We start from the raw sequence: 233,404 nt of genomic DNA on the forward strand, positions 1-233,404 counted from the left end.
GGGAGACGGAGATAAGACTAAATCCAACGCGACAGAGGAATGAAGAGATGTGGAGTGACAGGACGAGAGGTTGCAAAGCGGAGGCAAAGTCATGGGAGAAAGGCTGCAGAAAATGAAACGTTGTGCAACAGAATGTAGGCTTGGACTAATTGAAGAGGAGGCTCTCAGCAGTTGTCGTCGCACCAAGAACCACCACTCACTCCAACAGCAGGGCAATTTACATGCTCTGTCTTCAGTTTCGGAATGAAGAGGAATCACAAACTGAAGCAAAGCTGGGTACCTTTTGAAAAGCACACTGGCGCAATGTTACTTGCAAAGCTCAGCGCTTTAAGAGAAGGCTTAACAAAGCTGTCAAAAAATTAAGCCCCTGGGCGAGCGTGCTTGGAAACGCAAAGATACAAACACGTGAGCCTGGGGCTGTAGAAAATGCTGCCTGATGTTCACAGTGCCTCCTCTCGTCCTGCATGCTCCCTCACTCGCTTCTCTATTAGCCAACCCCATCAGTGATAAACGCCGCTCTACCCCGCCCTCCTCACCCTCCCAGGTGGAGGCAATGAGTCACTGGGTGCTGGAGTGAATACCAAGAAGTCTTCATGACAACTTCAGTTGTATGGATACACTGAGGTCAAGGGAGGAAAGTCAATGAGCACTACAAGAGCCATGTGATTACTCCCAGCCAATCGGAACAGCGGGTCATGTTAACAATGGAAAGGTCATTATGATGAAACAAAATCAAAGAAAAGTGTAATATACTGGATATCGTTACAATGTGGGTGCTTTAAGATAAGAGTTTAGTTAAACATAATAATAATAATAATTTTAAAGCACTGCAAAACTGTTCCAGCACAAAGGCACACAGATCCACCATTCTGCAAGGCCATGCAGCTGAACAGGACAGGTTACAAAAAAAAAAAGAGAGTTCATTTTGTTCTGTGACCACACTCTGCTCCAGCCTCCCTTAGAAAAACATTTAAAAATAATTACTTCATTGTGGCTCCTGGCCACCGCAGGGCAATGTACTGCAGTCACACACAAACGAACAAAGCTTTGACAACTACTGTAAATGACTATCCATCCATCCATTTTCTACACCGCTTATCCTGGTTAGGGTCGCGGGACGCTGGAGCCTATCCCAGCTGACTTCGGGCGAAAGGCGGACTACACCCTGAACTGGTCGCCAGTCAGTCACAGGGCACATATAAACACGGACAACCATTCGCACTCACATTCACACCGTCACTGAGTGGGAACTGAACCCACGCTGCCTGCACCAAAGTCAGGCGAGTGTACCACTACACCATCAGTGACTCTGTAAATGACTAATGAACTGTATTTTTATAGTGTTTGTCGATGTGTGTTTCTGCACCATTTGTGTTTAAATATCCGTTGCTTAAAGCGTTATACTGTAACACTGGCACATTCACACTATTTGTTAGCTTGGCATTTTGCATCGTTTGTTAGCATTAAGCTTAGCGGACTTTAAGCATGTTATGTGGTCATTTTAAATGCATGTGTAATTCTCTTTGTTATATGTTTAGTTTGACAGCAAACTTCAACTGAGCGTGGCATTCAACAGCTTGAAGCCTCTTTTTAGAAGAATTGTTCACTCTGCCAAACTGCTGTTTGATGTGAAGTGAGTTGAGTTCACTGGCACCATGTAGCGCTCGTCTCTCAAATTTCTGCTCGTAAGTTAAAGTAACAAAAAAAATCGGCCAAAAGACGGCTCATATTTGGAAAAACTCCAAAATCAAGTAACCACTGTATTATGTATCGCTACCAAAGTAAAGGTTCTTTTTTTATACCTGTACAGTACTGTAATAATAACATTAGTATTAATATTTCAGTGAGTACTATTTGGGATTATCTGACATGAGATCAAGTTGTCACCACCCAAGGAACCAAGTGTTAAAATGTAGTATCATAAGAATACAGTGAGTAAAAATACAGTGAAGTACAGTGCCAAAGTGCCATTTTTATATATGACATGGCTTTGCCCTGGGCAGAAAAACAACAAATAATGGAGGATAGTTTTACAAAAAAAATATCCAGAATTAGGCGAGCTTGTAAATGCCAATCCATGAATATGTGACATCAACTGCCAACACCATCAAGATTTCTCAATCGATATTATTTGCTATATTGTCATATTTGTTTTACTTGTCAATTGACTGGGTGATCATTTCTGCAGAATGTTAAAAACAATTGTTCCTGTTGTACAATAGATCCACTGAATATATTCCAATTTGAAGACTGAAACACGCAAAAGCAAATTGATCAAAAGTCACACGTGAAGGTCTCTCTCTGAGCTTGTGTGTCAGCACAAAACTTGCGGTAGGGTTTCCTCATTAGTTGTGTTGCTATCAATAATTCAGAGACGGTCCTTGTTGGCGTTCAATGGTCCTAGTGCTAATGTGCTGTCGGGTCAACGGGGGCCTGGGGTCCAGTGCCACTTTAATGGATGTCATGATGAGAAGGTGAAATAGAAGCATGGAGAGCCGATGACACCAATGGACAAGCGCAGTGAGAAGAACTGGGCTGGGGGGAGACGGAGGTGGGCTGGAGGCCTCCGGGCAGATGACAGATGGCGTCATTAGACAGTTATAGTACAGTATGTGAGCGCAGGGACAAGGTGAGGGAATTGGGTAATTAGGTCTGTTTGTTCGCAAGTGGTTTAGAATCAGTTCTTCTGGCAATGATGTGATGACCTCGTGGGAGACGCGTCAAGAAACCACAGAGAGAACATATTTGATGAATAAAATATTGCCAGGCGGCACGGTGCACCACTGGTTAGAGCATCTGTCTCACAGTTCTGAGGATCGGGTTTCAATGGGTGGGTTTTCTCCGGGCACTCCGGTTTCCTCCCACATCCCAAAAACATTCATGGTAGGTTAATTGACAACTCTAAATTGCCCGTAGGTGTGAATGTGAGTGCGAATGGTTGTTTGTTTGTATGTGACCTGCAATTGGCTGGCAACCAGTTCAGGGTGTACCCCGCCTCCTGCCCGATGATAGCTGGGATAGGCTCCAGCATGCCCGCGACCCTCGTGAGGAGAAGCGGCTCAGAAAATGGATGGATGGATCGAATAAATTGCCATTGTGCAACCTGTGCAGTCTTCAGGGATTGATGTCACAATATTGTCATGACAATGACAAATGACTTTTCAAAGGCCATCAGAAGAATGGAATTTAATCATTTTCACATGCTACTTTCTCTGACTCAATTACTGGAACGACAAACACCTGCAGTTACTCTAATTGGGAATAAAACGCCTTAATTGTTTTCTGGATAGCATTTTATCTTTTTTTTTTATATCACCATCACAGACGGTGCAGGTTGGAGTTGGAGTGGTAAGTTTACTGGAGGTGCCTGTGAGGCGACAGCCCTTTTTTTTTTTTTTTTTTTTTTTTAAACCATTTAGCATTCCTTTTGCGTCGTGCTAAACCTAAACCGTTTACCCTATTACAGCGTTTTAGCCTCATTATTTTTTTTAGAAATACATCAGTTGCAGACTGCAAACAAACAACTGTAACTTGCAATTGTTTGTTTACAATCAAATTTCAGGTGCTGCAGCCAACACATTTGACTTCATACAGGCTGTGATTCCAGCATTACAATTTCAGCATCCAGGCACCCTCATACTTAAGGGAGACTTCCTCTCTCTCATCCTCATCATCAAAAAACAACATCACACATGGAGACTGCACAACGAAAGAGAAGGGAGCTCTTGTATATGTAAATTAGAAAATCCCATGTATTATTATTTATTTTGTTGCATGTTTCATCTTCAATCTTTTGCATAGCACTTTGCTACAGCCACTGTTGTATTTTCTTTTGTTTGTTTGTTTGTTTGTTTTTGTTTTTGAGGTTGTGTGTATACGTGTACTAAGAAGGACAATGTAGTGTGACCTTCAAGGACAATTCCTCTTATTTTTGCTCAAAATTACCTCTTCGCCAATTAACTTTATTTGTAACACAGAGTCTTGAGCATAAGACTATTGATACGGAAAGTGATGTAAAGTAATTTTTGAACCTGGTAATGCTAATTTCAGAGTGTCTGTGTTAAGCATTGTACCAAAGTAAACAAGCATACATACAGTACATACTAAAGGGAAAATTGACTCAATTATAAGTTCCTTGGGTGCTGATTGATTATTAACTAAGCTTTGCTGCCCTCTATTGTTGGGCCAATGATAACATTTCAGTAATTTAAAAACAAGTACATACATACATCAAGTTCCAGAAAGTAAGAAGTTATCTAATGTGATGCTTATGTTTGAAACAAAGAACCAGTCATGTGATTTGATGTACTGTGCTGGTTGCCTTATAAACAGAATGCAAATAACCTGGGGACAACCTTGTCACAATGGGAACTGTTTTAATTGCAGTGTTGCGTATGAGTCAATGATGTAGTGCCATAAGCGCAGAGGTGTGTAGTAACGCGCTACATTTACTCCGTTACATTTACTCAAGTAACTTTTTCCATAAACTGTACTTGTCAGGGTACTTTAAATGCACCGTACTTTTTACTTTTACTTGAGGATTTATGTGAAGAATGATCGATACTTTTACTCCGTTACAATGATTAACATGTCGTTCGCTACTTTTATTTATTCATTCTTGCGTGTGCGCGTCAATTTTTAGACTCCATCTTCGACTTCTGCATGGGCCCCCGTTGCGCCAATCAAACAGGATCACTAATTTCATTTGACTCCAATTCACCAATCAGATGACACAAGGCAGTCACATGAGCACGACGTAGCCTTAGTGAGCCAATAAAAATGACGCATTTATCACCAATCAGACGACACAAGGCAGTCACATGACCGCGCACGTAGCCTTTGCGAGCCAATCAAAATGACTCCTTTTGGGGTTAAAAAAAAACAACCGCGCGACTGTTTATTTTATAGACTCTAAAAAACAACAACTTTATCATGCAGCTCTTAAATTTGTGACTGCCCAAACTTGGATATTTCAGCCCACTTATAACTTGAGAAAACACAGCAGCAAAGCAGATGTTTCTATTGTTGTTTTGGCAATGGATATGGCAACATTAGCACTATCCCTATGGTGTCGCACATCCACACACAAAAGGTCTGTTCAGCAAACACGATCTTCATGAAGTCATTTAAGCGAATAAAGCAAATAATGTGTATGTGTTGTTGGTTTTTGGGCAGTTAAAAATTTAAATGGTGGCAGGTGTGTGTCGACTCCCATATATTATTATTTTTTAATTTAATTTGATGTTCATGCTCTGCTTAAAAAAAAATGTTGTTTAAATCTGAAGTTACAAGTTACTTTTCACTTGAGTAGTTTTTTCATTGAGTACTTTCTTACTCTTACTCAAGTAAATATTTGGATGACTACCTTTTACTTTTACTTGAGTCATATTATTCGAAAGTACAACCCCAATTCCAATGAAGTTGGGACGTTGTGTTAAACATAAATAAAAACAGAATACAATGATTTGCAAATCATGTCCAACCTATATTTAATTGAATACACTACAAAGACAAGATAGTTAATGTTCAAACTGAAAAACTTTATTGTTTTTAGAAAATAATCATTAACTTAGAATTTTATGGCTGCAACACATTCCAAAAAAGCTTGGACGGGGTCATGTTTACCACTGTGTTACATGACCTTTTCTTTTAACAACATTCAATAAACATTTGGGAACTGAGGACACTAATTGTTGGAGCTGTGCAGGTGGAATTCTTTCCCATTCTTGCTTGATGTACAGCTTCAGCTGTTCAACAGTCCGGGGTCTCCGTTGTCACATTTTACGCTTCATATTGTGTCATAAGGTCTGGACCGCAGGCAGCCCAGTCTAGTACCTGCACTCTTTTACTACGAAGCTAAGCTGTTGTAACACGTGCAGAATGTGGTTTGGCATTGCCTTGCTGAAATAAGCATGGGCATCCATGAAAAAGACGTTGCTTGGATGGCAGCATATGTTTCTCCAAAACCTGTATGTACCTTTCAGCATTAATGGTGCCTTCACAGATGTGTAAGTTACCCATGCCATTGGCACTAACACAGCGCCATACCATCACAGATGCTGGCTTTTGAACTTTGCGTCCATAACAGTCCGGACGGTTCTTTTCCTCCAAAAACAATTTGAAAGGTGGACTCGTCGGACCACAGAACACTTTTCCACTTTTCATCAGTCCATCTTAGATGCGCTTGGGCCCAAAGAAGTTGTTGATGAATGGCTTTTGCTTTGCATTGAGTTTCACTTACGGATGTAGGGCCGAACTGTATTTACTGACATTGGTTTTCTGAAGTGTTCCTGAGCCCATGTGGAGATATGCTTTACACATTGATGTCTGTTTTTGATGAAGTGCCGCCTGAGGGATCGAAGGTCACGGGCATTCAATGTTGGTTTTCAGTCTTGCCGCTTATATGCAGTGATTTCTCCAGATCCTCTGAACCTTTAGATGATATTATTGACTGTAGATGATGACATCTTTAAATTCCTTCGAATTGTACATTGAGGAACATTGCCCTTAAACTGTTCGACTATTTTCTTACGCATTTGTTCAAAGAGGGGTGAACCATGCCCCATCTTTGTTTTCTTTTATACCCAATCATGGCACCCACCTGTTCCCAATTAACCTGTTCACCGGTGGGATGTTCCAAAAAGGTGTTTGATGAGCATTCCTCAACTTTCTCAGTCTTTTTTGCCACCTGTCCCAGCTTTTTTGGAAGGTGTTGCAGCCATAAAATTCTAAGTTAATGATTATTTGCTAAAAACAATAAATTTTGTCAGTTTGAACATTAAATATTTTGTCTTTGTAGTGTATTCAATTAATTATAGGTTGAACATGATTTGCAAATCATTGAATTCTGTTTTTATTTATGTTTAACACAACGTCCCAACTTCATTGGAATTGGGGTTGTCACAGTACTCTTACTTGAGTACAATATTTGGCTACTCTACCCATCTCTGCATAAGAAAATTTACATTTCTACATAATACAGATTAGAAAACCCAAGCGAGGGACCATAGAATTTTTCCATACATCATCCATCCTTCACATTCTTTCCTGAAGGGGAGACATCAGGTCAATCTCCACTTACTACAAACTACTGAAGTGCTGGTATGTACAAGTCAAATGCAGTGTCAAGAGGCAACTTGTGCTCCAGTCATATATCAAGAACTTTCGGCAGATACTGTACGCTAGTTTGTCTTTACTCTGCATGTGTGGTGTGATGTAAAGGTTTGATGTTGATACAAAGTGCACACTGAGGTCATACATCTCGGCTGCGGGGGTCTCTTGGCGCTGCAGTGGTGAATTTAGAGCCTGTCTACTACGGTCGAAGGTGAGAGGGGGCCAGGCGAGCAGCAGCAAGCAGCATAGTTGCACTTTCCCTCATCGCGTGCAAGTGTGTGTGTGTGTGAGACCCCTTCCGGTTTAAAGCCCTGCCTTCATACATGTTTGACTATACATCACTAGACAAAATAGATTGCAACTCAGTGTGTGTGTGCGGAACATAAAGTAGCCGTTTTTTGAAGTTTTTTTGTATTGTTTTGTTGTTGGTTTTTACTTTATGTGATGTTAGATAGACAGAATTAAGACACTTTGGTCAGATACATCTTCTGTAACTTTATATTGTAATCTATAAAGCCATAAAAACAGTAGTAATGACTTATTTGATTAAAAAAGTACAAACATGCAATGAGAATTTCACTCGTTGACTAATGTTTTTTTCCGGGTACTCTAAAGTTCCACCCATATTCAAAAAACATAGGGTATATTTTAGGTTCATTGAAGACTAAATTGTCCTTAGCTGCGAATGTGAGTCTGCATTCTTTTTGTCTGTATGTGCCCGCGAATGGCTCAAAGTCAGATTTCCAGCTCACATGCGACACTAATGAGGAGAAGCGCTATATACAATGCGTGGATTTTTTGGGGTATCGTTTTCTTGCTAAAGTCATGTTCGTGTCATACTGTATAATTTCAATCTTGTTGGGAGGGGAACAAATGAATATCGAACATGACTTATTATCCTGTCAAATAATGAGCTTGTCACGGTAAGCTTCATTAAGACTTTGCATTAAATATTACAGGTGAGTTGCCTTAGTGTGAACAAAAGGGGCCAGTCCAGGTTCACCTTGAATTGGGCCGAGTCTGCATTGCATGCACGTCTGACATTTGAGCGTATCAACTTCCAGCCATGACAGATAAACATCACTCTGCATTTAGACTATTGATCCCGTATGTGCAGGAATCACCCATAGGTGCACAGTTTGTTCCCAGTGGTAATGACGGCTTTGTCCAAATATAGTGTATACTGTATAATAAGTGATTATTATTTTTTTTTTTTTGTATTTCAAATAGAAAGTAGATGCTTTAAGCAGGAGCATAGCACCAAATTCATAAGCCTCCAGAGGGCACCCACCCACCTTCCCCCACCGCAACGCACCCTAAACCAATATCCACCACCACCACCCCCCCACCACAGCCAGTCTCAGATTTGTATTTCTTATTTCTATGATTTCGATTTTTCTATTACATTCCACATCTTGTTTCTAGGAATTTTATCTTTGACTGTTTTTGCTTGTTTAATTTCTAGCGCATTAGTCATGTTAACGCAGATTAATCACACTTTTTCCAACTTTACTTTAACCACAGACGGTTACCTAAAGGTGATAAGGTCAGTAAACAGGTCAGTGGTTACACCAGTGCGAAAATGGGGAAAGAGACTCCAAACTGGTGTACAAGTTTCAGTTCAAAAACTGATTAATGGGGAATGATTACTTGAGATTTGAGACACACTGAACACGCACAAAAGTCAGGTGAGTGAACAGTAACTTTCTTTTTGGATCTTGCTTCATGCAATGCATTAATTACAATGTGCGTCCCAAGACTTGTCCATATAGTGTAAGCATTTAACTTAAAGTTAATATTGTGGTTAGTATTATTTCTTCATCAAAACATGACTAAAGAGATTCTATATTAAATGCAGGGTTTAAAATATTGATGGGTGCATGTACCCTAGTGGGTGTGTGGTCTGCCCACAGAGAAGAAGAATGTTGAAGTTGACTGTCACACTCTAACACCTTTATGACATTTTTACGCCAACACACTGGAGAACAGGACATCTTTCTTTTGCAAGTCCATTCGGATCACACGCTTGCACCAAATTCTATTTCATTTTGTTCAAGTAATGTCAATGACTGGCATACCCATATGAGTAGACCTCACACACACTGACGTCATGGAGTTTACATAGTTTAATTCAAAAGCATCGCACACGCGCACACACACACACACACACACACACACTACTTTATGTCTACGCATGCATACAGTTATATCACATCAATTAATTTTTATGTTTCCACCACTTTATAAACATACAAACATACTTTGAATTCTCTAAATCAGTGATTCCTAACCAATTTGCTATGAGAGCTCATCAGGGGTGCCGTGGGAAATTACAGTTACACGTCATTTGTTTATTTGTTATTATTTAATTATTATTTATTAATTACAGATCTGTCTTTGTTGTTCTATCGATGCCAGCGACATCGTGACAGGCAGAACAATTAAATGCTGGCAGAAGGTACACTATGTTAATGACCACCTCATTCGTTCAACAGAATAATAAGTTCGAGTTCAACCAAACAGACTCGTATTGACTAAATTGTAAGTAAATTGAGACAAAATCATCATTATTTCAGTATTCCTACTTTTTCTTCGGCGGTCTGGTGTGAGATTTTTCAAAATGGGTGCCTTGGCTTAATAAAGGGTAGGAAACCAGGCCCCACAGGCTACACACCACAGTATTGTCCTTAGCTTAATCCCAACAGTATGACTCTGGAAACACACAATTTGTGTCCTGAAATACAATCCATCTTAACACGTTTAGCTTTTGCATAGAGAGTAGTCAAGATAATTGCACATGTAGGGAAGTGTACTTGAGAAAAGTGTTCCTTTCTTACCTGCACCCCACATTGATTGCCCCTCAGCTGCACTTCCTGAGTGAATCAAATCTCCCGCACTGGAGAGTCACCATAAGAAGCGCCTAACTCCTCTGTGGAACTCTTTCTTGCATGAACCAGTCAAAATACGCACCACAGAGATCTTGTTGTCATTCTTTTGAAAATATTTGGAGGCCGGCACAAGGGGAGTATATCCTTACCCCTATGATGGCAATGAGACCACAAACATATTGGAGCTCTCACCTCCCCTCCCTCATTTGCTTGCTCTCCCTCGTTTTTTTTTTTCTCAGCTCTCTGTGAAAAAAATCTACAGCAGGCCATTGCGAATGTTAGACGAAAAAGAAGGGCGCAGGGTGAGATGTCCGCCAGGGAGACCAGGAGGAGAGAAAGTGTCATATGTCAATGAAGTCAGGCATGAGGAGTGACACTGAAGTTGGACGTTTGGTTATGCAACATATTTTTTCAAGTTCTTCCACATCCTGCTGGTAACTCCCTCACAAGTGGGTGATATATTGATTAATTAGGAGGGATGTACAGTATGTGTAATACAATAAAGCTACACTGCAGGCCTAAAAAGAAAAGTAGAAAAGCAAATATCCAACAATGCTTAAACTGTAAATGTAAAATATGGGCTTATATTTTGAGGTATCGTGGCAGTGAACTCAACTATGTTCTACATTAATGATCACCTCATTCATTCAACAGAATCATAATTTTGGGTTCAACCAAACAGGCTCATATTGACTAAATTGTAAGTAAAGTGAGACAAGATCATCATTATTTCAGTATTCATGCTTTTTCTCTGGTGGTCTGCTGTGAGATTTTTTCCATATGGGTACCTTATCTTAATAAAGGGTGGGAAACCAGGCCCTTTAGGCTACACACCACAGCATTGTCTTTAGCTTAATCCCAACAATATGACTCTGGAAACACACAATTTGTGTCCTGAAATACAATCCATCTTAACACGTTTAGCTTTTGCATAGAGAGTAGTCAAGATAATTGCATATGTAGGGAAGTGTACTTGAGCAAAAAAAAAAAAAAAAAGAAAAAAAATCACCACACTAATTTGCTAGAGTTAATACATACCACACGAAGAAACGCGAAAATGGCTTTATGCTACCACACACTGAAGCAATGGGCCTTTGGACAAGAAAGAAATTATGCATGAAGACACTAAATTGCCCATAGGTGTGAATGTGAGTGTGAATAGTTGTTTGTCTGTATGTGTCCTGTGATTGATTGGCGACCAATCCAGGGTGTATACCTGAGCCAGCAGTAGAGTGAATGCATGGATGTAAAGTCATTGTTTTTCCCCCCATTATTATTATTATTATTTCCTTCATTTATATTCCAAAGTGTTACATAGATCATCCGAGTCCTGATTTAAAGTATATAATTAATCTACAACCCCAATTCCAATGAAGTTGGGATGTTGTGTTAAATATAAATAAAAACAGAATACAATGATTTGTAAATAATGTTCTACCTATATTTAATTGAATACACTACAAACACAAGCAACTTAATGTTCAAAGTGATAAACTTTATTGTTTTTAGCAAATAATCATTAACTGAGAATTTTATGGCTGCAACATGTATCAAAAAAGCTGGGACAGGTGGCAAAAAAGACTGAGAAAGTTGAGGAATGCTCATCAAACACCTGTTTGGAACATCCCACAGGCGACCAGGCTAACAGGTGGATGCCATAATTGGGTATAAAAGGAGCTTCCCTGAATTGCTTCATTCACAAGCAAAGATGGGGTGAGGTTCACCTCTTTGTGAACAGGTGCATGAGAAAATAGTCCAACAGTTTAAGGACAATGTTCATGTTCAATGGACATTGAATGCCCGTGACCTTCGATCCCTCAGGCGACACTGCATCAAAAACCGACATCAAAGTGGAAAGGATATCACCACATGGGCTCAGGAACACTTCAGAAAACCAATGTCAGTAAATACAGTTCGGCGCTCCATCCGTAGTGTGACTTGAAACTCTACTATGCTAAGCAAAAGCCATTTATCAACAACACCCAGAAACGCCGCCGGCTTCTCTGGGCCCGAGCTCATCTAAGATGGACTGATGCAAAGTGGAAAAGTGTTCTGTGGTCCGACGAGTCCAGCTTTCAAATTGTTTTTGGAAATTGTGGAAGTCGTGTCCTCCGGGCTATGTGTGCGGCGCAATATAAAGCGTAAAATACGACAACGGAGACCCCGGACTTTTTTTTTTTTATGTGATCCACGTAATTCCTGCCGCCAAGCCAGCCGCCTGTCCTCACCACTGCCTGCCACCTGTCCACACCGCCGCCTGCCAACCCACCTAGGACCACCGCCATTACCTTTAATCAATAAACTATTCATCCTTTCACATCTGCCTCCGACCGGTCACTTTATTTCCTCGTGTCCCCCTCCGGCCAAAAGACCAGGCTCACCGCAACATGAGAGCGTTGTGGTGAGCCAAACCACCATCCCCTCAAGCTCTCCTTCTCGCATGACCGTTCCCGCTTGCATTATAGTTTCAGCTCTTAACACCCCCATCACTGCCCTGATTAATTCCGGTGCCAATGACAATTTCATTCATGAAGCCATAATTCACCAGCTCCAAATTCCTCTCCAACTGCTTCCGTCTCCGAAGAAGGTCACAGCCCTGGATGGCCGTATCATTTCCGCTGTTACCCACCAAACTGTGCCATTCACCTTGCTTATTTCAGGAAATCACCGCGAAAATATTTCCCTTTTTGTTATCCCATCTCCTGATGGTCCTTGGAATTCCCTGGCTTAAAAGACATAACCCCACCAGAGACTGGACACACTTAGCCATCACCGGATGGAGCCCTCGCTGCCACTCACGCTGCCTGCTCTCAGCTATACCTCCTTCTGGTACACCACCACCCTCTTCCGTGCTCATTGACCTCTCCGGAGTCCCTGGAGAATATCATGATCTCTCTCCGGTATTTCGTAAAGACCTGGCCATTTCTCTAGGGGCTGTCCTCTCGCAGCGGGACCCTACGACCCAGAAACTGCACCCCTGTGCCTTTTTTCCCCGTCGTCTGTCCCCTGTCGAGAGGAACTACGATGTCGGCAACCGAGAGCTACTGGCCATTATATGGGTCTTGGAAGAGTGGAGGCACTGGTTGGAGGAGACTGAACAACCATTTATCATTTGGACCGACCACAAGAATCTCGCTTACCTGCGTTCCGCCAAACGCCTTAACCCCCGACAAGCTCGCTGGGCTCTCTTCTTGAGCAGGTTTAATTTCAATCTCTCCTTCTGTCCTGGATCCAAAAACGGCAAACCTGATGCCCTGTCTCGACTATACTCACTCCTCACCAGCCCTGACAAACCGGGACCCATTCTTACTTCCTCATGCTTCGTTGGTGCTGCCACTTGGCAAATCGAACTGGTGGTTAAGGAGGCCCAAAAAACTTAAGACTGGGCCTCCAAACCGCCTGTTCGTACCAGATTCTGCCCGCTCTGACATTTTTCAGTGGGCTCATACCTCCAAACTCACCTGTCATCTTGGCATCACCCGCACCATCCAGTTCATCCGGCAGCATTTCTGGTGGCCCAGCCTTGTTCAAGACACCCGGGAGTTCGTCCAAGCCTGCTCCATCTGTACCCGAAGGAAGTCTTCACACCTGCCCCCCAGCTGGGCTGCGGCGTCCATTGCCTATACCTAGCCGCCTTGATCCCATATTGCTCTGGACTTCGTTACCGGTCTACCTCCTTCTGAAGGTAACTCTGTCATTCTCACCATTGTCGATTGTTTTTCCAAATCTGTCCATTACATACCTCTCTCCAAGCTACCATCCACCTTCGAAACGACTGACCTCCTTGTCCAGCATGTCTTTAGACTCCACGGTATTCCCATCGATATTGTCTCTGACAGAGGTCCTCAGTTCTCATCCCTGGTGTGGAAGGAATTCTGTAAAGCAGTGGGCGCAGCAGCCAGCTTGTCATCAGGATATCATCCGCAGACTAACGGCCAGACGGAGCGGGCAAATCAATCCCTGGAATCAGCCCTCTGTTGTGTTGCCGCACGCAACCACTCCTCCTGGAGCTCATTCCTCCCGTGGATTGAGTACGCCCACAACTCCCTCACCAGTTCCACTACCAGTATGTCCCCATTCATGGCTTGCTATGGTTACAAACAGCCATTGTTCAAGGAGCAGGAGCGGGCAGTGGCAGTCCCCGCAGTCAAGGATCATCTCAGGTGGATCCAGGCTGTATGGAATGGCGTCCGTGTGGCATTGACCCGGTCCGCCGCACGCAACAAACAGCTTGCGGACCGTCATCGCTCACTGACGCCCGAATACAAGGTGGGCCAATCTGTCTGGCTTTCTTCTCACGACCTCCCACTTCAAACTGAATCCCGTAAACTCACTCCCCGTTTCATTGGTCCTTTCCCGATTACCAAAATCATCAACCCCACTTCCGTCCGGTTGAAGCTTCCACTGTCCTTCCACGTCTCGTTGCTTAAGCCTGTCTCCGCCTGCGCCCTGAGCCTTCCGGCCGAACCCCCTCCACCCCCCGGATTATTGACGACCATCCGGCGTTCACGGTGTCAAGCATCCTCGATGTGAGGCCTAGGGGGAGGGGGTTCCAGTACCTAGTCGACTGGGAAGGGTATGGGTCGGAGGAGCGGTCGTGGATTTCCCGGAAACTAATACTTGATCATACCCTTTTGGATGACTTCTACGCAGCTCACCTGGGGAAGCCTGACAGGACGCTTGGAGGCGTCCGTTCAGAGGGGGTTACTGTCATATACTGCCTGCAGTTACTTTCAATGGTACCACGGCCCATTTACCTCTGGCCACTCACGCCAGAGTAGCATCTGCTCCATTTGCACACTGAATGAGGAGTATTTGTAACATTTGCACAATCAACATTGACCCAGACTATCGTACTACTCACTTGAAGTCCCTTTGCACAATGGTCATTGCACCGGACTATTGCAATATTAGTCTTTCGAACTGCTCTAAGTGCTAGAGGACTCTGCATCTTTTTGCACAATTGTCAAAAAAAAAAATTATGTACCGGCATTACCAGATAACTAGCAACCCTTTATTGCTTAGTGACTGTTTTTTTCAATGTCTTTATGTCTTAAAAGTGTTCTCTGTCAATTGACTGTCTGTTGTCGTACGAGTGCGGCTCCAATTACCGGAGACAAATTCCTTGTGTCTTTTTTGGACATACTTGGCAAATAAAGATTCTGATTTTGGTAAGTCACCCTATTCCTCGTTCCCTTTTTGACTCCTGTGTCTCCTTGTTCCAGTGTGTTTTTCCCCCGTGTTCCTGATCCACGTAATTCTTGCCGCCAAGCCAGCCGCCTGTCCTCAACACTGCCTGCCACCTGTCCACACCGCCGCCTGCCAACCCACCTAGGACCACCGCCATTACCTTTCATCAATAAACTATTCATCCTTCTGCCTCCAACTGCTCTTGGATCCAGCCACTCTCTATTCGTGTCAGCATTTCCACTTTTAAATGATATTTCTTGCACTGTACGCTGTTTTACGCAGGTAGGACCTGAACCATTTAAGGACTGTTCCATTTAGTCCTACCCACATTTCCAACCGCACTGGGGGGGGTTGTGACCTTGTCAACCACAGCAAACAGAGTGCGAGTATTGTTGAAATTATTTCTGATGATTTCAGAAAGGTGTTGCTGTCTAGCTTTGACTAAGTATTGGTTAAAATTACAAAGACTTTGTCTGTAGAGGACGTAGTCAATTTGGAGTTTAGTTTTTCTCCACTTACATTCTGCTTTCCTACACTTTGATTTAGAGGTCTTTACCATCATTGTGCTCCTCCACGGTGTTCTAGGTCGCCTCAAGATTGTCTTAGAATCAGAATCACCTTTATTTGTTTTATTTTTCTTTATTTATCTTTATTTATTTGTCTTAGATTTAATAGGAGCGATAGCAATCATGACATTTGAGATTTTACAGGTGAAATTATCCAAAAGTTCATCAACTGTCTCAGTATTCACAGTTTGTGGCACAGCAATGGTCTCCATAAACTTAGTGGCGGTACTCTCATTTATGTACCTTTTCTTAATAGACATAGAGGTTGTCTGAACTTTTGGAAGAATGTGTAATTCAAAGAATACACAAAAATGGTCAGAAATAGCCATATCCTTAATGTAATTTGAATTTCAACATCCTTAGAGATGACCAGGTCTATGATGTCTAGTCTAGCAATAATGTGTCTAGTATTGCAAAGTTCTTTAGATTTTTTTTCCCATGTTATTGTCAACATGAATGTTAAAGTCTCTCAAGCTAAACAAGCGAAACATATAACAGATAAAATAGTTATCGCTGTGAATAGGGCCACCAAATATCTTGATATTAAAGGAATAACTTGGGAACAGGGAAAAAAGGAGTAAAATGGGAGAGAGTAAGAGACTCAATAATACCAAATGGACGATGAGGAGGAGGATGATCGCAAATGAGCAACATTTTAAATATTGTAGTTATGAATGAAAGAAATGTAACTAAAATATGGATCATTCAAAGCATGAAAATGGGTAATTTAACATCAATGACAAATTAATTTAGAAAACATGTAACCATGATTTATAAAACATGGGGTGGGGGCAAATTATGGAGGATGGAAATTACTAGGGGGAAATACCTTACAAAATAATAGGTACATATATATATATGAGAGAGAGAATCTTATGAATACAGAAGAGATTTAACATAAAGGGTAATTAAATAAATTAAATAAGGGTAAGGCATTTTTGTCTGCATGAATTTTAGAGGAAAAACGTGAATAGATGGTAGAATTTGGACAAGCAAAGCGCTTTGTGTAATTAATTTTTTTTTTTTGTTTGTTTAATGAAAGTATGAATTTAAGCCAACGCAGTCATCAAAACAGATTTGTGTGTTGGGTACATGACTATTACAGACTCCTGTACAGTAGGTGGCCGTATGTTGTATAAGATCCTCCAATAAATGAGAGAAGAAGAAGAAAAAGAAGAAAGAGAAGGAAAAGAAGGGAAAAAAAGAAAGACTGGACCCTGCCCACTCAATCAGTGTTAGTTGAAAAGTCTTGTGAAGGTTGGAGAAGTCATCTTGGCAGTTCACCTGTACGAGTCTATCCTCCATCTACACCCATTTACCAACTATACTGGTGAAGAAAATGTCCAGCATAGAAGTCATAACGGCAAGGTTTGACTTGTTTAACAAGATGTACAGTGGTGATTTACGTGAGCAAAGCTTTGCTAACTGGCCCTTTCGAGAAGACTGTAAATGCACACCTGAAAAGGTAAGTTGGCTGACCTTATTGACTTGGCACTTGAGGTGAATTTGTACCAGGAATTAAGGTGTTAATCTACTATAAAAATGTATTGTCTGGATTTATGAGCAGGGTTTATTTTATTGGCACTGCAGTGTTGTACTTGTTCGAATATTAATTGCTATACTCATGTGGCTAGAACAAGTGATTTACAGTCAAGCAGGTGCCAGATTTGGTTTCACTGTAAAAGGAGTCCAGTGTAGCGACCATGTGCCATTCCATATCCTCTCTTGATTGATGGACTGCTGAAGCCTCTCTGGATTATATACAAAGCACCCTGACATAGCACTCCTATCTTGTTTTAGTAATGTTACTTTTATGCGCAAATTGTATTGTAATGCTACTTTAGCTATGCATTTTGGGGTCCGCAGTTCACACTTCGTCAGTCAGAGCTGCAACATTATGCAGTGCGTGCAGGCCTATTAAAGTAGGCTTGGAATAACCATCCCACCCCTCGAGCGCACCAATTTAACCAAGGGTGACATCTAGTGGATGTTTTTATGCATTACGTATCTAACAGTGAGGTTGCGCATTGCCCCAGTTGACTAAAGTTGCTGTCTTTATTTAGGAAAATGTCTGTTAACCTGAATACGACTGAGGCTGTTTGGTGTGTGCAGATGGCCAGTGCTGGATTTGTGCACTGTCCCTCTGAGAATGAGCCTGATGTTGTTTCCTGTTTCTTCTGTCTCATTGAGCTGGAAGGCTGGGAGCCCGATGATGATCCCTGGTGTGTAAAACTTTAATTTCCTTGGCTTGTTCTGTACACTGACCAGCCACTTTTTTTGGGGGGGGTGAATTGTGGTGTGCATCTTACTGAAAGCTGATCTGAATACTATATGGTCGACTCTCGTTTGACTAATTGAAGGAATCCAAATTAGACGTAGCTCTCATTATGATGCACAGTTCTTCTCCAAACTACAACCACAATAATAAACATTGCAAAGTGAAGACCTGTGAGTGTCAAAATAATGCTATGTTTTTCATAAAGACAAATTTGGGTAAACATTGTGAAAGTGGTCATAATGTTGTTGCTGGTCAGTGTAGGTTTGTCCTTTTGATAGGTGGTTCTTTGAAATTATTGTGGTATGCTTTGCTACTAGGTATCGTCTGATATGAGATGACATGACATTTTTTTACTCTAAGGCATGAACACATAAACCGCTCACCTACTTGTGAATTCCTCCACCTGAAGAAAGATGTCACTGAACTGACGGTGGCAGAGTTTTTCCACATAGAGAGGGAGAGGTTGAAGATCTTTGTTGTGAGTGATTGTGTGCATTGAAGTATGACCCTGCTCATTGATTTATGCATAGTTTAACTTTATTTTCTTCCTTGTAGAGAAAAGTTTGTCATAAGAAGATGGCACATCTGCGGGACACAATAGATGAGACCCTTAAACGCTTTCGATCACAACTGGATTCTGTATGACCCATAGTCAAATTATGATTTTTGATAACTTCATGTCATGGATTTATAAAGTTTGTCTGTTTGAAATGTAAATAAAGACATTTTGTGTATGGTTGCAGTATTGATATTAATCGCAAGGTACTGTCATGCTTTTGTGCTTAGTTTACACGTCACAAACTATTGGAACTCCCTAACTCAAGAACGTCACAAAAGCGATCCGAAATGAAAGCACACATTGACCAAGATTACAATGTACTCAATATTCCCGCCTTTCAAACATTTACCGTATTCGTGAACGTGTAGTAGTCTCTAGCATCCCTTTTCAAACCTTGACCCTGGACAGATGGCCTGAAGCCCCTCCCTTTCAATACCAACTGTTGCCTCCGTAACATCTGTTACATATAGAGAGGGACCGTCACAACACTCTCCTAACCTTGGGAGGAGCTCTGACATTTAGAGGATTGGTGGGTGCTCATGTAAACACTGGCATATTCCTCATTGTCATTAGCCAGCACTCAATAAGGCATGTTAGATGGTTTTAGAGAATCCAAGTAGTTTTCTTGAGCCAGTGGGATTCATTTTGCGAGTGAAGCTCACTGTGAGAAGGTTGGTGACATGGGGATGAAAGTGGTTGCATCCCCTCTTCTTTGACCTTCACTCTTCTGGATTGTCTAATGTAACACACTGGCCACTCAGCCCAGATCCCCTGCTTGTTGCTGAGGAAATTTAAAAGGAAACTTTTAAATTTAGTACTGTAAACCATGACTCTTGAAGGTTTTGAATTTTCATTGTTCAGGCTTCACCCCGGTGAAACTGGAATAATGCTTCCTCTGTTCTTTTGTGGATGAAAAAAAATGATATCATTGACATTGTCAAGTAAAAAAAGCACAAGGCTGTCGTCTCGACATGTAGGCAGCTCACAATTGTGGAATTCACATGCATGGATCATGAGTGTTTACAATCGCAATGATAGTGGCACTAATCACCCTGTGACTATTCACGTGTGAGTTTTGGGCAACACAGATGTTGAGCGAAGATCTTATCTGGGCATGGGAATGTTGCAAATCTGTTCATTTGTTTGGATAATCACTGATCTCTGGACCCCGGCATATTCACAATTCAGCATTCATGATTCCCCCTGGAATTTTCTATCCTCTTTGCAGAAAAACATTCCTGTTTTTGATTTTCTGAAAGGTGGTGAAAGTTTTTAAATCTGTGGCAAAATAACATCTACATCAGTGTTTTCTAATGTTTACTGAGCCAAGGCACCCATTTGACATAAGGGAAACATCCTGGCACGGTACCAAACGTCACAAAGTGTGACTACTGAAATGATTTCATCTCAATTTACTCACACATTTACTCCCTCAGTGTGATATGTGGGACTGTTTAGATTAAACATAAAACTGATACACTTGCAGGAAGCCGTGACTTGCTGGCAGTGTGTGTGTATGCATATATATGTGTATGCATATATATATATATATATATATATATATTTCACTGTTATATTGCAGCCATTTGTTAAAATAATTTTTTTCCTCAATGTACACACAGCGCCCCATATTGACAGAAAAAAACTTAATTGTTGAAACTTTTTCTGATTTATTAAAGAAAAACTGAAATATCACACAGCCATAAGTATTCAGACCCTTTGCTGTGACACTCGTATATTTAACTCGGGTGCTGTCCATTTCTTCTGATCATCCTTAAGATGGTTCAACACCTTCATGGGAGTCCAGCTGTGTTTGATTACACTGATTGGACTTGATGAGGAAAGCCACACACTTGTCTATATAAGACCTTACAGCTCACGGTGCATATCAGAGCAAATGAGAATCATGAGGTCAAAGAAACTGCCTGAAGAGCTCAGAGACGGACTTGTGGCAAGGCACTGATCTGGCCAAGGTTACAAAAAAAATTCTTCTGCACTTAAGGTTCCTAAGAACACATTAGCCTCCATAATCCTGAAATGGAAGACGTTTAGGACAATCAGAACCCTTCCTAGAGCTGGCCGACAATCTGGTGAGAGAGGTAAAGAAGAACCCAAAGAGCACTGTGGCTGAGCTCCAGAGATGCAGTCGGGAGATGGGTGAAAGTTCTAGAAAGTCAACCGTCACTGCAGCACTCCACCAGTCAGGGCTTTATGGCAGAGTAGCTTGACGGAAGCATCTTCTCAGTGCAAGACACACAAAAGCCCGCATGTAGTTTGCTAAAAAAAAACAAACACCTGAAGGACTCCAAGATGGTGGAAAAATAAGATTCTCTGGTCTGATTATACCAAGATAGAAATTGTTGGCCTTAATTCTAAGTGGCATGTGTGGAGAAAACCAGACACTACTACCGAAGGAGTGGCTTCAGAACAACAACGTGACTGTTTTTGAATGGCCCAGCCAGAACCCTGACTTCAACCCAATTGTGCATCTCTGGAAAGACCTGAAAATGGATGCCCACCAACGTTCATCATCCAACCTGACAGAACTGGAGAGGATCCCCAAATTCAGGTGTGAAGAACTTGTTGCAACCTTCCCAAGAAGACTCATGGCTGCATTAGCTGAGAAGGGTGCTTCTACTTCTACTACTGAGCAAAGGGTCTGACGATTTATGACTGTGTGATATTTCAGTTTTTCTTTTTTGAAATGCTATACACACAAGAAATGTTTCAATATATAAATCTTTCATTATACTTGTATGCCTAGTAATTTTTTATATATTATTATTATTTTATTATAATTACAAGTGCTAAACAGGAATTTAGTTTTATTTTATGAAATGCATTCTATTTGAATAATAAAGACTATTCCTACAGCTACATAATCTTGGCCTACGAAGCAGTGCATTTCCCACCAGCAGTGTGCCCCACGAGCGTCAATACCACTGATATTACTCCTGCGATTGGCTGTGCAGTCAAATCTTCATTGTCCCTATATACCGGACTGCCTATTTACCGGTCTGCACCGTTACAGTAATTCATCAGAACTGATGAAGTGTACGTACAGCTACGTTCATGCTTTGCTGTTTACCATATTTTTAAGGGTACAGAAATGTTTGAAGATTTTGTAATAAAATCAAATTAAAGTACTTTAGGACACATGGGGCAGCAGTGAAATGTATGAGGAATGCTATAATGCTACACAAAACTTTTGCATGTGGAACAATAGCATCTGTGTCAATGCGAATGGACAAGCAATTTAAGGATACAGATCCATTTTTTTTTGCTTTGTGATTTTGTCATTTACTTTGGGAACATTTGGACGTTTTGAATAATGCCTGAATGACAAAACTCAGCCATCATGCATAATAGTTATCTCTGAGGATGTTTAATTTGGTGATGTTCACCCATTTGGTTTAAGTCTATTGAGTTATTTTTGTACAGAGCACTGTGCAATTTATACGTCTGTTCAGTGAATGATGCACGGCTAAAGAGTTTGCTTTCTGCGCAAAGTTGAAAGACGTCTTGTGGATGCACACTTTTTCTCTGTTCTTGCTCTCCCTCTCTTCATATGCAACAGAATGCATTGTACATTGCACCATTGTGAACTGACTTTTGTGTGTCCTGCACAATTAATTACTAGACGTAAATGTGATTTACTAATACTCACTGTGCACACAATAAACAGGCAGGCCTTTAGTTCTTCCTGTTATAATTGATATGCACTGACAAAGGGATTGCACTAATGGCTTGGAGTGCCGTTTTTCAAATTAATCAGCTTGTGCTAAACAAACTATAAACAGTAATAAGTGTAGCAGATGGAGAAACGGACAGATGTTGCGAGCTGAAAGTTTACAACCTGGGCCTTCCATCAGGCCCATCTGTTGCTGCTGAACCTGGTACCTCCCTCTACCCTCCTCCACCGCCTGGGTCTTCCTATTCTCTCTGCTTCTCTCATCAGCATCTATCACTGCAGCCTTCTTCTACTGAGCGCCCCATTTAACCTCCTGTCTGACCTTCTTTAACCTTTAGTAGACAATTAGCCGCTTATTATCACTTGGGCACAAGCTCAATTTACCTAACAACAGCCCTGTAATTTTATTTTTATATTTTATTTTCTTGATATGTAGACAGAAAATACACCTTTTACACAAGAATTAAAAAAAAAAAAAAAAAAACAAGTGGAAGCTTTGGAAGTGTTTTCAAAGAGGTTATTAAATAACCAAAACTATGACTAGAAAAGCAATTTTAGGCTCACTATTTGACAAGTTACTGCCACACTTTTGCGTTTGTGGCCCTGTGGTCACCATGAGCTACTAAATTAGATAAGTTAAAGCTTAGAAAATATTGTGAATATTCAGTATAGCAAAGAAACTTACTGCTCTTTTCCTTTCAGCAGTTTAACATAGTTTCAGATTCGTTACATTTGTAAAACCCTTCATAACGCTGATTTATGAGCAAAAGGCAACTTAGTATGATTACTTCTACTTCCACAATTACCATATTCAGCAGATTATATGGAGAATTACGATTGCCTTCTTTTTTTTTCAGTTCTCCTCCCCTCCTCCTTTTTAAAGTTATCCCACATCCCCTGGAGTTGCTCAGCCTCTCAGACACCCTGGCCCTCCTACCTTGGCTGTTTTTGTGCCCTCTTCCAAAAGAGACCTCCATCTGTCCCCACACTCGGCCCATTGTGAGGTGCCAAAGCCCGGCAACTTCCACAATGCAGTGGGCGGGCAAAGGGGGGGGGCCAGGGTAAACACGACAGCATCCAGATCCCATTAGAAGCTCTTTAACTTCCACACGCTAATACTGTGAGAGAACCCTGGGTGGAGAAGCCCCACCCCATATCCTCTTGCACACAATGTCACCTCTTGCATCCACCCATAGGTAATGAGTCTGCGAGGTGCTTAGGATTATCCACAAGATGGTAAATGTCTTTCTCTTTAAGATTTAAAAAGACACATTTACAAACGGTAGTCAGACCAGCTATCAAAGTATGTGCAATGACATTTGCTCCTCTTCATAATTCTTCTGTCTCCATCATCCCCTCCGTTTTTCCTCCACCACCTGCTCCCAAGGCTTCTCCATTTCAAGTTCTCCAACTCTAAACCTGGGCCCTCACATGCCTGTGAGTGTGCGAGTGCATGTGTGTGTGCGTGCGTGCATTCGGCCCAAGAAGAGGGAGGGGATCACTGTGAGGGATTACTGGCGCACAGATACTGATTAAAGCCTTCCAGCCTCCTATGGCCCCATTAATACAATCTTAATCACAATGCTTTATCCCTCAATCTAGCTCCTATGGATCAGAGCCTTTTCATTTCAGTGGCAGGCCACTGTTGTTTTGCTCGTGGATTAAGTACCTGTACTCAGAAACATAAATATAAGCAAGCTTTGTGCCGCACATCTAATATACTTGCGTTTCATATTATTGGTTATAGAATGTAGAGGCAATACAATTGTAGTTGTAAGATTCGTGAGCAGATATCTGACATGACCCCCTCCCTCCCTGGAGATCGAGCCACAGGTCGCACTCTGGTTTCACCACAGCTGAGGAGTGCATTGAAGAGCTTGTTTTCCCTTCCCATTAGGACACCCTTCAGCCTGTATTGTTGATAATTCATCTAATGAATATGATCTGGAACACTACCTGTAGAGTAATTTGAGGATTACTTTGGATTTATGGTGATCCATCCTCTGTAAGAGGTCAGCGTTTTATTGGGAACATTTCAAATCTCGTTTGTCTATCATCAAATTTGAATGAGTTCTGACTTTTTCCTTATGGATTCAATGTCATTCAAACAATGCTTGAAGTCATTTTTAAAGTGAAATTAAAGACAGTATGTCTTGTAAATTTGACAAACCACAGTGTTTTTACCAACGCTGCCAAATTTGGATTATTAAAAAAAATAGCAAAATACTGTATATAAAATGAGGCCTCGAAATTGTGAAAAGTTAAGCCGTTCTGTCTGCTCTCAAAAGCTGTAGCTGTGTCCGCTGAATGTGCTGAAACCACTGAACTGTCAACGGTCAATCGAAAACCATAGCTACAACCTGGAAAAATGGATGCTATTTCATCTAGCATCTTTCTTATGCTTCCACATAACTACGTGGCTGAGCCGCGAAAATAGATTCGCTCAAAGAGCGGTGACTGGAATATATCCCATCGGGTCGTCACGGGACTGTTCCGCGCCACGCCACAATGCTCTAAAGCGGCTATGCCAGCTTATTTTAAAAAAAATGTTCACCTCGCTCTTCCGCCTTCTCTCCATGGCATGCACACACTCACGGCAAACAATGAGGTGCTCTAAAGTGGTCACGCCAGGTGACTTTCTGAAAGGAAGGTGCATTTTTCGGGTGTTAACATGGCTAGATAGCTTCCCGCTATTGCGCTGGATAGCTGTTGATGCGAACAAAGGTGCTCGAGTTAGTATATAGCGGGGGATGGGTTATTCAACCGGACTCCAAAATGCGTCACTGGGGCCTGTTACAGCCACGCCCCAAAATGTCTGGAAAACTGAAATGGTTCTAAAGAGTTTTACGCTATATCGCCACAATTAAGTACTGCAGTGTTCTCAGTCTGTATAATGTCTGCGATTGGCTGGCGTCCAGTTCAGGGTGTACCCCGCCTCTCGCCCAAAGATAGCTGGGATAGGCTCCAGCACGCCTGCGACCCTAATGAGGATAAGCGGTAAAAGAAAATGGATGGATGGACATGTATAATGTATTTAGAAAGAAATCTCTGAATTCACTTTACAGGGTCTTTAAGGGGCCATATTGTGGAAAATTGACTTTTTAATTGCTTGAATACAAACAGTTGGGCTCTTGGGGTGCCTGCCCACCCATCACGTGTGAAATTAAACAACAAACTAAATCTTTTGTTAGCTGCCCATTTGCAGAAATGTGTCTGTGAGCGAGCTGTTCTAAATGTTGCCGAATTATAACCTCCCAATGTTCATAACGGCGCAGCACCGAGGTTATTTGCCCATTACTTGGCAGCTTGGCTGGGCAAAGATCAGCAATTTTTAGGCAGCAAGTCTATCATGTTAAGTGCAAAAGGTAAGCAGAGCTGTATTATGAGCAAATAAGAGGTTTAGCTAACAGACACGGTACATACTCAAAGTTGGGGGAAAATTGTCTCCTTGGATTAGTTCCGTTGGTTTAACTTATTACTGAAAGCTGACTGTTCTATTGAGCAACTTTTGTATATACAGTATCATACACAATTTGTCATCTACTGCCATGCAGTTTTCTTTTGATGTATGTTCGTATGTAATCGGCCATATAAGCAAATAGGATGACAATGCAGATGTGAACGCATCGTTTCTGAAATCCAATTTTCTTACGAACAAAGTATTCACATCCTGAAAGATGAAAGACCTCGCATCTGTCTTGTGATCTTGCATGCAAAGTTCATTGATGTGGATTATTCCCATTGACCCGCTTGTACTGTATATTCAGGATAAGGGACTAATCCACGCACCCTGCCCCCACCACTGACAAAATAGCACAAAGAGGGTGTGCGCCAGCTAACTCTGCCAGTACTTTCTCACAGGTCAAATGTCTGCCTGTGTGTAAAGCTATGTGTCACTCGTATACACCAAGTCTGACACACAGGAGCAGAGAGGACAAATTTGTGAATGAAGAGCAAGGACCCCAGTCACCTCTTTCGCCCTCGGCCTCCCTTTCCCCTTCTACTTTTTTCCCTCAGCACACTGATCCCCTTTTCTCTTTCGCATCCCGCTCACATGCTCTCACTCTCCTCTTTCTCCCTTGCCAAATTGGCCCAGCTGTCCATCAGCCCCCCCGCAGTTCCCCCAGCTGCCTGCCCTCCCCGAACGAGCGAACCCCACAACAATACGGGTCACAGGTCAAGAGAAAGAACAGGCTGCGCTCACAATAGACCAGTGGCGCCCTGTAAAACAATCATTCCCTTTTTCTCCTCCAGCCTTTCACCCCTGTTGCCTGAACTGGAAAAGACAAACCTTTAGAGAGGTATCTGAAGAGGGGGAAACATTCTTTTGCACAACAGCCTCCGAGGCACCTTCCCCTCCAACACTTGCCTGAAGGACTACAATGATAAACACAATCGTACACACTGAGCTCTTGCTCTCAGCGCAACGTCATTGCACTCTGCCACCCTGTTCTTTGTTCATCTCAAGAGCCATCAAGTCCCTCATCTTGCTCATTAAAGTCAAAACTGAGGCTTTTGACATTAGAGGAGTGATACAAATGGGCCAGGAACCCAGCCAGATTATATCCAGCCAATCTGAAAATGCAGAATCAGATGCATGTTAAAGCCTCTTATTTTGTCTGTTTCGGTGGCATTATTTAGAACTTTTTTTTTTTTTAATATTGTGTAACATTTGTACGGTGGATGAAAAATGACTTTTTGCCCTATAGTGTTTTGGCATGAGTTAGATGGGAAAGTGGGACATGTGGGTGAAAAGCCTGTGACACATTCACCTGTTCCCCCACTGATGTTTCCCATGGCCCACAACAGGGTCCCACTTGACTTAGTAGAGACCACAGAAGAAGACCGAAGCACATTGTGGACGCTCACACATCCTGCAACAAATTACTTGTTGAAGACTCTTTAAGTGGAGTCTCTAACAACAAATCTGTTGCAGGATGTGTGAGGAAAATGTGAGAAACATGAAGTTAATGCAGGAAAGCAAGGATTCATCTTTTTTTAATAGAAAGAAATGAAGTGTACTTGTTTTTAATTTGTCGCAAAATTGTAGATGATTGTGAATGCCATTAATTTGTTGCAAAATTATAGAATATTACATCCAAACAATGACATGTACAGTAATCCGGGGTCCTTGTGGAAGTAAATGGGATTTTATCAGTAGCGAACATAATGTCTAAACAAAACCTGTTATATAGTATTTTTATTATAGTACTTTTTATACTTTTTTTTTAGTAGAATACTGTATAAAAGAAAAATATACAAGGTGAAACAAAATATAACTATGGGAATAGCATAGAATATAAGAATATTTATTCAATTAAGTGCGAAACAGCAAAATATTTACAATGACACCCAAAAAATAGTGACAGTCAATGAACATGTATCTGAGACCTGAAATAAATAACTTAAATACAGTACAGCTGCCAGTGACTGACTGATAACAAACCAGGAACACAACGGTAAACAAAAACAAACAAAAAAAAAAAAAAACAGTGCTGAGAGAATACAGTATTTTTTAAACAAGACAGAATTCAAATAAATATTAAATACATTACAAATATAAATAAATGCATTGCTTTTTTATGCTGAGACGGTCAACGGCTGCAGGCCTCAGTGCACAGTTTCGAACAGATGGAAAGTTTCATTTTCTTCCAACCTTGCACTTTCATGCACGTGTTCAATTGCTTGTGACACTTGACTGGAGCCTGCAACAGTGGTGATCATCCAAGAATCAACAGCAAATCATAACAAAACAGAATAAATAAAATATCAAAGATTACAGGTATCAGGTAGATAAATTTGAGTTGACGAGTCTCTCTCTGAAAGGTCGCTGCCCTCTCAGATTATCAGAACACCGAAATGCAAACCACTGCAGTCTCTATACAGTCAATGAACGCCATGGATGTGCACGGCTTTCACAGCAGTCTGTTTGGCTCTTTTCACATGGTACCCATCTGAGAGGCCAGCAGATGAGAGGAAGTGAAGGAGTCAAAGGCCACATCCAGAGGCAACTCATAACGGGATGCCTGAAAGACTGGGTGGCCTTGGTGCCCCCCAGGAAGGCCAGCAGTTGTGGAAAGGGGGTAATGGTGGGATGAGAGGTAATGGGCATGATGGGCGGATTGGGTCGTGTAGGTCCTCTCGGATTCTTGGGGCGATCGCTCCTGCTTCAGGGCAAAGCTGCCGCTGATACTGAGGGGGGGTGTGAGGGGCCCGTCGTACGGCGGGGTACCGCTGCTGCACGCGTTAGGGGAGGGGTTGTCGAACGCCTGCCCCTTGAATCCCTTCATGTGGAGGAGGTGGGATGCCTCCAGGGAGCCATAAGGGGGACTGGGGAGCCCTGGGGATGGGTAGCTTAGGGGATGGCCGGCCTGACCCCCCACACTACCCAATCCAGGGCCTCCACACTTGTCCTCCAGCTTGTTGATTAGCAACGGCGTGGGTCCCAGCTGCAGGCAGCCGGCCACGAGGTTACTGGTGGGCTGGGACAGACCTTTACACAGCATCTCCATGAAGCCATGGCTCTCTGGAGACTGACCGTTCTCCAGCACCTCAGAGAGCGCCCAGATGTAGTTGCGGGCCAGCCGTAACGTTTCAATTTTTGAGAGCTTCTGTGTTTTGGAGTAGCAGGGCATCACTCTGCGCAAATTGTCCAGCGCGTCGTTCAGTCCGTGCATGCGCGATCGTTCCCTGGCGTTGGCCTTCATGCGACGGGCACGGAACCTCTCCTGGCGAGCTTTGGTCATCTTCTTCTTCTTGGGGCCCCTTCTTTTGGGAGCCATTTCTCCATTTGGACCAGTCACCTCCTCATCCTCCTCCTCCTCCTCTTCCTCTTCCATGTCCTCACTGCCCAGCTCTGAGCAGGAGTGTCTCCCTCCTTCAATCAGGCCACGGTGCCCCATCATCACAGGGCTTTCCTCGCCATCCTGAGAGCTGCCGTCTTCATCCAGCCAGGCGAGGGAACCCACCAGCTCACTCATATCGCCGCTTTTTCCAAGTGGCTTGGTCATCATTTTGATCTGAGGAACAACAGGACAGTGGACAGAGCCAATCAATAAATCCTCCACAACTTGAAATCACATTTTCAATATGTACTTGAGCTCCAAATTCAGCACTACAAACTAAACAGTTCACTCATCTCTATGGAACTGCTGTCGAAGAATCAGTCATATGTCTTATTCTACATTTCTTGTATTGTAATATATTGAGATTAACATAGAAAGATGTGCTTTAAAATAATGAGTCGATGGATGGTCTCCTGTTGTGTTGTGGTCAGCGCCGTCAATCTGGGACACGGCAGGATTTACCCAGCAAATAAAGCCCGAAGATTAAACAGACAACATGAAAATCAACAAACATGTAGACATGCCGCCAACTCTCTGCATATATTGCATGTCACATAAAATTGTATTTTTTTTGGTTTGTTTTATTTTATGTCTAAATTTCACCTATCAATCATATGTTTTTATTCAATGCAAATCCTACAGAAAAAGATTGCTGTAGTTTATTTCCGAGATAATAATTGTGCATCAATGGGTAAAAGTTGGACAGAAATGGAATGTGTGAAATTCATCCAAACTGTAGATGCAGTCTATACTGTAAAATTACATTTTATGTTTTATTGATGCCCTATTTTTGAAATTTTGTGCAGAAATTACTTGCACACACACACACACACACACAAAACATTTTCAGTCTAGCTGTCTATAATATCAAACTTGGATGTAAGGCTGCATAAAACGGAACTCACCTGTTTGGATTCTCGGTATTCAGCAAAAAGAAAGACTATGAAAAATTGAAAAAGTAAATCCAAAGTCCAAAATTTGTGCGATTCTCTCGTATGTGCCACTGTCCCAAACTCAGATAGCCGTGGGGGCGCATGGAGACTTCATCCCAAAATGACTCGAGTGGCTGAGATTTTTTTGCGTTAAGACCCCGTAAGCCCCTCCCTCGCACGCCACACCCTCAGCCCATTGAAACACGCGTGGCAGTCTCGTGGCCAGAAGTTTTACAACATTTGTGAGGGGGACGAGAGGGAACACGCCCCGGTGCGTGCGTAATCACCGTTTTATTTGGGGGCTCCACAAAGAGAGAGACAGGGAGAGAAACAATGCTGCTTTGGGGCGGAGAATTACGCACGGAACAACCAGAAGCGGCTCACATTAGAAATACCAAACGTGACAATTAGTTTTGAGAAATATATAAACTAATATTATAAGCACCATGGGCATGGTCAGTGGGGGAAAAAAATAAGTACAGGCAATTTAGGGAAATCAATACTTTAAATAGTGTTTTAATGGTTTTTAAACAATTATTTAAGTGCAATACTTGTGCAATACATTTTAATTGAATCATTATTTTAGTACTTTTTTTTCTTTCTTTTATATATTCAATTGCAGCGTGTTCAATGATATAACGTCTGCTCCACTAAGCTACTATAGTTCAATGTTGGTCATAATGGTGGCGCAAGCAGGGCAGTATTTTTAGGTGGTACTTGGTGTAGAAAGTTTAAGAGCCGCTGACTTGTGGATGAAACTAATAGTAAAATATATATATATATATATATATATATATATATATATATATAAAACATTAAAGCATTCACAAATTAGATTTTGTTTTTACCCAAGAGAGATTGTCATGCAATTATACATTCACATGCATTCTTACAAAACATGCTTTTAAATTCAAATCTTAATTTGAAGACATGTTAATCCCAATTTACAGTATGCACTCGAGATGAGGTACAAATCGTTTTAACGCCGTGGTACTTGCATGCGCGAACCATTTTAATCGATTGTTTATCTCGTCATTAGTCAGTTGGATTAGGAATTTTCCACTGAATTAGGCACACAGTGTATGGTTGCTTGTGGCCGAGCGAGGAGACGCTCCTCCATGCGCGCGTATTTAAGTGCTTGTGACAGCTTGGTGCGCGGAGAGCAGGTGTGTGCGTAACGTGCTCCGTCGTTTGATTGTTTTCGTCTTGGCGTCATATTCCGCTGCTTATTCGGGATTTTGATGGCAAGGTAATGAGCACCGCAGGTATAAAGAGATAAATAAGTCTGTGTGAGTGAAGACATTTTTTATTTTATTTATTTTTGTTATTTTTTTGCGGAGGTTGGATTTTTATAGCGCACAACAAAATATGAACCATAAAATGCACTTTTGGAATTTGCGTTTAAGACTTGAACAATAAAACCACTGGAAGGCTATATGCAATGACAGTGGAGCCCATGGTGTTTTTTTTAACAATCTCCATATTGAAGAGTTTTCACAGTTTGTGGTGGCATAATAAAGGCCCGGCGGCCTCGTGCGTGGCGAGCCTCAGCCCAGTGGGGGTCCACATTGTCCTCTCGGGGGTCTCGCGCCTCGCACGTGCCCCCACATTGATCCCTTTGTCCACGAGACTGGGAGGGGGGGGGTCCCAACTCTGCCAAGTACACGCTGCAGGGCCCCCGCATGCGAGAAGTTTGCATGCATGCACTTCTTGCGCGGTGGGCAACTTGCAGAGGATCACGTGACTCGTCCGCAACGTCGTGCGGGAGCGCTCAACGATTTCTTGAACAGACTATGACAGATGGCAGCATTTTGGAGGCGTCGGTGTGTGCTGGGCTGAGGCTGGGGGGGGGGGGTGGGGGCATCTGTTGCTTGGATGCTCACGCGTCACTCACTTGTCCGTGGATTATGTCTCGTGCTGAAACAGCATTTACATCCACTAACGGCCCTAATCACTCTGGCCAGTGCGCTGGCCAGAAAGGCATGTAGACAAAGAGGAGGACGCCTTTGTGTGCGCGCGCGCGCGCGCGTGTGTGAAGACTAGTCGACGAATGGACTTTCTTCCGCATCAATGTTTATTATATGGGTCATAATGGTCCACATTTTACAAACAAGTTGATTTTATTATATATTTATTTATTTTGCTCAAGAAAATGAAACTAGCAGTCATTTCCAATCATAAAAATCCATTTTTGGAGCAATTGGTAAATAGTTAATTGCCTTTGGAACGCCCCTTTTTCATCGCCAAAATTACCACGTCACCCTCATGTCTTGGTGTGACGTCAGTGGCAGAAGTGGAGACCAAATTCACTACATAGCCGTTGTGGGAAAAGGAATGTACTGTACGATAAAGCGGCAGGCAGTATTTAGTCATATTTTATATATTGTCGCTGTCATGTGGAATCCCCTCAGCTCCAAAATGACAACCTTTTAGGAAAAACAAACAAACATAAGAACAACTGGAGACAATGCATAGCCGGGGTGTTCAAAAACGAATGTCGATACGATACTATGAAGTTGCAGTAATAAGTCATATTTTTGTGTCGTAGCTCTCAAGTGGAATCCCTTCATCTCCAGGGCGCCATTCATTCCAGGACCACCACTGTATATACATCACATTAGCATCGACGACAAAAAAAAAAAAAACTCCAGTCGTTCAACCCGACCAGGAAAACTACCGTGTGCTATCACAACTGCAAAGGTAAAACATGAAACTTTGTTCATGGTGGCATGCAGAGCAATATTACTCTGGTGCAAATCTGGTTAAAAGTACATGGAAGAATAAATTTTTCCTGCAGTTTGAGGCACGATGGAACTGCTCACCCTGAAACAGAATGAACAGAACCACTGTGATTTTATAAGATAAGATACAGATTTATCATTTTTTTCCTCAATTGGGGTCACAATGGACCACCCCTCTGGCCCACAAGCCTAAATGGTACAATCACATGGTTCTCACAACATCTTCTGTAAAACGTAAACAGAAAGAAGCCCCGTAAAATATAGACTGACAAACGTATACAAATATTGCTTCCTTCTAACAACAACGTTACACATAGCTTAAATTGCATTTTCTTGTCCTGGTCATTTGCCAGCACTTAGTAACAGTTAGAGTTGGTTTTGACCCAGGGGACCCCGACCAGAGATCATCAGAGTCTGAAAAGTTTTAGTTTGAAAATCATGTGTATCCGCCTTTGCCTCTTTCAAAACACTCATCTCGGTCATGTGATACGGGTGGAAAAAGTCCACAAGCAAGCAAAAAAAAAAAAAAAAGTGTTTGGAGAGCGTCTTCAAAAAGGGAAACGGGAACAGGCCAAATAATGAGACAAAGGAAGAGCCTACAACTTCCAAGAAAAGGAAAGTTGTTTTTAAGGGACAATATAGGCAGTCCTACTTAAAGTCCGGGTTTAATGCTAGTTGACTCACACATACCAAATAGGCTTGATAATATAACGATAGGCTCGTAAATGATGCAATGAAGTCGTCAAAATTGCTTTGGTAAACAGAATCTAAGCAATAGCATTAAAGATCCAGAACCTTAGTTTGTTGAAAGAAAAATGATTATCCCAAGATGGGTTCAGCTCATGAGGATAAATAGGCGCAGGGCTCCCATTAATTACAACTATATTGAGCATAAAAGGAGGGATTTGTATATTTGAATTTAATCATTTGTTTTTATTTGGGCGGCACGGTGGACGACTGGTTAGAGCGTCAGCCTCACGGTTCTGAGGACCGGGGTTCAATCCCCGGCCCCGCCTGTGTGGAGTTTGCATGTTCTCCCCGTGCCTGCGAGGGTTTTCTCCGGGCACTCCGGTTTCCTCCCACATCCCAAAAACATGCATGAATTGAAGATTCGGAATTGCCCGTAGGTGTGACTGTGAGTGCGAATGGTTGTTTGTTTGTATGTGCCCTGCGATTGGCTGGCAACCAGTTCAGGGTGTACCCCGCCTCCTGCCCGATGATAGCTGGGATAGTCTCCGGCACGCCCGCGACCCTAGTGAGGAGAAGCGGCTCAGAAAATGGATGGATGGATGGATATTTTTATTTGTTTCTAAGATGGTCTGTCAAATAAATGTCTTCATACTGTACGTTAGGGGCTGCTGGTTTAAAGCATAACTGCGCCAGAGGCCCATTTAAAGAACTGGCATAGGCCAGCCCTGCCAATTCAGCAGGCAAAGGCCCCTAAATACTGATAGTATTCGAAAGTCAGACAGACACACGCATACAGACTGCTCGGTATGAAATATAAACCAAATATAAGAAACAAAGAAAAATGGCATCATCAGGTACAAAGAGATTGCATGTGACTAGAGGCCCTACTGTATGTTATGTGTCCGAGCACTCCCCAGGTACACGCACCCCTCTTCCCCTACATACAGTACCCTCCCACATGTCCCATGAGTGAACATGGCCTCCATCACACCTGCAGCCTACACAGGGAATTGGAACCCAAATGAATGTCAGTCTAACCGAAAGGGAATTGCATTCTGCTCCCATTTGCAGTAACACAGAAAGTCAACCTTCTGGAAGAGGTCATGTTGGGTGCAACATCAGATTTGAAACAACGTCAGTTAATATATTATTTTGGAGATATGAGTTTATTTCCTTCAGTTAACCACGCTCGTAACTTAAAACGCTCACATCACAAATCATCTTTTCCTATTAAAATTAACGGAAATGCCATTAATCCTGCCCCCCAAAAATTTTAATGTGGTTTTAAATAAGGAAAATAACCCTCTATAATAATGTAAATTCTAGAAAAAGAGTAATAACAAAATGAATTACAATATAAAGAAATGAACAGTTTGTGCATCATTATTTACTTATTGCAATTGTACGGCTCCTTATGGATTGTGTGCCTGGGCCACCTGGGGGCAGTATAATACAGACATATGGCAATACATGGTGATGGAGGAGACGGTCACAACTCCTCAGCAAGCTGCAATAGTATTAGTCGTCTTTTGCAGAGGATAAGGAATATGCCTGTGAGTGTTGTCATTTTGTTTCTTTACGTTTTGCTTCACCTTATGTCTGTAAACATCTGTTGCTTGAGGGGTTATGACACCCTAACTCTAATGCTATTTGTTAACCCATCTATGGCCTTTTGCATTATTTGTTAGCATTAAGCTAAGCGGAGCTTCCTAAGGCAAAAAGCTATGTGGCTGTTTTAAATTTACGACTTTGAATTGCCTTTTTTTATGTTTACTTTGACAGGAAAATTCAGCTGGAAATTCGGAAAGTCGGGTCACTTGTATCTCAAGGCAACAATCTGTTTTGTTTTCAGAAATTCTATACAAGCCACAAAAAAATACACTTTTATTTTATCACTCTACTCTTGACGCGTTCTTGTTTTTAAAGATACTAAAAACAGGGGGAGTCATGTACCAGCTACTTAAGTTCTGTTGTCGCTACTAATGAGGATAACCCCCTTCCTGACAAGAAAAAAAAAAAAAATCACTGCCACAAGTGAGTTGTCTCTCACTCCTGTCCCCAGGGGCTTGGAGTGAAATGGGAGGGATCGGTGCTCTGTGCTGACAGATGGGTCCTTGTTCCTGTCTTTTTCTTCATCTCCCTCTTTTGCTAAAACACAGTCACAGTCACACACACCAAGACTGCACGAATACAATGGGAATTAAAGCTTTCCATACACATGCACCCTGCACTGCTGCTGAAAGCTGAACCCCTTGTAGACATCATAAAAGATGGAGTGAGCGGGCTGGGCCGTGCTAAGGGGTGGGCTGCATGGCACAGAGTGAGCAAGCCTGAGTGCATTGTTATGCAGTTGAGAAAGAAAAATATTTTGCACCAAATTTGTAGGCGTTTAAAAAAAGATTGCACTCAATGACTGTAATTAGTGTACAATATATATACTTTTTTTGCATATTGTATATATGTTTAGAAGTCCACGGGCTCAGTTTTCTCGATTTGCTGTTCATCGAAGCTGAATACGGTCATGTAGAATTTCCCGAGGGAGAAACACTTTGCATGGATTACACCAATGTAACTTTAAACTCAACATATAGTCGCAAGGTGTCGCTTGAAAAGTTGTCAATTGTATAAAAACATATGCTGGCTGCAACTCTAGCACTTCAATAAGAGCCTTCTAAGTGTGTTTTGGTAAGATCCTGGATGATTCGGGGCAATATGAGCAGATTGTTCGCAGCTTATTCCGTCTTCCTTTGGGCTAATGGATTTGGAAAACATTCCAGTTGCGCAGATAGCAACAGAATGGGAATCTGGCTTGAGGGCAATTCTCACTAAGTGGAGAGAGAGCCATTAAACAAAGGTGCCTGTGGTTTCATATTCAGGATACTTTACAACCTCCGTCCCAGGACATCAACAGTGTTTTTGGGTGTGCTGTCGGAGGGGGCAGAAGAGGGGGAGGAGGAGCCATCTGCCACGCTACGGGTCCTGAGGGAGACGGGCATATCCCAGGGGTGTTTTGGAGAGAGAGGGGCTGAAAGGATTACACCCAACCACTAATCAACGGCGGTAATCTGCGGGGCCCCATACAAAATCCGATCCAAACAACAATTTGGGACAAAACATAATAGCTGGGTGAATGTGTGATGTACAATCAGACAAATATATAGGTATACATACTGCATATACAGGTAATTTTTTAACGGGGAGACTCACTCACTGTTGAGGTATGATTGGCAAAGAGCCATAGTGTGTCTGTGATCAGGTGCGACTATCCCACAAGTGGCCTCGTCTGATTCCCAGTGTGACCATTATGCAAATACAGCAACACGATGAGCCTGCAACATAAATTAGACTAACTGACAAAAGCACTTTACTAATAAATTCACATTGTCTTGTAGTATATTTAGTACGCCGATCTCTTAAAATGCATAAACATTCTGATGACGCAATTGAAACAGGGCTTTTCAACAGTGGATTTCATTCCGCACGACTGGCAAAACCTTTTTCACTGACTTTGTCACAGCAGGAGGGTACTAAGGTGCATATGCTTCGCTTTTGTCCTGACACAAAGCGGGATATCACTTTGCAACTTGTTTCATGCTCCCTTGGCAGGATGGTTTTGATGTCTGGGCCTCATGGATGGGGTCCGAGAGACTGTTTGCAGTGGCTTTATAGATCCACTGGCCTAACCGAGAAGCTGCTTAATAATGATGCCAGTCCTCCGGGGCATAGGGAACTGGAGCACCCTGGCCTGCAACTACTCTACCTCCTGCAGTATGCCCATTGGCTAGCCTGCCTTAAGCTCCCGATCCCATTGCCTCATTGTTTAGCGGGCCCCGCACTGCCAATATTAAGCCCGGCTAATGTGATCTAGAGGCAGCTGGAGCAGCCCCGATTATTACCATGACACAGCCAACTGAGGGGTGTAATATCATTAAAAATAAATCAGGTGGTTTGGAGATTTGCTTGAGCAGGGGGTCACAGTGAGGGGGGCTTTGAATGGCATTAGGTGGGAGAAATGCCATAATTTCATTAGCCACTGGGAATATCTCAGAGGATCTGTTGAAACATTTCCTTCAAGTTACAGTAATTTAATTCCTCTTTGCACTCAACACAGAATGAATAAAGAGGAATTTGAAATGGTACCTTTCCAAACGAACTAGCAAATAATTGTAAAAAAGAGAATGTGACCATCTAATGTTATGACTCATGTACAATAAATATGACAGGAGGATTAAAATTCAATTTGCCAATTAAATAAGAGTGGCAATCTATTTGAAAGCAGGCATACTCTAGCATTATTGATGCCGTTATTACCTTCTTGTGTTGGATTATTGTTGGAGATGATAGAAAAAACGTGAGGTTGCTCTGTTAATCTTCTTATAGTGTTTGACATTGAGCTGTCTGCTCGGCAGACTCGTCACAATCAGATGGCCAATGAATAGGGAACCATACAACAATACCAAGCTAATCCATACCCTAAAGTTAAGGGGATTCATATTTAGCGGTTGGCTGTGTGTAAACATTTTCTTTCATTGTTTTATTATTGCTATGAATTAAATTTTTGTTGACGTATTCGATCCATGATTGTGAGGTCACGAGTGTCGTTAACTCTCACAGCATGGCTCTTATGTCCCCCTTGTTTGGGGTTCAGTTGAAATAAAATAAATAAATAAGGTGATTTCAAGGCCCATTGAGTGTTCGATGGATTGTGCCCCAAAGAATTAGAGCGAGAGAGAGAGAGAGAGAGAGAGAGAGAGAGACAGACAGACAGACAGGCAGACAGACGGAGAGACAGTTTGTCCGGGTGGGAGGTTCTTCCTGCAACACAACAGTGACATCTAGTGGTTCGATTTCAAACTACAATGTTTTAGCTCAACGAATACAGTACAGGAGGGTTTTCCCAACCTTTATTTAGCTCAGGCACATTGTTTACATTAGGAAAAAAAAAAATCTAAAACACAGATCTCACAAAAGGTGGATACACAGGTAAATTATGAACCTTCTGGCATCAAATAAAAGAGCATGTAATTGTTCTGCCTGTTCGCTGGAATAGATAGTTGAACAAAGATGTCATAAATAAATAATTAAATTATAAATAAACAAATAAACAAATTAAGTAAAATTGGATAAGAGGAGTCTGCATATCGACAGGAAGTCGAGCGGCTGGAGCTCAAGACTGTAGAGATGATCGTGGACTTCAGGAGGCATCCTTCGCCACAGCTGCCCCTCACGCTGTCCAGCTGCCTTGTGTCAACCGTCGAGACCTTCAAGTTCCTGGGAATTACAGTCTCTCAGGACCTGAAGTGGGCGATCAACATCAGCCCCATCCTCAAAAAGGTCCAGCAGAGGATGTACTTCCTGCGGCTTCTGAGGAAGCAACAGGAGCTGTTGAGGCAGTTCTATACAGCGGTCATCGAATCAGTCCTGTGTTCTTCCATCACAGTCTGGTTTGGTGCTGCTACAAAAAAGGACAAATTCCGACTGCAACAGACAATCAAAACTGCTGAAAGGATTGTCGGTACCCCCCTACCCACCCTTGACGACTTGCACGCTGCCAGAACTAAGACAAGAGCGTGCAAAATCCTCTCGGACCCTCCGCACCCCGGTCACCAGCTCTTCCAGCTCCTTCCCTCAGGAAGGTGCTACCGATCAATGCAAACTAAAACTAGCAGACATTCCAACAGCTTCTTCCCTCTTGCAATCATTTTTTTGTCTTTTTGTCTTGAGTTTGTTGTCACATTTCTGTCGGGCCAATTATATATTACTCGTGCGCTCACTGTAGTAGTCTGGCCACGCGGCACTATTTGCATATCTGTTGTTGACCAATACTGGCCACTCATGCCAGAGTAGCATCTGCTCCATTTGCACACTGACTAAGGAGTATCTCCAACATTTGCACAATCAACATTGTCCCAGACTATCGTACTACTCGCTTGAAGTCTCAGCGCCCTTTGCACAATGGTCATTGCACCGGACTATTGCAATATTAGTCATTCGAACTGCTCTAAGTGCGAGAGGACTCTGCATCTTTTTGCACAATTGTCACAAAAAAAAAGTACCGGCATTACCAGATAACTAGCAACCCTTTATTGCTCAGTGACTGTTTTTCTCAACGTCTTTTTGTCTCAAAAGTGTCAAATTGACTGTCTGTTCTCGTACTAGAGCGGCTCCAATTACCGGAGACAAATTCCTTGTGTGTTTTTTGGACATACTTGGCAAATAAAGATGATTCTGATTCTGATAACAACCTTTTTAAAACATATCCACATGACTTGTGTGAGATATACAGTGAAAGGGGGGGGGGGGGGGGGGGGGGGGGAAGCAGACTAATTAAACTTATGCGGCCTTTGCATTTAGCAGAAGCTTAACCCTCCCGTCACTGACACACATGAGAATGCAAACACACACGCACAAACACTTTTTTCTTTCTTTCTTTCTTCTATGTTTCTCTTTTCTGTATATATATATATATATATATATATATATATATATATATATATATATGTTGAAATAAATCAATCAATATATTAATACAAACTGAATCACAGCAACAAAGTCATTTGAATTGAAACCACAAACCACATCTTTACAGACTTAGCAAGCAAAGTCAAACATAATAGTCATAATGCAAACTCACACGTGTAACACAGTATCGTTACACAGCTAAGCTTCTATTCCTAGCCTGCTCCTTATTCTAAACCTTTCATCTCAACTCTTCCTACGCTTTGCCTCACCCCCTCTCTCTCTTTCACGTTCCATGTATCCACCCCTGCAGTCCCTGAGCATCATGTGCATCAGCACCCGTTGTTTTCCCTCAACCCATTTCTCCATCGCACTGACATACTTGAAGTCAGCAGCTTCAATTTGACATTGAGGCAGTCCAGAACAGGATGGCTCCTAAAAGAGAACCCTCCATTAAGAACACACCTTCGCCAGTGGCCAAGCCCCAACTGGGTCCCCCTTTTCCCTGCCTGCCTGCAACTCCTACAGCACCAAAGGTAGCACCAGAGCAGAAACCTAGGATGCTGCGACCATCAGAATCACCATTTGACCCCAGTACTTTGGAGGTGAGTGACCTTAATCATGTGATGTTTCAGCATACAGTAGTAGATTCTACACCGAAACAATCAGTAGGAGTTTGTTGTTAGATGGTGAGGAAACTACATAAGGTGATCATTTGCAATGTAACATGTGACGGATAAAGATGGCAGCACCAACGTGAGTGATATCTAAGCTAAAATAAGAACTGGGGCACTAGGAGTGATGCCATCAGTGTCTTTAGAGGCTGTTTCTATCACAGCGCGTATGTGTTATCGCTTTTATCGGGCAGGCAATTCTGCTATTCATTTGTTATTATAACTTTTGCGACAAATAAGGGCATAGAATAATGTAAGATTGAACACAGATAATTACTGCCTTACAAATGTAAATCTTTTGATTTTTCCATTGGACAAATGAAATTATAGTACTGTATACATGTACAGTATGGGAAAACTCCCGGGTGGATGATTGAAGAGATCATTTTAGAATTCTGATGTTCACACTGGACTTTGCTATTATTTAATGGAACAAATAAGTGGTTCTCAAACTTTTTACACCAAGTACCACCTAATAAAATACTCTAATGAATATTGTAGTAAGCCCAATTTTTTCTCAAAAACAAGACATACATTTTTTTAAATGTATATTTAATATTACTGTTAGCCACTGTAACATTATGAGCAGTGTGAACATTAACAATGCGCTTAAACATAGTAAAATATGAAAGCTGTAATAATGATTAAATTAAAATGTATTGCACATAAAAGTTCAATAAAAATGTACTTAAAAGTTTAAAAAGTAACAGTTCCTAAAGATTATAAATGCAACTGAATTGTACTTAGTGATTCCAATAGTGTCCTACACACGTATCACACTTGAGAATCACTGGAATAAATGCTGCCAACTTCCTAATATACTTTCAATGTTATGTATTTTGTTTGCAGTGCATGATTTATATTTCCTCATAACTGCATGTTGTGAGACGATACAGTATGTGCATATTGTCTGCCGCATGCGAAGACATTAATTTCTGCTCATGGTGCTTCTGCTTGGGAAATATTAAGCAGTCACTATATACCCATCATTCTAGCATGAACATCATCCACTTTGCAAATTCCATCCATCCATTGATTGCTATCTTGGGAGTTTTATAAAGCGGATAAAAAACAGGAACAACCGTGACATGAAGAAACGTGAATCGGGGAGCATATCCAATGATAGAAATAGATTCAGAGAAGATATTTGCCATCCATGGCCTTATTTAAGAAAATTGTTTGATGCACCTGCAAGAACAATTTGTAGCAAATGTGTTGTGTCTTGTGCCACCTTAAAAAAGAACAATTTTCTGGCATTCAAAAATTCTCTATATGACAGAACACATACAAATTTCATTTGTCACTTGCTAATTTTGCATTTTTGCAACTCAGTTCACACTGTTAGCAAAGCTATGGGAACAGTTAGTTATGACTAAGTAGACTGTATAAGAGTCGACTTTTGTAGTTGGGTCAACAGGAAATGGAGGACATTTTTAGGCACAAAAAAAAGTGACTATTTATTTGATACTTTTCTGTTGTTTTTAGGCATGGTGGACGACTGGTTAACACATCTCCCTCACAGTTCTGAGGACCAGGGTTCAAATCGTGGCCTCGCCTGTGTGGCCTCCCCGTGCCAACGTGGGTTTCCTCCCACATCCCAAAAACATGCGTGGTAGGTTGATTGAAGACTCTAAATTGCCCGTAGGTGTGAATGTGAGTACGAATGGTTGTTTGTTTATATGTGCCCAGCGATTGGCTGGCGACCAGTTCAGGGTTTACCCCGCCTCTCACCCGAAGATAGCTGGGATAGGCACCAGCACGTGTGAGGATAAGCGGTACAGAAAATGGATGGATGTTGTTTTTAAGAAATATAGGTATAAACCATCATATAATTTGATTCGTCCAGTTCAACTATGAACACATCACTTTTGATGAGATACAATCCTTATTTATCATCTGCTGTGTTTAGCATAACCCTATTACAGATACTCAGACCTGAAAAACATATATTTCAAAATTATAGCCTTTAAAAATTAAATAAAGTACCAATTTAAATTTAGAATTATCTTAATTTCAGTTATAGGGTTGCAAATGGCAGCACGGTGATAACTGGTTAGCACATCTGCCTCACAGTTCTGAGGACGTGGGTTACGTGGGTAACTTTGGGTGAGAAGCGGTGTACACCCTGAACTGATCGCCAGCCAATCGCAGGGCACATACAGTATACACAAACAACCATTTACACTCACAATCACACCTACGGGCAGTTTCAGTCTTCAGTTAACCTACCATGCATGTTTTTGGGATGTGGGAGGACACCAGAGTACCTGGAGAAAGACCACACAGGCACAGGGAGAACATGCAAACACCACACAGGTGAGGCCGGATTTGAACCCAGGTCCTCATAACTCTGAGGCCGATATGGTAACCAGTCGTCCACTGTGCCGCCAGTCCCATGCCATTTTTTTTTTTACTGTTTAATGCCTAATATAAGTCAAAATGAGTCTGTGACATAGTTTAAGTTTGAAAACGATATGGTCTGTCGATTGAATGCAAAAGGTAATAAATGGCATGAGGTTTGAAAATCGATCCGATCAATGACGTCATTGATCGGATCGGCGAATTATGACATTAAAGCCGATCAGCCAATCAGCATAAAATGCTAATTATCGTAATTAATTATAATTATTATTATGTTCAAGTGAATGGGAGCGGATGATGAGCCTAACCTCAAAATTTCCCCTTTTCTTTTTCTTTACACCCATGTCCCTTTCAGTCCATGTTCCCTAATAGCGGCCAACAATCCAATGCTTGCTTAATTCTGCCTCACAATGATAGTAAGATCCAACAATCAAATGATCCAAAACGACATTGCTATGTGCTTAGCCACCACAAGCCACAAGATACCGTGATATCGCCAAGGATCAATCAAAGCAAAGCTGTTTTCCATATTTAAATTAGAATATCAGCGATCCAATCAGAGCAGTGCTATTCAACCCAACTTATCTTGCAAACTCGATAAGAGGACATCAAAGGTTATGAAAGAATATATTTTTTTAAATTGTTGGCATGGGACCGTAAACCTTTGTGGAAAACGTTACCGGGTCAGGGCGAGATGAAAAGGTGCTTAGGAAAGGACTAACTTAGGCGTAGCCTCACTGATTTTCATTGCACCAGCGCACTTCGGTCCAGCTCACCGACGTGCTTATGTTTACAATTCTCCAACGATTTTTGTGAGGTCTAATTTTTTATTGTTTTTTGTCAACGCCAAAGCGTGTGTTGTCATTACATAACATTTGAAAAAAAGCAAAATAAATATTTTTAACTGTGAAAGTTACTCACAGTTCTCTTTAATTCTCTAATGGCATGCAGAACAATTTGCCGGGATTCTTGGTCTTTTGGTTTGCCTGCCGTCCACACACAAGGAATGCGCTAACGAGTTTTACCCTCCTAGCTAATCGTGCCTTATCGGCACACAGCTCAAAAAGATGTGTTGTATCTGCGTAATTATGAAACCCAGGAACGCACGTAGGATTCCTAATGGGAGCATTCGTGAAATGTCATCGTAGCTTAATTCTGGCGCATGCACCTTAACATTGGTTGGTAGAAGTCGCATTGACTTCCATATGATATTGGCTAAGAAACCTCGTTTTCATGGCTTTTTATCGCAGTATGCAACTGGGCCAGCTGATGCCAAGCAAAGCTATGCAGCAAAGCTTGTGTACAACAACAGCACCCAGGATTTGCCTTAAATACGAAGTTACGAACAAATGTGTCCCAAATCCGTCCGCTGGACTGACCAGAGGGGATGTTATTGATCGAAAACTTTTAATTTTGGCCTACCCAAAATATTTAGTGAAAGTCTACAGTCTCTTGACGCATAGAAGTGTTAATCATTCAATTGTTGACTGGAAGATGTTTAGATAGTGACGTGTATTTGCATATTATAAGGATCATATCCATTTGTAATTTGTATGCAGTAGTAGGCCTGCTTAAGAGGTAAAATATCAATAAAGGTAACAGAGGCATCAAGTATTTACGAATAAGATGCAAGTTATTAGGTCATTTGAAACTTATCTTTTGTTTGTTTGTGCCCAATATCATTAAAATGAACAATATAACATCTAATATCGTAATGTTATATTGCAAAACAACTTGTTATAAAGTTAAGTGTCGTACCATTACTATATAAAGTGCCGAAAGCCAACATGGTCGTTCAGTATGGTTCCAATCGTGTCACATAATGGCTTCAACTTAAGCTTTCAAAGAGCTTCACGTGTCTTTTGGATGCCGTAAAAGCTCTAAGAATCATGCGTTAACAATCTATATGTACAGCCCATAACGCAACACGACACTACCATTTATTAATGAACGGAAATGAGCATGAATAACCCTATAAGTCGTTGTCGTCTATTGACTCCCATAGGCTTTCTGCCAACCGAGACAGCACGTAACCATTTGGTGACGACACGGCGAACGCTCCCATAAGGCGTCGTATTCATTTCTATGCTTGTCAATAAAGTTATATTCTATTACGTGTATTAAAAAAACTGACGTCACCAATTGACGTCACGACGTCGAGCTGAAGGTTTTTTGTTTTTTTAAATAATCCTCACCCCGCCCATCGAGCCGTCACTCCCGAGTCTGACTAGTAGTTAGTGTCACATTCTTTTCTCTGCTAACATCTCGGACACACCTCAGCCGTCTCAGACATGGTGAGTTTTCTTTCTACTCGACATCGATAACAAAGCCCCATTTTCGTTATTATTGATTCAGGTGTCTTTTAGCAATAGATGCAATGCTTTTGGGATAGTGTTTTCGATTCAAAATGTCGTTGTGCACTGCTAGCGGAAGTGCAACTTTTTGGAAGCTAGTGTTAACGTGTGCATTTGTATTAAAGTAGCAATCACAAATATACCACATAGGAAGCGTATATTTTAACTGTCCAATTAAGTAAAGAGGCCTAACTGAATCAATGGATGAATATGTATCAAAACAGTAGTTAATCAGAGCTAACATTGCTAGCGTCGTTCAAGAAAGCATTTTTATCTCGTTAAATGTCTCTTAACAGTCTGACTTCTCGGAAGATCAAATCCAAGGTGAGTACTCAGCATTTATATTTATTTTTTCACTCCACGCTTCTTTGTGCATGCGGTCATTGTGGCTTGGTTCAGATGGCACTTTGCCCCTTTCGTCACTCATCCACCCTGCTTTTTGTCCTCCTCCTGTCACAGTAGTAGCTCCTTTTAATTTCCTACTCTTATTTCCTTCACACTGTTTTATCCCTTTCCACTTGCAACTGCTTGTTTTTTTTTCACAGATTGAGTTTAACCAGGAACAGATTCATGGTAAGTCGGTGCAAGGGGGACCGCTTTAGGACAAACGTGTTGGCTAACTTGGGCTTGTGTAGGGTTTGGTTTGCATGTTAAAGTATGGAGGATTTGTTGTTGATGTGAATGAGATGCTTTGCGGTGTTTGCTACGTCCAAATCGTTCCGTATAACATTAGTAAATTTGCAAGCTATGTAATGTGGTTAGTTGTGCATCTGCAGTGCCTGTAATGCCAAACATAGTCATCGTGCTGAGTCTTTTAGCATTCCTGGTTTGTGTCAGGTTACCATAAACTTTAGCTCATCAATTCCAAGACAGTCATTCTCAAAAGCTTCCCCTTTTTTGGTGCTGCACACAGTGATGCACTGTATGTTTAATCACCATTGACATAATAGGCCTTGTTCCTTCTTGCAGTCTCCTCCTCCTTTCCTCCACTCCTACATTACCAAATATGGTGCTGGGGAAAAGTTGTCTCATGCCAGAAGGGAAGAGGCGCATTCCTTTGAACAGGGAAAAAAAACTCACAACACTGCCTGACTGACTTGGGCTTGGTTCTTGCTGGGCCTGACCTCCATGCATGTCTGATCACTTAGTATTTGACATCCTGCACTGTATTATTAATCCTTTTGCTAAATCTTTCATGTGCTTATTTTTCCAGATAAACTGGAATATAATAGCAAAATTTAGTTATGCAGATTGTCTGATTACTGGCTAAACCAACACTCAATACATTTGCACCTGTGCTTCATATTACTTAAACAACACTCTAAATTATTGATGACAAACAACTCTGCCAGAGGTCTTGCTGAGTCCACCCCAGTCAAGTAAAGCATGTCACCGAAGCAGTGTATTCTACTGATTAAATGAATCTTCTTTGCAACCATTGTATTCATGTCAAGTGAACAGATAAGAAGAGCAAATATACAATGTTGCCTCTAGAATTATCTAAGATCAGTCACAGGCCTGGACTAAAATGATGGTATCCTTGGAAAATATTCAAAATTATTTCACCATAGGGACATGTTAAACTAAGGTGTCTTCTAATTCGTATCAAACTTGTTCAATCTTTAATTTGTCAGTGTGGCTATTTAGAGAGTGACAGGTAGTCACAGCTTTATGCTGACATGGTGTGTACCACACAGAACATGAACCACAGAAAGCAAAGGCTTGAGTTGTCTCAGGAGACTAGAAAGAAAATTATAGGCAGGCATGTTAAAGGTCAAGTCTAGATGAGCATCTCCAAACAGCTGCCTGTTCCTGTGACTACAGTTGCACAGATTATTTATAGGTTTTGGTCTCACCTCTGGTATTGGATGACAAATTGAAGAGGCTGATTATGAGTGGTAACCAAAGAGCCTAGAACTACCTGCAAAGAAATTAAAGGTAAACTCCAGGGTCAAGGTACATGAGTGTCAGATCGCAGCATCCATCATTGTTTGAGCCAAAATGGACTTCATGGGAGCTAACCAAGGAGGGCACCACTGATGAAAGTAAATCGCAAGAAAAGACAGACTGGACTTTGCCACAATATATATTGACAAGTTACAAAGCTTCTGTGAGAATGTCCTTTGGACAGATGCGACAAAACGGGAACCTTTAAAAATGAAGCACACCTAGAAAAGAACACTGACCCTACTGCGAAACATGGAAGAGGCTCTGTGATCTTCTGGGGCTGCTTGCAACATCTGGCACAGGGAATTTTGAATCTGTGCAATAACCCATATCAGAAGACTATCAAGTGTCAGAAAGCTTGCTCTCAGTCGAAGATCATGGGTATTCCAAAAGGATAACGACTCAAAACACACAACTACAAACACCCAGGAAGAGAAAAACATTTAAATATTCTCAAGTGGCTTTCTGTGAGCCCTGATCTAAATCCTATTGAACATCTGTGGTACCATTGTGTGTTTTACCTTGTATTAACAGATGAATACCAGCAATTTTGTCCATGTAGACTTCCACAGTCTGTATAAAGGCCATGCATTACTATCCGCAAGCTATCGCTTAACTGAATACCTTCTCGTTTCTTGTTTGTCTTTGCACTTTGATACTGTTTTTTAAATTATTCAACTAGTTTTAATCCTTCAAGGGAAAATTAAGTTCAGAACCAGGTATGTGTGTGTTAATACATTGACTTTTTGTTAGTGCTGCAACATAACAGTTGCATCATCACACACTGACAAGACAAATGTGAAATGTGGCATTTCTTTGCCGCCACAAGTGGAAGTGTTTCTTTGCCTTGTGGAGCTGTTTTAACAGGTTGTCTCATACAAAAGAGCTGATTGAAGTATTGGAAAGTGTCTTTGTAGTTGAGAGAACCTTTAAGCATAACCTGAGCTTGATGTTGCGTTGTGTGGTTTTTGTTTTTTTTTCTTGTGCACTATCAGGTCATTTTAGATGCAAATATTAAATGCCGAAATACGTCTGCTTTATTGCTCTGTGTTTCGGCAGTCTCATTACAGTCTAGTTTTCATCTATCATTCTTTTGTCATCCTTTTTGGACCTACCATCTCTTCCAACCCGTGCATGTCCAGCTTTTTATTTGAATTGCTTCCATTCTTTAATGTGTTCCGTGTTTTATTTTAGAGTTCAAGGAGGCGTTCCTGCTGTTCGACAGAACAGGAGAGGGGATGATCTGTTACAACCAGTGTGGGGATGTCATGCGCTCCCTGGGACAGAACCCTGTCACTGCTGATGTCCTCAAGGTCCTGGGCAACCCCAAAGCTGAGGGTGAGGCTTGCAGTCTGTGGATTTTAATGTAAAGTGAGGGATTTCCACCTTGTAGTAGACTTTCTCAATATAATGCATTCTCGTTGTGTTGTCAGAGATGAACACCAAGATGCTGGACTTTGAGAGGTTCTTGCCCATGCTTCAGACCATTACTAAAAATAAAGATCAGGGCTCCATGGAAGACTTTGTGGAGGGACTTCGCGTCTTTGACAAGGAAGGCAATGGCACAGTAATGGGCGCAGAGCTGCGTCATGTCCTCACCACACTAGGTAAGGCGTGGGTTTGTTAGCCTTGCATAGATGCGTATGCTGCAGCTGTCGGAACAGAATTAGGCAGTTTATTGGATGGAATTACTATGCGTAACATAATTCATGTATTGTATACCTAACTACCTGTATGTACAGCGGTGCCTTGCGTTATGAGTTGGATTCATTCCGTAACCACGCTCGTAACTCAAAACGCACATCTCAAATTATCTTTCACCATTGAAATTATTGTAAATGCCATGAATCCATTCCAGCCTCCCAAAAACAGCACACATTTTTTTAATGTTTTTTATTAAGAAAAATGGCACTTTATAATGCTGTACTTTATAAAAACATATAGTAGTGACATAATAGAATGTAAAGAATTTGTTTTTTTGCCACATTTGTTTTGCTTCACTTTGATGGGCATTGTGCTGCTCCTTTCAATGTGCTCGCCTTGGCCAACTGGGGTCAGACATACAGTGGGTACGGAAAGTATTCAGACCCCCTTAAATTTTTCACTTTGTTATATTGCAGCCATTTGCTAAAATCATGCAAGTATTTCCCCCCCCTCAATGTACACACAGCACCCCATATTCACAGAAAAAAACAGAATTGTTGAAATTTTTGCAAATTTATTAAAAAAGAAAAACTGAAATATCACACAGTCATAAGTATTCAGACCCTCTGCTGCGACACTCATATACTCGGGTGCTGTCCATCATCCTTGAGATGGTTCTACACCTTCATTGGAGTCCAGTTGTTTGATTATACTGTTTGGACTTGATAAGGAAAGCCACACACCTGTCTATATAAGACCTTACAGCTCACAGTGCATGTCAGAGCAAATGAGAATCATGATGGCAAATAAACTGCTTGAAGAGCTCAGAGACAGAATTGTGGCAAGGCACAGATCTGGCCAAGGTCACAAAAAAAATTCTGCTGCACTTAAGGTTCCTAGGAGGACAGTGGCCTCCATAAGCAGACATTCCAACAGCTTCTTCCTTCTTTCTTAAACAGCTAAATTATTCCATTGCAAAATTCTGCCAATTTTTTGTCTTGAATTTGTTGTCACATTTCTGTCGGCCCAAATATACATTACCCGTGCACTCACTGTATTGTTGACCAATACTGGGTACTCATGCCAGAGTAGCATCTGCACCAATTGCACTCTGATTGAGGAGTATCTGCAACATTTGCACAATTGACATTGTCCCAGATTATCGCACTACTAGTCACTTTAAACTCCGTGCATTACTTGAAGTCTCTGCGCCCTTTGCACAATGGTCATTGCACTGGACTATTGCTATATTAGTCATTCAAACTGCTCCAATTGCTAGAGGACTCTGCATCTTTTTCCACAATTGTCAAAAAATAATAATAATTATCAGATTACTAGCAACCTTTTATTGGTCAGGGACTGTTTTTGTCTGTCAATTGACTGTCTGTTGTCGTACTAGAGCAGCTCCGACTACTAGAGAAAAAATTCCTTGGTTTTTTTTTTGGAAATACTTGGCAAAATAAAGATGATTCTGATTCTGATAATCCTTAAATGGAAGACGTTTGGGACGACCAGAACCCTTCCTAGAGCTGTCCCTCTGGCCAAACTGAGCAATCGGGGGCTAAGAGCCTTGGTGAGAGAAGTAAAGAAGAACCCAAAGATCACTGTGGCTGAGCTCCAGCGATGGAGATGGGAGAAAGTTCTAGAAAGTCAACCATCACTGCAGCCCTCCACCAGTCAGGGCTTTATGGCAGAGTGGTCCGACGGATGCCTCTCCTCAGTGCAAGACGCATGAAAACCTGCATGGAGTTTGCTAAAAAAAACAAAAAAAAAAAACACCTGAAGAACTCCCAAGATGGTGAGAAATAAGATTCTCTGGTCAGATGAGACCAAGATAGAACATTTTGGCCTTAATTCTAAGTGTGGAGAATATGTGTGGCAAAAACCAGGCATTGCTTGTCGCCTGTCCAATACAGTCCCAACAGTGAAGCATGGTGGTGGCAGCATCATGCTGTGGGGGTGTTTTTCAGCTGCAGGGACAGGACGACTGGTTCCCATCGAAAGAAAGACGAATGCGGCCAAGTACAGGGATATCCTGGATGAAAACCATCCATCCATCCATCCATCCATTCTCTACCGCTTATCCGGGTCGGGTCGCGGGGGCAGTAGCTTCAGCAGGGACGCCCAGACTTCCCTCTCCCCAGCCACTTCATCCAGCTCTTCCGGGGGGATCTCGAGGCGTTCCCAGGCCAGCCGAAGGATGTAGTCTCTCCAGCGTGTCCTGGGTCGTCCCCGGGGTCTCCTCCCGGTGGGACATGCCCGGAACACCTCACCAGGGAGGCGTCCGGGAGGCATCCGAATCAGATGCCCCAGCCACCTCATCTGGCTCCTCTCAATGCGGAGGAGCAGCGGCTCTACTCTGAGATCCTCCCGGATGACCGAGCTTCTCACCCTATCTCTAAGGGAGAGCCCGGACACCCTGCGGAGGAAACTCATTTCGGCCGCTTGTATCCGGGATCTTGTTCTTTCGGTCACGACCCACAGCTCATGACCATAGGTGAGGGTAGGAACGAAGATCGACCGGTAAATTGAGAGCTTCGCCTTTCGGCTTAGCTCTTTCTTTACCACAACGGACCGATACAAAGTCCGCATCACTGCAGACGCTGCACCGATCCGCCTGTCGATCTCCCGTTCCATTCTTCCCTCACTCGTGAACAAGACCCCAAGATACTTGAATTCCTCCACTTGGGGCAGGATCTCATCCCCGACCTGGAGATGGCATGCCACCCTTTCCCGACTGAGGACCATGGTCTCAGATTTGGAGGTGCTGATTCTCATCCCAGCCGCTTCACACTCTGCTGCGAACTGCTCCAATGAGAGTTGGAGGTCACGGCTTGATGAAGCCAACAGAACCACATCATCTGCAAAAAGCAGAGATGCAATACTGAGGCCACCAAACCGGACCCCCTCTACGCCTCGGCTGCGCCTAGAAATTCTGTCCATAAAAGTTATGAACAGAATCGGCGACAAAGGGCAGCCTTGGCGGAGTCCAACCCTCACCGGGAACGAGTCCGACTTACTGCCGGATATGCGGACCAAACTCTGACTCCGGTCGTACAGGGACCGAACAGCCTGTATCAGGGGGTTCGGTACCCCATACTCCCGAAGCACTCTCCACAGGACTCCCCGAGGGACACGGTCGAACGCCTTCTCCAAGTCCACAAAACACATGTAGACTGGTTGGGCGAACTCCCATGCACCCTCGAGGACCCTGCCGAGGGTGTAGAGCTGGTCCACTGTTCCACGGCCAGGATGAAAACCACACTGCTCCTCCTGAATCTGAGATTCGACTTCCCGACGGACCCTCCTCTCCAGCACCCCTGAATAGACCTTACCAGGGAGGCTGAGCAGTGTGATCCCCCTGTAGTTGGAACACACCCTCCGGTCCCCCTTCTTAAAAAGGGGGACCACCACCCCAGTCTGCCAATCCAGAGGCACTGTCCCTGATGTCCACGCGATGTTGCAGAGGCGTGTCAACCAGGACAGCCCCACAACATCCAGAGCCTTTAGGAACTCCGGGCGAATCTCATCCACCCCCGGGGCCCTGCCACCGAGGAGCTTTTTAACTACCTCGGTGACCTCAAACCCAGAGATAGGAGAGCCCGCCTCAGAGAACCCACACTCTGCTTCCCCATGGGAAGGCGTGTCGGTGGAATTGAGGAGGTCTTCGAAGTATTCTCCCCACCGACTCACAACGTCCCGAGTCGAGGTCAGCAGCGCCCCATCCCCACTATACACAGTGTTGGTGGTGCACTGCTTTCCTCTCCTGAGACGTCGGATGGTGGACCAGAATTTCCTCGAAGCCGTCCGGAAGTCTTTCTCCATGGCCTCACCGAACTCCTCCCATGCCCGGGTTTTTGCTTCAGCGACCACCAGAGCTGCATTCCGCTTGGCCAGCCGGTACCCATCAGCTGCCTCAGGAGTCCCACAGGCCAAAAAGGCCCGATAGGACTCCTTCTTCAGTTTGACGGCATCCCTCACCGTTGGTGTCCACCAACGGGTTCGGGGATTGCCGCCACGACAGGCACCGACCACCTTACGGCCACAGCTCCGGTCGGCCGCCTCAGCAATGGAGGCGCGGAACATGGTCCACTCGGACTCGATGTCCCCCGCCTCCCCCGGAACATGAGCAAAGTTCTGTCGGAGGTGGGAGTTGAAACTCCTTCTGACAGGGGATTCTGCCAGACATTCCCAGCAGACCCTCACAATACGTTTGGGCCTGCCACGTCGGACCGGCATCTTCCCCACCATCGGAGCCAACTCACCACCAGGTGGTGATCAGTTGACAGCTCCGCCCCTCTCTTCACCCGAGTGTCCAAGACATGCGGCCGCAAGTCCGATGACACGACCACAAAGTCGATCATCGAACTGCGACCTAGGGTGTCCTGGTGCCAAGTGGACGTGTGGACACCCTTATGCTTGAACATGGTGTTCGTTATGGACAATCTGTGACGAGCACAGAAGTCCAATAACAGAACACCGCTCGGGTTCTGATCGGGGGGGCCGTTCCTCCCAATCGCGCCCTTCCAGGTCTCACTGTCATTGCCCACGTGAGCATTGAAGTCCCCCAACAGAACAATGGAGTCCCCAGCGGGAGCGCTCTCCAGCACCCCCTCCAAGGACTCCAAAAAGGGTGGGTACTCTGAACTGCTGTTTGGTGCATAGGCACAAACAACAGTCAGGACCCGTCCCCCCACCCGAAGGCGGAGGGAGGCTACCCTCTCGTCCACCGGGGTGAACCCCAACGTACAGGCGCCGAGCCGGGGGGCAATAAGTATACCCACACCTGCTCGGCGCCTCTCCCCATGGGCAACTCCAGAGTGGAAGAGAGTCCAACCCCTCTCGAGAGGACTGGTACCAGAGCCCAAGGTGTGTGTGGAGGCGAGTCCGACTATATCGAGTCGGAACTTCTCGACCTCACACACCAGCTCGGGCTCCTTCCCTGCCAGAGCGGTGACATTCCACGTCCCTAGAGCCAGCTTCTGTAGCCGGGGATCGGATCGCCAAGGTCCCCGCCTTCGGCCACCGCCCAGCTCACACTGCACCTGACCCCTATGGCCCCTCCCACAGGTGGTGAGCCCATGGGAAGGGGGACCCACGTTACCCTTTCGGGCTGTGCCCGGCCGGGCCCCATGGGTGCAGGCCCGGCCACCAGGCGCTCGCCTTCGAGCCCCACCACCAGGCCTGGCTCCAGTGGGGGGCCCCGGTGGCCCGCGTCCGGGCAAGGGAAAACGAAGTCCATTGTTTGTCGTCATCATTAGGGGTCTTTGAGCTGTGCTTTGTCTGGTCCCTCACCTAGGACCTGTTTGTCATGGGTGACCCTGCCAGGGGCATAAAGCCCCAGACAACTTAGCTCCTAGGATCACTGGGACACACAAACCCCTCCACCACGACAAGGTGACGGCTCAAGGAGGGGTGGATGAAAACCTTCTCCAGAATACTCAGACTGGGCTGAAGGTTCATCTTCCAACAAGACAATGACCCTAACCACATAGTTAAAATAACGACGGCGTGGCTTCAGAACAACTCTGTGAGTGTTCTTGAATGGCCCAGCCGGAGCCCTGACTTAAACCCAATTGAGCATCTCTGGAGAGACCTGAAAATGGCTGTACACCAACGTTCACCATCCAACCTGAAAGAACTGGAGAGGATCTGCAAGGAGGAATGGCAGACGATCCCCAAATCCAGGTGTGAATCATTCCCAAAAAGACTCATGGCTCTATTAGCTCAAAAGGGTGCTTCGACTAAATACTGAGCAAAGGGTCTGCATACTTATGACTGTGTGATAGTTCAGTTTTTCTTTTTTAATAAATCTGCAAAAAATTCACCAGTTCTGTTTTTTCTGTCAATATGGGGTGCTTTGTTTACATTTAGGGGGGAAAAATGAACTTAAATGATTTTAGCAAATGGCTGTAATATAAGAAAGAATGAAAAATTTATACTTTCCATACCCACTGTAAACACCTGGCTGTTTGTTTGTTTTCCCCCAAAATGAGTCATTATGATTGGCTCGCAAAGGCTTTGTGTGCAATCACGTGACTGCCTTGTGCCGTCTGACTGGTAAATTGAAGTCAAATTACACTAGTTTTTCACATTGGATTGGCGCAACGGCACCCTCTGCGGGAGATGAAGTCAAAAAATAGATCGTGCACGCAATAATAGGTAAATAAATGTAGCGAGCGGCATGTTGCTCATTATAATGGATGAAAAGTATTGATTCTTAACATAAATACTGAAGTAAAATGTACGGTGCATTCAAAGTACTCTGACAAGCACAATTTATCCAAAATGTTACTCGAGTAAATGTAACTGAGCAAATGTAGTGTGTTACTACCCACCTCTGGTCGTAGCACAGCGACATGGATGCTATTCATTAGCTCCTCTGTGGCATTTCGCTTTGTCAGTATTAAGCTAAACCACATTGTGTAATTCTTTTAGTTTGGGAGTGACAATTAGCAGCTCAAAGCCTCCTTTTTGAAGAATTGTTCACCATTTTACAAACTGTTGCTTGTTGTAAAGTGAGTTGAGTTCATTGCCACCATACAGCACTTGTATCTCAATTTTTTTTTTCATTTCAAATCAAAGCAAAAATCGGCCGAACCACAGCTCATATCTCGCACAACTCTTAAGTCTGGTCACTCGTATCTCAAGGCATCACAGTATTTAAAAAGAAAAATAATTTTAAAAATGTCTGCATAAATTGACATCAATTTATGTCTTATGATTTATCACAAGTACATGAAAGGAAATTCCCCTGTAGCTTTAAGTTGTTAGTGAAATACTTTTCGATTGCCTTTCAGGTGAGAAAATGACAGAGGAAGAAGTGGAGACTCTCCTGGCAGGACACGAAGACGCAAACGGCTGCATCAATTATGAAGGTGAGATTGGGAAGTGAAAGCCATTTGAAGAAGAGAGTACAATAAATGTGTCACATGGTAGCAATCCTAGCCCATATTGCAGTATATACTCTAATGAAATCCTCTGCATTAAGTCTTGGGTTGACACATTGGATCTTTTGAAATTGCCTAGGTTGTTGACAACATTGTAAATGTTTTCGTTCAGGCGGGTGTGATGTGTAACATGTCCTGAAATACGTGGAGACTTTTGTAGGGCCTTGTATAATGTGGACCACTCAAAGTGTGTAACTGTTCTTCCTCCACAGCGTTTGTGCGCCACATCATGTCAGGCTGAGGGCCGGTACGGGCATTGGGTATACTATGAGGTGGCACGACCAGGCTTTCATTCTTCCTAGCTTTTTTAATAATAATAATCCACTCACAATAGGCCCCCTAACAATTAAGTGTGTTGATGGTGAAAGAACATGTAGGTTCCAAGCAGATTGAACCTGTTGGTGTCTGGGCAAAGCCTTGTGGTCCCTCTCTAAGTTAGTTCTGAGGTTTTGACCCGCCTATTGTTCTGTTACCTCCTGCAGCCGTCTGCCTTGGCCGTTGGCTGCAGCATGCCCGCCTGCATGTGTCCGGGCCCCCCTTCAGGTTCCTGAGGGGGTGTGGTGGACACACAGGGACGTGGCCTGTGTCATTTAGGGAAAGCCTGTTGCCCACTTTCAGCTCATCGCACCTGGTGGCTGTGGAGATCACACGGCAACTCCTTATTTGCATGTCAGCGGCGCGCTTAAACAGCTTTTCTTCTCTGTTGGTGTTTTATACTGTAGGTGTTGCTCTTTTCACAGAAACACTCAAGTAGACAGTTAGCTGTCCCCTATATGTGTCAGCTTTTGGAGTATGTATTTGGGAGAATGGACCAGTACCCCCTTTTCTACTAACCAGACAACTGCGAAGAGTTGCACTTGCGCTAATTGTTTTCTCTTCTGTGCTGATAAAAGCTGAATTTGTAGCTGGCCGCTCCCTTGATCTTTTCTCCCTTCTCTCTGCATCTCGGCTGGAGGAAAGCACTCAGCGCAGATGGCTTCTCTAACCAGTTCTTGTTGGATCGTAGACACGGCCAAATGCTTTGGCTGAATAGGAGATAGACGATTACTTCACCTTCTTCTGTCCTTCAGTATCCTCTTGAACCCTCCTTCCTTTTTGTTGTGGACTCAGTATGGGGAAGCACCTCCACATGCACTTCTGACATATTTTCTCTCATCTCTCCTCGCAGAGCTGGTCAGGATGGTCATGAACGGCTGAAGAGAAAACGAATCACTTTTTTTTTTTCTTTTTTTTTTTTTGGTTTAGTCTTTTACTGTGTCACATCTCTTTTTGCAGTTGGCTTACTACATCCCCGCAAGCTCTTTTCCATGGATTTGATTTGTCTAAAGATGATGCACAGTCTAATAGCATACTGTACATGACCATTGTGAATGCATTCATTTAAGTCTGAAAGCTTGCTTTGACACATTCCAAGATGCATCACCTGAGAATTTTCACCAGTGACTGTATATTGTAATACATGTTGCTAACAGTCTGTCATTTTTGGATGGGGATTTAATATTTATACATGCACTCATACACGGTAATGGTTTGATCTACTGTAATATTGGCAAAGACTTTGGCTCAAGAACACTGGCTTGGTTTGACATTGCAGTAAACCAGTATAATAAATCATATAAAAGCAATATCCAAAGCGGGAAAACTTTCCAAATGTTTCCAATGCTTTTAAAATTGCCCCTTTTTTGCATTTGAATAAAAGTCTCCTCAAATACTATTTTGTTTATGACTGCATTTGTTTCAACAAATTCAAATACAAAGCACGTCTGTAATTGTGGTCCTCTTGACACAAGAGGGCAGTGTTGCTATTGTGCATAAAGTACGTTATGGTGGTCACCTTTCAAGTTTTAGGCATATATTACGTTGGCAGCGAATAATGGCAAGAACTCTATTTTTTTATTTTTTATTTTTTTAAAGCGAAATGTGTGACTCACTACGATAGTGTTTTTCTTTTCTTTTTTTGTTTTTTTTTTTTTTTGTTAATGAGAAACATTTTTTTCAAATAGTATTAGTTGCTTGACCATGCTGCATAACTTGAGTCGGAACGTACGTCACTAATCAATAACGATTGACAAAATGAGGGTTGTCTTCAAGTGTGGTGGCATTATGAAAATGATATAGCAGTAAAAAAAAAGAGGGGGGGGGGGGGAACAGTTTGCTGCCTTAGTGACCTTTTCGTGCACAAGCAGCTGCAATTATTTCCTCGCATACAGCGAGCAGCTCTCGCACTGCGCGCGCGCGTGTGTGCGTGTGACGTGTTGTAGGTTGGCCGCTAATTACTTGGCGCGTGTGTTCGTGCGCGCCCGCGCCCGGTCGATGGAAGTCAGGGCTATTGATTATTTTAATCCTCGTATTTGTGAGCGTGTGTGATCCACACGGCGGTGCATCAGACAGGGGAATCACTAATGGGCCGCTGCCGGAGCGCCGCTGCCGCTCGGATGAACTTTGAACGCGGCTCTAGCAGCGACGGAGCGGTCCCGCCGGAGACGTCCAGATGATCTCTGTGCTCAGAGGCAAAACATCCTGATCGTATGCTTACAGGTCCAGAATGCCATTAGTCCTCTTGTATTATTCCCTTCATTAATAATCGAAGTGGCTGTCAGCACAAATCAGCCATTATCGATGATATGCACGGCACTCTCTACTTGTCTAAATGTGGTCCCTTCATTAAACTGTATTTATTCCCGCCGGGCAATTGTGTAGGCCTAAACCTTAGCTCCAAAAATTAAGATAAATTTAATAAAATGTCAATAGCAAGTTATTAAAATTAGTCATTCAATGGATTAACGCTGTCAACTATTCATAAAATGATACATGATGTATATAAACAAATTCCACGATGTTTACTCATGACTTTGGTGTCCACATCAGAATTACTTAATCCAGTCATCATGAAATGTAGCAGAATAACGAAACTGACATCTTGTTATATGTGGGCAAACATTTGCTCACAGTACAATAAATCTCTTCAAATGTGTTTCCTTCATTTCATACAATTTTTCTCTTTTTTTCTTTTTATTTTTTTTCTTCTTCCTTTGGATGTATGTGAGATTGGTGTGTCCCACAGGACCCACACACTCCTGCTAATTAGTGTGTGTTTGATAAGTGGTTAAATTATACTAAATCATTAACATTGTTTTATTGTCCACAAGATATTTGATAAAATGAGTCGTTTTGTTGCGGCACGGTGGACGACTGGTTAGAGCGTCAGCCTCACAGTTCTGAGGACCGGGGTTCAATCCCCGGACCCGCCTGTGTGGAGTTTGCATGTTCTCCCCGTGCCTGCGTGGGTTTTCTCCGGGCACTCCGGTTTCCTCCCACATCCCAAAAACATGCATTAATTGTACACTCTAAATTGCCCGTAGGTGTGACTGAGTGCGAATGGTTGTTTGTTTGTTTGTGCCCTGCGATTGGCTGGCAACCAGTTCAGGGTGTACCCCGCCTCCTGCCTGATGATAGCTGGGATAGGCTCCAGCACGCCCGCGACCCTAGTGAGGAGAAGCGGCTCAGAAAATGGATGGATGGATGGAGTCGTTTTGTTCATGTATATTCTATTTTCGTTGTCATATTGAACAGTTTGCATGTGTCCTTGATATTGCAGTCCACCCTGTCATTATGGGGTACCTGCACTGGAGCGGAGGAGGGGGGTGGGTTTTTTTTTTTTGCATATAACTTGTGAGCAGAGTAAGAACATTTATAAGCATTTATTAGTGAATGAGGCCCAATTCGACCAGCATTGTCTTTCTTTAATAAAGGCTGGAACCGTGGGTAGTTGTAGAGTAAATACTTAACACTTAATGTTTCATCATATTCTGGTTATAGTTGCTAAGTTATAGATGCTAAGCTTAACATGTCCACTCTGTCATAGTCACATCATTTGATACAAAAACAATTCAGAAATTCAACATATTTGTTAAACAGAACACAGCTTGCTAACTGAATCATGGTGCTAAGGTCGACCGTATGTGCTCATTAAATGTCAACATTAGCCAAAAATGTCCATCCTGTCAGCAAGCTTGCATATTTGCTCTTTATATGTACACTATCTGCCAGCAGTTTATTTATTTTTTGTGTAGGAGCTTGATCTATATGCATTTCTCACACCGTAACATCTACTTAATACAACAAAATTTTCAGGGGTTTAAACTTGTACCATCTGCCTTTTGGACTGATAATTTCATAAAGGTATTATTCAAAGGTATGGACTCAAGTCACATTGACTTGGATTTGAGACATGAATTTGATGACTTGACAATCAACTTGACAATATGTTAAAAGACTTGCAAGTCAAGTTGGACGTGAACAGCAATGACTGGTGACTTCACTTGGACTTGGGCCATTGACTTGAAAAGACTTGCTACTTTGATCAAAGCACTGCCAAACCAACACTGAAGCTATCTCTTTGCAAAACTATGTTTGCAATGTACTGTTAAAAGTACAAAAAGATGTTAAGTGATGCTTAAGTAATGCTGAAGGGCTTTGTGATTATTCATTAGATCAAAGTGTCTCATGCCATTATGGCTAATGTATAATTGTTTCTTCTTAACTGACATGGTAGAGGAATTGACCACGCAGTCATTCTTTCACACAACTACCTAAAGTAATGCTTTCATTAAATAAATAAATAAAACAGTAAACATAAATAATAATAAATGTGGCAGCTAAATAAGGTATACATTCCAAAAAACCCCTGTTAACATACACAGAAACAACAAGGAAATTTTACGGAATAACAAGGACGTTGTTGAAGTCACGTATGCATGTTTTCGTTAGCATTAGACGCTAGCTTTGTGAGCGAGCACGCAAATAGTTACCGTCTGCTCTGTGGGTTTCCTGTACATTACAGTCTGGTGTAGTGTTCTTAAGAGTCAGTCTTTCTTTTTTTTTTTATTCACTTTATTTACCAAGCGATCAGCACACATCTATTCAACAAACTAAATAATTTTTCGTGTCCTTTTCTTTGCCTCTTTTAAACGTAATATTTTTACATAGTTCTCCCTAGTGTTCCGACTGAGATACCACAGTTGGCTAAAATTGTACCTTTATAACAAGATGACAAACTTGGGTTCATCTTTTTTTTTTTTAATGAATGCCTTATGTTTTTGATACAAGAAAAAAAAACTTAACCTGAAATCTATTTATATTTGTGTTTGAAATTGCCTCACTAGAAAATTCAGTTTCCTGCGATATGCACAATTAATTGAAGAATAGGAAACCAATTAAGTAAAATGTCTCATTTTCTCGTGTATTCATACTTGCTCTTTAACCAAGCAAAAATATATGTTATCTTTTAATAAAATAATATATTTAAAATATATTTTATCCCTATACTTGATTATTCCAATCAAATTGTCAGAATACTCGATTACTAATTGCAGCACTACTGGATGCAAATTCTTATTTGTGACAGGTCTGTTTAATGTCACTTCAGAAATGAAGTGAGAACAAATAAGTTAAAGCATAGCATTTTCATAGAACAACTGAAAACTTATCAATCAGTTTTGAAGGGTTTATTATCCAAAATAATAAAGCAAGTTTATTATTTTGGATATTCTTTACAGATATTCTTCATTTACTGTATATTGGTGGTTTTTGCTTACCTTATTTTTATGGGTGGCTCAGTTTGATAAAGTTCAGCTCTACACCCTAAACGCAACAAAATAATAAACATTGTCAATCAAAAGTGAGCATTATTAGCTTTGTGAAGGCAAATTTATTTTGTATTTATTTTTTTTCTTTTTGTAAATACAGGGTCTCATCACATTGTGCAAGTGTACCTGTCCTAAGGTACAAATTCCATTGGTTCCTACTTTGTAATTTGAATTGGCTAGCTCAAACAAAGTAGACCCATTATCAATTAGTATTTAGGATATGATTGATTGGTGTGCAGGAAATACTGAATTTAGAATCATAATCAAATTGATATGAATGGTGAAAATCTCACTAATTCGTTCTGCTGGAGTTCGTGTTACTGGCGGGATTTGCAGCAACCGATCAGGGTTTGAACATATAAACAACATCCACTAAATTGTCAGACCTTATTTAGCATTTGCACAGTTGATTGTGATATGGTTCCATCTAAAAAGGCATATACTGGCTTGATTTTTGAGATCCTGGGTGTATTATAAATTGAGATCAATTTCGTGGTATTAATATTTGTGTCTTGGACAGTGTCTTAAGACATACAGTATTGGAAATCCATGTTGAAGCATGCAAGCAGTGACTCCGGACTCGGCTTGTTAAGTTCACAGTGTCACGCCGTATATTGAATTCTGCAGTCAGACCGAGTGGTGGTAAAGAGAATATTTTTTAGACCCCTGCATGTGCACGTCTGTTCAACAATAACACAGACTACACCTAATGTAGGCATAGATTATTTAATAGCAATTGTTTAACCAACCTCTTCAACATACTTTAGCAGACAGATGATGAGATTTGGACATATTCCTAAATAATAACAATAAAAAAAAGAAAATATGCTGTATATGATGGTATAATGTATTGTACATTTAATTGAGATAAAACGGCATTTGTCACTTCTACTGGTCCTTATCTATATACTGCATCCATTCATACACACATATATGAACAATATTGTAAATAATGTACTCAAATGTCACCACAAACAAAATTGCAATTGCAAAAGGTGATATATTTTTTACTTTGGAAACAGTAAAAAGTCAAATCTTTTTGGCTTTGAGAGACAAACTCACAGTATACAGCATAAGGTACACCTGTACAATGAGGTCAATACAATAGTTTGCCTTTACAAATATAATATTACTGCATTCAATTTTGATTGACTCTGTCCAAAACGCATGAATTCAATTAACATGCATTTGCCTTATGAGAGGCCACAACATAGAATAATACAACCACATAATAGGCATATTGTGAAATTAATACATTTCTGACAGTGTCAATCATAACTGAGTACTGTATTATAATCCTTGTATGGACAGATTTTTTTTGATACAGCTATTGTGTTATATCTTGTTCAGGTGTGTATATTATTATTATATTAATATAATTAATTACTATACATTAATATTGAACAAAAATATTGATGTAAATAATTTGCATTTTCCTTGTGATTAATGTAAACACAATTATTGCATAACAAACAATCTGACCAATGGTGTTGTTTTGATATTCAATTTAAGGTCAAACGGATCACATTAGAATATTTTGTATATTTTTGGGCCACAAACTGCACACAAAGGAGGTTGTTAAATGTCGCACATATAAATCAACTTAATTGTAATTTTCCCTTCTCTATCCTCTTCATCCACTTATGTTAATGTTGACCTGTGTGTGTGCTTGCATGCATGCAGGTGTGTGCATAGAGCTCCATGCATGTGTTGTGTGCCTATCCTGTATGAAGTCTGTATGAGTGTATTGTGTATAGATTATTTGGAAACAAGTCGACTCTTCTGATCCAGTGATTATTGTCAGTCTGGGTAGATGAGGAATCCAGAGAAGGTGCTATACTTGTTTATGTTGCCCCCGTGGACCTTGCCGCCATCCAGCTGCACGCACACCTCATCGCCCACGTCCAAATGCAAGATCACACTGTTGGACGCGTAGTCGTAATTCTGATCGGCATCCTGAGCGATGGCACTGGCTCTTACCTGTCACCCGCAAAGGACAAACGCATTAACAGTTAAGAGTACGGCTGGAACAGAGCACACGTGCAAATGAATTCATGACTTTCTCAACAGCTCTGAGCGTTCAGCGGCTTCTTAAAATGAACCGCATGTCAGTTTTCCGTCACCTTTTAGGTCACGTTCAATTATTAAGCACTCTCAAGCGACATGCTCATACGAAAGTATGGGATCAACAGTCATGGCGGTTTAACAGATGGATAGCACAGTAACCTGTGACCCCCAGAGCTGGACTGACACTCAGCCACTCTTCCTTATATTGATTCACTGTGGTAGGGGCTCGGGGGGGGTGGAAATCTAAATGGGATTTGGAGATAAGCGACATCGCCGGGGACGACGAGTCGAGAAGAGAACCAGCATCACTTTCCGCTGTACCTATTGACCTGTTGCTTATGATCCTATATTCCAGCTCGATATGCGTGATACTGAGTGGTCGGTGCCGAAGCCAGACAGCTTCCCATTTGCATGCCGTGTGCGAGCTGGGACTTATTGACCCAGAGGCAGTGGATCTTTACTTGTTTGCTAGCACATTTAATTGGGTTTACTCTTTCTTGATCTTTAAGTACACATCGCGAGAAAGAGGGGAAACAGGATTTCTATATTAGTGCAGAAGCTGGTTAACAACAGAAATACTCTTGGCGAACATACCATCACGTGAAAGTCAGAGGCATAGGCCAGCGATTGTCAAAGTGTGGTGCATGGGCTAACCCAGAAAGAATCCCCGAATACAAAAACAACGGTGCCTTTAGATACGAATGATGCGACTTGCAAGTTTTTTTAGATGCGAGCCAACGTTCAACTGATATTTTTGCCTTGACTTGCAACCACAAAATCCCACATATAAGCGCTGTATAGTCGCAGTGAACTCATCTCACTTCACAACAGGCAGATTTTTCTTCAAAAAAAAATAGGCTTCAAGCTCTTTATCACCACTCCCACTTGAAGCTTACTGTCAAACTAAACATTAAACAAAGACAATTACACATTGCGTATTTAAAACAACCAAATAGCTTTGCTTTAGATAAGTCTCCACATCCGGGTCACCAGCTCTTCCAGCTCCTTCCCTCAGGAAAGCGCTACCGATCAATGCAAACTAGAACTAGCAGACATTCCAACAGCTTCTTCCCTCTTGCAATCAACTTCTTAAACACCTAACCTACAATTCCATTGCAAGATGCTGGCAATTTTTTGTCTTTTTGTCTTGAGTTTGTTGTCACATTTCTGTCGGGCCAATTATATATTACTCGTGCACTCACTGTAGTAGTCTCACCACGCGGCACTATTTGCATATCTGTTGTTGACCAATACTGGCCACTCATGCCAGAGTAGCATCTGCTCCATTTGCACACTGACTAAGGAGTATCTCCAACATTTGCACAATCAACATTGTCCCAGACTATCGTACTACTCGCTTGAAGTCTCGGCGCCCTTTGCACAACGGTCATTGCACCTGACTATTGCAATATTAGTCTTACGAACTGCTCTAAGTGCGAGAGGACTCTGCATCTTTTTGCACAATTGTCAAAAAAAAAAAAGTACCGGCATTACCAGATAACTAGCAACCCTTTATTGCTCAGTGACTGTTTTTCTCAATGTCTTTATGTCTCAAAAGGTTTCTCTGTCAATTGACTGTCTGTTGTCGTACGAGAGCGGCTCCAATTACCGGAGACAAATTCCTTGTGTTTTTCGGACATACTTGGCAAATAAAGATGATTGTGATTGTTTATCTTAACGCTAACAAACAATGCTAAAGTCCATAGATGGACCAACGAATAGGTTCGGTGTCACAGTGTTGTAACCCTTTAACAAATGGATATTTAACCACAAATGGTGGTGCAGCACATCTAGACAAATAGAATATCCATGTACAGTCATGCCCACCATTATAAACACCCCTTCATTTTTTGCATAACCTGTTTCATATCTTCAGAAATAAATGTAAGTACCAAACTAAAATCACCAGGATCTTTTAATTGGAGGTAATGAAGTACTTTAAAAAAGAAAATTGTTTTTTTCACCTTAGTGTAATTTCATCCATCCATCCATCCATTTTCTGTACCGCTTATCCTCACTAGGGTCGCGGGCATGCTGGAACCTATGCCAGCTATCTTCGGGCGAGAGGCGGGGTTTCACCCTAAACTGGTCGCGAGCCAATTGCAGGGCACATATAAACAAACAGCCATTCGCACTCACATTCACACCTAAGGGCAATTTAGAAACTTCAATCAACCTGCATGTTTTTGGGATGTGGGAGGAAACTGGAGTACTCGGAAAAAAACCCACACAGGCACGAGGAGAACATGCAAACTCCACACAGGCGGGGCCGGGATTTGAACCCCAGTCCTCAGAACTGTGAGACAGATGGGCTAACCAGTCGACCACCGTTTTTTCAAAGAAAAATAAAACTGAAAACAGTATGTCCCGTAATATTGGCACCCCTTTATATTTGGTTGCACACCCTTTGATAGTGATGACAGCCTCCAAACATTTTGTGTATCCATCTATAAACTTTTTGCACTTCTCAAGTGCGTTTTCTCACACTCTTCCTTTGCAATTTGTTGTAACTGTTGAACATTTGCATGGTTCTTTTCACCAATGACAGATTTCAGCTCCCCCAAAATATTTTCAATTGGATTGAGATCAGGACTCATTGCTGGCCATTCTAAAGTAGTCCATTTTCCTTTTCAACCATTCCTGTGTGCTTTTGGATGTGTGCTTTGTTTCTTTGTCTTGGTGGAGGACCCATGATCTTTGCCTCAAACCAAGTTTTCTTACAATGAGTAAGACATTTCGCTCTAACTCTCTTGATAATTTTCTTATTTCATGATCCATGTGATACAGTCAAGGCCTCCAGTACCAGATATTGAAAAGCAGCCCCACAGAATTATGGATCCTACACCATGCTTCACTGTTGGCATGGTGGTCTTTTCTTTAAAGGCTTCATTGCGCTGTCTGTAAACATGTGTGCTTTTCTAAAAAAATATTTTTTTTTCATCTGTCCATAAAATATTATCCCAAGTTCTCTCTCGAAATTCTTTGTTTTGATACATTTTCTTCAGGAGATATTCCACATTTAGAACTTAAACTTCATGGATGCCAATAATGGTGAGCACGACTGTACAGTACATCCATATGTCTGTATTTTATTGCCCCCAGACCGGTAAGGCACTCACCGGGAGCAGCAGTACAATGTCCATTAAATTGAAGGAAAAATGTGTCAAAAACTCTTTCATTCTTAATATTCTATTATGTCATTACTGTAGGGTTTTATAAAGTAAAATATGTAATACTATTTTTCTACATTAAAAACAGGTTACCAAAAATATAGTTTTTAGGGGGAAGGCTGGAACAGATTGTGGCATTTCCATTCATTTCAATGGGAAAAGAGGATTTGACATGAAAATGTTTTGAGTTACGAACATGGTCACAGAAGGAATTAAACTCGTATGTCAAGGCACCACCGCACAGAAAAATATATTTCATTTAAAGAATGAAAAACAGATACAGAATGAATGAAAATCTGCTTCACTGAAGACTCGATTGGCTGGCGACCAGTCCAGGGTGTGTGTAACTGGGATGGACGGGCTCCACCTTTGACTCTGATGCGGATAAGCAGTGTAGAGTCGGGTGGTCAGGGAGGATGTGGCGAAGGAGATCCGGGAGGTGTTCGCTACGGGAGTCTCCCTCGTTGTCCACTGGGACGGAAAGATCATCGACGATATCACCGACACAACGGCAGCTGAGTGCCTTCCCATCCTCGTTTCCGAGGATGGCGTTAACAAGCTCCTCCGCGTCCCACGCTTGCCCAGCGGGAAGGGTGACGATGTTGCCACCGTGGTTATCAACTGCCTGGAGGATTGGGGCATCACCGAACGTGTTGTGGGGATGTCTTTCGACACTACCGCCTCCAACACTGGCGTGCGCGGCGGAGCCTGTAACCTACGTCCAGCAGCGACTCGAGCCGAATCTCCTGCACCTGGCCTGCCGGCACCACATTCTTGAAATCGTTCGGCGCCTGTTTCGCACCGTCGTCTGGGCCCGACATCCAACTCTTCAAACGCTTCAAGGCCAGATGGGAGTCCATCGACCAGACGGTGTTCGAGCCGATTGAGCCGATCCCGCCCACCAGTGACAAAGTCATCCTGTTCTGCAACGAGAAGCTCCAAGCTACGCAGCCCCGCGATGACTATCGGAAACGATCGTCGCTCTGGGCGGCGTTCCCCCTCGAGGAATCAGTATGTCCAAGCCTGGAGCCTACCACCGCCCTCGCTGGATGGGCCAACTGATATACGCATTGAAGATCATCTTATTCCGCGGACAGTTCAAGCACACCAAGGCGGTGGAGAAGAACTTGGCCCGCTTCGTCCTCTTCACTGTGACGCTGTACGTGCCGGCATGGTACGAAGCCCCGCTGGCAACTCGTGCTCCGGCCCAGGACCTGGCCTTCTACCGCTCACTCGTGTCCTAGAAGGACAAGGAAATCGCAAGGGAGACATCGAAGGCGTTTGGGCGGCATCTCTGGTACATCTCAGAGGAGCTGGTGTTGCTCGCTCTGTTCAACCTGAGGACCACGTTGGAGGAGAAGAGGCTGATTGTGGCTGCCTTTGACAGAAACGGCGCGGAAGATCCGCCTAAGCGGATTTCACTGGAGCCTGACCTGACTGTCCTGACGAGAAAGACTGCCGGACTTCGCTTCGTCAAGCTCCAAGTTTCTCCTTGCCGCCCTTGGCCCGTTGGACTTCCTTGAGGTGGACCCGCCGAGTGGCCGGTCGGCAGGACTACCAGCTCGCCCGCCGCCGAGCCGAGTCCCTCAAGGTTGTCAACGACTTAGCCGAACGGGGCGCGGCTCTGATTCAGAGCTACAGCGCCATCCTCACAAAGGACGAAGAAGAAAGACAGTTCCTTCTTCAGGTCGTCGAGGATCATAGACGTCGCTTCCCCGACATCCGCAAGTCGACGTTAACTGGGCAACAATGAGTGGGGTTTAGGCTCCCGCGAGACCCCCCAGTGAGGGGCTAATACACGCAGGTCAGCGTGGGTGACCCAGGTGTGCCTTTTTGACACCCCAGCGAGGGGCTAATTCACACAGGGCAGCGTTGGTGACCCAGGTGTGCCTTTTGTACACAACTTTTACCGATTTTGGGGGGAATTTTTTTCTCTCCTCATTTTACACCCCTAACGAGTCTTTTTAACCCAACTTTAATGTGCATTTTTTTTTTTAAAAGTAAACTTTTCATCTTTTTTTTAGACTACTTCGCCAAATTGGCTTTGGGGCACCTCTTAAATATGTCCGATCGATGTGAAACTTCACAGGAGGTGCTTTCTCATGGTTTCACATCATATCCAGGCCTTCGCTGATGAAAACTCAAAAGTTTGAAAATAAGGACCACCTAGCACTGTAGAGGTGGATGGAAAATATCTTATTGATCTGAAGCCAAGAAAATGAAGGGAGATACTAATTAAGTTGATAATTTGAATAAAGTGCTTCTGGGTAGCCATGTGCAGCATTTAAAAGCATAAGACGTGGTAAGTAGTACGTACTATAGGACCAAGGTGTGACAGCAAAAGGTGCAGGTCACTAAACTAAACCAAGAATGTGAAGGGTTTAGATAAGGAAAGTGATCTTGTCCTGTCCTTCCCTCACAGCGTGTAGTACTACTGCCCATACAACGCTCATATCTAATGTGTCATTGTTCTAGGTATATAATGATTTACTTTCCTCATCTGGTTTACGGTTAGTGCTTTGTCTTTTGTTGTCTTCTTTTCTCACTCTCCTCTAGAGTTCTGTTCGACTGATCGACTCTGATTCTCAATAAATATCCATTAAAATCAGAGATGGGTAGTAACGCGTTACATTTACGCCGTTACATTTACTCAAGTAACATTTTCCATAAACTGTGCTTGTCAGAGTACTTTAAATGGACCGTACTTTTTACTTTTACTTGAGTATTCATGTGAAGAATGATCGATACTTTTACTCCGTTACAATGATCGACATGGCGTTCACTACTTTTATTTATTCATTCTTGCGCGTGCGCGTCTATTTTTAGACGCCATCTTCGACTTCCGCATAGGGTGCGTGTTGCGCCAATCAAACGGTATCACCAATGTCATTTGACTCCAATTCACCAATCAGACGACACAAGACAGTCACATGATCACGCACGTACCCTTCGCGAGCCAATCAAAATGAAAAAAAGTCGCGCGACTGCTTATTTTACAGACTCTAAAAAACAACAGCTTTATCATGTAACTCTTAAATTGTGACTGCCCAAACTTGGATATTTCAGCACAATTCTAACTTAAGAAAACACCTTGTGGTAAGTTGCAGATGTGTCTATTGTTCTTTTGGCAGTGGATATGGCAACATTAGCACTATTCCTGAGGTGTCGCACACGCACACACAATCAATAAGTCTGTTCAGCAAACAGCTGCTTCATGAAGTCATTTAAGCGAATAAAGCAAATAATGTTTCTGTAGCGCCCAATGTATGTGTTGTTGGTTTTTGGGCAGTTAAAAATTGAAATGGTGTTGACTCCCATATATTTTTTCATTTGATTTTATTTGATGGTCATGTTCTGATTTAAAAAAAAAAAAATACATAAATCAGAAGTTCAGGCTTCTTTATACTCGCGCGGACGGCGACCGTGCTAACGTCACTGCGGCTATCCCGCACGCAGTTTGCCTTTATACTCGAGCCCAAACCACGCACACTGTTTTGAAAGTGTGCTGCAGTTCTCTTCCAAGTCGGGAGTGTCGCTATGGCTAGTATTGGCTAGGACGCCACAGGGTGGAGTTTCCACTGCATTTTGTGCCCATTTCCGGTAGCCGTTTTTACTTTACTTTCCGTAACAAGGAACAAAGCAACAACAATGGCGACTGTGGAACAGAGTCTCCTAGAACAAATGGACCTAGATGACCAGATGATACGTTTAATTATGCTGCAAAATCGATCGTGAAGGCGGCGGCGTAGGTGCTATGTGGAACCGAGAGGAACGCTGATTACATCATCACAGCATGTGACAAAAACGGACCAATCACGAGAGATGATCGCCGGCATTCTACGCGCAGCAACAATTTTTACTGTGTGCGTGTCAAGCTATGCAGAACAATTATTATTTAGTTGCAGATCTGGAAAAATGTACAGTTCAAGGAATTTACTTTGACTGAAAAAGCTTGGTGATTGTGGCAGTAACTACCAACCATCGCAAGATTGGTGCAAGGCAAGATGTTATGTTTTTGGCTGTTTTTTTTTTTTTTCTTCAGGATTTCACAGATTTTTTTTAAATTTATAACCATAGCATTTTAGTTCAATCGATTTACTTTCCCTTTTCACTAGACCCATTACAGGGAGTTACAGTGTGGAATTTGGCACTTTATCATGTGCATTACTGCCACAGTATGGCCAAACCATACCACAATGTTTCAAATTGTTGAGGGTGCAAAGCCTTGCTCAAGGGCACACTGACCTACTGCTGCCCCTATCTGGAAATTTGAATGTTGAAAATTAATAACTTACTGTTTTATTTTGCGCTCTTCACAACCACTTCAAATGTGTTTGTATTAAAGCCTCCTATGTAAGACAGTTCAATAATTCTGGTGTAGCAGCCGCAGTCACAGGACATATCAGCCATCAGTGGCCTTGTGTCTGGCTCACTGTCCATCTACGTAGGGAGCAGTCAATCTCTGTCACCACCCAGACAAGCCGTACACATCTCCATGACAGCTCCGGAATACGATCTGCAACTAAACCACCAGTACGCCACCCCCATCATTTGGAGCCTTTCTCCCCAATGAGCGTGCTTCAATTTGGAAACAGTCAATCGAGCAGCAACAGAGCCTGAATTATTGTAAGTAAATATATACGCTCCCCATTTTATTCTCATTCATATGTACAGTGTTGTTTACCATCTGTCATCCGCAGCGTGATGTTTCAATATCTGGACAGGACTTGCAGACCGCTTTAAACAAAAAGCTGCATCCCACATGGAGCATATGGGAGACCAATAATTAAACATGCTCCTGTTGTCCACTCATTGGTGTATGAATATTTGCGTGAATTGGTGAATGTGAGGATATGTAAAGCGTTTTGGCCACCACATGGTGTAGATAAAGTGCTATCTATATAAGTGCACTTCATTTTTGTTCCTTCTAAAGCCACATTGATTGGAGGAAGTCAGCCTCCCAATGGGGCTGAACGGTCCTGCAAACTTTTTCCTTCGATTATCCGTTCTGTAACATCTACTATCCTTACTACATGCATACACTTTTTATGAATAAATAAAGGAAGAAATAAAATATAATTTGTGCTTTTGGTCTACGTAATGCTGAGTCTTAGAAATTGTATTTGTGCATTTCTAGTTCAGTATTGGTTCCCAACTGCAGTGTGTTGAACACAAGGAAATACATTGCATGACTTGGAAAACTTTAAAGGGGTGGTTTGCAAAAAAAAAAAAAATCGCATTTGTCATTTTGGTTAAAACTCTCTTTATACCCTGACAGTACTATATGGGTAAAATGATGAGTATAAAATGATGGCCCCCAACTTGTACCTCTAATTTGATTTGTAAGAAACCACCATGCCAGAGAACAAACAACCAATCAGAAAGTGAAAAACGTGACTGACAGGGTGTCAATCATTTGTCGTGCACTCATGCACTGTTACCTTGGGTATCAGGAGGATTGCTAAAACTATGGCAGAATATCCACATCCGGAAAATGAATTAATAAAGTGAGGCTACATTCAAATCTTGCTAGCAGTTTTAACATTGCAAGGACTTTTAAGTTGTCCTTATGAATAATAAATTACTGTTGTTGTTTTTTTTGTCTTTGGAGCTTGATGGAGAGATAAAATGTGTAAAATACAGTATAATCTAAGTGCTTTATTTATTCTGTGGTCATTGAAGGCAAAGCTTGTTTGTTCTTGCTCACATTCAGTAATGTAAGGCATTGTACTTAAAAATACCAAAAAGAGCTGATGCAATTCAGCCCAATGTATGTTTGAATAGTCACTATGATCATTAGGAATTCCTCAAGCAATCCATTTACTCAGTCATGTCTAAAGGTTAGATTGTTGTTGTGCTTGACATGTTTCGTGACAGCCAATATCACATTTGCATCTTTGGCTGCGGCTGACAGTGATGCTGCGGTGGTGACTTGTTATCAACGTCATTCATATATCATCCTGCTCGTTATTTTGGCCAAGCAGCAGAGATACAGGAACACGCTTTCACCCCATCAGGCCATGGCGGATTCTCATCACTTAATGTGTGTGAATTCTTCACAGCAAAACAAAACAAAAAAAAGACAAGTTTTTTGCTTTTCATCAATATGCAAAAAATTAATTGATGCTTCGAGCTCGAGTTGTTGCTTGTGTAGCAATAACACAAGTCATCGATTAATACACCACACAGACAGAGATGTATGGCGGGGATTAAGACAGGAAGCCAACAGAGCAGTTTGATATGGATGGAAGACACAGATTTATCCAGCACGTTGTGTTGCTCCTCAAAATAGGAGGTGGGGTACAAACCGTGCGGCAGGGACCCCTAGGGCTTGCCATCAGCAGTCTCCGCCTAGCCCTTTCGTTATTTAAATAATAATAAGAATAATTAAAAAAAAAAAGAACATGGGACCGGGGAAGGGGCGGGGGTGTCCAGAGTCACAGACTGATCAAGCAAGGCTATTTTGTGAGACCAGAGAGATGTGGGCCTATATGAAGTCTTGTTTTCATCTGTGGCGCGGTGCTCCACGGGTAATAAAACTGACAGGATTCATTCACGGTGATATACTGACCTCTTAGAGTGGAGACAATAGAAAAGTAGCTGTTAAACTTACCTAAGGGACCATAGCACATAGTAAGATGGTTCGGGAAGGGCTGGAGTGTGGGCTCCAGTTTACTGTGTGTGTGCATGCGTGTGCGCGCAAATTGAATATTTATTGAAAAGATTGTCCTTCTCCTGTGGGAGCCTGCAGATTACGACAAGTGTCTATAGCATGGAGCCGTATCGCAGATTGCTATTACCTGCCATTCAGTGTTATGCTTCATAATGAACAGCAGGATTGTCTTGGTCATATAGTGTAGCTGCACAGCGTGAGAGGAGCTATAACGAATATTATGTGCAGCAAGGCGGGTGTTTCGTCTCATATGAGAACTTGAACCTTACTTTAGGCCTAATTAGAATTCACCTGTATCATATCATTAGGAAAGTACCTACATGTAGCAGCGATTGATGACGTTTTAACACTACCTGACCTTTAAGGAGGCCATTAAAAGTGGCCATGACAGGTGAGAAAACTGTCAAAGACGGAAAGGGGAATCGGGTCTATTCGTCTGCAATGCTTGTTGATATCAGTATTATAAATTCGATAGAGATCATATTATGACTACAGTGTTCCCTAGCTATATCGTAGTTCACCTCTTGCGGATTCAGTGCATTGCAGTTTTTTGTTGTTGTTGTTTTTTCATATTTGCATTGCACAAAATTTCTAAATATCACGGGATTTTGATTGTATGCCGTAAGTTTGTTGTGGCAAATAAACCCTTCCTCGCCTATAACAGAAAAACAGAATAATTCATTATAACATATTACACGGAATAGGATTTAGATACTGTATTGTACAGTACTACTGTGTATTGGTGTATGTTTAAGAGATTAAAATGTGTTTAAGAGTAAGTTATTTAAGAAATCAGTAAATTATTAAGTCTGGGGAGGTCCATACAGCTTTGGAGCATTTTCATTTTTTAAAAGGTCTTTCTTGCACTGTATGTTCCTTTTAGTAATTTGAGTAAGCTATCTTTTACTTTCTGTACTTGTTTATAGGTATCTTTTGCGCTTTGTTTTTAAATGCTTGTAATGATGTAAAGCACATTGAGTTAACTTGTGGATGAAATGGGCTATATAAATACATTTTCCTTGCCTTGCTTTGCCTTTAAAATATGTATAAATAATCCCTCAAAAAATCTTCGCGTCTTTCACCTATTGCAGTGGTGGTCGGTAACCTAACTTCTGTGATAAACGAGTGATTACTGTATACACTTCGTCTGTCTGTCACACTGTTAGGGACTGCTGGCAGTCCAATGAGATTCAATACAAAACTAATTTGCCCTGTCATGTAGTTACTGTGAATCATCAAAGTAAATTCGCTTGAACTAGAACTCTGGGAAAATTAGCTTCTAAATTGAGTTCCTCTGCTTTTTCGCAGCTTTTTCCCTATTCGTGGTCACTGCTTACAGATGAAAGTTTTGCCATAGGTTTTAATGGCCAGTTGCCGTTCCTGACTCCAACCCTTCCTATTTATCAAGGTTTGGGACTGACAGTGAGTTGGGCTGGCTTGCTACTCACGAGGCTTTTATGTAAACTCACTTGGTATTCCCAGTTGGTCTCCTATCCAAGTACAACTAACCAAGCCTGACCCTGCTTTGCTTCTGAGATCAGACAAGATCAGGCCATCTAATTGACTAATTGCTATTTTTAAATAATGTTTCCTATTGTTCATCGGTGGTTTAGTAGCAGATGCCGGTTTTCCCCAGGTACGCCGACTTCCTCCCACACTCCAAACACATGCACGTTAGGTTCTTTAAAGACTAAATTCTCTTTAGGTGTGCATTTGAGTGTGAACGCTTGTTTAGACTATACAGTATGTGTCTTGCGATTGAAATCATATTGCTCTTTTTTAGCTCAAAAACAATTTGTGAATGAATCGACAGCACCTCTGCTGGTTGCTGATTTTTCTATAACTAGTTCCACACAATGTCCAAATCCTTAACAATCAGTTTATCACCTAATTGAGTGTTATTTCAATTCTTTATCACTGTATCAGACTGAATAGGACTGGGTACTGGTAAGGTATATCACTGACAGGGGAAAAAAGAGGGGCAAAACATCATCATGATAACAACATAACCAACTAAAACATACACAAACTTATTAATAATTATGTTAGTAAAGTAGGCTGCCCATTTGCCATTATTTTGTTTAAACATAAGATCATTAGCATGGGGAACAAAATTGTATTATGGCCACAATATAGATTTAACATGCACATTAAATACGTACTACATCCTGTGAACAAAATGATTTAAAACTTAAATCAAATTATACTATTGTATCCATGTCAGATGTCTTTACCCTTCGGCCTCTGCCGCTACCATTTCTAGAAAACATTGCTTACGCAACTGTCTAGTACAGAGCCACAGCTACTTCATGGGCAGAAATTTATATTTTTGTGTGCACAGATGCCCCATGTCTGGGGCTACATAGTAAAGGAAGGGACTTTGATAGAAATTATTATTTTTAATTCAATTTGGCAGATGATTGTCCTTGCTCGAGCAACTAACCGTTCCCAAATTCAGGAAAAAAACAAACTTTAAGCTGCTGTCAGCTCCACGACAACACTACCTGGACAAAAAAACAAAGTCACCTGTAGCAATAAAAAGCAATCTTTCTTTGAGCTGACTGCTGCCCTTTTGAGAATATCTAGTGTTTTCCTGTCAAAATCCTTAAATATCATAAATACAACATTTGGACCTGTCTTTAAAGCTACTAAAGCAAAATGATGGTTTGATATCAACCTTATCATTACATTGCCTTTGCAGGTTGATTGTGTCATGTCACCAACATGGACGCTAGTGAAGCAAGACCCATACATGCTCTTCAATCACAAATCCCCAGGCCCCGAATCCCTGTCTGGCTGCAATGATTTGTGAAAGTTAGATTGAGGTGTGAGCATGTCGGGCTCACAGAGTGGGGATTTAGGGAATGTAATAGGTATTGGATCTATGGGAATCCCGCGGAAGCCCTGCGGCAGTCAGCACATCCTCACAAAATGTAAGCATCACATTACCAACCTCTTGTTAACACACACGCTGTCCTCATGAGAATTTAGTAGCATTTTGTTCAGCGTAGTGCACTGAAATCAATAATAATGGGGGGAAAAACGTTACTCTTATTTGTCTGTGTCTGGGCACTGGCAGACTGGATGGCTTCCTGTAGGAAGTAATCCATTCATCCATTCATAAAACCTTAACTAGCTTCACAGACCATTCACAAAGAACATTTTAATATATTAAAAAATTAAATATAATTAAATCCCCATTTAAAAACAGCATTTTAGGTTTACTTTGATTATCGTTGTCTGATATTTACATTTGTTTGATGATATTAAACAATAAAGAGTGGAAACTATCCAAAAAGTATAACAGAAAGTGGCCAATAATGTTTCACTGCACTGGAATTCAGAATTTAGTTTTTTATCGAACATTCGTGTCGCCTCCTCACCATTTTTTACTCGTGTTCTCATATGAACAAGAACAAAGACAGTGATCAACTCAGATCAATGTTCAATGATAGAGAAAGTATTAGGGCTTTAAAAGACACCAAGGTCACAATTAGATACGTATCACGATCTCTGACCCACGGTTTGATACACGATAACATTTTTGGGGTTTGGGTAAAAAAAACAAAAAAGAGAGCTTATGATGGCAAAAACTGGACTATTTATTTACAACACTTAATCATAAATGATTGTAAAAATAAATAAATTAAGCACCCGAGACTCCCAGTCTGTGCTGTAAAACCAGAAATTTAATTTAAAAAATTAATAATTCCCTTAAGGGCCCAATCTGGCCAGGAGTCACCTCAGTGCACCCCCAGCGGTTTCTGGTTAAGTGTGCGCAAAGCATCTCATGGCCAGCCACTTTCACAACATAGCAGCGTAGTTAGTTGAACTAGCATTAGTAGTCTAGCTCGCCAGTAGCCACAGGTTTGATCACTGCGCACCCCTCAACGGAAAAAGTAATCCTGTGACACGCAGTTGGAGGAGGCTTGATTAAGAAATGTGTCTTCGCTCCAAACGTATGCTGTATTACATTAACTTAAAAGAAACAAATAATTACAGTAATAATAATAATAATAGTAGGGCGGCAAATCCCAGCCCTGCCTATGTGGGGTTTGCATGTTCTCCCTGTGCCTGCATGGGTTTTCGCCGGGTACTCCTGTTTCCTCCCACATCCCAAAAACATGCATGGTAGGTTAAGTGAAGACTCTAAATTGCCCGTAGGTGTGAAGGTGATTGCGAATGGTTGTTTGTTTATGTGCCCTGCGATTGGCTGGCGACCAGTTCAGGGTGTACACCGCTTCTTGCCCAGAATTAGCTGAGATAGGCGCAAGCTGGCCCGTGACCCTCGTGAGGATAAGTGGTGTGGAAAATGGATGGATGACAAAAAAAATTTTTTTTTATCATATTGTAGCGTCAGAGGAATCCCCAGCATGCTGAGCGGCATTGTAAATGCTTGCTGCTTTCTTGTTAATTAGTGTTAATTATTCCCTAATCGTGTTAGTTATCCGCTAATAGTGTTACTAGACTTTATCTCTGTTCATTTTCCCTCTTTTTGTTGTTGTTGTTTCTTAGAGAAATGCAAACACCAAAGGCATGAAAAAGGTGACAGACCAAAAAATCCCTGGGCCCCCGCAGAGAGTTTTGGGGAGTTTAACATAAATTAAGCAATCTGGAAGACTTCAAGCAGAACAACATTTATTTACACCGCTCAAGTACATGTTGATGTACAAATTTAAGATTAAAATTTAATTAGCCTCATTTCTTTGCTTTTTAGTTTTGGCCTCAAACTTGAGCCAGGCCCATCTCCCCCTGCTCCTGATACCTGCTTCAAGCTGTGCCACATGAATAGCATCCTCCTCTTTAAGCACTCTCATTCTGGAAAATAATTGACTAAAATCATTGTCTGTTTCAAATAATTTTTCACTATTACCAACTTCAAAGGCTAAACCCAAATGCATCCTTCAGGAAAATATTAAGTACAATATTTTTCTGTTTTTAATTGGCCATTTCTGAATTTGAAGTTAGTTAATTCTGTGTTGTGACATAACCCCTAACATCGCTCTGTCGCTTAATACATTTAACATTAATGTCCGTAAACTAATTAGATAATTGTAGGCGCGTTTCCTAATTAATACAAGATGTACTAGTGGATCAGCTCTTGTCGCCGATGTTACGTGTGCTTCGCGGTTCCTCTGGGACCACAACCTCAACATGAAAATACAAAAGACCAGTGCAACAAATACGACACTGGCTGATCTGATGAGCAAAAAATGTTGCTTAAACGTATGAGTAGCAATAGAGGATGTCCGATAGAGAGGTGGGAAGAGTAGCCTATGTCGGTTGTAAAAATACCCCTTCTTGAGCTGTCACCTTATCGGGGTGGAGGGGTTTGTGTTTCCCAGTGATCCTAGGAGCTAAGTTGTCTGGAGCTTTGTGCCCCTGGTAGGGTCACCCATGGCAAACAGGTCCCATGTGAGGGACCAGACAAAGCACAGCTAAAAGACCCCCTATAATGAGTATATTAATGGACTCACGTTTTCCCTTGCCCAGATGCGGGTCACTGGGGTCCCCCTCTGGAGCCAGGCCTGGAGGTGGGGCTTGAACGCAAGTGCCTGCTGGTGGCCGGATCCGCACCCATGGGGCGCGGGTGGGCACAGCCCGAAAGAGTAACATGTGTCCCCCTTCTCATGGGCTCACCACCTGTGGGAAGGGTCAAAGGGGTCGGGTGGAGTGTGATCTGGGCGGTGGCCGAAGGCATCGAGCTTGGTGGTCCGATCCCCAGCTACAGAAGGAGGCTCTAGGGACGTCTCTGTCAGGGAAAGAGGCCGAGTTGGTGTGTGAGGTCGAGAAGTTCCGACTAGACAGTCTGGCTCACCTCCACACACAGCTTGGGCTCTGGTACCAGTCGCCTCGAGAGGGGTTGGACTCGCTTCCACTCTGGAGTTGCCCACGGTGAGAGGCACCAAGCAGGTGTGGGTATGCTTATTACCCCTCGGCTTGGCGCCTGTACATTGGGGTTCACCCCGGTGGACGAGAGGGTAGCCTCCCTCCGCCTTTGGGTGGGGGGACGGGTCCTGGCTGTTGTTTGTGCCTATGCACCAAACAGCAGTTCAGAAGACCCACCATTTTAAGAGTCCTTGGAGGGGGTGCTGGAGATCGCTCCCGCTCGGGACTCCATCGTTCTGCTGTGAGACTTCAATGCTCACGTGGGAAATGGCAGTGAGACCTGGAAGGGCGTGATTGGGAGAAATGGCGCCCCCCGATCAGGACCCGAGCAGAGTTCTGCTGGCTGTTGGACTTCTGTGCTCATCACGTACTGTCCCTAACAAAATTATGTTCAAGCATAAGGGTGTCCATATGTGCACTTGGCACCACGACACCCTAGTCCGCATTTCGATGATTGACTTTGTCGTCGTGTCATCGGACTTCCTGCCGCATGTCTTGGACACTCTGGTGAAGAGATCACCACTGATCACCACTTGATGGTGTGTTGGCTCCAATGGTGGGGGAAGATGGAGATCACCCCGGTGGAAGAGAGGGTAGCCTCCCTCTGCCTTTGGGTGGGGGGATGGGTCCTGACTGTTGTTTGTGCCTGGATGGATGGATGGAAGGTTGGACGGTTGTGCAATACATTAAAGTGACTCGTTCACGGTCTTCATGGTTGGTTGCAGGGCACCATTGATGAACAACCATGATGGGCATCCAAACATGCGTTCGGTCATAAGCACAGTATTCTGATCAAATTACTTTTATTGGTTTTATTTCAGAAAGAAAAACACATGCTGTCCTACAAAATTGATTGGAGCAATGGGCACGTCAGCAGTCTCACTGGCGACGATTAACTTCCGTATCCGCTATGGAATTTCATTTCACATTTAATGTGTGACATATTTTCCAAATAGACTTTTACGGCATTCACGTCTCTCAGGAAAACTCCCCACTCCAGGAATTACAGCAAGCCTCAGACTTAAATGAATCACGTCTCTTTGGTCGTTGCGCGCACATGAGCCCCTTACGCACGGTGGGTGTGCCAGAAGTCCATCCATCCATTTTCAACACCGCTTATCCTGGTTAGGGTCGGGGGGCACTGGACCCTATCCCAGCTGACTTCGGGCGAAAGGGGGACTACACCCTGAACTGGTCGCCAGTCAGTCGCAGGGCACATATAGACACGGACAACCATTCGCACTCACATTCACACCGTCACTGAATGGGAACTGTTCCCACGCTGCCCGCACCAAAGTCAGGCGAGTGCACCACTACACCATCAGTGACGTGCCAGAAGTCATTACGGGAAAATTACGCATACCTTGGAGATGCGCGGACTAGGAAAAAAAATTGCATGAATGGAAGAATATGGCCCTAGTAAAGATGAAAATAAAAATAATACCTGTGCAGTTAATAACAGTTTTGTAATGGCAGCGGTTTGGACAATGGAAAAATATACAATGGAGCTCAATGGGACACAGATTGTATTTTTCTTTTCAAGATCACTTTTCTGTGTTCTTGCGGCTGACCTTGATGACTTGTCAAGCCGAGACGTGCCGAGCGTGTGTCCATTGGTCATTGTGCTTGATCTCGTCCTGGCCTTCGTTTGCCAGCCTCCCCGATGCCTCGTCTGGCAGCCCACTGTCTCCACACCTCCATGAAGTCATCCATCTTCTTTTGCATCACCTCCCCATATACCCGTCAACTCACTTTCCCTCCCTTTCATATACTCCAAGTGGACATCTCAGCTTGTCCCTTTCATGTCGAGGTACTTGTGTTTCATTCATTCTCACTCACCCTGTTTTATGTGTCTGTTATGGTGTGAAGGTTAGGATGCAAACAGAAGGATGGGGGGATTTTTCTTTGTTTAAGGGTAGACGGGTAAAATATAAAATCCGAGCACCTTTGGCCGTAAAAAATAAATTAAGTAAATAACGTAACACAGGTCGTTTTATTCTACTATTCTGAAACGCAACCTGCATAACACAGTGCCAAGTTTGTAAACCCGCGCCACCAACCCAGGCTGACTGCACAGTAGCCTGTGGACTTTACTAGCTCCAAATATGATCAAGTGTTCTGCAATTTTGACTGCACCTCACACCCCTCTTTCTTCCCCACCAGCTGCTCGCTTTCTGTCGAGCCCTGTTAGGCAAGCGTTCTATTAACGGAACTGTTGAAAGAGGTCACCTGACGGATGTCAGATGGACCTCAGTGAGGTTAAATAATTGAATTGAATGAAAATATAATTAATGGAGAATCAATGAACACGTTGGGTGGGGGGATTTACAGAAGGAAAGTATAGTGGGCATTCAGAGGATCTATTTTAAAATTGTTTAATTATTTAGCAGGCAAAGATGACTTGAATGACAATACAGGACATTAGACAGGCCACTTGATGTATTTTTGCTTTTGTGCTCAAGTGCATTTCCTTTCAAAATAATGGTTAAGGAGAAATTCTTTTCTACATTTGTTATTATATCTGCAATAACCAGAATCACAAGAACAGTATGGATGAGCGCACAGATGTTTCCGTGTGTTTGAATCATTACTTTGATTTCGAGTAGAGAATTTAGTAGATGTGCTTGCATGACAAATGGGTGGGAAAAAGAAACTTTCCTGAATTCTGAGTCCTCTGACAACATTGTAGTGAATAGTGATATATCCTGCCTCTTCTCCTCTCTAACACCCCCAAACACCCACCGCCCCCACATCCCCTCTATTCTTAATTAGTGTCTGGGGAATGCAGGAGTGGATGAGTGGACTGTCAAGTTTGCATTCATTATTAATTTAGCTGAGGTGTCAACTGACTGGACCGCGTAGTGATGGACATTCCTCTGGTGCTCTTTTGCACTTCTGTTTAGGCGATAATCAAACTGGGTGTGTGATCCACTCTAATTAGACAGTTCCTTTTGGTGGCGGCTGCGTTCTGCCACTTGTCATTTAGTCACAGTGCACGTGGAAATGCAAATAAAGATGGCAGGCAGGTGACTTCCGACTGTATGAATTCCCCTTTAATGAGGAGAAAGATTGCTCTTTCATTTCTCACTCACGCCACCTGCCAAGTGGAGTGTGCTCTGAATGTGAGGAGTTCAATGTTGTTGGTGAACGTGAGTCAGTAGTACGTACAGTTAAACACATCTTCTACTGGGTCACTGATAGTGTCGTGGTGCATATGGCTGACTTTTGTACAGACAGCATTGGAATCATTTTAGCACAGTGATGGGATATTCGAGGTGTGATGGTTTTCTGTCTTTATTTGTGCCCTGTAATTGACTGATGTAATGGAAAAATTCCCATTTGATATTGTAAATCTGGTTCCATTGTGTTTTTATACCTTCAATAGTGAAACTTAACTGTTGGTTTAAGTCGCATACACAAAAAGTGACGCCAGTCGGTCTGCTCAAGAACAATAGTGAAAGGTGGAGGTGTAAAACCGCATCCCTTCAGAGGAAGAAAACAACCCACTTTTGAGACCTCCCTGTTAGTTACTTTGTCTTCAAGTATTTGTTTCAGGTCTTTTCTATCAGAACAAGTATTTTTTTCCAGAACAGTGGCAAGCAATCCAGGGTGTTGGCTGCCTCTCGTACTCAATCAACTGGGATAGGCTCTACATTCCCTGTGACCCTGAACAGGATTAAGTGGCGGGAATGGATGGCTGGATTGTGCACTGCTTCCACATACCCACACACGCATTTACTCACCAGTCCGTTCTTCTTCAGCTCCGCCCACATGCTGGTGCCGTCGCCCCCTCTCATGAGCACATGGTAGGTGAAGAAGTATATGCCAGGTAGCGGACAGGTGAACTTGCCAGTGCTGGGCTCGTAGTAGTTACCTACGTTGGTTACCACATCATCAAACTTCAGTACTTCGCTCCCCTCGTGCTGCTTGCGGAGCCCCGCATAAAAGGCAATTCTGGGAGTGTAAAGGGAGGGAGAATAGCCTCCAGGACCGGGACCTGGGGGACCCTGCGACCCTGGCTTGCCTGGCTCCCCAGGCGGCCCACGTGCACCCGGGGGGCCGGGGATCCCCGGAGGTCCACGGATGCCAGACCTGATCTTCTTCCCAGAGTAGTCCTGGGGTGGCGGAGACACGGCTGTTAATTCCTGGCCTTGCTGAGAGGTGGTGTAGGTATCACAGACCATCCTGCAGCTTTCGAGCATTTCGTAATGGCTCCCTTCGCTTCCCGTGTTTCCTCCTTTGGTCGTGTGGACCAGCAGTGGAATGGCCACCAGTAGAATTAGAACCATAGCTACACCTACGGCCGCTCCAATCACACGCTTCCGGTGGCTGAGGTGTGAAGCAGCCAGTGTCAGGAAGTCCTCCTCCCCCTTGACTGGAATGGTGCCTGCCAGGGTGAAGCCTCTCAGGGAACCAGTATGTTGTGAAAAGGTTGACAAGGATGTGAGCAAGAGAGGGGGAAGTATATAGGTGGGACAATTGTACTGAGAGATGAGAGAGGCCAAATGGCAGAAAGCCAGAGGGACAAAAGTAGATGAAAAGCTCCAAGAAAAATAATGATGTGTCAAGGGGCAATAAAAAAAAAAAAAAAAAAAAAAAATTCTAAAAGAAAGAGAGAAAGATGAAGCTTTACCGCTCTGGAATTTGGGATCATAAATATTTGGCCAAAGAAAAAACACTACCAAAAGCACAGTTTAAAAGATACATTTGTGATTCGGTTTCAATTTCAAGCTTCGAACCTCTTCATTTATTTACATCAAAGACAAATCATAGTTGGCACCTATTGAAATGAGTGCTGCCAAATTCACTTTAATGGGGAGGGGCCGTGTACTTTCAAATTGTTCTTAGATGTTGTTCAGTAAGACGACTGTCACTCAAGAAGCCTTTATAAAGAATTGCGCTTGGGCATGCGACAAAAGTGGAGCAACAATCTTCTTTTTGACACCATCATCTTGTTTGTCCTTTCCAACAGAGGTTTGGAACACCTCCTCCTCCTGCATCTATATCTGCACTGAAGGGAGAAAATCACTCAGAATTTAAACTGAAATGTGCAAAGAAATAATTAACATATTTCAATCATAACAAATATTTTCTAATGCTATCTAGAATCACACATACAGGTGACAATGTAGATATTTTTCATGAGTGATAAAATAGTGACAGCATGAATATTTCAACACATTAAATGAATTGAAATCCATCAGAAGAGTAACTTCATCCGTTTACTTGCACAACTGAGTCAGGAGAAAAGTAGAAGGCTGCTCACCGTCGCTCCTTATGAATCCCAGAGTATATTTAAGCCAACAAATCCTGTGCACATCAGTCCTCTCTTCAGTGCCAAACGTGGCACGCGTGAGGATCTCAGTTAGCACCAAATCTTTTGTGTGTGTGTGTGTGTGTGTGTGTGTCTAGGACCTAGACTCTAGGTAGAAGAGGGACGTTGGCACCAGGATGACGTCAGCGGAGCCCAGAGAAAAAATGAAAAACACTTTTTTTTTTTTTTTTTTAATAGGTCCAAAACAGCAAATTTGACACAGCAGTTGTCCACTGTGACACTGGACTGGACTGCATGTCTGGAGACACACCTGTTCGAGCGCTCTCTCTCTCTTGCGCTCTCTCTCTCTCTCTTTCTCTGTTTCTCTCACTCTCTCTCTCTCTCTCTATCTCTCTCTCTCAGAACCCTTCCTCCCTCACCCTTTCCTAGCAGGGGTATCCAAAGTCTGGCCACGGGGCCGTTTGCACCCCCTGGTTTTATAATGGCCCACAGTATATTCTAAAAATAAAATTAAACTGTATCAAAACACAACAAAATATTAGTACAGTCAAACAGCAGTTTCTGTAATAAATTTGTTCTGAATTCAAATGAATGGATTAGAAATAAAATTCATCCGTTCCAACCATCTTTGTTATTATGGGTTTATAGTGGAAAATAAATATAGAAATGAATAAAAACACACTTTATTATGAAGAAATAACTCAACAATAAGCTCACGATAATAAGCCCTTTAGCATACTACTGTATAGTCTCACTAACAGTCTCACCAGCAAGCTATTTGTTAATTTATCCACGCTAACAATAATGCTAAAAATAAATCAATAAATCTAGCTTTTCTACAATATGAGGCCTTTGTGTCGTAAAAACATTAACTCCTTTGCCACATCAGCTGCCTTTACTTCCTCTTTATTCTTAAGGATAGTGAAGACAGTAGATTCCGCCAAAGCAAACTGCATACAGTGAGATCAGAAACATCAAAACAAATACCATTTTCACGTGCAGCTATTATGTCATTCTTGTTTTCAAAAATAATACAATTAGGCTTCTAAATAACTATCACTTGCACTTTTCATTTTCTTGGAAGTCATACTGCGGGCTAATTGGAGGCAAAAAACAAAATCTCATCTGTATGTGCGCGACATGACGAATGTAGAGAAGCAGCGAACAATATATACGCTGTGAGAGAGAAAGCACAGTTGAGCATTGTACGTGGAAGTTGTTTGTTTTAGTTTGTCAACCAAAGCAACATTTTTTAGAAAATCATGTCTGTAAACCCACTTGGCTGCGAACAGGGTCATTTGTGAACCGAGGTTTGACTTTATCTCTTTTATTTGATGCTTATATTTGCCAAATCTCATTGAACAGATTGTAATGTGCTTAGTAGTTCTAGTTCATAGCCCTCCATAGGCCAGGAGGCATACAGTAGTTGGTAACGTTTAGAACCATATTAAACATCCCAGGCAATCAGCAAGGAATGGCAATGATAACATATGGAATAATTATAATTAAAGGAAAAAAAGAGCATCTGAGCAAAAATGTCTCAGAATGTGCAGTCATTTTCTGGGGTTAAAATTTTGAAATTCCAAATATTTACAAGATCTTATTATAGCCATGACAAATTTTCTGCCTTTGCTGGAGGTCACGACTCTCTGAGTGATTTATTGTGGAACACTTAATTCAGACTTTGAATTTCCATCACTTATTGAACACTCCTCTCACTGCACTGCTGCTTCCCACCCCGGCCGGCCTTCTTATCCTGACTATCAGCCATTTATTTGTGTTTGTTTATTTTTTTCTTTGCTCTTCATTTTTGGAAAAATGCGTGATGAAGTGTGGTAAAACAAAAGCGGATGTTTTCATCTTCTTGTGTGTGGCGGCGAGGACGGAGGCTGCTGGCAGCGGCTGCCTCGCATGATTTGTGAGTAACGGAGGGTAGACTCTCCTCCGACCAGGTGTGTGTGTGTGCGTGCGTGCGTGCATGTGCGTGCGTTCGTGCGTGTGTTTGTCTGTGTGCCAAACGGCCTCATTAGTGAGACTCCCCGTCCAACACATTGTGCTGAACCGTTGACTCGCACACAAACACATATAATACACATACTCTTGGTGTGCACATGGACCCATATGTGCAAAGAGTTTGTTCACCATTAGCAGTCTTGTACAAAGTACCTGAAAGTGAGATTTGAGTAAAAGTATTTTAAGAGAAAATAACTTTGGTAGAAGTTACAGTCACCTTGTATAATATTTCTTTAGTAAAAGTAAAGTGTCTGACATTTGCTCTACTTAAAGGGGAGGTTTGCATTAAATAAAAGTGTAATATTTGTTGCTATTTGTTCACCTTTGGTAGCCCTGTATAAAGTACCTAAAAGTGATACTTATGTAAACATCCAAATATTTTAACAGAAGTAATTTGGGTAGAAGTTAAAGTGACCTTGTAGAATATTTATTGAGTAAAACTAAAGTATCTGACATTTACAATTAAAAAAAGAAACACTTTATGTAATGTTTGTTACAACAGTCATTATGATGTGACAGTAGTACATGATGAATATGATCTGTTGAGTATTTGACCAGGTCGTTCAATAGAATTCTAGAGAGTTAGAAGATGCCTGAGGAATGGAAGGGAAGTGTGCTGTGACCATTTGTAAGAAAAGAGAAACATGCAGAGTTGTGGGAACTACAGAGAAATAAACTTGATGAGCCACACAAGTTATAGGAGGAAGTAGTTGGGTCTAGACTCAGGACAGAAGTGATTATTTGTGAGCAGGAGTATGAATTCCATGCATAGGAAGCGTGCCACAGATGCATTAGTTGCCTTGAGGGTGCTGATGGATAACGACAGAAAAATCCAGTAGGAGCTACATTGTGTCTTTATAGATCTAGAGAAAGCCTGGTTGATTACCTTGAGAGAAACTCTGGTACTGCATGAGGAAGTCTAGAGGACTTGAGTGACAGAGAAGTGTGTTAGAACAAGACATGTATGAGGGCAGTAGAACAGCGGTGAGGTGTGCTATAGGTGTGACAGAAGAGTTTAAGGTGGAGGTGGGACTGCATCAGGGGTCAGCCCTGAGCCCCTTCCTGTTTGCAGTGGTGATGGATAGGCTGATAGACGAGGTTAGACTGGAATCCCCATGGATCATGATGTTCACAGATGACATTGCGATCTACAGTGAAAAACATGGACGAGGTGAAGGAACATTTAGAAAGGTGGAGGCATGCACTGGAAAGGAGAAGAATAAACATCAGCAGATGTAAGACAGAATATATGTGCATGTATGAAAGAAGTGGAAGCGCTACATGGAGAAGAGTTAGCAAGGGTTATGACTTCAAATACTTGGTGTGGTGAATGTGGAAAAAGGTAAAGAAATGGAGGTTGGAATGGGTGGAGGAAAGTGTTTAGTAAAAAAAAGCCTGCTTAAATGAAGGGAAAGCGTAATGGCAGCCACGATATACGGCTTAGAAACAGTGGAGGAGACAGGAGGCACAGCTGGAGGTGGTGGACATCAAGACGTTGATGTTCTCTTTAGGAGTGACCAGGCTGTACGGGATTAGAAATGGGCTCATCGGAGAGACGGCCGAGGTTAGACGTTTTGGAGACAGAGTTAGAGAGAGCAGACTTCGATAGTTTGGACAAGTTCAGAGGAAAGATAGTGAATATATTGGTAGAAGGATGATGAGGATGGAGCTGCCAGGAAAGAGAGCTGGAGGAAGACCAAAGATAAGGTTGATATACAGTGCCGTGAAAAAGTGTTGGCCCCCTTCTCAAATTCTTATATTTTTGCAAAGTTTACCCACTGTATTTAAGATCATCAAACTAATGTAAATATCAGACAAACATAACCCAAAAGAACTTAAAATGCTCTTTTCAAATGATTTCATTTATTAAGGGAAAAAAACTATTCAGTTACCTGGCCCTGTGTGCAAAAGTAATGGTCCTCTCAACCTAATAACTGGCTGGGCCTTTCGCAACAGCAACAACTAAAATCAAGTGTTTTCTATTACTGGCAATGAATCTTTCACATCTCTTGGGAAATATTTCGCCCCACTCTTCCTTGCAGAATTCTTTGAATTCAGCAAAAAAACAGTTTGCTTTTGTCAGGACAGATTCTGTTTAAGTGATTTCTTCATTGAACAGGTCTCAAGGTAATCAGGCTTGGGTGTGGAAATTAACCAAAAATTGTGATTAGCCACAATTAGATCATGATTTAACAATTACTTTGTCACACGAGGCCAGGTAACTTTGAATATTTTTTTTTCCCGTGAATAAATGAAATCACTATATAAAACAGCACAGTTCACTTGGGTTATATTTAAATGGGTTTTTTTTCCGATGATCTTAAACATTAAAGTGCGGAAACTATAGAAATATCTAAGAATTTGAGAAGGGGGCCAATACGTCTTCACGCCACTGTAAGTGAGGGAAGACAACAGGACAGTTGGCGTTAGAGAGGATATAAAACAGGAGTCGGGAACCTGTGGCTCGCAAGCCACGTGGCTCTTTTGAGGACTTCATCGGGCTCGCAGAGGAATCTGAGCCGACAATTCTTAACACGGTAAACAATTAATTATTCTGCTGACATTTTAAAGTAAAACATTACAGAAATCAAAGTGATAAAAATAACGTTCCAAATATAAAACATTCTCATGCATTTTGATCCATCCATCTTTTTCTACCGCAATGCGGATGGCTTGAGCCAATGCCATTTTTCCTTCCAGGTACAGTAGGGTCAGACTATTTTTATTGGACAATGAGGTAGCCTACACGGGTCATTGTGAGGTTAAGAAGCAAACTTCCTTCCTTTTCATCAAATACGTAGCTTTTGGTGACAGAAGATGGCAAAAAGAAAGAAAGATCTGGAATACCTTACATTTCAGCACAAATGGACAGAGGAATTCACCTTTGTGGTGAGAGCAGGTTCTGGCTCTACGTTTGCTATCTAAAAAACATCAAGACCAACCTACGATCATGTTTAGTGGATTGAAGCCTCAACACCTGCGTGAAGTTTAACCTCTCAACATACAGTATGTAACAACCAGACAACAACGCCATCAGCAAAAACATGCAGCACCTGAAGTTGCATTTATGATAAGAAATGTTTTATTTATTTTCGGTTAGCTTCAGAATAACGTTATTATAAATAATACATTGAGAGACTTACTCTATTCTAAAATATTTGGTCTTGCTTAAAAAACTGCATGCTTTTAGTTGTATACGGTGTTTAAAAAAAAAAAAAAAAAAGATTTCTCACAGAATTACATTTTAAAATATGCGGCTTTCATGGGTCTCTTAACCAAAAAGGTTCCCGATACCTGATACAGAAGACTTAGATGAAAGAGGAGGACAAGCTGTGGTGAAAAATCATTTCCCTTCACCCTGCCAAATTATGTCAGTTGCACATCACTTACTGTAATTCTAGTCATCTTCTTAAAAAGTACAAATACCAATTGTGAACTGTATCGCTGACTTGGTGGGCCGCTGTTTTGTGCTGTGCTGTGACTGGCCAGTCTGGGGCTTAGCAAAAGGTCAGTTGTACTCAGCACTGTGTCACATTCACAAGTGATAATCTTTCATCTCAGGAACATCTCGGCCTGATTTGAACTCATAGCACCATTTCCTTAGTGTCTCGTCTGACAGGTTCATTCGTGGCTTTAAACTTTAATGACGACCCATTGGGAACAATGGAAACATGTCTACATACAGTATTGATAACTCCCTTTTCATCAAGAACCACTTTGTCTCCGTCCCCCTAATATATGGTGACCACTCCCGGCAATATGGGGATCGGCTGGTCTTATCCCTGGGGACATGGAGGGACGGATAATACCTCGCTCTCCCCTAAAATGGCCCGGATTTAGATGGAAATTGTTGTTGAATATTTTTTCCTTTGGGAATCGTTGGTGCACACAAGCTGGATACAGCTTCGATCCCAGTTTGGGACTCAGTGTGGAGCAATGATTCACAACCAGGTTGCCATATGTGACACTAGTTTGCCATGAGAGATGGGGGGGGGGGGGGGGGGGGGGGGTAATCACTATCCTAATGACGTCAAGAGAGGTTAATGGCCTATCTCACTGGTAGAGACGTCGCTGAGACTACCGATAGTGATCAGTCGTGGGAGACCAAAATATTGCTTGCGCGCTCAGAATAAGTCATTTGGGAGTAAATTGAGATGAGATCATCATTTTATTTCAGTTTTCATGCTTTTCATGACATTTTTGCAGCTGTGCGGTGAGATTGTTATCATGTAAAATGGGTGCCATGGTTCATTAAAGGTTGATGACCCCTGGTCTAGAGCAATATGTGCTTAACTGTATCTGCTATGCAGCAAGGGGGGCAGATCATCATTGCCAACACAGGCAATATGCTCACAATTGGATTTTCAGAGCCTGTTAAAATATTACTGAGGTGATTAATATTGAAATATGTGCATGTCTCTCAACCGTCTGTCTCCCTTTCTGCCCCCTCTTCACTGGGACTTCATTTCAATAATATTCATTGTGTTGACATAATGCGTCATTGCTATTGCTTTATTATAAGGCTAGCTCCTGCACAAGACTCCATTGTCACCATAAACAAAACAGAGTCACAGGAGGATCAGTAGGGGCCCGTTAGACTCTTTAGCCGGTTTAGTGATTTATTTTACATATTAAGATATACCAAGTAAATCACAGTCTGCATATGCATCATTTTTGTTCTAGCTACTCTATCTTTTGTGTAAACAAATAAAGAAAGAAGTAGGAACTTATTTATGGCCACATTACTCATGTGATATTTCTCCTCCGCTACGGCTGCTTAGTCCGCATGGTTTCCGATCCTAATTCTTCAAATCAACCGACCACAGCAACATTAAATAACTCCACGCTTTTAATGCGTAACATTTAGGAATTGCACGGCACAAAATAAATCAATTGTTTCTTGCAAGCATGCAGGGCAACATTCTCTGGCGAAGGGTTTATTTGTCCGATGCAGGTGCATTTGGCCATCACACAATAACACAGAAAGAGGAGGACCGATACATATTGATCATCGGGTCTGGGAGATGAAGACACATTATGCCAAGGAGGCACATAACCACCGCAGGCCCATCACTCCTGGGGGAGAGGGGGCTCGCATGTTCCACAGTTAAGGAATTCTGCTATCAAGCTGCTGTTCTTTGCTACAGTATGCAGATGACGCACTTGGAAATCAATTTAGAGCTCATTGTGGGGGATAAAGTGGCGTTAGGGGGTCAGTCGAAATCTGGGTAATCTGCAGGAAGTGTGCACAAGAATGAACACACAAGAGTCTGGTTAAGTGGAAAGTAAAATGGGCTCCTTGCGCGCAGCTATAACACATGAGCCCTTTCTCACAAGTATTCAATCAGATAAAAAAAAAAAAAAAAAAAAAAGCACTATAATCAATGTTCGTGTCAACGTTTCTGATTTCTTCTCCCAGCGAGCCTATGCATTTAGGTTCAATAATTGTTGGACAATAACAGAGTCTGTGGGATTTTGCCTTGATACAGAATCACAATGGAGTCGAAGTTAAACCATCAAGAAGATTGAAAGGTTTAACACCAGCATGACATTTACATTTAGGAATCACATTCATTTTGTACACCACATCTGTATTTTCAGGCACTTGATACTGAAATATTTGGAAACATTTTGATAAATTGTATGAATTACCATTGTTTTTAGTACTTGGATGACATATTTTGTTTTTAATTACTGCCTGAAATCTGGAGCCCATGGACATCACCAAATTCCATTGATTTGTCTTCAAAAGGTCCAGAAATGATTTTTGCAGTTTACTGTCATTAATCAGCGGCACGGTGGCCGACTGGTTAGAGCGTCAGCCTCACAGTTCTGAGGTGCGGGGTTCAATCCCCGTCCCCGCCTGTGTGGAGTTTGCATGTTCTCCCCGTGCCTGCGTGGGTTTTCTCCGGGCACTCCGGTTTCCTCCCACATCCCAAAAACATGCATGAATTGGAGACTCTAAATTGCCCGTAGGCATGACTGTGAGTGCGAATGGTTGTTTGTTCCTATGTGCCCTGCGATTGGCTGGCAACCAGTTCAGGGTGTACCCCGCCTCCTGCCCGATGACAGCTGGGATAGGCTCCAGCACCCCCGCGACCCTAGTGAGGAGAAGCGGCTCAGAAAATGGATGGATGGATGGATGTCATTAATCAAATATTTATTGGCATTCACTCATATCATCAATAAACAGCAGTGAGTCCGTTCCGTGAGCAGCCGTACTGGCCATCAACCGTGTTTAACACCATACTTTTCCCTTGACTTTTGTTTTAAATCCTCTGTATTTGCATTCATAGAGGCATCATTTTGTAGATTTATGCAAACAGTATGAGTATAAACACAGAAATTCAGCTCCCAGCAACGTTGCTATATTACATGTTCTTAAAAACTTACCAAAACAGAAATTTAAAACATTTAGAAAAAAAACTTCAATTTCTGCTTCAGAGGCAACAACAACAATATTTGAAAGAGGAGGAAAAAAAATGTGCAATTTATTTCCCCTATATTTGGGTTTTACAGGGATAACACTTACACAGTCATTGTCCAAGTAGTTCTGGACCGAACTGTAACCTCCCTCGTAGAAGTAATCACTCAGTTTGTCCCTAAAATCATGTATGTGGCTTGTCACCGAAATGTAACTCAGGCGTGTACAGTAAATGATGAATGTGTGCATATACAGTATGAGGCATGTGTTGTGTGCATCATTTTCTCCCTGACTTACCCAGCATGTGAGCTCTCACAATATACTAAGTGTACATTTGTAAGCAGCACATGCCGAGGTGTGCACTTGTACATCCTGGTGCCGTGCTGTTCCATTAAACTCTGATTATGGGATATGATGCAGAGTGGCATTGTGTAGATTGAGTTGCACAGCCATTCTCAATCTCTCATAACAAGCCTCCATACTGCTGTCCTGAACCACATTTATTAATCACAATTTGTCATCTCCACCCTCTCTCTCCTTCTCCTTACACGTTCCCTCTCTCGCTTGAGCTGTACGCGTTCTACTCCTTCTCCTCCTCCTCCTCCTCCCTTACAACAGAGGCACACTCCCTCCAGTCTCACATCTCACAGAGATGGTTCAGCATACAGAAGAATGCGCTCATTCTCCTCCCTATGCGCTCTCCAGCTCACACACTCACGGTGCTCTGCGAGGGGTGTGTTTAATCAATAGCTCCACAGATTTAATTAAAATATAGTAATGTAGCAACAAGTTGAGTGAAGATATAGAGATGTGAAGAAATAGAATGGAATGCCCTTCAAGTGCTACAATTTAGAGTTCGACCAAAATGTTATAGAAAAATGTGGCTCAAAAATCAAACAAATCTTGGAGTTCAACGCATCCTTGTAGGTGATGTTGGCAAATTTGACTTGCTAGCTAGGAATGTGTAAAAAACACAAAACCTTTTTGTGTTTTCTTTGGTTTTCGTGTGTGTGTGTGTGTGTGGTTGTGTGTGTGTGTGTGTGTGTGTGTGTGTGTGTGTGAACAATAACCTTGAACCAGAAATGTAACTCAGGCAGGGGTCTGGCTGCTTAGTAGAATATGGGCAATACAGTTAAATATACTAGGGATGCACGGACGGATTTGATAGTAAAGATTTGGGAAAAAATACAAACTTGGACAATGGAGGTTTCCACCCGACACCAGCGATATATAATAAAAAAACAATATACAATTACTTTGCACAGAAGCACAGACGGATTGATTGGTTTAGCTTGTTCAGTATATTCAAGGTGAAGAATGTCAAAGTGGCCCTTGCCTTCTTCGACTTTTCTGTATGCGGCCCTGGGACGAAAAGGTTTGGACACCCTCTTATATGCTTTTGCTGTCCTTTTAATTTGCAGTGTGCACTACATTACTTGTATTGTTTGAGTAGACGCACGTGTGTATGTTTCATTGATCGGCGTATTCCGATGATGTTAGGCAAATTTGTATTTTTAATTGGGCATGATGCCAATCTAAGGATTTTCATTTTCATGCATTTTTTTTCTTTGCACTGCTATGACGCAGATCTAAATTCAGCCTTAAAATGTGTAATATTACCTCCCCCTCCTTCCACCGTTTCACAGTCAGAACTAAGCATGACACTTCAAGTGTTTCCTCTGAGCAGAACTGGTGTTTAAGGGGGGGAAAACGGCGATTTTCATGTGCAAATGTCAGTCACTCTGCTTACAACAATCACAGGCCCTTCTCCTCCAGAGATGGGGGCTTGAGACACAGCTTGAATAATTTAGCAGCTCTGTGCCACCGTGCTTTGGGGTCGCAACCTTCCAAAGTGATGACAGAAAGATGTTGGCTGATCCACCCCTCCCAAACCCCCAATCCCTCCGTTCACTTCCATTACCACTTATTTGCCGTCCCTGATTCGGAGCAGACAAAGCAGAGGGCCACGCGGGGGACGAAAAATCATTGGTGCTGAATAAATGGTGTCATAAAGCAGAACACAAGCAAACAATGACTTTTTGAGTGTGCCCCCCTCTCTCCCTATTGGCAGTAATCCCATTTTGTACCCTGCTGTGCACACACTGCACAGGCAATCAGACACGGACAAAAGGCATGTTCACAGGAGGAAAGGTTGAGAAGTGACATGCAGCGGGAACATGAATGTCAGACTACTCACCCTACTCATGTAGGAAACGTAAGTATTAAGTCTAGATATTGAAAGAATTATCTAACATCCAACAACTATCACAGAAAGCAGAAAGTCATGAAGGACAATTTGCTCTTACATTTAGACCAACACACTTTGATCCTTCAAATGGAAACCCCACAGCTCAAAGTCGCCATCAGTCGTGACCACTGCTGCTCTGACAGCAACAAGACGAGAATGAATGGACTGTCCAGGTCACCACACCGAGACACGTGTAGTTATAGCAGCCATATTCTGTCAGTCATCATCAAGTCTGCTGTTCTCCTTGGATGCACTCTTCTATGTGAATAGTAGAGGGACACACAATGGCTACGTAACTAATGGCATTGCTTGGTTTTATTTTTAAAAAAAAACAAACAACAAAACAAATCTAAATACAAGATTATACTTATCAGTGCGCCAAATGACTGATCTCCATGACTACCAGTGATAAATGCTTTCATTCATGTCACAAGATGTCATTCACTTGCCAAAATGAAACAATTCAATCAAATGTCATTTCGTTACATACAGCACATTTCTATTAGGGAAGGCCAGGATCGGCCAGAAACGCTAATCCACAAAATTGCAAGACAAATTTTAAGTCGTAGTAGTTGGCAGACACAAGAGAAGGTATGGTGGCTTTAAAGGAACGAAGGATGTTTGCGTTATAACAAATGTGACGAGTGAGTGAGTTGTCATGAATGATGTGTCACATTGAGATTGTCAGTAAAATTGAGTAACAATTTGTCATGTTGACTAATTTGTGTTCTACAATGTAGAAGAAAGGAATACAGTGACACTGTCAGTCGTTAAACTACATTCGTAGCAGTTTAGCGTGTCACTTGGCATGTGTTTTGACCTCATACCATGGGAATGCATGACAAGGGCAGGCAGAGCGAAGGGAGGACATGAGAGATCCCTCTGAATTATAGAGCGTGATTGTTTGGTGAGTTATGGTTGCTGGCTGTCGGGACCAGCATGATAAATCGTGCTGAGTGAGAATTACACTTTCTCATTTCCTTGATGTCTATTTATCTACCTTTCTCTTCCCGGACCACCCCTTCTCATCCCTATGCTTCCTTTGTCCTTGTACTAAGTGCTGAGACTGACCTTTGGGGGTGTCCTAGAAAGACCTACAGTATAGAGAAGACAACAATGGTGTGTAAATCATGGTTACGTTTTTTTTCTCGGTTGATTTGCACAGGAAGCTGTAAGGGTTAAATTCATTGTAGTTAATCTTGTAGTTCATGAGTAAGGAGAAGTGTAGCGGCTTCCTGAGCTGGACAAAGCCTCTGGGATGGCAGGAGACAGACCGATATAACTTTCTGCTTTTCTCCGTCAGAGCAAACAGTGTTAAGACGAAAGCTTCCGCATATTGTGAGTCTGAAGTGAGAACAAACTGCCTTGGAGACAGTTGGATGATGAGAGGTGGATGGTAAGATTTAGTTAGCTGAAACGCCAGAAGGATTGTTTCACAAGAGTTTGTCTCATAAATCCATCAGGGAAGGATACGATTGAAACTGGTGGGGAAAGGAGTAGACCCTTCTAATAATGAAAACAATATTCAAAGGTCATTGGATGAATGTTCTTTTTCTTCATATCTACATATAAGTGATGTCATCTAGCCTTGACGTGTTTTTTCAATATCAGCATTTTTATCACATTACGTGATATTAATGGAAAATAATGGTAGTCCCAAATGTCAGTGACGCTGTAGTCAGTGGTTCACTCACTTGAGTTCAGTTCTCAATCGGTGACTGTGTGATTATTACTCAGAATGGTTGTATGTCAATATGTGCCCTGAGATTGACTGATGACCGATCCAGGGAGCCTATCTCGCTTTAGCCTGTAGTCAGCTGGGATAGGCTCCAGCTGCCACAGGATAAACAGTTTTGAAAATGGACGGACAGACGGCTGGAAATAAAGTTAATGAAGTCCAAATACATTTAATGGGGCAGAAAAGCTTTTGATCACCAGACATAAACCAGCAGTCTCCTCAAATAATTCTTATTGCTGATTGGTCCAGTTGTATGAAATAGAAAAGATTTAGAGTATGTTCATGAACTGAGACAGTTTAAACAGGTTTCACCGTTTGCCGAGCTCCTCTGTGAACGTGAACAGGATAAGAAAATTCATCATTTTATTTTATTGTATTATCCATCCATTTTCTGAGCCGCTTCTCCTCACTAGGGTCGCGGGCGTGCTGGAGCCTATCCCAGCTGTCATCGGGCACGAGGCGGGGTACACCCTGAACTGGTTGCCAGCCAATCGCAGGGCACATACAAACAAACAACCATTCGCACTCACAGTCACACCTACGCGCAATTCAGATTCTTCAATTCATGTATGTTTTTGGGATGTGGGAGGAAACCGGAGTGCCTGGACAAAACGCACGCAGGCACGGGGAGAACATGCAAACTCCACACAGGCGGGGCCGGGGATTGAACCCCGGTCCTCAGAACTGTGAGGCTGACGCTCTAACCAGTCGGCCACCGTGCCGCATTTTATTGTATTAATAAAATCAATTGATGAGTTTCACAATGCAAATCATGTCATTTTCTAATTTTTGTCCAGAATGAAGGTGAACACAGCCTTTGTAAAGAACGAAACAGTAGTGGCTACCATCTTTTGAAATTAGACTTACTTATGCCTATCACCCCACTTGGGAAATAGACCACCAACAAGATTCTTGCTACTGGGCCGGTCATGGGCCAATCCCTCCACTTCCTTCCAGGTACAGCCCGAACTCTGGACATCATCCTTTAGTTCCAGATATTTCTTCGACAGCCCTGATTCCTTCTGCCCTGTTCCTTCCAGCTGAGTCCGGTTATTGACCGAAAGGGCTCCGGAGACTGGCTTTCCCAATGAGGCACTATATGCTCTCCAGCTGGAGAACCTTCCTCTCCCAGGTCCAAATTGTTGGTTCTTTTCCTTGTTGGTGTTTCTGTAGCTGTGGATTTTTACCGGGGTGGTGCTGCTTCTCCTCCTCCAAGGTGTTGTTTTTTTAGACCAGCGCAGCGTTTTTGGAAAGAGATGCTTAGACATAAAGACTTCAGGCTCTCTCTCTCTCGTAATCAGCATAAATCCTGTGCGGTGGAAGGCGCAACTGTGGGGCAGGGCCAGGTTTGATCGGTGTTGGTAATTTCGTGGCCCAGCGCAACCCAGCGGATCTAAAAGACGGAGATCTGCGCTGCTGTGTGAGTGATCACAGCCAACTTCAATCATGTCTAAACCTCTCATTCACTTTAAATGCGGCGCACTGACAGTTTTTGACACGGCAGATCGCAGACAACAAAATTGCGCTGCAAATACTGTAATTTCTCGTGCATAATGCGCACCCGTGTATAATACGCACCCCCAAAGTTGACCTCTGGAAAACCCTTCTACCTATGTATAATGCATGTTTACAATGCATGATTTTGGTTCTACCCATATGATCAAAATATGAACTATTATCTGTATTTTGTTAGTTTTTCAAAGAATTTTTCTGAAGTTAAGCACTTTATTTGAACACGTAATACTTTCTTTTTATTTATTTGCTCTGATTTTGAAATTCAAAGCCCTACTTTTATTTAGTAAATGAGAAAACACACACTTGTGCTCATACGTTTGATTTGTAAGATGGGTGCAATTCTTTAAAGAAAACATGAAAACATTATTTTAATGAGATTCAAATTAAATTGTCAAGAATTTCAGAAAAGCATTATCATGAAACAAAACATAACCATAAAGAAATTAATGATGGTTGTTGTTCAGTCATCAGTCGTATTTAAAAAAAATTAAAAATATGATATTTCACAAATTCTGGATATGTAAACTTATGAGCACAACTGTGAACACATATGCAGTCATACGTATCCCTGCCATATTGGAAGAAAAGTGTAGGCCACACCTTTTTCATAACCTCTAGGTGGCAGTGGCATATTAGAATGAAAATGTACACCTTTCTCATAACCTCTAGGTGGTGGTGGGATATTGGAATTAAAGTGTACAGCTTTTTCATAACCTCATACATTTATAAAAAAAAAAAATTCATTTTCCCCTATAACTTTGTATAATGCGCAAAATTGATTGGGGGAAATGCGCATTATACACAAGAAATTACAGTACACCAACATTTGCACCCCACCACAGATGCGCCATCAACGAAAATAGAGCCCTTCGTGTCAACCTTCAATTGTCAAGAAGAAACAATGACATTTTCTCAAAACTTTTTCTCCCCCAACTGCACTCTATATTATACTTTAGGTTATGTCTTTCCTTGAGGGCTCTTGTTGGTGCACACACCAGGAGACCCATTCCCTCAATCCCTCCTGACATTCCCCATTGCATAATGTTTCTGACTGACTGATCAGGTATCAGAGATGGAGTTCTTTGTGTAAATGCAGTCTGAATAATTCATACAGGACTGTCAGTGAGAGGGGGGAAAGAGAGAGAATGAAGGGGCATTTTAGAAATCAGTTCGCCAGGCCCCTGATCATGAATAATTGATCTGAACTGATTAAAGTTTCCCATGATTACCCCTCACCTTCTCAACAGATAAACAGATACTGCCTCTTTCCTCCACAAACACGCAATCACATTTTCAACCAACAACGTACGATTGTGTTGTGTTGCTGAATTTAACGTTGGCTTTATACCACGTGGTTCAAGTGACACAATTCTGAGACAACGTGAACGGGATACAGTATCTGGCAACAGGTGTATATATACATTAGAGTCATTGTACCTTCTGCCATCTACTGGAAGAGCATTTACTTATTCTGTCAGCCATTATACATCGCTGGTATAAATATATGAACAATTACATTTGTAGTAAAAAAATATATATATAATTTTTGGAAGTAAATTAATTCAAATGAATGGGGGTAACTCTTAGGCCAGCTAAACCTTTTTAATCACCATGAACACTGACAGGCACTGTCCATTACTCACTGACACTGTCACCGAGACCCTCATCCATGTCCTCAGCACTTTTTGTCCGGGCTGTTGCAATGGAATCCTGAATTGGGTGCCTACCAAGGTCCTGGCCAGGGTTAACATATTCGTGTAGTTGTTCTTGTGTATTTTGGGATGCTAGCTGTGATGAAAAAGTGATGGGGGCATTAAATTGAAATTTTGCTCATAGACCTGCAATGCAAAGATGTGGTAGAGATCAGAATTATATTTTTTCAGATACAATAATTATAATCCCAGACTTTAATTTAGGTAATGAGACTGTGATTTCAAAGTGTTGGTATGACGCTTCAAGTCTTTTTTTTGTTTTCCATCCTTTGCCTTCAGGTAGGGGAACAGATCCTCAACTAGCCATAGAATGGTTTTCAAACCAGTGTAACTGCAACAGGCTGTAACACTCGCAGACACTCTGTGAGCTCCCAGCAGAGCCACCTTGATCCGCTTATCTCTTCTCTATGTCTGCACATCTGCACATCAGATAATGCTCAGACACTGAGAGGCCCCCCGTTCAGGACTGGGATCGCTTTTCTCTGCTCTTAACCTTCAAAGTTCTGCAAGGATTGCATCTTTGATCTGTGCTACAGAGCCGAGGAAACGTCTGACAGAGACAAGAAGAGATGCACGTAATGGGAGGGAAGAGTGCAAGAGTGACAGCTCATGACATGACTACAAGCTGTGACCTTTAGAGCGACCACACAGGCATGACGAGGCGGGCTCAAGGTGACAGCAGCACGGGTTACTTTGGAGGAAGACAACAAGGCTTTGTTTGTTTGTGGTTTAGCAGTCATGGTGGAGAACTAGTGTTAGAGATTAGAAAGAGACACGAATGATCAATAATGCTGTCATTTTTTAAAGTTCAAGGTTCAAGGTGCTTTTATTGTCAATTCTTCAATATGTGATACAGACAGAGGATTGAAATTATGGTACTCAAGGGCCCGCGGTGCTACAAGATACAAAGAGATGCAAATAATAACAGCAATATAAAAAGCTAAATAAAACTGTGGGATATATAGTATAAAAGTAATGCAGCCCTATGGGGAGAACAAGCCAGTGCAAACTGTAGGCCAGTCCCAAACCCGGATAAATGCAGAGGGTTGCGTCAGGAAGGTCATCCAGCTTAAAACTTTGCCCAACAAATATGAGCTTTCACCAAAAGAATTCCATAACATCCGCCCCCGGCACCGTTAACCTGCAGGGCGCCAGTGGAAATTCAGCTACTGTGGGTTGAAGACGAAGGAGAGGTGGAAAGCGGGTTCTTAGGCAGAAAGAGAAGAAGAAAGCACAGAGCCTAGAATTGAATGTGGGGACTTTGATGTTGGGACTATGACAGGAAAATCTCGGGAGTTGGTTGACATGATGATTAGGAGAAAGGTTGATATATTGTGTGTCCAGGAGACCAGGTGGAAAGGCAGTAAGGCTAGAAGTTTAGGGGCAGGGTTTAAATTATTTTACCATGGTGTAGATGGGAAGCGAAATGGAGTACGGGTTATTTTAAAGGAAGAGTTAGCTAAGAATGTCAGGCGGCTCACCTCACTCCTATAGTCTGTCTCGTCCCCGTTGCTGATGAGACATCTTAGAAGACAATTGCTGAAAATGTTTTAAGACTGTGAACTATGGAGTCCTGAATTGTGTAGATATAGCATTAAACTGGCGGCACGGTGACCGACTGGTTAGAGTGTCTGCCTCACAGTTCTGAGGACCGGGGTTCAATCCCCGGTCCCGCCTGTGGAGTTTGCATGTTCTCCCCGTGCCTGCGTGGGTTTTCTCCGGGCACTCCGGTTTCCTCCCACATCCCAAAACATGCAGGGTAGGTTAATTGACAACTCTAAGTTTCCCGTAGGTTTGAATGTGAGTGCGAATGGTTGTTTGTTTGTATGTGCCCTGCGATTGGCTGGCAACCAGTTCAGGGTGTACCCCGCCTCCTGCCCGATGATAGCTGAGATAGGCTCCAGCACGCCCGCGATCCTTGTAAGAAGAAGCGACTCAGAAAATGGATGGATGGATATGTATGCATGATACGCATCTCTACTGCACATTGAAACTAACTTGAAAAAAATTACAGATATTAAAATAATGCAATGTGAATGTGCTCATCATATTGTCACATTTATACCAATTGTGGGATATTTATTTCCGTCTGTAAAGATGCAAAAGAATCAAGACTTTTGCAGAAATATTTTTGCACATGCTCGTAAATCGCTGCACGCTCTTTTGTCATCATAATGCATGGTACATTGTTACTGCTGAGCTGCTCGTTAGAAGAGATGGTCAGAATGGTGTGACCGTTTCAGTTCCTGGTGATTTTTTTTTCAAGGGGCTGAGTGCTCTGAGCATGCTGCCATCTCAGTGTGGGCTAAGAAGGACGAGGAGGAAAAGAATCCCTGCTAGCATCACACACGGCTGGTCAGGGCCTCACTAGCAGACCACTTGTCTAACCCCACCACCACCACCAGCAGCAGCATCAAGAGACGGGAGGAATACTAAGAGAGCAGGCATAGATTTTCTGCTACAAGGTGGAGGAAGAGAGGGGAGGCTGTTTGAGGGTGCTGGGGTTGACTGCCCACGTCAAACTCCCCTCCTTTTTTCTCCCCCCCCCCCCACCCCATCCCCTTCTCCTCCCTCTCATCTCCCTGACTCTGGAGGGACCCTCTGTTTGTCAGCCAGGCAGTGGACCATCACTCTCCAACTCCACCTCTTCCTGCTACTTTCCCTTTCGTCTCCATTTCACTCTCTACTTCCTCACTCTTGCTTAGCTCTGTTAAGCAGCCTCCTAATATGAGAGCCAACAGATAAAGTCAATGTTGAATAGCAATTCCCAGGGGATATATAAGGTGTTGAACATGATGAGCTACAACGCTAAAATGCACCTTATCACTATTACTAGTACAATAAAACACAAGAGCATTACTTCAGTTATTGATTTCCATTAGACAATAATATGCAATTTTAATTGACTGTAAAATTGATTTACAATATGTTTCTAGTTGTGTTTGTACTTCCTTGCATCATGTAGAAGGCTGTGTCAAACAACCAGGAACTGAAATGGTCACACCATTCTGACCATCTCTTCTAACGAGCAGCTCAACAGTAACAATGTACCATGCATAATGATGACAAAAGAGCGTGCAGCGATTTTACGAGCATGTGCAAAAATATTTATGCAAAAGTCTTGATTCTTTTACATCTTTACAGACGGAAAAAAATATCCCACAATTGGTATAAATGTGACAATAATCCTTCCCTCAGGTAGGCGCTACCGATCAATGCAAACTAGAACTAGCAGACATTCCAACAGCTTCTTCCCTCTTGCGATCAACTTCTTCAACAGCTAACCTACAATTCCATTACAACATGCTGGCAATTTTTTGACTTGAGTTTGTTGTCACATTTCTGTGGGGCCAATTATACATACTAGTGCACTCACTGGCGTAGTCTCCCCACACTGCACTATTTGCATATCTGTTGTTGACCCATACTGGCCACTCATGCCAGAGTAGCATCTGCTCCATTTGCACACTGATTGAGGAGTATCTGCAACATTTGCACAATCAACATTGTCCCATATTATCACACTACTCGCTTGAAGTCCCGGCGCCCTTTGAACAATGGTCATTGCACCGGACTATTGCAATATTAGTCATTCGAACTGCTCTAAGTGCTAGAGGACTCTGCATCTTTTGCACAATTGTCAAAAAAATAACTAAAATATTTTTTTTTTAACTATTAACCCTTTATTGCTCAGTAACTGTTTTTTGTCAATGTCTTTATGTCTCAAAAGTGTTCAAAACTGTTGTCGTACTGGAGCGGCTCCAACTACCGGAGACACATTTTTTGGACATACTTGGCAAATAAAGATGATTCTGATTGTGAATACTATTAAAATAATGTATCTCAGAGTGTGTCAATTAAAAAAATAAAAAAAAAAAGCATTTTATTTGTTATCAGATCCTTTTTGATACAGATCTTATATCACCATCTCACAATCGAGAGGCTTCTTAGTGGACTGTGGATTTCTCCTACATTTGGATCATCAACATCCAAAAACATGTTAGGTTCATTGTACTGTATATTATGTGTACTGCGATTGACTGGCGATCAGTCAAGGGTGTACCGTGCCTCTCAGTTGGGCTCCAGCTCCAGGTCCTCTGCGACCTTAATGACAAGCGCTGTAGAAAATGGATGGATGAGTTTCTCAGCTCCTCAAAAAAGGCATAATGCTTATGATAGAACAATATTTTGTTATTTTGTGGTGTTCACTGCATCACAACATGAAATAAATGAAAATCTCACAGGGGAGGTGCGACACATTTTGTTGTCAGTTGTTTTCATTGTTGACATTGAAAGTGGTCGTCAGGAAATATCTTTGGAAACATACAATACTGATGGCTTCCATTTCAAATGTCAACATCCCTCTCTTTCTTGTGGAAATCTGAAATTCTGCGCAGAGGACAGTTATTGTCACGTGGTAAAACACAAAAGCCAATTTTCTGAGTCAATCCATGTTACCGAATCACATTGTCACTCACTGAAGCACGTATTGGAAATCATCATTTTAATTGAGAAATCAGCATTTTAATTGAGACAGTTTGTCTTTTTTGGGGGGGATGTGGGGGTAAGAAATGTGTGTGTATATATATATATATATATATATATATATATATATATATATATATATATATATATATATATATTTATATATATACATACATTTTTTTATCATTCGCGCCAACCTGGCAACACATTATGCATTTTTGCGCACTTGCCAGTGTAAAGTAGCCACCTGCATGAACAATGATGGAAGGAGCTCCAAAGATACCAGTACTAAGATCTGGATTCAAGGATTATGCTGTTGATGAAGTTCTAAAAGAGGATGCCAACCTGCATGGTTTGCAACTCGCGCATTAAATGGTGGGGAGACGTTTGCGGGCATGACGAGAAGATGCCAGGTGGATTATAGGTCTGTATTGGATCACTGCATTACGATCACAGTCATAAAAAAGTTGACAGAAGTGCGTTCCACCATTATTAAGTACAGTGCAAATTGTGAGTAGCTACGCTTGAATATAATTATCATACTACTGAACTTATTTATTGACGTGTCACCATTAAAATGTCAACTGTTGTGTCGGCTCTGTGGTAAAGCTGTCTGCATTATATTTTCCAAATTTAGACCACAGCATATGAAACATAACCTTTAATCTGATGACAATTGTCAATTGTCCAGAGTCAGTGCTTCTGAAAAAATAAACCCAACTGAGTGATTTAATTAAAGTAGAGGATACGGGAGAAATGCAGATTACATTACATTACTTTTTCTTATTTTTTTAAGGACGGCAACATTTTTATGTCATTTTATTACCACTCCAATATATGTTGGCCTGGGGCAAGATTGTATGACTTGGCTTGCGACTTGCTTAAACCAAGTCATGATTTTGACTCGACTTGCTTGATTTTATTTTATTTTTTCCCCTACAGTGACTTGGTACTTGCTTGAGACTTGCACATACTGTACAGTATGTGACTTCCTCCCACCTTCTCCTATATACTGTAGATAAACTTGATCTTGCACATCTGGATTTTGGCCTGTTTTACTGCCGCTTCTCCTCCCCCATAGTGGTACCTCAAAGTATGAATACATTCTGTTCAGCGATGCTGGATGAATTCCAATAAGTTTGACTTTCAAAACAAAATTTTAGGGCTGGATCCACTGATTTTGACCGTATGAGCAATGTCATCCATACATCAATTTTCACCAAATTTGACCTCTTTCTTACTGCTATTTTCTACCTTGTTGCCTCCTTTGCAGCTCCAACTCCGCATGTGTGCCCAGATTACAGCAAGTATGTTGGGTTCTATTGATTTCTGCCACTATGAGATGACAAGTTTGGTCTCAGTTGGCCGTGTTTGTCTGACTCAGTGCGAGCTGAGCTTTTGGCCTCAGGGAGCAAGACAACATTCAGAAAACGAGATGGAAGGTGATGGCTATCTGTAACATACATGCGTTTGTACTCTATCCTCTCTCTTTCTGGATGGTGGCATTGTTTGATTTTGTGAAAGCACCATGAGGGAGTCAGTCCCCTTTGGTGCACTGCTGAGCTGCCGAAGCAGATTGCGATGACTACGGCAAAGAAGAAGGTGAGTCAAGGGAGGAAGTGTCTACTGACACAATCAATCACGCCTGCAGATATGGCCTGCAGCTGGGCAGCTGGATCAAAAACTGCGCTGGCATGGGAATCAGCAGGTATAATAGAAGGTAGCGGCAACACAACACCATTCCAAACCAAAACATTTGGTCTGAAGAATTATACTTGACATTTTTGTTTTCTTGTGTACTTGTTTTGGCAGACAAATTCCGGAGTTAGCTTGTATGGGCTTACTCTCGAAGGCAGCTGACACAAAAACAACTTTCACACAGCATTACCACATGCGTCTGTTTCTACATCAACTTTGCTTTGTCCATGGATTGAACTATGGCAGAGTCCACTTTGGATCCTTTAAGAAGAAGTGATTTCAGAAATGTGTTTCTAAACAAAAATGTATGTTTAAGATAATTGCTGAAAACATGTTCAAAGTACAGTGACATGTCACCATTGCAAACGCCTTAACAAATGGAAATGTTACAAAACAATGACATTAAGCCATCACGGCTGTGCAAACGCCACAATATAACAACATTATTACACAACACAGCAACATTAAGGTACAACAGAAGTGACTGTGTAATTCATCTGGGTTACTGGGGACTCATATTGCTGACGGACCAACTGTCATGATCTGTGTTTTAGTTTCGATTATATTTAGTTTTGTTTCTTGTTTTCCTGTGTCCATTGTTGTTCATGTCTTGTGTGCTTCTTTGGTTATTGTCTCCACCTGTTCTCGTCAGCCCTTTACCTTATGTCAACCAATCAGCTCCCTCCAGCCATGTGTCTTGTCCAGGTGTTCCTCATTGTCTCATCAATTTGTTTGTATTTAGTTCTCTGCTTTCAGTCACTCCATGGTGCTGCATTGTCGTTTGTTGGTTCTTGTCTGTCATCTCACGTCATGTTTCCTGCTCCTGTCATGTTTGTGGGTTCTTTGTTTCCGAGTGTTCCTATGTTACTTTGGATTTGGATTTTTGAACTTCGTTTATTTTGTGTTTGCCTTCATCATCCTTGTTTACATTTTGTGTTTTGGAAATTAAAATATATTTTTGCCCCTGTCTGCCTTCTTTCCCTGCACTTGGGTCCTCCATCTTTTTGCCTCCAACACCTCGAAACCCCACACGTGGCACCAACGGGCTTCACTTTCACTTTAATAAGGAAAAATCTATTGACAGATTATCCAAATGAAATGAAAGGTGGGATTTGAGCGAAACTTCTCACTCTACCCATACCACCAAAAGCTAAAGAAACACATTTCAAAACCTTAAACCATATTGATCCTTGTAATCTTTTTCAAAGACAAATATTCAACATCTTTTGATTGTACTTATAATCAAATGTTTCGGGAAGCATTTCAGCAATGGCTATTTGAAAAGGACAACAAATTACCCAAGCTGGAACAAGGACATTAAATATGGAATAATAATTTTAAAAAATGTCAAATTATGTATACCCTGATTATTATTGCTAAACGATTCATCCGTGGATCCAGAGTCATGAAATGTCACCCAATGTTTTTAGTTTATGTGAATGAAGCAAGGAACAACAACAACAACAAAACATTGAAATGGGTCAAAACCTAACAAGCTTTGACTGTGCCCAATGATTTGAATGTTTGTTTTCTGAAAAGACAACTGACTCTTATTATCATTATTTGTTCATTTTTATTTTTCATTATCTTGTTCTATGTACTGTACTGTTTTGTGTATGCTCAGTATTTGAATGTTAATATTTAATTGTGGAATGTTTATTAAATTGTAACGCTTGACTTTGATTCATAAAGTTGAGAAAATAAGTGACTGAGTCTGGAAGTTGCACAAGTTTGAATGAATTAAGTTGTAAAAGTAAGCGAAAGTAAGCTATTGTTTTGTAGCCCTGATCGACGTCACTTTCAGATTGTCACAAATCATAAATATCCCAACTTGGTTCATTAAAACTTTCCGAATTAGTCACTTGGTCTGTCGGCAATAGGAGTGCCCGGTAACCCAGAGGAATTATACAGTCGAAGGGAGTCCTGCGGTCACTTCCATTGTACCTTAATGTTGCTGTGTTGTGGGCTAATGTTATTGTTTTGTGACATTTGCATTTGATGTGGCGTTTGCAGTTGTCGTAACCTGTCTCGGCTACTGTAGCAAAGAGTGAAAATTATGCAGTAGGCTACTCAATTGGGGAGAATTAGCGTTGAAACCATTTCAGTTTTCCTGATTTTTTTTTTTTTTGGGGGCATGGCGAAAACACTGCACGTGATGCACTTTGGAGACCAGCATTAGTCACCCCTCCCCCACTGTATAAGATCTTGAGCGCTTTTGTTCGCATCAGAGATTGTCTAATGCAATTGCAGTTAGCTTTCTAGTTATACCTACACCCCAAGAGTGCATCTTCCCTTCAGCGTGGTTGCTTTAGAGCGCCTTGTTGGCAGCCATGAGCGCGTGAATGGAATGGAGAGAAGGCAGAAGAGTAAGGGGATGAAAAAACAAAAGTCCGACATGTCAGCCAGCTTGTCGACAAGATCTTTGCGATTCAAATTTGTCAGGGTTGTTAACACTCTGGTGTGTCAAATTCATACGACCTTTATTTTCACTTAATAGGGACTTGAAGGATTTTGCACATCGCTTCATACATGAAGTTGTGGTGTCCATTGTAGTCTGCCAAGCCTTGTGAAACCACCTGGCAGATTTTCCAAAAGCAGAGCATGCATAGCATCAAAAACAAACGCCCATCCCTGCCTGCAGCTGTTTGTCCACCTTTCAGTGCATGTCACTTTTCATTGTTTTCAGCTGTCTTCCTGTCTGACCCATGTTCTCTCTTGAAAGATGCATGTGGATTCCTGGCATTTGGCTCCTTTCCTTATCAACACACCATGATTCAATGCATGAGCGGCTTGCGAAGGATTCTTTCCGGCTTAATTCTGCCTATAAGTTTAAACCTGTGATTCCCAAGAAACATCGTATTTTACATTGGGAAAATCTCATTGGGCCGGCGGACCGCCCTGGGTCCCTCGGTGTGGGACTGCTCTCGGGTGGACCCTAGATTGATTGGGTGGGGTCCTCAGCTGCCGCGGTGCGGCCACGGCAATTACAGGACATTTCTGTCAGTCTTTGCGCATGTAAAATGGTGTCAATTCACTTGCATGTATCCGCAGGCACCCACCCCTAGGACTTTCACTGGGTGTGGGGTCACACACTTACTGCGACAAATAACTCATGAATATGCAAATCGCCTGTGTATCCCCTCACTTATACTCTTGTTCTGTAGACTTTTATAATTTACATAATTAATCCCACCACACTTCAGTTGTACAGCCGGGTTCACGACCCTTGTCCTGCATGCTTCTTCTCCTGTCCTTGTCCTGTTCTATCTTGTCATGTCCTTCCCTCACAAAGTGTAGCACTACAGCCCCATGCAACACTCATATTTAATGTTTCATTGTTGTAGATAATGTAAAGATTTACTTCTCTCATCCTGTTTACAATTAGTGCTTTGTCTTTTGTCTTTGTTTCTCTCTCCGCTCGAGAAACTTTGTTCTGTTCGACTTATCAAAGTCTGATTCTCAATAAACCTCAATTATAATACCACAGCGGAAGCTTAAAAACTCCACTGTGACACAGTAAAACTGTTTCGGCATAAAAGGGCTACAGATTTTCCATTCTGCTTGACCTAACAGCCGAACCGTTTTGCCTAGTCAAAAAGAAAATTTCAGATATCCGCAAGAACATTCTTCCTATCCACAATTGTCATTTCAGATATCTGCAATGTCATTTCACCTGGGACAAATTGACGTCATATTTGCAATTCATGTGTATGAGCTTTGTCATTACAGATTTCTAAATTTAACTTGCAGATATCCAGTTTGTCAATTACAGATATCTGCAACTGAATTGTAGATATATTTGACTCCAGTTTGAAATATCTACAATTTGATTCTGACGAGTCATAATTGCAGCAAAAGTGACATAATTTGTCCTAGGTGAGATGACATTGAAAACAGAATTTCATACATATCTTTCTGTCGTTTCGACTAGTCACAGTTACATTACAGATGTCTTGAATGAAAATTCCAACTATGTAATTGCGACAAGTCAGAAAGATGTTGCCGATATCTACATTAGATTTTGAATGTTAAATTCGCTTGTCTTATAATCAGGCCGCTCTCTCATTTACCTCTTTATTGTCCCTGCTGTCCCATTGTTGACATAGTTAGTTTTTCACCTGCATCTTGAGCGTGTGTTATGTGAATTCTTTCCGTAGATAAACACACAGTGAAATCCAATATGGATCAATTGAAAATACAACATAACAAATAGCTGAAAATAAAAATAAAACAGATACAGGCACTACATTGGCATTGAACACTATATATCCAGCAGAAGATCATTATTTCTATCTCCTTGTTTCTCAACAGCGTGGCTGTGGTAGAAGAAAGTGAAGGGAGGAAGTAGTGGCCGTTTGTCTCCCTGCGTTTGTGTCCATCAAGTGTCATGGCAGTTCTCGGCTTTCATGTTCTGTTTGGCTGAGTCTCCTGCTCCAGCATCTCCATTTCCTCACTGAAGATCAGTGTCCCTCAGAGGCGGCAGATGCTCTCTCCTCTGCATCTACATTTCATCTCAGCTCAGCATCGCCGAGCCCAGCTCTCACCTCGGTGTCACGGGCTACTCAGCAGACACCACCGCCCCAGCCCCTGCACGGCCCCAGCTGGTCGACAGGCAGCTGTCCGTGCCAATAAAGCAGGAGAGGACACACACTGTACTTGGAGTTAGCATCACTGCCTACTTTTCTCACACCTTTGAAACGGCAGCCTCTGTGGTTTAGACACGTTTTCTGGAGGAATCATATACTAACTTCAAAAGGGGAAAAGAAACACGGTGTAATTAAAATTTTTGGGGACGTCAGACATATCATCAATATCAATCAGAACATGAGCCAATATTGTAAGTCAATAAATAACCATATAATGGAAATGAACTACTGTTTTTAAGATGATGGGTCAGCTAACTGCATATATAGTAACAAAATCAATGTTGTTTATGAACTATGTCTGTCCAAAACATAAATAATAACTAGGAGAATATATATATATATAATATATATAAATATATATATATATATATATATATTTATATATATATATATATATATATATATATATTATATATATAAATAAGATGGTTCTACACCTTCACTGGAGTCCAGCTGTGTTTGATTATACTGTTTGGACTTGATTAGGAAAGCCGCACACCTGTCTATATAAGACCTTACAGCTCACAGTGCATGTCAGAGCAAATGAGAATCATGAGGTCAAAGAAACTGCCTGAAGAGCTCAGAGACAGAATTGTGGCAAGGCACAGATCCTGCCAAGGTTACAAAAAAAATTCTGCTGCACTTAAGGTTCCTAAGAGCACAGTGGCCTCCATAATCCTGAAATGGAAGACGTTTGGGACGATCAGAACCCTTCCTAGAGTTGGCCGTCCGGCCAAACTGAGCAATTGGGGGAGAAGAGCCTTGGTGAGAGAGGTAAAAAAGAACCCAAAGATCACTGTGGCTGATCTCCAGAGATGCAGACGGGAGATGGGAGAAACTTCTAGTAAGTCAACCATCACTGCAGCCCTCCACCAGTCGGGGCTTTATGGCACAGTGGCCAGACGGAAGCCTCTCCTCAGTGCAAGACACATGAAAGCCTGCATGGAGTTTGCTAAAAAAAACACCTGAACGACTCCGAGATGGTGAGAAATAAGATTCTCTTCTCTGATGAGACCAAGATGGAAATTGTTGGCCTTAATTCTAAGTGGCATGTGTGGACAAAACCAGGCGCTGCTCATCGCCTGTCCGATACAGTCCCAACAGTGAAGCATGGTGGTGGCAGCATCATGCTGTGGGTGTGTTTTTCAGCTGCAGTGACAGGGACGCTGGTTGCAATCGAAGAAAAGATGAATGCGGCCAAGTACAGGGATATCCTGGACGAAAACCTTCTCCAGAGCGTTCAGAACCTCAGACTGGGCCGAAGGTTCACGTTCAAAAAAGACAATGACCGTAAGCACACAGCTTCAGAACAACTCCGTGACTGTTTTTAAATGGCCTGGCCAGAACCCTAATTTAAACCCAATTGAGCATCTCTGGAAAGACCTGAAAAGGGCTGCCCACCAACATTCACCATCCAACCTGACAGAACTGAAGAGGATCTGCAAGGAGGAATGATAGAGGATCCCCAAATCCAGGTGTGAAAAACGTGTTGCATCATTCCCAAAAAGATTCATGGCTGTATTAGCTCAAAAGGTGCTCCTACTAAACACTGAGCAAAGGGTCTGAATACTTATGGCTGTGTGATATTTCAGTTTTTCTTTTTTAATAAATCTGCAAAAATTCCAACAATCCCGTTTTGTTTTTTTCTGTCAATATGGGGTGCTGTGTGTACATTAATGTGGGGAAAAAAGAGAACTTATATTATTTTAGCAAATGGCTGCAATATAAAAAAAGAGTGAAAATGTTAAGGGGGTCTGAATACTTTCCGTACCCACTGTATATCTGATTTGGATGTAAATACTCTCAAAGTAAAGCTAAAAGTCTCCTGTTAAAGCACATCTTGTTCATTTCATTTCAAATCCATTGTCACAGTGTTTATAGCCAAAAAGATGAGAATTGTGTCAATGTCACGATATTTATTGCCCTGACTGTATGCCTGTGTGTATTAAGTCTATGTAAGTTGCTTCACCACTTCTGTTCAAATATCCACTGCTTGAAGGGTTTTTACACCATGACACAGATGCAAGTCATTTTTCCATCTATAGCATTTTTCATTATGTCTTAGCATTAAGCTAGCGGACTTTAAGGCAAGGTTAGGTGCTTTTTTTTTTTTTAATACATGATGTAAAATTCTACTTTGTTTTATGTTTAGTCTGACAGTAAACTTCAACTAGGAGTGGCATTAAACAGCTTGAAGCCTCCTATTTGAAGAAATGTTGATTCTATGCCAAACTGCTGCTTGTTGTGAAGTGAGTTGAGTTCAATGCCAGCATACAGAACTCATATCTCAAAGGCCAAATCGAAGCAAACAACAGCTTGTATTTTGGAAAACCTCCGAAGTCGGGTCACTCTTTTCTCAAGGCACCACTGTAATTAAAACTGTAAATATATCACAAACTATGCTCCCCAAAGCATTTAATATTATTTCAAACACATTTTACAGCATTACCCTTAAAATATATATATGGTTTACACATGATTTGATTTCTAAAAAATGCACCAGAATTGCACATTTACATGTACATGCACATTCTGCAAAGACTCTCTTGTACCATCTTCTGCTAAGAACTCAGGCTGAACTTAGTTCCTCCCCCATTTACAAAGCTATTCTTTCAGCTGAGATGTATCACTTCAACATACTTCCTTGACAGCGATTGCTACTTTTCTATTTAGCCAGGCTCTGGCGCCACCTTCGGGCACGTTAGGGCGTTACAGAAAGCATACAAAAATCGCAAATACTGTGAGTTTTTCAGCAAATAGCAGAGGATAGATTCCACAGGGAAAAAATGCAAACAGATAAATTTGTTTTGTAACATGTGTAACACTCCCAACACTGTTAATTTCATGTTGGATCACTTTTGCTTCATGGTTGCCTAACATTGTGTAAATAGTTTAAAAACAGCAAGAAGTAGAACCTATTTAATTTCCAGACGAAAGAAAATGTCAGTCACAGGGGCTCAAAACAGGCCAGAGGCTGATGAAGACAAAGGTGCAAAAACATGTTGGAAGAATTGCTTTTTTGGTTGAGTGGGATCGGCTACACTCAACAGGGCAGAACCACAAGTTGTGATTTATAGTTTTTCACGCTGCCCATGGAACACCACTGTCTCTCATGACTGCCATTACCATGGGCGTCCATTAGAATCTCTCCTCCTTCTGCTGCCCTCAGTAGGAGGCTGAGATGGGAAGGGAAGGAAGACGAATGAGACGAGACAGGACGAGAACATCCATGAGATAGACTTGTTATTCAAGCAGCGTTGCCTATAAAAGCATGATATAAAGGAAGAGAGGGGGTGAAAAAGACACTGCAGATGATATGATAAAGGTCAAAAGGAACCATTGTAAAAGGTTGAGGGCTGTGAAGAATAAGGACGCAGAAGGGCTTCTTCCCATAGGTCATGTATGACTTCATCAGAATCTATGCAAGACTACATTTCTACAGTCTCTAATGGAAATGTTGTTGAATTGCTCCTGATGTAAAAGCAAGAGTAATTAATATTGTATTTTAAATGGAGAGTTTGAATATTTTACCCCAAAATAACTTCGTCATATTTGTTAAAAAAAAAAATAATCATTATGACTTGAAAGTAGAACATGATTAATATGATATGTGGGGGAGAAAAAAAGTACCTGGCCCCAATTTGTGCTTGTAATCTGCTATATGGTACAAGAAACCACCACTCCTGAGGAAAAACAACCAATTGGAGACAGAAGGCATAATGACTGTTTTAACAAATACAATAATACATTTTAGTCATAACACATTTTACATCAAACAAATGATCTCAAAGTGCTACAGTACAACCTTAGAGGAGATACTTGGAAATTAGGTACATCTAAAAGACATTAGGCAACAGTAATATGACAAAAATGTATTCTATTATATTTTGTATTATTATAAACCTCCCCTTTAAGCCATCGTGGTAAATATAAATGAACAGAGGTTCATATTAACCAACACAGTATGTACTAAAAATATCATTTCTTGAAATAAACATGGACCAATTTATCACTTTGGTGTGTGGCAACTGGCAAGTGCTATATGCAACTCTGAACAGCTACGTTAGCACTTGTACTGCTAGTGTTAATGCAACTTAGGTGCCATCCTAGCTGGTCCACCAGTATTATACACCTGATAGGTGATGTAGGTCACCATGGTAACACAAGAAAAAGGCACTATCCTCTTATGCTTATTACAAGTCAATATAACCTCAAATGATTTTCAGGCTGGTCCTGCGACGTCAAATTATTGTTACATAATGTGGCTTTAATGCTATTTGACTAATTTGGCTTTTTTCTGTTGTTTCAGGTGAGATACAACTACACTTTAAATTGTGTCGTACAGGAAGTATCCGAAGCAATGACCACCAAAAAGATGTGGTCTTGCGCTGTAGCATCTCCTAGTGGCAAACTGACACCATGACAATTAAGAAAAGGATTTCAGTCAATACTTCCATGTCCTTTTTTGTGGCCTAGGTTTTTTGATCGTAGATCACTTTGCAGTGATTCATTTACAGACCATTTAAATTGGGTTGTTACAGCAAAGATGTAAGAGTCTTCTTTTCTCACTTTCAAATGGATTATTAAATCATTTCAATCTTTTATTTTTTATGAGTGCTTTAAACTTTACAGAGTCCTGGAAAAATTGATTTTTTGGGGGAAAATATTTTGATGAGTTTCAAAACTCCTCCATTTTGCTTTTAACGATTGGAAATGAAAATAAAATAACATTCAGTAGAAAAGAGAGGGCGTGAAAAGAAACAATACTGTACTACTTATCGTGTATCTCAATCCCAGAAACATCAATGATCTTACGTTTATGTCTGTCTAATCGTGACCAAGTTTGATAGTCATCCCATTCATTGCTCTTTTGATGATTTGTCAGTTTCGCTAAATGTGCATTTTCCTGAATGTAAAGTGCTTCCTATTTCACACAGTGTTGGTCGCAGCTTATTTAATGGATCACAGGAAACAGGACTAGATTTGATAAACGTACTGTACTGTAAAATCTGACCTTCGACGTTTGATTTGTCTGCATTGAAACGTATGTTTGTGTATTTTAACCAGTAGGCGGCATCGTCGCCATGCGTGACGGCAAACCGGAAACGGAAGTGGAGGAATTCCGCAGATGTCAAGCTAGGTTAGCTTCTCGCAGTTCTCGGGGCTTCCGCATACGATATATTTTTGTTTACTGTACTCTATACTGTATTTACGCGTCGCGTTGAGGCTCTGTGGGAGAATGTCGTTTTACGGGGGAGCTTCGGGGACTTTTATCGTGGCTGCTGCGGTGTTCGCCCTCCTGTTGGATGCTGCAGCTGTTGCAAATGCAAAGGTAAGACAGGCGCCCCCCCCTAAAAGAAAAACAAAAACAGTCAGGTGTAATTTTCCATAATGAACCATAATACATTAGCCACAACAGTAGGTACACCTGCACAATTTGCATGTACTTTATTGAAAGCACCGTATGCCAGGGGGTTAGAATAGATGTTCTGTTCTTAAAATCGGACCACTTTAACTGGGTCTTGTACTGCAATGACAGAGCTTTGAAGACGTTCGTTGCAAGTGCATCTGCCCGCCTTACAGAAACTTCACAGGTCACATCTACAATCGAAATGTCTCCCAAAAGGATTGGTAAGCGCAACGTCACTCTTCTCGGACCAATTGGAGATTCACAATGGATCCAATTCTGCTGGATTTGTAATCCCCCCCCCCCCCCCCCCCCCTCTCCAAGCAACTGCCTCCATGTGGTGGATCCCATGCCGGTGCCTGGCCATGACGTGGAAGCTTACTGTCTGCTGTGTGAGTGCAAGTATGAGGAGCGGAGCAGCAACACTATCAAGGTAGGGCAGGACTTGCTCCCTGGACCTCACATTGGCCGTAATCTGTGATTGCTAAGGCTTTTGGCACCTCGAAGTACGTGAGACATCACAGTGAAAATGTCGATAAATCATAATTCTGGTGTCTACCCTAGCCGGCCGACACGTGTTGAACTGAAAGTTGTTGTTTTGCAGTCCACATGGTGGCAATGGCGGCCCACACTCTGCACCTATGGTTAAGAATCATTGCTCTATGTCACAGGTGACGATCATCATCTACCTGTCTGTTGTGGGTGCACTGCTGCTCTACATGCTTTTCCTTCTCTTGGTGGATCCCCTTATCCGCAAGCATGATGCCTACACCCAGCCTCTGCACAATGAGGAGGACTCTGAGGTATATCATAATACATGTGCATTTAAACCAGCTCAAGGTAGCCATTTCCTTTGTTTCCGATGAATCTTCACTCCTCGACATGCCCTGTTCTTTTCTGGCTGCTTGTAGGAGATGCGTCCACAGGTGGACAGCAGCCAGGCCAGAGGAAACACAGTGCTGGAGCGGGTCGAAGGGGCACAGCAGCGCTGGAAGAAGCAGGTCCAGGAACAGCGCAAGACTGTTTTCGACCGCCACAAACTGCTTAGTTGAACCCAGCGAGGACGATCCTGAGCCAAGGTTTAGAGCAGGTATCTTTTCTGTCACCAGCTGCACTTTCTTTATTACTCTTCAGCCTCACAGTTTCTTCACATGGTATTCCATTGCTTGACCCACAAGTTTTATTAGTATAATGCAGACATGATCAGGATGCTATTTTCATCTTATTTTATGAGGGCGACGGTTTAAATCTACCAGTGACTAACACTTATCGCTTGCACCAACTACTGCATGCACAGCACAGTAAACCTTCAGGAAGGATGGGGAGTGAGCTCTTCATTTCAAAATCATTTCAAACTTTTAACATCTTGAAACATGAGACAGTATATATATATATATATATATATTTTTTTTTTTTTTTTTAATGCCCCAGACGTGCATATGTACATGCGAGGAACGCTCTCCTTAATTTCCACAAAGAAAAGACTAAATTTAGCTGCCGCACACTGAGCGAACACAATTCAACCGTGGCACAGTGTGCGGTTTGTGCAACTATTTTTATTTTTTTTCCTCTCAAATAGCAGAGGTTAGGGTCCACAGGGGGGGACACACACCATGACATGATTTTGTGAATAATAATGTGTGAATAGGCAGTATTTCACTATACACTAATGCCCTTTTGTCAATTTGTAACTGGACCAATAACAGAACCTCTGCAGGCCAGAACTGCTAAATATCATCTTAACTATTTTAGTAGTTCTCCGTGCAATGGACATTGATGTCCTAAACTTTTTATTTATGTAATAGTTCTCCTTGTGAGTTACAAGGAATTTGTGACACTTTTTTTCTGTTAGCCATAAGGGTTTGTGTTAAGTTGTAAAAGAATAGTGTGTGCTGTTACCAAGCACCCCATTTATTTATTCATAATTTATTACTGCTCATAATAAGTTTCGCATAATATTCTGTGTGATATATAATGAGTGCTGTTCCTGTTTTTCTTCTTTCTTTTGATGATGCATGGAAGTCCAGATCAAAATTGGGCACTCAATGTATAGGATTCACAGTTTTTGAAAAAAAGTAGATGTGTGCCTGACAGTATGATTTAGTAGCATATGAATGAACTTTCCTGTATTTGAAAGCCCCATTGTGCCGGAGTTGCTGCTGAGTGAATTACTTTCCACCATTGTATTTGTCATGATTCTTATATCAAATATATATGACTAATTCTTTTGAGTGTTCTTGCTACTGTTTTGTATTTATATTTATTTGCCTGTACATTTGTCTTAATGCAAAAATAAGAAAAGACTGGTTGTGCAACTTTGGGTGTGTTTGTGTGCTTTTCCTGCAGTATTTTTTTTCTAATTGTACTAAATATTAGCACTAGAGGGCGACACACGACATGGCTGAACGTTTTATGCACATTCTGCTCTCATCAAATTATCAGTTCAAATATGCTATTCTTGAAAATGTCTTTCCTGAAATGTTTGTTTATATTACACATTTTTACGTTAACAAATCCTCATCTAATTTGGAGCACGTTTTGATGCAATGAGGTCGATATTTGCATTTAAACAACAAGGAGCTCATGTTAAACACCAATTTCTGTTTATTTTTATATATTAATTTTTTGAAATTGTTGTTTTTACTTTGGCAAAGTGATTTTGTAGTTGTTTTTTTAATGGTCATACTGTAACAAATCAGACATTGTATACAGCCATAAATTATTTATATATATATATATATAAAGAACCGATGTAAACACCAAGGAAGGGCATAGAAGAAAACTCCTCAGCCGTTGGTTTGTGGTGCTTCGGGGATTTCGTTGAGCATGGGTTCTGTTTTGAAATTGCAGTCAGGTTGGAGGTCGTGCCCCTCCAAGATGGTCTCACCCTCTCTTGCCCAGCCCAGACACCCCCTTGATTTCATCTCCTCCCTTCTTCCACGTTCTACCCCCCAAACCGTTTTACCATCCCCAAGCATGGCTCGCCGCTGGTTCACAGTCTAAAATTAAACTCCAGCAGGGCCAACTGCGCTTCCAGCCACTTGGCTGGCAGGTTTTCCTGTCAGAGGTCCTCAGCCAAGCGAGGCCTGTGGCTGTGGTGGTGGGACACAGAGGAGCCCATTCAGGATTATCAGGTCCGTATCCTGGAGGCCTTCGCTACAAGGAATTACACTCAACCCCGGGTTAGGATTATACAGTCAGCGGGCACATTTCTCCAGGATTAAGACCTGTTGGCGTCTCCAGAATGGCAGCCAACTCAGACGCGGCCAAGCCGGTCATCATGAATGAGGAGGAGCTGAAGAGGAAGCAGCGGGAGAAGCTGAAGAAGTTGCAAGCCACAGGCGGCAACCCGAGACCTGCCAGATCCCTCTTCTTCTTCACTCTTAAAAACCCCTTCCGCAAGGCCTGCATCAACATAGTGGAGTGGAAGTATCCTTTATATTGTGTTATAATTATCATTACTTATTTGTTGAGTCAGAGAGACATGGAGACCATAGTGTGTCAGGTGCTCAAACTATTCCACAACTTAAAGCTGCGATTAAGATGCTTGACACCAGCTGTAAGCCAATACGATCTCAATGCGTTTGCCACGTCTCTTTATCTCAGTTAATTTTGGTCTTTGATGTGCAAAGACTTTTGTTATTGGCAGCCTGTGCCCAAGTCAATTTTGACACAATGAATGCAAGCACATTCTCTTTTTAATGGGGAAATAATGCTGAAAATGCTTCCACTATGTGAGGCTTGGCGCACGAGCAGACGGCCGGCTGCTGAGTGATGATGTTATGCGGCTCCTGCAGGGAGTTTCCTGCTTTTATTTTAGCCCCATGGCCATTCCTGGTTTAGGCACGTTCAACATCCAAAACAGAATTAGCTGACACTAATTACTGTATTTAGAGTCAACAGCTTTAGTATTAAGTTGAGAAGTATTGATAGATTTATTGATGGATAGATACATGTTTTTGCTACTCTTTGTAATTTCCAGCTCAAGGTTTTCAAAATTTTGGGCTTATTACTGTATATATCTTAATATTTTACATCAGTGAGCAGCATTTGAGAAAGTTGACACAGAAAGAAAGTATCCCCACGGATTATGAACATATTGATCCCTGTTATGGAATTGTAAAATGTCCCTTTACATTCCACTGCCATTTGTTGCCACATGTACAACCAAGTCATAGGCACTTTTTATCGCACTAGTATAATCACATTGGTATGTCACTCTGCAGCATATACAGGCCACAAGTCCAGGGACAATATTGCAAGGAGTGAAAAAAACTAATCCTTTTGAACTTTCGCAGAAGATAGAGCGTACAGTAGTGTGATTTGTAACGGGGGGGAGAAACCTACGCATTTTCACCGGTGTGTGTGTTGAGCTGCTTTGAACATATTCTTGGGCCATGCAGCTGTCCCGCTGGATCACAGGGAGACATGATGCTGACCTGGCAGGGGAATTCTCTTACTGAGTCCCCAATGGGTGGGAATGAGGTAGCATGGGAGTGGCTACTGCATTTATTGTGGAGCTGGCACCACGAATGCCTGCTGCAGCTCATTGTTGCAAATAGAGGATGTCCCAGCAGGACATTGTATTTAAAGATTAAATGCAAATGTTTTGGACTTAAAAGTTAAATACAACTGAACTGTACTCAGGTAGGACATCATTCTTCCAAGTAACACGAGAGGGATCCGGGTATCACACTTTGAGAATCACAAAGACCAAAATCACATTAAAGTCAGACATGCCATGCACATTTTTTTCATCCAGTCATTTCCAAACTGGGGAACGTCTAGTAGGTAAATGAGTTAAAGGTCAAAATAGACTAACCAGGTCAAAATTCTATTTGGTTCACAAAAATGAGTCTCACTCTAAATTAAAGGTCTTGAAGAGGACTTTGGAGAAATGCAATTATGTTGTCAATATCATTGTTAAATGACAACGCAATAACAAAAACAAAAGCATGCTCCTCAAAGTCGCACCAATGCCAAACGTAAATAATATATTCATCTAGGGATCTATTTTCCATGCTGCTTATTCTTATTGGGTTTACGAGTGAGCTGGAGGCAACTCCAGCTGATTTTGGGAGAGAGACCGGTTACACCCTGGACTGGTCACCAACCAGTCTGGTCAATTAGTATCTCACTATACGTCACTTCAGAAGATGGGCAGGTTAAAAGTATATTATTTTTATTAATGAATATTTGTAATATAAGATAAAATAACGTTTATTAGTCCCACAATGGGGAAATTTGCAGTTTCAGCAGCAATTGTGGATATAGGAAATATAAATATGTAATATAAATAACATGCAAGAGAATACATAATTACATTTCTTTCTTTCTTTAGATATAAGTACGTTGCACAAAATAGAAACCAAAACTATTATCCATACATAAACTTTCTAATTCAATCTATCAGCAATGTTATTTGTTTGTTTGCAAAATAGAGTGCTGAGTTTTAATTTTGTCATTTGAGATCTGATTAATCTGCTTTCATAGACTTTTTTATTTTTTTATTTTATCGGGGTTGGCAAAGTTGAATTAATCCATAGACATATTTTTCATGATGTAATAAAAACATTAAAATGACCCAATTTTGAAGCCATAATTTATTAACGCTTATGGTTTTAAATTTGGACAAATTGTTCTGGAAGTGAATTTTTATAGGTTGGCAGCTCTGCAATTAACTCCAAACAATATAAATCCCTTCATTCACTTTACAGGGTCTTTAATACATAATACTGTATAAAAGGGTAAATTCTGCTGAGTTAGTGGTCAACTGATTTGTTTGTCTTCAGAGAAAGGCCTCAGTCAAGTTCACTGGTGTAATAATTGCATTCTAAACAAGTGGAACATATGTCTTCATAGAGCTCCCACACAAACAAAAAGTGGCAGGTGAGTCACTCTTGTCACTACTCTTCAGTCATATGAACACAATTGAATTGTAACCGTGAACACACAAAATCATCACACGAAGTGGAGAGGAGTCTGTGGAGACACTATTAGCCACTCCCATGATGCCTTGCAGCTACAAAACTCTGTAATACTCATCTTCAATCATTTGTTAATGTCTCATATGACAGCCCAATATACTTCCACAAGACAGACATGGCATGTCAAGTGACAGTATGCCCGTCACCCGCAGCAAATATAATCCGTTCTTATTTCTCTGGGGGCAAAAGTGGAATTCCCATCATCCTTGTGTAATAATCCTGAGCATCCTTCTCCAGAACCTTTGAGATCATCATATTATTGACCATCTTTGCAAACTGTGTAGCACTGGCTGTGTTCCTGCCCATGCCTGAAGAAGATAGCAATAACACCAATTCCAGTTTGGTAAGTAAAAGTGATATTGTCATTTAGGATTAGTGAGTGAGTCAAGGCTCAAATGTACTTAAGGTCCAGCGCATTACTGTTCAGGCCTTAAAGGCAGCGAATCCTATTAAATACCATAATAACTCGAATGCATACAGTATGGTCAACCTAATAACTAAGTCAACAACAAATTCAACAAACAAGAAGAGTGCAGTTGTCTCAATTCAACCTTTGCAGATTACTATGACCTGGATGACTAAGAATCTACTCCGACATAAAGAACATTTTTCGCAAGCACATTTGTATTTTTATTGATATTGGGAAATTCCTTGTGTGTTTTTGACAATTTTGTTGGTATGTCGTAATCCGGTCATAGGGGGCCCACAGGGTTAGGGGGGCACTGCCCTCCCCTAGAACCGCCGCTGTGGAGGTCCATCGGAAGCTCTTTTGCTCAACCTATATGATGGTACAAAATGTGTCGATAATTCCTCAAACGTTATCTAATATTGCTCAAGTGATGTTTAAAGCAGTGACAAAAAATATATCTAACAAAAACAGTAATAACATAATGAAAAATAAAGTAAAGAATTAAACTGCATCATGATTATTTTATTGCAACTCTTTCTGATGTGTGCAAATGTGCCACTGGGGGCAGTATAATACAGTCATGAAGACAAAGAACACTACAACAAGTGACTCAGTAAACTACGAATATCAGTCGTTTTTTCAGCAGAGGATGAAAAATAAATGCCTGTGATTATTCTTATACAGTGTTGCCAAGGTTACCTTGAAAAAGTAACTTAGTTACTTTACTGATTACTTGATTTCGAAAGTAACTAAATTAGAAAAAAGTAACTTTTTAGTTACTTTCAGCAGCTGTCAAGTGGTAGGAATATCACTTATCCACAGTACCAAAAAAAAAGCGTTAGCTTAACCATACCCATTACTTGGTAATATATGCCACACAAGTTAAAGAATGATGGCATCAACATGAAAAAATAGCTTAAATATGAGTGTAGTTGAAGCCACATTAAATGAGCAAGTTAGAGCAGACTTGACATGCCAAATAGCTACCTAAATATAAACGCGGACGGCGGCGGAGTTTACGTCACTGCGGCTGTCCAACGCGTAGTTTGCCTTTATACTCGAGCGCAACCCACGCGCGCAGTTTTGAAAATGTACTGCAGTTCACCTCCAAGTCGGGGGTGTCGCTAAGGCTAGGACACCACACCTCTGCATTGTTTTTGGGGGTCCCATTTGCGGGAGCCGTTTTTCCTTTCCTTTCCGTAACAAAGAACAAAGAAACAACAATGGCGACCGTGGAACAGTGTCTGCCTCAACAAATTGACCTAGATGACCAGATGATACGTTTTAATTATGCTGCAAAATCGATCGAGAAGGCGGTGGCGTAGAAGGTATGTAGAACCAAGGGTCATCACAGCATGTGACTAAAACAGACCAATCTCGAGAGATGATCTCCGAGTTCGACCCGCAGCAACTATTTTTTGCCGTGTGCGCGTCAAGCTACGCAGAGGTGCTGCGCGGGGCAATTCGTCGGTCACGTGATGCTATATCGGCGTAGTCGACCGCGGGAGTATAAAGAGGACTTAACCTGTTACCACCATCATTGTTGTTATATTGCCTGTCTTGATGTACCGTTTGTGTTCAAATTTCCATTGCTTAAAGGGTATAACACAACGACAGCTAGGCTATTTGTTATCCCATCTATGGCATTTTACATTGTGTGTTAGCATTAAGCTAGTGGAAGGGAAAGTTGTGTGATTGTCTTAAATATTGCACAACGTGTAATTCTCTTTGTTTCATGTTTAGTTTGACAGTAAACTTCAACTGGGAGTGGCATTAAACAGCTAAAAGCCGCTTTTGTATAGGAATTGTTCAATATCCGCCAAACTGCATGTCAACGCAAAAAAAATCATCTGAACGACGGATCACTCGTATCTCAAGGCGCCACTGTATTCGTTACTTCCCGACACTGCAAATGTTGCCAGTTGAGTCTCTGGCCACCTCACCTCACACTGTGGCTGTGTATTAACACGGCTGCGTGCAAATCCTCAATGTTGACAGCAGTGTTTAGCTATTGATGAGGCTCAGCTCAACAGACTGTTGTGTCTCATAGAAACCAAGTGCCTAAGCACAGGTGTCAACACATAGATCTTACCCAACAATCGCTTGCCATCTCTCACACACACACAATACATAGATGACTTTATCCTAATCGTGGCTATATAATGGATTGACCCATTTAACCAAAGTCAACTGACTCCTTGTTACTCACCAGCCTCCCTCCAAATGTCCATTCCTCTGAGGTGAGGGATGTAACAAGAGCTGCTCCACTTGACTATACTGTATGTGCTTGCTCTTATTAGATCTGCATACACAAACACCAAAATGACTCAGGAGAATTATAAAAATAGTTTTTAAAAACAACACAGCTTGTCACCCCCCATTTAAACATTGCCAATATACAATATTAGTTTAGTGTTTTTTGCAGGCATGGCATCAGCGGATTGTAACCAATTTCTGGCTTCAGTGAAAAAAAGGAAATTTTATTATATTCACATTATACATATACAGTATGAATTCAATGACTTCATTGATTGGTTCAACAACCAGACGGCAATCTCGGATCTCCGCTTTTGAGGTGCTCAGCCTCCAATCTGAATTTTGGGCAAACAGGACCTTGCAGCTACTGTGTAAATGAATACAATTATAATCCTTAATAATAAAATGCAGTACTTTCAGTAAAATGTTTTCCAAGTACAGTACAATTTTCTGCTTGTAAACAAAAAAATGTTCACCTCAGAATGTTATTTTTACTCTCAAGTGAATAAGGAATACATTTACTGTATGTCACTTTCCAAATCACAGAAAAACCTAGCAACTATCCTTGATTATAATAGACTATAATAGGCAAAGACTCATAAGGTAGTGAACATTACATTAATATTCACTGTCGATTTTATTACTGATAACACAAGTTCAACTTTTAAACTGGAGTGCTGTAACAAATTCCTTTTGTACCTTAAAGTCCACCATGCTTCCTGGTTGAGAAACACAGGGGTTGTAGAAATTAGCAAAAAATCTCGAATGAAGTACCCTGCATTTGACAGACGCAATTTTGAGGCTGCTTAACATACATTATGCAGGCTTGGAAGACAATATTCAAAACACTAATAAAATACAGTGTCATTACCAGTATGGTATGGTATTATTTTTGTCTATGCCCATGTCAGCAACTTTTTCAATTGAAGTTAACAAAAGAAAGTAAATGACATGATGATTTTCCAACTAATGTTGTGGCATTAGTTTTGCATCAATAACTTAAATTGTTTGTTAAACTCCTAATGGATTTTCTGTCTAGTCACTGTTACCAAGAGGTTATTGAATCAATTAAAACCTTTATTTAACCAGAAAATAAAAACCCATTGAGACCGAGGTCTCTTTTTTGAGGAATGAATGCTTGCAATACTGTTACAATGAATACTAAACTAACAATAATAATATCTGGAGAATATTTTTGTTCATTGTAATTGTAGTTCGAACCAGAGGAAATCATTCGATACCGTAACATGTCTTTCTGCAGGAGAGTCTCGAGTACATCTTCTTAGTCATCTTCACGTTAGAGTGCTTTCTGAAGATAGTGGCATATGGGTTTGTGTTCCATGAAGGTGCATATTTACGGAACTGCTGGAACATATTGGATTTTGTCATCGTCTTCATGGGGTAAGTGGGTATATTTGACTGACTGTAGCATGAGACGTCCTCAAAACAGGAGTTATATGGGAGCACTTATTGCATGGCGGCTGTCCTACCGCAGTCTCGTCACCTTTGCCTTGGATACCATCAATACGATAGCAGGTGTTCCAATGGAAAAAGGAGGGGGCTTTGACATGAAGGCACTGAGGGCCTTCAGGGTCTTGCGTCCCTTACGTCTCGTCTCTGGAGTCCCCAGTAAGATCCTGTTCTCTCCTAAACGTTTATTTCATTTGATTCTGGATGAGGAGAACCTGTTCGTTTGTTGTTTGCATTCAGGCCTGCAGGTGGTGATGAACTCCATCCTCAAAGCCATGCTACCTCTGTTGCACATCGCCCTGCTGGTCTTCTTATTGGTCACCATTTACGCCATCATGGGACTGGAGCTCTTCAAGTGCAAAATGCACAAAACCTGCTACTACACGGATACAAGTACATGCATATGCTTGACTGGAATGTTAATCAGTCTGCATTATGATGCATTAACATATTATTATTTTTCCACTCGTTTGCCTGCAGACATCTATTCAACAGCAGAGGGGGAGATGCCCGCACCTTGTGCTCAGGCCGGTAACGGACGCCGCTGCATGATCAATGGCTCCGAGTGTCGACCGGGCTGGGAAGGTCCCAACAATGGCATTACCCACTTTGATAACATCGGCTTCGCAATGCTTACGGTCTACCAGTGTATAACTATGGAGGGATGGACTAAAGTTCTCTACTGGGTTGGTGACTTGTTGATTGTGTTGTTCCACTATAGCAGTGTTTCCCAACCTTTATAGCCCCAAGGCACATATTTTAAATGAGAAAAATCTCACGGAACACCACAGAACACAAGTAACACAAAAATCTCTACTTAAAAATATCTACCTATAAATAGCAAAATTGAGAGAAACACATCATTTTGCAGTGGTTTCTTGATGTTTTCCAGAGCTTTAATGTATGAATTTCAAAAGGTGGATACACAAGTGAATTGTGTCTTCTACCATGTAGTGGAAGAGCATTTTATTGCTCTGCCTGTCACTATATGTCACAGGCATAGCTAGATGAACAAATATTTGTTTTGGAATCAAAGGTTTTGGGCCCAATTAAATTCCCTGTAAAGTTAAAATAAATGTCTTCTACATTTACTCAAGACACACAGAGAAGAGTGTTGTTAACAAGCCTGCCAAATTTGGATCATTAAACAAAGTTTAAAATGAGGCTCCAAAATCAAGCTGTCCTCGCTGTTCTCAGACGCTTTGGGTGTGTCCACTGAATGCTCTGAAACCACGACCTGCTCGAATGTCAACTGTCATTCAAATACCATTTCTGGGAACTGGAAAAATGTCTGCTACTTCGCCAGGCATTTTTCTGATGCCTACACAAAACTACATGTTTGAGTCACGAAAATATATGCGCTAGATATGTGGCTGGAATATATCCCACCGGGTCGTCACGAGTCTTTTTCTCAACGCGACAATAAAGCGCTCTAAAGCGGCCACGCCAGCGTAGTCATGGTCCACACTCTGGCTGTCACATCAGAGTTTTTTTTTTTGTACCACCCCCCCCCCCCCCCCCACCTCACTCTTTTACTTTTGTTTCTGTGATGCACGTGCACTCACAGCCGACAATGAAGGGAAGATGCAATTTCGGGGTGTAGGCATAGCTAGCCAGCTCATGCATGTTACTATTGCGCCGGATAACCACTGATGCAAACGAAGGCCCTCAAGTGCTCCGATAGTGGTGGAGGGGCAACTAATACCTTAGACCCAACGTGTCACTAGGCCCAATTTTAGCCACGCCCAACTGAAATGGTAAAAAAAAAAAAATGTTTAACGCTATTGCTCCACATTTGAGTACTACATAGTTATCAGTTTTTGCAATTTTCAACAATTATCTTCAAATATGGATAATGTATTTAGAAAGAAATCTCTGAATTGACGTTACAGGATCTTTAACTGAATCAGCTAATAACTCTCTTACGGCACACTAATGTGCCCGCCACAATGGTTGGGAATCACTGCACTTACAGGACAGTTGTAACTATTTCTTTCAGATAAACGATGCCATAGGAAATGAATGGCCTTGGGTCTATTTTGTTCCACTCATTCTTGTGGGCTCCTTCTTTGTGCTCAATTTGGTTCTGGGCGTGCTCAGTGGGTACGCTGATTCAGCACACACAACTTGATTCCATAGTTTTCTCAAAATGATCGCTATTAAAAATGTTCTCTCTCTGATCAGAGAGTTTACCAAAGAGCGGGAGAAAGCCAGATCCCGAGGAGAATTCCAGAAGTTGCGGGAGCGTCAGCAGCTAGATGAGGACCTGCACGGCTACATGGAGTGGATCACCCACGCCGAGGTCCTGGATGCTGACAGAGAGGGCAAAGGTCAGTGTGAAAACAAGAGCTGCAAATCGGATGAAAATGACCTGTCAATTTGGACGAATTGTGTGTAACTCTTTAGCATACAATATGCAGTATGCTTTATTTATATACTGTAGCACCTTTCATAGTAAATCAGAGATGCAAAATGCCTCACAGAACTGCCAATATTGAAGAAAACAACCAACAACAAAAAACATTCATTTAAGGTCAATTAAAAACATTCAACATTCCTTATAATCCCATTGGAAATGATTAACACTGAGTTGTCTGTGTGAAATTGGTGGGTTCAAGTACTGTAGAGTAACATTTACTATCTATTTACCGAACGATCCGTCGCTCTATCGAGCTATTCGTCTGTTGGTCTATCTAGCCATCTATCCATCCATTCTTCCATCTATCAATCCCTTTATTCAGCTATCTATCCTCTTGTCAGGTCTTCTGCCTTTGACCAGTGGAGATTCTGACACTGACAGCCTGTACGACCTGGAGGGCAAGAGTCGAGTGGTCTACTACTAGTGAGTGTGCTCTTCTGACCGTGCATGTGCACGTGGTGATGTGCAACAGTAGCTTGACTCATTAACACTTTGTTTGCGTATCAAGTCGCTTGGCTCGTCGTTGGAACCGCTTCTGCAGGATGAAGTGTCTGGTTTACGTGAAAACCAGAGGTTTTTACTGGCTGGTGATGTTCCTCGTCCTCCTCAACACGTTGACCATAGCGACTGAGCACCACCACCAGCCGGCTACGCTCACTACTCTCCAAGGTTCAATAATTGTGATTTTGACGTTTTACACAAAATGGTTGATTCATTTTCTTCTCTCTTTTGTCTGTCATCAGATGTGGCGAGTCGTGTCCTCCTGATGCTCTTTGTCATCGAGATGTTTGTGAAGATGTACGCTCTGGGTCCCAGGGCGTATTACATGTCACTGTTCAACCGTTTTGACTTCTTCGTGGTGCTTTGCGGTATCCTGGAGATGATCATGTTGTCGGTTGGAGAGGTGACACCCCTGGGTTTCTCTGTACTCAGGTGTATTCGGCTTCTGAGGATCCTTAAAGTCACAAAGTGAGTCATACAAACCAGAAGGTTCGACTGCCTCAACATTGTTCCATGACTAGTGTATATTTTTGTCCATCGGGCTATCCATTTTCCAAACCACTTATCCTCAATATACAGTATTTTTATAGTAATTAACTGTACTATACTGCAATAGGTATCTCTGAATTGCATTGCGCTACACTAATCGGCATCATTATTTTAGTTACTTTTACAACAGTAAAAGTGTAAAGATTACAGATGATGACCATTTCAACAGGTTTCTTTCCATTGCAGTGTTATAGCTGTAAAAAAAAAATAAAAATCAAACGATCTATTTTGTTTTTATAGCGTTTTGACTTTCTATTATAAATTATACCTTTTAGCCACATAGTCTAATTTCTTTCTTGTTAACGTTTGGGCCTAAAAAAAACATTAAAAAAAATCAAATAAACAACACTGGATAACCAAGATTGTAACAGGTATAATTTGACTTAACTTTTGATCAATATTCCTTTGTTATATTACTCTAAACCACAGGTGTCAAACTGGTGGCCCGGGGGCCAGATCCAGACCGCCACATCATTTCATGTGGCCCGTGAAACCAAATCATGTGCATCGACTACGTGTTTCTTGTGAAAATACCAAAATTGCAAATTGTCTTCACTTTTTACTGATCCCCCTTTTAAAATAAATGTAATAATACTGTAGTTGAACAAACCGTCTTTACTGGCTTCGGATTTCAAAACTTGTTATCCATCAATTTGTGTATAGTACTTAATTGCGTGAGGCAATCGTAGATTCATGTGAAACCAAGTGAAACCATAACTATGATGTGGCCCGCAAAAAAATGAGTTTGACACCCCTGCTCGAAACATTGTTAGAGTCAAGACAAGTTTCACTTAATTAAACAGATTAAAGTCCAATGAGGCGATGCAATAGCATATTTTTTTTCTTTGCCTTCACTACAGTAAAAGTAAAACATTAATAACTCAATCACTGCTGTGGACATTTATATTCGTCAGCTGGAATCTAACAGTTTAAGTCCACTGACGAATGTATTCGTCAAGTACGTTTTTCAGTGGGTAGCCGTGGAATAGTCTCACCCAGCTTGTCTGTGAAATTCAGGTTTGCAAACCGCTAAAATGACTAACAGATCCTCATAGATGGTGGTGTTGCACCTCTTTGAATTTGAAATCAGTATAGCTTTTGAGTAGAAGATAAAGATTAGGGGGTGAATCGCACCTTGTCGTGTTGATTACGAGGGAGATAAATGCCAATACATTAGAAGTTGGACAAGTTTATGCACCTTATGGTTTATGGTATAAACACAGTCTCTGGTGTTACAGTAGGTAGTAGAAAGTGTGTGTCGCAATCGGGAGAAAAGATGAGGTAGTTCATAGAGTGAATGAAGAACGCCGTGTATAAAAGTCACTTGACGAACCCGCGCCATGGATGGCGCATTTCTTAGTTGTTTACGTGTAACTAAAAAGCCCTTTCTCAGTCTTGTTTTTGTTGTTTTATAGTTTGAGGTGTCACAAAAGCAAAACATACTAGCATTAAAGTCAATGTCCTGCTTGACATGTTTCTTTTCACACACAAAAAAAGCTCATTTTGGCTGCTTTTTGGTCAGAAACCGGTGATTTTGGTGAAGCCAAACCATTTTTCTACTGCTGATTACTAAACAACGGAAAAAGCTAAAAACACACATTTTTTTTCTGGTGAAAGAAGAGATCCAACTCTTTCTTTTGGTAGGTTTCGTGTTTATATTGTCACAGCACACAATATTCTGTGGGTCTCGAAAGATAGTCAAAATGCTCTAAAATGGCTGGCCATATGAAGTATAATATAATGATAATCATCATCATCATCATCATACTTTTTATTTTTACCATAAAGGTTTTACCCATTGAGTAATGGTGCTTCTATTAATCCTGAGTTTAAAAAAAAGAAAGAAAGAAAGAAAGAAAGAAAGAAAAAAAGAAAGAAAGAAAAAGAAAAACATCATAAAAAGGTTACAGTGAATGTTGGTGCGAATGGGCAAAACAGTGGCCTATCATCTTGGTCTAATTCTTGCAGGTATTGGACGTCTCTAAGTAACCTTGTAGCCTCTCTGCTCAACTCTGTGCGCTCCATCGCCTCCCTGCTCCTCCTCCTCTTCCTCTTCATCGTCATCTTTTCACTGCTGGGCATGCAGGTTTTTGGGGGGAAATTCAACTTCCTCGATCACAGATCCAGACGAAGTAACTTTGACAACTTCCCTCAGGCCCTCATTAGTGTTTTCCAGGTGAGATGTTTCCTGAGACTGAAGTGTGTGAAGTCCAACATCATCAGTTCTCTAAGCATTTGCTGTTTCACAGATCTTAACAGGGGAGGAATGGACCGCCATCATGAACAATGGCATTATGGCCTACGGCGGACCAGTTTTCCCGGGGATTCTGGTTGCCATCTACTTCATCGTCCTCTTCGTCTGTGGAAACTGTATCCTATCATGAGCTCCCTGTGTGATGAAACTTGACCAACATTTTGATTTTTCTGAATTCGCTCTAACCAGACATTCTTCTCAACGTCTTCTTGGCCATCGCAGTCGACAACCTTGCAGAGGCTGAGAGTCTGACCTCAGCTCAGAAAGAAAAGGCAGAGGAGAAGATGAGGAGGAAACTGTTACGGTGAATCAATAACAGGACAAAAAAGTGTAAATGACCATCAGCACTCAGTCATTATGGCTTAACTCTGTGTCTTGTGCCTTCTAGCTCCAAAATGCCCGACAAGACAGATGAGGAGAGGGAGAGAATCTCGAAGAAACTGGCTGAGCAGAGAGCCAAGATGGAGGGCATGCCGACCACAGCCAAGGTACATCAACATACAAACACACATACAGTATTAACTTTATGTAGCAGCAATAATCACATGCAGCTGTTAACATGTTCTTTCATCAGCTCAAAATTGATGAGTTTGAGTCCAATGTCAATGAAGTGAAAGACCCTTTCCCTCCTGCAGACTTTCCAGGTAAACTCAAGTACTTCTATTTTATTCTTAGAAAGGTTAACATGACTTCAGCTGATTTGGGCAGTACGCTAATGTATCATTACTGACTTTACAGCGGATAAACATTGTCTTGCTTTTAGCTGAACAGTCATCCCTCACCATATAACGGTTTACTTTTTGTGGTTTCACAGTATCGCGTATTTTAAAATCGGACATATCTGATATTATATCGCTGTTTTTTTGCTATATAGTTTGATTTTGTGATGATCATTTTTCCACAGGGACCGTTACTGCAGATTCACGTAGCAATAAGCGCAAGCCAGGAGGAATGACTGCAGAGATTGTGCAAAGTTTGGGATCATTTCACACTTAATAAAAGAAGCTAAAGTACAACTGGCTTAAGGCCTCTTTTTACTCCCGCGGTCGCGCGGCCGACAACGGCCGCATTGCATCACGTGACCGACGAATTGGCCCGCGCGGCCCCTCTGCGTAGCTTGACGCGCACACGGCAAAAATTGTTGCTGCGCGTCGAACGCCGCGGAGATCATCACTCGTGATTGGTCCGTTTTAGTCACATGCTGTGATGACGTACTCAATAAATGTATTATCAGTACTTGACAGATTTTTGTCTATTTACATTTTCTTTTCTGGAATGTAACCCTGCAATAAATGAGGGTGTACTGTATGTCCATTTCTTTCTTCTAAATTTAGGTGACGATGAGGAGGAGGAGCCTGAAATCCCCATCAGCCCTCGGCCGCGACCGATGGCCGACCTGCAGTTGAAGGAGGAAGCTGTTCCGTTGCCCGAAGCCAGCTCTTTTTTCATCTTCGGCCCACAAAACAAGTCTGCGCCAGACATTAGCCAAACTCTCTATTTCCCTTCTTGTTGTGTGCATTTGATTATGTGTGTTTGTGTTCTCACTCTTATCACTGGTACACAGGTTCCGTAAACTGTGCTACAAGATCATCAACGCCTCCTCTTTTACTAATCTAATCCTGCTGTTCATCCTGCTGTCCTCCATTTCCCTGGCAGCCGAGGACCCCATTGATCCCAATTCTTATAGAAACCAGGTGACAAGCTGTTCTAATGTTAAAGTGTGGTATTACCCGTCTTACAAAAACCAAACAGCATCCCTGTTCTCTGTATCTTGTCCCGCAGATCTTGGCCTATGCTGATATTGTCTTCACAACTGTGTTCACCATTGAGATTGTACTAAAGGTAAATGGAATAGCAAACATAAGTAGTTAAGACAGGCTTGGCCCAACAGATGGATAACTGGAAGGCTGCATGCATGGAAGAAAATATTAATTGATTCAAGGACTGTATGCATGGATGGATGGATGGAAGGACAGAATCATAGAATGAATGAATGAATGGTTTCATGAATGGGTGGATGAACGGAATAATGGGTGAATAAAGAAGTGGCTTCCTGGGTGTATTTTTGGATGATGGGGAGAGTAAAGAAGGACAGATGGAATCAAGGCTGGAGGGCGGATGGCTGACTGACGGAATCATAGATATGATCGATTCCGTCTTGTATTTCCATCAGCTGAGTTTTGTGTTTTAGCAGCCACATCACAGTTATAGTTTGTGCCCTTAAAAGCAATGTCTTGTGTGACTTCTCTCCATGACAGATGACAGTTTACGGCGCATTCATGCACGAGGGCTCATTCTGTCGCAACTCCTTCAACATCCTGGATCTGATTGTGGTTGGAGTCTCCCTGCTCTCAATGGGCATGGAGTGAGTAACCTTTTGTAATTGCCACATCAGCAATGGAATGTCTGTGTTGTCACCCCACTTTGGCTTTGGCCTACAGTATCTAGATCTGCTTGTGTAATGTGTTGTATTCAGATCCAGTGCCATCTCGGTGGTGAAGATTCTCAGGGTGCTCAGGGTGCTGAGGCCTCTCAGGGCGATCAATCGAGCTAAAGGCTTAAAGGTTCCCACATACTTGCAGCTCAAGTCTCCATTGAAACATTTCTTCCATACTTATTGTTTGTCTCCATGTGCAGCATGTGGTCCAGTGTGTATTTGTGGCCATCAAAACCATCGGAAACATAGTCCTGGTCACCATGCTGCTAAATTTCATGTTTGCCTGCATAGGCGTGCAACTTTTCAAGGTTGGTAACACAGCACACTAATAATGCCAAATATTTTGCAGCATACATGTGTCATTTTCCTTCTATTCGTTTTATGATAGGGGAAATTTTATAGCTGCACAGACCCGTCCAAAATAACAGAGGAGGAATGCCAGTAAGGCAAATATCTTTATAGCTTTAGAAACGCATGCAATTGCTCATTTCAGGCCAACACTGACTGGATAATCTGTTCTCAGGGGATTCTTCATCAAGCACATAGAGAACTCTCTACAGGACACAGTGTTGGCCAAACGGGAGTGGCTCAACAATGACTTCAATTTTGACAATGTGCTCTATGGCATGCTGGCTCTCTTTACTGTTTCCACATTTGAGGGCTGGCCAAAGTAAGTTTTGATGCTATGTGCTTTTATATATATATATATATATATTAGGCTTTACACAATCCGGATTTTTGGGGCCGATCAGCGAGTTTAAAAAAACGATCACTGATCCGATCACATGATGGACCAATGTGTCTATTTAAATTACTTGTTTATTTACCGCAAATACTTAATTGCTCAAAATATTATATTTACAATAAATAATGTATCTTTGTTCATCTATGTATGCCAGTGAAGCATAGTGACAGACAGAACAAATGAATGGTCTTCTATTAGATGGCAGGAAGTACATACAGTAATTAATGTATCCACTTTTGTCGACATTTTGATTTGTTGGTGTGCCGTGAGATTTTTCAATTGTAAAATATGTTCCTTGGCTCCATAAAGGTTTGAAATCACTGCTATAGTCAGATCGTGTATTCTAATCAGTCAGGTCAAACCAACATTACAACACGACAGAAATAATGGGTGCTAACGTACTGGAATTAAATTATTTTATTGTAATTCAATTATTTCACACACACCAAAATTTTAGAGCACGATTCAACAGAACGTCTGCATGTTCGCTTACAACCGTTAATGCTAGCACTAGCTTGCTAGGCCACATAATGTTTTGGTGCCTGCTTGCGAGCCGTATCGTATTAAATGTGCGGGAACATACCTCAAGCAAGCCTTGAACGAACGTCCTCTCCCAAGCACAGGTGACCGCCAGCACAGGTTTCCCCCCATTTTGTTCTTATAAACACACGCCGCGATCCATTATTGTTGTCGTCGCCATGGTAACGGGTGTATCCGGTCGCGTTTGAGTTGACAAGATGAAGCCCAGTGATCGTAAAAAACGGGAATACAAGATTTTATTGCAGTAGTCTGACATAGTGCAATCGCGAAAGACCAAATTTGTCTTGTAGTCTGATCCGGGCATTACCTGTTGTCTGTCCCACACCGCCGACATGTTTTTTTTTTTTTAAATAACTTTATTGGTGGTCAGATATTTAAAACGTAAAAGTTTTAAATTATTAAATTTCATTTCAATTTTAGGAAGCAGTGTTCAAGGTAATAAATTAATCTTTTGAATACATATATACAATCAGATCGATATGCACGACACTTTAATTAAAAAAAAGAAGGTTTCCTAGGGACACAAAAGGCACCAATGGTGGAACGTCCCAACTACAACTTGGAACTAACCACAAACACTTGTTCCCAGACTCTTGTATAGAGCCATAGACTCGGACCAAGAAGACATGGGGCCCGTCTTCAACAACAGGGTGGACGTCTCCATCTTCTTCATCATCTACATCATCCTCATTGCCTTCTTCATGATGAACATCTTTGTGGGCTTTGTCATCGTCACATTCCAGGAGCAAGGCGAGCAGGAGTACAAGGACTGTGAGCTGGACAAGAACCAGGTGCACTGACACTCATTCGGGGACAACAGTTGTGTGATCTGATGTCATGATACAGTATTTAACTCAATCACACCATTATTTCAACATATCTGTTCCCTTTAGCGCCAGTGTGTGCAGTACGCCTTGAAGGCTCGACCGCTGAGGTGCTACATCCCAAAAAACCCATACCAATACAGAGTTTGGTACATCGTTACCTCCTGCTACTTTGAGTACCTCATGTTCTTCCTGATTATGCTCAACACTTTGTGTCTGGGGATGCAGGTAGGTCAGTTAAGTTCACGTTATACCCTAGAAACATTTGACATTGGAAGTAGGCAATATTCAGTATCACTCATTAGAGTATTTGTTTTCCAAACTCAAAAGTTGATTATGTACTACTGTATGTGGAACAGCCTTTTGGAAAGAATGCACTCACACCCACGGATCTCGTTAATTTTACAGGAAGAATAAAATGTAGGACACTCCACATCATTATTTGTGAATCGAAACAAAAACAACAGATGGCAGTGATAACAAATACTGAGTCATATCAAGTTTATGTTTGGCTAGCTGATTAATTTATTGTGAAGGTTAAAGCAAGTTTATTGGTTCCCATGGGGGCGTTCAGCACTCAAAAATAATCAGAACTCTGAGCACATTTTGAGTTCAATAGATTTTTTTCTTTCATCTGGCTGGGAATGACACAAAAAAATGGAAAAAGATGAAGTTGTGCTCGGGATTTTAATTAAACATAAAAGCAGATTTACATTGTTTTTTACAATTTGCAAAGGATACAGGACAAGGATCTGTGACAATTTAATCTGTTGAACCATTTGATGCTGCATCATGGTAACTTCTAACATAATCTAGAGGGGTGATTCTCAAGTAGTGGACTGGGGACCAAAATGGATTATGTACTCATTATGCGTGGGTCGCAGACAGGAAATAAAAGATTTACCTTTCTTTGAAGGTTATGAACGGAAACGTACAAAATATGTTGAAATAGCATTTTCTTCTTTAATATTATCTCTTAAAGACCCTGTAAAATAAATTCAAATATGTTTCGAATTACATTATACATGTTTATAGATAAGTGCTGAAAAATTGCAAAGACTGTGGACTGCTAATAGTAGTAGTAGTGGTTGTCACTTGTGGAGATACAATGGTAAACTATTTTTCACCATTTCAGTTTTCCTGATTTTTTTCGGGCCCAGTGATGCAAATCGACCCCAACATGACACACACTTCCCCACTATATAAAAACTTGTTAACTTAGTTAACATCAGCGGTTATCCGGCGCGATTGCAACATGCAGTTAGCTAGCTAGCTATGCCTACACCCCGAAAATACATCTTGCCTTTGGCTCCTCCGCTGGTGTGGCCACTTTCGAACGCCTCGTTGTCTGCCGTGAGTGCACTCACATCATGCAAAGAAAGATGTAAGAGTGAGCAGGGGGTACATTTAAAAAAAAAATAATAATAAAGTTCAAATTGACAGCCTTAGAGCGTCAGCCTCACAGTTCTGAGGACCCGGGTTCAATCCCCGGCCCCGCCTGTGTGGAGTTTGCATGTTCTCCCCGTGCCTGCGTGGGTTTTCTCCGGGTACTCCGGTTTCCTCCCACATCCCAAAAACATGCATGAATTGGAGACTCTAAATTGCCCGTAGGCATGACTGTGAGTGCGAATGGTTGTTTGTTCCTATGTGCCCTGCGATTGGCTGGCAACCAGTTCAGGGTGTACCCCGCCTCCTGCCCGATGACAGCTGGGATAGGCTCCAGCACGCCCGCGACCCTAGTGAGGAGAAGCGGCTGAGAAAATGGATGGATGGATGGAAATTGACAGCCAGCTTGTGGATCGGGGCTTTGGGCTGGCATGGCCGCTATAGAGCGCTTGCGTCGTTGTCGCGGTATGGAAAACGACCAAGTGGGATATATCCCAACTACCAGAGGCTTTCAGCGGATATATTTTCAAGGCTCAAACATGTAGTTACATGTGTGTAGGCATAAGAAAGATGCTAGACATTAAAGTTGCATCCATTTTCCCATTTATTTTCAATTGACAGGGACTTTAACACAACATCTCTTGTCATTTCCTGCTAAATTTCCACAAAGAAAAGCAGATGATATTTTGCAGAGTAACTGATAGATTGACTGTTTTCTGTAACAATGTTATTTTAGTCATTTTGGATGCTTTCTGTGCATTGCGCAACAGCACTGTAACCAGTCAGACCATGTGACCAAGCTTTCGGACATTCTCAACTTGATCTTCACTGTGCTCTTCACTGTTGAGATGATTCTCAAGCTCATGGCCTTCAAAGCAAAGGTCAGGTTTTTTTGTGGGAAGCGTGAGTTTGCCCAGCCGGATCCAGGTCGTACTCAATCATTAACGCTTCATCGTGCGTCTGCACAGGGTTACTTTGGAGACCCCTGGAACGTGTTTGACTTCATCATTGTTATCGGCAGCGTTGTTGATGTCATCCTGAGTGAAGTGGACGTGAGTAAACACAGCTCCATGCTTCTCTTAGTATATCACACGTTATGTGTTTCAGGTGTTGAATAAGAGCTTCCCAGGCAACAAGTGTGCATTACATTGAAAATTACTGTATTTATGTATTCAATGCTCTGACCCAGACACATATAACCACGGCCCTGATTGGTGCCAGCACAACTAGCTCACAGAACATGGTCAGTACGTATTGTTGTTGGCCATCCCCACCATCCAGGGAAGCATTTCTGTCACCATGCCACCACACACTCCCATTATTCCCACATTTCTCTTCCATTTGCAATGCTTGTGTGTGCCTATTGAGGAGAGCACAGCACTGATTGAGTTTTTTTTTTTTTTCTGTATGTGGTGATGCTGCACAAACGCAATTTCTGGAGCAGGTTGCATATTTTCACTGCCTTCTGCTCATTTTTCACGCACAGACACGCTTTTTGGGCAGATTCAGGCACCGCACCACTGCCTTTTCTTGCTTTCCGACACCACTTCCTCTTGTGCTCCTTTTGTTTTGTTGTCTTTTCCTCACAACACAACTGTGCTCCACAAAACATCTCACTTGTCATCTGTCTATCATTCACAGAGCGCCCTAGCTGCCAGTGGAGGACTGTATTGTCTCCAAGGCTGTGCTGTAAATATCTCATCACCACTGTTGCACTGCTGCATGAGCATGCTGTGTCACTGGGAGCAATCCTATTGTATGTTCTCTTCTAACTAAACTCAACCCAATTTAATTCTAGATTTTGAGACTTGAAATAAAATAGCAGAAACTTAAACTCTGAAGTGCACAGGCAGCCAGTGGAGGGAGGCCAGAATAGGAGTTTGTGGTCCCTCTTATATGCTCTAGTTAAGAGGCAAGCAGCAGAATTTAGAACGAACTGGAGACGTTAGAGGGAGGACTGGCTGACTCCAAAGTAAAGTGCATTCCAGTAATCCAGTCAAGATGTGATAAAAGCATAGGTTACTGTTTTAAAGTGTTGCTGTGTGAGAAAAGGGTTCACCTATGCCAGCTGCCTGACTTGAAATGAGCAGGATTTAACTACTGCTCAAGTTTGAGACTGTTGGTCAATGGGGGCGGGGATGGGGGGGCAGGTGTATTTCCAAGAGCCACTGGGATCAAACACCATCACTTCATCACGTCTAAACTTCACCACTATTGAACTATTCTGAACCTAAAATAGTCTAGCTCGCTGAGAAAGGTCACTGTGTTTCGCTTTTGTGTCAGCGTTGGGCAAATAAGTTCCTAAATGTAATGTTAAATATTGCTACTTACTGTCTTTTGACAGTCATTAGTTCTATTACATATTACTGTCTCTGAGTATCACAACTTGTGCATTACTGGAGTTATTTTCACCAAATCAACTGTGTACATCTAGGTATGACATTTGACTTTAACAACATACAAAAACAACAGATAACAAATGATATATAAATAAAGTGACAGATTCAGTTAGAATCAGCAACAGATTCAATTAAAGCATGCAGTAATAAAACTTTCACGAATGAATGATGCCTGAAATTGTCCAAATGTAGACCCCTAAATGTGTGTATATTGTGCATGAGATATCCCCCAAGCTGTAAGTTAAGTTGCAAAATAAGAGGAAATTGTGAGCTTCACCTGGGAATATACAGGAAGTTGCTTGAAATAATGGGAATACACTGGGAATTTCCCAAATTCTAGATTTGTCTATGATTCAAATGGTGCAAGGGAATAGAAAACATCTCAACCATGACTATTGAAGTATTTAGATTTGATGACTCGCCAAATGTTTAACACTCAGAAAGTAACCAATAAATCAAAACACAGCATATGCCTGCATTCCTATATATATAATATATATATATATATGATGTTTAAAAAATCTTTTTTAAATCTCACTGCTAAATTTCCCCAGGTAAAGTTTCCAGAAATTTCCCAGCCCTTACCAACTCAAACAGTGAGCAATTAAATGTGAAAGCTGTTGTACTGTGGAACAATGTACAGAATAGTGACATTAACCATAATCTGCAGTGGTGAAGCATTGCATCGTACTTTTTGCGCTTCATTTCATTAACTTTGGCACTTGAATGTGTAATCATTTCCTCTTCTACATTTTACAGGACACAAATCCCATGCAAGCAATCGCAGTAAGCAGCCACGTAGCCATCATCATGCCACATTGTTCTGTTTCTCTCCTCACATTTCTGATATTTATCAAAATATTTGTGCGTTCCTTTCCACAGGCTTCCGAAAATGCCTCCGTTTCCATCACGTTTTTCCGACTCTTCCGTGTCATGCGCCTGGTAAAACTGCTGAACCGCTCTGAGGGCATCCGGAACCTACTGTGGACCTTCATCAAGTCCTTCCAGGTGCCTCACGCTGTGGACATCGTTGCATTCAAGCTCCACGGGCGAGCGACCTAACTCTTGTCTCTGTCTTCAGGCTCTTCCCCATGTGGCTCTGCTCATCGTCATGCTCTTCTTTATATACGCGGTTATTGGGATGCAGGTATGGTCTTGAGTTGAACATTTACACATCAACTGCGAGGTTCTGTATCAGAACAACTGACTGTAGCGGCATTATAAAAACGTTTTAGATTTTCGGAAAGATCGCCTTAGTGGACGGCACCGAAATCAACCGCAACAATAACTTCCAGACGTTCCCTCAGGCGGTACTGATGTTATTCCGGTGAGTTCTCGCTTACGGTTTAGCACTTGCACAAGGGGAAAACCAAGACAATATCTCTGCGGTTGATCTGCAGATGTGCTACTGGGGAAGGTTGGGAGGAAGTAATGATGGCATCAATGTATGGAAAGAAGTGCGACCCCAAGTCTGACTTCCAGCCTGGAGAGGAGAACACTTGCGGCTCCAACTTTGCCGTCTTCTACTTCCTCAGCTTCTACTGTCTCTGTGCCTTTCTGGTCAGCATTTGATCCAACTACATTTGCAATTGCCTCGTTATTTCACGACATTATGTTCAACAATAAATGTCACCTTCTGCAGATCCTCAACCTGTTTGTTGCTGTCATCATGGACAATTTCGACTACCTGACGCGCGATTGGTCACTGCTCGGGCCGCACCACCTGGATGAGTTTAAGAAGATTTGGGCTGAATATGATCCTGAGGCTACGTAAGCCATGTTGACATACACTATTCACAAAAATTTAGGAATACTCGACTTTCGGATGAAATTTCATGATGAACCTAAAATGCACTATAACTTTTTCAGGTCAAGTTCACTTAAAATTTTGAACGCAAAAAATGTTCAACTGTTTTACGTTGCAGTACTTTTTGCAAAGACTAAAACATTGAACATGTGCATTCAAATGTTTAGAAGGTTTGTGATTAGTGTACATGATATCCGCAGATGAATAAACATGCTATGTACATAAGCTGTCATGAACGGAACAGAGCATTGGACCCAAAAATGCACGACTCCAAAACAAATGGACAGTTTCAAAAAAGAGGTTTAATATACAGGCAGAGGTCGGTACAGAGGCAGGCAATCCAAAAATGGCAACAGTATCCAAAAACGTGAGGCAAAAAGGAGAGGTCGATAATCGGAACAGGGTCTAGTCTTACTGTGAGTCTGTGACGTGGAAACAAGGAATGCGACGACAAGGTACAACGAACTGGCGACTAGAAAGGATGAGACACTAGGTTAAATGCAAGGGGTAATTAGGGTGAACGAGGAGCGGGTGTGTACGAGACAGGGGGAAAACAACAACCGGAACACACACCCATGACAGTATCCCCCCGCCCCCTTAACGTCCAGCCCCACACGGCCCCTGGAGTTGCAACGTGGAAGTGTCGAATGAGCGAGTCATCCACGATAAACGCAGACGGGACCATGAACGTTCCTCAGGCCCGTAGTCCTCCCAGTCCACCAGATATTGAAACCCGACGAGACGACAACAGCCGCCTCACAGTGAAGGCAGGACCCCCATCCACAAACCGGCGGGGACGAGGGGGGCCTGGAGGCGTGACCAGAGGGGATTCCCGGGCGGGCTTGAGCAGGCTGATGTGAAAAGCAGGGTGGACCCGCATTGACCTTGGGAGCCTAAGCTGCACGGTGACAGGGTTGATGATCCTTGTGATGGGGAAGGACCCAACGAACCTGGACTCCACCCGGAACGGAATATGTTTGCTAGAGAGCCAAACTCGCTGACCCACTTTGTAGTGCGGGGACGGTGGGAACAAGGAATGCGACGACAAGGTACAACGAACTGGCGACTAGAAAGAATGAGACACAAGGTTAAATGCAAGGGGTGATTAGGGTGAACGAGGCGCAGGTGGTGAAGATGCGCTCGGGAGCAGGTGTGTGCGAGACAGGGGGAAAACAACAACCGGACCACACACCCATGACATAAGCAGGTTTGAATGCAAATAAAAGTCACCAAGAGTAGTCAGCAGCATTTGATATGCCAACGCTAAGCATGTAAGGAACAAATACTCTTTGCAAAAAAAAAAAAAATTCTCTAATTTGATTCTGTATTTTTAGTATTTTATGTATAACAGAATTTTGACACTGTATAAGTAAAACTCACTCACTCATTACTCATTCACTCCCTTAGTTATGAGCATGGTTCATTTTACACATAAGTTACCCAAAAAATGCTTCCTTTGTATACTGTACAAAGGGCTTCGGTTCCAGTGCATTTGTGTTGAAAGTGTTTTTCTTATCAAATAGAGGCAGAATTAAGCATCTGGACGTCGTGACGCTGCTGAGACGCATCCAGCCTCCTCTGGGCTTTGGCAAGTTCTGTCCTCATCGCGCAGCCTGCAAGGTACACTAATGGACAAAATAAGAGAGTAAAAGGGTGACAAGAGCCAAAGAAAGACGAACGTCTTTAATGACTAATGTCTTTAAGCATTCTTGAAAGAAGATCTTTAATAATCTTAAATATAACACATAACCTGGAATACGTTGGAGGTAAAGTAAGATCATTTAAACATTAACTCTCCAAAGCAAAATGAATATTAAAAAGTAATGTATCTTATTTAGTCATTTAGATTAACTTCATGCCTCCACCAGGATTCATTTGATGTTTTCAAATAATGCAATATTAGATTTCAATAATTAAAAAAAAAAAACTCAAATATGCAAAAATAAACATTGATAGCTGGGGTTATAAAACCTATCAAAGCAATTTGTATTTGATAAAATAGAAATGGCAAATTTCTGCTTCAGCTACACTGAAAGTGCTAAAATTGTTTTACTGTAAATTGTTCGCAATGGAAACTCAAGTTGATCCCTTTTACCATGAGAGAGGCTTTCTGTAATTTTCTTTCAATCAGTCTGCATGTCTGCTCTGTCGTGGACAGCGTCTTTGTCCCCATCGCTTGTACTCGGACAGAGAAAAGGTGGCCATAAACTTTCCCGCTCATCTGCAGCTCGTTAAGAAAAAAGAGGTACAGCGTAAAATGTGGAAACGTTTTGCTTACGCAGACGGCAGTCAGGGCAAATAAAAAAAAAATACTACAAACTCAACTAAGGCTACGAAGGTGTACAGAACAGAGGAGGGAACAGTATGGCCAAAGAACTTGCTGAACAGCATCGTTAGAATTGAAATGGCCACAGGTTAGCAAATGTGACACATTTAAACAACTCACTTTGGAATCAAGTGACTCAACTTAGACTCCGGTGCAAAAAAATTGTGATTGAATATTAATATGAACAACTATATTTTGGTGGTCGCTAAGTATGATTTATGTCTGTGGATCCACAACAAGCTCAAAACCTTTCTGTTTGTCTTTGTGTCCGCAGCGCTTGGTTGGCATGAACATGCTACTCAACAGTGATGGAACTGTCACCTTCAACGCCACGCTCTTTTCTCTGGTTAGGACAGCACTCAAGATCAAAACAGAAGGTGGAGCTCACAGTCACTTTTCACAGTCATAATTGTGTGTGTTTCTTGACGTGGACAACTTGGTTTCTTCTGCAGGAAACTTTGAGCAGGCCAACGAGGAACTTCGAGCGATCATCAAGGCGATCTGGAAGCGCACAAGCATGAAGTTGTTGGATCAGGTCATCCCTCCAATAGGCGGTGAGTGTCGCAATGAAACCTGAGGCCTGTGACCTTTACAGAGACTGCCCGCATTTTGATTTCCAGATGATGAGGTCACCGTGGGAAAATTCTACGCCACTTTCCTGCTCCAGGATCATTTCCGTAAGTTCCTGAAGCGCCAGGAAGAGTACTACGGATACCGGCCTACCAAGAAGAACGCTTCTGGCCCCGAGATCCAGGTAAGCGCTTCAAATGGATTTAGACTCTTCTTTCTACTTCATGGCTCCTCTCCTTTATCCTCCAGGCGGGTCTGAGGAGTATTGAGGATGAGGTGACTGCAGAAATGCACAGGGCTATTTCTGGAGACCTGCAGAATGAGGAAGAAATGGACAGAGCCATGGAGGAGGCTGGAGAGGAGCATATTTACCAGGTGGGAGACCTGGAAAGTATACCTGCAGGAAGTGAAACTATGCACTAAGAAATGTGCAATTTCAGCTATGACAGTTTCCACTCTTTTGGGAAGATTATACAGAGCCCTAAACATGACAAAGGAATTAATTGTGTCCACAATATAGATACTATGACCTTGTTTTGTGCATTGGGAACAAAAAGGAACATCCCCAAACTGTTCCTACAAAGTTGGAAGCGTGGAATTGTCTGAAATGTTTGAATAATTCATTGATCTGATGTTTATCCCAGTACTTTTGTTGTTCATACTGAACTTTTGATTTATAATGCTGACATCTACATTGTATTTGCAGCGCAGACACGGCTTGTTTGGGAATCGGGTAGAAGCATTCTCAACTGAGAACGCCAACGCTCAGCCGCCGCATATGACCAACCAGAGGCCCCTCAAGTTCTTGGAAAACCAGCCCGAGTCGTCACTGATCTCCTCTGCCGTAGAGCCCATCACAGACTTTCTACCGACAACGGCCCCCAAAAGCAACACGAACAACAACGCCTTTGCAGAGTGAGTGACACCCGTCCTCAGATGAGATAAGCCACACTCCACTGTGGACATGTCTGATGAGAAGCATCTCGCTGTCTTTCAGATTGTCATTGAAAAGAGAAGGCAGTCCTGAAGAACTTGACAGTCCCAGTGAGGATGCAGAGACGGGTACTGTCCACAAACAAACAGTGTGCAGATTGTATCAATTGTTAGCAGCAAGAACAGCAAGTTGTGGGAAAAGTACTGAAACACTGAACAGTTGAACACGTGCGTTCAGATGTTAAGAGAAGGTCACATTAAGTTCACCTCGAAGGGTTATAGTGCATTTTAGGTTCATCCTGAAATTTCACCCCAAAGTCCAGCAGCATCCCTAACTTTTTGAGTAGTGCAAATAGACATGAAATATCTAATTGATATATTCCACCCTTTAGACAACCTTCACTCCTGGGACTTCACAGTGAGAAGAGACAGAACACGGGTAACATGCTCAGCCAGTGTACACAATATGAAGCACACAAGCATATGAAAAAAAAATACTCTTCCTCGTTGCAGTTCCCTTACGAACCAAGGCTCAGTGACAGGCCGAATTCTGCTGATCATGAAGTAAGTTGTCACTGATGGTCCCTCATCAATCATCTGGAAATCAAACTCTTTCGAATGACATTTTCCATGTTCGATCCCAGGTTAAGAGTGAGTTGGCCGACGACGTGCACACCACAATAGAAGACTTAGAAGGCGCAGCCCGGGCTATCCTCAAGAAGAAGCGACGCATCCCCATGCCTCCCCGCACCTCTGCTGAGCCCCCCCAGAAAACAGAGGAGCCAGACCCTGTGAGGAGGAAGAGACGTCCTGTTCCCACAACTCCCTCCGCTCATGGTCAGCACAGGACGGAGCCACATGAGGCCGACTCGAACGTTTAGAGACATACACACATGGTCATTTATTGCCTGACTTTTTTAGGAAGATGGTGCCATCCTTAAAGGCACGTTGGCCCAGGCTTCAAATAAAATGTGGTTGAAACACATTCTTAAACAACTATTAGCTCTAATTGAAACTGGAAGATTATTTTCTTGGTAGAATTCCAAGTGGTCAGGATCAGAAATTCGGCTGTGTTCTGTGTCTTGTATGAAAATTTGAGAAAAGGCCAGCCAAAAGACAAATCAAGTGTTTACATGCTGCATTCATTTGCAGTTTTTAGTTTTGAAGAGTGGTCAGCCCAAATGTCAGCGATTCAATCACTGGGGTGAGTGAATCGGCGTCAGTACAAATCACATTTATTTATAGGAATTCTGCTGTTTCAAACACAATAATACTCTTGATTGACATTGTTAGAGAGGTATTGATTTAACAATGGTAATTATTGTGGTTGTAATTAACAGCATTCTACTGAAAACTGATCGCACGAGGATGGAGCCAATGTATGGAACCTCCCTGTAAACAATTACAGAAATTATAAACATACAGTGTAACCTTCAACGTGGAACATGATCTTTCTGCGACACCAAGTTCTGATTTCTAAACATTTCTACACAACAGATAATGCAAGGTTAAATCCAATTTATTGAAAAGGTCTTTCAAAAAAGGTCTTTTTTATGGGAGTCATTTTGTTTTCGGGATTTAGAAAATGCAACGTCGAACGATTCCGTGATAGGCAGTCTGCTAGAAGGCGTGTCTGTACTCGTCGGTTGATAAGTCAGTGTATCGCTCATATTGTACCACGAAGTTATACCCTTTCTTATGTCGCAGTAAATGTCACTTCTTGGCACCCTTCTGCGCTGACATTACAAAATACCAAAGAAAAAGATGGTGTGTAAAAGTTTTCAACTCCAGTTTTTGTTTGACTTGAGGCATAGTTTTCCAGATTTGGTTCAGCTACAAATTGTGCCACTTTTGAGGCGTTCCACTGTTTTGTTTCAAAAAAAAAAAAAAAAAAAAAAAGGAACCATTATAATATAGGTAAAGGCAGTTTTGGGGGAAATACTGTAACTATTGACATTTATTGCTACACACGCTGATGTTCCGATGAGAAACAAGTCCACTTTGGGGAAATGAGGAAGTGCTGTACAATACCAATAAAAGACTCACGGTTTTTGTTTAAGGGGATTATTATTTTTTTTTTCTAAACACACCTGACTGTAAGCAGAGACAATATTGTTGTATTAATTATTTGAAGTTTAAAACATTCAACTTCCAATGTATGATATACTCATATATGCTCAGCAAACAATGTTATGCAGTGCATAGTTTTTAGTCTACCTTGGCCAAAAATAAAAAGAAGTCTCAAACGCACTTAAGCAGCTAATTGGTGGCGTTAGCTCGATAAGATCACTATAGCTTGTAAACGTCCTAATGAGATGGGCTCACATTTTGCAGCGTCATGTTTTGTGCAGTCATGCAAACGTTATCTTGTATTATTTAATAGCAGCCATTTGTGAAGGTAGTTTGTAGCTCAAACATTTGCCTTCATTTTTATTTAGGGGTGCTATAATATAGTTTTTAATGATTGCAGGGGGGCATAAATAATCCCCAACTTTGTACTGTATGTTAAATTTATCTGTGAATGTTTTTTTTTCCTCCGGCAAGCAGAGCAAAAGTGACATGTGCAAGGCTGATGAGTAACTGTTGTGAATGGAAAGGAACACATGGTCCAGCTACATTTTTGACAGGGTATACTTACTGTATTATTTATGTACCTAATGAATTGGTGAGGCTGTGAGCTTGCTTGGATGCTGCTGCCCCCTGCAGAAGTTTCTCCTTGTAAAGTGAGACCCTCTTTAAATAGTCCTAACTAGCAGGCTATGCTCCGCTTATGGAATGGAATGTCCTGCACTCTGAAGAGCTCATATGAAGTTGCTGTGAACTTTTGAGAAAAGACAACCCCAGCACAAGTTTGAATTGCAAAGTAAGAGTGAATGTGTCCAAGAGGATTTTAAATAATTGATTTTTTATTCAGAGAACGCAAAGTAGTCAATAAAAGACACTGGAGAGGAAATTGTCTCACTTGCATGGAGCTTTCCATTTGCTTAATGGACATACAGAAAATGGTTTACGGGAATATAAACACATCACTGTTATTAATAGTACAATTTTTTTTTAAATTCCTTTTGTGATGACTGTTTGGTTCCAAATGCATATTCATAATGTAACAGCACATGAAAACGTAAAACATTTGTTTAGGACAGGATGACGCGTGACGTTCCACCTCAGGCGATATAAAAGAATTTCTGAATTCTGCGGATGAAACAATTGAGCATCACTTTTATTCTCTACTCATGTCCAAGTGATACTAATGAATAATAACTGGGATCAATTGGACAATTATGTAGTTATTTGTGTACATACAATCTGGCTGTAACTGTATACAGGACAACCATCAACTGCTATATAAAACAAAATCCTGGCATCCAAGCAATACATAATTATTAAACCAATGATCGGAAATAACATGAGACCTAAAAGATACAAGACCTTCAGCTATAGGATACAGAACAAAATGATGGAATGAAAATTTTTTGGGGGGGGAGACTTTCCAGTGACGGGAAAGATCGTACTACTCAGGATTCGGGTTGGCGTCAGGATACTGGGCGAGGTCAAAGGTGAGCACTTTGCTGATCACACAGTCTCCTTGCTGTGGGCGAGAAAGGACGAAGGGAAGATTAGCCATGGAACTTTTTTTTTTTGAATTCACCATGAAAATGTATTTCCATTTGGGATAGGGTTGATTATCAATTTATTTATTGTTGAAAATGTTAATCGTGTGACATTGATTAATAAGAGCACCCCACAGTGTTCTATCGCGAATATCGCGACTCATCGTCCGCGCCCGCTATACTGGAGATTTCTAAGGGATCGGGAAATCCAAATTTGGACTTGCTCGCTTTCAGTGTAGCACTATGTTGTGCCACAACATACCGGGCGCTACTGATAGAGATGCAGCATAATTAAGAGCGAGAAGAAGAGGATGCAGTGGGTTAAAGTTAATAATGACCATCATTTCTTGTGTATAATATGCTCTCGCGCATCACCAAAGTTAGGAAGTCTTCTACCCATACCCATGACTTTCTAGCCATTCATATGTTTATATGCTATTTAAATATGAATCATAATCAGGTGAGCCGACTTGCACAACGTATGAAAACTACACAGGTAATCTGCCTGGATGCCACTTTCACTCCTGGTGTAACTCCTGGCCCACGGACTAAAATGAGTTTGACACCCCTGCTCTAAACAAGTTTAAGTTCTTTTAATCGCTTTAAACATGGTGTGTGTGTGTGTGTGTGTGTGGGAGGGAAACAACTATGTATAACAAAAATGTATCTGGTCTCGCTACATTGCGGTTGTAGCAACATCATTTCCTTTGAGAATATTGACAGATTTACATCACTTGGAATGCCAAAGGACACATTGCTAAAAGAAAGCTATGTACCTCCGGATAAACCCCGATGAGCGAGTCTGCTTTGGTGTAGAACTCCTCCTTCAGGGAGATGACGATTGCCTGGAAGTTCTGCACTGACTGGTCTTTGATATAATTGGCCACCTATGAGGGGAACAGAAGATAAATCGTGATGATGATTATGATGATGATCACAAAGCAATCATTGACGTAAGGACAGACCTTGCCAATGTTTGTGTTGTCAAGCGCAGCATCAATCTCGTCAAGCACGAAGAAGGGGGCGGGTTTGTAGCTGAGGTGAGCGGGAGAAAAGTTAGTGATGCGCACCTTTAAGGAATACTGGTTTTCACAAGTCAAGGCTCCCATGCTTGTTTCACCTGTGAATAGCAAAGAGCAGAGCCAGGGCCGCAACAGTCTTCTCTCCTCCAGACAGGTTGTCCATGGGTCGGAACCTCTTTCCAGGAGCCACGCAGTTATAGTTGATGCCGTCCAAGTAGGGCTCCTCTGGATTTTCTGGGCCGAGGAAAGCCTACAAAAGGAACACCCACTTGTGACTGGCATGACCAACGTAAGAGAGGACTGAAATCTGGTGTTCCAGAAAGCGGTGGGTTTTGTAGGAATTTCAAAACAAGTTCCAAAAAGTCGGACTTGTTACAGGATGTCTGCTAGTTTAAGGAGGCCAAGATGAAGACTTTTTAAGGCCATTCCTAATCTAATTTAAGACCTTGCCTTCATTAGACTTCCCCACTGTCTTAAAAAATAAAAGAAAATCTGGTATGTAGTGTCTTTTCGGATTCTATATAAACAATTGACAATGACTGCAAGGTAGAAACATATATTAGGCAAGCAGCCTAATTGCTTACTCCACAACAACAACAAAATATTTTTCTTCAGCTGGTTGACACAATGTGACTGCATCGTGGTATTTTTAAGGCCTTTGAACATCACATTTGAGAATTAAGAAACATTATTTAAAAAAAATTATAAATCTCAAGTATGACTTTAAGGAACCATGTGTCCGAATGGCAAATCACATCAATGAACCGCAACTTTACGTCATGAACAAATCCGACATCACACAACACTGTCAATGTAAAAGACTACATACAATTTGTTTGGTCATGGCAGATATCATTCATTACAATCTGCTCTGCACGGGAACTGCTGAGAATATATATGACTCCTGCGATCCCCAGTTCATCACGGGAGTTACACTAGTCCAGTTTTTAAAAAAATTGTAAACATATTTCAAAACAAAAAAATCCCGAACATTCCGCAGCAGACCGTGATTACTTTAGATCCTAATTTGGTAGATAAAGCCAATTTATTTGGTGTCTATTTGTCAGCACATCTTTAATATGTACCTTTATTACTAGACGAGAATCCAAATTACCTGGGCACTGCTGTTGCGCGAGAGCGCCTTGTAGATCTTGTCGATGTTGGTGGCCACAGACTCAAAGCAGGTATTGAAGCGGTCGAATCGTTCCTTCTTGATCAGCTCAAAGGCCTGTTTAGCCTTCTTGGCCCTCTTGCGAGCGGCCTCAAACTCTAAGGGCACAAAGAAGACCATCGTCACTCATCAACACTTGCCCTGCGTTAGAAGTCCGCCTTTACGCTGGCAGCTCACCATCGCTGGTCTCTTGGAACTTATCCCTGACGCTCTCTAGCTTCTCCATGGCCTTCATGTTGGGGGCACTGATCCTCTGCAGGATGCTCTGCTGCTCGTTCAGACGCTGCTGTAGCGTGTTCGTCTCCGCCTTGATCTCGTCCTCTGACAAGGCATCCTGCAGGAAACGGAGATTCATTTTTTCATGGGCAAAACTCTTCTATTTTTCAACAAACAATATGTAATAGAGCCTTACTTCATCGTATATGAATGGAATGCAGTGCAAAAATAATTATTTAAATAAGAATAAATGATACATAATGATACAAAATAAATGTACCCCAAACAAATTCGACTTTACCGAGGGCTAATTGAATAAATATGCTATTACAAAGAGCAATCATGAATTGCAACTTAATGGAAACAAATACAGTTTATGTATACAAGGTAATAACCTTAAGTTGTAAGCACCGCCTTCTCATTGAAAATCCCCATCATCAATATAGTGACTTGTCAAGGACGGGCACTTCTCCGTTGATCCGCTTGACCATTGGTCATTCGTGCACGGCCGCAAACTGCGAAGAACTCAACAGTTGTGATTTCCCTCTCTATTTACTTCTGGCATTTTTGGACTGCTGCGGTCAGGCCAGCCAAAACGTTACAAGTCAAGTCAACCGCTACAACGATTGTTAATCATGTCTTACCATGACACGCCGCCTCTCCGCCAAAGTGCTGAGAGCGCCAACTTCAAAATAAAAGCCTTAGATGTTACTACATTGGACATCAATGCCATTTTAGGCTTTTATTTGGAAGTTGGCCATGGAGCACGGTGCCCGCCCTTAACAAAATTTTAACCAATCCTTGAATGCCCCCGAGGTCATTGGTGTTTTTGTCAACTTTTGTCTAAAACGCAAGAGAATAATTTGAAATGGGACGGGCTCCAGCACGCCCGCAACCCTTGTGAGGATAAGCTGTACAGAAAATGGATGGATACAGTATACAACTATATATAATAAATAAACGAGTCATGTAAATAGACATATTGCTCCATCTTGTGATCGGATCGGTGATCGTTTTTCGTGGCATCCAAAATCGCGATCATGATTAAAATTCCATTAATTGTGCAGCCCTAGTACAAATACATACTTATTAAAATTATTTGACAATTTGTATTAAAAGGGAAACAGATCAGAAAATAGATTTGCCTGTGTAACAATTAAACTCTTCAGTCAGAATTATTGTCAAATAAAGCATTCTCATTGTTATCAAATAAAGCATTTTACACATCAAATATAGGCGTCCATTTTCTATACCACTTGTCCCCATGTGGGTCACAGGTGAGCAGGAGCCTATCCCGGCCTACTTTGCGCAAGAGACGGGTAGACTACGCCCTGGACTGGTCGCCAGCCAATCACGGGTTACAGATACAGCCAATTCACATACAACATTCACATAAGCATGTTGACGCCACATGGACAGGCCTGAGATAAGATTCGAACCGGGAGGCTCTCAAATGCAAAGCAGACGTGCTAACCACCAATTCACCGTACTACCCGCTTCAAACCATAAGAATGACATTTAAGGAACCATTCAAATGCCCATTCCCATTTTCAAAACGATGGAGCACATGTGGAACTTTAAAACGAGGTCAAGTAGGACCCTGCGTGCGTGAGACGCAAATTATTCGCTTCTTTTCTTACCTTCAGCTCGTCTGACAGGTTGCTGTAGTCGATCTCGATGAGCGCCTCTTTAGCCAAAACGCTACTGGACGTCCTCTGGCTGCTCGATTCATCAGTCTGAGAGCTCCCCTGAACGGACAAAAGAGAGGAGGCTGCAGTTTTCCAGTTTGTCCCCAGAAATTGGCATCCGTGCCACAACGCTGTTCCTCACCTCCCCCTGACTAATGTCATCCATCGTTCCCGAGCGAAGAGGCAACCTGATGTCCTGCATTTTGCAGGCCTGCAGCAGGTTATGACGGTCGCTGCGCTTCTGCTCCAGTTTGGTCTCGATGGCCGTGACCTCCTTCTGGAGTTGCGTTAACTCCCTGGGAAGCACCGACAAAACCCCTTGGAGCACACACCTTCCTCAAAGGAAAAGTTCTAACTAGGATCATCGCAGCAGCTCACTTGTTGGCGCCTCCCAATTTCTTGCGGATCTCCTCCATCTCGTGGTTCTTATCGTTGACTTCAGATTTCTTGGTGAGATGTTGGTTCTTCAGGTCTTGCAGCTGAGCCATTGTCTCGTCAATGATCTTCATGTGCCTGTGTTCCTCCTGACAGAAAAAGAAGATGGAATAGGACAAATGTGAGCGAGGAAAGTAAAACGGAAAAATTAAATGATCTTCACGTCCGTACCTTCTTAAGTCTTTCAATTTCAGCCTCGTCCTTCTTGACGGTCTGCTCCCACATCATGACCTTCTCCTGGTCCTCCTTCAGTTGGTTTTTCTCATAGTCCACCTGGATTCCCAGGCGGGTCTTCTGGGTCTCAAACTCAAGACTGAAACAAAATTTCATCCGAGATTAGTCCTTACTGCATTTTACTGATATTTAGAAGGAAAAAAAAAACAGATGTGCAGTGGTGCCTTGAAATAGGAGTGCCCCGACTTAAAGAGTTTTTTAACATACAAGCCGTCGTTCAGCCAATTGTTTTATTCTGACTTGCGAGCAAAAAACGTAGACAGACAATATAACAGCGATCACAGGCATATATTCTTTATACTCTGCGAAGGCCGACATCACTGCAGCTGACTGAGTTATGAAACTTCATGTCTGCCTCAATTCTGTATTATACTGCCCCCTGGTGGACAAGGCACACACACCAGAAGGAGCACCACAATGTCCAGTGAAATGAAGTAAAAGAGATCAACATGGTTTAATCTTTACATTATATTTAATTATGCCATTACGGCTTGTTTTTGTACTGAACGAAATTATAGAGTGCAATTTTTCCTTTAAAAAAAGTTACCAAAAAAAATTCTTAAGGAGGCTGGAACAAATGAATGGCATTTACACTCATTTCAATGGGGAAAGATAAAGAGTGTTTTGAGTTGCGACCGTGGTCACGGAACAAGGTATACTCATATCTCAAGGCACACTGCATTAACTCACCGCTTCTTGGCGATCTCATTCTGTCTCTTCACCTTCTCCTCCTCAAACTCTCTGATGTTTCTGACACCAATCTCCTCGCAGAACTCTACAAACACCTCATCCTCCACCTGAAAAAAGCATTGGGAAATGTTACCGCCTCCGGCACGTTTAAATAACACAGACAGAATCTTTATTGCTTCGGACTCACCAAGTTCATGCGGTCCCTGAGATCTGTGATTTCGCGCTCGCGCGACTGTATGATCCTCTTGATGTCGTTGATGCGAGGGCCAAAGTTTGCTAGTTCGCTTTCCAACTTAGACTTCTCCTGCAGGGCACAAAATGTGTTTAGGAGGCAGAAGAGGAGGCAAAGGGAGCCTAAAACAAGCCGTACCTGCATGTTGAGGGAGAGGTGGCGGGTTTTGGTCTGCTCCAGGTCACTCTGGGAATACTTAAGTCTCATCTGCAGGCCGTGTGCCTGTGACTGGACCTGACGCAGCTCCGCCTCTTTCCTCTTGGCCTTCATTTGCTCCTACAAAGCACAGCATTGATAAGACATGGATTAGTGTCATCCAAATAATTTGAAAGTAGGGTTTTTTCTGTGTATGACATTTGTAGGGGCCCGCCTCATATTTTTGGGAGGACTCTAAAACCTCTGACATCATGGTACTGATGGCATGTACTGTTACTGTTTGATGACCAAGTTGGGTGTCACTGGGTGGCAGAACAAATGAATTTGGCTTAGACATACTAAGAAAGGCATGCTTTGTAACACATGCCTGATGCAATGTGACTCGACGCAGCAGTCACGTGCTGCTTGTTGTGAGACAGTCACCCACAAACTAGACTGGATAACTTATAACGTCATGAGACGATAACTATCGCTTAGTCAACAATAGAAAAAAATTCATGAAAGAAGGTAGTGCATAAAAAGACTTTATTCTAGGTGCAAAAAAACTAATGGTTCTTTTTCTTTGTGTTTTTAAGTGCAAGTGAACATTTGCTCAAGTGAAAAAGAGGAAGCTTGTTGTAGCTTCTCATGTATAATGTGCATTTTTACCCCAAAAAATGGTCAAAAGTCAATAGTGGAAAATGGGGAAAAAAACGTTTTATAAATGTATGCCGCCATCTAGAGGTTATGAGAAAGCTGTATACTTTCATTTCAAAATGCCACCGCCATCGAGAGGTTATGAGAAACGCGTACACTTTCATTCTGATATGCCACCGGCACCTAGAGGTTATAAAAAAGGTGTAGCCCACACTTTCATTTCAATATGACAGGGGTACGTATCACTGCATATAGGTACAGTTGTGCTCATACGGTAGTACATACAGTAATTAATGCATCCACTTTTTGTGACATTTTTGTTTGGTGGTGTGCCGTGAGATTTTTCAATTGTAAAATATGTGCCATGGGTCCATAAACATTGGAAATTGTATTCTGATCTATTCCGATCATGTATTCTAATCAGCCAGGTCAAACCAACATTAGAACATGACAGGAATAATGGATGTTAACTTACTGTAATTAAATTACTTTATTCTAATTCAATTACTTCACACACACCAAAATTTTAGAGCACATTTCGACAGAACGTCTGCCTGTTCACTTACAACCGTTAGTGCTAGCACTAGCTTGTTAGGCTACATAAAGTTTTGTTGCCTGCTTGCGAGCCGTGTCGTATTTAAACTACGGGAACATACCTCGAAGCAAGCCTTAAACGAACGTCCTCTCCCGAGCACCTGTGACCACCAACACACATTTTCCCCATTGTGTTCTTATAAACACACGGCGGAACCATTATTGTTGTCGTCACCATGGTAACGAGTGTATCTGGTCGCCTTTGAGCTGCCAAGATGAAGCCGAGTGATCGAATACAAGGTTTTATTGCAGTCGTCTGACAAATTTGTCTTGTATTCTGATCCATGCATTACGGGTTGTCTGTCCCACACCGCCAAAGTTTTTTTTAAATAACTTGATTGGTTGTCAGATATTTACAGTACTATGTCAAAAGACACGCGACAAGGCTAAAAATAAACTACCTTTTGGATTCAAATATACTGAACACAATGGCGACGCGGAGTAAATGTCTTTTGCGGAGCCGATCAATGATCGCCGAATTATGACAAAGGCGATCAGCATAAAATGCTAATTATCGGCCGATACCGATCAAACCGATCAGATCGGTGTAGTTTAGTTTGGATCATATAGGTAGAACCAAAATCATGCATTGTAAAAATGCATTATACATAACTAGAAGGGTTTTCCAGAATTTTGAGGTAAATTTTGGGGGTGCGTATTATACATGGGTCTGCATTATACACGAGAAATTACAGTAAATATTCTGCCTTTGGCTGTGAAAAGTGACAATGAAATGGCTCAAAACATTGTTCAACTACCATTTAACTGGGCCACATTGAGCCAAATTTTATTACTATCAAACAAAGATTCCTGTATTTGTATTTAAATGTAACATATTTTAAGAAAAACAAAGATCAAAGAACAATAAGATTCATGTAAATACTGAACAGAAAAGGTTTTGAGCAGCAACCACGTGTGTGAATGGTCAGAATGATACCACCCCTGCCTCAATTTGAGCTAGGGAAACCCCTGTAGTGACAAGGGAACCACTGAAATAACCTTGAGCTCGTCAGTAAGTTTCTCCTTCTTCTCTTTGAGCTTATCCACCGCTTTCTCATCCCAGCGTCTGGCCTTGGCTTTCAGGTCGCTGGCTCCTCCCGAGATGACTCCAGATTTCTGGAAAAGGGTTCCATCCAGGGCAACAGTCTGGATGTGCATGGACAAACAGAGGTTGAGAAGAAACGCACATCAGCTACACATTTCTTACCAGAAAGAGTGGTCTTCACAAGGTGGCCACAACATTACGTACAACCACAACAATAAACGTGCTTGAAGTTGGAACACCGGCAAAGGTTGTACAGTACAAGGTACAATTTGTTTTAACCAGTTTTGTATTGGATGCCCTCATAATGTCCAGGTGTATCTAATGTTGAGTGGCGGCAAAGTGGAAAACAGTCATATAATGTGGATCGTACCTTGTGCCTGTACGGGCCTCCAAAAGCAATCCTCCTGGCATCCTCCACATTATCACACACCAGAGCATTGCCACATGCATACTGCAGCGCTTTCTTGATGTGAGGAGGCTCATAGCGGATCACGTCAATCACCAGCTTGGCTCCTCGCAGCTCTCGAAGTTTCTCATCAGTTGGCTTCACCTGTAATTAGACAAGACAACACACAGCAAAAATAAAAGTAAAAATGACCTTTTGATATATTCCCTAGGGATAAAACAAACGCACACACTTCTGTAACAATGCCACACAGTCTGCGCTCACAATAACCCCTGACCAGACAAAAAGAATCTAATACTTCACAAAAGCAAACAACCATTACATCATCTTCCCCATCTCTTTTTCAAAGTTCTAACAGGTATGAGTCATGCATTAAATCAAATAACAAACTGACTAAGCAGTGTAATAGGCAGAAATATCAGTTGCTTCTGCACCAAAGCATGACAGTTATCCATTTTTAACAAAACAGGCTTACTCAAATGTATTTAACTTAACTATTTTTACTTGTTATTGTCTATAAAAAACATCCCAACTTTCAATCTTTAGGTGACAGAATGCCACACAGCTTCCGTGGCGTGAGGAAGTTTGGCAAGAGAGTTAATAGATATCTTCTCAAGCTATTTTCAAAATTTTAAACTGGTTAATAATGCGCAAAGATAACAGAGGACGTGGGTGAAGACCAATACTATAGATTTGTTAAAAAATATTTAAATTGAGCTTATTTGGATAGGCAGGGTTTCCGACGGCGACGATATAGTCTTGCATCTGCTTACATTTGGTGATGAAGATTTATACGTACTCATTTTTAGTCATCGTAAATCTCAAATCTCTTATACCGCAGTAAATAAGCAAGGTCAAGTAAGTAAAGCGATATTTGACTACTATTTTGAGGTGCTCGATATTGCTGTACCTAAATTTTTGGGGGTAATTCTTCTAATCCTTTATTAGTGCCCAAGAGGGAAAATACAATGTTATCATCGCCTTATTGGTCATAAACACAACGCACAAACCGATTCCATTGATTTGCAATCACGGAGGAGTGTGCCATTCACCTCCAGGTAGTCGAGAGGCAGAAAGGTCTCAGGCTCTCCTCTCTGCTCCTTGATGTACTGGATACAATCTCTGCCTGTCTTCTCAGAATCAACAATGATGGCATCCATGTTCTTACCCAACACTTTGGTCACAGCAATCTGATATTTCTTCTGAGTGGGTTGGCACAAATCAATCAAACGGCCATACTGCAGAAAGAACAACAATGCCACGTCTTCAACTTTAGTCGTGTAACATATGCTTACAGGAGCAACTTAACTTTGAAGGTGATGCCTCACCACAGAGCCAGGGTAAAGTCGTTTGATGCTCTCCATGATCTCAGCCTTACGTTGCTGTCGACTGTTCTCCTGCCTGTCGATCCTGGCGTCGCCAAGCTGCTCCATGACCTTGGTGAAAAAACAACAACATTCTGAACATGCAATGTTGTGTGACAGTGTGTGTGTGTGTGTATAAAGTACTGTATCTACCTGGTTCAGCTCCATGTTGATCTCATCGATCCTCCTCTTGGCCATTTCCACCTCCTCTGTCAGTTCCTCCTCCATGCGTTTCTGCTCATCCAGAGACTGCCTGCATAGTCACAGGGGAAACAAGAGTGAATGAATGAGGCATCGCTATTTAAATTAAAGAGCATTTTACAGTGCAGCGTAGCAGACCTGCTAGTGGTGATGTAATCCTCCAACTTCTCTATGCGTTTCTGGTTCTCCTCAATCTCGCGAATCTTCTGTTTGATTTTGGCCTGCAAGGAAAGAACAAAAAGACCACTTATAATTTCATGCATTCAAATCTTGCACATGCGCCATCAATGTCTTTAATACCTCTGTCTCCACTTTCTTCCTCTCCTCCAAGTCAAGGCGGTCCTGATCAGCTTTCTGGTCCCGGTTGAACTTCTCCAGCTCCTGAGCCAGTGTGGCTGCACGTTTACTGGCCTCCTCTTTCAGTCGATGGTACTGCTTGACCTACAAGTGAAATGCGCGTGGCTATTTAAAGTCTTTTGCATTAGATCTGAAAAAAGTTTCAATACCTTCATTATTTCAGTATACTGTATACACTTTTTGTAACATTTCCGTTTGGTGGTGTTCCGTTACATTCGTCTAATGTAGAAAACATGCCTTGGCCCAATAAATGTGGGGAAACAATGCTTTACTGCAATGTGAATACACTGCATGCAACACTCAAGTTTATGGTACCTGGTTCTCCTCCAGGGTAAGGTCCTGGCCCTGGCTCTGTGCTTCCTCCTCCATGCGCTCCTCAAACTCTTGCTTGGTGAGCTCCACCGCTTTCATCTCCTTGTCAAGCTCATCCATGTCCGCCTTGCGCTTCTTGTACATCTTCTGGGCGTTTTGCAACGATTTCCGGGCCGCCTCAAGCTTCTTAATCTTGTGCGAGGTGTTCTCTTTGGCCTTGATGTACTGCGGCCGTTTTTGGTTCAGCTCTGAGTCCTTCTCTCTGCGAGCAGATGTAGCGCGATTAGTAGGATGAAAGCCAAAAAAGAAACCTACATTGAAGCAGGAACAGCATCGTAACTCACTTGATCTCTTTCTCAATTGTCTGTTGCTCCCTCATCAGCCTCCCGAGTTCCTTTTTCTTGTCTTTCAGCTCCTCCTCCACGTGGTCCATCCTTTTACGGTCCTTGTCGATCTCCTTGTTGCGCTGACCCAGCTCTTTGTTCAGCTTTTCGATCTCCGTCTCGTTGTGGTAGAGCTTGAAGAGCTGCAACTGGACGCTGGCCCTCGCCACTTCATCCTTCAGTCGCTGGTAGCGCTCAGCCTAGATGAAAGACGGATGGTGGACACAAAAGTGGCAGGTAATTTCAAAGTGACTTAAAAAAAAAGTGAAGTGAAAAAAAAAAAGAATTACGTGAACTTCGTGAGGATTTGTTATCCCTCATTCAACATTAAAGTTAAAACAATGTTTAAAGGTCAGAGGACAAAGATTTTAAAAATTGTCTTGATAACTCTAGAACCCCTTTACAAACCACATCTGCCATTTCAAAGTGATTATATAGCAGATATACAGCAGTTAAATCGATAAATATGATGCAGAACGTGCCTTCTGCTTTTTGTATCCCGCGACTTCCGGTCTTCGTCTCTTTCCGGCGCTGTGACGTCACACAAGCCAAACATCCTGTTCATTCGGTGTTGTCTGCTATTGTTCCATGCTGCTGTTCCCGTCCTTGTGTATTTGTTGTCGTATGATTTAACAATGTCACGATGGTTTATTGTGTGGCATTTGGTTGTACAAATGCTTCAGGCATGGGCAAGAGCTTGTAGTTTTGGCTTTCCAAGTGAAGAAGGAATACGTGACCGTGCCTAGCAAGCATTCCAAACTCTGTGCCGATCACTTCAAACCGTCATGTTAGGGAGAGGCCTGCTCCAATATTACTGGCTCCAGGACATGCGCCACTGCACTATGATTGCCACATGTATGTTTGTGTACAAACATTGACTCACCGCATGGAGAGTAGTGCCCTGAGATTCACTCGCCAAACGCATTATTTAGTCACATTTGGCGCCTGGCCAGAGTTAACGTCGGACCTTGTTTGAGTGACAATTAAAAATGGTAAATATGACTTAAAACGGTGCCAAGACAGTTGTTAAAGGTTTTATGGACATCTAAAACTAATTATTCCAAATATCTCTCAATGGGAAATGCTGTCATTCGAACTGCTGTAAATACTTGCATCAAAACCGTTCTTCTGCCAGAATCGGACTTTAAAACCCAGATGCCTAAATACAAGCAGGGCACAAATAAACAAACATTATATAAATGTTCTGCACAAATGTCGGTTATATCCGAAAGCCTTACCTCCTCTTTCTCCTGCTTGGCCTCTTTGCGCTCGGCTGCTATGTTCTTCTTGCGATGGTAGTTGAACTGCGTGTCCTCCTCTGCTTTCACCATCTCCTTCTTCCTCCGATCATACTCCTGGGCCAGCTCCCCCGAGCGTGAGATCTCCTCGAACAGAGCTGTGCGCTCCTTTGGGTTCTTCATGGCAATAGACTCCACGGCCCCCTAGAGTAACAATGACAAGAATAAGCTTAAAAGCACATGATGCATTAAATTTGAATGACACCGCTTGTTAAATTCATATTTTCCCCAAAAAGCATTTTATACAATTCACTGACAATCCATAAATTTGATGGTATTCGAGCCATTGGAAAAAGTCGAACACAGTTCCGATAGATGCTCCGGCTCACCTGGAAAACCAAGAAGTTCCGAGCCTTGATGAGAATACCAAGTTTTTCCAGCTGCTCGCTGTAATCCGGCAGGCCCACCACTTTGTTGTTGATGCGGTATTCAGAGGAAGAACCTGGAACATAATTTGTCAGGAGAATAAGGATCAGAAGACAAGATGGCTGCAAATATGTGTCAACTTGCTCAAGAAAAGTATCAGACAAAACTGCATACCAGTACAAAGTGTGGCCACTTAAAAGAGTTAATGTACGTCACACAAATATACAGTCCTCCCCAAAAGAATTGGAACGACAAGGTCAATGCCTTTGTTTTTGTTGTATACTGAAGACATTTGTGTTTCAGATCAAGAGATGGCAATCCTTTTGAGACATGAGACAAAAAGTTCAGGATTTCAGCTTTTATTTCATGGTATTTACATCTAGATGTGTTAAACAACTCAGGACAGAGCACCTTTTGTTTGCAGCCACCCACTCGAGGCTGGATGTGAACCCAGGTCCTCAGAACTGTGAGGCATATGTGCTAACCACTCCCCACCATGTTATTCAATTTAAGTTAAACAATGTCTGTTCCAATACTTTTCTCACTTGAAAAGTGGGTGGCTTCAAACAAAAGGCGCACTGTCCTGAGTTGTTTAACACATCTAGATGTAAATACCATGAAATTCTGAACCTTTTGTCTCGTATTCGTTTCTCTTTTGATCTGAAACCCAAATGTCTTCAGTATACAACAAAAACAGAGGAATTGAGCCTGCTGTTCCAATACTTTTGGAGGGGACTCTACCTGCTCCTGAAGGACTTTCAAAGGATGTTCATACCAATGATCATCCTGGTGAAGGAGCGTTCCTCGCCGTCATCCTCCTGGTAGACCATACTGACAAAAGCTCTGTTGGCAGCCGGTTTCCCAACAGGCGCCCCATGGATTAGATCCTTCAGTGTCTTCACACGCAAGTTACTGGTCTTCTCTGCCAACACAAAGCTGATGGCGTCCATAAGATTCGACTTTCCTGCAGAAGCATTTTGACTGTTTATTCAAAACAAATCAAAGATAAACGGCACTTTTAATGTGGTTTTATTTATGTAGCAGATAAAACACAATGTTTACACCAATGTGGACACCTGCACGGATGTACATTCTAAAAAAAAAGAAAAAGAAAAATAATAGTTATGCGTGTATCGACCGCTGGCTGGCTGTCGGAATTGGTCCCTCAACTCTTGATCGTGCATTTTGCGTCGCGATGGATCCGCTGTTTTCCGTGTTTCACCGAGTTTGTGTTATTCACCGGCTTAAAACTATACATCACTACTTACGAAGTAGAACACGTGTCTTAGTTATAATCGGGACTTTGAAATTTTTCTAGAGATCAGTTACACGTTACAATACTAAATACAATACAATATTTCCTGAATTTATAGTTCACAACCCCCGCCCCCCCCCAAAAAACTTTTAAGTGAGCAAGATAAGTTTTCAAATCCAAATAATAAACTATATTCTATATTTTTTTATGTTTATTCCACATGCGACGTAAATTTGTCATTTCACACACATTTTTGGGAGCTGTTGCTGCATAGGTCCCTTTTAATGTTACTCTGTCCCGCCTATTTTCCATCACTGAAAAAGTTAATTTCATGAATTTTATCAATTAGAAATGCCTCTTAACTGTGCTATATTTATTCCTTCCTATGTATTTTAACAACGTATGGACTGTTTGTTCATTCTCGGCTCTTAATTTGGTTTTTTTCAATGCATATTTGTTAAAAGTTAAAACCCACCTGACCACTACCTGTAAACTCTGTTCGGCTCTTGACCCTTATTTTGCAAACCTGGGCCCTTGGTTTTCTATAATTAGCTTAAGTTATTCCGTTTATCATTATAATGTTTTTTGTAGTGTTTGTTGCTATGTTGATAACAGCCTTTTGAAAATAGGATACAGATTAAGAAAGTCTAAAGCTCTTCTTCTTTTCCTTTCGGCTTGTCCCTTTAGGGGTGGCCACAGCGCGTCATCCTTTTCCATGTAAGCCTATCTCCTGCATTCTCCTCTCGAACGCCAACTGCCCTCAAGACATCCATCAACCTTCTATTTGTTCTTCCTCTAGCTCTCTTGCCTGGCAGCTCCATCCTCATCATCCTTCTACCAATATACTCAATATTTCTCCTCTGGATGTGTCCAAACCATCGAAGTCTGCTCTCTCTAACTTTGTCTCCAAAACATCGAACCTTGGCTGTCCCTCTGATGAGCTAATTTCTAATTTTATCCAACTTGGTCACTCCGAGAGCGAACATCTTCATTTCCGCCACCTCCAGCTCTGCTTCCTGTTGTCTCTTCACTGCCACGGTCTCTAATCCGTACATCATGGCTGGCCTCACCACTGTTTTATAAACTTTGCCCTTCATCCTAGCAGAGACTCTTCTATCACATAACACACCTGACACCTTCCTCCACCCGTTTCAACCTGCTTGGACCAGTTTCTTCACTTCCTGACCACACTCACCATTGGTCTGGACGGTTGACCCTAAGTATTTAAAGTCCTCCACCCTTGCTATCTCTTCTCCCGGTAGCCTCACTCTTCCCCCACCACCCCTCTCATTCATGCAGATATATTCTGTCTTACTTCGGCTAATTTTCATTCCTCTGTTTTCCAGTGCATGCCTCCATCTTTCTAACTCTTCCTCCACCTGCTCCCTGCTTTCACTGCAGATCACAATGTCATCTGCAAACATCATGGTCCACGGGGATTCCAGTCTAAGCTCATCTGTCAGCCTATCCATCACCACCGCAAACAGGAAGGGGCTCAGGGCTGATCCCTGATGTACTCCCACCTCCACCCTAAATTCATCTGTCACACCTCACCACTGTTCTGCTGCCCTCGTACATGTCCTAACATACTTCTCTCCCACTCCAGACGTACGCATGCAGTACCACAGTTCGTCTCCTGGTACTCTGTCATAGGCTTTCTCTAGATCTACAAAGACACAATGTAGCTCCTTCTGACCTTCTCTGTACTTTTCCATCAACATCCTCAAGGCAAATAATGCATCTGTGGTACTCTTTTTAGGCATGAAACCATACTGTTGTTCGCAAATACTCACTGTCCTGAGTCTAGCCTCCACTACTCGTTCCCATAACTTCATTGTGTGGCTCATCAACTTTATTCCTCTATAGTTCCCACAGCTCCGCACATCACCCTTGTTCTTAAAAATGGGCACCAGCACAGTTTTCCTCCATTCCTTAGGCATCTTCTCACGCGCCAGAATTCTACTGAGCAAGCTGGTCAAAAACTCCACAGCCACCTCTACTATGGTTCTCTGCTCTGCCTTTGTCTTCCTAATCTTCCTCCCCACCACCAGAGTCATCTTACACACCACCATCCTATGCTGTCTAGCCACACTCTCCCCTACAGTCGGTAACCTCCTTCAGATTACATCGTCTGCACAAGATGTAATCCACCTGGGTTCTTCTACCTCCACTCTTGTAGGTCACCCTATGTTCCTGCCTCTTCTGGAAAAAAGTGTTCACTACAGCCATTTGCATCCTTTTTGCAAAGTCAACCACCATTCGTCCCTCCAAGTTCCTTTCCTGGATGCCGTCCAAAGCTCTCAGTCAACAAAAACGGTTGACCAGGAATTGGTGCATTTCTAACGGTTTTAAAGATACAAAACTTTCTAAATATTAACCTAAGGAAAATGATACTTATATTGCTGGACCAGTCTTTAAAAGATCTGTCTGATAATGTTGTTGTTTTTTTATGTTACACAAATACCTACCTACAAACGAAAAACAGTGTTGTCCCTACGTTGTGCACAAGTATGCGGGACACAACCAAGGCATGCTGACGACTGATGCAGAATATGATTATCAGAAAAAAGCCATCAACTCGATGCATTTGTTGTAGTTCTGCTTTGGAAGCATCGCTAGCAGCAGCACTTTGTATTAGCAAACATACCTGATCCATTGGGGCCGATGATCGCCGTGAATTTATGAAAGGGTCCAATGATTTGCCGTCCTTTGTATGACTTGAAGTTTTCGATCTCGATGAGTTTCAGATAACCCATTGTAGTTGTAGTTCAGCAGTCGCAAGTTCGTAAAAAAAAAAATATATTATCAAATAACAGGCGACAGGCTAATGATAGCTGATGCTAACAAGCGATGTCTACTGCACGAGCGCTCAAAACTAAAGCATGCGGCGCAAACAAATAAACCTCCCTGCTCAGTTTGATGCCCGACGATACGACCATCACACTGGGGTATGCATCTAGCCGGTAATCATTGCAATTCAGTCTTAATGTCAACTACTCGACACGATGCAGCAGTGACAACAATGCGCCATCTTACAATCCAACCGGAAGGAAGAGTTAGAGCGCGAGAGCCGTAATCTCGCAGCTTCCCGCGAGATCGAACATGCTACGATTTGGCCTGAGTTTGTTTTTCTTCTTGTAAATATAACGCAGTCGAAATTATAAATACTATACTCTTAACATATTTGACATATTAACTTTACCACAACAACTAAAGCCTTGGCTATTTATTTCAATTTATTTAAAAAATGGCGTTACCATGGTTGCCGTGGGCCGCAAACACAGCAGAGCTGCGCTCGAACGATTCTTTTGAAACAAATTTCATCACACCGGGGAGTGCCCTTTAAATACATTGCTGAATCAGTGTCAACTTGAGAATTTGAAGAGTCATAGATAAACTGACTACACAGCTTAATTTGGTAAGTGTTGCGTGATTTAAAAATGTAAACATTCGACAGTGCACTGTGTCCAAACAACGGTCTGTGGGCATTTGTGGGCCGCCGTCAGTTTTATTATTTTTATTTTTTATTTTTTTTTGCGGCCCGTGGCGTATATAAAAAAACACAGCCCCGCAATGCTATTGGGTGCGGTTGTTGAAAAAGTGGCAAAATAGTGATTACCACGATTCCCCATGGGTGCAACATACCTGACAACTACTATGACTACTGCTACTAATAAGGGATGGTTTTATATCGAGCTTTTCTACATATCACTGGCGTTACAAAACCTCCTTATAGGCCTTTCCAAATTTGGCAAATTTCATATTTTTCCACAAATCTATACTATTGGTCAGTCCCCATGTGTGTTATTTTTATTTATTTATTACAAATGATTGACCAATCAAAAGTATTGCAATGTTGATGGCTCAACAAATATGCCATGTTTTTGGTTTCCTGAAAATGGATGGTTTTGGAGATACGACGACATTCCGCCCGACGCCAGCAAATTATGCAAAGAAACTAGTAAATAGTAAAAAAAAATCTGTTTATAATATCAGGTCATTGGGTAACAAATCAGTGTTGATTAATGACATCTTTACAACCTATGATCTAGACTTTTTGCTACTAAATGAAACGTGGTTCACAGAAAGTAGCTGTAATACCATTTTAAATGTGGCGTCACCAACAAATACAAATTTTATGAGCAAATAGGGAAAAAATTGGATTTTAGCTCTGCGGCACAGTAGTCAACTGGTTAGAGCGTCTGCCTCACAGTTCTGAGGTCCGGGGTTCAATCCCCAGCCCCGCCTGTGTGGAGTTTGCATGTTCTCCCCGTGCCTGCGTGGGTTTTCTCCGAGCACTGCGATTTGCTCCCACATCCCAAAAACATGCGTGGTAGGTTAATTGACAACTCTAAATTGCCCGTAGGTGTGAATGTGAATGCGAATGGTTGTTTGTTTGGATGTGCCCTGCGATTGGCTGGCAACCAGTTCAGGGTGTAACCCGCCTCCCGCCCGATTATAGCTGGGATAGGCTCCAGCACGCCTGCGACCCGAGTGAGGAGAAGCAGCTCGGAAAATGGATGGATTTTATCTCTTTTGAATACCTTTGTTTTTTAGTAAAAGGTGATCCAAAAGTTATTGTTTTAATACTTTATAGACCTCCAAGATGTGGTGGAAGCTGAGACAGGAGGATTTTTCTGCTGTCAGTTATTTCTACTGACTACAACTATTTTGTCATAACGGGAGACTTTAACATTCATCTTGACAATAACATGGAAAAAAAAAAAAGCGAGCTCGTCCTAGTATTTTTTTATGCCTTATTTAGCTACATTACAGAGTCAAACATTTTATAAATATTTTAAAGACAGTTCACTGCAACACAGCACTAGTCATATTGTAATGAAGCATTATTTGAAGGTAATACATTTTTTGTACAACTTTACACTTTAGACTGTGTTATGGCCTGGGAGTTTATAAATACTTCACACGATTGTTTTTTTTTCTTTCTTTCAAATACATAACCTATAAACACTGCAATGTTGCATACTCTCCTTGCAGACTTTCAAAAAGAGAAAATGTACAAAGTAAATTTCCCTGTCGACCAATCGATTGAGACTGCTGTGGAGCGGAGACAGGCTGCCGAGGCTGCACGCAAGGCTCGAATTTTCAATACAAGGCTGCGTGTAATGGGCCTTGACCTGGATGCACTCAACAAACAGACTCAGGAGAAAAAGCACCGCGAAGGAATGGAGAGAGAGAGGGACAAAGCTTTTGGTAAAAGATATATAAATACAGCCAAGATGGGATGGAAACTATATGAAAGATTATTTCTGTGCATGTTGCAGATCAGATGAGACTGAAGCATCATGAAGCGCTGTTACAGAGAGACATAGAGGAAAGGAAAGTGCGTGAAGCTCTGCACGCTGGCCTGACTGAGTACTGGAGCATCCAGCAGCGTGTGGAGGACTCTCGTGACGCCGATCTCAAGTGTGGCATGAGGGGGGCATTCAGGATCAATGTTCCAGAGGCTGAGCTAGGGCCTGCCAGCATGCAGATCTTTCAGGTAGGCCATGCCTGATGGGTGGAAACAAAGACATGGTTCATCAAAAGATTTGACCTTATTTGTGTGTTCCATAGGGCGAAGATATTGGAGAGGCACAGCGGAGGAGAGAACAAATGAAACAGACACAACGAGATCTGCTGGCACAAATAGTCCAAAAGGAGAGAAGGTGCATGGAAATTAGGCACAGAGGTGATTCTATTCTATTCTATTGTTAGATATTATATCTATGTCACTGCTTTAAACATGGCTTGAGTACCATTATATAACGTTTGAGTAATTATTGCCACACTTTGTACTGTCAATGAGTGGATGTATGTTGAGCAAAGGATTCACACAAATTCTGACTGTAATGTTATGAACCATTTTATAACAGCACCTAATGTCAGGGCCAATGCGCTCGAGATAACGGATGGAAATTCCCTGCACTTTGTAGGCAGAGTTACATAGATAAAGGAAGACAGATTCCGGAAGAGGGTAAATCATTCTGGCGAGACTCTCGTTGAATGATCTCCAGTGCACTCTAAATCTCTTGTGTATGAATTGCTAATATTTTAATTCAAAATTGAAGTCATTCTCAGCCTGATCAATCATTCCTTCCACAAGCTTATCAACAAAAGAACCGAAAAAAAACAAAAAATGTATTTTATTATTTTGTATTCTATTCTATTCTATTACATTTGTTCTATGTAAGACGACACAAACACACACAATAATCGCAAACCCGCGTCATTCTTTCCTCCACAATCACGCACTCCCACACACAGCCCTTGTTTCCAGGTGCCATTGATTTATACGCCTCACAGGGAGCCGTTATGTATGTGCGAGTGGGTGAGCTCAAGTTTGACAAAAGACACAGGTGTTGATTTGAACCTCACATGTGTCGCAGAGATGCTCGCAGAGAAAGAGCTGTTGCAGCATGACCTCAGTTGGAGGCAAAAACTCGATGCTGAGGAGGAAGGCAAAAAAGCTGTCCGTGTCACTCTGGACCACTACAATCAAGCTCTGGTACAATACATACACACACACACACACACACACACACACACACGCACGCAGGCACACACAATGTTCTCATTCGAGTTGATGATGGCAGGCAACATGATTAAACACGTTTATGTGCACTTGCACCCATTTAAGCACTCGTTTGCCTCAATGCACTCGGCTGAATCACCCATGGGGAGGCATCATTTTTTGTATTTTTCATGGCAGGTACGAGCGAATCGTTCCTCTAATGACCACTCTTGCACAAGTGCATAAGCAAATATAAATAAGTGAGGGAAGAGTTTTTCAGCCGAATCTGATAAAAAAACTACTTGAGTTATTGATGTCACCAGGGATAAATCTGGGATCTAAATTAGGGGTGCTTAACCACCCCCAATCAGAATGTTAATTAATATTACATTGCATTGCAATTAGTACATTAATAAAGCAACACCCTGCCTGACTTAAGAGAATGAAGGGTTAACAACCTCTTGTGAGCTGGGTCCGACATGAAGCCGTTTTTGCGTGGTGGCCCTATTGGGCTACCATGAGCCAAGGTGGCCCTATCAGAACCGGTACTGGCCCCATATATTTGTGATATAATAAGTTTCTATGTTTATTTCATATTTAGCGTCTTTAAAATTTGTGCAGTGTGTTAAAATGGCTTGATTGATTTCAGTGGATAAACTCTGAAATATTTGGGTTAAAAAGCAAGAATGTGTTGATTTCCTCATATTTATCTATAAAATTTGTACTGGCTAGCGTCTATAAGGTGCGTGGGGGCCCGACACAGTGCCATACCTGCCCAGAGCCATCTGGCCACTGTTAATGTAGGACCCTGCCTTTTGTGAGATAGCTTGCACTTCAACACGATGTAAATCACAAATAGACACGGTAAGTTTGTTTTAATTCTTAGTTCTGCAGCACTGGGAACAAGTCATAAAATTACAATGTACATATTCATTCGTATAGAGCTACACGAGTGCCAAACTGACCTTATTGCCACCACAGAAGTGGTGTCAGCTATGTGCCAACACACCAGCTATAGCAGGGCATTTTTGGACCTGTAGTATCAGCAGTTCACACTCTGTTTACTCACTCGCCCAGTGGTATAGACAACAAACATCTCACACTTTGTCTATTCTAAAATAATAATAAATTACATGAGAATTCCTACTCTTACCAATGGTGCCTAAAAGGGTCAAATACGGCAATTGATGACATCCTTGTAACCATTACGATTCATCAATGAACTACATCAATGGTGAGGCCCGACAGTGTTTGGCTCCCCGCAGGCTATAGAGCAGGCTGAAAGACTGAAGGAGGCAGACCGGAGAGAGGCGAGGGAGAATCTTGCTGAGAAGTGGCACACATTGACATCCGCCATAATGACAGACGGTTGGGATGCGGCAGTGAACCGGCTGGAGGAAGGGAAGCCTGCTGCGACCGACAGGTGGAAAGGCATGAGCCCCGAGCAGCTGCGCGCCATCCACAGGGAAAGAGAGGCGCAATGCATTGAGAGACAGGTACAGAGATGATGGTACCTTATTATCGAGCAACATTTTCAAAAGCGCTTGACAGAGATATTTGTGTATCCATTGAACTTTGCAAGGTCTTTCTGGGTCCAGGTAGTAGATGGTAGATAGATGAGAAAAAGATCCATGGAGTGGTGTCCTTCTCCACATTCACAGATAGTGGGTCTGGCCATGTAGCCCCATTTATTCAGAGCAACCCTGGATCGTCCACTGGAGCCACTGTTGCGTCAGGTGGTATTTGCAGCATGTTAACTGGTAGTGGGGGTTCCTTTTGGATCCTTTTCATCCAGAACTGGAGTTAGGTTTCTTCTTGGGATGTTGTTAGTGGTTGAACACAGCTGAATAAGTTTATTAATTCTAACCGCACCGGTTGTCAGTCAATCAGAGGGCATAAAATGACAAACATTAGCACCTTCGGGCAATTTAGCATGTTGAAGGAAGCTGTACTACCTGAGAACATGCAAACTCCACACAGAGATGTTCCGACAGAGATTTGAACACATATCTCCTGATTGTCAGGCAGACTTCTCTGCCTAGGTAACCTCTAAATCATTGGGCTGCTGCTTAAAGCCCATAAAGATACAGGAATACGTTGAGGTGATTTGTAGGGGAACCAGATGAAAATTATCAGACCACCCTTGTTTCTTAAATTTCATCTTCATTTTAATGCCTGGTACCACTAAAGGTGTATTACCTGAAGAATACAATGAACATGACAAACAATGCAGCTGATTACATAATACTTTATGTCCTATTTGACATGCTTAAGCTTAATTGATTTTGGTTTCTATCAACAAAACCATGGAAAATGGCTATCAGCTCTTAAATTAAACTTTTATGATCAATTTTTGTTGTCATCATTATGTTTGTCCAAACAAATGTACCTTTAGTTGTACTAGGCATTAAAAATAAACAAGAAACTGAAGAAAAAAGGGTGTTCTAATAATGTTTTTCATGACTGTACAGTAAATCATCTCACCCAACAACTGACTGATACGTTGATTAAGGCTTTTTACACACATAGTGATGATCTGACAGACAGTCTTTGTTGTCATGATAAGAGATGGCGTGATGTCGAGAAGAACAGGGATGCAGCCTGGAACGCCCAGCTCCTAGAGGCATCCAGAGAAGCCCAGCAAGAGGAAAGCAGAACGTCAAAACTCAGGAGAGCAAAGCGGATCCAAGCAGACCAGTTCAACATGCAGCTAGCTAAAGAGCAGGAAGCACAGTAAGCAACAAATAGACTCCAGACTCCGGGAAAACGTTACTTACTTTTTGCGTATTTCTATGTTTTTTCTTACATTCAGTCAACAGTATTTGGACAAGGAGCTGTACACCAACAAACCCACTCAAGACTTCTTCTCCCAATTTAAAACCACCTCTCGCTGATGCTGACGTGTGACATCATAATACAAAGGGATCCAATGATCATTTACTTTATTTTAGCCTCATTGTGACACATCGATACTCTAAAGTGACGAATAAAACACAGTACAGATTCTTCCACATACTTTATTGTCCGGTCGTCATATATCCAGTTACATTGGAAGATTGATGATGCAATTACATTTATATTGGCCCAATAGAGAATTGGATGTGGGACACCCAGTTCCAAGTTGTGCCAGGTTGTGTTGGCCATGTACCCACAATGAGGTACATTTATAAACCGGCAGTGAAATACACTCCCTGAATCCCCTCAGCCCACCCACTCGGTCATTACTCATTCCGAAAATGCTTTTGACCTTTGCAAACAAATATTTTATTGTTTTTATAACTATAAAAAAGGAGGGGGGAGGCTCAACCAAAGAACAACGGCCCTCCCCTTTGACACAAAAAGCAGTAGAAGTGGCAGTTCAATGAACTTGTGTGTGTGTGTGTGTGTGTGTCTGTGTGTGTGCGCGCACATGCAAGCTTAGGCCTCATTCAAAGCTAACATTTGTCAGAATAGAGACAACAAGCACAGATGTTTAGCAGCAAATAGAATATGGGCTTATTTTGTATATACGTCCCTACATGAAAATACATTTCCTTATGTCTCCTGAATGTGTGTGTGTTTGTGTGCGTGCGTGCGTGTGTGTTTGTGTGTGCGCCTGCGTGAGTGCGTGCGTTTAAACTAACCAACAACAAGGAGATGCCTTATCGGTGCCCCTTGCCTTGTCAGACATCCGATGTCTTTTACAGCTGGCACGGTGATGTGACACTTGTCTCATGGTCAGCTTTTATATGACTAGAGAGGCATCAGCTGTACATGCTCCCTGTGGTGTTGCATCCTACTTTTCATGGCTGCATCAGACCAAAAAAAAAAAAAAAAAGAGTTCAATGCAGTGCATTGCTAGTTGCTATGAAACATTCATTGGAATGTAAATATTAACAGACATAAAATTTACAATTTTGTATAAAAATTGACATTTACAGACAAAATGCTTTTACCTTTTTCATTTTTATTTTACCTTCTTTTAATTTGCTAAACAGCCAAATTTTACTGCAATAATATGCCCATAACAAAAGCAACATTACAAAGAATAAAAGTGTCAGCTTGCTTTAAGATGATGCTCAGACATTTTAAACCTACACATTTTTAAAGCGTTCATGGTGGGGTTCATCATAGCAATCTTTTAAGGGGTGTATTTACATTTGTGTAGTGAGGAAAAAGGTCCTACTCGATTCATTGACTCCAATACACTCTCCTGTACCCGGTATAGCTGGGATGTTGCAATCTGTTGCGTGTAAAGGTAAACCCAAGGTTATTCATGCCCTGGACAAATTTTGGATTAAAGCGCTTTTTTTTTCTTTTTTGAATGGCTGTGGATTTTTTTTTATCCATCCATCCATTTTCTGTACCGCTTATCCTCACTAGGGTCGCGGGCGTGCTGGATCCTATCCCAGGTTTAGAAAAATAGTAATTATACTATGAATTTAGAACACTTAGTATGCCTATAGAGGGAAAATTACAGTAAGTATTGGGACTTTTTAGAAATACCAAATATTGATTTTGAATTAATATCTCTACCACAGCATCTTAAGAGTTTTTGGACATTTGAAGTGTGTCATCTATCTAAACGTTCACCAAATTATATAACACTTTTACTCAAAATGTTGTCCGGGTATGAATAGTTTATGGACTGAAATGTAATAATGTCAGCACTAAAAAGAATACATTCTCTGGATTTAATGTAAATACCAAGTATTTGCCTTGATTATATGCAGACTGCCAATCATTTCAGGTTTCTGCAATATTCAACTGCATTAATGAGCGTCTGGTGTTTACCCACAAGACTCCACCCTTTAATCTGCAAGTAGGCCACTGCTCCTCAAACAAAATGTGGAGTGTGACAGTGTAGAAAGAGACAAGGACAAGATACAAAAAAGCAAAATGTAGGTCTTGACACAAAACTTAGAATATCATCTCCAATCATAACATTACACTTAATGATGGAGTAATGACATCAATCTGGTGCTCTATGCAAAACCCAGCAGGCACAGGAACTTGTAAGGACCAGGAGCTATAATACTGTAATATGGCTAAATAGATACATGTAGATGCAAATATGTACACCAGATGCTACTCAGCATTTTCACAGCAAGTTCCTCTTAATGCATTCAGTGTTAGTTATGGCATGAAACCTGGCTTCAGTTCTCTCGGTCAAAAGATCTCAAATCCAATGAAGTTGGGACGTTGTGTTAAACATAAATAAAAACAGAATACAATGATTTGCAAATCATGTTCAACCTATATTTAATTGAATACACTACAAAGACAAGATATTTAATGTTCAAACTGATAAACTTTATTGTTTTGAGTAAATAATCATGAACTTAGAATTTTACTGTTTACTGAACTGTGATACATCACCTTTTCTTTGAACAACTGATTCAATAAACGTTTGGGAACTGAGGACACTAACAGCTTCAGCCGTTCAACAGTCCGGGGTCTCCATTGTCGTATTTTACGCTTCATAATGCGCCACACATTTTCAATGGGAGACAGGTCTGGAAACAGGCCAGTCTAGTACCCACACTCTTTTACTACGAAGCCATGCTGTTGTAACACATGCAGAATGTGGTTTGGCATTGGCAATAAGCATGGGCGTCCATGAAAAAGACGTTGCTTGGATGGCAGCATATGCTTCTCCAAAACCTGTATGTAGCTTTCAGCATTAATGGTGCCTTCACAGATGTGTAAGTTACCCATGCCATTGGCACTAACACAGCCCCATACCATCACAGATGCTGGCTTTTGAACTTTACCTCCATAACAGTCCGGATGGTTCTTTTCCTCTTTGGCCCGGCGGACACGACGTCCACAATTTCCAAAAACAATCTGAAATGTGGACTCGTCGGACCAAAGACCAAAGTGATTTCTCCAGATTCTTTGAACCTTTTGATGATATTATGGACCGTAGATGATGAAATCCCTAAATTCCTTAGAATTGTCTGTTGAGGAACATTGTCCTTCAACTGTTCAACTATTTTCTCACGCACTTGTTCACAAGGAGGTGAACCTCGCCTCATCTTTGCTTGTGAATGACTGAGCACTTCAGGGAAGCTCCATTTATACCCAATCATGGCACCCACCTGTTCCCAATTAGCCTGTTCACCTGTGGGATGTTCCAAACAAGTGTTTGATGAGCATTCCTCAACTGTCTTTTTTTGCACCTGTCCCAGCTTTTTTGGAACATGTTGCAGCCATAAAATTCTAAGTTAATGATTATTTGCTAAAAACAATCAAGTTTATCAGTTTGAATATCTTGTCTTTGTAGTTCAATTAAATATAGGTTGAACATGATTTGCAAATCATTGTATTCTGTTTTTATTTATGTTTAAGACAACGTCCCAACTTCATTGGAATTGGGGTTGTACATATCTCTGTGTATATACTGTACTTTGTTTATATACTGTATATACACACAGTATATATATACACACACACGTACATATATATGTATGGATTTAGTGTTGAAATATGAAAACGGGATTAGCTCATCCATCCATCCATCCATTTTCTTTACCGCTTCTCCTCACTAGGGTCGCGGGTTGCTGGAGCCTGTCCCAACTATCTTCGGGCAGGAGGCGGGGTACACCCTGAACCGGTCGCCAGCCAATCGCAGGGGACATAGAAACAAACAACCATTCGCACTCACATTCACACCTACGGGCAATTTATAGTCTTCAATCAACCTACCACGCATGTTTTTAGGATGTGGGAGGAAACCGGAGTGCCCGGAGAAAACCCACACAGGCACGGGGAGAACATGCAAACTCCACACAGGGGGGGGGGGGGTCCCCAGAAATGTGAGGCAGATGTGCTAACCAGTCGTCCACCGTGCCGGCCGGGATTAGATCATAGAGATGTAAAAAAAAATTCACTGGCACTTACATTGTGTGAAATGGTTTAAGAAAACGTGATAAATTATGATGATGGGGCACAGCAGCTGTGTCCCATTATGCTTCACTTTCAGTCTGCAGCTGCTCTAATATGCAGCCTCCTTAGAACATTTCTACTGCACATCATTCTTTTTTTCGATTTTTTTAAAGAGGTTTTGAGGCAAGAAATAAAGAGAAGATGAATGAAAGTGAATCATTTACGTTTGTGGATAACACATAATAACACATAATAAAGGATCTGGGAGAGTTAAAGGATTTCTCCATGTCAGGGTTAGTCCGATTTATGTCACGTTGTCCACTACTTTGGACTCTCCTTTGGTCAAAACAGTCCAGTCCATCAGATGACACCACCAGCATCTGAATTGTCAATACATTGATTGTGTCTTAGTCATCAAACTACTCATCAGGGAACAGAAGCGTACGGGCACATATGTGTTGACATGTTTTGGTCTGACGGTCCAACACGGATGCATGGCGGTTAATCGAGGATAGTGACTTGGTTGGGCAGACCATTAGCGGCAGAAGAAATGGTGGTGGGGTTAAGCAGGGAGTTATCTGGCACCTCTGGCCCCTCGCTGGGCCGACTGAACTGGCTGGCCAGCGACTCATCCAGGTTGATCTCGGTGGTCAACACGCTGCTGCCGTTGAAGTCCAGGTTGTCCTCGCTACACAGCTTGCTCTCCTCACACAATGATGGCTGGCTGGCGGTGCGCTTGTCCTCCAGATCGCTACGAAAAGGACGACATCAATGAATGGAGGAGTAGAGCAGATGCTTTACTCACAAGTATCACAAGCAACATGCAAGATGAACCAGGTCATAGAAAAAGTTGCAGGTAGACCTGTGCAGTATTTGGGATTGGGATTAGAAAACAGCATACCTTTCAAGAGATCTGCAAAGCAGGAGCAGGCATCAATGAGAAGACAGGACAATAAGGGGAGCAGAAAGGGTTAAGGAAGCCGAAAAGTGAAGAGGGAATCAGGATAGAATCATTAGTCCAAATCCAAAGAAAAATAACATGACCAACCTGTACTCTCCAAAGGTCTCGTCCTTCATTGGCCGGGCTTCGGAGTCCATAGGGCCTTCCTCTTTGTCTTTCACTAAGAGGGAGAGAAATGGTTGGACTTCAGTATCACCTTGACAGTCTCTTTTATTCAGATTTATTCAGGGCCTGTTCACAAAAAAAAAGTGGTCTCAAAGCACTTTTCATATTGTGTGGCGGAAGAAACAACAGTCCATTCGGGGCTCAAGCAAGGGTTGTTTACAGCCAAGTGTCATATCTCATGTCTTGCACTTTGCTGCAGTCAGAGAGCACTGCCTGACACAATATGGAGCAGGTCAAGAAATATTTTGTGACACATACATTACAGGGAATCCCACATGATCAAGCACTTTGGTGAGGGAGGCAAGGGAAAAGCTCCCCCCTAATATAAGAAGAAACCTCAAACAGAACCATGAAAGTGCAAGGTGGCAATCTGATCAGATCACTACAGTCATGTTTTTTCTCGTAAAAACTGGCTTGCTCTGACCACCCAATCAGAGAATAGAAAATTGCTGACAATGTGCCATCAATGTGTCCTCTGAGGCGAATTTGAAATCTGATTGACTAAAGAAACAGTCCCATTCATGGACCAAATATTTTCATTTAGTTTGTTAAATGCAGGTCAATGCTTCTGATGTGTTTAGGCCCATCACTGCTAGTTACTACTTTCTCGAGCTTCCAAAGTCAAGAGTACAACAATAGTACCTTTGAAGGCAACCACCACACTAACTATTCCAATAATAAAGAATATTGAAACTTGCCTGAATACTTCCCCCCTTTGTTCCTCCGGACAAAGCAAATGATGAGCAGTATGAGCAGCAGGAGCACAATGGCGCTCACCAGGCCAATGAACCAGCCCTGGGTCGCAATGCTGGGCTGGACCTCAGTCACTCCTTGAAAGTAAATGAGTGTTTGTTATCAGAAGGATGGCAATACACAAGAAGAGGGAAGGCTTCAAAAGAAGACACATCCAAACAAGACACCGGATTATGATTTCTGACAGGGTGGCATCTCACAAGGGAACTGAAAAATGCACCAAACAAATCATCTCAAAAGGCTAACACTTGAAAGCACTTCAATAGCAACGCAGGGAACAATGAGGACTTCTCTGTGTGATCGGTTTTATATTTAAACACCGGAAACCCAGAAGACCGGCAGACAAGATGAAAGAAGGCGCTGTAATACAGTACCTGTTCCCACTGTGTCAATCTCAGTCTGAAAGAAGGTGACGTTGCTGTAGGTGAAGTGCAGATGGTAATGAGAACCAGGTCTTAGGCCCTGAAGCTGGTAGAATGACTGGGAGGAATCCAACTTCTCCGTCTTCTTCCATTTATCAGCATCTATGCAGACATAAAATAAGCTTAAGAGCCACTTCCAAAAGGTTATTGTTTTGATACTACAATTAAGTTTATGCGGTGATGGAGTTGCTCTACCATTCTTCTTGAGATATCGGATCTGGAATCTAACATTCCTATGCCTCTTCTTGGCCACCCAGCTAATATTAACAAAGTTCTCTCCAGGAGACACGCTGATGTTGACAGGAGGCACTGAAAAACATTCATGCAGAGGAAATAGCATTTGTGGATCAGTGAGGCATAAACGTGTCCGCTCCGTGAGGTAAAAGAAGCTGTGCACCTCCATCCAGAGTGGTGGCACCTTCCCTCATGATAGGTTCTCCGTCTCCCGTGGCAGTCCGCCCCCTCAGGTAGAAGCGGTAGTGGCTATTACGATCCAGGCCCTTCAGAGTTAGGTGACTGATTGCGGGATCATCTATTTTCTCCACTTGCATGGGGCTGTCATCACTCTCTACAACTGAATGTGGATGAAGATACAACCAATCAGTGTGAAAATGACTGGACAGTGATTAACTTTATAGTTTTCATTTTAGTGCAAATGTTCTTGAAGTTAGGTGTTAAGTATCGGGTTAGGGTTAGGCTTAATCGAGGATCTAGACCTGGTTGGGCAGGCCATTGGTGGCTTTTCTTTTTTCAGGATCAGAAGTGAGCTGGAGCCTACCCCAATGTGTAACATACGGTACATAAATGATGCTCACGTTGTTGGTACTGCAAGAGGTACCCTATAAGAATCCCATTGGGCTGGCTTGGCGGTGTCCAGCGCAGCATCATTTCTGTCTCAGATGAACTGTCTAGCACCAGGGATGTTGGAGGATGAGGAACTAGTAAAAGAAAATAGATGGTCAAATGGGCTTTTAAATTGCACTCAGCAGTCAGAAATTTGCTTCACTTTTTACAATCTTACGAAACACAACAGCATTTCCATTCTGTTCATCCCTGTCATTTCATCACCCTTCTCCCCCACCTGCCTTCAGTGAATATCTCAGCCCACTTGATCCGTGGCCCACCCTTCCATCTGGCTCCTCCCTTTCTCACCTCCCTCATCTGTCTCGAAGGAGAGCATCTCCGATGGCGGCCCGTCTCCTTTGCTGTTGAACACGCTGACAGTCAAGGTGTAGTGGGAGTACGGTCGGAGATCGCCAATCACCTTCCTCTCCTCATTGGCCCCAGTCTCTACTACAACAGTGGTCGTTGGCTCCCTGGGCCTTTGAGGTCCGTGGTGACCCCGGGGGCCAAACCTAGTCAAGTGAATCTGGAGCCAGAAAACAATTTTTTTAAAGTCACACATTTCCTTTGATTTTTTTAATCTATCTATCCATTTTCTTCTGCTTATCCGTCACACGAGTGGTATGCCCAAACGTCCTTGTCTCCAGCCACCTTTTTTAATTTGACCGAGGGAAGACAGATGCATTTCCAGGCCAGTTGCAAAAGCTCCTGCTCTGCCTTGGGGGCTCCTCCCAGTTGGACATGCCTGTAACACCTCAACCAGGGCTCTACTCTGAGCTACCTTGAGCGATCGCAACTGTAAGAGCATGGAGCGAACCGGTAAAGTCAACAGCGATGCAATCAATCTGTCCATCTCACAATACATCCTCACTCATTAACAAGACCCCAAGATACTTCAACTCTTCCACCTGAAGCATGACTTTACTCAAGGGGGACAATTCACCCTTTTCTGACTGAGGACCAAGGCCTCTGAATGACTGACCAATTGAGACTTAGAGTGATAGTTTTATTTATGTTAATGTTAATGCCAGAACTACAGAGATTAGATTGGTACCTTGTAGCCTAGCAGGTGTCCTCTGACGGTCTCTCTTTCTATTCCAGCCCAGGTCACCCCAATGGCAGTGCTGTTTAGTATGACAATTCCCACACCCATGGGGGCCTCCAGTGGAACTAAGGCACAAAGACAAAACATATTGACACAATGCAGAATGCAAATATTGCTGGTCAAACATTCAGATAGAGAAACAACTTCTCTTACAATTCTCGCCTGAGTAGCCAATAACAGGGTCCGGCTCAGGTCCCTCCCCCTTCTCATTGACACCCTGCACTTTGATCTCGAACGCAGAAAAGTTGCCGATCTTACTGACAAGAAATGGTGGCGCCGTTGTGTAGTTGTGGTGCCAGTCGGGCCCGCTGCCCACCACTCGCCTCCACAGGACACGGTACTTGAAATCAGGTCCATTAAAGTCCCGTTTGTCAATTTCCTGTCATAAGAGGAATATTAACCTATGAGGCATGAAAACCTTTGCAAAATAGTTGATGCTGCTTCATGCAATTGCACATCTGGTACCTCCCAGGCGATGACGAGCGTATCTGGGTCAGTGGACTCGCTTCTGACATCTTCAGGGTTATTGTCTGGTGCTATGGACATAAGATTTGAGGTCACAGCACGACAATAGAAGTGTAGCAAATGCAGCTATAAACGCTAGAAATTGCTCTAACCTTCAGCAGCTGTGTTGTGGATTTCAGACGGCTTGCTAGGCGCACTCTTGCCCACCTCGTTGATGGCAATGACACGGAAACGGTACGACATGAACGGCCATAGAGAGAGAATGGCACGGTTGTTGTTCCCTGATACTCTGCTCAACTCTTCCCAACCTCGCTCATTTGAAACCTGATCCTCAAACTCAATCACATACTCTGCAGAGATATACATTATAGAGAGAGATGTAGTCTTTAATGGAGCCTTACGGAAACATCCAGGATGTGGAGGAGTTCTTAGCGAAAGGTCAATCATCTCAAAATGTGCGTGTCAATACTAACCTATCACAGGGCTGTTGTGTTCATCTCCAGGAGTCCAACTGAGGGTGACTGAGCGCCTTTTAGGGTGTGTAAGCTGCGGAAGAGTAGGAGGGTCCGGACGATCTGTAGATAATGAAATATGTCGTCACTATGACCACCTATTATGATTAATGACTAAAGTGCTCTGCTCTCGTCTAATTTTCAAACAGCATTTAATTCTCATTTGATCATGCAGCTTTGAGCTCACCATGAAGAGTGAGTGTGCCAGTTGCTTCGGCCATGTCCAGACTAGTGATGATCTGACACGTGTAGTTTCCTTCATCTTCAGGTTGTATATTAGAAATAGTCAAGTCCGGTCCTTCAAATGTGTATCTAAAAGAAGCGAAGTTGGGAATTAATATATTCACATAAAGCTGTCATCCACACCTGGATAATCAGTAGATACTGTACTATAGATAGATATCCTAGCCTTGCCTATTCTTAGTGCCTTTTGCCCACATTCTCATATGCATATACAGTGTTGTTTACTCCCACACAGTTGCCTCATATACTGTTGCCGATGTTTTAGATTTGTATTGATGAAACAATGCATTTGAGTAGAGTGATGTCTAACTTCAGATCGCTGCCAGACGCAAAGAGCTTGTGGTCGTTCTTTCTCCACTGAATAAGTGGAGAGGCCAGTTTGGGGTCCACGAGAGAAAGACAGGTGAAGCTGCCTGTCTGTCCAGGCTGCACCTTCAGAGCTTGTGGAGGTGACAGGATCACTGTTCTGTCTGTAGGAGAAAAGTAAGGAGACGCTGAGGTATGCTCCCTGCAAGTGTGTGTGTGTGTGTGCGCGTGTATGTGCGTGTGTGTGTGCGTGGCACTCACTAAGCACCTCCAGCTTTGCACTGATGGACAAATTAGTGTTTGGCACAGAGCACGTATAGAAGCCCTCATCATCATGTGTGACACTGAAAATTTCCAGACCCCCGGTGGTGAGAGGGTTAATTCTGGAATCAGCCAGAAGGGAGGAGGCACTACCACTGTGCCTGGAAAAGACACATAAACACAGTTCTTGTAAATAATGACATAGTGCACTACCACCATTTGCTGGAGACCGGTCCAGGGTGTACCACGTCTCCTGCTCAAAGTCAGCAAGGATAGGCTCCAACTCACCCGCAACCCTAGTGAGGATAAGCAATGAATGAATTACGACAAAGGTTTGCCATTTTGCCATATTCCCAGCACCAACCACCACCTCAAAGTCAGACAACTTTGTCTAATGGGTCTCATTTGTATGATGGTTGAACAAAGGAACAGACTCGATATAGAAAGACGATTAACACACCACTTGGTAACGTCTCCACTAAATTTGTTGGCTGTTAAGCTGATGCAGCAACAATAGAGTTTAGGAACAAACGAAACATTTCTTGTAGTAAATGAAATATTCACTAGTTTAACTGCAACTGTATCACCAAGTATAAATGTCTCGCAAGGGACATTCAAAGGGCGTTTCAGAAATTAATTTCCAATAGTACCAATCACAGCTTGGAGACTCCTGAAACCCTAGAAATGCGCTGGTGGTATAGATGGAAAGCTTGGCCAGAAGGTGGAAGCAAATTCATTACTCCAAAGACATGAGTTCATCCTTTTGGCTCAAAAGGGTTGTAATTAGTAGGCAGGTTTTCAACAGTCTCGATCCATAGACAGCAGTAACAGCTCAAATCCCAACCATGATACTTCCAGAAAATTGTAAAAGGATGCGGGTGGTATAAATGTGGCAATACTGGTTCTTCCAGACAACAGAACAAAGCCTAATTGGATGAGCGCCGACAATATTCACACCCCAGATGCAACAGTGTTTGGCTGCTAATGAAATGCATCATACGCTATCAAATAATTAAATAAAAGGAGAATCTGTTGTCAAAAAAAAAGAAAAGAAAAGAAAAGAAACCAAAATAGTGCAATTGGTTGCTTGATTGTCTCACCATGTGACTTTTGGTTTCGGAGAGCCAAAGCTGTCACATTCTAGCAAAACCTTCTGGCCTTCAGTAACTGTGTAAGTGTTACCATCCTCGGTAAGGATCTGAGGAGGCAGCTCTGAAACAAAAAAGGGAGATGAGACACAAACCATTTTCTTTTAGTCGGAGTGTATAATCGGAAACCCTCACTGATGACATAAACGTTGGTGTTTGAAAGGATGGCTCCGTGCTTGTTGGAGGCCTTGCATTGGTAGATGGCCGTGTCTCCAAAATTGACATCCTTTAGGATGAGAGAGCCGCCGTCTGTCAAAGTGCGTTTTGCGTCCTTGTCGGTCGCTGTTTAAAAAAGAAAACACACACACAGTGGTTAAGCACAGATAAAAATGTGTGTGATGTGCTTTATGTGTTCATGATTGCATTAGTTTTTGTACTGACATGAGAGGGGGATCCCATTGATGGTCCAAATGATGGTCGGAGACGGGATGCCGTCCGCCTGACAGTCGAGTCGGACATTCTCACCGGGAGCGTACAACATACTGACCGGCTCTTTGGTCCAGTAGGGAGCAGCTAGGCAATCAAATAATAAATTACTTTACATAATGTAGTGAATAAATATGATTGAAAGAGATTAGCCTACCGAGGATTGCCAAACTGGTACGTGCATCCTGGGGGCTGGGGGGGTATTTAAAATGTCATGGTGCTGTGTGTTCATATTACCCGATATGAGTTACTAATTACATAGTTCAATTGCTTCCTCTCAAAAATTGCAATCTTGTACAAAGAGGAAGCTTTTTTTTTTAAAGAAAAAAAAAATCATATTTGTTAAAACTGTCAGTATGATCAGACAGTAGTACATTATTATTAAAATGATCCCTGAAAAAATATTGAACTCTCCTGCCCCAACTTGTGCCTCTAACTTGATGTGCAAGAAACCACTGTGCACAAGGAAAAACAACCAATCAAACAGAAGCCCTGACTGACGACAGTAGCAGCGCTGACTTGAACGGTGTGCCGTAGGTTGCGCACCTCTGTTATATCATCAACAGTGGTGGGGGAGTGCTGATGCAAAATTTTTGCCGATCAGCAACGGTCCATAAAGGTGAGGGGCAACTGTACATTGGAAATCCATTCGGCATCAGCCATACGTCAGCTCAACAAAATCCATTCGGCAAGGGGGGCGGTGGGATGGGGTGGGGTGGGGTGGATGGGTTAAATGGAAGTGGAGCGGGGGTGCTACGGATGAGGCAGCATACTCATGTGCTGCCCCATTGGCACCCACCCCACCCCATCCCCCCCATCCCCGGTTGCCCACATAAAAAATTGCCCCTGACTGAGGAGGTGTCAATCATTTGGGTGCACTTGCGGGTAGACTCATAGCAGGCACACCCCCTTGGCCTCATGCTGTTGTGTTACCTTGGGCATCATGTGCTTTGCTTAAACTACGGCAGAAAATAAAGAAATGTACATCCCTCATTTGCCAATAACTATGCATTCGAGTAACAGAAGCGGATCAAAGGGTGTTTTTAGTGTGTGTCTGTGGGGAGTGGGGTGTGCCATCTTTGTCAGGATGTTGAGAGTGGTGCGCCTTCAATTTTACTGCTGGTTGGGTGTGTGTTTGGCGTACCTTCCACTGCCACAGTGTACGTGTGTGTGGTCTTCCCTTGGGAATTCTCCGCAAGACACTGATACTCGCCGGCGTCGCTCTCTGAGATATTGGTGAAGCGCAGACGGCGGTCAAACATTTCTTTGGCAGTCCGCAATTCGGACAGCTCACCGTCCTTCCTAACCCACAAAACCTTGGGAGTTGGACTGAGGGGGAAGTAGGGAGGGGTCATTGATTCAAAATGAGAGGAAGTGAAGGAGATGCAAGAAGCAAAGTTGGCAGGAGAAAACAAAAACGAAATTAACGGTAGTGGGAGTGTAGGGCAGTAAGAGAAAGAAGAAGATTGATTTGATTAAAAAGTGTGTCTCCAGGTTTCACATATACAGTAAATACAGTATATGCTCACACTTAGACACTCACTAGCCTTGGACAATGCACTCGAGCTCTATGGTCTGACCCCTGAGTGCATGGTAAGTGCTGTGGCTTCCAGTAGGTCTCATCATGTGGGGCCTCCTGTTCCACTGCACGGAGTTGGCTGAAGCACAAATATTCACACACAACAGACGGAAGTATCATTCTCTAAGTGCTGCTGACTCGGTGAAGTCCTTGCAGTGCAAACCTGCAGCACAGAGGTCCTGTGTTAGTTAACATGTGGAGGCCTCTCTGACCTTTGCTCGAGACACAGATGTCGGCAGCCACATCCCAGTGTGAGTTGCCACGCGTGACCACCGAGGCTGGGCTGAGGAGGTGACGAGGTGATGACCCCATCCCCTGCTGCCTCTGCCAGGTTACTTTCACTTATTTGGTCCACCAACTGGACCAGTGTTACAAGGTATTGCTTTGGAAATTGTGTCTTGTGCACCACAATTTAAAGGGGACTCTATTATGTACACTCGTACAGTTTTAACTTTTGAATTGCTTGTATACGAAGAGTGCACCACCAATTAAGTCTTATATGAGCTCGCAATATTGAAATTGTGTCATTCAACTAAATGTTCAAACACCTGTTGAGAATGTTGCAATTCTGCAAAAAATACTGAAACGTTGAACAGTTGACATGCGCATTCAGAAGGTTAGAGAAGACTGTTAAAGCCAAAAGGTGAGCAGGCTCTATTAAATTTTGTTGCAAGCAAAGATTAGCGGTAGCTAGCAGCATTAACTTCGGAACGTACTCGAATGTTGTGTTGGGCGATATGTCAGCTGTGAAAATGTTTTCACACTATGAGCGACTACAGTTGTGCTCATAAGTTTACATACCCTTCTGCAAGTACGGTAGTACTGCTCGGCTAATCGCAACACCCTAGGTCCGCCCCAGTCGTCATGGTAATGAAAGCCGCAAAATAATTATGACCCAGCACACAGCAAATGAAACTAGTGAACATAATCTAGATAAAACCATGACCTATGTGTTTAGTGTAAACCAGTAGGATAAATGATAAAGGTTCTTGCGCTTAGACACTTTATTCTCAAACGCTATCCATCGATTTATTTGGTCATTAATGAACAAAGTGGATTTATTTCATGCAGTCTTTGGTTGATCTGGTCAACTTGGGTGAAACTTACAGGGTTTGACCGTCAGAATGACAGGTTCCTTTGCCAGAATGGTGCGAGTTGCGAGATACTGAACATTGCAGGTGTAGTCATCCCTGCTGTCCGTGGTTTTCAGGTTGGCAAAGTACAGGTTACCATCCTTGCCCACAACCACCCGCTCATTCAGTTGGATGTGGTGGAGCTCTGCAAGGAGAGATGAGACCACAACAGATTTAGATGGAGGATAATTAAGTGATTATTGTTTATATAGTGACTACCATGGAGACCTGATTACTTAGAGGACACTTTTTAGTATTTTTTTTATTAATTAAGTGGGGACATTTGCTTCTACAACATTTAAACTTCATGGAAGAACAAGTATAAAGTACATATACAGTATAATTTAATAGTTCACACAGCAGGAATGGATTCAGATGTAAAAGTCCATCGTATGATATCCACTCCCCAACCACAATATTCAGCTGAACAGTCCAGGGAGTGTCAAGAGAACAAGAAGTTGGAAATGAAAGGAAAGAGTGGTATACTCACTCCAGTCCATCCAGTGAATGATGGGCTCCATGGAGCTCTGAGGGGGGTTGCACTTCAGAACAATACTGCTTCCCTCTTCAGACTTCACATGTACTTTTTTCTCTTTCTGCTGGGACGGTGGGGCTGCAGGGGGCCAAGGAAGGGCAATTATTCATTCATGAGAAGAGCACCACCACAAGAGTGAACATGTACACAATTAACTGTGCTGTATATACACAGCGGTGCCTTGAGATATGAGTTAAATTTGTTCTGCGACCATGCTCGTAATTCAAAACACTCAAATCTGATAGAATTTCCCCCCTTGTGGTTGTTTTAAATACACAACCTGTAGGTCTTTATCTTGACAATAAACGTCGACTCAGAGTAATAATTAAAAGCTTGAAGCTTCTTTTTTAACAATTGTTCACTATCTGTCACCAATACAGTGCTCTTATCTCAAATGTATCTAACATTTTTGCTCGCAAGTCAAGGCAAAAAAAAAAATAAACGGTCAAACGACGCCTCGTATCACGATAAACTCATAAGTCGAGGCACTTGTATTTCAAGGTACCACTGTATTATGTAGTCATCACCTTGGCAACAGAAATTGAAATTTCTAAGTTACAAGGAGGAGGGAGGAGTACACGAAAGCGCCTGTTTTGACTCGAAGAAGTGGAACAATGCGATTTGTGAGTTGTGCGTGCTATATTTGCTTCCTGGCTCCCCTCTGCTCATCGTGCGTAACCCCACGGGACCCACTGAAGCGGGCTTCGCATGACATCAGCTCATGAGCGTTTCTGCGGAAACGGTTGTCAGGGAAACTGTGAGCGAAGGACGTCGCCCTGGAGAGATCCAATCACATACGGGAGGTGGATGGAGACACAAACGTGCGCTTTGCATCACACTTGTCCAGGGGCTTGCATATATGTGTGTGCGCATGTGCGTGCGTGTGTGTTTGTAGCTGATTATCATGTTCTTGCATGTCATTATGTTCTAGGTGGCGGTACCCTGTTGTCCCAGTGTGAGGCTTCATTTACTAACAAATGAGCTCTTTAGAAAGCTTCACACAGCTCTGTTATTACCATTTAACAAACAATTAGCTTGCTTGAGCTCATTAACAGGAGCACTGAAGCGTCACAAATATATTTGACATACAGTATATCAGGCGGTTATAATATCTTAAGTGCGGTTATAATTTGAAAATATGTTCAAAAACGTGTTTAAAATGGAATCGTTAGCCTGTCAAGTATCCTAAAATTCAATTGTATTAACTATTTCCTGATTATTCAATGTCGCTTTGCTTCTTACCATCAATGTTGAGTGTGGCCTCACTGGAGACGGCTGTGCCGAGCTCGTTGGATGCGTAGCACACATATTTGCCCTGGTACTGCTTCAGGGAGTCCACTGTGTTGCTGAGGGTGTAGAAGGCGAATGAGCCGGAGCGCTCAGTCACCTTCAGCTCTGGGTCGGTGCCTGGGTCGAACTCCTCTCCGTCCTTCATCCACCGGAAACTGGAACAAAATAAAGAAATAAAATTTAGACTTCCATGACTACGTGTCCTTAAGTGACTGAATTTGAGGACGCAAATAAATTTAAGCCCCGATAGGACTCCTGAACTTATTAAGTCTCATTGTGATGTTCATTCTTGGCAGCCACTGCAGTCTTTCCACTTTGAAAAATTGCATTGAGACGTCTGTCCTTTGTTGATGACAGAATTTTTGCTTCCTCTCATGATGGACTACTCAGGAAACTAAAAGTCACCCTGACTAGACAAGTGTGTGTGCGCGTGCGTGCGTGTACGTGTGCGGGTGTGCGTGCCCGCGTGCCTGCGTACGTGCACGGTTCTGTGTGCATACGAACATGGGCGTAGGGTTGCCGGAGGCTTCGCAGGTCATGACGAGGTCTTCAATGCTGAAGACGGTGACAGACTCCGGCTGTGTGATGATAACAGGAGGCCTCTTGACTGCAAGGATCCAAAACACATATTGTTGTAATATGTCCCATATTGGTGAAGAATATAGTGGAACGCCCATGAGGTCAAACATACAGTATAGAAATTTGACCCGGTAAAGTCATACATTACATGCATGTCATTTTTATTTTACTAAATGAGGCTAACTTCTTTCTACATTTGTTTGACAATTATGAATGTTAAATGTTGTCAAAAAGATATTCTGATGGTGATAGTTTGGTCGTGGAACAAATATTTGTATTCCCATTGTTTCTATAGGCAAGATTAAAACAAAATATGACCCTTTTAAGTGAAAGTTGACTTGTTTTTAGATATGGATTATTAATTAAATTCAGTTTACGGAAATGAGTCATTTGATTAGAACAGTGAAAGGGACTTTCTAGCTTGCCACATAGTGAGCCCACATTGAGCTATACTGTTTACAAACTTGTTAGTTATAAATAAGATAGTCGACATTACGGATATTCTGACTATATATATATAATTCTGATTTATTCGTTTTAACTGGATTTTAAAAAAGCATATAGTGTAATGTATAATGTCATTAATGAGTGTTGATCAATTCTTCATAAGGGTATCTTTTTTTTTTTTTTTTTAAGCCGTTGCGGCATATTTGATTTATTTCAATACGCATGAATTAACTGGTGCTTTGACACATATTACCCCAGGGTAATGCATATGCCACTCTGGCCAAAAAGAACAAAAACACCAATCATTTTCAGGTTAACAGCTGCCAATATTTATACAGTATATTCGGTCAATAGGATGAGGAAAGAATCCCAAGAGAAGGACTTGTAATGTAAGCTAAGGAGGAAATTGGTTGAGATGAGAAGAAATGGATGCAGCATAATACAAGAGGGATGTGAAGTGGGGATTTTAGAAGACCATTGGGGGAGGAAGTTCATCTTTGCCTGTCACTAAGACATTCACAGTGGATATAAAAAGTCTACACACCGCTGTTTGAATGCAAGGTTTATCTATATAAAAAAATGACAAAGATAAATTATTGAATTGCCTTTTTTGTTAATCGTTGAGCGGGGAAGTAAAAATAAACAACCGATACAATGTGGTTGCACAAGTGTGCTCACCCTCTTGTAACTGGGGATGTCGGTTCAGAATTAACCAATCACATTCAAACTCATGTGAAATGGAAGTCAGCACAGACCTGCCTCCATTTAAAATGGCACTCATTAAAAACAAATACATTTCAGCCACTCTAGTAGGCATTTCCTGTCATTTTTTTTGCTTTCCCGAAGAAGCCTGAAGGTCTTGTGTTAACACTGACTGCTATTTGGAACTTCTCATAATTTCCTCCACCTTAACTAAGGCCCCAGTTCCAGCTGAAGAAAAACAGCCCCAAAGCATGATGCTGCCACTATCATGCTTCACTTTTGGTATTGTGTTTTTTGGGTGATGAGCAGTGTTGTTTATGTGCCAAACAAGCCTTTTGGAATTGTGGCCAAAATGTTTAACCTTGGTTTCATTGGACAATAATAAAAACAAAATTCCGCAAGCATTTGGGGGATTTCAAGTTTGTTTTTGCAAAATGTAGTCGGGCTTGAATGTTTTTCGGTGTAAAAAAAAAATAATTACGTTTTACCGCCCCACCCCATAGCCCAGACCTATGAACAAGACATGAGAATGTTGTCAGATGTAATAAACGGCCAGTACTTGCCAGAAATTCCTGCAGCTCCTTCAGTGTTGCTGTCGGTCTCTTGGCAACCTCCCTGACTAGTTTACTTCTCGGCTTTTCATCATATTTGGAGGGACGTCTTGTTGTTCTTAATGTCATTGGTGCCATATTTACCCATACTGTCTTCACTGTGTTCAATGGTATATCTAATTGCTTGGAAATTATTTTGTGCCCTTTTCCTGACTGATACCTTTGAACAAACAGATTACTCTGATGCTGTGGAAGCTTTCTGCCGACCATAACTTGTGCTGTCAGGTATGACTACAGAAATGTGAGGAAAAGTCTACTAGAACTTCCCCTCTTGAAAATATCTGCATTTTTCAATTGGGTTGTACAGGTTATAGGTCACATTAATGATTATCACTGTCAGAGTGGTAATAATTCTACTATATAATTATTATTGTGGTTGTAGTTTGCAGTGGTGTACAATTTCTGCACATTATATTGAGAGATATTTGTAAATATGTGGTTAAGAATGGCACATGTGAAATATGACGATGTAGTGTAGTTCAACACCAGTGGGAACGACAACCAACCAAAACAGTAATCATAAAAGATCCTTTTATGAAGCAAGTAATAATAGTGCAAAACAAAATTATGATGTAAAAAGTATTATTTCCAGGCATTTCAATGAGTCACGTATATACCTGGTTAAATTTCAGAATATTGTTTTTGCAAAGGCAGCCGTTTCCTTTGGATGCTGATTAGATTGTGCAGGTGTACCTAATTAAGTGGCCCATGGGTGTAAATAATTGAAGCTCAGCTGCAATGGGCTTTAAAGAAGTGAGTCAACAGCAGAGAGAACGATCTTAAGTCAGGTAAAGGAGTGTAGGATGTAGAGCCCAGGTGTCAAGCACAAGGCCCGGAGGCCAGATCTGGCCCGCCACATCGTTTTATGCGGCCCACAAAAGCAAATCATGTGTTTCAACTTCATGTTTCTTACTAAAAATCTGTTCCGGAATTGCAAATTGTCGTCACTTTGAATAACTTTGAAAGATTGCAAGCATTTTTTAGTTACCAAACCACTTTTTAAAATAAATTAAACAACTGTTGAATATAATGCTTTCCTTGACGTTGGATTTCGAAAGTAGTTATCCATCAATTTGTTGTATATGTATATGTAATAATATGATGAGGCAATTTACATTTAAAGTATATTGTTTTGCAGTCGTAACGGCCTTTGAAGGGGAACTGTAGCTACAATGTGGCCCGTGAGAAAAATGAGTTTGATATCCCTGATAGAGAGTCATAAAGGGTTGCCGTGGCAACTGCGTAGAACAGTGAGCGGTGTCGATGCAGTGACCGAAAAGAGACAGAAAATCGACTCAAGTTTCAGCAGAAAGAAATGTAGCGAGAGAGTGAGGGAATGCAATGAAAGCAAATAAGCCTTTTTACCCCTTCCTGATCAAATTAAAGTTCAGGTTCAAGGCTGTGCAGAGGAGTGTGGCGATGTTATTTCCCCATGCTGCCCATGTGACAGCATGAAGTCTCACAGTGATCACTTCTACTGAGGCTACAAACACACGCACACAGAAAATGCCTCAAGAACCACAAATGCACGTACACTGAAACACACACAAAAACACACAAACATAACATTGCAAATGTAGGATTCATTAATGTGAAGCAAAGTGTAAACACTTGTTGTTTTCTTTTCACTGTGTACTGGATGGAAAATAACCCCAGCGGCATCATGAAAGTGTTTACAAGCAGCTTTTCCAGCACCTACATTACTAAAGATTGGTCAGGAACGTTACAAGCACTTACGGTCACTTATGTGGTCTTATGTTGTCCAGAGTGGAGGCCAGAGAGTAGGCGTGAGGAAGAAAATCTTTTAGTTACAGTACACAAGAGAGACTTAAATATGCAGATATGAGATAGATTGACAGCTTTCATTTGACATGCTGACATGAAATAGTAAAACAGTAAATAGAAGGAAATATACAGTTCAGGGATAGAAAAGATACATACAGTACACAGAAACATTCACTGGGGTTCCAGGTTTTAAAAAGGCAGCTTCCTGAAACTTTATTTTGTCGTTGTTTAATTTCATTTTATTCATTTATATTTTTATTGACCTTTTGCTTAGCTACACCCTGGAAACCTAGGCTGGCCAATCACAGCACAGTGTATCACAGGCAAGGACAGAGCTTCAGCAATTTCCGAGTGACGCTAAATTGAATTCAATGATATTGTATTTTAGGAGTTTCACAAAATATTTGGGGATATATTTTTTTCAAGGTCAAGTTTTACTTTATATCTTAGGAAAAGGGAAAATGAGTTTTTTTCCCCCCCAAAAATTACAATGAACACAGGAAACTATTTTGTGTGCAGATATGTTTTTCTTGTTGTTGTGCAGGTATTAAAACAGGCACACTGGCGTTTTGCATTGTTTGCTAGCACTGAGCTAAAAGGACTTTATTAAGGCAACCCCATGTGGTTGTTTTAAATACACATCGTCTCTTTGTTTTTATATTTAGTTTGACAGTAAACTTTAACTTGCAGTGACAAACAGCTCAAAGCATCTTTTAGGCAGAATTGTTTACTATTTGCCAAACTGCTGCTTTGTGAAGTGAATTTACTTGAGTTCCTCTGCCACCACACAGTGCTCGTTTTGTTTTGTAATGATTGAAGTTGAAAGTCATCCAGTATCACGGAACAGATTTTGAGGTTTCATTGTACATTGATTAATATACACTGCAGCGAGGTAACTGAAACATTAACGATATCGATACTCTATTATTGTCTTCTGTAAGAGAACTGGTGCTCCTTGACACAAATTCTAATACATCGATCCTTTTCACTGACTCTCATTGACATGTCACCAGCTCGTTAATTGAAAGGCACCTTAACCTTTTACATCTTTTACCTGCTTTTCTTCTTCCTCCTCCTCTACATCATCTTCTGCCCACCATAAATTAAATACATTATTTTGGCAATGATTTTGTTGGTCTTCCTTGTAATTGTTTAAACATTTGGTTTATGTACTTGCAACCCTGTTGCTAAAAAAATCTTTAGCCATCAAGAGGAAGAGAAAAAAAAACGTGAGTTCCATGACTCACCTCTGACCATGGGTAGATTTAAGACTTAAATCCCCTCATCTAGTTTTCATATTTTTACAATGTTTTCAGTCTTAATGGAGTGTGCCACTCAAACCAACACAACCCTGTTACTCATATTATGAAGATATCAGAGTTGTTGTTTTTTTATATATAGCCACGTTTGTGCTTGATCGGTTAGCATAGCAGCTAACATAGCTAGCTTGGAGGCTGAAGCGAAAACTCTTAACATTAGCATTGATTTGCAACCGAGGTATTTGCAACTTTGTTACTGTAATTAGAGTAATACTTAAATTAAACCGGTATTCAAATAGAATGTCACTTTATTAAAAATTTTTTTTACTATTCTATTTGGCAATAATTTTGAAATAGAGGTTTTTCAGGTGCCTGAGTAGTTTTTTTTTTTTTACTTGAAAACACAACCAACTATTCTAAAACAAATGGCCCGTTTTTCACAATGTTGGTGGCTAAATTGTTATTCACTCTCGAAATGACCCCCATAGCTTTCGGTCCTGTCCCTACATCCAGATCTTCTGGAGGAAGCGGCAAATATTACAGTGCTTTGCTTTTTTTTTTTTTACTTGCTTTGTCAGTGCAAGGGAGTGGGCGTGAACCAATTATTTTGGGATGTTAAAGTGGTGCGTGGCTTCAAGGTTTGGGGAAAGGCTGACATAGAGGGAGAAGAAGACGGGATCAGAAGAGACAAACTGCTGTTGTTTTTTTCTCGAGTAATTCCATTGTTGATTAAATTACTCCTCAATCAGATTCTGGTTTGTTCAGAGGAACCGGATCAATAGTGGAACTAATCAATGCTCTACGACAGGATCTATTACAAAGTAATTACACTCCAGACGAGGGCGTAAAAGGAGGTCCGATTTTGAGCAGAATAAATAATCCAGCCCTGAAGAGTAACACGCTCAATCTGCTCCTTGCTCTCATTAATCATTTTGAAAAGATAATTATTAGCACACTTTGATGAGTCAACATTATTTAATTAGCTCAACAAATGGGTTAGTGCTGAAGCATTCGTCTTGCAATATGACATCATGCGGTGTACTCACAGTTGGAGGGAATGTGTATGGTTGCGTGGCTGGGCTGGACTGCGAGGGAGAGGAGGAAGAGGAAGATGGGGAGGAGGCCTGAGGACAGCCTCCTACTGCCAACCTGCTGTCGCTGCACGAGAGCCATTGCTCACTGTCCCATCCAAGTCAGCAGACACACACGCACACACAACTGTAGGCCTCGTCGTTTGGCTGGTCTTTGCACTCCTCGTAGCCTCCCGCTGGTCTTCTCTCTGCCACATAAAAGAGAAGGGAGGTAAGATGGGGCTCGGGGGAGGCAGGGTCCATGTGTCACAATGGGAGAAACATGAGCGTGCGCCATGTGGTCAGACCTATATAGACAGAGACAGCGTTAAATACAACAATAGCGAGTTAACTGTACAAAATACAGTAACAATGAGCAGATCACCATTAGGTTAATTACATGTACAGTGGCCCATATGGACAAGCTGGACTGATGGACAAAATACCACAACAACGAGAGGCCAGTGGGCAAGAGATGAACACGTGTAAATACACCAATGATAAAGTTAATGATTAGTAATAATAATAATAATAATTAGGCGGCACGGTGAGCAAGTGGTTAGAGCGTCTGCCTCACAGTTCTGAAGACCGGGGTTCAATCCCCAGCCCCGCCTGTGTGGAGTTTGCATGTTCTCCCCGTGCCTGCGTGTGTTTTCTCCTGGCACTCTGGTTTCCTCCCACATACCAAAAACATGCATGGTAGGTTAATTGACAACTCTAAATTGCCCGTAGGTGTGAATGTGACTGCAAATGGTTGTTTGTTTTGTATGTGCCCTCCGATTGGCTGGCAACCAGTTCAGGGTGTACCCCGCCTCCTGCCCGATGATAGCTGGGATAGGCTCCAGCTCGCCCGCAACCCGCGTGAGGAGAAGCGGCTCAGAAATTGGATGAATGGATAATAATAATTCAAAAACATATATGTTTTCTCCTGGCAGTGGTGTTGTAAAGTTGGACGAGTGCATGGATGCTGGTGAGTGGATCGCATTTGTGCAGGTGTACCTAAAGAAGTGGCCCAGTGAGTGTATACAACAGAGGATTTCATTCAAAGACCCGGTAAAGTAAATTCGGAGATTTGTTTCTAAATATGCGTTTGAAGATAATACGTCGAAACGTGCAATCTAGTACTCGATTGCTGTATACTGTATAGTATAGCGTTTTGCCGTTAACACTTTTCATTACTACAACCCCAATTCCAATGAAGTTGGGACGTTGTGTTCAACATAAATAAAAACAGAATATAATGATTTAAAAATCATGTTCAACCTATATATAATTGAATACAATACATAGACAAGATATTTAATGTTCAAACTGATAAACTTTATTGCCCTGCAGGATATCTTCCAGCCACTGGAGACTTTAAGCGGATATATTTTCGCGACTCAAACATGTAGTCATCCCTCATTTATTGAGGGGTTTAGGTTCCGGACCACCCCCGCAATCCGTGAAGTAGCGACCACAACATTTTTTAATTTAAAGATAATTTTCAAGCTCTATGAACCTCCCCAGACTAGGCCCCATAGAGCCAATATTACATCCTAAATACTAGAAAAAGTTGTTTTGGTAAAATACGACATACATAACTGCACAGTAGTACTGTACACTATGTCCACGTGTATATTCGTTGGAAATATAGAGTTGTTTTCTTTTGTTTTTGTTTTTTTTAATTGACAACAATATCTGTTTGTACTAAAATTGCTTCCTTGGACTCATACACCCACTCACTCCACTCACAAAAGTGCTCTGAATAAACCAAATGATGCGACCTTCCGTATAGCTCCCAAAAAAGTATTGTCAAAATAATCTAACAATAGATCTGGCCTGGGTCTGTATTGAAAGGAGTCTGGTCATGATCTGGTCCGGAGACCGCCTATTGAAGACTTCCACTGTATGGCTTCCAGTGTGGCAAACCACCCCTGCTAGGAGTCTATCCATTCTCCATCTGTACACTTGGAGCTGGTCCTGGCCATATATCCCCCCCCCCCCCCCCCCCCCCTCACTCCCTCCACCGTGGCACCACGAGGAGCAGCCTGCTGATTGTTTGCATCACTTCGTATCACACTCAAAGAGCTGTTAGCACACACCATCATTAAGACGTTCAAAAGGAAGAAACAAAAGAAAACGGTGATAAGAGCGCAAGGACGCTTATTTGGCAGCCGTGCAGTCGTCGTTGTTGGAGTTCCTGGCACTGATCTGCGCATCGCCGCATGTTGGCAGCGCCACAAGAGAGTGCTCAGTGACCTTCCAGAGCAGGGGAAGGTCACTTAGGAGAGGGATGGAGAAGACTGGAGGACATTTCACAAGTGGGCCAATTATAGTCCATCAATGTGAAGATTTCAGTGTCACGCAGCGGAGTGTAAATCACAGAAACAGAGGCGGGACTGTTGGGATTGTCAACATCAGTGGAACCAAATGAGGTGAAATGGGCGCCCAAACAAGAGCTGAGGCCTTAATGGCGCAGTTTAAACCAGCAGCATTAGGATTAAATGAGGCATTGAAGTGGCTCTCTTGCCTTGTTGAAGAATGGCACAAAGAGTGGGAGGAGTGGAGATATTAAAGTGCAAAAGTGGTCGAACTGGGGAGGTGGGTGATGGGAAGAGAGGAAGGAGGAGAAGGAAGCATGACAAAGACTGACAGCTGTGACACTAATCTCACCCATCCTCTCGCACATACGCACACACTTGCAATTGGAAGAGCTTCCAATCAGCATGTGCTTTGTTCAATGCTTTCCTTCAGCAGCTTGAAGGCTGCTCACCTAGCATCTCTACGATACAGCAAGTACAAGCGAGCTTCAGCTTCGACTCGATTCCATTTTATTTACAGAGCCCTTTAAAAGCAACCGTAGCTCAAACAAAATATGGATAATAAAATCAAACATAAAACATAAAGACAGTTGAACAAAGTTAAAAACATAAAAACAAATATGTCAATAAAATAAGGGCTCAAGCTTGGGAAGTCAGAAAAAAAATGAGCCTTGACACCAGTTTCACTGTTCAACATCAGATTTGGTGTCTAAATTGATGTCTGTCATAATAGGACACGCGAAAAACATGCATGTTAGGTTCACTGAAAACTTGTCCAAAAGTGAGTGTAGATTCTTATTTGTCTATGTGTGTCCTGTTATTTGCTGGCGACCAGTCCAGGGTGTACCCTGCCGCTTTTCCAAAATCAGCTGCGATAGGCTAGCTCACGCATAACCCTAATGAGGATAAACGCTATCAAAAATGGATACGCGCGGCAATACGATCCAGCAGGTTCAGTCAGGAGGTGGACTTTTCCAGAATATTGCAGTCATGTTGAATAGAATCGGTAAAGGGAAGCACTGTAATGGTTTGTGAGGACTGCGTGACACACGCATACAGACACACACACACACACAAAAGTAGTGTACATGCACCCAAACATACGCGTAAGACACACGCAAGTTGCTGCAGTGTGCTGTGTGACATGCAACATCTGCCTCATTTCACCTCAGCCAGCAGTACAATCTAACTCTCGTTAGCTGCACCATTGGACAGGTTTAAAGGTCATGCCTGGGACCGCTGTGATGACCTGTCAGCATGTTCTTGAGTGCTTTTAAACACTATTATCACAGCTGAAATGTCATGGGTGCCATCAGAAGCCAGTCAGTCATTGGGGCTCGGGCGGGGGTTGGGGTTAATGGAGCCGGCAGTGCTGAGATGAGATTTGAGGGTGTGGTTATTGTCTCCCCCCTCCCCACCATAACACAACTAGCTCGCTACGTGCAAGTGAGTCAATTTTTCATACTTGACTTTTCCTTACAAATAGCCTAAAATGTTTCACAATAATGTGCTGTTAGAAGTATGGAGCCCCCGACATGACAATTGTGTCCACAACAGATATGCACACAGAATGCTGTGTGTGCTAATGTTTATTATTATTAATTTTTGGTAACTGAGTAGCTGTGGCTTCGTACTGGACAATTGTGTAAACAAACTGAGTGCAGCATCTCTAGAAATGGTCAGGTACAGCTACACAACAGAGTGAAATATTTGAATTTTTGTTTAAGCTGGGGTTGAATCAAATAGACATTCTGAAAAGCCTGGCATTGCAAGGACTCATTATTACCAAAAGGCATTTACACTATTGAGAGCCAGGCTGCTTTACATAAAGCCATAGAAAGGAAAGTCTGGACTGGTCTCTTTGAAGTGACCGCACTGCTCTGTCACTGGTTAAAGCCACATCACATCATTTACGGACGCCATGTTGCGACCCGGCGTCTTTAGTTCCGCCATGTTGGGCCTTTTTTAAGTGGATTTTTGCGCAAATGGTTTGTTGCTCGCCTGTAGGCTGTTGTAGGAATCCCGAGCAAGGCGTGTAGATGGATCGTTTCCCAAAAACCGCAGAAAGACGACGTCTGTGGGAGGTAATCCCCATATTAATCAAATATTAATTAAACAAAATGCCGCATCTTTACTTTAAACAGATGAATAAATAATTGATGGTGTTTCAAAAAATCATGTATTTTTTAAATATCCCCCCTTATGACAGTCTTGGTCAAAATAACGTCTCTTATCTGAGTAATCATAGCCTATTTCTCTTATAGTTCACTAGATGGCCATGATGATAATCTCAGAGTAACATAAAGTATATATTGTGAGGTCTCTGTGGAAAATATCCCTTACAGAAGGACAATTTTGGAAATAGCCAATTGCATTGCATTGCGTTGCATAGTGAGCACCCGCATGTCATGGGAATATTATTAAACCCACAAATTAGAATTTTGTGTGCACGTTTTAGCTATATCATGGTCACAACTCCATTTTTTGTCGTTGTTCCATGTCATGTCTGGGATGTTGTAGAGAACAGTGCCACTATTAGGTTTAAATGGTGTGCTCCTTTGTGGTCAATTAGATTCATTAGGAACGAAGTCTCTTTCTGTTTTGCAAAACACTGCAATTGGCATTGAGTAGAAGTGTTGGGTGTTGCCAAGGTGTTTCCAGCTAATTAAGGCTCCTCATCTGAGGGGGAAGATGAGTGGGAGGGTGGGGTGAAACGCACAAGATCAAACCAGAGGAGTCGGCTCATGTTGTGAGCCAAACATGTACATGCAGATGACTGACTTCTACTGCTTGCTGCTCTACGTGCACGCGAAGAGACGACGGTTGATCGCAGCCAACGGTGACTCATTGAAATCGATTCCGAAAAGCCGTTCTGACCTACTGTGGTGTGTCTATGTTTGTGTCTTTCTGTGTGTGTGTTTCAAATCAAACGTGTGCAGGTTTTGTGTGCTGTCATGCCTCCTGTTAAAATTTTAATCACCTCAAGCTGTGAAGATGTGTACAGGGAGAAGGTGCGGGATGGAAGGGCGGAGAAAAATTTATGAGTACATGTCTGCCCTCCCCTCATTTTCTTCCTTGAGGGTACGTCTGTCGAGAGCGACGTGGAAAAGAGTGAATGAATTCAACGTTAACAAAGCAAGTCGTCACTCGTGAAATAGAATGGTACGAGCCACGCGGTCAGACATTACGAGGGTCAATGGATAGTAAAGGCGAGGATGAGGAACAAGGTGATGCTGGTGGGGGGTCTTATCAACAGCCCCTGGTAGAATGAATTATTCATATACTGTAAATCCGCTGGCGGCACGTTGGAGCACGTTGGAACTGGTTAGAGTGTCTGCCTCACAGTTCTGAGGACCGTAGTTCAATCCCCGGCCCCGCCTGTGTGGAGTTTGCATGTTCTCCCCGTGCCTGCGTGGGTTTTCTCCAGGCACTCCGATTTCCTCCCACATCCCAAAAACATGCATGGTAGGTTAATTGAAGACTCTAAATTGCCCGTAGGTGTGAATGTGAATGTGAGTGCAAATGGTTTAAGGGTCTACCCCGCCTCCTCCCCGAAGATAGCTGGGATAGGCTCCAGCACTCCCGCAAATGAAAATGGATGGATGGATGGATGGATGTAAATCCGCTTCCCGTGGCAAAATTTGCCCTAAATTCAACCAAATTCATAATTCATCTGCATCCCTTGCCATGTGCAGTTGGTTTGGTCCCAGACCGATGCGGTCCGTCCATACCTGGCATTTTCTCCCCCCTCGACCCCAGCCACCTCCTCCCCCCTCGCTCCCCCTCTCCCTGGCAGGGTCATACTTAATGCATGGGCCTGTTGCAGTGAGACAAGTGTGAGTGCCCACGGCAGAAAAATACCACAAATCACTTAAAATAACACCGGCTACTTGATCCTGCTGTTTTAACACTCGTTTATGTCTGCAGTCTTTTGCCATGTGGAAGATTACGTCCCCCGGGAGCCTTTTAAATGTGTTAGCGTTTTCCACCAAGTAGGCAAGCCTTGCAAGCCATCAGAAACAACGAGGATCCATTTTCCTATCTGCTTTTGATCCGTTTTCTTCTTTCGCACCTCAACACTAAATAGATATTCTACTTTTTTATTCTGTATTTTATTTTTATTTGTTTTACTTTTATTTTTATGATACGATACTAAAAGCTTTCCCGTTTCCCTGTCGATTGAATAACTTGCTGCAGAAAGAAGCACTGTGGTGTGGACGATAGGCAACCCAGCTGATGAATTTAATATCTGAAACTTTAATGGACACCGGGTTTTATGGCATGGGGGAATGCAATCGCTCCCTCATGGTTACTAGATTGTGTTTCAAGGCTAATGAGCCACGGTCAACAGCTTAAGGAAATTTACCAGGCGGAAAGCAGAATGCAGATCGGCCGCTTATCTGGACTCACGCTACATGGACATCATATTCATCAATACTCTTATTAGCATATTAGAGCAAGAGCCAGCACCCCCTCTACGTGGATGTCATGTTGGCCACAGTCACAATCCTCTCTTCAAGTGAAAATAAATGTCTTCTAAATTGGGCACACCACAGAGAGGAGTGTTATCAACAACACTGGCGAATTTGAATGATTCACAAAGATCGCCAAGTGCACACAATGAGGCTTCAAAATACTGAAAGGTCCAGCCCTTTTCTCCGCTTTCAAACACTGTAGGCATGTCCGCTGAATGCCTGAAACCACACTCTGCTCAACTGTGGACTGTCAATTAAATACCACTGCTCCGACCCGATAAAATGAATGCTTCTTTGTCTAACAGCTTTCTTTTCTCCACAATTCACGACTACAAAGTTTTCAGTCATGGCACGTTTTCAGCAATTATCGTCGTACATGTGCAATGTATTTAGAAACAAGTCTTTGAATTCGCTTTGCAGGGTCTTTCAAGAACCGGCCCAAACCCACACATTCCGCTGGGGGTTACAGGTAAATATCAAAGAAAGAAAAGAAAACAGGTTGTCAGAGGAGCCACAAGGGCAAACGCCTACTCTGGCTCTATTGCGGTTTCCATGACAACACCATCTCCACGCAACATCCCTCCGTCCCTCCCTCCCTTTTGTACATACAAAATCCGTAATTCAAACACGGACACTAACAAGGGTTGCGCTATCACTTACATATGCACGCACACATTCAACTGCTCAATCATTTGTTGCGGACATCGACGGGGCGTCCCTCACACGCATGCATACGCAGACATTTGAGTAAAAAATGCTGGAGGCCAGAAGAAACGCCAACCATAAAGACATTGCAGCTAGTATTTAGGCTAATCAAAAATGTATAAGTCTAAAATGTTTTTCGACTCGTCCAAGCAAAGACAGGCAAGGACTTCCGAATATGAAGAATTGTCTCCAACTGTCAAAAGAACTATGCCTGATGTGATTTATTTATATACTGTTTGTTCCCAATAGAGAGAGTGGTATAATAAAAAAGGTGAATAATTGAAGGAGCATGGAGTGGACTCGTAAACACATCCATGAGGTTGGAGACGCGGCACGGTGACAGACGGGTTAGAATGTCTGCCTCACAGTTCTGAGGACTGGGGTTCAATCCCCGGCCCCGCCTGTGTGGAGTTTGCATGTTCTCCTCGTTTTCCTCCCACATCCCCCCAAAAAAACAATTGAAGACTCTAAATTGCCCGTAGGTGTGAATGTGAGTGCGAATGGTTGTTTGTTTCTATGTGCCCTGCGATTGGCTGGCAACCGGTTCAGGGTGTACCCCGCCTAATGCCCGACGATAGCTGGGATAGGCTCCGGCACTCCCGCGACCCTTGTGCAGATAAGCGGCTCAGAAAATGGATGGATGGATGGAGGTTGGAGACAGAGAGGCTGAATGGAGGGACTGAGGGATGGGCCAAAAGGAAGGCAGGGCCAGCGTGAGATCGCAATGGAAAATTGATGAACAACAAAACATTTGAAAAATTCATCACAGGAGAAAAACGATGACAAATATGAAGCATGCTGAGAAGCAAACTGAGTGCAACGGTACTGGGATCAGTGACCAGTACAAGCTGCGGGGTGTCACTCTTATGTAAGCGAGTGTGTGTTTGTCGCGCGTATCAGTGAAGATCAGCACGTGTCAGCTGGTCTGCTAATCTTTCCCTCCAGCTTCTCCTCCTGCTTCTGCTTGTATGTTAGTTGTTCCCCACTGCAGCCCACAACTGGGAAGCTGGTTTAGTTATGACCACATGAGCAAGGATGATAATATAAATAACTTAAAAAATATAAAATATAAAAATATACAGTCCGCTGGGTGGCCCTTTTAGAGTGCCTCATCGTCAGCTGTAAGCGTGTGCATATCATGGAGAAAAAGGTGGAAAGGGAGGGTGGGGGCGGGGGGTCTGACGTGGACACCGGGACTCTGTGTTGGCGTGGTTGCTTTAGAGCTCCTCATTGTTGCGTCGCGGAAAGCCCCGCGACATCCCGGTGGTCTGTATTCCAGCTACCAGAGGCTTTAAGCGGATATATTTGCAAGGCTCAAACATGTAGGGATGTGGCAGAAAGATGCTAGATGAAGTAGCATTCATTTTTCAGCAAGGCGTGGTTTCACGCGTTCAAGATAAATGCGATTTTGAAGCCTCATTTTATTTACTTGGTAATTTTTGCAATCATTCAAATTTGGCAATGCTGTTAACGACACTCTTCTCTGTGGTTTATCAAATGTACAAGATGAATTTTTTTTTTTTTTTACTGGCACTTTTTTTGTTTTAAGGGGGGGAGCGTGGTGGGGTACTGATTACCACGCCTGCCCCACATGTTCAGGGTTCTATGCATACATGTATACGTGCGTGCATGCATACACAAGCAGAGCGCATTCACGCTCTTCGCCTCACGCCCACGTCTAGCCGTCATTAGCAGCAGCGCCACTCAAATTGTCACGACACAGACACACCCTCGGTGACACGCAGAAGATGGGGACGCACGACAACACCCCCCACCCCTTGCTGTGCACATCCTCGTTTTGTTATTCACAGCAGGAACATGCAATGATGAGGATGTTAAGCTTAAAATGTGGCCGGTGGTTAAGTGTCCTGGTGTGGGGCAATGATGACATTATGAAATGACGATGAGGAGCTGGCAGGAGTTACCTTCTCGTGTCTCCTACAATGCCTGCCTTTCTTCTCTTTTTATTTCATTTCTTTTTATGTATTTCTTATTTCAACAAGTACACCTTTGGAGCCACATATACTGTACCAATTAACCACAAGAGTCGGTGCAAAGGTTATTGTTTTGTTTGTGGTGCTGCGGGAATCAATGCGGAGGGTGAAAAAAAGAATCTCACGGACAACATAAACAGCAGGCATTGATTAAAGCAGCCAAGGCATACAACTCAACATATTATGCTGTGAAGGGCACTACGTGCACTAGGCTGCATCAAGAGAAAAGTGGTGGGGGTGCAGGTGCTTTTGCAGTCAGTCACGGTGCGGACAGACAGGAAGAGGAGGGAGTGGTCCCTGGAGCCGTGTGATAAGTGGCCCATATAGCACGGGAGGACAGCTCATGTGACATGCAAGGACATGTCGCCACCTCCGTAGGGAGAATTGGCACGCCAAACACTCGAGTGACGAGCGGGGAGGAGTGTGTATGCGACCTATGACCTCCAACACAACAGGTAATGTGTCTTTTGATTCCCCTATAGCAAGGGTTCGCAGACTGGGGTCTGTGAGCTGCTACTTGGCCGTCCAGAAAATAACTGTCAATCAATTATTATGTTGTGTCATTTTAAAATAGTGCATACCTTCAGAATTCATTCATAATAAAACAAACACACAAAGCCATCAACTCCTCCCTATCTTAGCTTTGGGCCAATTGAAATCTCTGATATGATCATCACATAAATCTATGAATGAATTAAGTTGGGGGGTTGTATCAAAGGGCGTAGTACTATTAGTACTTTATCATGGAAAAATACAGTTTCATTCTCATAACAGTACCATTTGTCCCTGTGAAATGAAAATAAAGATGTCTCGTAAATTTCACACACCACGAAGAGGAGTGTTATTTACAACCCTGCCCAATTTGAAAGATTAAAAATTATATGAAAATCAGGAAAAAAATCAAGCCGTTGTCTCAGCTCACAAACGCTGTGGGCGCGTCTGCTGAAAACACACCCCACTCAGCTGTCAACTGGCAATCAAATACCACCACGACAACTTGGATAAATGGATGCTACTTCCTCTCGCATCTTTCTTATGTCTACACATCCCTACATGTTTGAGCTATGAAAATAAATATCCGCTTAAAGCCTCTGGTGGCCTGAATATATGCCACAGGGTCCCCTCTGGACTTTTCCACATCGCAACAACGAGGCACACTATCACATCAGACCTCCTATTCTTCTTTGTGTGACAAGCGTGCACTCACGACCAACAACGAGGTGCTCTAAAGTGACCACGCTAGTAGATTATCTAAAGGGAAGAGATATTTTCGAGGTATAGGAATAGCAAGCTATCTTACTGCACATCACGATTGCTCCGCTGAAACGAACGAAGGCACTCAAGTTCTTTTATAATGAGGGGGCAACTCAGCCACACCCAAAAAAATCAGGAAAACTGAAATGGGGAAAAACAGTTTATTCTATTCTATTCTCCACAACTGAGTACTACATAGTTCTCAGCCTGAAAACAAAAATTACTTTACATGATCGTCTATCTCATAACAGTACAACTCAAACATTATGATTTTGTTATTATAACGTTATGACTTTTTTCTCAAAAATAGGAAACATTTTAATACATATGGCATTTATGAGTTACACTTGTAGTTCTGTTTAATGGGCGTTCAGATTATGACTGGTTCTTGGTTAAAATATCTATTTAAAAATGTCTTCCGTAGTCCAAAAAACATTTTCAAAATAAAAATAAAACTGCCTTTTCAAACCTTGCAACCTCACTGTATTTTCCTTAGCTACACTATGAGAGAAACACGGCAACAGTGTATGAGCAAAAGTATTGGGTTACTCATCCAACCATGGAACCCAGAGTGTTACCAATTTGTCCTTTCTGAGAACATTTGTATTTTCAGACTCGTTGCAGCGCTTCAGGCAAATGAGCTGCTAGCAGTGCAAGGTCACACAACATGCCACTTTCCAACTCATTTGCATGGATGGGCCCAGTGGCCAAACGGCAGCAGGAATCTTTTTTGTTTGTCTGTTTAGCGTCACACTTGCGGGCTGGCTGAGGACACAAAAGAGTCATGTGGAGATGAGAGAGAAAGCCCCGTGAACAAAAACAGACATCAGTCAAACTTGCAAGAGTGCACATACAGCACAAACAACACGCCGTTTAGCTCATCAAAGCAACACTGAGTGGGACTAAAAGAGAAACGGTTGCAACAATAAAAAACAACAAAAGTGTTTGAAATCAGACAAGCACAAACAGCTAGAAGTGCAGGCGATGTTATTGTGGTGATTTGCATTCCCTAAATGATGGATCAAGTCAGACCGGATTCGAGGCAAGCCCATTAACTTTGTCCAAAGCTGCAAATGCAGCAATTCCCCTTAAGTGCTCCTCACTTAATGAAACATACCATAATGCAGGGATAAGGTAGTAACTGTCCCTTTTTGCTAATAAGCATCTAGAGAGCGGAAAGAGAGTGCAAGCAATGTGGGAACAAAAACCACAGAGGGAAGTGAAGAGAAAACAAAGTGTATATCATTCACGCAGCATTATTGTTTTAAAATCAGCTTCCTTTCCTGAGTTTTAATTTGAAAAATTTAAGACATTTTGTTGGACCAGTTTGGGAAATTGAGGTTTATTTTTTGCTCCCTGCGACACTGAAAACACAAGATCCATAAAGACATGGATGAAAGAGGCCCTCTTGTCCAACATCAGTGACACCTAACCAGGGATGCTGACAGGTTTTGGGCCCAACCACCTCAATACAGCAAATTGAAAATACAGCGAACCCCTGGTTTTTCGCAAATTCAACTATATTTGCACAGCCACTTGCTGAAAAACTCTCCTATTTGAGTATTGTTGTGTTCTTTCTGTACCGCTCAAAGATTAGCCAGCTCATAGGAACGTAGTAATTGGTGTAAAGGAAGTTCTTCTTGTGATACATCTCAACTGAGAGACTTTGTATGTTGGGAAAGAGCTAGTTTAGCCTGGGTTGTTGATGTCGATCGACTCAGATTCTGAATAAATATCCATTATAATACTAAGAAACCACAGCGGCAGCTTAAAAACTCCGCTGTGACACAATAAAACTGTTCCGGCTGATCCAGGGATACAGATCCTCCATTTTCCTTGACCTAACAGCCGAACAGGCCCAAAAAAATAAAAAAATAAAAAAGCCAGAATTGTACATGCATTGTAATGTTGTAAAATGAGTTTGAAATTATATTAAAGTGTTTAGGGATCATAATTTGTGGTATATTTATAATTGCCTATTAATATACAGAGTTAATAAACTTTTGTTTTTGGGGGGGGGGGTCTGGATTCAAAGGGGGGACCAACTCAACTTTTTTGTTTTTTCCACATTCATTTCCTGTGGCTGTAATAGCATGTGTCCGAACACTTTTGTCCAAATGCAATAAATCGGGACTTCCCTCCACCATCAAATTAAGATCACAGCTTACAAATAAAAAGTCACCAAAAGAAAGGTTGCTCTTGATGGAGATACTCCTCCGATACAACAGTGTCAAATTAGCTCATTGGGCCTAAGTCTCAACATCTGTTGATGTCAACATTTAATCCTCTTAAAGCGAGAAGTGATGCTTTCCCCCCCACAGATTCAGGCTGCTGATTGTTTGGGTCATTGACTTTGCATGAAGAGTCAGTTTGAGGGGATTTGCCTGCCATTCAAATACGCCAGTGAGAAGTTTGCATTAAGAGAGAGCGCATGCCCGCGTGCTCGCACGTGTGGTCATTTCTGTGGAGTGGTACCTCAAAGTTCCTTTCGTGACGCTGGTCGAATGTACTTTCAAAACAAAAGATCTGTGACTGCAGAATATGACTATATGATTAGCCACATTTACATTTCATTATTTTAATGTCTATATCAACAGTTTCATACGCTGTACATATTGAGTGTACAGTATTATACTTCATTATTATATATAATTGTAACTATTACACTTTCCACATTTCACCAATTGTACAAAGTATAACAGTATTACTGACCACATACCAACATGCAACACCTTAATCTTCTTTTTTCTTTCTTGTTAAGATTACATTTGAATTTCTAAAATCCCTCCTTGTGCTGATCTTTTCTTTATACTTTGTTGGTAGTTTCTATTTTATTAATATGAGTGTAGGGTATCTATCTATCTATCTATCTATCTATCTATCTATCTATCTATCTATCTATCTATCTATCTATCTATCTATCTATCTATCTATCTATCTATCTATCTATCTATCTATCTATCTATCTATCTATCTATCTATCTATCTAATCTATCTATCTATCTATCTATCTATCTATCTATCTATCTATCTTTCAATCTGTCTCTCTGTTTTTCTAACTGTCACCTTCACAAAAACTATTGATTCCTCTGGTCACGTTTAAACTAAAATTGAAACATGAATTGTCATTTGAGTATAAGCAGAAGTTAACGAGGCTCATATTAATGTGTTAAAAAGAGTAAATTGCTCTTCTGTTTGACCACGGCCAGTCAGTGGCTAGCAAAGCAACAAAGCAGTCTACATCTTCACTCGGTGTTTGATTCATTGATCACAAGAAGCTGCTGAAAACCAACGGCAATGGAACAAAAACGGCAAGAAGAAACCTATCAAAACAAAAACAGCACCACAATTAAACACGGTAAAACAGAAGCAGCAAAGGCAATCATCTCCAACTACCATGACGCTAAAACGCTCTAAAACGCAGGACGAAGGTATTTGGACGCCTGCAGTGCCTTTTCTGCTTTTGGGCTTACAGCGTGAAGCGTAGGGCTGCTTCCTGTCCACAGACGTCCTTATGCATGCAAAGGTTGTGCGAAAATCTGCGTCCAGGCAAGGTGTCAATATGCCTGCGTCCTCTCTCTCGCTTCACCCCGCTGTCACCATGACAACAGACTGATTCCTGCTGCTAAATATTTCTCTCCCCTCCCCCTCTTACATGTACCTCTCTCTCTCAATTTTTCCCCACAGAAGCTTATGGATCACATTCCTTCTTGCACATTGTAATTAAATGTGGCCTTCCTGTCAAGCTCTATCTTGCAATCAGGAGAAACTGTCCAGGGGAATCTACGGCCTTGGACCCCTAAGTGGCTTACTAACTCCCATGGCATCTGTTATCATTATCATCACAAACCCATTTCTAGTCTCTAACTAAATCCAATTATTACCAATAGAGTCCGCAGCTGAGATCTACTGCAGGAGGAAGCAGCGCCATGAAAGGCTGCAGTGTTATCTGAAGCGCACAGCCCCCCGTCTCTGCAAACACCCCACCCCACCATGTAGCCGTCGCAAAGAAACCAAGGACATGACATTTTTCGTAACGTGCAGCAATTTCCAGCCATGCACTACATGAAATAGAGTGACCAGACAATTGCTTCTGTGCATGTCATCTCCCATCTGAAACCAAAAGGGACGGACATGTACATTATATTTAGAGTTTTAAGAGAAACTACTGTGTAATATGACAGGATAAATAAGCAAAATAAGAAACTAACTGTTGACTACAGCTCTACATGCGGTCTTTCCAACACCATTCCCTCATTTCTGAGATGGGAATGTCTAAACCAGTGTACTCACAATCCCAAACTAGAGGAGAATATACTGTATAGTAAAAGCCACAAGGGAGCTACTGTTGACCTTTACCTAAGGCGAAAGAACCAGTTGATGAGGTTTTAATAAAAACGAATGCCAATAAGGTCTGGCAGGCCACGGCTACAGTATGCACACACCATTTGGCCACAAGCTGTCTTTGCTTTTCATGCGTGTGTTTGTTTGTGTGTGTGTGTATGTTGCTCTCACTGGCAATTCAGGGGGAATCGTCTATTAAAATTCATGCTTGGCGGGATCCATTGTGGCCATCCAAGACTGTGCACGTCCTGAGACTTGAATCCCCATAATGTCAATCATCTTCAATGCTACACCCAGAGAGCAGCCAAATAAAACACTGGGCTACATGCCAGTGCCAGTGTTGTGTTTTCTTAAAAGTAAAAAACGGGGACACAACTATCGTGACACTTATGGAGGCAGATGAGGCCCACAGGCAGGCGGATGTGTCCCAAAAAGCACAGTAAACACAACGAATGACGGGCTATAGTTACAGCCTTGTCACTTGCATGTATTGTGGGCGTGTTGTCCCCTCATGGACAGCGGTATAAATAAAACACAAGACTGTCAAGACGGATCAGCAGCTTATTTTCTATTTACTAAGGGTAGCCGCTCATATTGTCTGTTGCCACACCGGCCGAGAACAGTGACAATGCTCCACTCACGCACGGATCACTGCTATTACGCTTCGTACTCATCCGAACAGAGATGTCGCCGTCCATATTGGCAGTTGCGCCACATTTAAAGGGAATGAGAGGAGCCGCTTTGATTGGCAGTGAATGAAGTCGGCTGTAAACACACCCACAGTGGTGCAGCCCCCCCACTCTCCGATCTGCCCGGCCGCGCTTCTCCACGAAATTACCAATAACGGTCTAAACTCCCTTTGCAGCACAGTTGCGCCATGCCATTCATGAAAATAGGGCCCTCGGTGTTCGAATACCTGTGGAATGTTAATTATCATCATCATTATTTTTATTAGGATTATTTTTACAAAACACACTCAGTGTCGCCACCAGGACAGTTAGAAAAAAAAAACGGCACCTGACATGAAATCATAACGGGATGCATGAAAGAGTCTCAATGGCCCATGCACGACACACAAAGTCCTCCATTTTGATTTGGAGCAGCCATTTTGCGTTAATTCCAGGGCTTGTACAGTGGAAAAACTTCGACTAATTCACCCAAATTAACCCAAATCAGAAGCAGGTATCCTCGATCACTGTTTCTCAACCCTTATTGAAGCAAGGCACATATTTTAAATGAGAAAAATCTGACAACGTACCACCAAACAAAAACATCACAAAAAGTAGACTGTATATACGAAAAAGATAATGATTTGGTCTCAATTTTATCATACTTTTGGCATTTTTAGTTGAACACTTTACGATTAGGCCTACTCTGAATGCCAACAGGTGGATACACAGGTTAATTGTACCTTCTGCCATTCAGTGGAAGAGCATTTAATTGTTCTGTCTGTCACTATACATTGCTGGCTTAGATGAATGAACAAAGATACATTATTTGATGTAAATCATAATAAGTGAAGTTGAATAATATCCCGCGGTACAAGTGATGAGCTCTCATGACATACAAATGCACTGTGGCCCAGTGGGAAGGAATTACTGTCCTAGATAGACAGGTGATGCTATATTGCCAAGCTTTTATGCATAGGCCCGTGATTCTTAACTGGTGGGTCGAGACCCGAAAGTGGGTTGCTGTTATGTACATTTGTTGTATATGTATTATTGTTTTTTTTTTTTATTGCACAGGCATTTATTTGTAGTTGCTTTTGGTTTTGCTTTATTTTGCTCTGGCCTTGCAAATTGAGAATCTGTTCTCAGTTGCCTTACCTGGATAAATAAAGGTTAAAAAAAATACATAAAAACCGTGGTGCAAGGGCCCATTCGTCACTATTTTAGCTTTATTCCCCTGACTGTCTAGATTTTCTCCTGCCATTTAATGGGATGCGCCACACCCCAAACAAGTGTCAAGGCTTCACGGAAGAGCTCTTTTCAATGCGCTCGTCTTTGTCTTGCCTCCCGTGCCCTCCCTCCTTCTCCCCTACCCAATGTGACATGTGCGCCTGAATAAATCTCTTTCACCCTCTTGTTGATCTGCTGTTTCCTCGTGGGGACGCCACCTTTCATCTTGTTGCTCGTATTAACAAGGAGCCTCACCTCGCCCTGGTATGCTCATCTGCGCCCGCAGCATCAATCCGTCCTCTCCTCGGCACAGATCAAATGATTAGCGAGCATCACATTACAGAGAGGCACTAGCGCGTCTGGATTCAAAATACAGAGATTTTCAAGCTTCGTGACTAAATATAGCTCAGGCTCGGCATGGGCCTCAGTGTCGTGCCAATTACCCGGGCTCATTCCAAAAAGCCGACTCATAAAAACAACATGCAGATTTAAACATACAAACAAGAAGCTAACATGACCAAGAGGGCACAATATATAATTAGGTTTTAAGCAGATAAAATTGGACGAAGAGAGGGATGTACAGCACTGTAGGTCATAAATTTGGTGATGCAAACAAAAGAAAAGGTTATGTAAAAGCTTATTTATAAGTTTTAACATGCACATGACTGAGTTTGGCAGAAATAGATCCACTGGAACACAAAGAGGAATGATACTATACGTGTGGGAAGCTAAACTGTATACTATAATCGGTTTTGATGCCAAATAATGGATGGACAGTTATGTTAGCTTTTGTTTTAGTATCACTTGAAGTAGTTGTCATAACAACCTTGCACTTTTGAGTTGACTAGCCATCGTGCAAGTAATTATAAATCCACAGACTAGTCACAGTTGACATTTAAATGTTGACATTTAGGGGCCTTTAAGACAGTTTGGGCCACAACGTTAGGGACAGCCAAACAAAGATGCTAATAGGGGTCTAATAATAGTGGTCTGGTATAATAATAATGCACTGCCGTTGTGTATATCTCAAGACAAAAATATGCATACGTACACATATATATACACACACACACACACATATGTACAGTACATATGTCTTGCATTGAAGAGGAGCTACTGCACATGTACCCTAACTTTTAACAAGTCTATGGGTCAAGATGTTTGCACCCCAAGACTGGAAATCCGTCACAATATCAGTCAACAAAGATAACCAAAACAACTTCTCTCATCATCCATCCAACCATCGAGGCCTGCTTATCCTCACTAGTGTCATGGGTGAGCTGGAGCCTCAAAAACCAGATGACTTTTGGGCGAGACGGGGAGTACACTCTGAGGGGGTCACCAGCCAATCGCAGGGCACATTTAGACATGCAACCATTCACAGCAATGGACATTTTAAGGTTTTCAACAAACCTAATATGCTTGTTTTTGGTGTGTGGGACGAAGTATCTGGAGAAAATCGAAGCACCCGGAGGGGGAAATGCAAATCTGATCCTGCTCATCTAGAAATAGAAATGTATTTTTATTTTTGTTCATGTCTTCTTGGTCAGTGGTGGGGCGGCACCCTTTATTACCCGTCGCACAGCATCCACCAGAAATAACCATTATGATTCTTTTTGCTACAGCTCTTCTATTGGATTTCATTTAGTTTATCGTGACAGCAAATCCCCAACAAATTCAACCCTTTGCTTTTAATAATCTTTCCTGAGGCATTTCATCCTCTTGCTATTTCTTTGCATCTTGACATTTTCTCTCTGTACAGAAGCAGCCAAAACCTGCTGCGCCCAAATCTTTGTCTCAGTCCCGTCTATGTGGTAGCACCCTGCAGGCAGTGGTTGTAGTGTGTAATGCGATGGCACGGGAGGTGAGATTAAATTAGGCCCGTGTATGGGGATTACAACCCACTCAAACCCTGATCTCTTCCCACTGTCTGTAATCCAAGCCTAATGAACGTATGATGGCTGACGGCAGAATAACACAGAAGGCGTACTCGAGGACGCCATGTCGACTAAAGTGTGTCGGGCCGCATTTATCGAAATGACGTGTTGTAATAAGTGGGAAGACAATTTAATCAATGCACTTAAATCATCAAATCCATGGACATGCTTGTTTATTTACAGTGTTTACTGTAAATAAACACTTACAGTACACATACACCGACACGGGCCTTGTGCTTCGGATCAAAGCATGCAAATTGCGACTGCTTGTTGGAGAGATTCCAGTTTGCTTCCTAGTACAGTGGTGCCTTAAAATACGAGTTTAATTTGTTCCGTGACCACGGTTGTAACGCCAAACTCCCGTATCTCAAATCCTCTTTCGCAATTTCTTGAATGGAAATTCCATTCGTAGTCCGTACATGTTAATAAGAATTGAAAGAATGAAGCCGTTTGTGCGGCTCCTTCTGGTGTGTGACTTGTCCATCGGGGGTCTGAATAATACAGTCATGCAGACACAATTGCACAAGAATTACACAACTACTGTATGTGACTCAGTACAATGAAGTAATATTAGTTGTTTTGCGTAGAGGATAAAGACTACATACCTGTGAGTATTGTTACCATGTCTGTCTACATGTATTGCTGCACCCATTGTGTTCAAATATTCCTTTGCTTAAAGCGTTCTAACAGCCACATTGTCGGTCACTATCTCTGATCTTTTGCATGTAGGGTGATACAATATGTACATATGTCTATGTAAAACAATTATAGAGTATATACTGTATATATAAATATATAAGAGCAATAAAAGTATTGTACCTCCAATGGTTGGCGCGCCTCTCAACAAAGGAGTATTTGGCCCACAATGGGTGGGGGGCGGGGGGGGAGGGGGGAGAAAAACATTTGTAAAGTTATGAGGACAAGGTTGGAAACTTGCAATGTTCAAAAATAAAGTTGTAACACTACATGAGAATAAAGCCTGAACGTAAAAGTGAATGTCAAAATTACACATAATGTTATTTTTCCTCATTTATTCATTTTAATTGATTTTTTCTACACATTTCCTATCCCTGAACGGAAATGTACTTTTGAATTTGCTTTACATCACAATATTTGGCGGGTAAAGTTAGTTGTTTTTTAATCATAATATGCTAACTTTATCTTTGCAATATTGCATAATATTAACTTAATTTTATTCTAAAACTGCAAGTTGTAGAGTACAGTGGACACCTGCTAATCGCGGGGAAAGGCACCGCGAATAGCAAAAATCCATGGATAATTAACAGCCATTATAAACTCATTCAATTATTTTTATTTATTTATTTTTTTTTTAATCACAGAAATTCTTGAATAAGTGGGGGAAAACCACCACTAAGCATTTTGGGGGTTGGTTCCCGCCACCCAAAAAAAAGAAAGAAGAAAAAGAAAGAAAGAAAAAAGAAAACAAATTAAAAAAAAAAACAATTATTTGAAAAAATTGGGGGTAAAAATTAAGGGTCCACTGTACTCTGTTCTACTTCTTTCTCGTGACATGGAAAGTGTGTAATTGTATAGGATTTTATTGAGAAGTAAGGAGAATTCCAAATCTGTTTACCTTTTTGGAGTCACCGTTAAGGCGTTTAATTTGGAAAAGGCCGTAGAGGTTGCACTGGGAATAATCTATAAGAACGTTGTGCTGATACTTGAAGCCGAACAACACTGCTGACATCCCACTGTGACCCCTGAATCCCTCCCAAGTGTCATTCAAAATGCAGCCCATCTCTCAGCTACAAGTCAATACATCAGAAAACCAATGTTACCGCATCTCTTCATCAACAGTTGGAGCAAAGTCGTCAAAGTTGGAAGCAGGATTCCTTCAGTGTTGTTTATAAAACATTAGCTCATTTAATGAGTGAAGCCAATGCTACAGGTATTGTTGTAAAAAATTAAGTGAGAATTATGAGTGTTTAAATACACCTGTAAGAATCTTGAAGGATAGTAAACGTAACTTGATTTTTCTTACATTAACTGTCAAATATGAAATCAAATCAATCACTAATGTCATGTACTATAAAAGGAAAACTCTAGCACACACAGATGGACTCCAATTGTCACAGAGAATCCAAATCCCAAAAATATCTTCACAAAAAAAACAAAGAAACTTTCCTATCCAACCAAGGGTAATGGAACAAACACAGGAAGTAGCAACCTACCAAAATAAAAGCCCTATAGTCCTAAACGTAAGAGAAACAATACTTTCATTCGCATGATGACTGGCACTAATCTCCATTTATCATGACACTGAAATACTTGCAAGCGCTGGACCAAAGTACTTGGACACCATTGGAATCTTAACTTCGGACAAGAATTTATGCAGGATATTCTTGAACTACTTGACTTGACAAGTCCTGCCTATTTAATTGGAAAATCCACGCTCGCAAAACACAAAACACTTGTATTCTAAATCATCTTTCCTCATTCAAATGAATTGAAATGTCATTAATTCATTCCATCCTCCCTAGAAAAAAGTTGTTGTTTTTTTTAAAAGAAAAATAGCACTCTATAATATGATACTTAAAAATAACACACAGTAAAGACACAACGAAATGGAATATGAAGAATTAAAGGATTTTTGCCACATTTTTTGCTTCAATTCAATGGACATTTTGTTGCTCCTTCTGATGGGAACGCCTTGGCCACCTGGAGGCAGTATAATAAAGACAAGCAGATATACTGTACAAGGCACGGTGGACGACTGGTGAGCACATCTGCCTCACAGTTCTGAGGCTCCGGTTCCTTCACAGATTCCAAATACATGCAACACCCACAAGCCCAGTGAGGATAAGTGGTTCAGAAGATGGATGGATGGATTTATGGATGGATGGATGGATGGATGGATGGAGCCGGTCTCAGCTCCTCAGTAAGACACAGTGATGCTAGTCACTCACTACAGAGGATAAAGAATAAACGCCTGTGAGCACAGTTATATTGTTTGTCTATATGTGTTGCACCACCGTTTGTCTTCAAATACCCATTGCTTAAAGGGTTATAACAACGATGCAATTCACTGCTATTCATCTCTAATATGTTAGCATTAAGCTAAACAGACTAAGGCAAAACAATGGGGCTGTTTTAAACGCACGATGTGTGATTCTCTTTGTTTGATGTTTAGTTTGACAGTAAACCTCAGCTGGGAGAACCAATAAATAGGTTCAAGCCTCTTTTTTAAGAACTATTCACTATCTGCTGCTTGTTGTGACGTGAGCTGAGTTCACTGCCACCGTACAGCACTTGTATCTCAAATTCTTGCTCACATTTCAAAGCAAAATCGGCCGTAGGATGGCTCATATTTCGATGAACTCGTAAGTGGGGTCACTCTTATCTCAAGGCACCACTGTACATATTGTTACCGGGCAACATTATGAGTTGACGAACGACTTGCTTAAACCAAGAAAGACTTGAATTTAATTGCTTGAAATTTAGTGTTGAACACTTGTTTGATTTTCGCTACAGTAACTTCAAACTTCACGGCGAAGACTTGAGACTTCCTTGTGACTTGCGCATGCATGGGACTTACTCCAACTTCTGCTTACCGCCATCGTCCTTTTAGCAAAAGTGTCATAAAAAGCCCCCAAAAAATAACGACTCAATGCTTTGATGCCAGCTTAAATGAGGCCTTGTGAGGAATATTTCAAAAAAATCTATATAATAAAAAAAAAATTGTTTTTAATTGTCAGACTTCAAAATTGTCAAACATTTTCTGTTCAAAGCTCAAAGCACCAGTGTATCATTTCTTCATGTGATGTTCTTTTGTGTTTTTGGCATTTATCAAACAAATGTTCCTTATTGTTGCCTTAAACTAAAGGAGGGTATTTGCCACCGTTTCATGCAAAAATGATGGCTCACAGAACGATCTTTGTCATCAACAGATTATTATGAGGACTGTCAGGAAACAGTGAACAGAGGGTCAATTTAGTGCAAAATTCTCCTTAGTGATGGCGACAATAACGCTTCTTTCATTGCACTGCAGATGAAGATACACTGCGGGGGATTTTTTTGCGGCTGAGACAAAGACACTTCTGTCATGGAGACAAAAATAAAACATGCCAGCAAAAACGTCATTCATGGGGTTATATGTCTAACCTTTTTTAAGATGAATGGCAAACTTACACATGACACAGTTTTCTCACATTTATTCGTTTTAATTTGTTTTAGGGAGATATACTTCTCAATCTGCTTTTTATAGTTGTTTTTTCATCGTAATTGCATTTCATCGTTATTCTTGCAATATTGCAACATATTTCTCAAACTATTTTACCTCATGATATTTTTTTTATGTATTCTACAATAGCAATTTGTAATATCACAATATTATGGGTCATTTTCATATAAGTTGTTCGTGGGGGTTGAACAGCTAACCTTTTTTCAGCTCATCTTTTATTTGTAAATTATAATTAATGTTTTTATGATATTCAAACATACAATTACACTAGCGCCCTAGAACCAGTGTGGGCAGAATACAGTGATACCTTGAGGTACGAGTTTAATTCGTTCCATGACCACACTCATAATACAAAACACTCATATTTCAACTCATCTTTCCCCATTTGTTCTGGCCTCCCAAAAAAACAACAAACATTTTTGTAACAAGAAAAATATGTAATATGTAATAATATGTATAATAATGAATAAAACCATATAGTGATAACATATTGAAATAAGAATGTAAATAATTAAACAGTTTGCGCATCATAATTCATTGTGACTATGCAGCTCCTTCTAGTGTGTGCACCTTGGCAACCCGGGCGCAGTACTATACCAACATACTTTCATGGAGACGGTCACAACTCCTCAATAAGCTGCAGTAACATTAGTTGTTTTTCATAGACGATGAAGAAAATGTGCCAAAACTATTATTATATTATCTGCCTATATGTGTTGCTCCACCATTTGTGTTCAAATAAGCATTGCTTAAAGGGTTGTAACACTGAGACACAGATGCTATTCGTTAGCCTGTCTGTGGCATTTTACAGTTTTTTGTTAGTTTTGCATTGGGAAAGTCTGCTTAGCTTAATGCTAAGTGGTTGTTTTAAATATACATGTAATTCTCTTTGTTTTATGTTTAGTTTGACAGTAAACTTCAACTGGGAGTGGCATTAAACAGCTCGATGACACTTTTTTGGACCAAGACGGTTCAGAGACATGGACATGCCGTAAAAATCCTATCCATGCAATACATAAGAGCTTTTATCACACTGTCATCCTTCCATTCTCATTTTTCAATCAATCCTTTCCATCTTTAGCGCTGTATCCCTTCCCTCACTGCAAATTCAACTCCCCTCATTTGCAGGTCTCCTTCTTCTTCCTCCTCAAAGCTCATATATAATCTTTGCCAGGCGGCTGGCCTGTCAATCCCCCTGCCCCCGGGCTCCTTAAATCACCACAATGTATTCTCCTGCGCTCCCCTAACAGGACGTCGACACACACAATCCCCCGCCCCGACCCCCACTTGACACCCAGAGGGTCGACTCCCATCTGCGGCCTCGGAATCAAACAGCAGCCATGAAGGGAGAGGTGGAGCTGATGGTGCGTTCAGGCTTGGCCTGCGTGTACAGGATCAGAAACAGGACAACTAGCGGTAATGCAAATTCTGTATCTTCCTGTTTGGAGGCTGAAAGAGTCATTTTTGACACTCGAGTCTCTAGGTCTTAAACTTTGTGTTTGCCATTCTCAGCTTTCAATCTACCAGTTAGTTGCCTCTGATCAGCAGTCAGCCCTGGTCGTGTGGTCGTGTTGAATGTCGTCAGGGGCGAATCTCGGACATGTACTTAAGGGATGACAAGTGTAGAAGTCATTGTAATTAGATTACTGCTCAAATGATTTAGGTCTCTGGTTCTCAAACTTTTTACATCAAGAACCATCTCAATAAATACCTCTCTCTTCGAGTACCACCATCACGAGTGCCAATGCCGGGGGAGTGCGCGCCCTGCACTCCTTTAAAAGTTTAACAATTTATTTGAAAATGCAGAGTCAAACTATGAGATTGGTGAAGGTTCAGCGCTGAGGTCTTTCACACGCAGCTCGATCTGCTCCGGGCCGAAAAGACCCCGGAAGTCTTCGTCCGTGGTCTTTTATAGTGGAGAGACTCCTACCTGTCGTGATGTCATGCAGTCGCGGACCAATCGTACTTTCGCCTCTGTGTCTGGGTACGTTCGGAAAATCAGTCTGACGCTCCCATCGCACTCTGAGAGTGCAGTGCTTAGAGAGGCAGAGCGCTCCATTTTCTAGAAATTTACGAATGGGCGTGTTGGCCATTGGCAGGGATACGTCACTGCGTCCGCCATAGTGAATGCGTCAGTTCTGCCTGTAAACATCTCATCCTGCCTGACACTAAGGCCGCTCTGTCACAACAGTCTGAGCGGCGGAAAGGCGCTCCGAGTTTCCAAACGTTCCAGAGAGCAGAGAGCTTGCGTGGAGAGAATTTCCCAACGAACCCTGTGTTGATACATTGTGCTATTGTCGTTCTGCGTGACTAAGTGTAGTACATGTGCAGGTGTACATATAATCCAACTATATGTTTGTGAGAAGAGCCGCATGTGTATCTATAATGGAATGTGGCAAACAAAACATATGCAGTGTTTTGCGTACCACACATTAAGAGCCACCGCTTTAGGCAAAATCAGCTTGAAACCACAAAACAAAATGATTTGTGAAATATGTTGCTTGCAAACACAACTTCTTCACCTTGGACTGTTATGACCTGAGATGATCGTTTACTCTGCATAGTATTGTTTCCGGAGTGGAAATCCTCCCATTGAGCACGAGCAGAGGAGAAAGTGTCCCAAGGCTAAAAACCAGGAAATCAGAGCGCTCCTTCCTCCTACACTTACTGAAACACCGAAGGCATCTGGATGGACGCCAGCCTCTCTGCCTGACATTTGCATCCATGAAGATTCATGCAGGAAAAGTCTTGTGGTCGTCTTTAATTTGTAATGCTGTCAAAATATAATGTTCACATTATATTGTCACAAGACATTGTCACCTGCCTTGGGTGTAAACTTCAACAATCTAGAATGTGGACAGTGAAAGGGTTTCATACAAAATTACAAACTGATTGGATGACTTTTGATGTACAAGTTAACCCTTTAATCACTGAAAGACAACATAATGCTAACCCCAAAATCTGTTGTTCTTGTTTACTTTGTTTGCAATATTTGTTTTGAATGGTATAATAATATTACTGTATATTAAACAATACCTACCTTTTTTCATTAGCATTACAAAAAAATATATTTTTATTGAAATTTCTGTTAATGCTCAGTTTGTAAAATTGTAATGATCAAGAAGATCTTTAATAATAAATGAGGAATCTTGTTTTGATTACAGCTTTTGATGCTGGAAACAAATTAGAATATCAAAGAAAAGCTCATTCATGGCAGAAGTTCATTTCAGAAAGTGAATCTTATACAAATTCAAACACATGGGAAACTACCTTTCACAAGGCCAGTTCCTACTTACTTTCTATATATGAAATTTTTTTTTTTTCTTATGTAATATTCCGCCGCCACGGTGGACGACTGGTTAGCACATCTGCCTCACAGTTCTGGGGACTGCATGTGGTTTTGGGGCATGTCTCCAAGTTGGAGCCTAAATAGTTGAGTTTCTCCACACCAACTTGGGCAAGTCTTTCCTAACTAAGCTTTGTTGCATGAACCGATGCAGCCTGCTCAGATAAGGGGCGAAATGGCTTCCAAGACAACCAGAACAGTCCAGTTGCGATCGATTCAATGCCCTGAGAATCCTTCAAACGCCTGTAAAGGGACTGAAAAATTGGCTGGACAATTTGACGAACTACAGAGAAGACTTTTTTTTTTTTTTTTTTTTAAAGTCTGCCAAATTTGAATGAATAAAAAACATTTAAAATACATTTTTAAAAAAAATCATGTATGTAAAATAAGGGTCTAAAATCATGAAAAAAAAAGGCCCATCCTCGAGCTGGGTCCTGTCCGCTGAAGGTGCTGAGACGGCTGACGACTGGATAGCACATCTGCCTCGCAGTTCTGAGGACTGGGGTTCAAATACCGGCCCCACCTGTGTGAAGTTGGCATGTTCTCCCCGTGCATGCCTGGGTTTTCTCCAGGTCCTCCGGTTTCCTCCCACATCCCAAAAACATGCGTGGTAGGTTAACTGAAGACTCTAAATTGTCTAAATGGTGTGAATGTGAGTGTGAATGGCTGTTTGTTGTTGTCTGTTGTTTGTCTATGCAGTGGGTACGAAAAGTATTCAGCCCCCCTTAAATTTTTCACTTTGTTATATTGCAGCCATTTGCTAAAATCATGAAAGTAATTTTTTTTTCGTCATTAATGCACACACAGCACCCCATATTGACAGGGGGGAAAAAACAGAATTATCGGAATCTTTGCAGATTTATTAAAAAAGAAAAACTGAAATATCACACAGCCATAAGTACTCAGACCCTTTGCTCAGTATTTAGTAGAAGCACCTTTTTGAGCTAATACAGCCATGAGTCTTTCTGGGAATGCAACAAGTTTTTCACACCTGGATTTGGGGATCCTCTACCATTCCTCCTTGCAGATCCTCTCCAGTTCTGTCAGGTTGGATGGTGAACATTGGTGGACAGCCATTTTCAGGTCTCTCCAGAGATGCTCTATTGGGTTTAAGTCAGGGCTCTGGCTGGGCCATTCAAGAACAGTCACAGAGTTGTTCTGAAGCCACTCCTTCGGTATTTTAGATGTGTGCTTAGGGTCATTGTCTTGTTGGAAGGTGAACCTTTGGCCCAGTCGGAGGTCCTGAGCACTCTGGAGAAGGTTTTCGTCCAGGATATCCCTGTACTTGGCCGCATTTATCTTTCCTTTGATTGCAACCAGTCGTCCTGTCCCTGCAGCTGAAAAACACCCCCACAGCATGATGCTGCCACCACCAGGCTTCACTGTTGGGACTTTATTGGACAGGCGATGAGCAGTGCCTGGTTTTCTCCACACATTCTGCTTAGAATTAATGTCACAAAGTTCCATCTTGGTCTCACCAGACCAGAAAATCGTATTTCTTACGGAGTCATACGGGTGTTTTTTTTTAGCGAACTCAATGCGGGCTTTCATATGTCTTGCACTGCGGAGAGGCTTCCGTCTGGCCACTGTGCTATAAAGCCCCGAATGGAGGAGGGCTGCAGTGATGGTTGACTTTCTAGAACTTTCAACCAGCTCCCGACTGCATCTCTGGAGCTCAGCCACAGTGATCTTTGGGTTCTTCTTTACCTCTCTCACCAAGGCTCTTCTCCCCCGATTGCTCAGTTTGGTCGGACGGCCAGGGTTCTGGTCGTCCCAAGCGTCTTCCATTTCAGGATTGTGGAGGCCACTGTGCTCTTAGGAACCTTAAGTGCACCAGATTTTTTTTTGTAACCTTGACCAGATCTGTGCCTTGCCACCATTCTGTCTCTGAGCTCTTCAGGCAGTCCCTTTGACCTCATGATTCTCATTTGCTCTGACATGCACTGTGAGCTGTAAGGTCTTATATAGACAGACACTTGAGTTAAATATATGAGTGTCACAGCAGAGGGTCTGAATACTTATGGCTGTATGATATTTCAGTTTTAATTTTTTAATAAATCTGCAAAGAAAATTCAACAATTCCGGTTTTTTTTTCTGTCAATATGGGGTGCTGTGTGTACATTAATGAGGAAAAAAATGTACTTAAATTATTTTAGCAAATAATTTGGCAATATAACTGAACATTTTAAGGGGGTCTGAATACTTTCCGTACCCACTGTATGTGCCCTGCGATTGGCTGGCGACCAGTTCAGGGTGCACCCCGCCTCTCGCCCGAAGATAGCTAGGATCGGCTCCAGCACGCCCGCGACCCTAGTGAGGATAAGCGGTACAGAAAATGGACGTGCTCAAGTGTCTGGAGTCAGCTACTATGGCTGAATAATATGTGCTGCTGTGTTTAATAAACAGTTCACTTTCCCAGACAAAACAACATGTACAACAAGGCGCTCATGTATTGGACGCCTGGCATGGTCGAGCAAGCTCCTTAGCTCGTTAACGCATTATCTTGCGGGCTAGCGAACATAGTATACAGTTAACTTTCCCTGAAGTGTCCCTGTTGCGTGGATCTACGCATGGCGCATGAAGCGAAGCTGTGGAGTATTTGACAGACCCAAAGCCGGTCCGCCGGTCCACAAGCCCCCTTGCGGCTGATAACTACTAGCCACTAGTAGCAGGCCACCCGCTGCTTGAGCCGCACGTTGGTCACCACAACAGAGACACTGAAGCCCAAGTAACACATCACATAAAACTTCAGGGAAGATGCATTTTTAGGGGTTAAGTAAGCATAGCTTGATGGCTAACTGCACGGTGTAGAGGTAGAAACGGGCCAAGCTATTATTACTAAGTAACTGCGGTAAAGTAATTGCAGCAAATAGCCACAGACAGCGCTCTGTACTTTTATAGTCGTATTGACTGTATGCTGTAGATTTAAGAACTCCAGACAACTGAGATGGTGAAAAACTGTTTAATGCTATATCTCAACACTTCAGTATTAAATTGTTCTCTGTCTTTGTGCTTTTTCAGCACTTACCTTCAAACATATTTAATATATTTAGAAAAAAAAAAGACTTTACAGGCATTGAAGAGTGCCAGCTCATTGTAAGCTATAAAGGTTGCTATATTGTCAAAAAACAAAAAACAAACAAAGCCAAGCAGATCAAAACATTTGCATTGCTTTATTATTTAGATTGTGACCTTGCACTCTGTTATGGTTGAGCCAGAGTAAAAATGTGCATTAATAATGCTTTCGCTTTCAAAGCGAAGCCCACCATCAGTGCGTTGGGCGGGTTGATAGGCGGGGTGAATGGCTTAAAAAAGTTTGGGAAACCTGGATTTTGATTGCAGGAAATGATCTGCACAGTATATGTGCATGATATGCATTTAAATATTATATGTGCTTTCCTCATTAAAAAGTTTATTTTGTACAAAAAACGCATTGTAATGAATACAAAACGATTTTATTTAAAGTAATTACTCTATAATGCAGTGGTGCTTTGAGATACAAGTTTCATTGATTCAGTGTGCATGCTCGTAACAAAATACTTTTATCTCAAATCATCTTCCCCAATTGAAATGAATGGAAATGCCAATAATATGTTCCAGTCTCCCAAAAAGAACATTTGCAATGTGTGTTTTTGTTGTTGTTGTTGTTGTAAAATAGCACTCTATAATATTATACAAACATGTAGTAATAACATTTGAATGGAATGTAAACAGTTTGTGCATCATGATTAATTCATTCAAAGGCCTGGAAAATCAGATTTTTTTTTTCATGCCGTTTAAGTTGATGGCAAGCAGAAGAGGGCGACAGCAGGCATCTATGTGGTGTATTTCTACAGTATGGCTTGAGGCCAGGTGAGTGCCTGATTTTCATGTGCACACACAGACGCACGCACACACACACACACACACACACGTCCAGGCGTATGCCAGCGCGGGCTGCCCCACCCTTATTTTTTCCCGTCATATCTCGCTCGCTTTCCGACGACATCGATGTAACCACTAGCCCCCTCTTATTTGAATCCCAATTCACTTTCTTCGCTCCGGGAGCTTTAGTAATCTTTAGTAACTGGATCTTTCCAAAAGCTCACTTTTGGTCACATGCAAAATATGTGTGAATGCAAAATGGCAGCATGATGAGCATTAAAAATGTCAGGTGAGACCCTGTTGCATGCAACCGCAAAATGGAAATCACAGAAAGTAGTGTATAGAGTCATGTTTAGAGCCATAGACAGCCACAGGTAACCAACATCATTCAGATGTGCACATCATCATCCTCATCATCACCATCATCATCATCGCAACCCCATTGCAGGTAAAGCTGTTTTAACAGTTAAGTTTGTTGACATGACATGACACACCAATACTGTCATTCTATTCAGAATGAATACATTTCTACACAGGAGACATTGCAATATAAAATATACATGCGTCATATTTCACAGAGGTGTGATAGGTGTGATGCCACCTCTGCAGCCTCATTAGTCAAGTCATCAACCCGCCCCCTTCACGATGTGTCGAGCCACACACGAGCTGCTCTTACCTCCACACCGACGCTCCTTTGCTCTCACGAGTCCTCAACCGGATCTGTTGCTGCCTCGCCTCGCCTCGCCTCGTCTCGGCCGCACGGTGCGATTGTGTGCACCTCTGTGCTGTGCTGATGCTGCAGTGATAGAAAGACACACCCTCCTCCGGCCGCGCTCTCTCGCTCCTTCCCCCTCATTGGCTGCCTCTCGGAGGTGACATCACCCTCCGTCTGAGCCTGCGCCTCGGCTTCACCTCACTATCTCAGTGTCTGCGTCGCTGGTCATTGTAACCCCCACACAGACCCACACACTCACGTCTGTCCTCCAGTCCCCTCCTCATCTATCCGGCCAGGATTAGTATCCAGCTGCTCTTATTGTTGCACTCGCATCCATCAAAGAAATAGCACATGCTGAGAAATTAGCACACTCCCCCCATATCCGCCTGGACTATACAGGACCTTATATTGTATACTGTATGAGGCCTTCAAAAAAAAGTTAGGAATCCCCCGCACTCTACTTCACGAGCTCTTATTCAGTCCTCCACTGAGACACGGACAGGTGTTTTGGTTTATTATTGTGCAATCAACGAATGTTACGCAACGGCACTGAATTAAAATGTGAGAGGAACACATGTGCCGCCTTTTATCTGTGTGAGCGAGGAGATGAGCTGATTTCTGATTATTAAAATGGCTTCACCCAGAGGTGATTAAATGCGGTTGCTAAATGTCGCCTGGCAACCACAAAAACGTGACAATAAAGAGATTCTGATTTTACCTTTTTGTGTCTTCGTGCTCCTGCGAATGAATTGACAAGATTATGCACATTTGCACAACCGTGTGATGTACCTTCGTAACTTTGATCCAGCAGTGGCGGTTCCTGGCATGTAACGACGTGCAGCCACACAGGGAGGCATAGACCCCACAAAAATATGGGAAACAGACACACCACTACTACTACTACTGCTGTTACGGGGAGCAGCAAACAAGAACTACAGTGGTGCCATGAGATAAGAGTTTCATTCACTCTCAAATCATGTTTCCCCATTGAAATGAATGAAAATGCCATTCATCTGTTCCAGCCTTCCAATAAAAACAACAAATATTTTGGGAATGTTTTTTTAACTATAAAAATAGCACTAAATAATATTGTACTTTATAAGAGCATACATATAATTAAAGAATGAAACAGTTTGTGAAACATGTTTGCTTCAACTCAGTGGATAGTGTGCTGCGCCTTCTAGTGTGTGCGCCTTGGCCACACGGGGGCCGTATAATACAGACACAAGGACGTACACGAAGCTGGGGAAAACTCCACAGTAAGCCGAAGTAATCTTAGCAGTCCTTCGCAGAGGATGAAGAACATATGCCTGTGGGTATTGTTATTTACAGTATCTGACTACGTACTCCACTGTTCGAGTTTAAATATCAGTTGCTTAAGGGGTTGTTACACCGCGCACACCAATGCTATTCGTTAGCCTGTGTTGTGCGGTTTTCATTGTTTGTTAGCATTCAGCTAAACTGATTGTTCCAAGGCAGAGCTATGCAGTTCTTTTAAATACACAATGTGTCATTCTCTGTAATATTTACTTTGACAGTAAACTGCAGCTGGGAGAGGCAATAAACACCCAAAAGTTCATTTTGTAAAGAATTGTAAACTGATACTTGTGAAGGCTGAGTTGAGTTCACTGCCACCATACAGCAGTTGTAGCTCAAATATTTGCTCATAAATCAAAGCAAAAAAATAAAAACAGCCGAACAACAGCTTGGATCATAAATAAGGTCACTCGTACCTGAACGCAGTACTGTAATTTAACAATCAATTTGTAGTTCCTAACACTATTTTACAAAATGTGGCTTGGCGTGTTGGCAAGTTGACTCTACGATCCCAGCATGCCTAGCGGTATTTGTGAGTAGTTGTAGCTTTATCTGTAATGTTCATTGTTGTTTGTGTTTCCTCGTAGTGTACTTGTAGTTGTATGCATGGTTTACATACTTGTTGTGCATCATTTGATTTTACGCCATGTTAATGTAGTTTTCTGTTTAGTGAGGACCCAGTTCGTTTCTCTATACGACAAACTTGCTGAGAGGTTATTGGTTTTCAATACATACCTAAAATAAGCACTTAAAGTTTCAGGCAAGACCATCATCCAGTCATTCCTTACTTGATTTATTCCCGAAGTCACTGAAACTTCATGTTAATAGGGGATAAGTGTGACCTTTCCTGAAATCTTGATAACCTCTCATGTGTCCAAAAGATAGTTAAACATTTAGTAATTAATAGTACAATCCATTTTTCGCCATAAAAGTATACATCCATCCATCCATCCATCCATTTTCTTTTACCACTTCTCCTCACTAGGGTCGCGGGAGTGCTGGAGCCTATCCCAGCTATCATCGGGCGGGAGGCGGGCTACACCCTGAACCGGTCGCCAGCCAATCGCAGGGCACATACAAACAAACAAACAAACAAAACATTCGCGCTCACATTCACACCTACGGGCAATTTAGAGTCTTCAATCAACCGACCACGCAGAACATGCAAACTCCTCACAGGCGGGAACGGAATTTGAACCCTGGTCCCCAGAACTGTGATGTGATGTGCTAAGAGTATACAGTACATAAAAATTATTATCCTAGGAATGTAATTATTGAAATATGTTACTTTAAAAGTTATCTTGATATGTAAAGTATAAGAATTGCTTTTTTAATTCTGTTTGTTGCCTTAACTCTAACTATTCCTTGCTGTTGCTGTGTACTAATTTGTTTATATTTCAGTATATTTTAAGAAAAAATATGGTTCACTTAAAGCACAGGTGTCAAACTGGTGGCCCGGGGGCCAGATCCGGCCCGCCACATCATTTTATGTGGCCCGCGAAAGCAAATCAAAATCGCTAATTGTGTTCTGGTGTAATACCATTGAGATATTTGCAAGCATTTCTTTGTTAACAATCCCCCTTTGAAAAGAAATGTAATACTTGGTAATAGTTGGCAAAACTGGTTATTCATCAATGTGTTGTGTATACTGTAATTACAGTATATTAGGTAATCTTTCATTTATATGGGTCCACAGTCGTACTTCCCTCCGAGGGAAGTCATAACTGTGATGTGGCCCGTGACAAAAATTAGTTTGACACACCTGACTTAAAGGTAGTGTTTGCAGTTTAAAAAAACTATTTTTGTTATATATTTTAAAACTGTCTATATGCCCTGACCGTAGAATATTGTTGAAATTATCTTTTGAAAAATGAGGCTACATTCAAATAATGCTAGTAATTTTAAAACTGCAAACTCCACATTTAAGTGTGTTTTTTTCCATCAGTATGGGGGATTGGTTACCATTGAGAAGTGGGGGGGGGGGGGGGGGGTTACAGAACAGGGGTATCGCACAGTGCACCAGTCAAGGCAGGACCACCACTGATCACAAGTGACGAGGACTTGGCAGCTAGCCAGTAAACAGCTACCTAACAAATGTCTAGTGCGAAAAGCTAGTGCATCAGTCTACATCTTCGCTAAGTACTTCAACATCACAAACACTGTGAAGATCCAAATCAGCCCAAGTTCAGGTCCTGGGCTCTCAAAAAGTTGCTTGAGAATGCCAGTTGAGTCCTACCAAGTCAACAGCAATGCAACAAAAATAGAAAGCACAAACATGTCAGAATCAAAAAGTAACTGTGCTCAATGTTTCTTAACAGAAGCAAAAGTTGTCCTCATTCTGATCTCATATAAAAGGTTAAAACATAAAACACAAATAAAACAGACTATGTTTTGATCACAACTTGGTCCCATATCTAATCCAATCTTGGCAATTAGCCAGTCGGCAGCTATCTTTGTAGCACAAGAAGCTTTTAACAGTGGTCTACAGCTTCATGCAGTGGTTCACTCAAAAAGTCACAGAAGATGGAGTCATGGCTTCGCACAAGCTAAATTAAATTGTCCTAAACAAACGTACAGGCGCTATTCATTTGCCCCCATGTCTAAGCGCAACGTCGACGGCAACGGGGGTGAGTAGACCGCACCTCAGCAAGATGTCAGTCTTTTTCAAAAAGACAACCGAGTGTTGCTCATTTTCAGCAAGAGGAGGAGGAGGAGACAGACTGCAAGAAAAACAGGATATGGGTTCATCCCATTGTGATGGCTCATCAGTGTAAAAAGGCCTTAAGAGGTGAACTGTTTAAAATGTTTTTTTAAAAATGCCTAACTTGTGTTAACACATTTTCTGTTCTTCCGTGTGCGATAATGAAATAAAAGTATCTGATTTAGACACAAACTTAAAGAAAATGTATTATCTGAGTCTCAGAGAGAAACAAGTTAACAGTGTTCATTGGAAAAGATGGCATCTCTCGCCCTCACATCACAAAACTCTTTCTTAATAAACTAGAAGCCCTTTAGTTCATCAAGATATTGGACGTTTTGCACAGCAACCCCCTGCAAGGGAAATGAAAGGTTGCAGTTTTCATATCTGAAATCATTGAGAATGGGGCGACATGACTCAGATGGTACAGTGGTCGTCTCCCAACCCGAAGGCTGTGGGTTCGATCCTGAGCCCCTGTAACCATGACAAAGTGTCGTTGAGCAAGATACTAAACACCCAGTCACTACTGATGCTGCGCCATCAGTACATCACTGACTGAAGCTACAGTGAAAAAGCGCTTTGAGTACCTTAAAGATTGAAAAGTACCATACAAGTGAAAATCCTTTTACTGTGAAACAAAGACCGGGGTAAGAGAACAGCCCAGCAATTTACAAAACATACAGTAGATTGATTCCAATACGCGTGTATGTGTGTGCATTTGTGTGTGCGCGTGTGCGCACGTGCGCGTGCATGTGCACACCACCAACCAGCATGCCCATCTGTCGCCAGCCGTGGCCACACTTGTGCCAGGCAAAGCAGACAAAAGCTGAGGAGAGCGAGATGTTGTCATGGGAATAATGATTGGTGGTGGTGAGAAGTGCAATCATTAACCCAACCCGAGTTCAACATATCTGGGTCAAAACCATGAAAGGAAACCAGGACATACAATAGGTCAAATGTAAAGTGAATTTAAAAGGACTATAAAGTCATGGTTTGTGCCACAGTTGCCCTCCATCAACAGCAGTAGTAATGAGCAAATTCATTTTGGTATGTTTCTGTAATGGGAAATACTAAAGACAAAATATTTGACTTATGACTTACTGAGTTTCAAGCCATCACTCGGATTAATGGCATTTCCATACATTTGAATGGGGAAAGTTGATATGAATAAGAGTTATTTGATTTACGAGCATGGTCATATTATTCATTAAACTCTGAAGTCAAAGTACCACTATACACCAGTATATAGACCTAAATCATGCATTTAATGCTGCCATGCTACTTCAGTGTTATCCTTAAAGAACCTGTAAAGTGAATGTAGGTATTATTGCTTTTAGATGCAATATACGTTTAAAGATCATTTCTGAAAATGTGAAAAGACTGCGAACTCTGTAGTACTCAATTGTAGAGATAGAGCGTTAAATAGTTTTTCACCATTTCTGTTTTCCTGATTTGTTGGGCAAGGCTAAAATGGGGCCACGTGATGTACTTTAAAGTCTGGCATAAGTGGCCTCTCCCCCACTATAAAGAACTTAAGCCCCTTTGTTCGGTTATTCTGCGTAATTGTGACATGCAGTTAGCTAGCAAGCTATTCCTACACCCCGAAAATGCATCATACCTTTTGGATAGTCCTCTAGAGTGGCCACTTTAGAGTGCCTCGTTGTCAGCTATGAGAATGAACACACGTCACACCGAGAAAGACGGAAGAGCGAGGAGGGGGATAATTTCTTTTTTTTTTGTCCGAGGTGACAGCCATCACGTGGACAGGCGCTTTGTGCTGTTCGTGGCCGCTTTAGAGCGCCTCGTTGCGGCGTGGTGATGATCTGGTAGGATACGTTACAGCCAGTGGAGGATTTTAGCGGATGGATGTTCAAACTTGTAATTATATGTAGGCATAAGAAAGATGCTCGGCAAAGTATTTGATCGGTAGCTGACAGATGTGCAGGGCTTGGTTTCAGCAGACACTGTCAGAGAGCAGAGACAAGGTCTTTAATTTTTGACTCTTTCAAAGAATCATTTTATATACTTTGCAATTGTTTTGAATCATTCAAATATGGCAGGGTTTTTAAACACTTTTCTGTGGTGTGTCAAATTTAGAAGACATTGATTTTCACTCTGAGGGACTTCAAATTTTCCTTTTTAAAAATAGCAAAACGCCAAGAGTTCACTGAAATTGAAAGAGTCCATATTAAAGCCCTTTACCATGTTGGATGGCTCTTTTCTTGTTTTTACTACATGTGGTCTTGTATAAAGTATTGTACGGGTCATGATTAATGTGTCCGGTTATTTTTGATAAAAAGCAAACAACAAGAAATGAACCGCAAAGTCAGAACAATTCCAGTAAAACACCATTGCAAGCAATGGCACACATTTATCAATTTCCGCACGAGAACTCTTT

At 42.0% G+C, this 233,404-nt stretch overlaps 9 protein-coding genes across 16 annotated transcripts; 5 read left to right on the top strand and 4 right to left on the bottom strand.

The window, feature by feature from the left end:
• The first annotated feature begins 16,933 nt into the window (after window positions 1–16,933).
• On the top strand, window positions 16,934–18,769 carry birc5b (baculoviral IAP repeat containing 5b). Of its 2 annotated transcripts, none has more exons than XM_061788282.1 (4): window positions 16,934–17,222; window positions 17,948–17,979; window positions 18,396–18,513; window positions 18,591–18,769. In XM_061788282.1, exons 1-4 carry the CDS (start codon window positions 17,097–17,099, stop codon window positions 18,678–18,680), a joined length of 366 nt encoding a protein of 121 aa, XP_061644266.1. In that variant the 5' UTR covers window positions 16,934–17,096; the 3' UTR covers window positions 18,681–18,769. The 2 variants fall into 2 exon arrangements, with proteins under 2 accessions (XP_061644266.1, XP_061643451.1); XM_061787467.1 differs by having other exon boundaries at window positions 16,943–17,222; window positions 17,870–17,979.
• An 8,804-nt stretch (window positions 18,770–27,573) lies between these two features.
• neurod4 (neuronal differentiation 4) lies at window positions 27,574–30,218 on the bottom strand. The gene is made up of 2 exons (XM_061774756.1): window positions 30,036–30,218; window positions 27,574–29,304 (listed from the first exon to the last, which is right to left on the bottom strand). The coding sequence occupies exon 2, from the start codon at window positions 29,296–29,298 to the stop codon at window positions 28,225–28,227; it is 1,074 nt and encodes a 357-aa protein (XP_061630740.1). The 5' UTR covers window positions 29,299–29,304; window positions 30,036–30,218; the 3' UTR covers window positions 27,574–28,224.
• A 14,926-nt stretch (window positions 30,219–45,144) lies between these two features.
• zgc:153867 (uncharacterized protein LOC337226 homolog) lies at window positions 45,145–57,596 on the top strand. 5 transcript variants are annotated; one of them, XM_061774805.1, is made up of 8 exons: window positions 45,208–45,281; window positions 45,638–45,665; window positions 45,887–45,914; window positions 48,483–48,626; window positions 48,722–48,895; window positions 55,733–55,810; window positions 56,095–56,129; window positions 57,051–57,596. In XM_061774805.1, the coding sequence occupies exons 4-7, from the start codon at window positions 48,527–48,529 to the stop codon at window positions 56,121–56,123; spliced, it is 381 nt and encodes a 126-aa protein (XP_061630789.1). In that variant the 5' UTR covers window positions 45,208–45,281; window positions 45,638–45,665; window positions 45,887–45,914; window positions 48,483–48,526; the 3' UTR covers window positions 56,124–56,129; window positions 57,051–57,596. The 5 variants fall into 5 exon arrangements, with proteins under 5 accessions (XP_061630773.1, XP_061630781.1, XP_061630755.1 ...); XM_061774789.1 differs by lacking the exon at window positions 45,887–45,914 and having other exon boundaries at window positions 45,145–45,281; window positions 56,095–56,154; XM_061774797.1 differs by lacking the exon at window positions 45,887–45,914 and having other exon boundaries at window positions 45,145–45,281; window positions 56,095–56,142.
• Window positions 57,597–62,332: 4,736 nt separating this feature from the next.
• On the bottom strand, window positions 62,333–84,023 carry c1ql4a (complement component 1, q subcomponent-like 4). The gene is made up of 2 exons (XM_061789522.1): window positions 83,073–84,023; window positions 62,333–63,510 (listed from the first exon to the last, which is right to left on the bottom strand). Exons 1-2 carry the CDS (start codon window positions 83,616–83,618, stop codon window positions 63,331–63,333), a joined length of 726 nt encoding a protein of 241 aa, XP_061645506.1. The 5' UTR covers window positions 83,619–84,023; the 3' UTR covers window positions 62,333–63,330.
• Window positions 84,024–116,179: 32,156 nt separating this feature from the next.
• Window positions 116,180–118,805, top strand: tmem9 (transmembrane protein 9). Its single transcript, XM_061774818.1, has 5 exons — window positions 116,180–116,415; window positions 116,623–116,714; window positions 116,815–116,923; window positions 117,162–117,293; window positions 117,402–118,805. The coding sequence occupies exons 1-5, from the start codon at window positions 116,323–116,325 to the stop codon at window positions 117,540–117,542; spliced, it is 567 nt and encodes a 188-aa protein (XP_061630802.1). The 5' UTR covers window positions 116,180–116,322; the 3' UTR covers window positions 117,543–118,805.
• A 593-nt stretch (window positions 118,806–119,398) lies between these two features.
• LOC133478597 (dihydropyridine-sensitive L-type skeletal muscle calcium channel subunit alpha-1-like) lies at window positions 119,399–148,552 on the top strand. The gene is made up of 45 exons (XM_061774831.1): window positions 119,399–119,919; window positions 122,715–122,820; window positions 126,404–126,543; window positions 126,638–126,771; window positions 126,853–127,005; window positions 127,093–127,298; window positions 128,612–128,715; window positions 128,797–128,942; window positions 129,373–129,454; window positions 129,540–129,700; window positions 129,775–130,000; window positions 132,050–132,257; window positions 132,331–132,451; window positions 132,525–132,639; window positions 132,724–132,823; window positions 132,910–132,979; window positions 133,670–133,802; window positions 133,900–134,029; window positions 134,118–134,177; window positions 134,594–134,700; window positions 134,812–134,899; window positions 134,973–135,080; window positions 135,161–135,213; window positions 135,296–135,442; window positions 136,647–136,848; window positions 136,951–137,109; window positions 139,038–139,148; window positions 139,236–139,319; window positions 139,909–139,956; window positions 141,426–141,452; window positions 141,549–141,674; window positions 141,748–141,813; window positions 141,902–141,993; window positions 142,067–142,226; window positions 142,309–142,436; window positions 143,997–144,093; window positions 145,074–145,176; window positions 145,252–145,353; window positions 145,420–145,553; window positions 145,619–145,744; window positions 146,076–146,284; window positions 146,367–146,431; window positions 146,695–146,741; window positions 146,816–146,866; window positions 146,947–148,552. Exons 1-45 carry the CDS (start codon window positions 119,735–119,737, stop codon window positions 147,181–147,183), a joined length of 5,457 nt encoding a protein of 1,818 aa, XP_061630815.1. The 5' UTR covers window positions 119,399–119,734; the 3' UTR covers window positions 147,184–148,552.
• Window positions 148,553–149,187: 635 nt separating this feature from the next.
• Window positions 149,188–167,032, bottom strand: smc1a (structural maintenance of chromosomes 1A). The gene is made up of 26 exons (XM_061774874.1): window positions 166,622–167,032; window positions 163,495–163,683; window positions 162,683–162,795; window positions 162,294–162,497; window positions 161,017–161,255; window positions 160,676–160,934; window positions 160,304–160,444; window positions 160,142–160,224; window positions 159,956–160,055; window positions 159,767–159,874; window positions 159,491–159,676; window positions 158,403–158,582; window positions 157,987–158,133; window positions 155,740–155,877; window positions 155,557–155,673; window positions 155,370–155,476; window positions 154,617–154,758; window positions 154,389–154,534; window positions 154,153–154,306; window positions 153,963–154,070; window positions 152,284–152,440; window positions 152,050–152,204; window positions 151,034–151,185; window positions 150,879–150,948; window positions 150,690–150,800; window positions 149,188–149,891 (listed from the first exon to the last, which is right to left on the bottom strand). The coding sequence occupies exons 1-26, from the start codon at window positions 166,728–166,730 to the stop codon at window positions 149,814–149,816; spliced, it is 3,693 nt and encodes a 1,230-aa protein (XP_061630858.1). The 5' UTR covers window positions 166,731–167,032; the 3' UTR covers window positions 149,188–149,813.
• Window positions 167,033–167,047: 15 nt separating this feature from the next.
• Window positions 167,048–173,499, top strand: ribc1 (RIB43A domain with coiled-coils 1). Its single transcript, XM_061774886.1, has 8 exons — window positions 167,048–167,392; window positions 168,973–169,188; window positions 169,260–169,477; window positions 169,552–169,666; window positions 170,364–170,482; window positions 171,754–171,984; window positions 173,055–173,221; window positions 173,301–173,499. The coding sequence occupies exons 2-8, from the start codon at window positions 168,990–168,992 to the stop codon at window positions 173,380–173,382; spliced, it is 1,131 nt and encodes a 376-aa protein (XP_061630870.1). The 5' UTR covers window positions 167,048–167,392; window positions 168,973–168,989; the 3' UTR covers window positions 173,383–173,499.
• Window positions 173,490–227,102, bottom strand: l1cama (L1 cell adhesion molecule, paralog a). 3 transcript variants are annotated; one of them, XM_061774843.1, is made up of 29 exons: window positions 226,953–227,102; window positions 195,932–196,164; window positions 193,579–193,593; window positions 190,007–190,109; window positions 189,455–189,657; window positions 188,168–188,290; window positions 187,652–187,822; window positions 186,509–186,623; window positions 186,110–186,294; window positions 184,921–185,052; window positions 184,675–184,821; window positions 184,492–184,603; window positions 183,392–183,552; window positions 183,135–183,294; window positions 182,769–182,893; window positions 182,543–182,644; window positions 182,222–182,419; window positions 182,070–182,140; window positions 181,758–181,983; window positions 181,554–181,669; window positions 180,809–181,025; window positions 180,472–180,594; window positions 180,054–180,230; window positions 179,852–179,965; window positions 179,609–179,758; window positions 179,180–179,311; window positions 178,404–178,476; window positions 178,257–178,268; window positions 173,490–178,106 (listed from the first exon to the last, which is right to left on the bottom strand). In XM_061774843.1, exons 2-29 carry the CDS (start codon window positions 196,056–196,058, stop codon window positions 177,857–177,859), a joined length of 3,840 nt encoding a protein of 1,279 aa, XP_061630827.1. In that variant the 5' UTR covers window positions 196,059–196,164; window positions 226,953–227,102; the 3' UTR covers window positions 173,490–177,856. The 3 variants fall into 3 exon arrangements, with proteins under 3 accessions (XP_061630827.1, XP_061630845.1, XP_061630836.1); XM_061774861.1 differs by lacking the exon at window positions 193,579–193,593; XM_061774852.1 differs by lacking the exon at window positions 178,257–178,268.
• Window positions 227,103–233,404: the final 6,302 nt, after the last annotated feature.

Source organism: Phyllopteryx taeniolatus, chromosome 1 (assembly GCF_024500385.1).
Source record: "Phyllopteryx taeniolatus isolate TA_2022b chromosome 1, UOR_Ptae_1.2, whole genome shotgun sequence".
NCBI lineage: Eukaryota > Metazoa > Chordata > Actinopteri > Syngnathiformes > Syngnathidae > Phyllopteryx > Phyllopteryx taeniolatus.

What these genes read in the sequence shown, in the direction of transcription:
- tmem9 (XM_061774818.1), top strand. Translation starts at nt 116,323, where the DNA reads ATGTCGTTTTACGGGGGAGCTTCGGGGACTTTTATCGTGGCTGCTGCG. An exon ending in AATGTCTCCCAAAAGGATTG is followed by an intron (nt 116,715 to 116,814) that starts GTAAGCGCAACG and finishes CCCCTCTCCAAG; the next exon opens with CAACTGCCTCCATGTGGTGG. An exon ending in GGAGCAGCAACACTATCAAG is followed by an intron (nt 116,924 to 117,161) that starts GTAGGGCAGGAC and finishes TCTATGTCACAG; the next exon opens with GTGACGATCATCATCTACCT.
- zgc:153867 (XM_061774789.1), top strand. An exon ending in CTCGGAAGATCAAATCCAAG is followed by an intron (nt 45,666 to 48,482) that starts GTGAGTACTCAG and finishes GTTTTATTTTAG; the next exon opens with AGTTCAAGGAGGCGTTCCTG. An exon ending in GGGCAACCCCAAAGCTGAGG is followed by an intron (nt 48,627 to 48,721) that starts GTGAGGCTTGCA and finishes TTGTGTTGTCAG; the next exon opens with AGATGAACACCAAGATGCTG.
- neurod4 (XM_061774756.1), bottom strand. Translation starts at nt 29,298, where the DNA reads ATGATGACCAAGCCACTTGGAAAAAGCGGCGATATGAGTGAGCTGGTG.
- ribc1 (XM_061774886.1), top strand. Translation starts at nt 168,990, where the DNA reads ATGTACAAAGTAAATTTCCCTGTCGACCAATCGATTGAGACTGCTGTG. An exon ending in CCAGCATGCAGATCTTTCAG is followed by an intron (nt 169,478 to 169,551) that starts GTAGGCCATGCC and finishes TGTGTTCCATAG; the next exon opens with GGCGAAGATATTGGAGAGGC. An exon ending in CGCAATGCATTGAGAGACAG is followed by an intron (nt 171,985 to 173,054) that starts GTACAGAGATGA and finishes TGTCATGATAAG; the next exon opens with AGATGGCGTGATGTCGAGAA.
- l1cama (XM_061774843.1), bottom strand. Translation starts at nt 196,058, where the DNA reads ATGGCTCTCGTGCAGCGACAGCAGGTTGGCAGTAGGAGGCTGTCCTCA. An exon ending in TCCGGCAACCCTACGCCCAT is followed by an intron (nt 189,658 to 190,006) that starts GTTCGTATGCAC and finishes ATTTTGTTCCAG; the next exon opens with TTTCCGGTGGATGAAGGACG. An exon ending in CCACAACACAGCTGCTGAAG is followed by an intron (nt 182,141 to 182,221) that starts GTTAGAGCAATT and finishes TTATGTCCATAG; the next exon opens with CACCAGACAATAACCCTGAA.
- c1ql4a (XM_061789522.1), bottom strand. Translation starts at nt 83,618, where the DNA reads ATGGTTCTAATTCTACTGGTGGCCATTCCACTGCTGGTCCACACGACC. An exon ending in AGCTGAAGAAGAACGGACTG is followed by an intron (nt 63,511 to 83,072) that starts GTGAGTAAATGC and finishes TGCGGGTGACAG; the next exon opens with GTAAGAGCCAGTGCCATCGC.
- smc1a (XM_061774874.1), bottom strand. Translation starts at nt 166,730, where the DNA reads ATGGGTTATCTGAAACTCATCGAGATCGAAAACTTCAAGTCATACAAA. An exon ending in GGAACTTCTTGGTTTTCCAG is followed by an intron (nt 162,498 to 162,682) that starts GTGAGCCGGAGC and finishes TTGTTACTCTAG; the next exon opens with GGGGCCGTGGAGTCTATTGC. An exon ending in AAATTGAAAGACTTAAGAAG is followed by an intron (nt 154,535 to 154,616) that starts GTACGGACGTGA and finishes TTTTTCTGTCAG; the next exon opens with GAGGAACACAGGCACATGAA.
- birc5b (XM_061787467.1), top strand. Translation starts at nt 17,097, where the DNA reads ATGTCCAGCATAGAAGTCATAACGGCAAGGTTTGACTTGTTTAACAAG. An exon ending in GTAAATGCACACCTGAAAAG is followed by an intron (nt 17,223 to 17,869) that starts GTAAGTTGGCTG and finishes TGGTGTGTGCAG; the next exon opens with ATGGCCAGTGCTGGATTTGT. An exon ending in GAGCCCGATGATGATCCCTG is followed by an intron (nt 17,980 to 18,395) that starts GTGTGTAAAACT and finishes TTTTACTCTAAG; the next exon opens with GCATGAACACATAAACCGCT.
- LOC133478597 (XM_061774831.1), top strand. Translation starts at nt 119,735, where the DNA reads ATGGCAGCCAACTCAGACGCGGCCAAGCCGGTCATCATGAATGAGGAG. An exon ending in AGGATCCTTAAAGTCACAAA is followed by an intron (nt 130,001 to 132,049) that starts GTGAGTCATACA and finishes TAATTCTTGCAG; the next exon opens with GTATTGGACGTCTCTAAGTA. An exon ending in GTGAGCTGGACAAGAACCAG is followed by an intron (nt 136,849 to 136,950) that starts GTGCACTGACAC and finishes TGTTCCCTTTAG; the next exon opens with CGCCAGTGTGTGCAGTACGC.